We start from the raw sequence: 288,358 nt of genomic DNA, 5'->3' as shown, positions 1-288,358 counted from the left end.
ACAAAACAAAACAAGAACTGCCAAAAGGCTGGCGGACGATGCATGTTTTTATTTGAGTGATGAAATATCCCTAACACATATGCCTTCCATATGCGTAAAGTAGTATAACCTGTGGTCTGTGTGAGGTAAGCTGTAATTGCAGCCCAGTAAAGGTTTATACTGCTGCCAAGGCCTTTTAATCCAAGATCTTCCACAGAACCAAAATTCCAACAGCATGAGTTGGCTTCCAGGAAAAACATATTGATACAAAATAAGTTCAAGCAAATTAACATCAAAAGAACTAGGCATTCAAGAAGAACATTACATGTCATAAATAAAGATATCTGTGATACAGAAAAACGATGCTCCTGATTAGCAATCATCAGTCAATTCATTTTGGAAGAGTCATAAATGTAGCTGGGTATAGAAAAAAAACCTACATCTAACCAAATCAGGGAAGTACATGTTTGGGGCAGAACACATGTGGGCAAAAGACAAAAAGAATAAAAAGAACAAAAATAATTTGAAGAAAGGAAATCACAGCAAAAGAAAACTAAGATGAGCCAAAAATAGTTAAAAAGGCAAAGCATCAGCATATCATACATTGATCGAGAGTCTTCTAAAAGGGTTAGGGTAAAAAAGCTCTAAGTCTCAAAGGGACATCTTAAAAGGGCAAAGCACAGAGAGAAAGATACCCCTCCAAGGGGCTTAGCATTCAGGATTCTTCATCAGCATAGGTTCAGGCACTCAGGAAATCTGCAAACATCAGGGAAATCTAAAGAAGAAGACATTTTTAAAATCCAACTAACCAAGGATAAATCAAAGTTCGTGGATCAATCTGATTTGCTCCAAAAAGCAGTCCACATTGAAGGGGCATCATCCAATAAAAATTGATGACACGACTTTAGGTTGAAACATAAAATTGCAATCCCACATCTGTTCATGGGAACATCTTCCATCTGTGTGACTCCACGCAAGTTTGAAACAATTGTATTCAATGGTAGTCCATGTTTCGCCATGTTCGGCTCCCAAGGTCAATAAGATATATTCTCTCTGTGTCTAAACTATAGGGCCTATTGCCAAAATTCCAATCTTCTCATGAGAATGAAATCTGAAAGAAATCTCATGTTATCTAAAGAATTCATCAACATTCCCTGCACAGTCACAAATTACAAGTTACAGGCCTCGTTTAAGCTATCACAAGTCCATTAAAACAATACATTTTATTATTATATTTTAATAACCACTCTTCAATATGCAAATAAATACATTGTTCATGAATAATGCTTCAAATATATGCATGATACATTAATCCTAAATGAAAAATAACTTTGCCACTGTACTTCATTAAATATAACTGAAAGGTACATTTCTTTAATTTTTGCATGCATTTTTAATTCATTGATCATTAGAAATTAAAAATTGTTTCAAATATATTCTGTTAGTCTAGAGTAAACAATGGCTTATAACATCAGTTTAATTGTGTTATCATATGATTTAATTCAAATACTATCTAAGTCGAACTCTACAATATAAACAAATGCACACGTAAATTGTGTCAGTGACGCTTTTACCTTCAAATCAATAAAGCTTCAATTAACATAAGACAAGCTTTCACATTTTGATGACTTTTGTGACATGAGGGACAACACTAAAATCAGTTGTATGAATTTCAACCTGACATTTCTGGACACAGTTGAGGGTAAGGCTAACATTCTCTCCCACTCCTTGTTGTGGAATGCCCTATCTATTTCTGGTTCCCACCGAAACTGGAGAGCTGCTAAAGAGATAAATGTATGCTCTCCCAGTGCCTTAGCCAAGCAGCTAACAAGTTGAAGTCTGTGTACTATACTGTAGAACTACTGAATGGCAGCATGCATTTGTGGTTCATTCTAAATAATGTTCCATTGGGTGCGGTGAGAATTCGTTAGTACTTTAAACTTGAGGAATTGCACATTGTGTATGTTAAATTTCTCTGTTAGAACATTGAATGACAAGAGTTGTCTGAACACCAGCAGTGTTCCAATGACATGGTTCTAGGGCCATCTGGAAGTTCTTGCATCTTGGGAGACTCAGTAGAGGAATAGCCTGTGCATATGATGCAGTTTGTTCAGTATGTATATCTTTCTGTGAAAGCAACAGTGTGCTATGTGCAGCAGGAGAGAAAGAGAGGGAAGTGTTTGTACTGCTGGACAAATAAGCTACAATATTATCATGAGCTGCCAAAGAGCTCTAGCCATTGTCATGTTCTTTAGTTGGCTATCACTCGTACAGCAGCATCTCTATTACTGCTGGGCGTTGCAGTCTGGAGTTCCCAGCCCCTCTTTGTCTGTCAGTAGTCTTAACTTTGCCAGTGCCATCATACAGAATTATCCCATTAGGTGTTGTTTGTGTTAAAGAATTTCATTGGTAGGTGTAGTGAGAGACTTGTGAAATATTACACTCATCTGGGAAGCATAGCCATTTTGGGAGGGGCACTACAAACCATTACAGAGAGCAGCAATATTCCCCAAAAGTCAACCTGGGTACAAAGTGCTGTAAACGGTTTGTTAATGTTGGAATTTAGTAGATCTTGTTCAGTGTGGTAGATTCTGATCCCTAAGCTTTTAAATATTGTGTTTTGCTATAGCAGCACCCCTCTGCCAAAATCCAGGTTACTCTTCGGAATACTTGGAAGAAAGGGAATAAACATGATTTGTACCATTTGATCCTTAGGCATGATATATTGGCAAAGGCAATAAGTATCCACACTGTATCTGCAAGCATCTTTAAGGTACAATAACATGGTATTGGCATAAAGAGACACCAAATGTATCCTATCCTCAAAGGGATATCCCAGTACCGTCTCCCAACAAGGGCCAAAAGGAGGGGGTAGATTGGGCAGAGCTGCCTAGTAACCCCCAGAACCAAGATTAGATCTAAGATAATTTTTTCTGTCCTAACATGTGCCGTTGGCACCATGTACTGTAATCTAATTATATGTAACATCTGCCTACCCAGTCTGTTATTTTCCATAATAGAAATAATAAATGTAATCTCACTTCAAAGAATAGAATGCCTTTTCTAGATTTAATACCAAGCAAGTCACTCTAGCGCAGGATCTAGGGGCCAAATCTTTAGCCAAGAAGAATCGTCTAAGGTTAAGTAAAGTATTTCTTCCTGGCACAAAGCCATTTTGGCAATGTGGATATGAAAGGGCAGTAGAGGTAATAGGTGAACTGCTAACATTTCACTAAAGATCTTGTAGTGCAGAGGCAACCTCTCCCGGACCACTGCTAAAGACTAGTAGGATGTTGCCTGGGGAGAAAAGCATCCAAGGGAAGCCAACTTGCAAGTGAATGCAATGACATTACATATGTTCACATATTGACAGCAACCAGAAGTGGTGGGACACAACCAAGGTGGCAACACATTGAATCTTTGCAATAAAACAGACATCTTCAAATCAATTTCGACCCCAGGCTAAGAGGGTCGTAAGGCCCTTCCCTAAAATTGGTGGGGGAACCTCGCTCACCCATGTCCATTCCTGATTGTGCCCTGAGTAAGTAATACCTACTTAAGAGAAAATCTTTGCAAATGGAGCACTAATTTAGTTGTCCATGAAGGAACCTGGTTTTATTCTAATGGTATAATTTTCCCTATACTATGGAAAGTGTCCAGGCAAAGGTGCCATCATCTTTACTTTGTCTGATAATTGATCTTAGAAGGACCCCAGTCTCTATTTACTTTTGCCATTTGGTCGAGTATGAATGGGATGCCGGCCACAGGTTAGTAGTTTTTATCCGGTGCTGTTGTTAAAGCATCATTCTAAAAACAACGCACTGAGGACTAATGGGAGCCTTCAGGATATAAAGGTGCCACACCTCTACTGAGCTCTAGAGGTGGTGGTCTTTGAGCTCGATAATGTATACTATTGAGAACTGCACATTTATGAATATCATCCATTCAATTTAGTCTGATTAGAGTCAATAATGAGAGTTTGGATTCTATTTTCAAAATTGTATTAAACCATTAGTTCATCAATATCTTTATTAGCAAGTCATTTAAATCAATGCAAATTACACAACAAAGCATATAGCAAGCCCCATAAAGATCTAGGGCCAAGTGTATCAAACATTTTCGTGATCGCAAACGGCGCAACGGGCTGTTTGCGATTGCAAAAATGCATTTTGGTATGTATCAAGTTCAATTTGCGATTCGGTAATCTGTTACCGAATCGCAAATTGGATTTGCGACTACATATCATTCGGTATTGGGAAGGGGCGTGACAAGGGTGTCCCTTCCTAATACTGAATCACAGAGGTATGTATGATTGTTTTGTGACCATGAATGCAGTCGCAAAACAATCGCAGTTAACACCAATTTCAAAGTGGTGCTAACCGATTCGCAAAGGCAGTGGTTTGGGGCCAGATGTATCATTATTACCAATAGTGATTACCAAATTGTGATTTTTTTGTGAATCGTAATTTAGTAATCGCTGTTGGAATGTATGAAACTCCAAGAGTTTCATATAGCAATTCACAAAGGCTTGCAAATGGACCTACCTCATTAATATTCATGAGGTAGGTCGCAATTTGCAACCCATTGCGAATGGCTACAATCAAAGGGATGGTGGCATGGTGGGCTCAGCAGACCACCATGTCTGTGATTGCTTTTAGATACATTTTTTCAAATGCAGTCCCTTTTCCCTAAGGGTAAACAGGATGTGATAAATAAAAAAAAAGAAAGTATTCTTTTAATTTTTTAAGAGTAGGCAGAGGTCCGTGGGACCACTGCCTGCTCTTAAAAAATGTTTTCTCATGCATTCACAAAGGGGAAGGGTTAGCACCAATTTAAAATTGGTGTTAACTGCGATTATTTTGCGACCGCATTCACGGTCACAAAACAATCATACATACCGCTGCAATTCGGTATTAGGAAGGGACGCCCTTGACACGCCTCTTTCTAATACCAAATCGGTATGTGGTCACACATCCAATTTGTGCTTCGGTAACAAGTTACTGAATCACAAATTGGACTTGATACAAACCAAAATGCATTTTTGCAATCACAAAAATGTTTGATACATCTGCCCCTATGTCATATTGCAAAAGGGCATCAGTCTGTGAAACCCAGGCTTTCTGCATCGAACACTCGAGCACAAAATAGTGATAAAGGCAATGTCAATGCAGCACCTCAGTCAGACAGAGTAACAATGGAAGGATAATGGGACGACATTTATGGCATAACTGATGAAATAATGTAGATTGTCTGTAGATGTGTAAAAATACTCACTGAATGATTAAAGCATTTAATTTTGCTTGGGGTGATTTAAGATGTGATTATATATGTCAGTTCCTGATTTGTGAGCTTCTATACATTAAGTGGAAAAAAGACGCAGTTATTAGTGGGAGTGTAGAGCTATCCTTAAAGTGAGCCAGCCCCTTTTAGATTAATTTAGATCCTATGTAGACTTGAAGTCTGACTGTCTAAGTAGACAAACCTATGAGAACCCCTTCTGGGGAGAGGATTATGCTGAGAAACTGAATGTAGCCTCACTTTCTGTTTGTCACTGAAGGAGAGGCTTGGGAGCTTAGCAGGTGCTTTTTTTATAGTTCCCACAGTCAATGAGCAGCATCCTGTTTTCCCTCAGGTGACAGTGGAGCTAAGGACATACGCTTGATGTGGGCTGGAGCCAGTGGTGTAATGAAACTTGAGGGCGCCCCCATGCACATTACATGGAGATGCCCCTCTTCCACACTCACACAGGAGCTCTCAAGTCAGAGTACTGTGTTGAGGGGGGCCCCTGCAGCTTGGGCCCCCCCCCCACCACAGGGGCTGTGGGATTCTTTGTTACGCCACTGGTAGACCAGCAGTCCTTGTTGTGTTTCACCCTTTGGCAATAAACTCATGACTCTTTGCTTCGTCGCCACAGGTCCGGTTGACAATGGCTTTTATGCCTTTGAGTTCATCTTATACACCTATCGTTCTTAATCTATGAGTGCAAAGTATCAATCAGTCAATCAAATACTTTATTCAGCTATAACAAACCATTAAAGTTAAAAACAGAACAAATAAAAAACAATAAATAATACTACATGAAGATATGACTAAATAGAAATATTTTTCAAAATACTAAAAACTCAGTACTCCCTCAATCACAACTGTGTTGTGTAGTCCCTGCAAACAATCGAATGCAGCAATGTGGACTCTAAGACCGGCTTCATGCAAAAGAGGATTCAAAAAGCATTTCCTTTCATTTGAATAAAATGTGCAAACAGAGTTGTATGCAGGGTAGATTGGGCATCTGGAGCTTCACAATGACAAGGTGGCATATTTAAAAAACATGTCCCCGTGTTAGGAAAAGCCAATAAAATCCTAGTGTACTAAGTCAAAATCTCATTAAAAGAAACTTATGCCATTTGCTATCAACCTCTTGCAGGTAAAGTGCTGATCGTGCTGGCCCAACCTTAGTTAGACCTCCCCCTCCCTTGCCACCAACTTGGCTATAAGTGTTGCACATAGATTCTAACAAAAGCTCTTTCAGTTTGCTAGTGGAAATATTCAGGAGACTATCCAGATTTTAATACAATTCGGAGGTACCCAGCCTCCCAAAGCTCTACCGATCGTAGTCCAGCCATGCCATTACTGAGGCATCATCCAACTTCATACAGTCTTCCAGGATGAGTCTGCTCAAGTGAGCCTCTGGATTCTTCCAAACTCATGCTGGTAGCAGAAGGAGTTATATTTGGATAAAATCATCTAATCGTGACAATCCCACCTCGCGGTGACAAAAAGAAACAGCTGTAGATTGGGGGATTGACAGCAGCCTACGTGTAAATTTATTTTGTGTGATCTGCAGTTATGTACAATTGATATACCTCCAGATAACAGCTCCAAATAAACCAACAGACACACATTTACTCTTATAAATTGTAGGAAAGTAGCCCCTTTCTAGCATGGTTACCCCCACTTTTGGCCTGTTTGTCAGTGTGTTTGACTGTGTCTACTGGGATCCTTCTAAGCAGAACCCAGTAGTTATGCTCTCTCCCTTAAATTATGGTTGTAGGATACCGGTAACCCAGTATTTCACCCACAATTGGCCTACTGGTGCCCCCGTATAAGTCCCTAGTATATGGTATCTAGGTACCCAGGGCATTGGGGTTCCAGGAGATCTCTATGTGCTGCAGCATTTCTTTTGCCACCCATAGGGAGCCCATACAAAGGCTTCTGCAGGACTGCCATTGCAGCCTGCGTGAAAAGGTGCATGCACCCTTTCACTGCCATTTACACTGCACCAGGTCACTTATAAGTCACCCCTATAGCAGGCCCTTCACCCCTGAGGGCAGGGTGCAGAGTACCTGTGTGTGAGGGCACCCCTGCACTAGCAGAGGTGCCCCCACGACCTCCAGGACCATTTTCCTGGACCTCGTGAGTGCGGGGACGCCATTTTGCACGTGTACTGGACATTGGTCACTAGCTATGTCCAGCTACATAATGGTAACTGCGAACATAAGCATGTTTGGGATCAAACATGTTAGAACTACAACCAAATGCTGTTGCATACATTGGTTGTATGATTCCATGCACTCTGGGGGCTCTTTGGAGGACCCCCAGTATTGCCACTCAAGCCTTCTGAGGTTTTCCAGTCAGCCCCAGCTGCTGCCACCTCTCAGACAGGTTTCTGCCCTCCTGTTGCTTGAGCAGCTCAATCCCAGGAAGGTAGAACAAAGGATTTCCTTTCAGAGAGGGGTGTTACACCCTCTCCCTTTAGAATTAGGTGTTACAGAGTCCCCAAGACTCTGGAACTGCTTTCAAGGGCACGTATGGTGCCCTCATTAAATAATCCAATCTACACCAGTTCAGGGACCCGCAAGCCATACTCTGGTGCAAAACTGGACAAAGGAAAGGGAAGCGACCCCTCCCCTGTCCATCACCACCCCAGGGGTGGTGCTCAGAGCTCATCCAGAGGGTCCCTGGGTTTTGTCATCTCAGATTCCAAGTTGGCAGGGTACTCTGGGAGCATCTGAGAGGCAAGTGCCAGCAGGTGACGTCAGAGCCCTCCCCTGATAAGTGACCAATTCCCCTTTCAGGGCTATTAGGGTCTCTCTCTTGGGTGGTTCTTCAGATTCAGATTGCAAGACTCCAACAGGAATCCTCTATATCTTTTACTTCACCTTCTTACTGAAGAAACTGCATCTGGACCCTCCAGGAACTCTACAACATGCAACAAAGAAGCGAAGACGACTTCTGCAACATTGTATCTTCAGCTCCTACCAGCAACTGCAACTGTTTCCCAGTCGTGCATCCTCAGAGGACAGCCTGTCTTCAGCCTGCATCAAAAGAACGAAGGAATCTCCCTTGGAGTGAAGGAGTCACTCCCCTGCTTCAGCAGTCACCTCTCTGCATCGATGACCGGCGGTCACGGTCCCCTTTACTGAAGAGCTATGTGGATCCTGCCTCACGGGTGGTTCCCATGGTCCTGACGTCCTGCTGACCAACTATGGTCGAGGTAAGAGCTTGCCTCCCCACACAATACAGTACTCCCAAGCACCTCATGTTTTGCAGTTGCCAAGGCTTGTTGGCATCCTTCTACAAACTTCTTCATGTATCGTGCAGCTCCAGCCCCCCAGCGCTCCTTCCTGCAATGCACAGCTTCCTGTGTGGTTCTCCGGTGATGTGGGACCTTTTGTTGTAGGGCTGCGTGAGCCTCCTTTTGCACCTTCTTTGTCCCTGCGCTGTGGGACTCCTGTCTATGCTGCCTGGTCTTCTGAGGGCTCTCTGAGTTGCTGAGAGTCCCCTCTGACTCATCCTGGGTAGAGTCCACCAGGTCCCTCCTGGTCCCGGGCAGCACCATTTTCCGCTTACCGCAAGCTTTGCATGTGCCAAGGCTTGTTGGTGGAATCTAGCAATACAAACCAGACTTCAATCATCTATCCGGCATGGGACATCATCTGCACCAACCAGGAACCTGCATCCATCTTCTTGGGTGCAGTACTGACTGTTGTTCTTCACAAGTGGTTCTTCTTTTGCATCTTCATCCAGGTTAGCTGGGGCTCCTGTTCTACCTGGACTCTTCTGTGCTTCTTGGACTTGGTCCCCTTCTTCCACAGGTCTTCAGGTCCAGGAATCCATTGTTGGTGTCTTGCAGTCTCTTCTGGTTTCTTGCAATATCTTCTTTCTTGTGTTCTTGTGTGTTCTAGGAAAGTTACTGTGATTTACTCCTCTTTTCCAGGGATCTGGGGTGGGTTCTATTACTTACCTTTGGTGTTTTCTAATACTCTCAGTGCCCCTCTACTCACTACACTTGCCTAGGTGGGAAACCAACATTCACATTCCACTTTCTTAGTATATAATTTGTGTTCCTCCAGTCCCATTTCTAACAATTGTGATTTTCACTATTTTCACTGTTTTCTAACTGTTTTTACAGCTATTTCTGCATAGTAGTGTATGTAATTTGTGTAGTACTTACCTCCTAAGGAAGTATAGCCTCTATGGTATTTTTGGCATTTGTGTCACCAAAATAAAGTACCTTTATTTTTGTAACACTGAGTATTTTTTTTCATGTGTGTGAGTACTGTGTGACTACAGTGGTATTGCATGAGCTTTGCATGTCTCCTATTTAGGCCTTGGCTGCTCATCCACACTACCTAAAGAGAGCCTGGCTTCTAGACACTGCCTACATTTCACTAAAAAGGGATAATTGGACCTGGTATAAGGTGTAAGTACCTTAGATATGTACTACAAACCAGGCCAGGCTCCTACATATGTGGGCAATACCTTTATTACAGGCTTGTGGCCCAACCTTTTCGAGAACCTAAAAACAGCATCTATAGACCAGTGGGGTTGCAAAACCCTTATATTCCTTAAAAACCTCCAATTAAGATCATGGTCAAACGGGATACCTAAGTAAGTAAAATTAGGAATTTTCTTAATTTCTTCTCCTGCGAACAAAAACGTTCTTGTCTTAGTCAAATAAGGACCGCATTTTATTATGAAAGACTTGATGTGATTAATTGCTAAACCTAAATTCTCCATAAAAGATTGACAAGTGTTTAGCAGGGCCTGTAGATCATTGTCTGGGTGGGCTAATAAAACTGCGGAGTCCACATAGAATAAGAATTGTATCTTCTGGTCGCCGAGTTTGGGGACATCAGATCCAGCCTGTTAGAAATGGGGTCTTTGGTTGACAGTCAGGTTACCCCCTGTTCAAGCAAGGACCCTCACTCTAGTTAGGATAAAAGAGAATCACCCTCAGCTAACCCCTGCTTACCCCCTTGGTAGCTTGGCAGAGCAGTAGGCTTAACCTCAGAGTGCTGGGCGTAAAGTATTTGTACCAACACACACAGCAACTTAATGAAAACACTACAAAATGACACAACACCAGTTTAGAAAAATAGGAAATATTTATCTAGACAGAACAAGACCAAAACGACAAAAATCCAACATACACAAGTCAAGTTATGATTTTTTTAAAGGTTTAAAATAAAAAGAGTCTTTAGGTAGTTGTAACAACACACTAGCGCTGCTAGCGTGAAAATGTACCTGGTTTGCGGCAAAAATAACCCCGCACGGGCGGTGTGCGTCGAAAATAACCCTGCACGGGTATATGCGTCGAAAACAGCTCGGCACGGCGAGGCGCGTCGAAAAAGCCAGCCACGCGACGGTCCGAAAGTCCCGCGGCGCTGGTTGCGATCTCTCAGCCTTCGTCAGCGATGCTGCGCTTCGTTTCTCCTGCTCCGGGCGTCGATTCTCCGGTCGCGTTTCCTGCGGCGTCGTTTCTCAGCTGCGGAGCCGGCGTCGCGTCGTTTTCTCAGCCACGATCGGATTCGCGTCGATCTTTTCTCCGCACGGTGCTCGGTGCGTGTATTTTTGTCCTTAGGCTGCCAGCCTCTCCTTTCAGGGTCCCAGGAACTGGAAGGGCACCACAGAGCAGAGTAGGGGTCTCTCCAGAGACTCCAGGTGCTGGCAGGAAGAAGTCTTTGCTATCCCTGAGACTTCAATAACAGGAGGCAAGCTCTACATCAAGCCCTTGGAGATTTCTTCTTCAAGATGGAAGGCACACAAAGTCCAGTCTTTGCCCTCTTACTCAGGCAGAAGCAGCACTGCAGGAAAGCTCCACAAAGCACAGTCACAGGCAGGGCAGCACTTGTTCCTCAGCGATCAGCTCTTCTCCAGGCAGAGGTTCCTCTTGATTCCAGAAGTGTTTCTAAAGTTTGTAAGTTTGGGGGCCCTTCTTATACCCATTTTAGTCTTTGAAGTCACCTTCCTTCAAAGGGGACTCACACCTTCTTGTGAAATCCTGCCTTGCCCAGGCAAGGCCTCAGACACACACCAGGGGGCTGGAGACAGCATTGTCAGAGGCAGGCACAGTCCTTTCAGATGAGAGTGACCACTCCACCCCTCCCTCCTAGCAGAGATGGCTAATCAGGAAATGCAGATCACACCCCAGCTCCCTTTGTGTCACTGTCTGGTGTGAGGTGAAAAACAACCCAACTGTCAAACTGACCCAGACAGGGAATCCACAAACAAGGCAGAGTCACAGAATGGTTTAAGCAAGAAAATGCTCACTTTCTAAAAGTGGCATTTCCAAACGCACAATCTTAAAATCAACTTTACTAAAAGATGTATTTTTAAATTGTGAGTTCAGGGATCCCAAACTCCACATGTCCATCTACTCTCTAGGGGAATCTACACTTTAATCATATTTAAAGGTAGCCCCCATATTATCCTATGAGAGAGAGACAGACCTTGCAACAGTGAAAACGAAATTGGCAGTATTTCACTGTCAGGACATATAAACCACATTACTATATGTCCTACCTTATCCATACACTGCACCCTGCCCTTGGGGCTACCTAGGGCCTACCTTAGGGGTGCCTTACATGTAAGAAAAGGGAAGGTTTAGGCCTGGCAAGTGGGTACACTTGCCAAGTCGAATTTACAGTGTAAGAATACACATACAGACACTGCAGGGGCAGGTCTGAGACATGATTACAGAGCTACTTATGTGGGTGGCACAACCAGTGCTGCAGGCCCACTAGTAGCATTTGATTTACAGGCCCTGGCACCTCTAGTGCACCTTACTAGGGACTTACTAGTAAATCAAATATGCCAATCATGGATAAACCACTTACATACAATTTAAACAGGAGAGCATATGCACTTTAGCACTGGTTAGCAGTGGTAAAGTGCTCAGAGTTGAAAAGCCAACAGCAACATGTCAGAAAAATATAGGAGGCAGGAGGCAAAAAAGTCTGGGGATGACCCTGCATAAGCAAAAGTCCAACACGACCCCCTACCAGCCTAAAGCCAGGGGAGAACAATCAATACCTTGATGTACTTCCCTGATTGGGGCGATAGAACAAGGACCCAGGCCCACAACAGCAGGGGCATGTTCCAGTTCTACGCCTTCCTGACTCCAGTTGGATCCCTCTGTCCATACTCTCAGGGCCCACTAAGCTAACCCATGGGGAACCCTTCTCCACATCTACAGACACCATCTGTGCAGCACCTAACTTTACTTTGCTCACAGATGAATTGCAATGGGCAGATAGTACCACCAGGGCCAACACAGTGGTGTTGCCCACTCCACCCCCGGGGTGTGACTCTCGTCCTCCCCCCCCCAGGGGCAACTCTGTCCACCAGGACAGCAAGCCACAGTGGCCCCAGACAACTGTCAGGGATGAGAGCCCGACCTCAGGCCTCTCTAACCACTGTGACTGTGGAGAGTGGGGGGTGGTAGCCCCAGGTGCCTGGCACCCTTTGACCACTCTCTCTTCCACCAGGTCAGGGATGACAACCTGACCCTGGTCCTCCCCTCTGGGGCTCTGTACCCTCCCTGCAGAAGCGGCACCCCCAGAGTCCAAAACTGTCAGGGTGCTTGTAGAAGCAGTCCTGCACAATTCTTCCATCAGTGCAGGGATGTTAACCTGCAACTGATCCTCCAACCTGGGGTCTGTACCTTCAGGTTGGACCAGGGCCAGGGGTGAGGCTTCCCTCCCCCTGCCCTCTCTTCTGGGGTCCTGAACCACCCAACTAGGAGTGGTCCCCCCAGAAGACAACATGGTAGGGGCACTGTTAGCAGTAGCCCCTTCCTCCAGGTCAGGGGGGACACCCTTAACCTGGCCTCCCAATCCAGGGTCTGTACCCACAGACTGGATCACTGCCTGGCAACCCAGGACTTCCTGGGGGGCATACCTACCCCCTACCAGGTCAGAGTTTACCCTCTGAACCTGGTCATCCAACCCAGGGTCACCACCCTGCGGTTGAACCACTGCCTGGCACACCAGGACTTCCTTGGGAGCACACCTACCCCCTATCAGGTCAGAGTTTACCCCCTGAACCTGATCATTCAACCCAGAGTCACCACCCTGCGGTTGAACCATTGCCTGGCACACCAGGACTTCCAGGGGGGCACACTTACCCCCCTCAAGGGACACACTGTCCCGAAGGGCCACACAAGAGTCTGGCTGGCGCAGGTCTCCTGACCTCTGCCCATCTGACAGAGTCTGGGTTCCCCCCAACCCAGAAATGGTCTCACCAAGGTCATTCATGGGGGGCTCTGCTCTCAGAGCTGACCCCTGACCCTCCAGGTTCTCCACTGGGGTCCGCAACCCCCTCTCAACCCTCTGTCTGGACTTCTGCACCCCCTCACTAGGAGTGGTACTGCCAGACACCAGAACTGGTGGGACGCTGGCTACAGCGGCCCCCCCAAGTTCTCCTGACACTGTGGGGTCTCCCTCAACAGATGGCCCTATGGTACAGGCTAGGCTCCCCTCCTGGTGTTCCCGCAGGGAACCCTCCAGGACCTGGGACCGGATCTCGGGCACCTTGGGCCTCAACCCATCCCCATTCCCTCTCCTCTGAGACTGGACATGGGGTCCCTCACCCATCCCACTACACTGGGACCTACCTGGGACACTACAATCCTTCCCTACCTCACCTGGTTGGGAACTACCTAGACCACTCCTCTCAGGAGCACCCCCAAATGCCTCTTCAGACTCTCTGGTACTCACCCAGAAGTCTGCCTCCATTGTAAGCTCCCTGGGGTCAGAGAACTCACACTCCACCTGGTGTTGGCATAGCTCTGGAAAATAAGGACTAGACATATGCTCTCCAGCAATTACATCACTCAGCCCCTCACATGAATTAACCAAAGTACCCTTCACCCAACCATCCAGTGACTCTGCTTTGAAAAAGCACCCCACATCACCCTCCTGAGACTGGTGAGACAGTACCTGACTGTCCCTGACACTCAACCCACACTCTTCTGGGATGTTTTCACACTCCATAACCAGGACTTCTACCTGGGGGGAACCCCTCTCCCTGTCACTCTCAACTAGAGTCAGTAGAGTGTCCCTCCCACCAGTAGGAATATGACTCCCCATGCCAGTTCCCCAATCCACCTCAGGGACCCTGTGCCTCACTGGAGCTACCTCATACCCCTGAACCTCCTGGCGTGTGTTAACTCCCTCCTTCAAGTAGGGCACCACATCTCTGGGCATGTGCACTTCTTCAGCAGTACTGGATACAAGATTTTTGCTGCCACCATCTGAACTGGACTCAGCCCTCATGGCCTCCAGCTTCAGCTCTTCACAGCTCAGCTCTTGAGCTGCAATCCTTTCTTTTTCCAGGACTAAGGCTCTCTTCTCCTCAGCCCTCTCAAGCTCTGCATCTAGCTCTTCCAGACTCCGGATTAGAGCTAGGAGCCAATCATCTCTTTCTGTTCCCTCCTCAGGGCCACTGCCCTCCTCTTTGGAGTAGTCCTCCTCCTCAGAGTAGTTATCCTCCTCAGACTCATTTGGTGGTGTTGCCTGACAACGTTTCAATTCATACTGAAACAGGGCTGACTCAAGATCCTCCCTTCTGGATTTCCTGTTCACAGCCAGTCCCCTTTCCATGCAGAATGCTTTAAGCTGCCACTTTTTATACATAAATAGGTGCCAGAAATTGACTTCCATTCTGCAAAGGCTTCACAACCAAAAGAACAAAGTCCAAAAATATTAGCAATACTTCCAGGAGGACATCAGAGAACAAAAAGCAGAATCACAAGACAAGTAGTATGTGGTCACGTAGTGGTCTGAACTCAAAACAGTAGTGTACACTTAATTACTGTATGTCAAGTACAAATACAAGTCCAATCCCACCCGCTGGTCACCAATGTTAGAAATGGGGTCTTTGGTTGACAGTCAGGTTACCCCCTGTTCAAGCAAGGACCCTCACTCTAGTTAGGATAAAAGAGAATCACCCTCAGCTAACCCCTGCTTACCCCCTTGGTAGCTTGGCAGAGCAGTAGGCTTAACCTCAGAGTGCTGGGCGTAAAGTATTTGTACCAACACACACAGCAACTTAATGAAAACACTACAAAATGACACAACACCAGTTTAGAAAAATAGGAAATATTTATCTAGACAGAACAAGACCAAAACGACAAAAATCCAACATACACAAGTCAAGTTATGATTTTTTTAAAGGTTTAAAATAAAAAGAGTCTTTAGGTAGTTGTAACAACACACTAGCGCTGCTAGCGTGAAAATGTACCTGGTTTGCGGCAAAAATAACCCCGCACGGGCGGTGTGCGTCGAAAATAACCCTGCACGGGTATATGCGTCGAAAACAGCTCGGCACGGCGAGGCGCGTCGAAAAAGCCAGCCACGCGACGGTCCGAAAGTCCCGCGGCGCTGGTTGCGATCTCTCAGCCTTCGTCAGCGATGCTGCGCGTCGTTTCTCCTGCTCCGGGCGTCGATTCTCCGGTCGCGTTTCCTCCGGCGTCGTTTCTCAGCTGCGGAGCCGGCGTCGCGTCGTTTTCTCAGCCGCGATCGGATTCGCGTCGATCTTTTCTCCGCACGGTGCTCGGTGCGTGTATTTTTGTCCTTAGGCTGCCAGCCTCTCCTTTCAGGGTCCCAGGAACTGGAAGGGCACCACAGAGCAGAGTAGGGGTCTCTCCAGAGACTCCAGGTGCTGGCAGGAAGAAGTCTTTGCTATCCCTGAGACTTCAATAACAGGAGGCAAGCTCTACATCAAGCCCTTGGAGATTTCTTCTTCAAGATGGAAGGCACACAAAGTCCAGTCTTTGCCCTCTTACTCAGGCAGAAGCAGCACTGCAGGAAAGCTCCACAAAGCACAGTCACAGGCAGGGCAGCACTTGTTCCTCAGCGATCAGCTCTTCTCCAGGCAGAGGTTCCTCTTGATTCCAGAAGTGTTTCTAAAGTTTGTAAGTTTGGGGGCCCTTCTTATACCCATTTTAGTCTTTGAAGTCACCTTCCTTCAAAGGGGACTCACACCTTCTTGTGAAATCCTGCCTTGCCCAGGCAAGGCCTCAGACACACACCAGGGGGCTGGAGACAGCATTGTCAGAGGCAGGCACAGTCCTTTCAGATGAGAGTGACCACTCCACCCCTCCCTCCTAGCAGAGATGGCTAATCAGGAAATGCAGATCACACCCCAGCTCCCTTTGTGTCACTGTCTGGTGTGAGGTGAAAAACAACCCAACTGTCAAACTGACCCAGACAGGGAATCCACAAACAAGGCAGAGTCACAGAATGGTTTAAGCAAGAAAATGCTCACTTTCTAAAAGTGGCATTTCCAAACGCACAATCTTAAAATCAACTTTACTAAAAGATGTATTTTTAAATTGTGAGTTCAGGGATCCCAAACTCCACATGTCCATCTACTCTCTAGGGGAATCTACACTTTAATCATATTTAAAGGTAGCCCCCATATTATCCTATGAGAGAGAGACAGACCTTGCAACAGTGAAAACGAAATTGGCAGTATTTCACTGTCAGGACATATAAACCACATTACTATATGTCCTACCTTATCCATACACTGCACCCTGCCCTTGGGGCTACCTAGGGCCTACCTTAGGGGTGCCTTACATGTAAGAAAAGGGAAGGTTTAGGCCTGGCAAGTGGGTACACTTGCCAAGTCGAATTTACAGTGTAAGAATACACATACAGACACTGCAGGGGCAGGTCTGAGACATGATTACAGAGCTACTTATGTGGGTGGCACAACCAGTGCTGCAGGCCCACTAGTAGCATTTGATTTACAGGCCCTGGCACCTCTAGTGCACCTTACTAGGGACTTACTAGTAAATCAAATATGCCAATCATGGATAAACCACTTACATACAATTTAAACAGGAGAGCATATGCACTTTAGCACTGGTTAGCAGTGGTAAAGTGCTCAGAGTTGAAAAGCCAACAGCAACATGTCAGAAAAATATAGGAGGCAGGAGGCAAAAAAGTCTGGGGATGACCCTGCATAAGCAAAAGTCCAACACAGCCCAAATCAAGTGATCCCCAGACCATTGATATAGATCAGAAAAATAAATAGGGGTACGCAACCCTGTCTCACTCCAATAACTGTTGGAAAATCTTCTGTGATATCTCCCTGCCTAGCATAGTATATTCTGGCGGAGGTGGAGTAGAGCGATAACTGCACTGCCCATGCCCATCTGTGACATTATCCCGTATAGCTTAAGACAGTCTACTGAATCACATGCACAAGTCAGGTCCATGAACGCAAAATGTATGCTGCCTTTTTTAACCTTGGTGCACCTTTGAATTATTAAGGGCTGGTTTAGAGCCTGTTTGACTGTGCCAAGACCTAGGCAGAAACCGAACTTGTGATCTGAAAGTCCATGATTCCCAGCAGCCCAGCTTTCCAGCTTCACCAAGAGCTTCCCAAGATCTTGACCGTGGTATCTAAAAGCGGGATTAGTCGGTAGCATTAGGTTGCCTTTTATCTCCCTTTTTGAAGATTGACATTATAGTGGTCTCCTCCCATGTTTGCACTGAAGACCCACAGGTAGCACTTCTCAGCACTTTAGTGACCACAGATTCCCAAAATTGTAAGATCAATTTAAACACATCAATGGGGATTCCGTACGGGCCTGGGGCCATCCCGGCAGGGCAGCTTTCAATCGCTTTTGTGACATCAGCTAGACTAATTGAAGAGCTTAGGTGATCCGATGCAAAAACAACTTGGTTATTAAAAACATCAGATTGCACTTTTGGTCCAATAATTGATGAAAAATGTCTAACCCAGTCCTCATTGGAGACCAGACACTCAATTTTAGGGATTAAGTAATCTAAAAAGACCTGGGAGTTCACTATTTGCCAGAACGCCCTTGAGTCTTTACTTTCGCTGGCAAACCTTAGATCCTCCCAAGCCTTTTCTCTTATCTCTCATTTCCTTCTCAAGATCACTTCCCTGTAGGTTTTCCTGGCCTCCACAATCCCGCTGGGTCTCAATGGAATTTCTTTAAAGCCTGCTTTAATGCTTTGTAGGCTTTAGTACAAGCACCATCAAACCACCTCAGGCTAGTCGTCTCGCTTCTAGGTGTCCTAGTTAAATTAGCTGCTAGGTGCTCTTTTAGAGAGGTAAAAGCCATAATAACATAATGAGGGCTGGCATCCTCCTGAAGGATCTGATTGATCTCAGATTGCTTTTGTGCAAATAGATCATTGTAGAAAGCTTCTTTATCTATTATCCCCCCAAAAATACTTAACCCCTTATTCTTAATAAAGTAAATTGGGAGTTGTTAGGTTTCCCTGGTAGCCTCAGATGAAAATTAATTTTGGCACGCCAAAATTAAAGGGTTATGATCACTTATGAATGATGTGAGCATTTTGCACGCTAACAAAACTGGTACCAGTTCCCTAGAAACAGCAATATGATCTGTAAAGGACCCTATCCCTGAGCCAGTAAAGGAGGGGATCAAGGTCTCCCCCCCACGCCCCTGATGTTGAGCAAATACCTGGTCACATGCACAGAGTAATAGATTTAGTGTCTAACCATATGGAGTATGTTTGAAATGTATAAGTGGATTATCCAGTTCGTCGCAGATACCGCAAATGGTATTATAACAGTTATTGCAGGGTTCAATGTTAAAATCCCCCACCCACATAATCAGAACTTACCACCTTGTATCAATTGCGATCCTGGAAAAAACATCCTCAAGGCCATCTACAATTGTTGTCACTGCCAGGTTGAAGATGTTATAGTAATAACTGACCACCAGGAGATCAAAAGGCCTATTCAACAATAAGCGGAGGATCTCGTATGTGGAGAGATTAGCGGTTCAGCTACTTTACACTCAGTCAGACAAACAGCCACAAATGTCACCAGGACTCAGCCTGAAGTAGATGGAATTCCTGCCACATGATAGGTAATACATCCATCCACAAATGGGGGCTCAGACAGCCTAGTCTCTTGACAACAAATGACTTGATAATGGCTCACTAAACCTACCCAGTCAGGGATCTCTAACTTAGTACGCAAACCTGCTACATTCGAGGAAATTAATTCAAAAGCTTCTCCACCTACCGGGGGTTGACGGAGCGGCACTTCATATAATTGGGGCCTCCTAGCAGGTTGTGAAGGATAATGACTATTAACAGCACCTTTTTGACTTCCTACTTAGAGTAGGAAGTCTAGCACCTCTAAAGATGCCTAAGGTAAAAACCTGTTAGAGGTAGAGACTGCCCCAGTCAGACAATTACCAGTTGCGACCTGGTTGAGTTCATTCATAGCAGACTTAATAGCAACAGGAGCTTGTCTCAGGGCAGCAGGGAGGTAAAAAAAAACAAAGGGTGTGCTCTAATACCCTCCTACCAGGGTCAGATTGACTTAGAATATGTAAAAGGGTTCAAACTAAACAAGGCATTTTAAAATTCACAATTATGCAATCTCCCTGAGAGGTTTTCAGTGCTGGTGCAATCCAAGATACCATGCAGAGGAAAATAATTTCTTTAGAGAGGTCAAAGCCCCAGCCAGAGTACTTCCACAGCCAATAGTGAACCTTGTTTAGGAGAGATGCCTGTGATTTAGAGGTGGCTGGTGGCAGTGGTAAAACATTCTCTAAAATAATAATATAAGGGGTGCACTCTAATGGAATATAGGGGCTCACATCTGGCTGCTCGGGGTGCGAGACACCTGCTTTAAGGTAGCCCCATGAGCCAGTGTGGCCTTATATGGATGCTTTAGACCCCACAGCCTGGAAGTCGGTGCTACTGCTCAAGGGTTAATGTTTGGCCACCCAGTAGAGCCTGCAATCAGACTGTCCTCTTTGTCAGCATCAGTATTAGCACTAACACTAGGGGTGCCGCCTGCTAAACCATAAAGATATGTCCATCTAATGGGATGAGACAAGGCACCTTGGGAGTCGGATGGAGCCTTGCTCACTGAGTTCTGTTTTGGATATGGGCAAGTAAAAATTACATTAGAAGTAGTAAAGCCTGAGTCATCCGTGTGCAACCCCCCAGTCCACTTTTGATCAAGAAAGTTCTTAAGCTCTAGTTCTATTTAGATGCTCTACAAGAGGCTTTAATTTGTGGTCCAGAGCAGAATTCACCACCTCTTTTATCATGTCCATCAAACTGTCCTGCAGAGAGTCCAACAACTAATCTTTTCTCTTAAATGGGGCTTTCTGCTTTGGGGTTTGAGTCACGTTAACCTTTAGGCACTTGGAGGTCTTGACAAGCTCCTGCCTCTTTTTCTTTCCCCCTGCAGGTTTTTCTCCACTCCCGGAATTGACTATCAATGTCTCCTGATCCAAGGATGTAGAAGACTGAGAGACATGAGGGAGGATAGGATCCTCTCTGTTAATATGTTGCTGGCCTTGCACTCCATGAAAGGGAGTTGGAGGCAAGGGGGCAGGTAAAGCATGTGTATCCTTATGCAAACTAGCTGGTATATCGCCTGTGAGTCTTGGGGGGAAAGAAAGTTGGGATAAGAGGTGGAGTTCCACCAACTCAATTTCCTTGTCAATTATACCCACGGCACGTGTTAAAAATGTGTCCATACCCATTCTCTGGTGGGTTTGTGAGATGCCGGGGGCTATCTTACGCTTCCCCATTTGCGCTTAAGGCATATTTGCAAATGACAGTCAAGTTGAAATATTTAAAGTGTGGAACGCAGGCGTAGCACAATAGAGATTTCAACAGAACAAATAAATGAGTTTGTATCTTTCTGATGCCTACTGACACTGTCAAAGGGGGTGGCCCAGACTTTTCTGGCAGCGGACTGGCACAGACGGGCCCGCGCTTGGCCCGGTCTTCACCCGGGCGCATCCCATGCTGCGGGAAGAGAACACCCCTGAAGTAGCACCTCCGGGCGCTCAGGTGATGCAGTGGCCTCCTCTGCCGCATGGAAATTGGGGATTGGAGTCCCTCTTCACCCCTAACGACAGCAGCACATCCCGCACTGCAGGGAGGGAGCAACCCTCCAGTATTGCCTCCGGGCGCTCAGGTGATGCAGCAGCCTCCTCTGCTGCACGGAAAGTTGGGGGTTGGAGTCCCTCTCCACCATTAACGACAGCAGCGCAAAGTATTTACAAAAGATTGCCTTTTACGTGTGAATTAATGTATTGCCTAAGTGGCTTTGCCCCATGCGCAATTGTGAACTATGTTCAATTACTCATGCAAAAGTGCCTCAACATGCTAATTTAAAAAAAAAAGGAAAAGATAAACATGCTAACATAAGGCCATTCAATGCAAAGATTTAAAAATAAATCAAACAGTACAGGGGTACAATGAAAGAGATTAATAAGGGGACAGATCGGGCAGATGTGACTGGCAATGCAGAAAGGGGCAGGGAGACTGGGATACGTGGAATGGCCAACCACTTCACGTGATTTATAATAAATTGAATAGGAAAAGAGGCAGTGACATTTGCTGCGGTGCCCAGAGGTTCATCCTAATAAACATTTACACCTCTGATTCATTGTTTCAAACATCTCCACATCGCAATATAAAACATGTTGTTTTTCAAACTAAATCAGACGTTTTCGTTCCAGTGTTTTAATCCTCTTAGTTCTGACTTTATATTTTTCTTCTACATCCAAAGACACACACTAAAGGAATATGCTTATCAAAACTCTGGACTACACAGTTAATTGGGCAGCAGCCAACACTTTCAACGGAGAGCATGTATAGCCCAAGGGGATTACTTAGAGGTTGATGGATGGGGGACATCCACCAAAAAATGGCAGTTGCCATATTGGCCAATCTCGTGGTTCCTTTGGCTGCCTCACCTTTGCCTCTACCCTGGCTGCCCACAGAATACCTTTAAAACGAAGGCCCTTCGAAGAAGCTGTAGTGCTGCACAATGTTGTGAAGTATGAAAATTGTGCTTGCTGATAGGTTAATTGGCTGCGTGATCGGGGCCATGGACGTCATTTTGATTCTTTTTTCCATGTAATGACCGTATTATTTATTTTGACTCTCCAAATTTGTATTTTGATTCATGATATCCTTGCATAGTGACGGTAAAGCAGTTGATCTCAAGAAGAGCTCGGTAAAGAACCATAAAAGAAGCTTAGCTCACACTTCCAGAAATAAGGTGTAAAACAACTAGGAAGGAAGTTGCGGCGATAATCCCTGTAATTGAAGAAGTAAAGACGTTGAATTGTTCTAAAAATAAAGGGCGTGCTGATCTTAATGATATAATAATGAGTGGTAAAATAAACAAATGTAAACAGTCCATACCATGTGCCATTTTAAAGATACCGCAGGATACACTTAATGCAATGCAGGCCGGAGATTATGCTTTGGTTGAGGTTGTGTCTGTAGTAAGACAATCAAGTGTAAACAACAAGATAATTATTAACTCTGGAGCGGAAGCTCATTCATTGGAACCATATCAACAATTCTCTACCTGATATAAATTAATTCATGTTATCCATTAATTAAAGTGGGACGTCTTTCGAGCCCTTTGTGAGCTTTTAACTAATAAACGAGGATGGACTTTTGCGGAAGGCAGAACAGAATCTATCACTTGTATTGATTCCTGACTACGTCACTTCCTGTGACTTCTGTACCGATCCTGTAGAAAAGCCGTTATCAAAGGAATCTGATAAAACTGAGTGCTTTGCAGGGTGTGAAGTATTCAAAAGTAGTATGTTTTTTTTTGTTTAAAAAACCGATTGCACACTTTGATTCTATATCTGAAACTCCAATAAAAGCACTGAACGCATCCGTTTCCAATAGTAAAAAAAAGAGCTGCAATTGGATGAAAGAAACTCTGGGCATACTCACGGGCGCTAAGGCTCATGGTCATTAAGTTATCCCGACAAACTAGGTTTTTCTAGATGATGAAATGAAAGAGCTTCCGATTGCTACAGGTGAATTAAAATAAACTAATGCCGTGTGACAATTACAGAAGTTGTTTAAGGGAAGAGTGGCTAGTGGCTGTTAGTGTTTCCGGTAAGGGTAAGCGTGGCTGGTAAGTGCTTTGTGTCGAGAGGTTAACAGAGATTGCAAGTTTTCAGGAAACGACTGTGTAGTCCTCGCATCGTGTTGCTTCGATTGTGTTCAGGGTGTGGTTCTGCTCCCTCTTTTTCTAGAGCACTCTGGCATCCTAGCGCCAATATGGCACTGTCTCTCATTCAAGTCTTGGGGACTCCTCTCACAAAGAATTACTCTCACACCCACAGGTGGCTGCAATGAAAGCTGATAAACGCAGTGAGCGATACCCACAGCTACCAATCTCAGAAAGAGAGGGACCTACTGGATTTGGCAATCAATGCATGTTCTTTTGGGGTTTGAGCCAGGTGTTGAATCAGGTTGTTAAAATAAAAAATAAAAAATGTGAAATTGCTTATCACATCCAGTACCGCATACCTCCTACATAATCTGCCATAATTTGTGAATACTGTAGTAGATGAATAAATATATTTTGTTAAATAAAATAACATACAATCATCCCGAAATTTACCTTCAGTTGACATTGATCAGTGACAGAAAAAAGAAGTAATGGTCTTGGCTCCTTATGATTAGCCATCAAATAAAGTGTGTGATGACATTACGTTTTAATTACTCTAATTGTGGTATTTACGCCTGAAAAAGCATTGACGCTAGGTTTTGTGTGAGTGCATGAGAACGTTTTAGTTTGTAGCCTTTATGAAACAAAAGAGACCTCACAGTCATCAGTCATGAAGATGGAACATTACAGAAGTACAGTACAGAAATCTGCATTTTGCCTATTTCTCGAAAATGAAAGATAAACAAAAAGACAACTACTCAAACATACCAGAATATTGAACACTCTTTGCCAAGCATGTGTGACACACCATGAATACCGCCTATAATCTTCCAGCACGTACTGTAAACTCTGGGTTACTTAGCTCTTAACAGTTCTGTTTAAATCTGACAGCAAGTACACATGGTTTTAAATTGCAGGCTCTCTACCAAGTATTGTTAGTACTGCCATCAGCGCATGACTCACTGTCAGCAGTTAAATATAGAACAGGTGGGAACGCAGCTAAACTATTTTCATACATAATTAACTTCCGTAACCACAACATACCTGGGCTAACCTTTTAAACCTGTCACAAAATACAAGATGAGAATTAGGAAAACTCTGATGTTCTCTTCGTGATAAAAAAAGAAAAAAAAACAGCTAGGGCATTTTGGCTCATATTTATTCTTTTTTAGCGCCTCATTTGCGTCAATTTTGGACGCAAAGGTCGCGCAAATTTACAAAATACAACAGTATTTTGTACGTTTGCGCCGCTTTTGCGTTAAAAAGCGGCTCAAATGCGGCGCTAAAATAGTATAAATATGGGCTTTGATGACCTTGTTACTGAATCACTTTTAGCTCTAACATGCAAAAAAAGCGCAAGCTGGTCAGCATGCTTTCACAAAGTCATAGACACTTCCCATTTCTCTAAGCCTAGGACAAGGACCCTCTTTCTAAACTGGTTTAAAGAGTTATTTAGCTTTTGTTATGTGTGAATGAAGACAGTTTAAACTCGCATAGCCAGCTTAACGCATGTTCAACAAAAGTTATATGTTGCAAAGATGTGTATATCACAGTATTGACATTAGAGTGGTCTTGCAATGCGGTCAGATGAATACAAAAGTGTGCTGTACTCTTGGGCCAGGAACCCAACACACACCACTGCATCCCTGGACACAATTAACTCTAGTGACACTAACTCACCACCCTAATGGTGCATCTAGTTAAACAAAACCACCATCCTGCACAGCATACTGTAAACATACTGCAAAAATAATCTTTATGCTCTGTCACTTGCAACATTCAAACAGCTGCTCACATTTAATTCATCCTGAACGTCTCCTTAGTGCACCACATAATTCCCCTAGGCCTCTATTGAGGAAAGACACACTGGATCCCCTAGATGGCAAAAACTATCATCTTGTTTTCATTATTCCTTTCCATGAGAAATCTGTGTTGACTGACAAGTTGCAAGATAACCAAGGCAAGATCTGAGAATGCTAGCTGAAATAGATGCTGCTGGTGCCCTCCTCTTTCTAGATCGGTCAGCAGTGTCAAATACCTCAACAATCTCCTTCTGGTATTAATTTCATAGCCAGTGCGGGACGTTAAAGACCCGATCTTGAAACAATTTTTGTTTAACTGAAATAACTGCTTTCAGATACCAAACTAGACCATCAGCGCATAGTTTTAAGTTGGGGGGGTTCCCCATTCTCTCTCCGGAAACAAGCTAATAGTTCAATAAAGAGAGAATAGAGATGTAGAGAGCGGGGCCGAAATATCTGGTGCCCCTTGATATGTTTACTTGCTTAAATGGCCCTGCTATTTAAGACCAGTGTTGCCAAAGACCAATCCTAGATACTAGCAATTGGTTGGATGAGACAACAGGAAATCCCTTTTTGTTTATCACATTAAACATGTATGTCCAGCTGACCAGGTCAAAGGCCTTTTCAGCATCTAAAAATAGAACTGTTGCAGGTATCTTAGTTGCAAAGAAAAAAGTATTGCTTCAGTTGAATAATGTACATTGGTGAATAGTTCAGTTTGGTATAAACCCATTTCGATCCTCCTTAATTAATTTTCAGATAATTGACGTTACTCTCAAAGAAACGATTTTCATAAAAATCTCTTAATCTGCAATAAGCAGTGTAATTGGTCAATAAAAGTTTATGTCTAGTGAATCCTTATCTTTATTGGGGGAGCATACTAGAATTCTCCTTCTAAGAGAAGGAGGTATCTTACTGATGCATAGGCTCTCATTATTTTAATGAGACTACTGGATTTTGAGCGGCATAATCGCCCACGGTGTGGGAGACTAAGTCTAACCCACTGCAGGTGACACCTGTCACTCCAATCTGGGTTTTGCTCCGGCTAACTAGCAGTGCCTCATCTCTACCCAAGGATAAGGGTGACTGGGCGCCGCGCACATGACATACTTGGCTTCTCAGGGAAGTCGTGGTCCCTCAGGTCTCATTCATTTCTCTCATTTACAGTTCAGTCTCATATATAAATGACAAGCAGAAGCAGTATATGTTTCAATAATGAGTTTAATAAAACAACTGCATCTTAGATAGCAAAGTGTGGGCTGCAATAACCAGGATGACACAACATGACAGTATTAAAATTGTGGCGAGAAGAGTGAAGCATAAAAACAACACTATCATATTGTCACTATGACCAATGGACTAGCTCCTACCTAGGCTATGATAGAGCACAGCATGTTAAGCTCTAATACTGCTCTTCAGGTTCCCCTGGGAAGACATCAACCCCCATACCCGAGCAAAGGCCTGCGGTCTGCGTTAGCATCTGTAGCGAAGCATTCAGCAATCAGCTTACAGTCGTGGTTCCCTGGCTGGAATCTCCCTCTAACGTGCAAGGGACAAGGAAGTGTTTTCATAATGACACAGCTGATGTTCTGAGAAAATGTCCCTACGTAAGGATGTGTGTTTTCTACAAATTTTAGAGACTAAACTTCTACCACGCTCACCAGCAATGTACCGTGCTGTAGCCCTGGAAGAAGCACAGAGTGATCAAGAATGTCTTGTTTGAGAACAGAGTGCTGGCCTAGGCAAAAACAGTTAGATAAATGGAAAATGAAACAAGACCGTAAAAATGGTTATTGTAACAATAATAAGATGAAGCTGAATAAAATGTATCTAGGTTAAAGTGCACAGCGGCCTAGTGTGTTAAAATAACATGCATGGAGCTATAACTAAAATGGCTACACAACATTACCACCTTTCAATATTCCATCAAAAAGAATGGTAAGGGGCAATTTTACATGCTCAAATAAATATTGATACCATTCGCCTGGAAATCCAGCTTCTCCATCGCCTTACATTTGGGGAAAGTCTTGATACATTCTTTAATTCTTCTTGTTTTATTGGACATAATAAGTCAGAGACCTCGTAAACTGTAAGTGACTTAGTGTTCATTTTGGCAAGGAAAAAAGCAATTTCATCATTTGTGGAACTTAAAACTTCTTGGTAGATTTTACAAAAATGTGCTCAGAAAGTTTATTCAATTTGTTGCCCAGTTTCTGATAGCGACCCGATGTTTGGGTCCCTTATTTTGTTTACATGTTTGGAGGTCTGCGAACCGTAGTCCGCCATGCTAACAATATCCAATCTCTCACTCCAAAAAAGTAATTTGGCAGATTTTGCTTTGCTGTTTTCCTTTCCCAGTAGCTCTGATAATTGCTTTACAAATTAAGCTTTGGTTTGACTAAATGAAGCACTTCCTGGAGCAATTAATATTTAGCTCTTTCAGGCTTTTTAGAGTCGAGTGCACAAGCGCTCTGTCCTGTAGCAATCTCTCTGTGAGCTTGTAACCACGCCCATGTCACGTCCATCACTTTCATTGGTTCGTGGGATTGCCTTTTAGAATTCACCTGGTTTCATTAGTGAAAGTCATGCATACATCATGCCTTTTCCGGTGTTTAGCCCTCCTCCAGCGCACTGCCCAACTACTGAAAACATACAAGGCTCCATGTTTTCAGCAAACTTTTTATTTTTATTTTGTATGCAGCACGATCTCGCTGGGCAGTAATCAAGTACTTTGCTTGACTACCAGTTTAGTTTGTTTAATCTGTTGTTTATCCTAGTGCTCCTTCGCAAATTCAAGGTTTTGCACCGCACGATCGCACTCATTTAAAAAAAATATATTATTTATTTGTACATTTCCCTTCCCCATTTCCACCCCATCCTACCCCTCCCCTTGTTTTTATTAGCTCTTAATCAGATCGGGCTGGACCCTGCGGAACTTTCAAAGAAAGAAAGTTCTAGTTTCCAAGATTCGTTTTTTAGGTGTTTTGTGCACCACAAATCCATCCAAGGTTCTGCCCCTGGCGCAGCAATACCGTCTTCTACTCCATATGTATTAAAATCTGCCTTTCTTACATTTATTGCAATCAAACATATGCTGGCCTACGTGAAATCATACTGATAAACACACATACTTGTTTATGTATAATTGCTTTTGTGTAGAGGTGAGGGATGATTTTTAGCTAATTACAGACTAATTAAAAATCTGAAATATTATTTTTCTTCGCAGCAATCTTCATTGGGAACTGTTTTTCACTGAAAAGTTTTAATTTTTAATGGCGTCTTTTTTCCACAAATTGATTTGTATATTGTTAAAAAAACATTGTGATGCTTCTCATTATCAACTCGATGTTGACATATTTATGTATCGAAAATGTTATGAAAAATTTGAACCATATTTTAATCAATTGGTTTGTATGAAACGTTTTCTCACAGTGAACTGTTTTCATAGTGAATTGTTTTGGACAAAACGGGCGTTGGAGGCAAGTCACATTTTGCTGGAACGCAATTTGTGGACAAGACTGCACCATCGTACATCGTACATGTGATAAGAATATGTGTGCTCCTTGATGAGCAGTATTTTTGTTATACAATAGTATTTATTTTATTTTGTTTTTGTCTATAGCCAAAGCAGGGTTGGCACAATGGCATTTAACACCTCACTCTTTTCTTCCATCGTCTAGGCTTCCGAGTCAAATCTGCGACACTGAAATGGTCGTGGTACAACTGTTTACCTTGTAACAGTTAACTTGTAACATACATGGTTAATCGCCTTAAAGCAGATAAAAAACTAAAACTGCTTTACAATATGAGCAGGTCATATTTTTCAATTTTCCAATTCACCTCCCTACATAACTTAAAAAGACAGGAAAGGGACAATTTATTATGTGTACAGCACACTGGCATTTAGTTACTAATTATACCCTAGAAAGTAGGTTTTGTTATGTTAATGCTGAATATTAAGCCCCAAAATAGGTTTTGCTAGTCCCTCCAATAAACACCCCCACATTTTCTCTGTGAAAGTCTAAAAATCTTCGATACCGTCTCCTCACCGTGCATAATAATTGTTGCTTCTCCCCTATAAAGTCTGAAGAGCCATTCGAAATGAAACCAGGCAATAGAAAAATAAATGACTTTAGATTGGCTTCCTCTGAATATCCTGCCAGAGCTTGTTGGACTTACCATGGTGCAGATTTTGGTCCAATAGTTGAGAGGCAACGTTAATTTCCCCAAGTGTTGGTTGACTAATTTACAAGTTTTGCAGGGGTGCTGCATATTTGCAAGAAATTACCAGTTTAATTCCATTGTACTTTCATTTTCTCAGAGTTTTTCTAATGCCTGTTGGATGCTCTTATGGGCATTATAGCATGCTTATTGCTGTTTTGCACCGTGTACTACATTATTGGTGCAGAACATCATGTAAAGTGTCTCTATTAAAAGGACAGTCATTTACAACCTTCCTCACACATGCAAAGAGCACTGTTTGCAGGAAGGTCCTCACAGAGATTGCATGAGGCCTTCAATTCCTTATAACCACATATACACATGTGGCAGAAGACAATAGGTGACGCCCCAACCACTGCACCCAATACTTCAATCATACAACTTCCTTAATGTCGACCTTTCCCCAAAAGTTTATAAGGTTTTCAACTTTTTCATTTGAATATAATGTAATTGTAATGGAATGGAAAAAAATCACTTATCGAACTCCTCTTTGATGTCTTATTATAGTACTGCAGTTTCTGAAGTGTTATATTTATCTGTGCCTGGTGGAGAGAAAGTGTTGCTAATATGCGAGCCAGAGCTCATTGTAAAAGCAATAGCCTGACCTGTCATCCTAAGAATAAGTCCTCTGCAATGTTTCTAAATCTTCTTGGTGACTAAGCCCACTCTTTATCTTTAGTAACTGTTTACGGTCCAGCGCACAAGCGCTCTTGCCCCTGTGATAATCTTTCTGGGGCTTGTAACCACGCCCATGTCACACTCATCACTTTCGTTGGTTCATGGGCTTGCCTTTTAAAATTTCCTTGGTTTCATTAGTGAAAGGCTTGTATACGTCATGCCTTTTCTGGTATTTAGCCCTTCTCCAGCACACCGGCCAACTACTGAAAACATATGAGACTCCATGTTTTCAGCATGGTTTGTGGACTACATTTACTTTTTATTTCGTATGCAGGGCGATCTCACTGGGCAGTAATCGAGTGCTTTGCTTGACTACCAGTTTAATTCTATTGTTTATCCTAGCGCTCCTTTGCGAATTCAAGGTTTTACACAGCATGATCGTTTTTTAAAATTATTTTCTGTAATATTTCACTTCCCTATTGCCACCCTGGCCGACCCTCCCGTTGTTTAAATGTACTAAAGTTCTGCAGGGAGAAGGGCCTTAAAAGTTTACAACGCTAACAGCTCTAACTTGAGCAAATGCGAGAACCATTGCATTTGCAAATGCTTGTTTATATTAGCCTGGAATGTAATTACTTTCTCCCCACATTGTGACTTTATATGTTTTCCAGATATTTTACAGTGCAGCAGTATCCCTATTTTCAGAAAAATAATACATCGATTTGACTGCCACCTGATCGAAAAATCCAAAGAGCACCTCATTGAAAAACTATCTATGGGGAGAAGCTAGAATAGATAAAGGGTTTAAGTAAATAGAGATTTCTGTATGGTCAGCAAAGCAATTCAGGATGAAGGAACTGTATCTGAATTTAAACAATAACCTTAATGGGAAGCTGATGGAATTTACTGGAGTAAAAAATAAAAAGCAAAGTGTTTTTCGTATGGGTTCACTGCTCGCCAAAGTTCTGTCAATCTAAGCTTCTCTTAAATTGGTCAAATGCATTAACTATCTAAGGCTTCCCCTGAGAACAATTGGGTCTGCTTAAACCTGACTCTACAGATTGGGAGAAATTAAAGTTCCCACCAGTTAATACAGACCTAGCAAATTTCACTGAATGATCTATCAAATCATATATTTGTTGAGAATCATCTAGCGTGGAGCCATAAAATGAAACGACTGCCAGAGAATGCTGCTCTAATCGAATTTCTCCAATTGCCTTTCTTCCTGTGTCATCTGCTGCTGTTTTGACTACTTGCAAAGGTAATTTCTTACCATCTAAAATTACTACCCCCTCATAGGTGGTCGAAGCGCGGAGGATTGGACCAACAAATCGAATGAAGGCCAGTCAATAGATTTTGCTCTTGATATGTGTAACCTGCAGTAAGATTAGTGACCCTTTCTGTTCAGCTAACCATACTAACCTAAAACCACTTTCCTTTTTTTCTTTTGTTTAGGCCGTTAACAATTAAGGAAATGATCCATAATTTGACAACAGAGATGATTATAAAATTGCTAGCCAATTGAACGAGTGACAGCTGCTAATCTTTTTCTGACGCTAACAAACATTTTCTCTGTCCGTTTGATTACCCCTGTGAAGCCAACTGCCCGTGCCGAACGAACCCACCTTGCTCCTGCCAATTCCCCCTAATCCCCTACCACCACAAGCACCCCAGAGCCCTAGTCACCTGCTTACCTGGATACTTTCCCACCCTTTTCCCATGGCGTGATCTCAGCGCCTAAGGTGAGGATAAGCAGACTGTGACACACATCCTTTTCCTCAGTATGTTTTCTACTCAGTGCTATTCAAACCTGTGCTTCCCTTCATTTCTCTGCAAAATCATTGATATCAACTGCTAGACAACAAAACAATAATTGCAGAGATTCCAGAAGGTCTAATTACCAATTACCTATTTTTAATTAAGGTACCCCTTTTCCCCTCTTCCTCCCTTTGCAATATAAATAAATGTTTTCAGGCTGTTTCAGTGCTATGGAAGACTTTCTTTCCACTATTAATTAGCACTTTAAGTCTAGCAGGTTGCATCAAAATAGTTTATGTGCCCTCAGCTTTAAAGGAAATGAATCAAAATCCGAAGCTCCCCCTGACGCTTCAACGTTTCATAAGTGCTGTCTGAGAAACCTTGACAACTATAACTGTCCTATGTTTTGAAAGATTTCTGCTACATTGCGGCAGATAACATTAATTCCAAATCCTAAAATCTCCAAAATTGGCCAAAATAGTTCTAGGGCAGGTACTGTTTGGGACAAAACATCCTTTATCACAAAGTCTTTACCATGCATGCCTTTACCATGCATATGCCCTTACCATACATGACTCTACCACGCAAGATCAGTGTATTTAAGGGTGGGAAGGGTAATTTTAGGGTTTAGGCATGGGTAGAGGTATATGGTGGTAAGGGTATTTTTAGAGTGTAGTGATGGGTGGGGCATAGGATGATGAGTGTATTTTTAAAGTCTGGGGTGGGCAGATGTATAGGGTGGTAAGGGTATTTTTAGGGTTTAGAGGTGGGTAGGAATATAGGGTGGTAAGGGCATTATTAGGATTCAGGAGTGGGTAGTGGTATACAGTATTTTTATGGGTTAGGATGGGTAGGGATATAGGGTGGTAAGGGTCAGTTTAGGGGTGGGAATAGGGCATATGGTTGTAAGGGGATTTTTATGGTTTAGGGGAGGGTAAAGATAAAGGGTGGTAAGGGTAATTTTAGAGTTTAGGGGTGGGAAGGGGTATGGGTTAGTAAAGGTAATTTTAAAATAGGAAATTTGGAGCAGTCTCCCCCCACAAAAGAAAAATATATAAATATAAATATATATATATATATCTGTGTGTTTGCGCGTAGGAGGTAATTTACCCTATCTTATGTGGTAAAGGCCTGTGTGGTAAAGGCATACGCTTTTTAAAGGCATGCTCAGTAAAGACATTCTGTAAAGTCATGGTCACTGTTCAGGTACTCAGTGAAAGGAACTAGATGAGCTTACATTATCATGAGATCTTCATTGATTGTTGGCAAAATGTGACTTCTTATAACATCTTTGTTAAAGTCTACTGTTGTTCAAGCTCATTCCTTCATCTCTGGGATCCCTTAAGTCCTTTGGTTTGAACTCCTCTGTCAGTTTTCCCGATCTTCAAGCTGAATCATGACATAATGTAGCTCTTCAGCATGCAGTAGTGTCTGCCTTGTCAGTTCCCTTAGGCTGTCTTCACAGCCTAAGATTCTCTATTGAAGCTCTCCAAGTTGGATTGCATGGTAATTGATTATTTTCCCAAACTCAAGCATTTTTGTATTTAATGCAGAGGTAAGGGTAGCTTAATTCATTTTTAGCTCCTTAAGTACCTTTAGAATAGTCATTAGCATCCTTTCAACATTCCCACTAGCAAGATTGTGGAAATTGTTCCTGGAAGAAAGGGTATTTGGTTGTGTTCGGAGAGCATGCAATTGAAGTTGTAACTGCAAAATATTCCCATCAGAGGTTTTCTTTCACTGAAGCTGCTAACGTGGCATGCAGTTTCCTGGATTCAGACACACAAGACAGATCAGGCTCATGCTCCAGAAAGTGCACAACTCTAGGGGGCCTCTAGAACCGCATTTTGAAGGGATGACATTCGGGGTACAACCTTAGCTATAGATTCAGCAAAAAAATGCTTTGGGCTGCCCTGCCCTTTTCCATGAAAGTTCCCTTACAGCAAATACTGGATCGTTCTTGCATCTAGTCTCTTTAGTGCCTGTTGTTACTGCAACTTTTTCATTATTGCTGCTCCTATTGTTGATCAAACTTTTGCCACCCTTTTTCAATTGCTCTAAAGATCCTCTTAAAATGATATCTGCCTCTGTCCCCACTTCATCAGTGGTATCTGCCATTGTTGATTCACTAGATTGGACAGTGCATGGCTCTATTAGAGTGGAAGCAGAGGCCGGCAGATCTCCCTGTGTCTGTAGAGCAGCTGGTGACCTTTTTATCCTTTTGGAGCTCTCTGGCAGCAGTGATCTTAGGAAGAGAATCATTCTCTGCAAGTCTCATGGTGGGCGATCCCTCAGACTCAGAGTTATGGTTTTCTATGATTAATTTAGCAGATGCAAGCAACATATTGACCTTAGCTAGGGTAAGGCCCATGTGTTTCTTCTCAGTCTCCTGTTTCTGGTCCTGTGCTATTTTACAGATTACCTTCTGCTTTTCTGGTGATGGTAGGGTTTATTTTCACTTTAGGCATTTGCATAGTTTTCTGTCCATCCAACTAACAATACTGTGCAATTCTACTTATTGCTCTCAATCGTGTCCCTTCACTGTGCCCTGCTCCTATATCTCATGGTAGCTGATTGCTTCCTCCAAGCCACACCATTCCTACCTTGGGACCTGCAGGAAAGTTTCACAGTTCCATATGGTGCACACTGGAGTCTCCAGGTGGTAGCACTGGGTGGGCATGGATAAGATTTTCAGAAAGAGTGTTGTGAAATCCAAGGCTCAGTGACAGCTGCCCTGGTGTAGTAAGTCTGGAACAAAGATCGAGAACAGGCCATCCTGTGCTGCAGGTTTTTAGCAACAGCTTAGAATCGTCCTGCACTGAGGTACGAGATTGGAGACAAATGAGGTGTGTGAGAGGGGAGTGAAAGTGCTGAAGTTCGCTGGACTAGTTGGGCAAGTTGGTTAATTTAGAAATGAGATATTGGAGCAACAGTTATGTCTGGAGGGGTTGTGATACTGTCTGCTCTGCGTGTCAAGCGGGTACATGCACTCTATCTAATCTCACAGACGTCAGTAGTAGTCACTTAATTCACTGACCCATCTTGCCAGCTGTTATTGGATTTGTTAAAATGTGTTTTCTTAGTTCAGATATTTGACTTCTTTATTTTCTGAACACATTTTGATTCTGCCAGTGGGGCAAGGCTGAAAACTGTACTTGAAAAGGGATCCACAAGGCTGGAATCCCTCTCTGATATGTCCTAGTGTAACAAATTTCCTGCTGCGGAATATCTCTGAGTGAGAGCAATCAGAATCTTTGGCCCAGTGGCATCGCACCTTTGTCAAATTGACTGGTCATGTTTGCCCCAGTTCTCCAGAGGTCTTTGGAGCCAAAAACGTTTCCAGGTTTCTGCGGGTTTTAGGAGAAGTACTCTTTGACACTGCCAAGGCTTCCAGGACCTCAGCAACAGCATTTGGGGGTCCAGACTCACTCTGGCAGAAGATACCAGCAGAGTCCATGGCAGGTTCAGTTGGGACTGGTCAGGTGGGCTCTTCAGGAAAAGGGACTTCTTGCAGCTTGTTGTGTTTCTGTAGGTTAAAAGAAGATCATCGAACTGACCCTTATGGTCCACTTCTATGTCCTGGGTATGAGAGGGAGTAGGCCAAGCCGTTCAGGCCTAATCACAGCAGGTGCAGTCCTTCTTATCTCTTCCACAGGTGCAGTAACATTCGGAGGATGGTGCCCAGGGATGCCATATCCATGACTGCCACTACCCTGTGGGTGGGGCTGACTCCAGGCCCCTCCCTGCTCAATTGGGAGAAAGGTACCCGGGGTAACCCAGACACATTTTCAGCAGTTCTAGTGTGCCCCACTACAAACAATTCCACAGTGCTCCTTTCTACCTTAAACCAAGATGATAGAACCTTTCCTCCACTGTGCAGAGCTCCTTTGCCCTCTCAGAGGTTTGGCCAGAGAGATGAGCAAGCACTGTGGTTACTTCAAACTAGTTCTGGTGGCAGCTCTTCTCTCACTGTCACTGGGATTAGTGCCTATCTCACTAGATGGACATAAAGAGGGCTTTGCCCAGGTGCCAGCTAACATCTGCCTGTGACAGGGTAGGCCGCTTTGAAGTTCATCAAGTTCCTGAGCACAGCCCAGATGGTCATCATGCCAGAAGAACATAACATCTCCCCACACCCAAGGCCTTTGTCTCAGCTCTGGGAGCAGGTTCACTCCCTAGCAATGGGGCTATTCAACTCCTGGGTGACAGTTCGAAACTCATGCCAGTGGGCTTATAGAATCTTTAGACAGGTAACTTTCAAAACAGTACCTGTTCTAAAACATTTATTACAAACCCAACTTCACCAATAAATAGAGCTTGTCATAAATATTTTAACAAAACTCCAAGAATTTTCTAGCTGTTTTTTACACAAAGATAACATTATTAAATCAAATATTTTATATCAGTGTTTTCCGGTTGTTCAGCAATGCCTGTCAAAATAAAATTTTGTCTTTATGGCTTTTTCATTTTAAGGACATTTTGAACATTATACTTCTACATGTCTAACGTTTAAATACAATACACCCTGCCTTAAAGGCATTGAGGCCGTACTTAGGGGTGGCTTACTAATAGTTGAAAGGAAGGTGTAGGCCTGCCAAAAAGAGGTTATTTTGACAGGTCGAATTTGCAGTTTGAAACTGCACCAGCGGGCTACAATTGGTAGGACTGTAGACATGTTTACACTGCCACTGAAGCGGGTGGCACAATGGGTGCTGCAGACCACAAGCAACATTTAAATTACATGCCCTGTGAACACTTTGTACTATATACTAGGGACTTATAGGGCATTTTAATATAATAATTAGGGGTTACCAAGTTCTTGATGTTAAAAGAGAAAGCTACTAGAGGCTACAAACTCAGTTCTTTCCATAAATTAATTCTCAGTGCTTTTTCATTTAAACACTTAAAAAGGAAAATTGCTTTAATACACACAAAACTAAATCATATCCAATATCCATGAAAGTACAGCTATGTACAAAATGGTGGGTGGAAAAACCAAAGGAAATGTCCTCTAAAGGGATTCAAAAACTACACTGGGTGTTCCAAAAGTAGGTCATAGTGATCAATCAACCGCCAAATGAATATTAGACCCCAGAGGCATTTTTAGTTGTTTGTGCACACACTAACTCCTGTAAACACCCAGAATACCCCCATACCATTACAAATCATGTGGCATACAATTATAAAAAGGCAGACCTGCTGGGCTTACCACAAGGAGTTTACAGTGCTTTTCAACAATGAGTAAATGTTCAATTCAATCTGCATCACATTTTAGTGAAGTTGTCATTTCAACCCTTAAACCAGTTTATCAAGTAACCTCTGAGGTCCCAGCAATGGGTACCACAAACTCCTAGGGCACACCTCACACTAAGCCCTGGGAGTTACATACAATAGTTCTGGTGTCTTTAAAGCTCCTCCCTTCGAGACATGGCTAGGCCCTCTTCCAAATAAAACGTGGAGGTTGCGTGGGCCCACCACTGCTGTTGGGTGGCCCTCAAATCTCAATACAACAAAGCTTTCTAGAACCTATGGACGTGACCAACCAGTGAATGGCATAGGACTCAAGACCTGGGAGCTCCGGAGTGCCTGGCCTCAGAAGACCCCATCCTGGCCTGAGAGTTGCCTCTATCGGTGAGTGAGGTGCTTTATTCTACCCTGGAAAGTAAAAGGGGCTGCCTGCCACAGCCTGAAGTATGTATGCAGCTGCTTTTGCCATACTCAATTAACTGGGCCACGACCACATGGCAGCCTAAGATGGCAACCGTCATCCAGGCCTGGCCATGAATCGAAGCCACTGAGGTACCTGGTGACTCCTGAGAAGGTTGTGCAATCAGGAGAGTGGTTCTGATCGTGGATGCCCAGAAATCAAGTTGGAGGCTCCACAATGGCGGCGCCGCTAGCAGGAGGACCTGGGGTAAGGCCTATCCTCTGCTTTTATAGGCCCAGGACTAGTCTTGAGCGCCACTGGAGTCCTCGCTGCCTGTGGCTGTCGCTGCTCACCTGCTACAAGCTGATCAGTAAGGGAGGACATGTCTGTGGGTGAGTCCTACCTCCCCTATGAACCTGATTGAACCTGATTGCACTGAAGCGATTGGGGCCTGTGGCGGTGTTGACCCCACCGACTGCGAAGACGGACATTAAGCAGTAACTGCCTTGCAGGCGGAGGTGTGCAATTCTGGAGGAAACCTACGACAACCTGCCCACCTCCCGGCTCACTCACAGAGAGGACCAGTTAAGTGAATGAAGTGGCATTTGAAGTGAGGAGGCAGTGGGAGCAGCAGACAGCACTTAAACAGTGTGTCCTGCTTGGTGGCCTCTGAGGTGGGTGGCAGACTCTGGAGAGGCACCGAGGTATCAGTGGTTATTGCTCTTCTCCTCATGACCTCTTTGGTGGCAAAGGGAGGGAGATGGGCAAAGTGCTCATGCTGAATGAGGATAGGAGAGGCAGTTAACCATGGGACCCCAAGGACTACGAAGAGCAGTAGAATGCTCTTGATGGCCATGCCTATCCGCATTTGAGGCCTGCTGCAGGGAGTCATCTATGACACTTGTGGACTTTGGCAACTTGGCACATCCCGGGGAACTAGGCATACTATCTTTATGAGTTTCTTACCCTTGGTTTGAGCTGCTGTGAAGAGGTTCTGGCCCTGCCTCCCAGCGGCACACCATGAGCAAGAGCATGAGAAAATGTGATGTGGATTTGGGCCCCCCCCCCTGCATTCTAGCGCATTATAGTGCATTCTAGCGCTGACCACGCCTGCTCAGAGCACATGATGCCACCACCTGTTGGAACTATGCCCCCTGCTCCCACAAACCAAGATTTGTTACAGGCCATTGCTGCATTGAGGGGGGCTTTAGAAACCAAAATTGACACGTTAAGCACTGATTAGGGACTCCTGTGCGACAACCACTGGTAGCTGGCCGAGCGGGTTACTGTGTCCGAGAGGTAACTCTCCGAGGCAACCCCTATGATGCTGGCAGCTGGAAATCAAATTACCTCCATTGAATCCCGCCAGAAGGCCCTTGAGAACAGGGTGGAGGATGCCAAAAATAGGGCACGCCAAAACAATTGTAGCGTGGTGGGGCTACCTGAGAAAATGACTCCTATTTGAAAAAGATGGGCTCTGGCGCAAGGAGGCTCCTGATGGCTTATCCCCCTTTTTTTTGCTTTGGAGCGTGCTCACAGGGTCCCGTCTCAGGCCCTTCTCCTGGTCGCTCCTCCGAGGGCTTTAGTGGCACACTTGCTACAATTCAAAGACCGTGGCTACATTCTGCAACAAGCCCGCCGGAATTAGCATCTTGCTGTGGAGAATTATAAAGTAATGATCTTTCCAGACTTTTCCCGTGAGGTACAGCACCAACGAGCTGCATTCTGCGAGGTGAAAAGGAAACTTGGGGAGCTGGGAGTGGCGTACTTCATGCAGTCCCTGCACAACTTCAAGTAGTAGCACCAGAGAGGGGTGCAGTTTTTCTCCACGCCTCAGGGTGCCTAGTCCTGGATGGAGTGACAGGCTCGGCCAGGTCCGAGTGGGGTGCACCAAGTGCAGAAGAGAAGACAGTGACTGTGCTCCTGTCCACGGGTGTCCCTGACCTCGACTTAACCTCCTACTGGGGTGGAGTCACTGAGGAAGCACCAGAGAGTGGTTGAGGTGGTCGCCTCCTTGAGCGGCTCCACGTCCATCCCACCATCCCCGTTCCAGTGAGAAAGTGAGGAAAGAACTGATTCTGAGAGCTAATAGCTCACCACAGAGCACCTTAGTGTGCTCCTACCGCTGGTCACTACCAGGACAGCAGATGAACTAATTTGATAGATTGGTATTGCTTTTATGACTTGATTGAGTTAGTGAGGGCCGAGGTTACTGATCTCACTTAATGTTACTATACTATGAGAACCTTACCCATGGGTGGAACGCTTACGGCTGCGACATGTGCTACAGTGTTGATTGGATCAGTGCCTGGGGTTCCCGGAGCCGGGTGCTGCTGATTGCCTTCTTCCAAAGAGTTTTCTTCTGCTGAGAATCTGTAGTTGAATTTTAGCTTGTATGGGTGGGGTGTTTCTCCCTGTCCTTGAGTGTGGGAGTTGGTGTATATTTTTATTGTTGATTTGGTTGAGTTTTTAGAGACTTCCCCCTGAGTCGGACACTGACAGTCATCTCTTTTACTGTACATGCTTGGGAAGCTTGTGGCCTCCCCTGGTTATCTCCTCTGGGCGTGTCGCTACCGGATCCTCCCATTGACCGACAATGGTTCAGGGGGCTAATTACAAACTAATCTCCTGGAATGTCTGGGGAATCCACACCATGAATACGCATTATAAGGTGTTCTCTTATTTATAGAGACAGGGAGTTAACATTGCCCTTTTACAGGAAACACATCTGATAGCCAACGAGGGCTCCGCTCTGCAACTGCAACGGAGGAGGCATGTCTTTTAAACTACGTTTTCAGCCTACACTAGTGGGACCTTGATATGGGTCAGGTCTGGTCTCCTCTTCCAACCTTTACGCTCCGTGACAGATCCTGAGGGCAGGTATGTAGTGGTGGTGGGAAAGTTGAATGAACAGGACCTCTCACTTGTAAATGTATATGGCCCAAATGTCGACTATCATCCCAATTATCCAGTATATTAACAGGCACTCTCATAGTTGGGAGGAACTTCAATTGTGTAGCAAACCCTGACTTAGACTCCTCCCACAACCCATTTTCAGATTCCCCAGCTCACTACTCGGCTTGAGCATTTCACAACCGGCAAGAGAGCTGGAGCCTCCGTCTGGCTTTGTCATCATCCCCATGATAGGAATCTTTCCTTTTTTTTCTCCGCTACATGAAATGCATGTGTGACTTGATTAATTCCTTTGCTCCTCTAATGTCCACTCATGCATGGGAGGAGCTGAATATTTATCCCGCACACTGTCAGACCACAATCCAATTTTGCCCCACCTGAACTGGTCCAGGCATCTCTCTAAGATGGCTTTTACTCTGCCGGAGGTGCTTGGGGCGATTAAGGACATGGCCCGGGGTAAGGTTCCTGGCTCGGACGGTCTACCAGCTGAGTTTCACAGCACGTATGCATTCAAGCTGGCCCCCCAGCTGATGAAGCTCTTTAATGGGACAAAAAACACTGGCTGTTTGCCACCATCTACTAAGGAGGCACTGATTGTCCCCCCTACTGAAAACAGGGAGACCTGCCACTGAAGTTGACACTTATAGGCCTCTTACAACGCTCAACATTGACTATAAAATATTTAGCAAGATCCTGGCTTCCTGGCTACTCCCACATAAGTCTACTCTGATTCATCCAGACCAGGCAGGTTTCATCCCTAGGTGCAACACTGCCATGAATATACAATGGCTGATGGCTGTCTTGGAGGAGAACACATATGATAACGAGAACGCCGTCATTTTGGCATTTGATAGCCTTGAATGGAACTATTTATAAGACATTATGGAATTTGTGGAGCTGAGGCCTGAATTTGCAGCCTGGATGCGCCTCTTGTACATCAAGGTCATAGCATCTGGGATAGTTATGAAGTGAGGAGGGGCATGCAGCACGCTGCACAATTGCTCGCTGTTGCTCCTACTGTTTGCCATTGCAATGGAGCCCTTGGCATTAATGGCTCACTCAGGATTGCACTATGAGGGAATTCAGACAGGTGTCATTATGCAACGGATAGCCCTATACGCGGACGATCTCCTCATGTTCTTGCATGACACTGAGAGGGATCTAGCGGGAGCCAGAACGCTCCTAGAACACTTTGGCGCTGTCCCTGGGCTATGAGTAATTTGGCAAAAGATGAAACTGTTCCCCACTAGCAGGACTGCCAATCTGACTGACCCTCCATCAGACCTGGCGCTGGAGCCCCGCTGCCTCTCCTACTTTGGAGTTAAAATATACCACTTCCCCACTGACACCTTGGATGGGAATTATATCTTGGCAGTCCACAATTTGAAGACACATATTACATTTTGGTAAATGCTCCCATTGTCAGTGGCGTGCCATATTACTCTGCTCAAAATGATGACCTTGCCTCACCTACTATATTTTTTGGGGGTCTTCTGATCTGCCCCCGGTCCTTCTTCTCCAATCTTAATATTAATGTTACTGTCTTCACTTGGGGCAGTGGGCACAGGTGAGAGGTCCTTTCCACCCTTAAGTGCCCGACATCCCAAGGAGGCTTAGCGGTCCTGGACTTTGAATCTTGCTATTTGGCAGCCCAGCTGCAGTGGCTTACAAGGTGGCTGGCCAGCAGACACTCCCCTGATGGACCAATAAGCCACTTCACACCTTCCCAGGTTTCCTACTGCAACTGGTGCTCAAAATACCCTGCCCCCATATGTTCCCCTGCAGGCCTTCAAGACCATGAAGAAATACTGGCCATGATCTATGCAAAAGGCCAATACCAAGGTGCCATACTCTTCTGAGTTGCCTCTCACCGCACTCCCCCTTCTCAAACATGGTGGCAGATGGGTGGGGTTGAGTGCCTGGACTGAGGCTGGAATTTATAAGGTTAGGGGCCTGTTACGGGACTCCACTATGTTCCACTTTACTGAATTTAGGGAGGAATTTGGCCTATCGGGAGGCCATTTCCTGCTCCATGGCTCTGTAATGGCAGCAGTCCAATGGCACTGGGGGTCTGGTAATGCGAAACCCCAGCACTATCTCTGTTGCCCCTATGTGCTGCAAGCAACAGGCACATACAAAGCGGTTACCTGTTTATACCACTTGCTGCAGACCAAAATCCTATGGTCTCTCAATGTCCTTTGGGCTAAATGGGAAATGGACTTGGAAACCCTGATACAGGAGCAGGCTTGAGAGCTCATATTAGAGAGAATACCGAGGGTTTCCATGAATGCAGGATTCAAGGGTATTCGTTTTTACATTTTGCATAGAGTGTACCTCATCCCAGATCAGATCAACCGATAATTTGGTGCACCCGAGCCCGCCTGCCCCAGGTGCAAGATGGTGGATGTCTTCTTCCTGCACATGCTATGGTCGTGCCCTAGTTTGACTCTCTATTGGGCTGGGGTCACTAGATTGCTGGCAACGCTCATAGAAAAGAGGGTCCCTGCAATCCAGTACACTGCTTTCTTCACTGGTTCCCCTATACAACCAGGTGACCAGTAAATTCCAAGAGGTAGGGCTAATCATAGCTAAAAGGAAGACCACTTGACACTGGAAGAACCCCAGAGGGCCCGCCTTGTTATCTTGCCGATGAGAATTGGAGAAGTGGTGGGGTTGTGAGTGAACTCTTCTACAGAGAGAGGCACGGAGGGGGATTGGCCAAATGGAGGTAGCCCAGGCCTGGGAGGCAATTATCAAAGACTTGAAAGAGCCTGCTTTCCGGTTGAGGGACACTTAACTAGCTAGCTCCTCAGGCTAATAGACCATAATCACACTATCTTCCATTCTAACTAGATATGGAGTTTGCTCCGGAATGGTCAAATTTAGTATAGGTTGTTCCGAGGGCAGGGGGGGCAGTCATCCCAGCTAGAGATGTACACACAGAGGCCTGTAGGACCTTTCACTGACCGCTATTCAGACTCAGGGGGTTGGAGAAGGGAGGATTTAGTTTCCCAGTTGTTAGATGCATGCTGTCCGGTATAGCTTGCAAGTGGTTCTTAGAAATTTATCTCCTTGTGTTCCTGTTTCTAATTTGCCACTGAAAACAGTATGTAAATTCAAGTACAATGCAGGAGCTTATGAGACATCCCCTCCTGTTAGGTTTTCTTTGTCTTTTGTCTATGAAACAAATGCTTGAGATTCCCATCTTGGTGGGATTCTTGGACCACCCATGCACTCTTCTTTTTGGACCACATGGCAGTCACAAGGATGCACAGTCTTCTCCTCCCCCACAGGCCTTACACTCTGCAGCTGATGAACAGCTAGGAAGTTAGGTGGACCCCCTCTCCTGCTTGCTCCAAATTAGGTGTGGAAGAGAAGTAATTGGCATGGGGGTTAGGATTTCCCTCCTAGCAGGGAAAATATGCTCAGGCCTGGGGTCCCACAGGCTTGGGTTCCCCTGGGCAGGTTAGATATTTTCAGTGATTGTGGACAGTTTTTTTAAAAATAGCATGACAATGCACATTCTTCAACTAATATTTTGCATTGTGTCTGCAAGGCAAATTGAGCAGTTATTGATATTTTGGCCCGTATTTATACTCCGTTTGCGCCGAATTAGCGTCGTTTTTTTCGACGCAAATTCGGTGCAAAACTAACGCCATATTTATACTTTGGCGTTAGACGCGTCTAGCGCCAAAGTATGGGCAAAGAGCGTCATTTTTTAGCGTGAACGCCTTCCTTGCGTTAATGAGATGCAAGGAAGGCGTTCCCGTCTAAAAAAATGACGGCGACGCAAATGCGTCGTATTTATACTCCCGGGCAAAAATCACGCCCGGGAGGTGGCGGGTCAAAAAACCCCGCATTTGCGCCACTTTTTAACGCCTGGGTCAGGGTAGGCGTTAAGGGGCCTGTGGGCTCAAAATGAGCCCACAGGTGCCCTCCCCTGCCCCCAGGGACCCCCCCTGCCACCCCTGCCCACCCCAGGAGGACACCCAAGGATGGAGGGACCCACCCCAGGGACATTCAGGTAAGTTCACGTAAGTATAATTTTTTATATTTTTCAAAAATTTTTGGGTGGCATAGGGGGGCCTTATTTGTGCCCCCCTACATGCCACTATGCCCAATGGCCATGCCCAGGGGACATAAGTCCCCTGGGCATGGCCATTGAGCAAGGGGGCATGACTCCTGTCTTTACTAAGACAGGAGTCATTTAAATGGCGTCTGGGCGTCGAAAAAATGGCGCAAATAGGGTTAAGACGATTTTTTAGCGTCAACCCGACTTGCGCCATTTTAAGACGCCCTAGCGCCATTTTCCCCCTACGCCGGCGCTGCCTGGTCTACGTGGTTTTTTTCCACGCACACCAGGCAGCGCCGGTCTGCTTGCGCCGGCTAACGCCATTCCATAAATACGGCGCCCGCATGGCGCTTCGGAATGGCGTTAGACGGCGCTAAATTTTTTGATGCTAAACTGCGTTAGCGCAGTTTAGCGTCAAAAAGTATAAATATGGGCCTTTGTGAGCACCATTCTTAAAGACCAAAAAATGTCTGCACCCAGGCATCATTTAATCAAAGTAACACATTGTGCTAGTGTACAGGACTGGCTTTAGGGTGATGCATCCAGTGCAGCCTCACATGGTGCTTGGATCAACGTGGGGCGGGGGGAGTGCTGTCTTTATACAACATTTATGGTTTTAAGAGCATGTGCTGTAGAGTTCCTTGTGTATCCAGCAGTTTTAGGCAACAAAAAATGGCAAGACAACTTGTTTGATTAATGTGCCTGATGAAGAGAGAGCTGAAGTTTGTCTAGTGGCAGTTATTACTTATCTCAAAGTAGCAGTGAGGGTTAATATGTCTGCTGCAAAAGAAAAGTGTACCGTGCAGATCAAAGAACTGTATTTTACCTGGCTAGCTCAGTGGGTTACTTTTTTTGTCACAGAGATCCTTTTGTTATTTGCAATTCATAATTACAATCCTAATGTAGCACAGTGACCTATGAATAGTCATCAAATAGCACCGCACAGTCTGTATGGTGTAGTTTAAAATGTTGTGTTTTTTCTGTAGTCTTTCAATGTCACAATTTGCTAAAAAGGGTTTGTTTGAGTAGAAATACATTATTATTACCAAAGCCAAACGCAACCACAGTGGTACATTTTAAATCCTTAGATTGTGCTCCTCCAGACCAAACATTCTTAAAATGTACTGCCTACTAGTATGAATTACATGTTATTGCTACACCTTTTCATCCTTGTTGCCTTATGTAATATTTCCTATTCAGAGCTTTACACACATATGATTCATTGTCTCTGTATAATGTACGTATGATGTAAAGTGCTCTGACACAATGCACAAGAATGACTACAGCTATGAAGCAAATGAAATGCTAAGCAAGAAGGCTATAAAGAAATTGGGGGGCACGAGGAGTTATGAATACCTTAGGGCACAAGTTATAGTTACTTTAGAGAACTCTAACTGTAAGTTCTGAATTTCTATGGATTTGTGAGTATAAAATATAAACCTGACTATATTGACCCTGTGATCTTTGTTTTTTAGTGGATTTTTAAGGTTTTTATAAATTCTATTTCCTAACTATAACATCAATTTGATGTTTGTTTTTTTCAGTGAATTTTCAAGTTTTTTTTAAAGCACAGAGGTTGACCAACTCCCCCCTCCCGCATGCAGCCAACCCCCAAACAGTGCATGGCCGCCCCCGCATATTCCTTCTTGTTTGCCATGTGCCTCTCCCATGCAGCAGAATATCTTTTCTCTGCATGTCCAGCTTTGTGGATTTTCCTTCTTGTTGTTGTTTTCTCCTCTTCCTCCTGGGGGCTTGCAGCGAGGTCCCTGATTGACTTGTAAAAACCCAAACTACTCTAAAGTAGTGAAAGGTACCAAGATGGTGTTTATTAGGCCTGATTGCTCTCCCAGATCTGAGAAGTTATGTGAGTTGGGTTCTGATGTTATCAACTCTTATTACTTCAAAATGCCCATTTGCCTAAATTCCTTACGTGCTGCATCATACATTTTTCCAAATGTCAAAATATGCCCATTGGCATAATCAAGCTTATCTGCCGAAACGTATGTTTCTTTGTAGCTTTAGTTTCCCCCTCCTACTTAGAGAGTTTAACCTCCAACTTCTTCATAAATGTTTGAATTTCCTCTTGTGCTCTATGTTTATCAACAAATTATTTTACTTACCTTATTTCTTCAGACACTTGATCTAATTCCATGCTGGCATATTTCGACAAAAGGCCCATCATACTTTCACATATTTTTGCCATGAGCTGTGATCACTCCTCTAACAGTTTATGGTGAGGGTTTTGTAGGAGTGATGAGAAGCCTCAACCCTCTAAGCACTCTCCCCACTTCAATGTAGTTATTGAGTGAGATCACCTCGCATGAGCGAATAATTTTCTTCTTACATAATCTCTCATATTGCAACAGATTTTGTTTCAGTGCTTTCACTGTCCCTGAATTACCAGCAGAAATATACCCAGGGTGGGTATGGTGGTAGCAATTGGAGTTCTGTGGGTTGCAGCCACGATATATATATATATATATATATATGTAAATATATAAAATACAAAAATATAAATATAATTAATTAAGCAATATGTAACCAAATAAAATGTAATTATAGAATAAATATATTCTAAAATGAAAACATAAAGAAATAGTTTAATTGAATAAAAACTTAAGGGTGGGCGGTGAGCTCAGCTCCACCGGCAGAGTTAATTAAGTTTTTATGCTCTGATTGGAGGGCAGAATTTGGCCAAAAACTCTGCTAGCCCCTGCAGCGGAGCAGAGTTCACCATGTGCACACTGCAGCCCAGTTATCGGCCACACAGATCAAGTACAGAGAGTCTGCTTGCGCTGTGTGGCCCATAAGTGGGCTGCAGTGTGCACCTGGCACAAAGAGGTTGGCATCGGTGGCCTGGCAGGAGCTGCTGCTGAGGGCCTACTTCGGCGCAAGCTCTGGATACAGGCCTCCCTCCGGCCTCCTTTCACTGTCCTCCACCTTGCAACAGGGACCCGCCTGGACCCAGATAAGTCCTCATCATTTCTCTTTCTCTTCTGTGTGCACACGGGGGCTGGCACTGGACATGTTCAAGAATTGCATCTGATGGGGGGGTTTCTGTGCTTCAAAAAAAGGGAAACTTGCCATTAGAACGCCATTTGAAAAAAACTGCCTCCCCAGAGTCACTGAGAAAGGATGTGGTGTCATGGGGGTGCAGTGCTGAGGCCAGCAGGGAGGGCTGGATACTGGGCGAGCAGCATTAGCTGTTTAGAGGTAGTTCGGCAGGCCCCGCCAGATAGAAATGTATGTGGCTGAGAGAGTGCCTTAGAGCCTAGTGGCAAGGAAGGCTAGGCATTTGGTGTATATGCCAGGCTGCTAATGGTGAGCTGGTTTGCTGCTGCTAGTGCTGGGCCCTAAAAAACGGGCGGTCTGAGGCTGTGTGTACCTGCAGAGTAAGTGAGTGCAAGGCTGGTGCAAGAAAAAGTGTGTGCATGGCCCTCAGTAGTAAGTTTGTGAAGGAGGGAAGTTGGTGAAAGGAAGTGTGCAGGTGTGGCTGAGAGCAGCAGGCTCCAGGCCAGTGGGCTGTGTCAGCACAAGAGGCCTGAAAAGGCAGCTGTTGCTGCCTAAGGGCCAGTACACATCCTGGCCTGAAGACGCCTGATCTCAGAAGCACTAAGCAGGCCGGTCCCTACTTAGCGCTTCACAGATCCGGTGCATCCATGGCCAGGGGGACTAGGACACGCAGCACTCCATGGAATTCCACTGAGCTTTTTTCCAACTCTGCAAAATTCTGTGGAGTAGAACTCCGTGAGCTCTGCAAAACCCCTAAAGAAAATGTGATAATTGAAAAATATACTTTGAATTAATCACAAATACAAGTAGACATGAAATCCAAAAATATAAAAAAAACTGTATACAACATAAGCCAGACAAAAATAATCACAACTCTAAATACAATATAATAAGGGTAAAAAAACAAGCAAACTATTATAACTCCAACAAACAAAAAGGATAAAATACAATGTACTATTCAAACTCAAACCTAATCAACAGTACGTTAAAGTTTTTGACTGTGGAGGGCTCATATTCACACTCCAAAAATAAGTAAAAGCTGGGAAAGAGTTGAACTTTGAATGTATCAGATTTACTATAACAGTAAGAAAAGTGTTGTTTTTTCATGGGTCTGTTCAACTATTCTCACGCCTAATTGAGGAACATCGGTGCAATTGTTGGACTTTAAAGGGGTCAGATTTACTATCCCCACTCCAAGTCAGCGACTCCAAGGAAAGTGCTGGACTTTGGAGAGGTCAGATTTACTATTCCTTCTCCAAACTGAGAGACATTGGTAAACTATTGAACTCTGGAGATTTAAATTTACTATTGTCATTCACAACAGTAAAAAAAAATGTCAGACTTTGATGAGGTCAGATTTACGATTCCCAATTTTACCGACCCATCAACAAAAGGTTTAGATTTCAAATATTATTTACTGTTCCCAAACTAATTAATAAAACAAAGGCATAGAATAAGTAAAACTCTAAAAATATATATTAAGAGGTTTAAAAAATATTACCAATGAAAACATAACAAACACACACATTATATTAAGTAACTGAAATAAATATACATCAATGTAAATAAAATATAAAATGTAAAAACACAACTTAATAATAAAAAGTAAATCAAAATATTAAATACGGATAAATAACATATTGAAATAGTTATGTAAATAAAAATGTGTATGTATATATATATATATATATATGTATATATATATATATATGTATATAAATATGTGGGTGTAAATATATATGAATGAAGTGCTTAATATAGATAATTATGAAATGATTTTACAAAGTAGAAAATAAAGATTAACATGAAAACATTTTTTTTTTTTAAAAATCCATGTTACTTCCCTACAAACCTAAAAAGCACCACAAAAAAATCTTATTATAATTTATCAAAATAACAACAAACCAAATTTAATTAAAATAATAATGAAAACAAATATTGAAATATATATTTAACTGCTTGACAAAACAAACAAATACCCATGCAACTAATATAAAAATCAACAACCAGCAACAAACATAATATTTAAAGTTCTGGAAAATGATGATATAAATAATACACTCAAATATTATACTTAAAAAGCATACGGAATAAAAATAGAACATGGGGTCATGCAGGGTGCAGGTCTGCAGGAATCATGGACTGGGCAGTATGAGCAGCAGTAGAGGTGAGAGGCATGTCTAGGACAGTGGAAATTTGGCTCATGTGATGGGAGGGGCTCTGAGAATGCCCAAGCTGTGCCAGTCCACCAGTTACCCCAAGTGACACCAGGAACATTTTCCTACTATTGCAAAGGGCCTCTGCCTTTCATTTTCTGTTTTAGAACTACAGGAGCTATGCACTTTGAATAGCTTTCAGAGTTGAGAAATATGCAATGCTGTGAGTCTTTAGTCTAAATAACCTTGCATACCCCTTTGTTGACCACAGTCCAAATTCCTGTTTCTAGCATTGTACAATGAATGTTGCTCTGTGTGATCCTGGGGTAAAATCAGAACAGGTTCTCCTATTATAGATTCTAACCCCTCCCCTGAAACACACACACAAGTGAGAATGGCTAGCTAATTGTATCACAGTACATTATCTTGCATAGTGCCATGTGCAGTTGCAAAATGCCTGAAAGTTCGTTATAACTTCTTGCAGTTCCCTAAAGGGTCAGACAGAACATTTCCTAAGCTGAGCTATATCTTCCTCAGTCGAACATTCAGATCTGTCAAAACCTATCTGTGTGTGTCCCTTTTCTGAACCCTGTCAACGTGAGTCCTGCATGTGTTTCTACCATGCCACATCATGACTAATAATTAAAAAACATGCACTGACATGCTTCGAATCTCCTCCTACACATTCCTCTTTGTCAAAGAGGTGAGATGCACTGCAACTTTACAGGAGAAACAATTGTTTGAATCACCTCTGCGAGCAGTGATAGGTACTACTTCCTCTCCCCTCAGGAGAATTGCTAATGTGCAAAAATATTTATGGTATTATAAGATAAAAAGTTAGTCAGATCGCAGCCCTGTCATTAAGGACAGCCAAAATAGCAAATACTACTCTGCAGTGGTGCAACACAAGGTGCATTCTTAACCTCAACTACTAAAAGACTCCTACAAAAGCTATAACTGCCTCCCAAGTGGTGTCTCTAGAAATGATTTTGTTGTGGGGGCACACATAGGTTCATAGATAAAACTGGTGGTGTATCCCATAAAGGCAATCATATGTGTGCATGTGTGTGCATTTGTATATAGGTAGATGTACAAATCCAGAATTATAGCTGGGTAACTGTGAATAACAAGGGTACTTTTCCCAGTGTGTGTCTGAATAACATGAAATAAAAATGAGCTAAGCTAGGGTTGTCTGCAATCTCACTCAGAACTTGAAGGTGATATTATTCACAATTGAAAGTTCACAGTTGCTAGTCTACAAAGTTAAGTTGGATATGGGTGTCAAAACCATCCACTATTGCCAAGAAGCTTTTCTAATTAGGTATTTTAATCAAAGAAACAAATGTGGACTTAAGTATCAGGCTCCATCTCCTGGACTGGGCATTATTATATCACAGATGTGGAAAACTGTGTTTTTCACCGGTCTGACATAAGTGCAGTGAAAAAAAGCATTTTGAAGAGCATGTCTAGGCTCGTGAATGGTATAGGACCCATATATAACAAAGAATGTGGACTGAATAGCTGAATAAATGAGGATGTTTTCACAAAGGGGTTCTGAGTGACATAACATAGACAATACAAGGTTGTTCTAACCCAGTTTAGCCTCAGGTGGCATTTTTAGTCACTTGCTTTTAAATTTATGAAAATTCTGATTTCCCCATTTAATTAGATGTTTTAAATTGAGTAGAAGTTGACTTTCTTTCATTTTGCTAGTAATTTCCCAGTTGAAGATACAAATTCATGATTTAAGTTGTATCTGGGTCTTTTCATGGAGAATGTCCCTGAATCTAAACAGTGAAAACAGCTTTTAGCTATTTGGTCACTTTGAGGACTCACTATGGGTCTGATTATGAGCGTGGCGGATGGAAATGTCCATCTGCCAGACTCCCAATTGGGAGGTCCCCCTAGTGCTGGTGACCTCCCTGCCGGCCCCATTGCAACTTTCCCACTGGGCTGACAGTGGAATCCAAGGTTTCCACTGGTCATCAGAGTGGGAAATGTGCAGCAGCATTGCCATCGGCTCATAATAATGCACACAGGGGGCACCAGCACCCTTGAAATGCATTTCAAAGGTGCACGACAGGGAGATGCCCTGCACTTGTTCTACACTTCTACACCAGCTTTTTCATGAAAGTGGAACCGCCATGAAAAGGCTGTCGGAAAACAAGGTTGTAATCAGCGGGGTGGTGCTGAGTTAAGCACCGCACTGGTTGATCACAACCAAGACCTCCATCATCCCATCGGAGATCCTGGTGGAAACGGCAGTCAGACCACCAGGGTCGTAATGTGGCAGTCAGACCGCCGCAGCAGTCCAACAGCCACCATGAGTCCGGCAGTCCTTGGATCACCTGACTCGCAATCGAGCCCTATATCAAATATGTAGTGTGCCACTTGTTTATATTTTAAGTACCCAGCCTTCTGCACTTACAAGGCATGCACTTAACCAGTTATTATATTAAAATAAGGTTTTCTTCATGCAAAGGGACATTTCCTTTCCAAGTGTCACTGCAACGCTTTAAAATTTCAGTCCATCAATGCCATAGTGGTGGTCCTGGCACCCATACATTTTTGGCATATATGTAGGTGGTGTAAATACACAATCCAGCCCACAATGACATTTAACTTTCATGCAACTGGTGCATTTTTGTTTCCTATTCATCTACAAGTGCCACCCGAAAGAAAAATAGGAAAATTAAATAGGTCCAATGAACAGTGTATGTTTTAGGGAGGGAGCATGGGCACCAATACTACTGTTTGGAAGTGGCATGGCACCCTGATTTTTATAGCCAGCAAAATCGGACTGAAACCACACAGACAAAAATGAGGGGCCACAACAAAAATTATGTTCGTCTTTACAGATACTCTTTAGGTGTTTTTCTAATTATATGATTGAGGAAACCCATTGGTGGTGTAAACTGTCTTCGAGTAGTATTTAGTGAACTTCTCATCGCGAAATCTGTGAGGAGAGTGGTCCCTCGCTGTGAATGCAGTATTGCAGAATACTCAGGTCTCAGCAGCCACTGTACCATACATCAATTCTGTAATCTCTACTCAAGCCATATCAGGAAATTCCTAAATTCCTATTGGTTGGCTGATTAAAACGATTGCAAAATCTCATAGTGTCTGCTCAACACATTGTTAATCTCTAATGCACTCTTCGATTTATTGAATATTCAGGAGCTGGGTCACAGTTTTTGTCAATATAGTGGAGTGGAATTTGGGAAGGGAAGAAGGGAGGTTTCAGTTTATTGTAGTTTATTGCAATGGGTTTGCACCATCATTGCTTAGGTCGTTTTTACAGTGAATATTTTAATAGTAATTCAATTGTAGAAGAGCTGTCGGAATGTGCTCGATTAGTGTCTGTATTCTCTGTTGCAAATTGTATTGATGTTATACTTGTATGTGGCTTTCATTTCAAGAGCTATTCCGGAACTCTGGCTCAAGTCTGATTTCCTTGAAACAGTGGTTGCCTACCCATCTCGCAAGTGAACCTCTCAAGCAGCATTCCTGTACATAGTGCAGACCAGTCTGTCAAGCAAATTATTTGCTTATTTACGTTTACTAGTGCATTGTTGTTAAATTCTCTAATTCGACTATTAAGAAAAGAATGAACATGTGACCAGTCAAACAAATGTACTCTTTTACACCAATATCGTCTACTTGATATCCAATTGTGTGTTTTCAATTTAAATTAAACTGGTATTGCAATTCCCTTTTTCATGCAATTCTTGCCTAGACTGCCTAAATAGCAAAAACACTACTTAATTTCAACAAATCTTTAAATTGCTGTAGCAAGTCTTGATTTGTTTAGTTCCTATTGCTTAATTTCTAAAATGAAGTAAGTGTTGATCCCAAAAATTTGAAGGCAGACGTCCGCAGAGCCACTGCCACCAGGTACCTCAGCCATCACTATCTGCAGCCTGCCCTTGGTGGGTCAACAGCATCCATACCGGCCGGGAGATAGATCAATAGTACTAATTTAATTTCCTTTGTGGCCATTTGATTTAAAGGAATGGCTCAATACACTGGAAAGGTGAAGAATCACTGCATTGGTTGTCCATCTTGTATTTCTGTGCTCGTTTGAACCCAAACGAATGTTAATCTGCAGGTTCTTGCTCCTCAGACAGAGACATGAACAGTGCAAGACATAGCAAAGAGTCGCAGCCACCTGAAATAGGTGCTGGTGGGGCTCCTGGGTGTACCTTAACCACTGTGGCCCTCACTGCGGATGGCTCGACTGGGAAGGCCATCATTATCGCACCTTTTAAAATCCAAAACCACAGGGATTGGAATTTAAAAAGCCTGATAATTATCGCCTATTAAAAGCTGTGCCCTCTAAATTGGGACATAACATGCCGATTCTGGTGCTTTGCGCACCAAAATCCACATGTAACCGTGCATATACCATGCATTGTTGTGAAGCATATGATAATTACCACAAAATATTCAGTTTCACTTCCTGTGAAAACGATAATTTGCACAGGGATTGGAAAAGAACAGGCCACTCGTAACGAGGGCCTCTCTTTCCTTCACATAAATACAAACTGTCACTCTTACAACAGTATATTTTAAAATATTAAAAATGATGGTTGCAATCCTTCTTTCAAATTATATTTCCTTCTTTGGTACACGTCTTTGAATTGTTGAAAATGTTTGCTTGTTTTGAAAATATTAACTACATTGCTGGTGCACCTCTCTCAAGGCGTAGGGGAAAAACAGCTCCTGTCTCCTTTATGGGCACAGACCCAGTAATCTATGTACCAGGAAGGAGCCAGACACTGTTTGTATTTTTTCTTAAAAACTCACAAAAATTGATGGGAGCAAACTTGCAATATGTCTAACCACCTGCAAACGCTCGGGGTAGCATTTCAACCCATCATTCTTTTTGCCTACCATGCCACCTCAGGTTAGATCCAGCCATCAGACAAAGCACACACATGGGGTGCTATTTTTACAGAAGTTGTTTTTGAAAATTAGGTGGTTGAGCTACTGCTGTTTTCCAAAAATTATGGAGTTTTCTATCATGGCCATATTTTGACATTTACGGGGAATTTCAGGGTGATCAAATATGCTACAATCATACAAGCCATATCTCACTGGATTCCCTTGGTATCTACTTTCTAGAAATATCTGGGTTTGGTAAGTTTTGAAGTTGGTTGATGTTTGGCCTCAGTACTGGAGATATCCTCCAGAAGCTCCACCATCAAAAACATAACCTAATGTCTAGAGTCATCGTAGATTCCTGCTCAAACCCATTGAAACTCACACAAATCTGGTACCCCCCACACTCATGAAATCATAGGGAACACAGACATGGGTCAAATCTTCGAAGGAATATCTTCCTGCATGGAGAAAACAGGAGAGAATTATCATATTTTGTGAAAGAGCTGCTGGCAATCTGGCAACCGTCAAGCTTAATCCCTTATTCTGGGCAGCCAGTAGGGCCTTGGAGGCCTGGCACCCAGCAATAGAAATCATAAACAATGTGGATGTTATAATATTTTTTGGGTGCTATGTCTACATATAGCCCCTGTGTGATACCAGTAGGCAAAAGACAGGTATCTTGAACCAATATTTCAACTTCCTTTGCTTTCCACATTTCACAAATGCACTGTGTCTAGTTTATAGCCTTGTAGACACACTGACTATATGGAAACTCGATTTGTGTCTGGTACCACCATGTTCAGGGGAGCCAGGGAAGCAAAGATGGGCGTCACGACCAGGCATGTATATGCTTCTGAGCCAGAAGGAGTGGATGAAATGACTACGTTATTAGAAAAGCAATTGTTAAAAATCTGACAAACATCATGTTCTGGGTAAGTCTGTAAGTCAGTCAGTCAGGTCAAATGAGGTCTGGCTTGCACTAATAGATTCCTCAGGTTATACATAATTAGAAATATATATTTTTATACTTTTCGTGTAGTCCTGAGATTGATATATTTTATCAAATGAACACAGTAAACAATGATTCTGCCCCAAGTTAGTGATCTATGCTAATATCACATAATGAATCGTACAAACTATATTTCCTATGTAAAGTCACACATATTTTTCATTGCCAACCTCCAGCCTCTCAGAGAAACCCACTTATGGTTACCATTCCAGGGAATATAAGTCGGAACCACAAATGCTGGAACCACGCATGCCTAAACAACGCGGTTGGAACCAGGTTGTTACCACTAATGCCTTAACAATGATTTTTCATTGAAAAGGCATTCCTGGTAAAGGCATGCATGGAACGGCATGCATGGAACCAGCATGCGATTCCCCCACCCGACCCTCCACCCCTAAAACAATCGTGCCCCAAACCCCCACCCCTAAAAACAATTCTACCCCTACCCCACTACCCCGACCCCCACACCTAAAACTTAAATTCCTCCTCCCCTAAAACTACTGTGACCCCTCATCCCCTAAAAACTAAAATTACCCCGACCTCCCACCCACACCCCTAAAACTACTGCAACCCTCCACCCCCCTAAAACCTAAACTATCCTTAACCCCGCCCCTAAAAACAAAAATACCCTGACCCCCAAAACTACTGCGACCCCCCAACCACCCAAAACTACTGCGACCCCCCCTAAAACCTAAACTGCCCGACCCTCCACCCCACCCCTAAAACTACCCCTAAAAACAAAAAATACCCCAACCCAACACCCCGCCCCTAAAACTACAGCATTCCCCCCTAAAACCTAAACTATCCCGACCCCCTACCCCGCCCTAGAAAACTAAAAATACCCGAAAAACTAAAAATACCCCATCCCCCACCACACCCCTAAAACTACTGCGACCCTCCACCCCCTAAAACCTAAACTACACTTACCCCCACCCACCCCTAAAAACTAAAAATACACCCGACCCCCCCCACCCTGCCGCTAAAACTACAGCGACCCCCCCACCACCCTAAAACCTAAACTATCCCAACCCTCTGCCCCTAAAACTACCCTTAAAACTCAAAATACCCCTTCCCCCCACCCTGCCTCTAAAACTACTGCGACCCCCCTAAATCCCAAACTATCCTGACCCCTGACCCACCACACAAAATTAGAAATACCCCCTCCCCGCCCCTAAAAGTACAGTGACCACCACCACCCCCTAAAACCTAAACTACTCCGACCCCTACCCCACCCCTAAAACTACTGTGACCCCCCAAAACCTAAACTACCCGACCCCCCACCCTGCCCCTAGAAACTAAAAATACCCCCACCCCTAAAACTACTGCGACCCCCACCCCCTTAAACCTCAACTACCCTGACCCCCACACCTACCCCTACCCCTAAAAACTAAAAATACCCCAACACCCCACCCCCTAAAACATCCCCAGCCCCACTTGCCTGATCACATCCTGCTCAAAAGCCAACTCCCTTCTTCTGTGCCTTAACCATGCATGTGCATTGTCCAGCAAATGCATGGTTAAGAGACATACGAATGAAGTCATGGTTAACGAAAGCGTTTTTCTGCTTTCGATGTTCATGACTTCATTCTTCCCGAGTCGTGGTTCGGGATGTTTCCCCATTCCAGGATTTATGTTTTTCTTTTGAAAAAGGCAACAAAAGTGTGTAAAAAATGAACGAATTTTCATATTGTACTGTATATCCTCAGGTGGCAATGAGCTATTGATGCAGAGTGACTCAGAGCAAACAAGCACTGGCAAGGCTAATCAATTTTACAGATGAAACCTATTGTCTTTGCCAGTGCTTCTGTTGATTTCCTGAGAGTCCAGGGCGATCACAGGGTAACATGCTGGCAATGCACACAAGTGTACTTGTCTTGATGCCTTTGACCATTGCACCTGATGACCAGAACATTAGTGTAGGAAATTGGGTTACTGGTTTAGGGGCGGTGAAACCCTACTCAAGCAGCAACCACAATTTTTTATAGGGTGAAACACAAGCAAACCACAAATTAACTTGTGCTCAATCCTCAGGCTTAATTCAGAGGCAATATATAACGAATTTATGTAGCACAGAAACTGTAATAAAGTGAAAACACAACATAAAAAAATCCCACATCAATTTAGAAAATTAGAAAGGTAGAGTAAAATGTAATGAATTATTTGACACCAAAATAACAAACATTAATTTAGTGGAATCAGAGACTGTGGTTATCTAGTTCCACCAGATCGGGACAAAGTCACAAGTTCAGGTCAATTGCGATGGAGCGTTGGCCAAATACAGGGACCAAGTTACTTCCGCTGTGAAATGTACTTTAAATGCAGGTTGCAGAGTCTTACAACGGCGGTCCCACAAACTGATGCAAGGTCCATGTCGAAGATGCATCTTGCAACAGCAGTTCTTATGAACTGCGAGGAGGGCCTGTGTCTAGGCTGCATCACACCGGTTTCAATTAGTTGTAGGTTTCGTGGTGTGGATGCGTTGCACAGCGGCAGTTCCAATTATCTGGGCAGGCTACGATGCAGGCTTGCATTGAGACTCCATTGTGCTACATTGGTTCCAATGAGAAGTTGCTAAGAGCTTCATCGGGCTTGTGTTGCACTGCGTCAGTTCCGATGAGACCACAACTGGGCTAGCAGAGCACTTTAGCTCCACTTCCAAAGGTCCAGGGCTGGAGGGGTACCACTTGAGAGTTTAGGACTCACAGCAGCAGAGTCCAAGTGCAGAGTTCAAGATGGTTGCAGCCTTTTCTGTCCCTGAGGCTCTGATCAGGAGTCCAGCCCACTAGCCCTTGAAGTCACTCTGGAGGTCCTATGTTCAAGGGGCAGGTCCAGCCCTTCTCTCTCGGGCATCAGGGCAGCATGGCTGTAGAGCAGAAAGGCAGCAGAATAATCCTTCTTACAGCAGAGCGATACAGTGGTCCCTCTTCTGAGTCTTCCACAAGTGTATTGAAGAGTCGGGTCTGAGGCTCCTATATTTGTACTTGGTCCCAGAAGTTGAAGTGGGAGAATCTTATAGAGTCCTCCCCTTAAAGAGGTGTCTCTAATTTCCTGGCTCCGTGCCCTGGAGTGTACTAAGGAGAGTCCTTTTTGAGGTGCAAGAGTGGTAGGTGACAACTCTTCCCCCTGACAATATCCATTCTCCAAATGTCTCACTGTCTGGGAGTGATATACAAAGTCCAACTGCCAGGTACACCTAGTCATGTGGCCTAGAATACAGGCCACAGGCATCAAATGGTTAGAATATGAAAATGTTAACTTTCTAAAAGAGGTATTTTCAGAATTGTGACTTAAAATCCAACTTTACCATTGAGAAAGTTTTAAATTCCTTTCTGTAGAGACCAAACTTGACTTTCCTACCTGCTCCTACCTTATCACTTATCACATGTAATCAGATAGCCAAAAGTTATCCTATAAGAGAAGTAGGCCTGACATAAAACATAACATATAACATAAAACGTAGAGTTTTTCACTACCTGGACATGTAAAACTCAAACGTACATGTCCTACTTTTTAAATACACTGCACCCTGCCATATGGGATGTTTATGGAGTACCGTAGGAGTGGAATAGCTCTTTAAAAGGAGGCTTAGGCCTGGTACAAGGGCTGTTTTGTCAGGTTGAAATAGCAGTTCATAACTGCATACACAGGATGCAACAGCAGGCCTGAGATATGTGTAAACAGCTACTTAAGATGGTGGCAAAATGAGTGTTGCAGATTCACAAGTAACATTTAATTTATAGGCCCTGGGTGCAGGTGGTACCAATATACTAGGAACTTACAAGTAAATTAAATGTTCCAATTGGGTGTAAAGGGGAGAGCAGAAGCACTTTAGCACTGGTTAGCAGTGGTAAAATGCATAGAGTTCTATGGCCAACAAAAACAAATTCAGCAAAATTAGGAGGAGTAGGGCTAAAAGTTTGGGGAAAGACCACCCTAAGGCCGATGGGTTTAGCACGTGTCTCCGCCCCAGCTGAAAGTGAGTAGAACTATCAAACCTCCTGGGAGTTCACATTACTAATGTGGAAGATTCTGGAGAGACCATCAGCACTGGTGTGGTCTGACCCAGGTCAGTGTTCCACCTTAATGGACATTTTCTGTAGGGAGATTGGCTACCTCAGCAGCATGGGATTGCCATCCCTCATTTGCTTGAGCCATCGGAGGAGCCTGCGGTCTGTGTGAACCTGGGAGTGAGTCCCTAACAGATATGGTCTCAGCTTCTTCTGTGCCCATCCCAGAGCAAAGACCTCCCTTTCAAAACCATTTTACCTCTGTTCCAAGGGAAGTAAATTCCTACTGGAGGCTACAGATTGTCTAGCCCTCCTCCTTAAATGTGCTAAGACAGCCCCTATGCCGTGCTCTGAAGTATGCCCCTGGACAATAAATTCCTTGGAAAAGTCAGGGGCCTTGAGTGCTGGTGATATGTAAATGGCCTCTGTTGGAAAATGGCCTCTCTGAAGGGTAACCCCAAACGTTTTGCCTTCCTCCTCTTCTTTTTCTGACCTCATTTATGCTGGCTTTAGGACTCGGGACACTACCACTGCTAACCATTGCTAAAGTGCATATGATCTATCTGTAAAGACAAGGTAACATTGGCTCATACCCATTTTGCATATCTAATTTACTTGTAAGCCCCTAGTAAAGTGCACTACATGTGCCCTGGTCCTATAAATTAAATTCTTCTAGTGGGCCTGCAGCACTGATTGTGCCACCCCCATACGTAGCCCCTTAACCATGTCTCTGGCCTGCCACTGCAAGGCCTGTGTGTGCAGTTTCATTGCCACTTCGACTTGGCATTTAAAAGTACTTGCCAAGCCTTAAACTCCCCTGTTTCTAAATATGAGTCACCCCTAAGGTAGGCCCAGCTAACCCATAGGGCAGGGTGCTATGTAGGTAAAAGGCAGGACATGTACATATGTGTTTTATATGTCCTGGTAATGGAAATCCCTACATTCATTTTTCACTACTGTGAGGCCTGCTCCTTTCATAGACTAGCATTAGGACTGCCCTCATATACTTTTTGAGTGGTAGCTTCCTATCTGAAAGGGTTAACTAGGCCATATTTAGTATGGCAAGAATTGTAATAGAAAATCCTGCTTATTGGTGAGGTTGGCTTTTATATTACTATCTTAGAAATGCCGCTTTTAGAAAGTGAGCATTTCTCTGCACCTAAAACCATCTTTGCCTACAGCCTGTCTCCAAACAACATCTGGTCTGTGACGGCTACCTTGTGCATTTCACCCAGACAACCACAAACTCAGGAAACTCAGTCAAACCTGCATTCATCTGCATATTGAAAGGGTCTACCTGGGCTGGAAGGGTGGAGGGTCTTACACTTATGTTTCAAAGGCCAGTGGCCTGTGCTCACACAATAGACTGCTAAACCACCTACTGGGACCCTGGCAGACAGGACTGAACTAAAAGGGAAACTAGTGCACTTCAAAACCACTCTTTGAAGTATCCCCCATGTTTTGGGGTATATAAACTGGGTCTCTGATCCCACCAAACCAGACACTTCTGGACCTACACCTGCACCCTGTCAGAAGAGTTGCCTCTGCTGCCCAAAGGACTCATCTGAACTGCTTTGCTGAGAAGAACTGCTGCCCTGCTGTTGCCCTGCTGGCCTCTGACTTTGCTGAGAAGGACTCTGCCTTCCCCATTAAGTGCTTTCCAAGGGCTTGGGTTGAGCTTGCCTCCTGTTTTCTGAAGTTTCAGGGCCCAAAAGACTTAGGCCCTCATGCGCAGGGATGAAGTGGCGATCGTACTGCCAACAGGCTGGCGGTACAATTCGCCATAGTTTGACCGCGTGGTAGCGCCACGGTCACACCGCCGGGACCGGCGGTTTTCCACCATGGTTGTCCCGGCGGTTATAATCCGCCAGGGCAGCGCTGCTTGCAGCGCTGCCCTGGGGATTATGACTCCCCTTCCCGCCAGCCTGTCCATGGCAGTAGAGACCGTCATGGAAAGGCTGGCGGGAAGGGGAGCCGTGGGGCCCTTGGGGGCCCATGCTATTAGCATGGGCAGTGCAGGGGCCCCCAGGCAGTGAAGACCGCGACGGGTGCTGCTGCACCCGACGAACCGCCACATTGCCACCGGCTCCACTAGGAGCCGGCTGCAATGTTACAGCCCAGTGGGTATGTCCAAATACAGCCGGCAGGTTTCCGACCGCATGGGCGGCCGTCTGGCGGTACAACCTTGGCGGTCGGCATCGTCCAACCGCCAAGGTTGTAATGAGGGCCTTAATCTCTTCAGAAAATTCCTTGTGAGTCAAAACTCAATGCACCGCCTGCCAAAATCATTGCAAAGCCTGCAATACGACTGAGAAATCACCCCACAGATGACCAGAACAACACAAACCCGACTTCCCAACTGGAAATTCAACGCAGCACCTGCCTTGCAATCGAAAATTCCACGCATCGCCTACCGAATCGATGCAGCACCTGTGCCTTCTTCCAGTGCATCAAAGATTTTCCCTGCATCGTCCCTGGTTGTCAAAACATCCCTGCACCACAGTAAGGAATCAAGAAAAACAACGCAAACCCCTTGCAGGGTGGAACGAAACAACGCATTGTCTGTGCTGTGTCGGAAAATTAGATGCAACACCCATTTCTCCTCCTCTGTGGTCTCTATGAGTTGTTATTTTTTACGCATACCAGGTACTGTGTGTAACAGAGAGACAACTGTTTATTTCTAAGGATTAAGACTCTTTAAACCTTTTAAAAGTAATATTTCCACTTGTGCATATTTGATCTTTGTCGTTTTGACAGTTTATTCAGATAAATATTATCTATTTTTCTAATCCTGTGTAATGTATATTTGTGGCATTTTCACTGTGTTACTGTCTGATTTATTGTAAATTAAGCCTGACTGCTCAGTTCCAAGATACATAAGATAGTTTGGATTGTGTGTGACTTTCTCTGACTGGAATTATGGTCCCTATTTGGACAAGGGTGTATACCTCGGCCAACTAGAGACCCCATTCCTAACAGCCACAATTCCCTGCCCTGTCTGGCACTTACTGGCCTTGATAGTAAGGCCGACCTGCTGCAGGGCCAGAAGTACTCCTAGAGATGGTACAGGTGCTCCTCCCAGCTAGAACCGAAGTTAGCAATGCTATCCAGGTAGACAGCGCAGAATAATTAATTGCCAGCAGGATATTCTTTACCAAACTCAGAAAGATTGAAGGGGCATTCTTCAAACAACATGGTGTCACTGAGAATTGGAAGTGGACCTCTGGGGTGGAGAATGTGGAACTCTCTGGGCCACTCTAATCTGCCAGTACCCTGAGCTCATCTGCTTGGTGGATATAGTGAGCTTCAATCTTATTGACTGAATTGAGTCCTTTGTAGTCCATGCATAACCCAAATGCTGGGGTGATGGCAGGAGGGGCGGCCTGGGGCACCAGCACAATTGTGCTACCTGGGACGTTTGGGGGGCTCAACCACCCCTAGTGTCAACATCTTGGAAACTTCCTCCTTAATTCTGGGTCTTACCTTGTCCAACAACCTGTAAATTTTGTTTTTAACAAGCTCACTGACTCCAGTATCTATGTCATAGGTACATACGTGTTTAAGCCCAGGAATGATGGAGAAGAGGGAGGTAAACTGTCTCAGCAGTTGGTGACATTCCCTCTGCTGTTCCAGAGTCAGGGTAGGGGAGAGGCTGACACCCTCTGCTGACCCATTGTACAACTTGTAGGACAGGAGGTCAAGGAAAAGCTCACTCTTCTCTTCAACTCCATCATCTGTCACCAGGAGCATGGTGACCTCAGACTTTCCAAAGTTTTGCTTGAGGCGATTGTTATGGAGCACCCTTAGAGGCTTTTTAAGGGTTCTGAAGTCCAACAGGTTGGTGGCCTCCTTCTTCAGCTCCCTCACCTTATAGGGGCATGCTCAATAGCTCTCAGCTCTATAGGCTCCATGACCCACACCTTCTGGCCACACTGAAACTCTACCAGAGTGGCCTTCTGGTTGTACGAGATTCTCATTACTGCTTGGCTTGCCTGAAGATTCTCCTTAGTCTTCTTCCAGAATTGCTGCATCTGGTTGCAGAGAGCCTGCAGATAGCTGACTGCATTGTAAGTGAGCTTCTGGGGAACTTAATCCCACCCCTTTTGCACAAGTCTGAGAGGTCTCCTAATAGGGTGACCATAGACGAGCTCAAAATAGCTAAACCCAACCCCCTTCTGTGGTACCTCTCTGTAGGTAACTAGCAGGCATGGCAAGAGTACGTTCCACTTCTGCCTCATGGGCTCAGGTAGGCCCATTATTAGGGGTAGGCGAAAGTAACATGATTCTCTCTAGGAGAATTACTCGTAATTACAGCAAAATTATTTGTAATTATGCATAACTGTGTGAGACCCGTAACCCAGACCTGAGCACAATTGTCTTAATTCAAAATGCACCCTCACTTCCAAATTGGGCCAAAGGATGCATTTTGTGGTAAATGCTACAGGACATGAACAGCAGTAGCCAGCTGTCGCTCGTTCTCTCTTAGGCCCAGATTTTCAAGAAATGGCGCAAAACTGCCCCAGCGCAGTTGTGTGCAAAAAGAATTAACACCACGCTACAACATTTTATTGCGCCATGTATGCACCAATGTATACACCAAAATTACAATATGGCGCTACATGGCAGTAAGGAAAATGTAGCGCACAGAAAATGGCCCTAATGTAAGAGCTGTGTTGCAAAAGAAAATGTCTCTATTGCCAGGCGCTAACCTGATTTGCAGCACGTTATGTGACGCTAATTGTAATAGCATCCTTTTTCAGCTAAAAGCATCCAGAAAAAGCAAGCAAAAGTTCAACACAATAGCCTGAAAGTAGGAAAATGGAGGATTCTGGACAAGCGAGACCCCAATGAGCCAGGTACCAGTCATGAGGCCCATGCAGACTCACAGGAGAAGTGGAAAAGGAAGAGGAAGTGCAGGTTCAATCAGGCGGAAAATAAAATACTGATCACAGAGGTGTCAGAGCACCAACAGCAGCTTTTTGTCACCTCTAAATTGCCAAATGGTAGGAGGGAGGCCATTTGGCAGACCATAGTTGATAAAGTCATCAGTGTGGCAGAGGCCAGAAGAACTGTGGGGGACTGTAAAGAGTGCTAGCATGATTGCAAGCACAGAACTAAAGAGAAAATTGCCAGCAACAGAAAGGCAGCACTGCAGACTGGATGTGGAAGCTCTGCACCCCATGGATTAGCTGGAGGAGATGGTGGAGTGGTCATCCCAGATGAGGTGGTGGAAGGAGTCCAGGTGGGTGCATCTTACTATGGATGGTGCAGGATAATGCACACAAAACAAGAGTGCACATGGAGGATGCACGTTGACTACAACCCTCCTTCTATCACTTCTACAACGTAAATAGGTTGGTATAGGGACCAGACACAGTCCCATAAAATCCGTATCTGGCAATGCAGCAGATTCTCCCTGATTCCATGGGTCTTGCATGGGTACACCACAAACAACACCCAAATGCCATGTAATGTACGTAATGGAATGGCTCACATGCAGCTGCAAATGAAAAGCTGCATAACTGAGAAGTGACATGACTTGGACATGTGGCTTGCACAATGTGTCAGCCGTGGGTTATCCAAAGTCACATCTTGGTGGCGCTGTGTGCAGCCATGGGTCTATGAATGGTGGACTTGATGTGTGGCTCAGTGCCTTTGAAAGTAATTTTCAACTTAGGACTAAATAAAATAGCTAGTACAGGACAACAGTGACATATTTCCATCTCATTGCAAAGACTGAAGTAATCTCTCCTGGCCAGCTGGCTGTTCTGGACTTCCAAGATGGTCTTGATGACCAGCTAGCTACCATCAATTCAGACACCATCCAGCAGACTGTGTTCCATCGGGTCACCATCTCCAGTTGCAAGGATGAAACACAGTGTTGCAGGGTCTTCAGATGGCTCACCCAACAGAGCACACACATGACCTGCCAGCTCACACACAGCCCTGACATAGTTTTCCAAAATCAAGCAATGGGAGTGAAGCGGTAGCTGGATCAAAATGTGCAGGTATGGATGGAGACCATGGCGGGCAGCTTAGCTGAAGTACAGAGGTGCCTCAGTCCCAATAGGGACAACTCAGCTGCCATCAGAGGCACCCACTCCCCAATGAGTGGACTGAAGCAGTCCCTGACCGAAATCGCTGGTGTCCTTAGGCAGAGGCAGAAACAAATGCTCTAATAAAGTGTCACCAGTGGGGTTGCCAACAGGTTGGGGGAAATGCTCACTGTCATGCAGTCCATGCAGCAGGAGCTGGTATCCATCAAGGAATAGTTGGCTCCCTATCACTGTGATGTAGCTGCTGTGTTGAGAAACCAGCAGTTCCTCTTTACTGCAGTGATGCCTCACATCTTCCCACAGATGACAGCTACTGGGACCTTCGATTCCACTTCTTCTGCCCCTGATGTGCATCTGCCTTTCTCAACACCAACTCCAGCACAATCCCTGGCACAGGGGGCATCTCACACAGAGGATGATGGTGTGGAAGAAACAATTATCACTCATAAGACATCCTGGTAGTTACAGCCTGTGGCCCATGGAAGTTTCTCTTTAGCTCTGTGTACAAGATCATGCCAGTGTCGCTACAACAATCTATGCCCCCACTTCTCTTACCCACTGTTGACCAATCAGACATATGGACTGTCAATGTGCCCCATCCTACCTAATGGCAATGTGACCACCTCCTGACTGAACTCTTCTTCCACACATGTCAGGTTACATGTTCCCCTACCTCTTGTATCTCATTGGGCATCCAACGATTTGGGATCTTTCATGGGGGTCTATCTTCTGTGCATTGAACTGAATGAATAGCCCACAATAGCAAATGTAAATATATGCACGTTGCACATGACCTGTGTCAATCTGTGTCTGAGGTTGAAAGTATTTGAACAGAATGCATCATGCAATGTTTAAACAATGTGGGTCTATGTACATAGAAGTGGAGCTGTGCATTTCTACAAGTGAGGTAAATATACTGAGGTATGTCTTACACAAAGTGCAGGATGGGGACCTATGAAATAGAACAAAGACAAAGTGTGTGCCTACAGTAGCTAATGTGTATGGACTAGAGCCCAGCACCAATTCTAACATCCTAGCACCATGCTGCAATGTGTTGCAAGCCTGCAGCTGATTGTTGTAGTATGTGCAAGAAGATGTCCCTTTCAGAATGTCAAAACAAAAGTCCTTAATGTATCCTTGCACTTCTCATGTATGTAAGAAAATTGAGCACACATGGTGAAAGGAAATCTGGGAAGCAAGATTTGTCTTACTCACAAATGTGCCATGCAAACCACAGCCCTGGGCTGGTGTCAGTAAATTATCCATTGCCTCAAGTAGACATATCATGGTATGGCTGATGCTATGTTAAACATCATGAATTTTGCTTGGGTTTGGTCAATCACTGCCCATTTAATTCCCCTCAACCACATCACCCTGCTGCAGGCAAGCTACTCATGTCAATTTGCATTGTGGCAGCCACAGTGCGACAGCTGCCATTATCAAATATGTGAAAGAAATCATCACCACAGCATTGTCACAATAAACAATGGCATGGTGGAGTCATTGCATGGCACATATGCCACTGAGTAACTTCCAAAGGGATATGTGTGTCAATGTGTCTGGGACAATCCGACATAGACTGACTGCTACCGGTCACTAAGAACTATCAGGACAACCAAGTAATAGATGAGCCATCCAAGCATGGCATATGTATGTGTGTATCGTTACACCTGACCAAAAAAAAACACACATCTGGATGGGTGATGCAAGTTTGTTGTTACATCATACCATCCATATGACTATGACATGATGCATGTGTAACATTGTGAGGGCCAGGCATGAGTGACCCTGTCCCTAAAGATTGATGTAGGGGGAATCCATCGACAAATTATCCATTGACAGTGCCAATCACATAACTTCAAACCATATTGTAAGTTTATATTAGAATACTTGTGTCAGGATGTTTATCCATCCACAACAGAGTGCCATGTACCTTCCAAAAATGTGTCTTCACTAGCTGACATCACACTATTGGCAATCTGACAGGAAGCTCAGCACAGGTGATACACATTGTCAAATATGTCACCAAGTACTGCTGCTCAGATCAATGGATTGTACCAAAATGTAACTGAATAGACATGCTATCACCCACACAATAGACATGATGGAGATGAAGCTGTATGGTACAACAATATTTATTTAACAAAATGTTTAATTCAAGTAACACACTAAGGCCCTCATTACAACCCTGGCGGTTGGTAATAAAGTGGTGGTAATACCGCCAACAGACTGGCGGTAACTACTGCCAAATTATGGCCATGGCGTAAAGAGCTCAGATAGACAGCCACTTTACCACACCGACCGCCAGGGCGGATACAACAGCCACCATGGCGGTTGTCGCCTAAAGCCAGGCAGAAGAAAATGTTCGGCCCACCCTATTATGACAGCCCAATCCGCAACCTTTTCTTAGGCGATACCAATGACATACTACACAGAAGGGAAAGGACACCATTGGAGGCACAGGGAACAACCACCCTGTCATGGAGCCTGAGCTGCAAATATTTCCAATGATCTTTTACGTCCTGCTCCACCAGGAACACCAACGACGGCGAAGACGACCACGGTGAGTACAGCCACCTAGCACACAGAGGAGGGGGAGGAGAGTGACACACACATGCACAACACACACCCCCACCCCAACACCATACACAAATACAGCAGCAGTAAGACAACATATTGGCCCTGTACCCCTCAGGAATAATGCAAGGACTACAGGAATTGACAAAAGTGAATGTAATAATATAAATACAGTAGAAATACGTACATCCAATCTAAAAATATGTACATATGTACAATTCAAGGGACACTGCCCAGTCCTCAATGTGCGTGGGCCACAGGGCCACATGACAAAGTCCAAGGCCCCACATGTCTCCCGCCACAACCCAGAGAGAAGGGGCATCATTTGGAAAATAGGCAGGCTCTGTCCTGGGGAGTACAAGGCCACAGTCTCTCAAGTGGGTGACTTGCCCGCGGGTTCTGGAGGGTGCATTGTGCCCTGTGAGCTTCATACTGGGGAGGATGGGGTGAGTGGGTGGCTTCCCCATTGGTTCTGGAGGGGGGCATCATGCCTTGTGATGCAGATCTTGGGGAGTCTCTCTAGTGGGTGTGATTCCCACAGGATTTGCAGGGGGCAGCCCCACAACAGCCCATGGAGACAGGTCTACAGAACGTCCGCCGGCGGTGACGGCTGTTCAGTGGTGGCAGTGGTGGTGCTGCTGCTGGTGGTTGTGGGGGGAAGCTCCTGCCCATCCCCTGCAGCCTCGGGCGGTTGCACAACCATGGTTGGTGGTGGGAGCTCCGACTGAGTCCCAGCACCAGGCCCCTTGTCTTCTGCCTGCTGGTGCAGGCCTCTTGCCCTTCCTGGCAGCAGCTGGGGCTGGCTCCTTGCCCTTGCTGGCAGCAGCTGGGGCTGGCTCCTTGCCCTTCCTGGCAGCACTTGGGGAAGGCACCCTTTCCAGAGACAGCCCGGTGCCCTGGATCCTTTCCCATCACGAGTGGGTGTTGAGACTACTGGGCCCGTAGACTGGGTGGCTGAGGTGCTTGCCTGGGTTTTAGCCACCCTGGCCAGACGCGAAGGATGAGGAGCAGGGAAGAGGTCAATGGTGGAGAGGAAAAGCTGCTGAAGGACATTGGGGTGGGGAGAGGGAGAAGGTATGGGAGTGGTTGTGGGAGGTGTCCTTCTGCTATGTGTGGGTGCAGGTGCATGGGCTGGATGCTGTTGTGAGGTAGATGGCTGTTGGGTGTCTGAGTGCTTGCGTTTGTGTACCTTAGGAGGGGGGGGACAGTGTCAGAGTCACCAGATACTCAGGGTCTGCGCACGTTCCCAACACGTCCACCACTGAACAGCTCCAAGACTCTGATAGATAAATCCCAGAGGCTAAGAGAGTTCAAGAGGGGAAGAGAGGATTAGGAAGGGAAACAGCTGGGAAGGAGACCTGTAGTAAGAAAAAGATTAGAACACACAATATGAAAATTATATCTCCTGAAATCAATACTAGACTATGATTCTAAGCATAGTCATTCTGAAAACATGAACAATCTAAGAATTAAGTTTAAAATGGCTAAGTTTCAAGATGGCCGGATACCTGTAAGGGAATCAAGATGGATTAAATGAAAACTTTCTTATTCAAGTACTTTCCTTTACATGAGAATCAGAAAAACATTCTGACTAAACCAGTCATATAAATCCTTTTTTGAGAATGCATACTAGGACCATACAATATTGCATCAAGAAACTCTGATCTTCTGTGTACTCTTAAAATGTTTCAACACAAATTGTGCATATTGTAGATTTATATATATATATATATATAGTAAACACCATAAAAGGATTGTGCACCATGAATAACACCATATGGATTCAGGAAAAACAAATCACATAACTTGTCAACTCGAATATTACATGATAAATATCTTAGAATAATGGCATACAATAAACAACATGAATTAAACTCGAGGAGAGAATCGTGCGTCTTGCCGATTCGAGTGTCACCATGTAAAAAGCCAAGAAATGGTAGTACGCAATGAATATCAAAGTCAAATCATCATTAAATGAATTGCGCGTCTTTTGCCGATTCTTAAGCCACCATGTAAGTGTCAAGAAATGGTAGCGCGCAATGAACAACAAAGTTAAAACACCATAAAACGAATCGCGCGTCTTGCCGATTCTTAAGCCACCATGCAACTGTCAAGAAATGGTAGCGTGCAATAAATAACAAGATTAAATTATCATGAAACGAATCGCGCGTCTTGCCGATTCGCAAGTCACCCTGCAAATGTCACAAACACTCAAGCGCATATTTCACACGCGCAAAGTAATCTGTCAAATCATAAAAGAATTAGGCCCAAGAACATGAGAGTTCTCGATAATGCCGTCGGGAGGCCAGCCCAACCACCGTCTTACCGCCCAGAACAAGGATCTCCAAACGAAGAATGAAAGTCAGATGTCTGGAAGATCAAATAGGCTCAGGAAGTAGCTGCTGCTCTGCACCGCGACCTCTGAATAGTGAGCACTTGGAGCTGGGCTAGCTCCTTTTTATAGAGTCTTGGCCCAGCCCACAACCACACCCAGGCATGTTGCAGGGAAAGTCTCTAGAAGGCCCTGGAAAGGGACCTCACCCTAACACACTCTGAAAGCCTGCAGGAATACATTTCAAATGAATAGTATTTGTAAGCACATTAAAAATAAGTCTTCAGGATTGAACTCTGCAATACAAAAGTAAAACAACAACATATCAGCACAATGCATAAATTACGTTGTTTTTAGAGTGCTGGGTTTTTGCATTCTAGTCGCCAGTAGAGCACGCACTGCCCTGGTGTTGACAGACAGACACAGTTGGAGAGGACACAGGGGACGTGTTCATGGCTGTTGTGGAGGTGTCTGCCAGTGAGGTGTGTGTTCTCATAGGTTTGCTGGTGATGGCAGTAGTGGATGTGGATGTAGTGCATGCAGGGGTGAGTGTAGACTCAACTGAGAGGGAGGAGGAGGATGGGGACACAGTGGAGGCAGTGAATGTCGGTATGTCTGCATCTGGATGGTGTTTGTGTGAGTGCCTGTGGGATAATGTGTGGTGCTTGTGTTTGCCTGTGGAGGTCAATAGCCTCCTCACTCAGGGCAGCAGGGCTAACTAGGGTAGGGCCTGAGGTGACTGGGGCGAAGGAGATGCCCACCCTCCTGGGTGAGCAGGCACGGGCAACTCGCTGAGGGGCTGCTTGGAGGGCGGTGCTGGTACGGGGGTGGCGGCTGTACCTGTAGCTCCCCACCATGGAGCTTCAATCGGAGGAGTTATCTGTGTCCGAACTGTCCCCTCCAGTCTCTGCCGTGGTGCTCCCCTCGCCCTCCATCCCACTGGTGCCCTTACAGTTGGTGGACTCTGCCACCTGGGTCCTCTGGGATGCAGCTCCCTCCATCGCCAGTGCCTCTGATCATCTGCCAGATGATGCTAGTGCACATAAGGACAGGATGACAGAACAAAACGGGGGGAGACAAAGGATACCCTTGGTCAGTGGCTGCACCAACACCACAGTTGGCGTATACAGCACCCTCACACACAGGGAACTGGCCTAAGCACTATGCAATGCACTAACAGTGACAATGTTAGTCTCCAGGGTATGGGGAGGGACACATACCGCCAAAAGCAGCATAACTGGGACCCACACAGCCCTGCCCAGTAATGAATGCCATCAAGCTAGGTAGGAGTTTTTCACATCAGAACCCTGGCCAACATGCAACCCACTCTGTAATGTCGTGCCTGGTCTAGGGGCACCCACAAACACACATCCCCCACCTGGATACCACCCCACCAGGCATAAGTACTAATTATGGGCACTGCACTCACCCCCTTGTGGCTGCTGTGATGCCCTCAAGTGCCCATCCAGCTCTGGATAGGCCACCGCCAGTATGTTACCCCAACCTATCATGGCTACTTACCCCTGTGAGGAATCCCAGGACAAGGGAAGAGGAACATTACAATGAGGCACATGGGCAAACAAGAAGGATTATTGAACGTACCTTTGGCCTCCTGAAGGCCAGGTTTCGGTGCCTTCCTCTAACAGGCGGATCCCTGTGCTACTCACCCAAGAAGGTCTGCCAGGTAATCGTGGGATGCTGCATGTTGCAGAACCTTGCCTTGAGATGGCATGTGCTTTTTCTGCTGGAAGAGGAGGCTGGAGATGGCCGTGTGGCAGCAGTGGACCCTGTGGACAGTGAGGACGAGGAGGCAGAGGATGAGGATGAGGACAACAGAACTGCAGTGATTGAACAATACTTTCAATGACACACAGGTAAGAGATTGTAACTTCACATTTCCTTGTCATTTGTTTGTTTCACATTGTCACTGGCAGGCTGTGATTTCCCACTTCTATGCCCACTCACTGTATACTTTGGACACTCTTTTTGCAGATGTTGGTGCCCCACTATCGCTCTTGGTGTGTTCACTGGAGCCAACTACAGGTCTATCCTATGTGCACATTACTGTACAGTTTATTTGTAAAGTTTGAACCTTGTTAAACGAATACATACTTAAATCATTTGACATGCTCCATATTTTTTCAAAGTGTGTTTATTGAAGTGCTATGAAGAAAAGGGGGTAGTGCAATGGGCTGGGGTGATGGTGGAGGAAAGTCCAGGGTATAGTTCCAGTCTATTTGTAGCACAGGTCCATTGTCCAAGGAGACATAGGAAGTGAAGCAATGGCAGTTCAAGGTGGACAGGGTGACAGAGTGGGACACAAGGGTGACAATCAGGAGAGTCTTATTTCCTGGCGGGGGTCTTGGCAATAGTCTCTGACTTCTGCTTGTATTGCAGGGAACGTTTGCGGGGTGGTTCTCCTTCTGCAGGGGGAGGGGTGCTGGTGGCCTGTTGGTCCTGCGGCGGGGCCTCCTGTCTACTAGCGGCAGCGGAGGTGGAGGGCAGGTCAGTAGTCTGGCTAGTGGCAGGGGCCCGCTTTTGTAAGACTGCCTCCCTCATAATGTTGGCCATGTCTGCCAGCACCCCTGCTATGGAGACCAGGGTGGTGTTGATGGCCTGTAAGTCCTCCCTGATCCCTGGTACTGCCGCTCCTGCAGCCACCTGTTCTCCTGCACTTTGTCCAGGATCTGGCCCAGCGTATCCTGGGAATGTTGATATGCTCCCAGGATCTCTGTGTGTGCCTCCTAGAGAGTCGGTTCCCTGGGCCTGTCCTCCCCCTGGCGCACAGCACTCCTCCTAGTTTCCCTGTTGTCCTGTGCCTCTGTCCCCTGAACCGTATGCCCACTGCCACTGACCCCAGGTCCCTGATTGTCTTGGGAATGAGGTGTGCCCTGGGCTCCCTGTAGTGGTGGACACACTGCTAATTGATGTTTCCTGGGGACAGAGGTATGGGTACGCTGGGTGGGTGCTGTGGTGGTGTTTCCTGAGGGGGGAGACTCTGTGGTGGTGTGTGACTGTGGCTGAGTAACCGACTCCCTGATGGGCTGACTCCCTGATGGGCCAGGTTGGTTACCCAGATCCAGGCGACCAGAGTTGCAATCATCACTGTGGGCCTCTTCTGTGGGGGGACTGGAAGTTGCTGGCACCTCTTCTCCACTGACATTGGCTGGGATACTTGTGGGGATGTAAATGCAGTGTTATTGTTTCTGTGTGTGACTTATGGTGCATGGGTGCGTTACCCTCTTTGGTTGTATTTGCCCTGGCAGCTTTCACTTGTATGAGTTGGTATGTGGTGGGCTAGCTGATTCCATCTAGTGTGCATGCTTTAGTGATAAGTGTCCATGCAGGTCTGTGAGTGTCCATGCATTGGTATAGCATGCAGGGCTTGGCATTGGGATGAGTGAGATGTGATAATGGGGGGTGTGGGACGTGGTGATGTGATTGGAGTGTGGGTAAGGGTATGTGATGGCATGCAGGTAGGGGAGTGATAGAAATAGAGAATTGACTTACCAGAGTCCAGTCCTCCTGCTACTCCTGCAAGGCCCTCAGGATGCATGATTGCGAAGACTTGCTCCTCCCATGTCGTTAGTTGTGGGGGAGGAGGTGGGGGTCCACCGCCAGTCCTCTGTACAGCAAGTTGGTGTCTTGCTGCTATGGAACGTACCTTCCCCCGTAGGTTGTTCCACCTCTTCCTGATGTCATTCCTTGTTCTGGGGTGCTGTCCCACAGCATTGACCCTGTCCACGATCCTCCGTCATAGCTACATCTTCCTAGCGATGGATATTAGTGGTGTATAGGTGATGGTGGTGTGTGGGTCTGGTCTTGTCTGTATGTGTGATGTCAGTCTGTTGGCAATGGTTTGTAGTCCTAAAGGGCTGTGGGTAACTTGGGTGTGTGTTCTATAGTGGTGTGGGTGTGTGGGTGTGGTGTGTGCATGGGTGTCAGGTGTCTGTGGTTTGAATTGTCCAATGTGGTGGTGTTTTGTATGTGTGTGTGTATTTAGAGCGCGGCTGTATGTACCGCCAATGATTCACCACCATTGAATGTCCGCCGTGGTGATTTGTGGGTCATAATGTGGTGGGCGTTGATCTGTTGGCATATCTTTGTGGGTTTTGATACTGCCAGTTTATCACTGACCTTTGGTGTGGCGGACTTGTGTCTTTGGCTGAATAGTGACGGATTGGTGTGTGTCATAATATGGTGAACAGATATCTGCTGCCGCCGCGATATGTTGGCAGTGAGCGTGGCACTAAGTGGGATTTACCGCCAATGTCATAATGAGGGCCTAATTATGATACCTAACTAAACTAAACTAAACCACGCAAACCCACCCTAACTTATTCTATCTTATAACTACTATCTTAGCTTAGCATAGCCTATTCTAAACATCAGACACCACAATTGAACTTCGACCCCCACCCCCTTATCACATCCATTGACAAATACAACAGCGACTAAACTAAACATTGACTAATTCTACATATATGCTAAACAAATATATATTTGTATTTTTCCAAAAACATGGAATATTGACCTAAAACATCAGCCTCCCACAATCACCCTGATGCCCACCAACCCCACCACCCTAATAGTGAACAACTATGGCCTAAAAAACCTACACTAAACTAACTTACCTATGCTAACTAACCCCAAACTATAGCAATCAACATTTTGAACAGGGGGAAGGGAAAACTGATAAAATACACTAGATCATTTCCTGTGCTTGTTGGCCTGTATGTCCTTAACAATGCTTAATATCTGTTCCACCTTATATTCAGGTATTTTTGATTTGCCTGTTCTGTGCGTAGGTCCTGTTTGTAGGGTGGCTCAACATGGTGTTGCGCTGGCTGTGATCGTGCGGGTGGTGGCTGGGCATTAGGAGGCATAGGTGCCAAGGATTGTCCTGCTCCAGATGGTCCTGACCTGCCTGCTGGTTGGGTGGCGAAACTCACAATGTTGCTTCCTTCACCCTCTACAGTGAAAACCCTCCACCTCCCTGAGCCCTTTTCCCTTTACCTCCTGCAGACCTGCCTGATGTAGCAATAATGCTTAGCCCACACACAGCATCCAAGTGTCCATGGCATGTAATACTCATCATGTGGCATAGCTCGTCTTTGACCCTCATTCATGCAACATATACCCGTGCTCTTATAGCATGTACAAATTCCATCTGAGCAAAGAGTGCTACTGACAGGCAGACAGTTTGTGCCAGCTCAGCAGAGATATTGTCAGACCACTTGCTGCATGGAAAAGGTCCATCAACCATATGTCATGGGAGATTGATGGGTACACCAGTCACACATGTCACACAGAGGAGGGTGACACATTCCAAAAATAAATACAGCTCTGTACCATGTTCCTTCTGCTGTAACTTATGGGAGAATAAAAGAGTACCTTCATGCCTAGAACTATGTTTGGCATACCTTGTGTAGCGGTCCTAACCACATCCATTGCATGTAGCACTACAGCTCACAGCACCACCATCTCATATCTGGGGTGCAGATGTTAAAGACCTATTCTGCACTAGGAATTTGGGTCAGCACTGACTAAAGCTGTAAACGTTGTGAAACAGGTTTATTCACATCATGGACACGTACAGGTCCTTCACTCACAGTGAATGTTTGACAAGATGGAATGTGTTCTGACAAGGTTGCATGGACAAGCCTCAGCCCACAGTCAAGTTATCTGAGGATCATATGTGTTGCCAAAGTAGTGACTAATGACAATGAATATGGGATATGACACCGTCATGCTGTTTAAGATGTGTGTAGTACTGATTTGCTGTACCCTACCCACTATACAGCATCATCTGGGTAGTAATTAACACATTAGAAATCGCACCACCTAGGTAGTCGACATGCCACATGAGTCACACAGTCCAGATTTAGCAAACAACACATGAGCATTTTCCAAATGTGTGTCTGGTTGAAAAAAAACATGGACATTTACCAATAGTCAACACTGTTCTTGGTACTCTTTCTTGGTACTCTTATAACATGACCAATATTTACTTGTCTATACCAGTACATGTAGACAGGATGGCATTTAGCGCTAGTGATTCTCATCTCATACAAGTGTGCAACGAATCAATCCACATCCATGTTTTGCATATGAGGACTGTAATTGCATACATGCAAAAGTTCAACACCATCATAGCTGACCATGCCACACCTCACACCATGCTATCATCACAGAAGATGTGAAGTATTGTGACACTTACTGGCATGTTTGGAGTGAGCAAAAGTGGAGACTTCTCCAATGGAATAAGGGACGTGAACCACCTGCCAAAATAATCATGAGATATTGATTTGTGGATGTTGAACAATTACCAGCATGGTTACACAATGCACATCACACATATTTACTTGGAGTACATAGGGGACTTTGGATGAAGATAACTAAAAAAATAGGCTAATTGAGATGTACGTTACAAAACATTTCATAGGTCATTGCGGCATGGTAATGTGTGCAGAGATAATACATGTCTTAGCCACGTTGTGTAGAGTTTTGCATAGGTCTCAGCAGTGCTTCATTTAGCAAACATAGATACCTGTCATGTCACCCAGTACATATGTGACTGAAGGGACACACTCAATGTTCTCGTGACTCCTGCATCACTTCCGTCATCACATGTACAAGACTATGTAACTTACGACATATGTAAATTCCTTACTGGTCCAGGACATAATTTCCAGTTAACGTATACTTTACGTCCTTGACACAGTAGTGCTAGCATTTCTACACATCATCTTAATGTCAAAGAGATCTAACATACCAAATTGGGTAAAAGATGAGTTATTAATATATATCTACAGCATGTTGCTTCACTTGCCTTTTCATGGTTGCATATGTACAGATTGACTTCACACACTGGGCAGCCCAGTTGCTTACTTAGAAAAAAATTAGGGATATGTCAAATAGACATGCAGTAGCATTCTGACAACTGGATTAACCTATAAAATCTTCATACTCACCCACTGTTCTACCGATTTCAACTCCAAAGAAGTCCAGCAGGTCAGCCTCCCGCGCAATCAGGTCTGCCCATTGATGCTTCAGCTGATGTACTGTCCTCTCCACCTTAAATATCCTATCCATATGGGCTAGAACCTTGCCCCAATGCAGCTTCCTGGCCTCGGTTAGTACCCTGGATCACCCTTCCACCCTGGGCAACCATATGTAGAAAGTAGTGCAGGACCAACCAAATATATCCCTCTACCTCATCTGCTCCAGAATGACAGAACGTACCCTTTCCTGACATTCTACCCTCCCACAGCACCTTTTCCTCACAAAAATCAAAGCAAATACTACACTAACCCCAACAGACCCAACTACTTAACTGCCCCTAATAAAAACACTCCACAATACAATGACCACAATAGACAAAACAATTACTACACACCAAAGGGACACAAGGAACAATACAGTGACACAAGACAGCACAACACACCTCTCCAAAAGCATCACAAATCTCTCTACAAAATTCTCACAACTTCTCTCCAAGATGGACAAAAAGACTGTGGTCTGAAAATGAATGCAAAAGTAAGTCGGCAGGGCCTGTTAGGCATCATGCCAGATGTGTTACATAACTTTCTGTGCACATGCTGCGCGTTTTTGGAAATGTGTCAGTTTTTCTTTGATGCAATGCAAAAATGTGTAATTTTTCCATGAAGTCGTAATAACAAAACATGAGGTAGTAAATATTCATTGCATGGTATTTTCCAAGCGCAACCTTTGTAAAAAGCATGCTTATGACCAATACATTGTTTTTTAAGTAGAAATGTGTGTAATGTGTTTTTGCAGATGGATGGTGTCATGTAGTACACAGGTTTACTGTTTCCTTGCCTTTTGGATGTATGTCCTGCGTATGTAAGCCAGTAGGGCACACACTCCTCTATACACGTGTACAATGTCTGTGACAGCTGTTTACAGGGGTTATGATACATGCCTTACAAGGATGTGCACATGTTAAGGCTACATTTTGTGATAGTATTGTTCATGTAAACTACAGATATTTGTTTTGTGGCATTGTGATGTTGTCAGATTACAATGCCCATGTCACACCCAAAGATGCAATGTACTTAACATGGAATGTAATTGTTACATCAACATATAGACTGGTCCATATGTCACATAATATGACTAAATTAATTAAATGCTGAGTGTAAGCCGTCATGCAAGGTTGTTGGGTTGGTGGGTGGGCTCCGTTAGGGCTGCAGACATGTTTTAGGATGTGATGGATGGACAATTTCAATGGTTTCTTGATTATTGACATGACATGCATGTGCATGACAATTGTTCCTCGTGGATCTTCATATTTTGCAAACAACAGTTGTGTGTTCTGGGAGTGAACTTTTACAACACCTTTACTGTATGATGGAGTAATGCAGACCTTCTGTGCAATTTCTTTGCCCATTATGGTATATTAAATGTTGTCCATTGTTGAGTCATCTCTCCTGTACCTAGGTGTGCAGAAGTGGTTTGACCACACACCAGGTCCGTTGCTGCATCATTGCATTAACGCATGGTCAAAATAGTTATACATACAATGCAGGAGGCAACAAGGGAGTAGAACTGGGTAGTAATTGTGTAAAGGTTCCTTACACATACACTTTGACAGTGGGCTTGTGCTTCATGTGTCATTTCACTGACTTACATTTGACACATAATCTGTATGGCAGGGCTGTTGTCAGACAAGGAGTGCAGGCTACACATCACTGCACCATGGTGTGCAGTGACACTATACCATTGTCTGCACTCCCCTGCCCTATTATCTACTAGTCACTTACAGGTCAATTGGTTTCAGCCATACCCATTATAGCCTGTGACTTAGAGGTGAGTTGGTGGTAGTCATGCCTTATGATCTACTAGGGATTATAGGATGATTGCTGTCAGCCATGCCCATTATCTTCTGGGACTCTGTGGTGAATGGGTTGTAGTCATGCCCTATTATCTACTAGTGACTTATAGGACACTTTGATATGTGGTTTTCTTGTCTTCCACCTGTGCTGTTAAACTTCATTAGTAGACCTTCGGACAAGGACATGTGTTGCAACCTAGGATTCAAAGAGTGTCAATGCCAAGATGCCTTAGCCATACTTGTTAGTCCTGGCCTATCACACTGGTGGGGGACTTCCTAACAGTGGGCGTGTGGTCTAAAGTTGTATACAAAATGTGTAAGTTTGTGTGGGGGCTCACATGGTAGAGTGTTATTTTGTAGACTCGATATGACATTTTGTGATGCTTCCCAGTTGTTTTAGCTACCTTGTGTGGTGTAGGTGTCTGATGTCACTTGGGTGCCGCTATTTGCAGATTTTAAATGAACTCCTCATCTTCCTCACCCACACTATCCACGTCCTTCATGCATGTTACAGTATATGTCTTTGACACAAAACTTGCTCATACAATTTTGCTCACATCCAGGACTTTCTCTATTTGCTGTGGCATTTCCATTGTACGCATGATTGGTGGCTGAGCCCCCCACAATTATAGACTTTAACAACAACACTTGTGCAGCCTGTGAGTGGGTTCCACAAGTGGTTGGGCCAATTGAGTAGAGGAGTGTTTCATATGTCCTTCAAAATGTGTGGGTTTCTCATGTGTACTCCCACACAGCTGCAGCAAACATCCTTTGTCAGATGCATAATGATTAGGGATAGCATAAATTCTGACAGATATGGATACAACATGCTTGTGGTCATATGTCTGAGCCCTGTGTTCCAAATGCTTGGATTTGGAACATGAAAGCTCATACTTTTACATACATCAAGATGACAGCTGACTTAAGTGTGAAAGGGCTAGACATTGAAGTGCTGTGTCCTCTGTATTTCAGTAACAATATGTTACACATGTGTTTGCCACTGAGGGGTGCATTGGTAGTTGTAACCTGTGATGGTGCCAGTCAAACATAGATTTGTCACATAGCTCACAGTGCCCTACTGATGCAGGCACTGACTACTGCTGTCCTACCTTTGGCTAATCTACTGATGACATACCTCACTTGAATTTCAATATTTTAAGCATTCATGTTTCGTTCTGACAGATTTGTGTGATTTGAGTGTAGCTATGTGATAACTATGATCAAATGGCAGTGTATACATTTGACTTGTACATTTCTTCAGAAGTGCAGTTTGTGTGTATGTTGGGAGCTCTAGAGTGTATGAGTCCTTGTCTACCAACATTTGCAGGCTACTCATGGTATGAGATTTGTGGATGATTTATTGTTGCATACTAATGTCTAGAATTACTCCACGACAATTGTGATGAAAAGTGCTTTATTTACTGCAATAGTGCATAGTGAACATATGTTGTCAATATTCAAGAAATAAGTGGACAAATACTGCCTTTATGCATGTCGCAGCAGCAGTATTAAGTATTCCTCTTTCATGTGGTGGGGCATCATTGTCCTCATTCTCCTCCCTGGGGACCTCCATCTGTTCCTCCAAGGGGACATTGTTACTCACACATATATTGTGCAATATGGCACACAGAGCTGTTATTTTGCACTCAAGTAGTGGTGAGTGCAACAGGTTGCCTCCAGATAAATTAAGGCATCTGAAGCAGCCCTTCAGTATGCCAAATGTCCTCTCAACCATGTTCCTGGTCTTTTTGTGTGCCTCATTATACCCCTTTGCAGAGTCTATTTGTATGGTGGTAAATGGGGTCATCACCCCATTTACCCCTGATCTGTTGCAAGTGTTAGACTTGCCCTTGTGTATCATTTCGACTGGCCTGGCACAGTTTTGGAGCATGATTTAGATGATGAGACTTACTTCACATGCTGTGTGAGTTCCTATTTGCATCCATGATTATATAGGGATGTAGTGGCACTCCTTCCAGTTAAGTGTGCAGCCTCAGGGTCATGGGGATTTTGTAATTTGAAAGGATTGCAGTTCACCCATGAAAGATGTGTATGATGTAGATGTCTGTAGATGAAGGTCATTGTTTGAAGTGACTTACCAAAGAGCCATGTTTTGTGAGTTTTACCCCTTTATATGTGGTTTCTGCCATGTGTGAGGTGTTGTGTCACGTTTGTAGCATGCAAACCTCACACCCCTTGGGCATAGTACTCTTCCCTGTCCAAATTACTATTTTCCATATTACTGACTCAAAGGAATGGGTGTGTGTGTTTGCATCATGCAAACTGTGGTGTAGTAGCTTGGGATGTATTGGCATGTTTGTTGTTTTGGAGGTAGCCCCTGTGGCACGGGATGTGACATGAATTACCTTGAAACACCACCCTTACACCAATGGAACATATCAGCAGTGTGCCATGACTACTAGTCTTCAGCCACTGTGCTGACACTTGTTCAGCTGCCAAATTGCAACACAGGTACCCTGGTACCTTGAAACCATGATGCCTGCATTGCAGGTGTGATCGTTTGTGTTTGAGACTGTCACCTTTTCTGCACATGACATACCAATGTAGATGATTGTCTATTTCTATGTGTGCTGTAGACTGGTGAACACAGTGGGAGATGAAACACATTTGAAGTGTGGATTGTTTATCCTTTTTGCACACTACTATTTGCACCCCTACAGTGGGCTTAATTTGTGTTGTTGCCTTAGGTGAACCTATTGCTGTATAAGTGTGCCAATGCAAATATCCAATACATTATGTGGTGGCACACACACATCATGACCCAGTGTAAGGCCCTTCCACACTCAGGGGTGGATGTGAACAGCTATGTTGCCACAGCTGCTTATAGTGCCAAATTAGTTGCTGAACAACACCTTGTGAATGCAGAACTGGCACTATAACACAGGAGCATCATTGTAAATTCCACTCAAGTGGCAGCAGGGTCTTGTATAGTGGTCCTTCTGTATTGGAGATGTGTATTGTAAGTTTGCCGTGAGGCATGTTGCATGTGTGTTGCTGATTGTTGATCCATGTGTCCCTAAACATGTGTGGGGAATGCTGTGTGTGTGTAGTTTGCACCATGTGTTGTAGGTGTTAAGTGTTAGCTGTTTGCTTACCTACTAGTAGACCATTTCCATATTATCCATCTTGAAACTGTTGATTGATGGTGGAATGCCGGAAGATGTAGGCATCATTCATATTTCGAGGATAGTTATCCAGCACATTGGTGAATAGTCCTTTGTGGTCCACAATGTCCTGCATGATGATTGAATGCCTGTGCTTTCTGTTCCTATTCGGTTTCAGCGGGAAGGGCAAGTAGCACATGCATGCAGTCCATGGCACCCAGCAAATGTGGGAAGCCAGCAACTGCATAAAATTCCTGTTTAGTCTCCTGCTGCAGTTGCTGGGTGTTGGGAAATAAGATATAGTGAGGAGTGAGGCGGTTGAGGGCATCCAACACACTTGGCAGTAGGGCTGAGAGGGAGGGCTGGGATAATCCAACCATATCTGCCACAGTTGACTGGAAAGTGCCAGAGGCCGGCATGTGCAGCACAGCCAGGAGTTTGGTCATGAGTGGTATGTTGGTTGACCTATGCATCCTGGGTGTGATTGCAGGTGCTATGTCATAAGCAGCTACACGCTGGACTCTGGCTTCAGCCGGTATTATCTGAAGAAAGTTTCCTCTCTTTGACCAAGGATGGATATCTATTGTCGATAGATGAACTCTTTCATCTTCCACTGCCTTTGTGGTTGGTATAGTGCTGATGGAGGGGCCTGCAGTGAGGCTGGAAGTGCTTGGCAGCGTCGCCGTCTTCTTCTCCTCGTGTCTCGCTGGAGCAGTAACAGGTCGGTGTTTCTCTGGTCGTTGCCAAAGTGCGTAATGAGTGTTTTCCTTTTATACCTGTGCCTTTGCACCATTTTAATGCCTGTTCTGAGCAGGCATTATTTTTTCAGCGCTAATGGGAATTTGCTCCGTTTTCCAATTTGCGCTCGATTTGTCGTCAGACTTGTAAATATGGAATTAGATGGGTAGCAACATTTTTGTGTGAGGAACACCTACCCTGCATATAAGTTTTGTAAAACAGTGCAGGGTTAGGCGGCGCTATAGACAAATGGTCTACTGCCACTTTGTAAATAGGACGTCATTTTTTGCCACAGTTGTGCCGAAAATTGTGATGCTAATGTGGCGCAAACGACTTGTAATTCTGGTTCTTAGTTTGTTATTCCATTACTCCTTAGGATTTTTGACTTGAATTACTCTTTACTACTCAAGATGCATAATAGTATAGTTTTGGAAATTTCCCATTACAAGAGTAATGCGTAATTGTTGAAATTACTCCAATTCCTCCAGTATAATTAAAAGTTTGCCCAGGCCTACCCATAATCATGCCTTTGATGGTCTTCTGAATCTCTCAACAAGCACATTTATTTGAGGGTGGTAGGGTGTGTAGAACTTATAGGTTACCCCATATTCATCCCACATGGACTTCATGTACTCGGACATGAAATTAGTGCACCTGTCAGACACGACTTCCTTGGGGAATCCTTGGGCGAAAATCCACATCAGGGCCCTGACCACTGCAGGTGCAGTTACTGACCTCAGAAAGATGGCCTCTGAGTACATGGTGTGATGTCACGAAAACCATCATGAACCTTTTGCCTAAAGCAGTTTTGGGGTCTAAGGGTCAAACAATGTTGATACCTACCCCTTCAAGGGGAGTGCTAATGACAGTCAAGGGAACTTTCAGCTTTTTTGCTGCATTCCTGCTGGCCTGGTGGGATAAGACCTACATCAGAGGATGTCTTCAACAAGGATAGAAGTGGGGGTCAAGCCTGGCAAAGGTCTTGTCCTGCCCCAGATGTCCTGCCAGGGGTTTGTCATGAGTCATCCCCAGTAGGAAGGCCCAGCAACACTGAAGGACCACCAACACGTGGGTTGCCTAGGTCCAGCAACCGTATGCTAACTATACAGGAGATCATTCTCTCAATAGATGAGGTAATTGCCAGAGGTATCACCTGCTTCCTGGGCCACAGCTGCCCCCACACTCTCTAGGGAGGAGCATTCTTTCTGCACTTCGCAGATTCGTCCCTGGTGAGCCCCCCCTGAACGTGCCATCCAGCAAGCTCAAGCAGGTCTCCCAGGGCAGCAGTGTCTTCTCCGATAAGCCCCTGGCTGACCTCCTCAACTGCCCTATCAACCTGGACTGTGGGAACTTCAGGGGCTAGTTTCCCCTTCTTGGCAGCTGCCTGGCCTCTTCTTCCAGGCTCCAGGGTTACTTGACTCCTCATCTTGGGCGACCGTAGACCTTGTGGTCAAACAGAGTTTGACCTGCACACCTCTTCCTTCCAGACAGTGTGCTCTAGGTCATTGCCCAATGGACAATCTACAGGCATGGCAGGACTCACAGCTAATTTTAAAGAACCTGGGACCTCCTCCACTCAAAGGGAACAAGACCCATTGGATGGTGACTCTCACGTTGTCTGCTACTTATGACCTAGTGGACTGTATTAGCGATGACCTGCCTTGAGGACACCAGATGACATCTCCTGGTACTCATAGTAGCTCTTGTGCCCCTGACAGCCTCCACCCTTCACCCTAGTGTCTGCCCACAGGGGGGATTGTGCCGTCTTGGGACATTTGGGGGCATATTTATACTCTGTTTGCGATGGATTTGTGTCATTTTTTTGGTGCACATCCAGCGCAAACCTAACTCCATATTTATACTTTGGCGCTAGATATGTCTAGTGCCAAATTTATGGAGTTAGAGTCATTTCTTTACAGTGGAAACCTACCTTGCGTTAATGAGATGCAAGGTAGGCGTTCCCGGGCAAAAAATGACTCTAAGGCATTTGCGCCTTATTTATACTCCCTTGCAAAAATGACACACGGGAGAAGGAGGGCCTTAAAAATGGCTCTAAGCCTGTTTAGAGTCATTTTTTAATGCCTGGGTCAGGGCAGGCGTTAGGGGACCTGTGGGCTCATTTTCATGGTCTCTGACCAGGGAGGCAGTCCACAGGTGCCCTTCCCTGGACCCAGGGACACCCCTCGCCACCCTCGCCCACCCCTGGAGGACACCCATGGATGGGGGGACCCATCTATGGTAAGTAGAGGTAAGTATTTTTTTTTAAGTGGCATAGGAGGGCCTAACTTGGGCCCCCCTACATACCACTGTGCCCAATGGCCATGCCCAGGGGACCAAAGGCCCCTGGGAATGGCATTTGGGCACGGGGGCACGACTCCTGTCTTTACTAAATACTGTTTTAATATTTACTATATTACTAAACAATGACGCTAGTCAGGTTAGAGTCAATATTTTTTATTCTAACCTGACTTGTACTATTATTTGACGCACAACCCACAGTCTTCCCTACCCCTCCGCAGCCCGGTTAGCGTCATTTATTTTGACACTAACCAGGCCGCAGTGCCGGCTACCGTCATTCCTTGAATATGATGCCTGGCTGGCGCGTTAGAATGGCAGTAGCCGGCGTTAAACTTTTTGTCGCAAACCTGCGCTGGCATAGGTTTGCGTCAAATAGTATAAATATGGGCCATGGTGTCTCCCTAGGAGTTCCCACAATTCGTCAACATCATCCCCTAACACAGAGCTGGGCACAATATCTTTAGGTATGTGAACCTTCTTGTCCCCCTCAGACACTGCAGGTCTGCTGCAACCATCGTTGATGGACTTTGCTTGCTTAACTCTGGTGCTTAGCCCTAATGTATCAAATTAACCTGGATTTAAGGGCCACGGCTGTCTTGTTGTACATCATTAAGGTTTTTGATTACCTAGATGCAAATTTCTGTTTTTGGTATATTAACTAGAATGTTGATCTCAACTTCTTTCATGCATTAGCTATGACTACTTTATATTGAACCAAAGAGCAGCGTCCTTATGAACAGACTACTCTCACCCCAGATTTTAATCCATAGGGGCACCCATCAATGGTGCCTGCTCACACCAATAATATTAGCACTGGTGTTAGAGCCACTAGTTTATGTTATAAGGCAATGCCACTCTCAGAGAGGTTGCAATCTCACCTCCCACAACTTGATTCTTTTTTTATATGCAGATGACATCACCATGTACCTTTGTAATACGGACCAAACCTGCCCCAAGCCATTAGAGAATTCCCTGCATCTTGAGATATTTCTAATATTATGAACCTCTGTGTTTGAAAAACACAAAACTGGGACATGATCATTTTAGTCTTTTCTTACAAATAATTACCAGAACATTCTCCACCGAATTCTTTGATGGCAAGTACACATACATTTAGCTTCTGTTAAAAATAAAATAAAAAACAACTGCTCAAACTCACTCAGTCTTTAAGTTGTACCTTGTATGGAAGCAATTCTCCAGGTAGCAACAGTGCAATAATTTCCTGTGAAGCAGTGGGGCTGATTTGGTTGCTAGGGATGAAAAGGATAGTTTTCCAAACAAAGAGGCGACCTCCTTAGAGCAAAGTGAAGGAAGGTACTGCAAATATGTAACGAAAACAACAGAAAAGTTGTTCTCCCGTCTTTGGTTGCTCTAATTTTGTCTGCACTTCCATTCTTTGTAGCTGACAGAATGGAAGGCATCTTGTGCATGTGAAGACTGTTACAAAGAGATGTGGAATTAATCCGAGCATGTGCGAGAATGCGTCATCATGAGTGGGTGAACCCTTATCAAAGCAGTTGTCGGAGGTGTGACCTGGAAAGGTGACGTTCGGAGAGGCAGGATGACTAAGCAGGTACTTTGGGCAGAGTGAATCATTTGCAAGGCTTGTGTACTTTAAGTACAGAAATAGAAAATGCTTTTAACCCCTTATGTGCATTGGACGGTAAGGAGCTGTCTGATGACACAGGGGGCATGTGTGTAGGACAGCTCCTGGCCATCCTGGCACTCACCCAAGGGGAAAGCTTTGGCACTTCTCCCATGGCCCGCCTCCTCCCCCCCACAAACCCACCACCAATGGAAGTTGTCGGGATTCACTGGAAGCCATTTGCTTGTAGCATATCAAAGAAAAAAAGAAGTACGTTTGTTGTCGGGACGGGGATCAGGGAGAACAGTTAAAGGGTTTTCCTTTCCCCTGCAATCTCTTACGTGTGCATTCCTGCTGCACAATCATGCATAGGGCCATAATTGTGCAGCAGGAATGCCCACTAGACACCAGGGATTTTGTTTTGTTTTGTGTTTTGACATTTTTTGAAATTGTTGGGGGGTGGCCCCTTGGAAAAGGGTTGCTCCCCTTTGGAGAGCTAGTATTTTGCCTGTTTCTGCCCTCCCCACCCCCTTGGGGGCAGATCAGCCATTTTTTCAGGCCCCTTTCCCTCCAAGGGGGTCAGAAACCACTAGGCCATCAGAGATTTTTATTTTGGCAATGTTGGGGAGCGGCCCCTTGGGTAACAGTCGCTCACCTTTAGGTGGCAATTTTTTTATCCGTTTATGACCCCTTTAGGGCAGATCAGCCATTTTCTTGGGCCCATCTACCTCCAAGGGGGGCAGAAACCTCTAGGCCACCACTGATTTGTATTATGGCAATGTTGGAGGGCAGCCACTTGGGCAAGGGCTGCTCCCCTTTAAGGGGCAACTATTTTGACTGTTTCTGCCCTCCCCCCCCCCCCGGAGGGCAGATCAGCCATTTTTTTAGGGCCATCAGCCGACAAGGGTTGCAGAAAACCTGTAGACACCAGGGAAAGTTTCTAAATGTTTGGTGGCGGTGTGTGTGTGGACTGGCTCATCATTTGCATTTGTGATCATTATGTTTTCTTTCTCCTTTTTATTCTAGAGCAAAGCTTTTAAATATTTTGCTATGACTCCTGCTTGCAGTTTTGGCAGTGGTAGATATGCAGTTTGCATAGTTGCATGTGTTTGGCAAGAAAAACGTATTTTGTACTGTTTACTCCAAATGAATATCATTGCCATGCATAAATGAGTTTTATGTAAATGGTGTAATAGTGGCAGCATATTAAGCTTATGATTTATTGTGTGTGAATTTCTCCTTGGATTTGTGCTTGGTGTGTTATGTTGTCTTTTTTTTGTTTTTCCTTTTTAGTGGGATATGGATATTGCTTGCTGTCTCTGTGTCTGTTCAGAGTAGGTACTGGTGAGTGTAGCTGTCTCTGGCAAGTGAGTATAAGTACAATGAGTATATAGGTCTTTGTTATAAAGCCACACTTTTTTTATTACTTATTTTACACAGTGTTGGTTGTTGTTGACTCGCAGGATTACCACTGAGCAGCTTGGAATGCTTTTCAAATCTTCCTCTAACCATGATTATGAGACAGACACTGCATCTGCGGCAGAGGAGGAAGTGCAAGATTCTGGCAGTGAATTTTCTGTCCGAGAGTTATCATCGAATGATGAATACACATTCCATGCAGAGGAAGTGCCTGTTTTAGAGGAGGATAATAATGTGCCGATCGTGCAGCAAGAGGCATCTGGATTGCAGCCTGGGGCAGTAAGACTTCCCTTTGGAACTGCTGAACTCTGGGTTGCCCCAAACATGGTGCAGCAGGCATTGCCTGCCTTTACTGGTGTCACAGGGTGTAGCGTGAATACTGAAATCTTTTTGCCTATAAATTTCTTTCAGTTGTTTCTGGAAATGTATGTTTGGATGAGATTGTTGAGCAGACTAAGTTGGAAGCTGTAAGAACAGATGAAGGAGAGAATGCAAAACAAATCAAACATTCACCCCCAGTCACAGATCTGGGTTTAACCTATCAGCTTTTTGGCTCACCACACCACCCAGGGTAGACCCAGCCATATGCAAATCAGTCTTGACCCTGCTCCCCATAGGAACAGTCCAGCCCGAACTGCCAGGCCAGGTCCTCCCTGGACCTGAAACAAGCAAACTGGGACCGTTTTCAGGGTATCACCCCACATCAGCTAGGCTAGATTGAATCCAGTGACACAGTGAGCACAGGACCTTTTTGCATTTGTCCCCCCTAAGTGGGAAGGTTATGCCCAGATGTGGATCCCATGCTCACTATGTCACCAGGGGCCAGATGTATGAATCTGGCCCATTGCGATTTGGTAATTGCGATTTTTAAGAAATCGCAATTACGGACTCGCAAAGGGCCATGTATCACATTTGCGATTCAGTAATTGCGATTTCTTAAAAATCGCAAATGCAATTACCGAATCGCAAATTGCGATCCTGGCCCCATTCGCAGCTATGGGCCTGTTGGCCCATAGCTGCCAATTTTTGCATTTCACAAATTGTGATTTCTGAAACAGAAATTGCAATTTGGGAAAAGCAAAGGGCCAGGGTGCTGGGGGCCTAATGCCCCCTCTCCTGCACCCCATTTTTTTTTTTTTTGCACATGTAAAGTACACACATGCCAAAAGGGCATGTGTGCTTTACATATTACATATCTAATTTAAAAATGCAGTTGTGCTGCATTTTTAAATTTTGCACCAGGTTACCACCTGGTTGCAGGTCATGGTATTTTGCAAGTTCAAAATACCATTCTGCGAAAAATCGCAATTTGCAATTTTTTGCAGAACTGCTTTGCGACCTGGATTTTGCGAATCGCAAATTGCAATTCGCAAAATCCAGGTCGCAACGCTGAAAATCACAATTTTTGTGATTTTCATTTTTTGGTCTGCGAATGCAGTTGATGCATTGCAGACCCCGATTTTGCACTCGCAAACGGCCGATTTCGCTGTTTGCGATTGCAAAATCAGATGATACATCTGGCCCCAGATAGCCTGGCTGATGAGGGGTGATACCCTGAAACTGGTCCCAGGATGCTTGTTTATGATCCAGCGAGGACCTGGCCTGCCAGTTCGAGCTGGACTATTCCCATTAGGAGCAGGGTCAAGACTGATCTGCATGTGGCTTGGTACTAACTGGAATGGCATGGCAAGCAAAAAAAGTGATGGATTAAACCCAGATCTGTGACTGGGGGTGAATGTTTGGTTTGTTCTGCATTCAGTCCATCAACTGTTCTTTTTAATTTATATGCTGAACAGTATTTGATGGACAACAGTACTAGACTTAAACCCCTCTCTAGAGCTGCCCGGTAGACTCCAACAAATCTGGATGAGTTGAAGAACTTTTTGGGTTTACCTTTTTTGATGGGCTTGATAAGAAAGCTGTCTCTGTATTTATATTGGTCCTTCAGTTCCATGATGGCATAGCATATTTCCTTCAGTCATGAGTCATGATCAGTATTTGCTTCTGCTTTGGATGCTGCATTTTGTTGATTTTGTTAAAAATGCTTCAACGTTGCCACAAGATCACCCTGATTGTGACTGTCTTTATAAGATTTGACCTGTCCTTGATCACTTAGCAGATTGAATTTCAGAGATCTATGTTCCAGGAAAAGAAACAGCCGTGGATGTGTATTTGGCCCTGTTCAAGAAAAGTTTAGTTTTTTTATTTTATTTAGGCAGTACATCCCTGGCAGGAGGGCACATTATGGAATTAAGATGTATGGGTTGTCTGAGAGTAGTACAGGATGTGTCTGTAATTTCCGCGCGTACTGAGGTAGAGATACCACCATTGATCCCCCTGGTTGTCCATCAACTTCCAGAGTTAGTGAGAAAATGATGTGGGAACTTGAAAGAGGACTTTTTAACAAAGATCACCATTTATACTTAGATAACTTCTACACTGTTATGCAATTGTTTAGGGAATCGTTCAAAGTGGACACTGTTGCTTGTGGCAAAGTCCACTCTAATCGTAACGGTTACCCAATGGAGCTTGTTTGTAAACCACTTGAGAGGGTGCAGTGCAGTGCCTTGCGTAGTGAAATTTGCCGACAGACAGGAGGGATGTCTACATGCTGACCACTACCATTGATGAAAGTACTTCACCTGTGATTGTGTGGGGTCAGGTTGCTGAAGTGTGCAATCCTGTGTACATTTTAGACTACAATAAGCTCATTTGTGGTTTTGGTAGAGTCAATTGGAGGTTAGAACCCTACACTGTCATTCGTAAGGCTTACATTTGATATAAGAAGTTGGCTATCCATTACAGCGCTTGACATAAGTGAGGCTGTAAAGGTGCTAGCAACGGGTAAAACCCCGGGGTTGGATGGGTACCTCACTGAATTTTATAAAACTTATCTGCCGATCTTGGCCCCCAAAGTGTTGGAAGTCTATTGCACTGCATTGCAAGGTGGCAGACTTCCCTCCTCCATGAGGGAATCCTTACTTGTGTCCCTCTCCAAACCGGGCAGAGACCCGCAGGAGCTGGCTTTTTTACTGCCCCCTCTCAATGTTGGGAACATATTACAAGATTCTGGGTAAAATTATCACCTCAAAGTTACTAGGCCAATTGCTCCAACTGATATATATAGACCAGAATAGTTTTGTTCCGGGAACGTCCATGACACTCAATATCTATAGGCTGTATAGAGTTATGGATCGAGCGCTAGCCCAGTGGCCATACCTCACATGCCAGGTTATAGATCTTGAAAAAGCCTTTGATACGCTGGACTGGGAATATATGTCTCACAGCCTTTGGCATCACTGGCCACCTGCATAGCCTTATCCGTTTCCTATACATGGATCCCACCGCCCGTGTGAGGGTGGGTAGGAATATTTCTCCCTCTTTTCCAGTGAAGTGGGGCACACAGCAGAGGTGTCACCTCTCACACTTGCTTTTTGCCCTTGCAGTGGAGCCACTGGGTCAGAAAATGTGACAACGGGGTACAGAATGGGGGATTCCCCTGGATGGAACTCTTCATACCACCTCCTTGTATGTAGTTGATGAGCTGATTTACATTTGTGACATCAGGAGTGGCATTAATGCCATAAATGAGGTCCCATCTGAATTCAAAGCAGCATCAGGGCTGGGAGTAAATTGGTCTAAATCCTGTTTGTATCCCCTTCATCCGCAGTGTCCTTTACAGCAATTGTGGGTGGATTCGCACCAGGTCTGATGGGACACTACTTCTTTCCACTATTTAGGCCTACACACTTATCACACCATTCAAGATTTACTGGATGGTAATGTTATGAGGGCCATTGCCGCTGTTCGCTCTCAGATGGCTTTCTGGAGCACACTCCCTCTAACAGCACAGGGTACAATTGTGCTGTCCAAAATGGTTATACTCCAGCGCTTGTTGTACTTCTTTCATAACCTCCCGTTATTTGTCCCTAGGAGAGTTGTCCGCATGCTTCATGCTGCACTGAGCACATTTCTTTGGATTAAGGGCAGGCGTAAGTTAGCATTGCGCAAACTGCAACTCCCAATTGACAAAGGGGGACTGGGTGCTCCTAATTTTGAGCACTATTATTTTTCAGCACAGCTGCAACGGCCAGCACAATGGCTAGTGGGCCAGCTGTTATAAGAACTGGGGTAGGGTACCACCAGATGCTCACTGCACATGGTCCAAGAAACCTTTCTCCCATCTGCTATGCCACCCCCACAATGCAGCACACTCTTGACAGTAGCTCACACCAGCTACAAGCGAGGTGTCAAGCTTATGCCCCCGCTGCCACTATGCTCCCTGGAAATTCAACTGTCAGTCTTCCAGTCACTCCGAGAGCTGCTAGGCCAGAGGGGTTTGCATAGCTTGAAAGTCGGTGGGAATTAGCACAGTAGGAGATCCATTCTGAGATACAGTACTGAACCCTTCCACAGGCTGCACACGAAGGGGGCACACCTGGAGGCCACTTCTTAGCACATGCTAGGATTCATGCCACATTAGCTGACCTGTGGCAGATAACATATTCGGAACCAGACCATCACCCCCTACTAAATACTTTACATATTATGGCCAGTGGTAGGCACCTGATAACCTGGTTCACCAGAGCATTGGCACACACGGCTCGAGATCCCTTACAACCAACTCATAGAACTTGGGAGCAGGACATAGGCAGGGAATTCCTAGACACGTAATGGGAGAGGGTACTAATATATCATAAGAGGGTGTCACGGAATGCCAGATTCCAATATATACAGTACAACACATTACATAGGGCATATCTTACACCAGCAGCATTGCACAAAATATTTGGTTCCCCTTCGAAATGCGCCCGCTGTCACATAAAAGATGCTAACAAGATCCATATGTTTTAGTCCTGTCCGGAGTCAGGCCGTTTCTGACTCCAAATAAAAGGTACTCTTACAGAATGAACTGAACGTACTGACTGACACCCTGCAGAGAGTGTCCTACTGGGCCTCTTCTGTTGCTCAAGCTAGCAATAGTAACCAACCGGTTTATTGATTTTGCGCTGATCATTGGTAGACGAGCCATCCTATGAGTTGGAAATTGCCCATGCTCCTGACTATTTACCATTGGTGTGCCTGGGCCTTGAAGTGGGGTAGCACGGAGTTGATGACTCTCAGGTGGAAAGTGGCGAGAGGACTGAGAAAGGTCCCATAAGCAAGTGGCTGGGACATGTGCACGCAAGAGCTGAAATCCTACAGAAAACGCATGCAGCTCTGACAGTTTCAAATTAATAACTAGGCTAGTGAAGACCAAACAGGCCCTGGGCAGAATGCTGGTCTAGTTTAAATGCCCCACAAGTGAAACGTGTCCACACCTCACACTGCAAAGCTTAGAGAGAACGACCACTACGGACTTACATATGGACTGATCTATGTAGTAGAAATCTTTAAATTTTGTATTCAAATATATCCTGTCTATTATGAATTGCAGTAATTGTTGTGGGACAATGTTGCACATCATTTACCAGAATAGAACTCAAGTGGTTGTCTGTAACTAATTTGAATAATATTGAGTATATGCTTTGCCCCTTTTTTTGTTATCTAAATGAGTTAAATTCATGCCGTTGTTTTTATTGAACCAGCAACTCCTGTCTTGCTTTTGACATGGAAGGACACAGATGTTTTTCAAGCAAATGACGTACCTATGTATACACACAGCAATACTGTTTGAATGATATGTATACCTCTGAATAAAATTAATAAATTTGGTTAAAAAAAAAAAAGTTGGCTATCCATTTGTTTAATTTAGCAACCTCCAATGCTTTTGTTGTATTTAAGGATTGTTCTCCAGAGTCAAAGATGATAGTTGAACAGCTTCAACAGTCTGTGATAGGCTGCCTTGTTTTACTGGAACATGCAGTGGTCCTAGAGTTGGAGCAGTGGAGGATGTGGCTAGATTGAAAGATCACCACTTTCCTGATTACATTCCTCTCACACCCAAAAAAAGCAACCCCTGTAAAAGATGAAGAGTCTGTATGTGAAGAGGCATGTTGAAGGAGAGTCGTGTGCACTGCCCTGAGTGTCCTTCTAAACCTGGGCTATGTGTGCCCGCATGTTTTAGATTGTACAGCACGCAAAAGAGTTTTTGGGAGCAACCATGAGCATACAAGTGAACTACCTGGTCTGTATAATTTTATAATTTCTGTTCAGTTTCACGGTTGGCATTAGTGTGATGTATTTAGTTACAGCTTTTGTGTTTGTAGTTTTGTATTTACTTACAATTGGTTTGTGTTTTCTTTTTTGTTAAAAAAATGTGATGGCAGTGTGGGTGGACTGGCGCTGGCTGTGTGCAGGGATAGGCGCTTGGCTTGTGGTGTGTGCAGGCTGGTGCTTGACTGGCAGTGTGCGTGGACTGGTGCTTGGCTGGTGGTGTGTGTGGACTGACGTTTGGCTGGCGGTGTGTATGGACTGGCACTTGGCTACCGATGTGCATGGACTGGCGCTTGGCTGGTGGTGTGCGGGAGCTGGCACTTGGCTGGTGGTGGGTGTAAGCTGGCACTTGGCTGGTGGTGTGTTTGAGTTCACATTTGGCTGGCAGTGTGTGAGTAGTGACTTGCTGCTGGTCAGTATGTATATTGCTAATCCACAAACTTGGTCAGTCATCAGGCAGTACAATTGCTGTGCTGGTCATGTGGGCGAATGAAAGTGATGGGCCCTTGAATGGCAATGTGTCTCTTGATATGAGTGTTGTAAGGTGCTGGGCCCACAGCTGGAGGGGAAAATGGTCTTGTGTGTGTCAGTTGTGAAAGGTGGGTGAATTGCCTGTAAAGCGATTGATGCCTTTCCGCAACTTTACAGCTCAAGAGCTTTGAGTCATTGGTTCAGTTGTTTAACCTTTCAGTTATTAAAAGTGTATTTCATTTTTGTGAAATCTCTTGTTTAAAAAATGCATATACTGAACTATCACTCACCCTCATGCCAAATCCAACCAGTATGTTTGTGTACTTGATGAATAGATGGTTGGGCAGGTCAAATTGTCTTTTGTCTTTCTCTGTCAGGGTGTGCATTGTCTACACATTGTCTCTTGATGCGAGTGTTGTAAGGACCTAGCCAGCGGCTGAGGGAGTGAAGGGTCTTGTGTGTATGTATGAATGGTGTGTGAATGGCCTGTAAAGTAGTTGATGCCTGTGAAATATCTTATTAATAACATTTTACGTTCTGAACCTTCACTAACCCATGGGCCAAATCCAACCAAGATGTGTGTGTGTACCAATAAAAAGAGTGAGAAGAGAGAGGAGCTCGCTCACCTTCCCAAGATACTATCAACAACCACAAGAAGCAAGCACGCTACCAAGTCTCTTATTTCTGTGATGTCCCAAACACTCACAATATGAAAATCACCATTTTTAATCTTTGTCCAAGGTTAACAGGATTGAAAACATGCTATGCTGGTGTGTAATCACAAGACAATTTTATTGCACTTCTCCTCTCAGTTGTAAATTCAACTCACAAAAAAACCCTGCTCTCCACTGTAATCAGGCATTGAAGCACACCCCTGACACGCAATGTGTTTCTGGTGGCACCCCAATGATGAAGCATGCTATCAACTAGGTGGTTCATTTTTTCAGAATTTGAGTGTTTGGGACATCACAGAAGTAAGAGACTTTGTAGCATGGTTGCTTCTTGTCTAGAGAAGATATAGCAACTCTAGATATGTTCAAAAACTAGCCACCCAGGGGAGTGCAGGGTGGTGAGCGTCTTGTGGATCTCAACAAGTTTTCTTACCCACAATGTCCTGCAAACATCATTATATGACTAAAATCACGTCTTTTCCATTTATTTATATGCCATATTCTTCCAGAAACAGAAGTTACCACAAATTCCCTACCACCTAGTGTTCCACAATAAAAATGATATCCCATCTGTGCGGGTGCCCAAAGCAGAGTCAGCCTAAAAACGTATAGAAAAAAACTACCTTTTTCGACCCGCTTTGATTCTCCCTCAAACTCTACACATTTTTGGCCCTTCTCCGTTGCAGGCACTTGGCCCACCCACACAAGTGAGTTATTATACATTCGACCGAGGGGAACGCTGAATGGTAGGAATTTTGTTACTCACTTCAGATTCCATAACTTTCCTCCACAGAAATGTGAAGAAGATGTGTTTTAAGACAATTTTTGAGGTTTTCAAAGGATTGTGGGTGACAGAACCTGGTGAGAGCCACAAACGTCACCCCATCCTGAATTCCCCGAGGTGGCTAGTTTTAAACAATTTACAGGTTTCCCAGCTGAGCTTTGGCCCAAAATCCACAGCTAAGCACAATGCTAAAAAGGGTCCATTTCAGTTGAGAAATGTGATGTGTCCAACAGTGCTTAATTTGAGCTAGTGGTTTCCAGTGCAGGGCACTGGCACCTGTTTTTTCAATCAGAAATTCTTTTATTTGGCATAAACCTTAAAAGCATAAAAACAGCAGTTTATACGAAATTCATTGTGAAAAAAACCTATCCCATAAACAATTAATTATACAAAGTCCATTAAAAGTTTCTTATTACATTATGCAATCACATACAAGGTTCTAAATGCATTCTAATCCTTATCAACCAACTCTATTTACATAATTCATTAAATTATTCAACCTTGAATAAATTTAATTTTCCTACTAATCCTTCAGGGTACAACATGCCCACCAAATTGTCCCACATGTGATTCTAATAAGGCTTAAATCCTTACAGTTTCATAAAGTGCAATTTTCAATATAAAGTTCTCTATATTTTTCTTCTCACCTCGCTATAACTTAGCAAATTTTCTATGTTACCAACAGCCAATAAAATTTTAAATAATCAATTTACAGCAATTTAATCTCTTCATTCACCTTTACTACCTATGTTACACTAGACCCTGTAAGACCAGTTAAAATATCTCTCAATCCAGTTAAAAATCGACCTAGCGCGCAAGTTACATTCAGAAACCTCACGTCGACTATTAACTTGAGCGCTTGATCCCGATTAATATTATACTCCTTAAAAATTTGTCTTAAAAACTTCTTACTCACTTCTAAAAGCCAATAGCAATCCAAAAGGAGATGTTGTGTGCTACATTTCTGTCGTAAACCACATGTACAAAGGCCCTGGGCGTTCTTGAGAAATGCTTTTACTTTAGGATCCCTATAACCTGGGGGTAACTCAATTCTGAGCTGTAAAACTGCGTCCCTTAATCTTGGGTTAGGTAGAGTCTCTATATAGAGGACATTTTCTGGTTTCCTCCATCCACCCACCATAGCCTGGGTTGAAATTTTACACTTCAGGTACTTCAGATCTATTTCTCTTGCCCTTTCCTTTACCATTAATCGTAGGTTCTGTTTCGGAATTTGTTCTCCACACCACTGGTTGCTGGGTAAGCCTAAGAGGACGCAAATCTTTTCTAACCGTCCTCTCACTTGTAACGCCCAGTATAACTTCCTTGTTATTATTTTTTTTTACACAATCTCGCAATCTTACAAATACCCTCATCTCTTATGCTTAACCAAAACTTCAGCGCCGCTTGCAGTCCCCGATAAGTCCATGACGTCATTTGACATTCTGCTCTTAAAACTTGTAACATACTTGAAGGAGGCAGCGATAGCATTTGCTTTACTCAGATTCCTTCTTCTGTCTCCCAATTTGATTTGTCCGAAAATGTTAAAACTTCTACCCCATATTGAAACTGGGGGCGTACCATAGCATTAAAAGCAGAGATAACCGGCTTAAGGGAAGGTCCCCCATATTTACTACTAAATTGTCTCAATCCCCAAACCAATGATAGTGCTTTTTTTTTTAGGGATTCAATATGATCTTTCCATCTCAAATCTGAGTCGAACCACATGCCTAAATATTTATATTTTTGTTAGCTTCTCTATTTTTTATCCTCCTAGCAGGTAAAGCACTCTTTTCTTCCCCTATTGACATTATTTTTGTTTTATCCATATTTACTACCATTTTTTTCCTTTGGCAATAGGAATACAACACCTCCAGTTTCCTTTGTAGCCCTAGCTGCGTCATATCCATTATCACTAGGTCGTCAGCATATAATAAACAGGAAACATGCACTCCATCCATTTTTGGGCATAGACCTTTAACCTCATTCAGTAGCCCTGGCAAGTCTGACAGAAATAATGTAAATAGTATTGGGGCCAACACACAACCTTGGCGAAGTCCATTTTTTATAGGGATCTGTTTTGAGAGTGAACCACTTGTATCTCAAATTACTTGGGCCCAGTTTTGAGAATGCAGACCCCGAAGGAGAAATAATAAGCACCTATTTTTGAGGGCTGGCACTTATTTTTGAGGGCCAGCACTTATTTTTCTGCCACAAATATTTACTGCCAGCAAAAGACACATGGGAAAATGGAGGAAGAGAAAAACAAAAAAGCGTCACAAAGTGAGAAAGCAGAAAGCTGCAAGAGTGAGCTGAAAGAGCAGGGAGTGGTTGTAAATGGATTAAAGAGGCCAGAGATGGCTTCAGGATTATGCTGCCTCAGTATTCTGTGCTTGCACATTTAATTGCAGCAGAGGCGTGTTTCAAAGGAGAGCTTGGGCACCAGCACATTTTTATTTACAAATTAAACACTGGTATCCGTGTTGTATTTTGGGCCTTTTCCTGTGACGTGCCCACAGAAGTGAGGGACCCACAAAAATTATGGACCATTTTTATTGTGAGTCTTGGGGACACAGAATAGTAGATCAAGTGCTATTACCAATTTTCTTTCTCTGCATGTGCACCTTCCAAATGTAAGACAGTGTGTAGGGAAGAAGTTGTTTTGAGAAATGCTCTCTAATTCACATGCTAGTATGGGTACCCACAAATTCAAGATGTGCAAATAACCACTGCTTCTAAACTCCATATCTCGGAAATACATAAGTTTCCTTGATACCTAATGTTCACTCTTTCTGTTTTACCAAATGAAAAACCATTGCAAGGTGCAGCTCAGTTATTGGTTTTGGGTTCCTATAAATTCCAGTACCCAGAAGGGTTCAGCAGACGTAACGGTATATTGTTTTTGAAAATCTGCCATAGTTAGATAAAGTTACAGATGAAAACATGGACACAAATGGCTGTTTTTTTTTCAACTCAATTTCAAGATTTTTTTAATTTCAGCTGTCACGTTCTATAGGAAAACCTTGAAGGATCTACACAAGTGATCCCTTGCATAGTTCAATTTTGTCTACTTTTCAGAAATGTATAGCCTTCCAGGATTCATCATGGGTTTCACACCCATTTCTGTTACTAATTGGAAGGAGTTTGAAAGCATAAAAAATAGGAACAATGGGCTTTGTTCCAGTAAAATGCCAAAACTGGGTTGAAAAATGTGTTTTTCTGCTTCAAGTCTGCCTGATCCTGAAAGCTGGGAAGTTGGTAATTTTAGCACTACATACCCTTTATTGGTGCCATTTGCAGGGGAAAAAACAGACGCTTTCTTCTGCAGCACTTTATCCCAATAAACCCAAAATATAGCTGTATTTGTGCTATTTTCTCCGTCTGCTCCAGGGGAATCCACAAATTGCTTTTCGAATTCATAGGATGTTGGGGAAAAAGGGTGCACATTTGGCATGGATAGCTCCTGTGGACAAAAGGTTTTTGGGGCTTAAGCGCGAACTACCCCAAATAGCCAAAAAAAAGGCTTAGCACCAGGGACCGGCGGGGCGGTGGAGGGGAGAGGCTTAACAGTGAAGGGGCTAAAGAGATGCAAAACAATTCCTGATTATTATCAAATGTCTGCCCCTGCTTAATATAAATAGGGAGTGATTAAACATTACGTCCAAATAACGGAGTGTGATCATGATGACGCCATTCACAGAAGCAGGTGATAGGAATCTGACGGGAAGAGCTACCTGACATTTACAGCACGAAAGATATAGTGATCGGGAAATGCAAGCCAGGCTACGAGTCTGCACGTGCTTCAGGCATTTCACACTTAGGTATTATACGTATTTCTAAATTGAAATTGCAAAACCATGCTGCTGCCATTGTTCCATGCAATGACACCTATTCTGTAACCGCTCACTTCGCGAGTCACGTGGGCGCACAGATGTGGATGTTAGTCAGGATTCGCGAAATATTTAGTTCTTTTAGGTTTTCACTTCCTCATTTTCACATATTAACCCGCAGGTTTTAAGCGTATTTATCCCGATTTACTCTTGCAATTGGGTTTTGTTTTTCTTACAACTCATACGAAGAATAGATTTGCAAATCAAACAGAGACTATAACTACTGCTGAATGCCGCCCCTTAGGTCCCCCATGCCCATCTCAGTGCAGCCGTTTAAGACACACTGGAAGTGATGAGGCCAGCTCCTAACACGTGACCCACAGCTGGTTTTCTTGGTCCTCTTCCGTAGTGGCTGTCCATGGTCACACTTGTTCACACGTAGCGTTGCTTTTCCAGTGTGAGACAGTGTGACAGGTCTTCTCTTCATGTGGAACAGACGCTGTGATACCTCCTGATTCACCAGTGCAGGTGATCCAGTTTCGGTTGTTGGCGGTATGTGTCTCTCTTTCCTCATTCAAATGTGTTTATTCGAGGGGTGCTGGGCTAGATTATGAAACAATGCCTCCCCTCTATCAACGGGTACAGCAACCTCTTCAACTATATCTATGAACAGGAAGAGAGCGCCTTTACACAGGTCGAGTGCCAGAAGGGCATTCAGAGAGCCACGGGGCTGGCAGGAGCTGCTGGTGATAACCACGGGGGTTGAGGTATTTTACTCTGGATGTCCCAGGGCCTGATCTACTATCGGTCCACAGAAAGTGGGCCAAGTAGAACTCCATCCAGTACTTGATTCTCAGGGGTAGCATCAGTCGAGCAGTCAAAGGCTTTCCAGGGGGAGGTAGGTGTTAGGCATACACAGCCTCATATTTCAGCATACAAACAGTAGCTGCAATGAGATGACTGTCGAACCAATGCTAGCTTTTATGGAAAAGGGAATATTTAATGTAACCACACAAAGCATGTACAACATATTAAATACTCCACATGGCCCTCTTAAGGTCAGCAGCATGCACTTTCTGGAGCAGGATCCCTGAGTCCCTTGAGCCTTCTAATTGGGACGATTATTTCCCATCCAAATAAGTGAGGCAACTCTCAGATGGTACCCACGCTAGTGATAGAGCGGAACGTGGTAATAATTTACCTACGTTTTGGACGCTCTTTAGGCCGATGAATCTTTTGACTTAGTGGGAACACTCTGTACTCGTAATCGATCAATCTCATCAAATCAATAATCAATAACAAACATAAGCAACACCTTGAACAACATAACACTTAACAATTAATCCAGAATACATTTCGGCGAACCCTGACCTTTCAGCCAGGAATAACCACACCAGTTTATTGCGAAGTTAGTGAATTTATTTCCCTATATTAACAAAGCTAGCACAATGTAAATGTTTCTCAACACCAAATGATAAACATATATCAACATTAATAGCTGTCCATAACGTCGAAACAAGTGTAATCTATGTAGCATTTGAATCACAAGGCATTCGATAATGGCAATGCAAATCACTAATACGATAATCTGTAATGAACTAATGGCATACATTTAGTCAGCATAACAAGATCTCCAATTGCATCGTGCGACATATGGAACCCTCATCTAACCTCCAATTAGCATCAGCATGTGGGACTTCATGCGAAAACAATTTAGCAACATTAATTTAGAAAACTCCTAACTAGGGACCTTATCAAAATCAGCAGTTGGTCACCTAAAAGAAACACAATGCAATTTTACAACTTCCTTTCATATTTACCAATTACGATCAGCATACAAGGAAGTCTTCGTCTCACAGGTACCGTTCTTCGGTCATCATGGGTACCGTTTCGATCGGCATGGGACTGGGCAAAGGGGCAGGGGTGAACGGGGCAATTGCCTCACGGCGGCAAGGTAAAACTATTTCTTCATGCAAAGGGATCAAATCAAAGTTACAGTCTCTAGGGCAAGAATCATTTAAAGTCTCTTTCTCTCGATTAGAGAAAGGATCAAAGTCTCTCAAAATGGCGTCGCAGCAAAGTGGGCCATAATAGCTACGAAGTCAAAATGGCGGGATGTCCGATGATCGAGAGAGCTTTCCTCTCGTGCACCTGGGTTTTATAGACAACAGTTCAAGTCCAGTAAGGTCTCCATTGGAGGGTTCATAGGTTAGCTTCAAATTGACCAATCAAAAACGACAGTTCTCAAGCTTTTACTTAAGCATACATTATCCTTGGAGATGGGGTACGCAAGATGCAACATTGTTTCTCAATTAGCTCACTTTCAGAGCCTCCATTGTCCGCACCTGCAAGTCGACCTTGAATTAAAGAGAAAATATGCCAGGCTGGTACTAACTTTAAGATAAGCATGTGAACAGTTTCTGTGGAAAAGTACAGCTTCAAGCGAAAATACACGTTTATTAGCACAGTGGAAAAATACGAGCATCTAAACCGTGAGACCTGGCAACTAGGCCAAAGCCTCCGCTAAAGTAATGCTAAGCTAAAACATTTCAAACAAGCAAATCGTAGCATACGTTTATGATTATGTCGGATTAGTGCAATTCTAATACACCACGTTATATAAAGCACGCATATAAATGATGGCAAACTACTCTGAGGGCACATTTTGTCCCCGTACAATCTTAATTAATTCGGTTAATGTCACACATGATTATTTCAGCACTACGTTTAAGCGTTAATAAATCAAAACCTTCATTTTCTGCTTCATCAATCCCTCCTCTGATGACTACTTGTCATCACACAAATTTAGCCCACAAATTTTATTCCATTAAAATTCTGTCAGCTCCCTTTTCCTTTTAGTTCCCCTAGTTTGCGCTTTGTATTCTTCTGCCATTCTTTTCATAATTTTCTCTTCTTTTCTTCTTTTAATTCTTTCCATAATCATTATTATTCCCCTTTTTATTCCCCAAATTCCAAATACACAAATTATTACTATTAATATTCCTTCTATTATTTTCAATAGTATTCCATTCCAAATTCCCCCAAGCCAATGACCCACTGAAGCTATTCCCTTTCCAACCTTCTCCCACACTCCTGGTTCTTTCAATTCCTTCAAATCTGCACTTTCTTTTGTTAGATTAGCAAGCATAGTTTTAATCTTCGCACTATTATCCGGTATATAGGTGCAACAGTGACGTGCACCAATCATTTTGCAAACGCCTCCATCCTTTGCTAACAGAATGTCTAAAGCAAGCCTATTTTGAAGAGTCATAGCTCTTTCCGCTGCAAGCTCAGCATCTATCAGGATTATAGCACCTGAAAACTTTGTCAACATGTTATCCACTATAGTAGACAACTTTCGTATCTTGATGGAATTCAACACAACTCCCAATGAAGGAATCATGGCTCCAAATATATCACCTACCACAGCAGCTGCGGTCTCTCTTTTCTGGATACGATGGGATCCAGATGTCTTTTCAATCATCGATACGTCATCCAGTTGATAAACCTTTGGAAACACTATACCCAAATAACATCTCCCCCACCATCCCTTTGGGAGACGATAATAGGCATTATGCCCACAAATGTAATATACACCTGGAATGACAGGGTCAAGTCCGTTCATCATGAATGTCCATTTGGCCTTAAAAATAAACGTATGTTTGCATTCACTCGCTCCTTCAAAAATATTGTCATAATAAGATTCACCTCGATATATACAAAACTTCCCTACATGCCAAGCATCTAAAGCAATTTTCCCTTGTGTCTTTATAGCAGCAAAATCATAATTATCTACTGAAGTCCTCTTATGTAACTCCTTTTCTAATTTCGCCTTCATTTGTGCCCTTCTATCATCTGTGCGATCTAAAAAGCTTATTTCTACAGCAGAGACTGAGCAAGTAAGGTTTTCCCTATGAGCATGAGCCGTTTCAAAAGGTTGCATTGGCTCGAAAAAGTCCCTCATGATTTTGTAATCCCAATATTTTGCAGTCTCGCTTAGCTGCGCTATTATAGGAACATAAGCAAAGGTAACATCATAATTCGAGTAAAAATACTGTATGTTAGTTTGACCATAAAACCTAGACATTACTATACTACACGTAATCCCATATGTAAGAGGCATGTGGTGATAAGTTACCCCTTCCTTGACTGATGTCGGTATCTGGGTACACACATAACAATCTTTCGCATCCATAGTCTCAACATATTCCGTTAACAAGCGATAGAAAACGTTATACGAAAGCTCTTTCTTATCATGCAAGAGCCTCTCATCCAGTGCTAGTCTTTTCAGCGGGGTTAGTTCAGTGGCAGTAACAGGAGCAATAGTAGAAGCAGCAATAGTCTCACTTTCACCCTTTCCATGCATTCCAAACACAATTGCCATTATTATTATTACACATGTTAACACCAAGCCTATACACACATATTTACAATATTTCTTTCTATTGTTTTGCGTCATGATCTGTATAGAATCAGAGAGCTAGAAGCACTTATAAATGAAACTATTTAGCAATTCAGTTACAAAGCTGAACAAGCGCAATGTTCACACCGTCTTCTTCAAAAGGCCAGTCACTTATCGGTTAGCAGCATTTGTCTCAATTCGGCAATGACTCAGTCTTTATCAGTTTAGCAAATGTCTCATCCGGTTTAACAATGTCTCAGCTTGTTTTTTCTTTCATGTTATTTTGTAGCAAGCAATATCATTTATTCTTTCAATCGACAGAGTCTATGAAACTTTTCTTTTCTATTGGTATCTCTTCTTCTTCTTCGTTCTCGATGCTTAGAGATACAAACTCATCAGTCCAATCATCATTGACTGCATATGCCCATTCAGGACCGGAATACCTCCTGTTCGGTATCCTTTTTCTTTTCAATTTTGCTTCTCTTTTCGACTCTGCTTCGCTGGTACTTTCCTCTTTTTTCAAGTCTTTTTCTTCACTTGACGATTGATCCACAACAGTCACTTCTTTTCTTTTCTCCTTCACTTTCGGCCTTCCTCCTTCGTTCAAACTTTCTTTACCCTTTTCTTTTATTGGTGAGATACTTAGTCTTCTTTTTGCACCATGTCCATTTGATGGACCTGCTGTCTTTTCTGTGGAAGCTTGAACTCTTTCGTTCTGGTCTGCCTTATCCCCTTCTTCCGGTGAATCGATCACGTTCTCCTTTTCTTTCTCGGTGTCGTCTGCTTCTGGGAAAGCCCTCCTCTGATCAGGCTCTCCTGCCTTTTCACCTTTCTCAAGCCCTTCGTCACCGTTACTTTCTTCAGGCTCCTTATCACTTTCAGCTGCTTCAGGCTCCTTGTCACCTTCAGCTGCTTCAGGCTTTTTGCTACCCTCAGCTGCTTCAGGCTCTTTGTCACCTGCAGCTTCTTCGTCGCTGTCTGAACTTTCTCCTTGGTCTCCCCCAAGCGAGTTGGCGTCTTCGTTGTCGGAGAATATTTCCTTTTCTCCTGCTTCTGTCTGTTCGCTTTCAGTTCGCTTTTGTTCCGTCTCAGCACTCGGCACTGCTTTATCAGGCACTGGTACTTTCAGCGCTTCAACTTCCTCATCTGTGGGACACAACACCTTCTTTGTGTGACTGGCGTGAATCCAGTTGGGAACCCCCGCACACTTCACAGTGGTAGTTGTCGTCAGGATCACTTGGAAAGGGCCTTTCCAACGGGGTTCCAGACACGATTTTCTCACGTGCTTCTTTACCACGACCCAGTCACCTGCTTTCAGTGCGTGTCCTGGACCTTGGATCGGTGGCAAGGTGGTCGCTTCCACCTGGTGAGAGAAAGAGCGAACCACGTCAGCCAGTCCTTTGCAGTAGTCTAACACCATATCATCTGTAATATTCAAAAGCATGTTTGCGGGAACTGCAGGAAGTCTCATAGCCCTGCCCATGAGAATTTCATGCGGAGACAATCCAGTCTTTCTATCAGGAGTGTTTCTCATTGACATTAGCACTAAGGGCAATGCGTCAGGCCATTTCAAATTTGTCGATGCACATATTTTTGCCATTCTCGATTTCAGCGTACCATTCATCTGCTCCACCAGTCCTGATGCTTCAGGGCGATAGCTACAGTGCAGCTTTTGCTCAATGTTCAGCGCTTCGCAAAGTAACTTCATCACCTCGTTGTTGAAGTGACTTCCCCTATCTGATTCTAAAGAGATCGGGAATCCGAAACGTGGTATCAACTCCCTCAACAATAGCTTGGCAACTGTAAGGCTGTCGTTTCTACGTGTGGGGTATGCCTCAATCCAGTGACTAAAAATGCACACAATCACCAACACATATTTCAGACCCCCATGCACAGGCATCTCAATGAAGTCCATCTGCATTCGGCTAAAAGGACCGCTTGCCCTACCAATGTGACTCGCACTCACAACTGTTCCCTTTCCTGGGTTCATCTGCTGGCAAGTGACACATCGATGGCAAACTGCTTCTGCAGCTTGGCGAAATCTATGGTTAAACCAATCAGTTTTGAACAATCTTATCATGGCATCTCTCCCTAGGTGAGCTTGCCCATGATAGAACCGCGCAAGCTGTGATAAGAGACTATTTGGCAAAACAAATTTTCCTTCATGTGAGACCCATAACTCGTCTTGTCTCTTTATACATTGTGATTTAATCCAGGAATCTCTTTCATCCTCCCTGACATTACTCTGTAATGCTTTTAGTTCCTCTATCGTATCTACGACCTTCAAGGCAAATGCTTCAGCTGGTTCGAGTTCTGGCTCATTTATCGTATTCCAATCATCTCTCAGTAATATACAGTTCAAGGCACAAAATCTTGCGATTTGATCTGCATATGCATTTCCCAGAGACACATAGTCCTGTCCTTTCGTGTGAGCACTGCACTTTACCACTGCAACCTCAGCTGGCACTTGAATGGCATGTAACAATTCCCTTATTCTCTCCCCGTTCTTTACTGGGGACCCTGAAGAAGTCAGGAACCCTCTCTGTGACCATAGTTGTCCAAAGTCATGCACAATCCCAAACCCGTATTGACTATCTGTATAAATGGTGACTTTCATCAATGCAGACAGTTGACATGCTCTGGTAAGGGCTACAAGTTCTGCTACTTGTGCAGAATAGACTCCTTGAAGCCATCCCGCTTCCAAGACCCCTGTTACAGTACATACAGCATATCCTGCTTTCAAAATCCCCATCCCATCTCTTAGACATGAACCATCAACAAAAAGAATTTGGTCATTTTCATCAAGCTTGGTATCCTTGATGTCCGGTCGAGGTTTTGTGCAAAATTCAGTCACCTGAAGGCAGTCATGTTCGACGTCTTCAGCGTTCTCAATTTCAGCATTTTCTCCAGGAAGCAAGGTTGCTGGATTCAACGTAGTGCACCTCTTCAGCTGCACATTCGGTGAGCCCAGAATGATCGTTTCATACCTTGTGAGTCTTGCTCCAGTCATGTGTTGTGTTCGGGAGCGGGTCAAAAGTATCTCAACTGAGTGAGGGACCATGACTGTTACTGGGTGTCCCATCACTATTCCTTCACTCTGAGTGAGGCTGATACCAACTGCTGCTACGGCGCGCAAACACCCTGGGAGTGCTGCTGCAACCGGATCCAAAGTAGCTGAAAAATACGCTACTGGTCTGTTCACGCCACCATGGGCTTGGGTCAAGACAGACAAAGAGCATGCATCACGTTCATGACAAAACAATGTGAAAGGCTTCGTGTAATCAGGCATACCTAAAGCTGGAGCCCTGCACATACATTCCTTTAGTTCAACAAAAGCATCCATCTCGTCTCCTTTCAGCTCAATTTCATCCAAGGCATCCTTCTGGGTCAACTTCAGTAGGGGCTTCGCTAGAGACGAAAAGTTGGGAATCCACTGACGACAATATCCCACCATTCCCAAAAACTTCCTCACCTCTTTCCTTGTCTTTGGTGGACTCATTTGGAGTATACTTGTAACTCTTTCCTTCATTATTCTCCGTGACCCTTTCTCTATTTGGTGACCCAAGTATTTCACTTTCTTCTGACAAAATTGTAATTTGGAAGGAGACACTTTATGTCCATTCCTTCCCAAATGATTCAACAGAGCAATGGTATCGGCTGTGCAGCCACTTTCTGTCTTTGCTGCAACCAGTAGGTCGTCAATGTACTGTACTAGGGTTGACTCGAAGGGTAATTCTAATTCTTCCAAATCTTTCTTTAGAACTTGATTGAATATTGACGGTGACTCAGAAAACCCTTGAGGAATTCGACACCAACTATACACCCTGTCTAAGAATTTGAAACAAAAGAGGAATTGACTGTCCTCATGAAGAGGCACAGAAAAGAATGCCTGTGACAAATCGATGACTGAGAACCATTCAGCATCGCAAGGGACTTGAAACATTATCACAGCTGGATTCGGTACTATTGGGCAGCACTTTATTATGATGTCATTTATTTTCCTCAAATCCTGCACGAGTCGGACTTTTCCACTTGGCTTTATTAGTCCCATTATCGGTGAATTACATGGGCTGCTTAATACTTCTTTCAGTACCCCCTGCTTTACAAATTCGTCAATGAGTTGAGCAACTTTCATGAGGGTATCTTGTGGCATGTGGTATTGTGGGGTCTGGGGAAAGATTGCATTGGGCTTTACCATCACTTTCACTGGTTCCACTCCTTTCATCAATCCCACCTCTTTCCCTGTCATGTCCCACACTTCCTTTCCGACTGTTTCCCGTAATTCTGCTGGGATATCTTCTTCAGTTATCATCGGGAAGAGACAAATCAGAGGATACTCTTCGTCGACTGTTTCTATCTCATCCCCCTCTACACTGTCCTCGTCTTCCCCATCATTGCTCGTCTCTATTGTTATTCCTTCGTTTGAACACATTATCGAACAACCCAATTTACACAATAGGTCTCTTCCTAACAGTGCTATCAGGCTTGAGTCACACACCACAAACTGATGTACCCCTTGGTAGTTACCAATGTTGACTGGAACCGGATCTGTGATTGGGTTCGTCAGGTGTCTGTTTGCTACTCCCACCACTTGAACTGTCCTCCCTGAGAGTGGCAAATTTGGTACTTCACTGCTCTTAACAGTTGAACGCGTGGCTCCCGTGTCAACCAAGAATGAGACACGATGACCCATTACTCTTCCCTCTACATACGGACCCCTTTGATCGACTTCCAAGGATGCCGCAAGCACACAGTCTCCTTCTTCTCCTGAACTTTCACTCTCCCATACGTTGTTTATTCCACTCTCACTATGTAATGGAAACTGTTGTACTGTGCCATTTGTACTCATTACCTGACCCGTTACCTGTGGAGGAACCATCACTTGCTGCTGACTCATTGGTGCCAATGGTATTTGCATTTGCTGATTAGGTACCATAGGTAACTGCTGTTGCATCGGCTGCATTTGCGTCATCTGCATACGAGGCATCTGCATCTGCTGCGGCTGCATTGGTTGTAATCCCTGCAATTGATTTATGGTCTGAAAATTTGGGTTTGGACTTCTCATTTTCGGTCCCCTCATTGTCTGAAATGCATTAACATCATTGTTTTGCTGACCAACACCTGCACCTGCACCTGCACCTGTACCTACACCTGCACCTTCCTGCACCACCATCGGGCACTCGCGTTTCCAATGACCGACGATTCCGCACACGTGACACGGCATCACCTTCTTCATTGCCTGCACACCCGTCACAACAGTGTTCAAATCCGGACCATTATTCGCAAAACCTCCTCTGCCTCTGGCCTGTGGCTGAAACGCCATGTTTCCCTGCAATTGTAACTGCGGCTGTGGTACCTGCTGTTGAAACCCTTGCATCCCTTGCAAGCCTTGCAGACCTTGCAAACCTTGCAAACCTGTTTGAGCTGCCTTGAGCTGCATCATCATCACCTTTTCCTTCAACCTTTTCTGTTTTACCTCAATTTCGTCGCTACAGTATTTCGCATAAGTCAAGACTTCGTCAATCGGTTTAGACTGCCAACAAATCAAATGCGACTTTATCATCTGACTTATCTCTGGCCTCAGCCCTTCCACAAATCTGAAGACAAAATGGAGCATGTCCTTCGCCTCTATAGTTTCCGTGCCACTGTAATTCTTGAACGCCTTCAACAACCTCTCATAGTAACTATGAATTGATTCTTTAGTCTCTTGGGCAGTTCGGTCGATCTTCTGCCAATCCACGTTTTTCGCGGGTACCTTAGTTTTCAAATGCTCAATCACCTTGTAGTACAAGCTCATCACCATAGGTGATGGTGCGCCCGTTTCCCTGTGTCTCTCCGGTTCACTGGTCGGCCAACCTACAGCTCTTTTGCAATCCTCCCACAAATCTGCCGGAACCACAATCTCAAACAGAGTATTCAGGTCTTCCCAGAGACATTTTGCAAGCTTCACAAACCTATCAGTCTGTTGGTACCATTCAATTGGTTTCTCTCTCAGTTTGGGAAAATCGTCCGTAAAAGACTGAGGCCCTCATTCTGACCCTGGCGGTCTTTGACCGCCAGGGCGGAGGACCGCGGAAGCACCGCCGACAAGCCGGCGGTGCTTCAATGGGGATTCCGACCGCGGCGGTAAAGCCGCGGTCGGACCGGCACCACTGGCGGGGTCCCGCCAGTGTACCGCGGCCCCATTGAATCCTCCGCGGCGGCGCAGCTTGCTGCACCGCCGCGGGGATTCTGACCCCCCCTACCGCCATCCAGATCCCGGCGGTCGGACCGCCGAGATCCGGATGGCGGTAGGGGGGGGTCGCGGGGCCCCTGGGGGCCCCTGCAGTGCCCATGCCACTGGCATGGGCATTGCAGGGGCCCCCGTAAGAGGTCCCCTAAATGTATTTCACTGTCTGCTGCGCAGACAGTGAAATACGCGACGGGTGCAACTGCACCCGTCGCACAGCTTCCACTCCGCCGGCTCGATTCCGAGCCGGCTTCATCGTGGAAGCCTCTTTCCCGCTGGGCTGGCTGGCGGTCTGAAGGAGACCGCCCGCCAGCCCAGCGGGAAAGTCAGAATTACCGCCGCGGTCTTTCGACCGCGGAACGGTAACCTGACGGCGGGACTTTGGCGGGCGGCCTCCGCCGCCCGCCAAGGTCAGAATGAGGGCCTGAATGTCACTCCTGTGCCATGGTACATGTACTAATTTTCCTCCTGCTGTCTCCCTCATTGGTAACATTGTTACTGTATCACTACTCTGCGGTCTTTTCTCATTGTTCTCTGTAGCACTATCCCTCCTCTTATCCTTCCTCTTTACCCACCTGCTTTCCCATTTGTCTAAGCACCTCCACACTTGTGCACTCTGCAGCAATTCTCTAAGGTGCGTCTTCATGCCTGCTGACCTCATGTGTTCAAAATCTGTGGTCCCAAAATCTAACCTGTAGCTCCTGCTCAAGTGTTTCGTCTTGTCTATGTCAACCCCGTTTCTGTCAGCTGCTTCCTGCAAGCTCTTATGTATCTTGTTCACTTCCTTCGTAATCCTGGGACATAGATACCTCAGCTCTTCTTCCGTGTAGGACTCTAACCTGTTCACACCCATAGTCCCTTCCACCAATTCTTGTGCGTCCATGTTCAACCTGACCCTATTCATGTAGTCTTCTCCTTTTCCACTAGCTGGACTTTGTGTGGAATTCAGACTGTTGAACCACTGTGTCAACTGTTGCGCATTTACCCCCATCAAGGTAGCGTTCACATCAACTGCCATCGATGGCTGTGGCAGCTTTTCAGTGTTCGATGTGAGAGGTATTATCAGTGGGGGGCTCGACCTCACCAGTGTTGACTGAGCACATATGGGGCTAAACTCCATCAAAGACCCAGATCCAGTTGGCTGAGCCGCTATCGGAGTTATCCCTGGAATGTTTTCTATGCACCTTCTTTCTGTCCCATTCTGCAGCATTGATCCCTGACTGTTCAGACCCAGATTAGGCTGACTATACAGAGGTACCGCTGGACCTACAGTAATGGGCAAGGATATCGCGTCTGGGTTCTGTCCATTCCCCATGTTCTGTGGCATGTTCATTCCCACACCCTGGGTCATCATTGTTGGCATGCCCATCTGGCTCCCCGTCATTTGAACATGTGCATTTCCTCCCTGCATCTGCTTTTGAGGCATCAAAAACTGAGTTGATTCAGCTTGTGCCATTGTTGGGCTGTAACCATTCTGTACTCCCATTGCGGCTGGGTCTAAAATCCTTCCTGTACTGTTATCGTTACTGTAGTACCCTGGCATCTGCGGCTGATAACTTTCTGCTGGTTTCAACACGGGCACATCTGGATATATTCTCCTAACCTGCGGTATCTGCGGGGTGAACGATAAACTCGGGTCCTTAGATCCCGATGACGCTCCTGTACTCTGTGTTTCACTGTTCTGTACCGGTGCCGGAGGGGCAGAACTGGTACTTGGACCTTGTCCATTCTCCGCATAAGGTGGTGGACGGTCGTTCAACAATTGCATTATCAGCTCCTCATCCTCTAACTCCTCTTCTCTTCTCAACTTTTCCTCGTCCTCTCTATCCTTGGAACACTTTCTGTCCGTCTTACAGGTAGCTTTCTTACCTGTCTCTTCTCCTTCCTTAGTAATTGCTGGGAACAATTTTATCCCCTGCAATACATCTGACCTCTTTCTGTGCATTATCCCACCTAGCATCCGCTAGTGTCTTTTCTACCTTCCTCATTCTGGTCTCGAACTTCTTCTGCTGTTGCTGTCTGGCCATTAGTTCCCAAATTGCCAGAGCCTCAAACTGTGCTGGCCTTGGAGGCACCTTCATGTCATACATCGTGAATCTCAAATTCTCTAAAATCTTTATATTGAATGTCCCATATATCGGGAACGCTACGCTCCCATGTTTCTCTGTCAACTTGTGCCATTGCTTTAGCCAAAGACACAGAGCTACCCCCTTTTCTTCCATTACAATGTAAGCTGGTGTACCTTCGGGCGGCGTCTCCTCTCCTACGTTCGCTTTAATGTAAGACTCCCCCTTCATCGCACTCCTGAATGCTTTAAGGAATTTCATTTTCTCGTCTTTTATTTCACAAAGTTTATAATCAATAGGTAACTTTAATTCCACAAAATTTGTAATCAATAGGTGACTTTAATTCCCGGAATACTCTTCACCTGCCTTTCCCCTTCTAATCGAGTGCCACGGACTGCGTCCAATCCGTGCGCGACCCTTCTCTTCAACCAACCTATCCCAGCGCGGCTCTTAGTGACGTCACACTCACACACACTGCGGCTGACAAAGCCTCGCGGCTAGTCCTCCTTCACTCACCTCCTCTCATAACAACTTTTTGCATATATTGCGAGCTACCAAAAAAATAAAACAGATCTGTCGGTTTACTACAGGACGGGTAACACAATCGCTTCAGGACCTTAGGGACTTTTCACCAACCTTGGCCACTATTCGATCTCTTTCACCAGCCTCGGCCGCTATTCGGTCTTTCTCAGTCCCCACATTCGCAAGCAAATCTGACCCGCAGACTTACTCTCAACTTGTCAATGATCTGTTCTAGTGCACTTAGAATCTTGTCAAAGCCCGAAGTCGAAGTTTCTTACACTCCTTAACACACGTACCGACTCGTTGACCACGCCCGATCAACCTACTAAACCGCCCAGACCACAGCATGGATCAACATACTCCGGAGTCTCTTGACCTCGCAGGGCCCGTCTCAACAACAACAACCACGTGGACCTTTTTTATGCACAAAGCACCAGACGCACATGAAGTTCGACGACTTCCCTACTCTCACACTCGGAGCCGCACCTCCGATATCTCTATGAAGTTCGACGACTTCACTACTTCTACACTCGGAGTCGCACCTCCGCTATCCCAAAAAGAAAAAAAAAAAAAAAATCCTCACAACCTTTTCACACACCCTGCGGCAATAAGCTGTGCAAGCGCAAAACCCTAACTTCACTCATACCATCACTAGTACCGCCAACGCTGTTTCCACACCTCCGTTCTCTCCATTCGCAAGCTCCGAGATCCCGGGAAAGTCGCGGTGGACCTAGCCCATCATCATCTGGTCAATCCGTTCTACCCAAGAAAATCTAATTCAACTTTTCGAATGGGGTCTCAAAATACGTAACCGCTAATCCAACACCATGTACTCTACTAGTACAGGGTCCCAAAAGACGAAACCATCCTCTGCTACCATCTACTGATAGAGCGGAACGTGGTAATAATTTACCTACGTTTTGGACGCTCTTTAGGCCGATGAATCTTTTGACTTAGTGGGAACACTCTGTACTCGTAATCGATCAATCTCATCAAATCAATAATCAATAACGAACATAAGCAACACCTTGAACAACATAACACTTAACAATTAATCCAGAATACATTTCGGCGAACCCTGACCTTTCAGCCAGGAATAACCACACCAGTTTATTGCGAAGTTAGTGAATTTATTTCCCTATATTAACAAAGCTAGCACAATGTAAATGTTTCTCAACACCAAATGATAAACATATATCAACATTAATAGCTGTCCATAACGTCGAAACAAGTGTAATCTATGTAGCATTTGAATCACAAGGCATTCGATAATGGCAATGCAAATCACTAATACGATAATCTGTAATGAACTAATGGCATACATTTAGTCAGCATAACAAGATCTCCAATTGCATCGTGCGACATATGGAACCCTCATCTAACCTCCAATTAGCATCAGCATGTGGGACTTCATGCGAAAACAATTTAGCAACATTAATTTAGAAAACTCCTAACTAGGGACCTTATCAAAATCAGCAGTTGGTCACCTAAAAGAAACACAATGCAATTTTACAACTTCCTTTCATATTTACCAATTACGATCAGCATACAAGGAAGTCTTCGTCTCACAGGTACCGTTCTTCGGTCATCATGGGTACCGTTTCGATCGGCATGGGACTGGGCAAAGGGGCAGGGGTGAACGGGGCAATTGCCTCACGGCGGCAAGGTAAAACTATTTCTTCATGCAAAGGGATCAAATCAAAGTTACAGTCTCTAGGGCAAGAATCATTTAAAGTCTCTTTCTCTCGATTAGAGAAAGGATCAAAGTCTCTCAAAATGGCGTCGCAGCAAAGTGGGCCATAATAGCTACGAAGTCAAAATGGCGGGATGTCCGATGATCGAGAGAGCTTTCCTCTCGTGCACCTGGGTTTTATAGACAACAGTTCAAGTCCAGTAAGGTCTCCATTGGAGGGTTCATAGGTTAGCTTCAAATTGACCAATCAAAAAACGACAGTTTTCAAGCTTTTACTTAAGCATACATTATCCTTGGAGATGGGTACGCAAGATGCAACATTGTTTCTCAATTAGCTCACTTTCAGAGCCTCCATTGTCCGCACCTGCAAGTCGACCTTGAATTAAAGAGAAAATATGCCAGGCTGGCACTAACTTTAAGATAAGCATGTGAACAGTTTCTGTGGAAAAGTACAGCTTCAAGAGAAAATACACGTTTATTAGCACAGTGGAAAAATACGAGCATCTAAACCGTGAGACCAGGCAACTAGGCCAAAGCCTCCGCTAAAGTAATGCTAAGCTAAAACATTTCAAACAAGCAAATCGTAGCATACGTTTATGATTATGTCGGATTAGTGCAATTCTAATACACCACGTTATATAAAGCACGCATATAAATGATGGCAAACTACTCTGAGGGCACATTTTGTCCCCGTACAATCTTAATTAATTCGGTTAATGTCACACATGATTATTTCAGCACTACGTTTAAGCGTTAATAAATCAAAACCTTCATTTTCTGCTTCATCACTAGTCCTGTTCACACACCAAGGTCTGTTTTTTGCCTTAAGAGTTCACCAGTGCCTCAGCGCGAAGTTCATGCAATTTCTCAGCAGCTCGGAACAGTCTTACCCGACCCCATGGCAGATACCATTCCAGAGAGGACCTGGGTGCTCCTTTGCAAGCCCCGTCTCCCTACTCGGGGGTCTCTAACCTCTTGCAGAGAAAATACACTATACCTTCCACCCTAAAGAGGATGGAAATTGTAATGTCCTTTCTTTGACAGCCTCCCCTCCGTGCGGCCATCGGAGGAAGTTTTCCGATGTTGGCTCAGTCCATGGAAATATTAAGGCCCACACATCTCTAAGTGAGGCAGGTGGATTGAGGGTTTAATGGACAAGATACTCCACCACCTTTACGACAGAGTACCCTGTCTACCAATCTCTAACTATGGCTGAAGTCCAATATTTCTTGATACTGGATAAATAACTGCTTGTCTCTCCTACATCTCCCAGTCCTCAGGGTAGTTATTTAGTGTCTACTTCTCTCTACAGCCATGGCTTTAACAGGGTACAGTGCAATTCACTTCCGACTAGGCATCTGGGACCATTACACAGGAAATAACCCTTCCTAAACCTTTTGTGTCCCTGAAGTACGCAACAGGAAGCCATCCACCTTGCCATTGGAGGGGGTTAAAATCCTTCAGACCTCACATCCAGTAGGTCAGTCAAAATTATTATTTCTTCAGATGTTTATTTCAGGGCCAGGAATGTTCTGAAATGCTGGTGCTGGGGGCCATTTTTTATCAAGTGTAAAAGCAAGCGATTTAGGTCTTTTTGCACCCAATCTCTGCAATTTTCAGCAGTTCTCTCATTGACTGTAAACCTTCCCTGAGGCCAGAAGTCAGGCTCCCCTATCAGAGGTTATGAGTTGCCTTTCATGTCCAGCCCATGGGTTTGAGGAACCACCCCTCTCCTGATGTCAGAAGAGCTTTTCCTTCTGCTGCAGGCAGAGATTCATTTGTTAGATACTCCCATGGATGAAAAAGATTCAGTCACTTGGGCCTCCCTGTAGTATATTCATGACAAAATAAATGCTGTCGTTCTGGTCCATTGTCATGCTATATGTTCCTTCCCAGACGCCTCATCCCAGTTAAGTATCGCAGTGTTTGTCCTGTGAGCGTCTTCCTGCCTTAAAGATAGTGAATTTTTATCGACTAGCACACCCCTTGAGGAAAGGACAGCCAGCTGAGCTGGTGTAAATCTGCGTGGTATCCAGCCAGCACAAAGTATGATTTTTAAAAGCTACTTTCCCACAACACATCTCAAAAATAAAAAAAATCTACTTTCACCACTAAACTAGATTTTTGATAAATTACAAAATACAACTTTAAGCTGATTTCTATCATTTTCCTGGAATCCACTGCACGCATAGACTTTCTTTCACAATCAGACCCTGTCATAGAAAAATAAATCTTTACTTAAACAGTGACACACATAATTGAATGGCTGTTTACTTCAGGGGCATGCATTTCTTTAATATTTGGCATGTCCCGCTTTTAAACATAACCCTGCTGACTTACATTGCCCATCTATGGCCAGCTTAGTTAACGTGTTTTTCCTCTTTGCAGATCACTTTTCTCTGATGTGTTACTGCAGAGCTTTAAATTGCAGACAGACAGGACACACTGTTCTACCTGGAGTTATATGTCTTATGTTAGTCCTAGATGTGGATTGTGTAGATATACGCTGTAGCTCACATGTGCCACTTAACCTCCGCACCACTTGGGCGAATGTGCCACGATTTTTCTCGGAATATAAATTAGCCAGTTGCCTGAATATATCCACATTTGCCTCATTCATGTAGGCATTTTATGTTTTATGTTAGTCCTAGATGTGGATTGTGTAAAAAGCTGTAGCTCACATGTGCCACTTAACTTCCGCACCACTTGGGCCAATGTACCACGATTTGTCTTGAAATATAAATTAGCCAGTTGGCTGAACATGACCACATTTGCCTCAGTCATGTAGATATCTTATGTTTTATGTTAGTCCTTGATGTGGATTGTGTAAAAAGCTGTATCTTACATGTACCACTTAACCTCTGCACCACTTGGGCCAATGTACCACAATTTGTCTCGAAAGATACATTAGCCAGTTGGCTTTGCATAACCACATTTGCCTCTTTCATGGAGAACGTTTACAGGCCCTGTGATACAGAGTAATATTATCAGCCAAAGGCAGTCCATAAAAGCAAACATTGCAATACAATTTATTATCAGCTAAGTTATGGTCAAATAGGTTTTAGTATGGGCCACTTAATATTGCCTTTAGTTCAAAGTCAAGCTTAATTTCTTTACTAGTGTTCTTTTAGTCAATGTTTACTGAGAGTGAAACCAACCAAAAGGTACCCAAGCACTTTACAGAGGAGAATAGAAACAAATTAAATTGATTATTTTAGTGATTCAACAAGTCGCTTATTGTTTCAGATCTTAGCAAGTGTTTTGACACTTTTAATAGTTACTAGAAATGTAGAGTGTGCTAGTAAGTTCTCCAAATGTAGAATTTTGTTTCAGAATTGTGTATTTCGTACATATGCATCTCGGGATATTTTCTGTCCATTCTTTGCTGAGAAATGTCTAATGACACGTGAGAGTGTTCGGAGTTGATGAGGTAATATGAGATGATCAGTCCTTGTGAATGGGATGGAATCATTTTAGGGCAAAACCTTATCAAAGTAAAAGAGCAGATTATCTCAGTAACTTTCACACCCGCATCACTTTCCACACCTTTCAGTCTTATGAAAGGATACAGTGACCAACATGTAGAGAGCATTGCAAGACTTAGGATTACACTGCTGCATTTCATCGCTTATATTGAGTCAAACCAAACAAAAACCAGGGATCATACCTATGTCGAGGGAGTGTACTTTGAGCCAGTGTACTTTGAAATGTCCATTTGAGCCTATGACACCCAAAGATACTTTAGGAATGGATGCAGCCATTTATGGTGTCATTTCCAACAATAATGTTAGATCTGACCCTCTAATGGATAAAACATATACTTATACTAAAGAGAGCACATCTCCACTATTCCCGGTAATCTGTAGTCAAAGAGACTTTCAGAATGAAGGATTTGGTCAAGATACTAATATCTAGACAACTTCTCTCTCCTTGAATTTGCCCAAGGGCCAAAGAGGAAACATGTCCAAACCGCATGTCCGGTATATGATATCTGCATTCATGGACATCTGGAGAGCTGAAAACCACTCTACATCCCATTTCTCTACAGTGCCTAACAGCAGCTCCAGAGAAATGTGGCAGAGGAAGGCTGTCACCTATCAGAGTCGTTTTTCTTCCACAAACATTTATGAGCGAGAGAAGGCCTGCTGCTAGCCAGACCTCGGGCTTGGTGTCTCCTTCTCAATAAGGAGAGTAGAAAGTCTACTTTACCTATTGCTTGTACAAATGGAGATAGCGATAGATATGGTAGTCTTTCTAGTATGTCCATTGTGAAGCACGGACTACTTCTACAACCAATGTGTATGAAAATAGGAGAACCCAAGCAGCAAACAGCTGCCACTTTATCCACTTCAACAAAAGGCAAAAACACTTCACGATCTTGCAGCGTCCTCTAGCACAACACAAGACGATAAAAAAAAATGAAGAAAGGGGAAGAAAGTTCTAAAGTGATGTGCCGTTATAGCAGACACAAATAAAAAAAGCTAAGATGCTCTGTTGCACCTGGGTTGACACAAAAGAACATTTCAGATCAGTTATTTAAAGAAAAAAACGGGAACTCCCCCGTGGACCATCCGTTGTACCCATTTGGTGATTACAATCTTTTGAAAAGATAAAAAGCAACAACAAACTGCTCCACCTCTGAACTATCCTTAAGGAATCTGGCTATTCATTAATGTAAAACACCACCACTTGAGCATTATGCTGAAAACCCACTATGAATGGCAAGCTGGTGTTTGCATTGAGTTTTGAAGTGCAAGTGATGGCCACGGAGTGTATCCAAAGGCTTGCACCCATTGTTCATTGCACACTTGCACTGGCTCTGTTGGAGGGTAGAGGTTGCCCAAAGGCCAAGCGCTGTATTTAGTGGCCACAACAATGACCAAAGGCCAAACCCTGCTTCTCATGCTAACAGCATACTTTTGAAGGTCACAAACAGCCAGGTGAAGGCAATAGGACTAGTTGCATGTTTTGGCCAACACCCAAACATTGCACCCAATTCCTGCAGCACAAGGCCAAAATCTGTGTGGAGTAGGTTTAGAGGCAAGGGAACAGAGCACAGTGCAAACATAAAAGCCACGCTTTCATCCAGGAACTTCTACACTTGGACAAAGACCCTGCATTTCTAGCTCAGCCCTAGTGGGGTAAGCGAAGTCAGCACAGTGATTGGTCACAAGCCACAGTACCACTGGGGAAACAGGGATTGGGTTCACCGCATGGCCACCTGTATGGTGTGTCTGACACACAGGGCTTGTTTCCTTGCTCCCTGTGTATGGTCAAAGGTTTAGTTGAGGAGCTCCAAAGGCATTGGTGAAAGCCTGCCCGGCATCTTGTGTCTGATTCACACACCTTAATGCTATGAGCAGTTGATTCAGGTGGCGCGGCAAATCTGCACATGACATAGCCGAAGGCAGAAGAGGCCTACTCATACTGGCTGAGGGGCCACACACCCCCCACCTTTTTCCTGACATAAAGAGTGTCTGTCAGGCTCAACAAAAGTCAGCCTGCCAATACTCTTCTTGTTCAGGTCAGGCAGCCAGGAGCTGGAGATATGTTAAATGCACAGACTCCTGCTGCCTTAGCTTAACTTTGGTGGGCTGAAGATGTCACGGCCCCATAGGCGTGACCTCTTCAGCCTGTCAAAGGTGCCTCAAGACCCTACCCCTCATGATGAGGGAGAATGTCACCGATTGCTTTCGACCTGGGCTCTTCAGTTTTAAGACCTGAAGTGCCCGGGCCAAGTGTCAATCAGTGACATCTTGTCGCAGAGTGGGGTGGGGTCAGCAGTCTCACTGACACCACCCCACTCTTCGGTCAGCCAATAAGGGAAGGCAGCAGTCCCAAACCTTAGATAAGGGTCAGTTATTGTTAACTTGGAAGTTGATGCATGGCAGGAAAAGACTACATTAATTTAGTATAGTTTCTACTCCACAAACTCAGAGGAGTATCGACTCCCACCATGCTATGCAATGCATTCTGACCTCATACATTACATTGCAATTTACATTATCAAAGACAACATTGATGACATCAAATAACACGTCAACTTTGAAATTCACATGACTGACTTCTTTCTACTTGTGCATTGTCATTACATACCCTTCTGCACACACACTTTATTGTCTGCCACTATTGGGGTGGGAGACATCTGGCAGTGTGGTTTGGAAGTTTTGAAGAGTGCATGAAGGGTCACATGGGTTCCTGGCCCACTTCTAGTGTCAGACCAGAGGTTCCAGTCTGTTCATCCTATCAGTTTGACTTGAGCTATGTTGATGGAAGTTGCACCTGCAAACTTCATACAAGCCCCATGGAGGACCCTCAGAAACTGGGTGATGGTGGTTTAGAACTTCACTCACCCTAGTGGGTTCCTTCAAGCCCCTTCTCATGAGTCAGTGAGGCCAGTTGCATGCCCTGGAGAAAAAGCGGGCAAACCCCCCACTTAGTGATGGCTTGCTTTTTAATGTGCAATGTTGCTGCTGACACACCACATTTTGGCCCTCATTACAACCCTGGCGGTCGGTGTTAAAGCAGCGGTAATACCGCCAACAGGCCGGCGGTAAAAAAAATGAGATCACGACCATGGCGGAAACCGCCAACATAGACAGCCACATTAACACTCCGATCGCCACGGCGGTAGAAACAAACACCGCAGCGGTAACCGCCAACAGCCAGGCAGAAGACAAGATTCCGCCTACTGTATTACAAGAGGCCTATCCGCCACCTTTTCGACGGCGGTACCAACGCCATCAATAGCACGGCGGAAACAGTCTGTGGAACGGAAACCACTCACCTTTCAACACCCAACGAGGAACCAGGATGCCATGGATCCCGAGTTACTGGTCCTGCCCATGCTGGTTTACCTCCTCTTGTATCAGGAGCAGCAAAGACGCCGGCGACGACCACAGTGAGTACTGCACCTAGCACACAGGGGAGGTGAAGAGGGAAAAGAGAGTGACACACACATGCAACACCCCCACCCCCACCCTCACCCACAACACCATACACACAAATACATGCAGCAACATTACAGTTACACCCCGTCACCCCCTGGAAGAACGCAAGGACAAAATGAAATGATTGTTATGAGTGTAATCATTAAAAAATAAGATAGGCCAATTTAAAATATCAGTACATACAAATATATACACCAACTACACAAGTCCGGATAATAATGAAATCATTGTCCGTGGACCAGTGGTCCCAAAATGCATGGGCGAAGCCCACACATGATACCTGACTCGAAACGGAGAGAACACTACTGGGGCATCAGATCGAAAATAAACAGGCACCTAAGGGGGAGCACCTCAGCCGGATGAACGGACAACGCCACTGCTCCATGAGGGGGCTCCATGCCTACTGTTTGCTCCTGGGGAGTGCAAAGCCACAGTCTCTCCAGTGGGTGGTTTTCCCACTGCGTTATCCTGGGGAGTACAAAGCCACAGTCTCTCAAGTCTCTCCAGTGGGTGGTTTGCCCACTGGGTTATCCTGGGGAGTGCAAAGCCACAGTCTCTCAAGTCTCTCCAGTGGGTGGGTTGCCCACTGCATTATCCTGGGGAGTGCAAAGCCACAGTCTCTCAAGTCTCTCCAGTGGGTGGGTTGCCCACTGCTTTATCCTGGGGAGTGCAAAGCCACAGCCTCTCAAGTGGATGCTTTTCTCCACTGGTTCTGGAGGGGGCTTTGTGCCCAGAGTGCATCATCCTGCCAAGGACTGTGTTAGTGGATGTTTTTCTCCACTGGTTCTGGAGGGGGCTTTGTGACCAGAGTGCTTCATCCTGCCAAGGCCTGTGTGAGTGGATGTGATTCTCCACTGGTTCTGGAGGGGGCTTTGTGCCCAGAGTGCTTCATCCTGCCAAGGACAGTGTTAGTGGATGTGATTCTCCACGGGTTCTGGAGGGGGCATTGTGCCCGGAGTGCTTCACATGCAGTGTGGCAGGTCCCATTCCCTCACCTGGGTGTGTGTGCCACAAGATTGCCTGGGAACAGGTAGCATGATACTCCATGGAGGCAGAGACACACTCCACCCTGCTGCGACTTCGCCTGCCACCTGCAGGTACAAACAGTGCTGGGTGTCGTGCATTATGTACGCTGTGCAGGGTCCAGGACGTCTCTTGCAGCCTCGGACGGCTGCCCACTGGGGATGATAGCCATGTCAGCTGTGGTGGCACTGTCTGAGCACGTCGCAGGGCTGGTGGCAGTGGTTGCGGCGGTGTCTGTGGCGGAGATGCTGGCGGTGGTGAATGTGTCAGCACCTGTGGAAGGACACAGCAGGACGACTCCTGCTGCCTCGGATGGCTGCCCACTGGGGATGATGCTGGGGACTGTTGCTGAGGCAGCAGATGTGCAGGTGGCAGTGCAGGTGGCGGTGTCCACCGCCGTACAGGTTGCTGTCCTGGTTGCCAGAAGAGGTGACTCTGGTCCCTCAGCCAGAGGCTCCGTGCTCTGTCCTGACTTCCCCTTCACCTTGTGTCCCTTCCCCACCTTTGATGTCGCTGCTGGTCCCTTGGCACTGTCCCCTTTTGGCTTAGAGGAGACCTTGCTGGGTGGTTGGTGCGGATTCTCCCTCCGGCATGTGGGCACCTACTTCACCTTGGCAGGTGGCGGAATGGACTGATCCTTGGCCTCGCTAGGTGGCACACTGGCAGCCCTGATGGGTGCCGGCCGCGATGTGACCGGACTTGCTGAAACCACAGTGCTGGAGGATTTGGTGGCTGAGGTGCTGGACTGGGACATGGACAGCTTGGCCCTAAGGGAAGGACCCGGGGGAGGTGTAGGGAAGAGGTCAGTGTTAGCCAGGAAGAGTTTCTTAGACACACTGGGATGGGAAGATGGAGGGGGTTTGGGAGTGGAGGAAGAGGTAGTGTTTGTAGGAGGTGTACGTCTGCTGAATTTGGGTGAAGGTGCATGGGCCGGAGGCTGCTGTGAGGTGGATGGCTGTTGGGTGGGTGTGTGACTGCGTTTGTGTACTTTGGGAGGAGGGCTCACAGACACACTGGGAGAGGACACAGGGGATATGTGAATAGTAGTGGGGGTGGTGATTGCACGTGAGCGGTGTGTGGTGATGGGCGTGCTGGTGATGGAGGTAGTGGATGAAGATGTAGTGCATGCAGGTGTGAGTGGAGACGAGACAGGGAGGGAGGAGGAGGAGGAGGACATGGAGGAGGGGGACACAGTGGAGGCAGTGGATGTTGGTGTGTCTGCATGGGGATCATGCTTGTGTGAGTGCCTGTGGGATGTGTGGTGCTTATGTTTGCCATGTCCACTCTTGTGTTTTGATGAGTGTGCATGCTGGTCTGATGGTGTGCTTGGGATAGGCTGAGGTACAGGGGACTGGGTCTGGGTAGAGGAAGTTGGAGGGGGGAGTCTGGACACAGGGACAATGGCTGCCATCATTGCTGAGGCTAGAGCCTGAAATGCTCTCTGTTGGGCTGCCACACCAGAATGAATGCCCTCCAGGTATGCATTTGTTTGCTGCAAATGCCTCTCAACACTCTGGATGGCATTCAAAATGGTTGATTGCCCAACAGTAAGGGATCTCAGGAGGTCAATAGCCTCCTCACTGAGGGCAGCAGGGCTGACTGGGGCAGGGCCTGAGGTGCCTGGGGCAAAGGAGATGCCCACCCTCCTGGGTGAGTGGGCACGGGAAACTCGATGAGGGGCTGCTGGGAGGGCGGTGCTGGTAGGGGGGGGGGTGGCTGTACCTGCTGTTGCGGTGGGCACAGAGGTGCTCGCCACCGCAAGGGAGCTCCCATCAGAGGAGGAGTTGCTGTCGCTGGTGTCCCCTCCTGTCCCCGTTGTGGAGCTCCCCTCGCCCTCCGTCCCACTGGTGCCTTCTGACTCCGTTACTTCACCCTCCAGGGCCATGTGGGTTGCAGCTTCCTCCTGCTCCGGTGCCAATGCTCCTCTGCCAGATGATGCTAATGCACATAAGGACAGGGTGACAAATCAAAAAGGGGGGGGAGACAGAGGAGACACATGATCAATGCATGCAACACCACTACCGTTGGCGGAGACAGCACACAGGGAGCAGCCCTATGCACTAAGCCATGCACTAACAGTGCAGGGGAAAAGCACATGCCCAAGGGGGACTCTGTCTAGACCCATTTCATGCACAGCTTGAACCCATGGGAGCCTGACTAGGTGTAGAGGGCAAATACCACCTTTGGGGTTGGAGTGGGAATGAACCTGCAAATCAATAGATCTACCTTTGCACGTCTGCCCTGGCCAAGGGGAACCCACAGCCCACTTCCCCCACCCAGACACCTCGTCAAGCACGCAGAGTCAGCTGAATGAGAGTGTACTCAACCCCTTGTGGCTGCTGTGATGCCCTCAAGCGCCCATCCAACTCAGGATATGCCACCGCCAGGATCCGGTACATCAGGGGGGTCATGGTGCGACGGACACCCCTTCCACTTTGGGAGGCCATCCCCAGCTGGGCCTCTGCCGTCTTCTTGCTCCAGCGGCGCAGGTCCTCCCATTTTTTCTGGCAGTGGGTGCTCCGTCTATGGTAGACCCCCAGGGTCTGCACTCCCTTGGCGATGGCACACCAAATACCCTTCTTCTGGTGGGCACTGACCTAGAGGAATAGTGAAGTAAAAAAGGATGTTACTCTCCCGTACATTTCTTCTCACACATTGGCCACAAACCTCCCACCCTGTCCAAGAAAAACATACACTCATCATCCTCACATGCTGGCCTGTTTCCCCCTGTGTCTCTTCCATCCACGACACTCCATACAATCATGTCCCATCCACCATGCACACGGTTCACTCACCTGTTTGTCTGGAGGACCGTAGAGAAGCGTGTACTGGGGGAGGACCCCATCCACCTGTTTCTCCAACTCCTCCACAGTGAAGGCAGGGGCCTCTTTCCCCAGACACTGTAGCCATTGTCGCTTCCAGACTCAGGTCACAGCAGCACTTGCAGTGTAGGTCCTCTCCTGTTGAAGGTCAGGTATCAAGTGAGGGAACAGATAGAAAATGGCGGTCACGACCGCGGCGGTGCGCACTGTCACCGCCGGCGTACATCGTCATTGGCTCCTGGAACCCATAGGGCCCAATGATAACCAATGCTGAATTGTGCAGCGGTCTTCGACCGCCTACCGCAACGCTGCACAACGCTAGCGCAGTTACCTCATTTCCCCTTGTCCCTCCTTACAGGTCAGGCAGCCACCATTTCAGGGGGCCACATGGCAGGCCAACTAACTGCGTCACACCTATTTAGGGCAGGAATACAGACAGACAGAGGCCCATGCAGATATTTTCACAATTGTGCTAAACAGCCTTGTGAAACCTATGTGGTGTATGACCTTCTGCTCACCTTTCTCCTCCATAGGGCACGTCCGCTGGGGCAGGTGATGAAATGGCAGCATCCTCCAGTGTACAGACCCCTGGTGGACCTGTCAACAATGAAAGACAGACAGATCATTATCACTTACAGACTTGATCGTGCAACAATCCAGGAACTGTATGCCCAGTTGGAGCCAGACCTGATGTCAGCTATCCGCCATCCACAGGAATCCCCCCTCTAGTGCAGGTCCTGTCAGTGCTCCATTTCCTAGCAATTCGGTATTTTCAAACAACAGTGGCCATGGCATCAGGGATGTCACAGCCAATGTTCTTAAACGTGTTGTCCAGAGTGTTATCTGCCCTGCTGAAACACATGCACAGCTACATCGTTTTCCCTCAGATGGAGGATCTGCCCACAGTGAAAGGTGACTTTTATGCCCTGGGACATATACCCAATATCATTGGTGCCATTGATGGTACACATGTGGCATTTGTCCCTCACCCCCCCCCCCGCAGGAATGAACAGGTGTACAGAAACTGGAAAAGCTACCATTCTATGAATGTGCAGATGGTGTGTTTAGCAGACCAGTACATCTCCCATGTGAATGCCAAGTATCCAGGCTCTGTGCATGACGCTTACATTTTGATGAATAGCAGCATGTGATGGGGCAACTCCACAGGCACCGTGTTTGGCTAATAGGTGAGCCCAAGGTCCCCACACAGTTTAAATAGGTGTCTGGGTATGGGAGATTCCACAATGTTTGGAAGATGTCTCACAGTTGTCCCTCCATATCTGCAGGTGACTCAGTTTACCCCAACCTGTCATGGCTACTGACCCCAATGAGGAATCCCAGGACAAGGGCAGAGGAACGCACAATGAGGCACATGGGCGAACTAGGAGGATAATAGAGCGCACCTTCAGCCTCCTGAAGGCCAGATTCCGGTGCCTCCATCTGACAGGTGGATCCCTATACTACTCACCGAAGAAGGTGTGCCAGATCATCGTGGCATGCTGTATGTTGCACAACCTGGCTTTGTGACGCCATGTGCCTTTTCTGCAGAAGGATGGGCCTGATGCTGGTCTTGTGGCAGCTGTGGAGCCTGTGGACAGTGATGAAGAGGAGGCAGAAGAAGAAGATATAGACAACCAAAACAACATCATCATGCAATACTTCCAGTGAGACACAGGTAAGAGGATAGCACTACTTCCCACATCTCATACTACTGTAGGAAATAGCATAAATCTGCCTTTTTACCTCTGTATATGGACCCTGACATGTCACTTTGCCTTTCCATTTCACAGATCTGGGTCCCACTTTGTGCCCTCTGCTATGTTTACTGCTGCCCAACAACTGTGTAACATTGGTATGTGAACACGTACATTGACATTGCTATATTTCTTAGGGGTTGCTATTACACATTTGTGAAAGTACAGGCTGACTCCAGATTGATTTGTGATTCAGGGGTGTTTATTTCTGTGCTAATAAGTGGAGGGGTGTGTGCAATGGGCTGGGGTGATGGCGGAGGAATGTCCATGGTAGAGTTCAGTCTCTTGGTCTCACAGGTGCATTGTCCATGGGGGCATAGGAAGGGGAGCAATGGCAATTTAAGGTTGACAGGGTGACAAAGTGGGACAGAAGGTTGACAATCGGGAGGGTCATATTTCCTGGCGGGGTCTTGGCAATGTACTCTGTCTTGTTCCTGGATCTCAGGGACCATTTGTGGGCTGGTTCTCCTTCTGCAGGGGGTGGGGTGCTGGTGGCCTTTTAGTCCTGTGGCGGTGCTTCCTGTCCACTTGCACCGGCAGAGGTGGAGGGCTGTTCATCGTCCAGGCTAGTGTCAGGGGCCCGTTTATGTGCCACTGTGTCCCTGATGGTGTTGGCCAGGTCTGCCAGCACCCCTGCAATGGTGACCAGGGTGGTGTTAATGGACTTCAAGTCCTCCCTGATCCCAAGGTATTGTTCCTCCTGCAGCCGATGGGTCTCCTGAAACTTGGCCAGTACCGTGCCCATGGTATCCTGGGAATGGTGGTATGCTCTCATGATGTTGGAGAGTGCCTCGTGGAGAGTGGGTTCCCTGGGCCTGTCCTCCCCCTGCCACACAGCAGTCCTCCCAGCTTCCCTGTTGTCCTGTGCCTCTGTCCCCTGAACCGTGTACCCACTGCCACTGACCCCAGGTCCCTGATTGTCTTGGGTTGGTGGGTTTGCCTGGGGTCCCTGTAGTGGTGGACACACTGCTGATTGACATGTCCTGGGGACAGTGACATGGGCCCACTGGGTGGGTGCTGTGGTGCTGTTTCCTGAGGGGAGAGGGTCTGTGGTGGCTTGTGACAGTGGCAGGGGAACCGACTGTCCAGAGGTCCCTGATGGGCCGGGCTGGTCATCTTGATCCAGGCGTGCAGAGCTGCTGTCATCACTGTGGGCCTCTTCTGTGGGGGGACTGAATATGTCTGGCACCTCCTGTCCGCTGACGTTGGGTATGGGTCTTGTTGGGGTGTAAATGCATAGTTTTAGTATCTGTGTATGCCATCTTGTGCATTGTGTGAGTTACCCTCTACTCCTGTGCTTGCATTATTGTGTTTGCCCTTGTGTGATTGTTGGTTTGGGGTCTTGGTGGGTATCTGTACTGGACATGCTTTGGTGATGGGGGTCCATGCATAGGTGTTGCATGCAGGGCCTTGTTATTGGGATGGCTGGGTTGTGATAGTGGGGCATATGTGAGGTGTTAGAGTGATGGGGTGAGGGTGGGGGTATGTGATGGCATGCAGGTGGAGTGGGAGATATAATAGTTAAGAAATGACTTACCAGAGTCCAGTCCTTCTGCTACTACGGCGAGGCCCTCGGGATGCAGTATTGCCAAGACTTGCTCCTCCCATGTTGTTAGTTGTGGGGGAGGAGGTGGGGGTCCACTACCAGTCCTCTGTACAGCAATCGGGTGTCTGGATACCACAGAACGCACCTTCCCCCGTAGGTCGTTCCACCTCTTCCTGATGTCATCCTGTGTTCCTGGATGCTGTCCCACTGCGTTGACCCTGTCAACAATTCTCCGCCATAGCTCCATCTTCCTAGCAATGGAGGTGTGCTGCACCTGTGATCCGAATAGCTGTGGCTCTACCCGGATGATTTCCTCCACCATGACCCTGAGCTCCTCCTCAGAAAACCTGGGGTGTCTTTGAGCTGCAATAATGTGGTGTGGATGATGTGAGAGGTGCTGTTTGTTATGCTGTGTGATGTGTTGTGTTGGGGTGTGTTGTTTGAGGTGCGTGGATGTTGTATGAGTGATGGTGTTGTTTCCCTGTGGATGCTGGTGGTGTGTTTGCTATTCTCTCTCTCTCAATAAAATGTTGTAAAGGTTTGTGGGTAATGTGGGTGTGTGTTTTATAGTGGTGTGAGTGTGTGGGTGTGTATGTGTATCAGGTGTGTGTATTTCAAATTGTCCAATGCAGTTGTGTTTTGTAAGTGTGTGTGTATTTTGAGCACAGCCGTGTGTACCGTCAATGGATTACTGCGGTTGAAAGACCGCCGCGTTGATTCGTGGGTCGTGATAGTGTGGGCGTATTCTTGTTGGCGTGACAGTGTAGGTTTTGGTATCGCCAGTTTATCACTGGCCTTTGGTGTGGTGGATTTGTGTGGGTGTCTGTATTGTGGTGGATTCCCAGATGTGGGTTGTAGTACCTGTAGCGGATTTCCGCCGTCACCATGGTATGTTGGTGGCCTTCAGCATGGCGGTAAGCGGGATTTACTGCCGGGGTTGTAATGAGGGCCTTTGTCTTTTGAATGTTATGACTCAAGGCATCATTTTCTAAGCAGCACTTATATTTACCGTTGGAGCCAAATCATTGGGTTGTGTCTCGTTCTGTACTATGGCCCTCTGTAGCTAGCTATTACCAGCATATCATATGTTGGTCTGTTAAATGGCGTATATGAAATCAGTTTGCTATCACAAAATCTATACCAATTAAAAAGAATCCCAGTCAATGAAACAAAATACCATTTGCTTGTTGAGTAACTTATTATTTTAAGCAGAGAAATGAATGATAGACTATGGTTTAAGACTGAACATTTCAAGAAAGTTTTCTTAAACAGTGATGGGCCATTTGTGGTAGCTTTTAATGGTGGGAGAACATTATAAAACCATTCATGTTAAAGCAGAAATATCGCCCGTATTTTAGTCACAACAGACTAGTTAGCGGATTTCATACTATAGGTCAATGAACCAAACCAAATCTGCTTTAAAGAAAACATCAAAGAGAAAACGTCATAGACATCAAATCGAACACATCATTATCAATTCGACCAACAATAACCACACCAGTTTATAAAGAAGTTAAAATGTTTATTTCCCTATATTAAAAATGGTAAAGTCACAAAAATAATTCTCAAGTTTAATTGATACATGTAAAGAAACAATGAAGGCTAATTGAATAGGTGAATGTGCCTAAGCTTAATCAATGCCGTTAGAATCAACAGCTCAATAGAGAATACACAAAACCATAGCAACAGAATCTGAGCAAGAGAAATTTAATACATTGAATTAATAAACGAAAAGAGATCAATGACCATTCATGAGTATGAGAGAAACACCCCAATAACCACTAATTAGCATTAACATGTTGGACTTCATGTAAAAGATTTAGTAACATGAATTTAGAAAACATCTAGCTATGGCGCTATCAAAAATAAGCAGCAGTATTAAATCACTAGCAGCTGGTACCTGGAAAACAAAAGACAAATAATATTATGCAGGTCATACATTTACCCAATCTCTAAGGTAATCAGCAACAACATCTACTTCATCAGGAGGACAACAGGGTCAGCATCAGGACAGGAACAAGGTAAGGGGAGATGGTTTAGAATTTGGACTATAAGATTACTAAACCATCAGAGCATTAGTTCAGTATTGAACAGACATAGTAAACTCAGAAAATAATAAAACACCAGAATGTCAATAGACTGTCTGGCAAAGCATGAAGTAAAGTCTCTGGAACCCAGGATACAAGAGAAATCACGAATGACAAAACCAAGTCTGAGGACACAACATTAAATAAAACTTGCTAAACTCTTGTGGTTGGTTAAAACATAAGGTGAGAAAATATGTCCAATGAGAAAGTTAACAGATATCAAAATTATATAAAATGTCAGCTCTGAGAAAAATTATTGGTTGTTGCTCCATTGACGAAACTTGAACTAATACAAAATGTGTCTTGATCACTTCCTTCTCCAGCTGCATCTCTAGACCCATTGCTTAGCATCTTTCGAAAACGCTGTTACAGGAAAGTGATTACAAAATATGGAAACATTTCCTCAGCACTATTTCCTCAAGGGAAATACATGGGTTAGAAACATAACTATAGGCAAATATGCAAATACAATGAATGAAATCTGTTAGGCAAGGGAGATGAAGTCATAAGAACAGAGTACACTAGAAATATTTAATACAGATAACATTGCACAGTGGCCTTGCATCTGCTTCAGCCCAGCAGAGGCCACGAAATACTCATAATATTTCAGCATTTATTTTAGCAGAGAACATGCTCATAAAGAGACAGAATATTTTCATTCCAGTGTTAATTTAACATTAGAAAAAATATGCAGGCCTTTCATGTAATGGCGGCCACTAAGTAGAGCACAATTTTCGTAAAGATAGATTTATAATCAAATTATTTCACACATTAGTATATAAGTATGATTACGTAAAGACAAAATTATTTACGGAAAAATCTCAGCTCTCACATTCATATGCACTATATTTACCCCTAATGTTCAAATGAACCTCTAGGACAGTGCTATGGAGCACATCATATAGGGATTAAATCTGTCTGCAACAATCTGACTCCAATCACTGGATTTAAAGAATTCCTCCTAGCAGCACTGAAGACAAACAAGGCAAGTAGAGTGACCGGTGGCCTTTCCACATATATCAGAAGTCATCTTCACTGGTCACAAGAACACATTGACTTGGGTCTAACATGGGCACAATGTATCAAACTTTCAGCCTAGTCAACCTTATACAACGATTTCAGCCTTCTAATTTGTAATCTGTACATTCATCACTGCAGGAAAAGCAAGGCTGGAAATATAGAATCATTAATTGCATAACTGAAATCTTTGAAATGCACATTTCCTCATGTACAATTGTTCTTGTCAGGGGACTTAAATATGCACTTATTGCAAACCAGCTCATATTCAGGTCAGCAAAGTTCACCTAGCCTTCCTCAAATATTACCATCACTAATTTTAACTCATACCAAAACCGATCAGCACGGAAAAGCATGTGTCATGGCCCTAGAGAACATGAGCCTTTTTTCACTCCTTGGATGCCACCCACAGGACCAACCGGCAGCTTTCACCAGGCTACTGCACAAAACAAATGCCATTTTGGACTACACCTAGTAGATAAAGACCTGTTTTCAGCGATTACTCATTACAGTATTTTAACGAGAGTGGAGAGTGACCATTTCCTTCAGCATGTGGAGCTACTGCCATGTCCACCTAAAGTTCCATGTGCTGGTGACTTGCTTATGACACCCAGTGCCTACAACTTGAAACGCCTTACTTGGAAGGGATCCGCATCTGAGACAATTATGGACTTTATATCCATGTTTACAGCACAATTGGGCTCCACTCAAGGATAACACCACTACGTGCATGGGAGTCTTTGATAACGGTGCTCATTGCTAACTTCTCATCCTATTCCATCCAAAGTACCACAGCTATTCAGAAAGGGGCGGTCTGGTTTACCACTTAACATTTACTGAAAAAAAGAGAGCTAAACAGGGAAAGCGGAAGACTTCGGAGTTTATGAAGCCATGAAGAGCCAGATCCCATCAGTGAGGCTCGGTTACAAAAAAGCACTCTAGAAAGAAAAAACATGATATCAGTTGAAAGTAAGGCTAATGCTTTTCCAGACAAGTCAACAGAAAAACAGTAGGCATTTTGGGCCAAAATTAACACGCTCACCAACGCCCGATTTGGAAATCATAATGCCGGCAACTCCAAAGCTGACTGGATAGCTTATATCATCAAAAAACAACAACAGGGGGGGCGGAGTGTGGGATATTTGGAGGATAGACTACTTCCGGGGAACCACAACGAGCATAGGTTCACAGTTGGCATCGCAACCTTAGAAAAACCACAGAGGATTTTTTGCATCTCGATGTTTGTCCCCCGATGAGGCCCTGCACTTAGTATTTGGAGGGTTCTGCTTCTCCTAGTATGGGCAGCCCAAATGTTTGAAGGATTAGGTACGTCTTTGAGGTCCTGACGAATCGCATAGCGAGAAACATGTTGACCTGTGATGTAGAGTAACACAGGAGATCCTGTGTTCACCTCATTTCATTTTTTCACCACTCTCTAGTATAAGGGTTGGTGGCTATAGTTAGCATTTTTTTGCGTTTTATGGGGAGTGTAGACATTACTTTACTATATCCCTATTCTTTGTTTTTAATCTTGCCAGAGGTACTAACATTTAATTAAAGATACGAATGGTTTGTACCTCTAGACATTTTTAACCTATGCTACTCCAATCCTTGATTCCTACTTTTGACCGGTGCGCATTTCGCTCTAAAAGATCTCCGGCAAAGAGCCCCCGTGTGGGGCCCGTCAGGCATTGCAGCGCCGGCCTGACGAGGAGCACAGCCCTATGATGAAGCATGTCACCAAAAGGTGAGTGAGGGCTCGTGCTTACAACCTTTTGGTTTCCCTGATGTGCAGAACCGGTAGATACAATTCTCCGCCTTTTGGAACCGTGTGTGCAATTTTTTGGTTTATACTGGATAGCTTATATAACAGCTGCACACTCTGGATATTCCTCTGTCAAAACATTCAATGTGAATAGCCCTCTTTCAGAAACCCCTTCTTTCAAATCATTGAAAGCCCAGGGCTGACTGTTTCGCAAGTCTGACATACACTTAAGAGACTGAGATCAGATGTGGGCCTGGGCCCGAATGGCCTTCAAAATGCCTTGTTTAAGCAGGATCAATACCCCTAGGCTACGTACCTCACCATGTTTTTTAACCAGGCATCCAGTACAAACATTATCCTGGAATCTTGAGAGAGGAGTATTTTACCCCCATCTTTAAATCAGGCCCACAAACTGATCCAGCAAACTCCAGACTCATCGCCCTTATCCATGTTGAGGCTCAGCTGCTTGACGCTAATCTTGAGTAGACCTGGTAGCCTGGGCCTTCACAGCAAACAACATTCTGTAAACACAGACGGCATGAACACAATGAGCAATCTTCTTGTGGTCAGTCTTCTTGTCGAAAAAACAATGTACAAAACCCTTTGGATGTTTTTTCGACTTGAAAGCTGCATTTGACAGGGTACCAAGAAATCATCTCTGGGAAAAATGGCCATAAAAACTACTGGAGGCTGTGATCAACCTGTGTTCAGATACCTGGATACAAGTTAAAATCGACAATGGCGACTGAACCACCCGCTAGATCACCACATTCACCTGTCTAAAGCAGGGGTGCATGCTCGCCCCCTGCTTATTTAACATCTTTATGGCGGATCAAGATTCACAATTAGTGGAAGCAGCAGGTATTCCCCCTAAATTAGCATACACATCACTATGTTGTCCACAATATGCTGACAACATTGTTTTATTTAGTTAGACTGCGATTAGTCTATAGTGCCTAATTGCCAAATGTGACCAATATATTCAAGAGCTGGAACTCATCCACACCAAAACAACAGTAATCTGTTTCTCTGCGGACCCCAGTGCATTCCACCCCAAGTTCATGTGGAAAGCAGCTGGACACAACTTCGAATTGGGAAAATCGTATAGGTACTGGGAGGGTAATTTATGCCAGATTATCATTCAAGAAGCACCTAATCCAAAGAAAAGCCCTGGCAAAAAAATACAATTCACTTTTGATCATGCTGCAAAAAAAGATTGGAAGTACATCACAATATTACCTACTCCAGGTAATTGGGACAAAGTTTTTCCCCTCACTTTACTATCGTTCCGAATTGTTAAAGAAGGGTGACGCTTCTGTTCTAAACCAGCTCGAATCTGCTCTATTCAAAAGCATATTTGGTTTACACAATATATTTCACAGTCTTGGGTGAGAGTGGAGTTTGTGCCGTCAAACCTCGGTCAGGATGGGTGCCATCCTAAAATGATGTTGGAAGCTCAGATCCGCCCCTCCGGACATATTTGCTGCCTTGTGCTGGTTGTTAATGAAGATGCAGACTAACCAAAAGAATTTCTGGACATCACCTCTGCAGCAAGCTCTAAGCACCTTCAAATTGACCAACGCCTGGAATTTAAAGCACGATTTTATAGTCTTTAAAATAAAATAACTGACGTAGTGGTCAAACTCCACTCTTAGACCACAGATAAAGCAGAAGTCTTCCACAGAAGACATGGATAGGCTGTTCTCAAGTCCTACCCCACCTGAAGCCCACAACCGTACCTTATAGATCATAATACAGCACACGTCCAACACGCACTTCGTTTATTTCGCTGGGGTGCCTTACCATTAAAAGATCACGTTCCTGTTTGGAAGCAATCCTGGCTGGACTCGTTATGTCGCATTTACACAGAAGAAAGCGTATTGCGCTCTTTGTGTATCTGTCCAGCTGTAACTCATCTCAGGCAGAAATGGCTATGTCCTGCTCTGAGGGCTCTTCAGGTTAGATCCCGTCGCCCGGCAGTGATGACGCTTTTAAACGGGCACCGCATCCAGCTTTCGTGCAGGAGTACAAAGTTTTTGTTGCAAGTGAAAAAACTGCATCTAAATTAATTTGTGCCCCTCCCCCCCCCCGTGAAGTAAAAAAACTTGCTTTGCACTACGCCGCACTTTAGACAATTTTAAGTATCTTTCAATATCTTAATGAACTGATTAATTTTTTAATTATGTTAAACGTAAACTTATTCATGCGGTGATGTTTATTTAATCTGCAAAAAAAACTATTTACTTACTGTCCACAAACATGATTGTTTTTAATGTTCAAACATGTCGAACCCAACATTGTTTGCCTGATCACCAAACTAACAAGCCAGGGCTCATACACGAAAAATATAATTGGCTTACAAATAGTGTTTCACCTGTGAGTACACCATGAACGAAATGTCTACAAACTGGTTTGGAAGTTGAACCATGCTGTTCACAAAGGCTCGTGAATACTAAATGGTGAACAATCAAAAGGAGAAAAATGCACCAAGCCCATTGTATTAAAATACATAACTGAGGGCTGAATTGGGAGGAGCTAGACCTGTGGATAAAAGGCGAGCAGCTATAAGAGAAAGGGATGCCATCGTCTTGCTTCAGCCAGCTGTAGAGAAGTGTTTAGGGAGTGACTGTCACCACGGCAGCGGCCCCGCATCTGAGCACTCTTTCCTGCTCGGGGTAGGTGAGTGATATCGGTAACGTGGTGTGTTTGGAAGGCCTGATCTGGTATAGGAGACTCAGATCACCTACAGAGCTTAGACATTTATCCGACCTAAACAGAAGTAAAAACACGTAGGCATTTTCCAATTTTAGAGAGTTTATTGAGCTATTAGACACTAGATGGGGTTTGTATTGTATTTATTCAGGCTACAAGCTCGTGAACAAACTTTTCAAATGTTCTGGAGGAAGAACCAATGAGCTCTTAACCAGTCCTTTCCTTTTGCTTACATTTCTTAGCCTGCTATTGGTCAATTTTAACACATGATTAAAAAGGATTTAAATAATTTTAAATTGACAGATCGGTAATATTATTGGATTACTTACGTATGCAGAACAGAGAGAACAATTTTAACATGCCTGTGTATGATTTTAATTTTTTAATCAGATTTCTAAAATGAATCATCTTTTCGAATTGTTGATGGCCATATCACATATTCTAATATGAAGAGCTATACATATCGCTTTAAATATTTGAAAAGTAAACTTAAAGGGGTCTTATGTGACAGCAATATATTGGTCTTCTGTCAGCAGTCGAGTATAAGTTGCACACATCCATTCAAACTCTGTCCTCCAATAGCACCCTATACAATCACCACCTCTCCTTGAAGACAATGCCTAGCTTGGACGCAGCCACGAGGCATTGGTTGCAAATCGTGTATTGCTTTGTCTGTAAAGAATTTACCAAAGGACTCTGGGAATTTGTTGTCTGTTACTACTGTTTAAAAAAACTATAAATGACAATATGAAAATACATTTTAAAAGAAAAACGGTAAACTACACGAGATCAGTTAACGAATCAACTGTTGTTTTCAGGGCCAGACTCTTTCACTGGTAACCAGGGGTCTGCACATGGATGTTGTTAGACCCTTGAGCGTCTATTTTTGCATTTCTCCATCAGCTTTAGTATTGCTGGAACAAGGGTCTGAGACCCGTTGAATAGTCACGTGAGAATCACAGTGTACATATTCATCGACACAAAGTGTGCCTGGTTGTATGTATGGGACACTGATAACTGCACGAAGCGCCCCACTGTTCACCTCTTTTTGCGAGACCTCGTTTCACTGGAACTTGCTCTGAACGTTAGAACTTATCCCTAATTTTAAGCAATGGTTTGCAATGGGTTTTCATGCTTTCTTTTAAAAGCGACAAAAATAACCTGGAGGATATGGGGTCCTCTACACGAGGGTCCCCATCTGTGCTTAATTTGTGCTTGTATTTTCCCGTTCTGAGGGCCGGTGCTTAGTTTTCTGTCTCAAGCATTTACTACGAGCAAAAGACACGTGGGAAAGACGGAGGAATAGAAAAACGTTAGAAAGGGGAAAAACAGGAAGCTGCAAGAGTGAGCTCAAGGGGCAGGGAGTGGCTGTATATGGATTGAAGAGGCCCGAGGTGGCTTCAGGATTACGTTGCCTCAGTATTATGTGCTGCGTGTTTAAGAGGAGAGCTTTGAGCACGGGCACCTTTTTATTTACAAATTAAGCACTAGTCCCCATGTTATTAAGAATGATCCCTCAAACGGTAATATGACAATGTTTTCTTGATTCAAAGTCCTGTGTACTACATAGAGACCGCAGAATTCAATATTAGCTGACTTAGGCCCAAGTTTGCTAACTATTTGCACAAGCCTTCACCTAATGCTAGGCGAAAAGAGCAAGGTTGATCAGCTTTGCTGCACTATGTTTTTTTTGGTCGATTTTATTCGTTTTTTTCATTTACAACACAATAACAACCCCGGCAACTTTCCCGAGACCAGTGATCCTTAATTTGATAATGCAATTGTAAAAAATATTTTCTGTGACATAGCATTCATCCTGCACAGTACATTGTCCAAGCTGTAATTCCAAATAAGCAACAATGATATGAAGGGTAATACATTTGACCTTCGTGGAGGCGAGTTGGGCTGGTGGGGGTGTTGAGAGTTGAGGTGGGGGAGCTGTGCAGGAAGCAGGAGTTTCCATTCCGCCTCTGGGCCTGTAGACAGGCAAACCCTGCGCCACTTTTTCTCTCATCCATCTGCTTCCCAGTCCATAATCCAATCAATTTTCATCGTCTCAAATGTTTCCGTACATCCTTTTCCCCTGTAAACTTCCCTTTCCATGGACATCCATAGGTCAATACCCCTCTTCCATTCCCGTCTCATGAGAGTATCCTACTTTCCTATTTCTGGGCAATGTCCTGCTTGGCCAAAACGTATCCCAAGTTTATCAACAGCTTCCTGTTGCTAGATATGTCTGTGTCTGTCCATGTCCCTAATAGTACAATCAGGCCGTTTCTTTAATGCTGGAGTCTGTGGTATCATCTAGCCCTTTTGTAATAAACTATCAGTATCTCCGGATTGTGGGACCCTCCCAAGATGGGAATGACAGTGCCCTTCTGTTCACAGTTGTGCAACCACCAGTCTGTTGCAGCTCTCACGATTCTATGTAACAACGTTCTATGGTAGCATACTCTGTGTAATGTTTTGAGTTGTGAGTCAGCAGCTACATTTTATGACCACTTCTCTTGGAAACCTCATTGCAACTCCCCAGGCGTCATCATCCAAGAATCCCATTTAATTTTGACACTTTTCCCTCAACTTCACTAATTTTGTTTGCGTATTTAGCATTAGCGTGAGTCCGTGATATGGCCTTGGTGGTGAGTTGATCTTCTAGTAATCTCCTCTCCAATGGGGAGTGCTCTTTTGTCCCCTCATCTACCACAGTTCTAGACTGCAAGTCACTTCTTAACTATTGGTATTTAAATGTTTGAGATGGGTCAATTTCACACTCTTTCTGTGGGTGCTCAAAAGGGACAATCCCATTCACATACCAAGCATCTTCTAAAGAGGAGATGTCAATTAGATCCTATTTCTGGATTCGCTACTGCCTTTAACCGTGTTCCCACCCACAGAGGTATTTTGGGAGTCAATCTCTTGTCCCATTCCGTTCCCTGAATCAGTTTGTGTCATATGTGGATTATGTGTTTGTGCCAGAGGAGAGTGCACCTTTTGGTTTTCCCCCAGATAAGGTGTGCTTGTACTCATTACCGCCCAACTAGGATCTAACCATTCTATACACTGGCTCCTCCAAGGGGGGTTAACTCTACAGACCTGTGCTGCTTCATAATATTTCTGGGTATATGAGAGTGCAACTCCACCTTCATACGTAACAGCTGTAGCGTGCTCAGTGCTGTTGGGGGGGTGCTTCCCAGTTACTCTGTCTTGATAACGAATCAGCGTGGTATCTCGCAAGGGGTATTTTGTAGCATATATGTGAATCTGGGCAGTGCTATCATCTTAAAGACTGACGTTCCTTCAAGTATTGAGATCGGCAGATGGTGCCTGTGTGCTATGTTCTAGCTTGTATAGTAAGAGGTTTCAATTATTGTCGTAGTGTGTGTTTCATCTCTGGAGACCCACCGAGCCTGGTATTTCAAATGGTGTGTCTCCACCATCAGTGACTTTGACAGTGTCTCCCCTGGTTGCAATCATCCCATCGGAAACGGTAGCTATTGTTCCCAGTTAATGCTTAATTAGGTATATTTCTGGTACATGTGAAATAGCACTTTTAATATATGTAATGATGCTGTAAGGGTTTTTAATGCAGAAAACTGACCATACACACAACCACAATCAAGTTGAGCAACGAAGAACCAATCCCCTCATAATTTTTGCAAAGAGGGTGTATCTGGATGGGAAAAGTGCAAATACTCCATTTTTTTTTAGCAAAGCCTGATCAACTAAGATAACGTGACCTGGCTCTGTAGAAAAACCTAACGCTAAGTGACATCAGGCACAAAGGAGGGGGCAAGCAGGTCATGTGGGGTATCTATATGATATATGTGTGCTTAGTACAAAAGTCCATTTTCGATGCAGCTTTTGCAGCTGGTTTCAATTAAGGAATTGTATAATAAGTGTTTCTCAGGTAGAGAATCTAAGGCCTTCCTTGCGACTACATCAGGATATAATGCTGTGCATTGCGCTAAACATATAGTGAGCATGTAGTGAACTGTTATTTATCTTGGGGTACTATTTGTTGACCTACCTGCTGTTATACTGGGCAAGGAACTGACCCTTCCTGCCGTTTGATCAAATGTACTGCTCTCATTACATACATCAGACATTTTACTTGGCCGAGTTTTCTAGTTAGTTATTTAACTATGTTTTATTCAGTTAACTGTGTGTCGCAATAGCATGAGTATGTAGTCTCCTGTTTTCGGATACTGGTTTTAGACATAATGAGACATAGTCATTTTCCATTGTTGTAATGTTAATTGTAATGTTAAATTATGTAATTAAACACTGGTAGTTAGTAGAGGAATCTGCTTGTTAAAGTGCTAATTTATTACATCACTATTGAAAAAGATCAATCCTAATCCAAATATCTGGGGACTCAATTGCCCTGTTATAGTACTGTTTTAATATCATTTGTCGATCAGCAGCCCCAAACCCATGATGACTGTTTGGTGGTACAAGACCTTTGCCAGTCAAGTTTCACCCAAGACAATGGATGGAGTTTTCTATTTGAAGGACCTGTGATCCTTGAGGGCATATTGTCTATGTTGATTCTACTTGGTTTGTCAGTACTCTCCCACACAGTAAATCTTGATCGCTGGTGAATAGGCTGTGTGGTAGCATGTGTCACAGATCAGACATAGAGCTGGTTTGTGCCCCTTTTGGTGGGTGGGCAAGGGCTTTAGATTCTTAGAGGTTATGTATGATTCCATGATGGTACATCTTGGGGTTGTAGAAGGCTTTTTGGGGAGCTGGTTTGTGTAGTACATACATCATCTTCCAAGAGGCACTGCTTATGATCTTTCCATTATCTCCACTCTTATGGAAATTACTTCCAGGTGTATCTGTGTGTCTCATGGGAGGATGATGCATTTGTTGGTGATACCTTTTGCTCCAGAACCTGAAGCTCCCAGAATAATAGATACCACATAAACTGTAACACAAAACTGTTGGTTTTGAGCCAATGCATTTTTTGAAAAGCTGCACACTCTTGTTTCCCCAGATCAGAACCCTGGTTAGAATATTTTTTTAATGGACATGTAGAGGAACATCACACTCTTCTTTCCCAAATAAGCACTTTTTCCTGTGTTGTGAGATCTGATTAATGTCAAGCTGAACTATGCAAATTAAGTACATCTTTGGCTTATTGTGTGAAGCAACCCCACAAAGTGCAAAATGCTGAGAGGCAGAAAAGTGCTTGCTTTTGAAGGTAAGATCCAGTAGGTGTCTTTCTTCAGTTAATTCATAGTTAGAAGTCAGTTCTAAAATCTGTTTTAAAACCTCCCGCCTGATATTCAAGTATTAATATGATCTGTCCTCAAAATATGTGAGGGGGAAATTCAGCTTCACTGCCAACCATATTCTGGCTGTCAATTGGAAGTGACTTGTTGACAGTTCACTTTCCAGGTACATGGAGAGAGGAGAAAGGAGTCTCTTTGCTAGAGCCCGAGGAAGGAGATCATGACAACAGGCAGGTTAAAAGGATACTGAAATTCCATACGTTTGGAATCATTGCTTTTAGGGTGTACAAAGTTGTAACCTTTTTGATTTGCATGCTTTGCAAACATTTCTCGGGCCTTTGCAATCTTTCCAACCTTTGCAAAGATTGTGAAGTTTAAATTGCAAAAAGTAATATGTAAAAGTATGCTTTACTGAATAAAAAGTTCATAAAACCTCCACTTTTCATGGGAGATTTATCTCATTAAGAAGCGTACATCGGAAAGTTCTTCCATAATAAAATTTAGTTTGGAACTACCTCTTATGATTATTGTTTTGCTATATTTGCACATTTTTTTAGAACTTTACAACGTGCCAGATTAATAAGCTTCATAAACCTTTACAGGGAAAAAAATACTCCACCACAATTAGTGGGTTCTCCAGGAGGCACATTAATGCCATTATTATTTGTTGCCCATATAATCCATACCCAAATGTGTGTCATCTGTTGAGAGCACCTAGAAACAATTCCTTTTATAGAGTTTACTGTGTAATCAGTACAAACATAAATCATTTATTAAATGATTTGTAATAATACCAACTCCTAAAATTAAGGGCTCTTATTTTTGTGACATCCTCCATACTAATAACTGTGGTTAAATATTAGGTTGTTGCTTTAAGATATATTAAATTGATTCGTGTGTTTATGTTTTTGGATACCTTGAAACAAATGATGGCTTGGCATTACTCACATAATCCTAAAGGTTTATGGAATCTAGTCCTGTTAACTGTATTAGGTTACAAAATGTGTTTCCTGTTTCTTTTTAAAAGGGTTTAGCATAGCCAGTGACAGTTAATATTTAACATAGCATACACAGATTGATCGCCCAGGTCCTCTTCCTGCAGTAATAGCTGCATAATATTCTTTTACATCACTCCAGAAGTGAGTAAAATGAAGACTATATGCTTCAAGGGTTGCATCATCCACCTCCTGGAAGGATTCTGCAGCACCCTGGTACTGTGAGCTGATCCACGAGGAATCCTCACCTCCTCCATGAGCCTGAATACTATGTTCTTCACTTCATTGCTCCTCTATCTAGGTTTGCACTCTAAAAACACTCTACAGACAGACACACGTAGATTGCCAGTTAGGTATTATTCCCATTAAGGTATAAAGTGTGTCTCCATATCAAACTCGGTCACTGCAGTTCAACTTTTGGTGACAGGAGGCAGTTGGGGAATATTTAGAGGAAGTAGGGCAATTTCTGCTACCAAGCTGTCCTTCGCTTTATGCAGTAATTTAATTCTGGGTGTATTTCTAATATAGTGTCGGATTACATTTAATCATTGGCGCCCGGTAATTTTAGGAGGGAAGGGGGCGGGTGGGACGCACATACACACTCACACTCATTCATTCACACACACACACCCATTCACAATACTCATTATCAAACATTCAAACATCACGCACGCACCATTCATTTAAAAACACACACACACTTACCTTCAGCTCAGCCCCTAAGGTCCCAGGAGGATTGGGACTGCTGCCTTCCCGGAAGGCAGCAGTCCCAACTTCATCACAGAGTGGGATGGGGTCAGTGAGACTGCTGACCCCATCCCACTCTGTGACAAGGTGTCACTGATTGACACTCACCCTGGACGCTTCAGGGCTTAAACCTGAAGCGCACAGGTCAGAGTCAATAGGTGACACTTCCCTCGTCACTGAGGGGGAGGGCATTGAGGTACCTTTGCTGAGCTGAGGAGGTCACACCCATAGGAGCTGTGACTTCTTCAGCCCAGCAAAGTTCAGCTCAGGCAGCCAGGAGCCTGCGCAAATCACGCATGTCTAGCTCCTGGCTGCCTGATCTGAAAATGAAGAGTGTCTGTCAAGCTGACCTTTGCTCAGCCTAACAGGCACTCTTCATGAGGGGCAAAAGGTGAGGGGGCGTGGCCCCTCAGCGCAAAGAACAGGCAGTGGCCGCATTTAATTTTCCTTTGGTTTTGGTTGTGTTGTAAGCTGGGAGCTTGTTTTTGCTTCCCACAGCGCGAGGATGTGTACTTGATAAGTCATTTTGCACAATATTCTTGGCCTGCTATTCATAAGATGTAGGATGAGAGAAGGGACACATCCAGACCATTCACACGGGGTCGGCGCTGAGGCTAAAGATGAGCAGAGTGTCTTATGCAGAGGCGGCAACTGCCCACGAGATCTGTTGAATATCTGATCATTGAGGGTGCCTCCATGGACGTCATTTAGGGGTTGCCAGGGGTTGCAACTGTGACCCCTTGCTTGCCCTTTGTGACCCATGGCCTCAGAGGTGACAAAAGTAGTGCCAAGAACACAGGGGTAGCAGCTAGTATTACGTGTCTCAGGCTCCAACCTCCTTTTCTGCTTATTTTTATTATATTAATGGTAATTAATATTCTATTATTCACTACTAATGTAACACAAACGTGGAACAGCAGGATCTTGAAAGGAACCTCCACTGGCACCATAGGTAAACAAATGAAAGTACTTTTCAATATATTTTTATATGCATGTGGGTGGGTGGGAGAGCGTGTGTATGTGATAGTGCATGTGTGTGAAGGTGAGTGAGAATGTAGAGGTGAGTCACAGTAAGAGTAGGCAAGATAGTGAGAGTTAGTGAGTTAGAGCAAGGGTGAGTACATATTTTGATGTCATGAGGGTTAAGATAATGTGACATCACTTCCTGTGACATCATTAGGGTCAAAGAGTGTATGATGTCTGTTAGAAATGGGGTTTTTGGTTGGCAGTCAGATTACCCTCTGTCCAAGTAAGAACCCTCACTCTAGTCAGGGTAAGTAACACACAATCCAAGATTATCCTGTGCCCACCCTCTGGTAGCTTGGCACGAGCAGTCAGGCTTAACTTAGAAGGTAATGTGTAAAGTATTTGTGCAATAAATCATACAATAACACAATATAGCACCACAAAAATACACCACACAGTGATTAGAAAAATATATAATATTTATAAGGATAATTGTGGGTCAAAACGAATAAAGTTACAATGTGAAATTGTAAGGATATCACTGGAAAGTGATATCAAGTGTCTTAAGTCTTTAAAAATCAATCAAAGTCTCTTTCAAGCACAAAGTACCTGGTTTGGAGTGGAAAATCTCCGCAAAGGGCCGCAGAAGAAGAGATACGTGGAAAAATGGTGTGTGCGTCGATTTCTCCCCAGCACAGACGGACTTGCGTCGTTATTTTTCATGTGGGGAAGTCGTGCGTCATTTTCCGGTGCGCGGACAGTCTCTTTCTATGGGTCGCGGGGATTACCAGATGTCCTGGGTCTGTGCGAGGATTCTCCTGCTTGTTTTCCGGCTGCGCGTCGTTCCGCGGGGCTGTGCGTCGAAGTTTCGCTCTCACGGCAGGCGTCGCATCGATTTCTCCTCTGAAGTCGGGCGGCGTTGTCCTTGCGAGGCCGTGCGTCGAAGTTCCGGTCGCCCCGAAGGCGTCGAGTCGATCAGCATTGGTGTGCCGCGTTTTTCTCGCCGCGGAACAAGCTGTGCGTCGAACATTTCGGCACACGAAGAGTCCAAATGAAAAAGAGAAGTCTTTTTGGTCCTGAGACTTCAGGGAACAGGAGGCAAGCTCTATCCAAGCCCTTGGAGAGCACTTTCACAGCCAGACAAGAGTACAGCAAGGCAGCAGGGCAACAGCAAGGCAGCAGTCCTTTGTAGAAAGCAGTCAGGTAAGTCCTTTAGGCAGCCAGGCAGTTCTTCTTGGCAGGATGCAGGTTCTGGTTCAGGTTTCTTCTCCAGCAAGTGTCTGATGAGGTAGGGCAGAGACCCTGTTTTATACCCAAATGTGCCTTTGAATTGGGGGAGACTTCAAAGAGTGGCTAAGAAGTGCACCAGGTCCCCTTTCAGTTCAATCCTGTCTGCCAGTGTCCCAGTAGGGGGTGTGGCAGTCCTTTGTGTGAGAGCAGGCCCTCCACCCTCCCAGCCCAGGAAGACCCATTCAAAATGCAGATGTATGCAAGTGAGGCTGAGTACCCTGTGTTTGGGGTGTGTCTGAGGGAATGCACAAGGAGCTGTCAGCTAAGCCCAGCTAGACGTGGATTGTAAGGCACAGAAAGATTTAAGTGCAAAGAAATGCTCACTTTCCTAAAAATGGCATTTCTAGAATAGTAATATTAAATCCAACTTCACCAGTCAGCAGGATGTGGTATTACCATTCTGGCCATACTAAATATGACCTTCCTACTCCTTTCAGATCAGCAGCTACCACTCCAATACTGTATGAGGGAAGCCCCAATGTTAGCCTATGAAGGGAGCAGGCCTCACAGTAGTGCAAAAACGAATTTAGGAGTTTTACACTACCAGGACATGTAAACTACACATGTACATGTCCTGCCTTTCACCCATACAGCACCCTGCTCTAGGGGTTACCTAGGGCACACATTAGAGGTGACTTATATGTGGAGAAAGGGGAGGTTTAGGCTTGGCAAGTACTTTTAAATGCCAAGTCGAGGTGACAGTGAAACTGCACCCACAGGCCTTGCAATGGTAGGCCTGTGACAAGGTAAAGGGGCTACTTAGGTGGGTGGCACAACCAGTGCTGCAGGCCCACTAGTAGCATTTAATCTGCAGGCCCTAGGCACCTATAGTGCACATTACTAGGGACCTATAAGTAAATTAAATAGTTCCATCAGGTATGATCCAAGGTTACCATGTTTAAAGGGAGAGAGCATATGCACTTTAGCACTGGTTAGCAGTGGTAAAGTGCGCAGAGTCTAAAAGCCAGCAAAAACAGTGTCCAAAAAGTGGAGGGAGGCAGGCAAAAAGTTAGGGGTGACCACCCCAAGACTGTCAGGTCTAACATGTGTCCCTCCCAGCTGAAAGTGGGGAGAGCTACCCGACCTCCTGGGAGCTCTCATCGACAAGGCGGAAGTATCTGGAGAGACCATCAGCATTGACGTGGTCAACCCCTGGGCGATGCTCCACCGTAAAGTCCATCCCCTGTAGGGAAATGGACCACCTCGAGGGCCATATTTATACTTTTTGACGCAAAACTGCGCTAACACAGTTTTGCGTCAAAAAAATTAGCGCCGGCTAACGCCATTCTGAAGCGCCATGCGGGCACCGTATTTATTCAATGACGTTAGCCGGCGTTAGCCGCCGGCGCTGCCTGGTGTGCGTGAAAAAAAACAACGTACACCAGGCAGCGCCGGCGTAGGGGGATATGGAGCTTGGGCGCCAAAAAATGGGGCAAGTCAGGCTGAGGCAAATTTTTCGCCTCAACCCGATTTGCGCCATTTTTTTCGACTCCCAACCCCCATAGAAATGACTCCTGTCTTAGCAAAGACAGAAGTCATGCCCCCTTGCCCAATGGCCATGCCCAGGGGACTTCTGTCCCCTGGGCATGGTCATTGGGCATAGTGGCATGTAGGGGGGCACAAATCAGGCCCCCCATGCCACAAAAAAAAAAAAAAAAAACACTTACCTTAATGTCCCTGGGATGGGTCCCTCCATCCTTAGGCGTCCTCCTGGGGTGGGTAAGGGTGACAGGGGGGATCCCTGGGGGCATGGGAGGGCACCTCTGGGCTCCTTCCGAGCCCACAGGTCCCTTAACGCCTGCCCTGACCAGGCGCTAAAAAACGGCGCAAAAGCGGCCGTACGTCATTTTTTTTGACCCGCCCACTCCCGGGCGTGAATTTTGCCCGGGAGTGTAAATACGGCACACATGCCTCGGAGTCAATTTTTTAGACGGGAACGCCTACCTTGCATATCATTAACGCAAAGTAGGTGTCCACGCTAAAAAATGACGCAAACTCCATGGACTTTGGCGCTAGACGCGTCTAACGCCAAAGTATAAATATGGAGTTCGTTTTGCGTCGGAATTGCGTCAAAAAAACGATGCAATGCCGGCGCAAACAGAGTATAAATATGCCCCCAAGTGTTTTGGATTCTCACCCCTCATCTGCATGAGCCATCTGAGGGGCCTGCGGTCTGTCTGAACCCGGAAGTGAGTCCCAAACAGGTGGGGTCTTAGCTTCTTCAGTGCCCAGACCACAGCAAAAGCTTCTCTCTCAATAGCACTCCACCTCTGTTCCCGTGGTAATAGCCTTCTGCTAATAAAGACTACTGGTTGGTCTAGGCCCTCCTCATTTAGCTGCGCTAGGACCGCCCCTATGCCATGCTTCGAAGCATCTGTCTGCACGATAAATTCCTGGGAGTAGACAGGGGCCTTGAGCACGGGGGCCGTGCACATGGCTTCCTTCAGAGAGTCAAAGGCTTTCTGACAAGCCTCTGTCCAATTCACCAACCTAGGTTGTTTCTTGGAAGTGAGTTCTGTCAAGGGTGACACAATGGTACCATAGCCCTTGACAAATCTGCGGTAGTATCCTGTGAGGCCTAGAAAGGCTCTCACCTCAGTCTGTGTTCTAGGTGGTTGCCAGGCCTTGATAGTTTCACTCTTGACCTGGAGTGGCTGCACCTTGCCACCACCCACTAGGTGTCCCAAGTACACCACGGAACCCTGCCCAATCTGGCACTTACTAGCCTTGATGGTCAGGCCTGCCTGTTGCAGGGCCTGAAGCACCTCCTTGAGGTGGAGCAGGTGTTCCTCCCAGCTGGAACTGTAGACAGCTATGTCATCCAGGTAGGCTGCACAGAAGGCATCCTTGCCAGCTAGGACCCCGTTTCCCAACCGTTGGAAGGTAGCGGGCATTTTTCATTCCAAATGGCATCACCCGGAACTGGTAATGGCCATCAGGGGTTGAAAATGCGGATCTCTCTTTAGCCCCCTCAGTCAGGGCGATCTGCCAGTACCCTGAAGTAAGATCAAACGTACTCAGGAACTTTGCAGTGCCCAGTCTGTCAACAAGCTCATCAGCTCGGGGGATGGGGTGAGCATCAGTCCGTGTGACTGAGTTGAGACCCCGGTAGTCCACACAGAACCGGAGTTCTGGCTTCGCACCTGGGAAAGTAGCCTTAGGGACCAACACCACCGGGCTGGCCCAGGGACCACTGGATTTCTCGATAACCCTTAAAGCTAACATCTTGGAGACCTCCTCCTTGATGCTGGCCTTCACCTTATCCGATAACCTGTAAATTGTATTCTTCACAGGGAGACTGTCACCTGTGTCAATGTCATGAACACAGAGGTGGGTCAGTCCAGGAGTAAGGGAGAACTGCTCCAACAACCCATAGCAGTCTCCTTTCTGGTTTAGAGTCAGGGAGTCAGAGAGAATGGCCCCTTTCACTGACCCATCACCTTCTTGGGCAGAGAGGAAGTCAGGGAGAGGTTCACTCTCCTCTTCCATTCCTTCATCTATGACCAGAAGCATGTTGACCTCAGACCTCTCAAAATGAGCTTTAGTCGGTTGACATGGAGCACCCTTAGGGGGTTCCTAGGGGTTTGGAGGTTCACTAGGTAAGTGGCCTCCCCTCTCTGCTCCTTTACTTCAAATGGGCCAGTCGAGCAGTCCTGGAGAGCTCTAGGCTCTACTGACTCCATTACCCACACTTTGTCTCCAGGTTGAAACTCTACCAGGGTGGCCTTCTGGTCATACCAGTGTTTCATTACCTCTTGACTGGCCTCAAGGTTACTTTGGGCCTATTTCCAGAAGCGGGTCATCTGGTTGCGGAGAGTCAACATGTAGCTGACCACATCCTGCGGGGGTGCCTTTGGAGCTCTCGCCAACCCCTCCTTGACAATGCTTCAGGGTCCCCTAACAGGGTACCCATAGAGAAGCTCAAAGGGACTGAACCCCACCCCCCTCTGGGGGACCTCTCTGTAAGCAAAGAGAAGGCATGGTAAGAGGACGTCCCACTTACACCTCATGGCCTCAGGGAAGCCATCAATCATGCCTTTCAAGGTCTTGTTGAATCTCTTCACAAGACCATTTGATTGGGGGTGATAGGGTGTTGTGAACTTGTAGGTTACACCACACGCATCCCACAGAGACTTCATGTATGCAGACAAGAAGTTAGTGCCTCTGTCAGACACTATCTCCTTTGGGAATCCCACACGGGTAAATATTCCCATCAGAGTTCTGGCCACCATCTTTGCAGTCACGGTCCTCAGAAGGATTGCCTCTGGGTAACAGGTGGCATGGTCCACCAAAACCAGGATGAACCTGTTGCCTAGGGCAGTTTGGGGGTCCAATGGACCAACAATGTTGATGCCCACCCTTTCAAAGGGGGTGCAAATGACAGGAAGTGGAATCAGGGGGGTTTTAACCCTTTTCCCTGCTTTACCACTGGCCTGGCAGGTAGGACAAGATCTACATAACTTATCTGAGTTTGTCCTCATTCTGGGCCAATAAAAGTGGGTGGCAAGCCTGTCAAAGGTCTTGCCTTGTCCCAAATGTCCTGCCAGGGGAATGTCGTGAGCCAGACCCAGTAGGAAGGTTCGGTAACACTGGGGGACCACCAGCGCACGTGCTGATCCAATGGCCGGAACCTTAGGCTCACTGTAGAGGAGATCATTCTCCCAATATAGGTGGTTATCGCCAGAGGCTTCACCTGCTGCCTGGTCTGAGGCTTGCTTCCTCAGACCCTCTAGAGTGGGACATTCTTTCTGCGCCTGACAGAATTCCTCCCTGGTGGGTCCACCCTCAACTTGCCAGCCAGCAAGCTCAGGTAGGTCACCTAGGGTGGCAATGTCTTCCCAAGTTGGCTCGGGAGCCTCCTCCTCAGGAGCCCTGTCAACCACTGCGGGAACTTCTGGGACCGGTTTACCGCGCCCCGTGCCCCTCCTCTTGGCAGTTCTCTGGGCCATTGTTCCAGGCTCCAGACGCCCTTGACTTCCCTCTCGGTCAGCCATGGACCGTGCGGTCATGCAGACCCAATCAGGTAACCCTAACATCTCCAGGTGAGATCTGAGCTCTACTTCTTTCCAAGCAGTATGCTCAAGATCATTGCCTAGCAGACAATCTACAGGCATGGCAGGACTCACAGCTACTTTCAGAATACCAGAGACCCCCCCCCACTCAAAGGGAACCAGAGCCACCGGTAGGTGACTCTCACGATTGTCAGCGACCATGACCTGGTGGAATGTATTAGGGACTATCTGCTCTGTTGACACTGGTTGACTCTTGATAGTAGTCATACTGGCTCCTGTGTCACGCAGAGCCTCCACCATCTGCCCATCAATGGTGACCCACTGCCTGTACTTGGAAGTATTTTAGGGCATGTGGGCTTTGGGCACCATTTCTCCTTCTCCCAGGTACACTAGAGAAATCTCTAACTGCTCCTCAAAGCTATCTGGGTCCATCTCCCCTCCAAGCGCTACACTAGTCAACCCAGGTGTCTGTCCGGTAGTGGACGGTGCCCTCTTGGAGCACTGGGGGTCGCCTTTATAGTGACCATACTGGTAACACTCCATGCATTTGGGGTTGGATTTCCCTGACCTATCATATGTCCCTGGCTTTTTCCCAAATCTGGAAAAGGAATGGTTGCCACCCCCCCCCCCCGGAATTCTTTTGGGGGCCTTTTGAGACTTCCTTGTCTGTAAGTTTATCTCCCCCCTCTTTCTTCTGTTGGGAACCCTGACCACCTTTGTGGGTGTCCCCCCCAGGTACCTTTTTGGACACTCTGGTGCTAACCCAGAGGTCCGCTTCCTCAGCAAGCTTCCTGGGATCAGTTAGCTTACTATCTACCAAGTGCTGGCGCAACTCTGTATAGGTAACATTGAGTATATGCTCTCTCAGAATCAAGTCATATAGCCCTTTATAATTATCTACTTTGTTGCCCCGCACCCATCCATTCAGTGCCTTACTTGAAAAGTCAAAAAAGTCTACCCATGTTTGTGTGGTTTGTTTGGTGCTGTCCCAGAACCTCTGACGGTATCCCTCAGGGGTCAGCCCAAACTTGGCAAGTAAAGTGGCTTTCTGAAGTAGGTAAGTGTTTTGATCAGGTTGATCCAATGTGAGAAGGGTGTCCCTCCCCACTGGCGGCCCATAACCCCACATAGCTACCCCCCATTGCCCTTCAGGAACCTCATGAGCCCTTAGTGCAACTTCATAAGCAGCTAACCATTTATCTATGTCATCTCCCACCACAAAACTGGGCACCACATTTTTGGGTATACGAACCTTCTTTTCTCCAGTAGGTCCTGTCTGTATGCTGCCACCATTATCGCTGGATTCAGACTGTCTCGCCTTGATCTCCAGCTCCTTGAGACTCACTTCATGAGCCAACAATAGTTTATTTTCAGCCAAAGCTCTTTCAGCTTCCACCTGTTTGGCTGCTCTTTCAGCTTCAGCTTGTTTGGCTGCCCTTTCAGCTTCAATCTGTTTGGCTGCTCTTTCAGCTTGAATCTGTTTGGCTGCTCTTTCAGCCTCAGCTTGCTTGGCTTCTCTCTCTGCCCTTCTTTCCTCCTGTTGAGCCTCAATTTTCAGTTTTGCCATTTGCAATTGGAACTCCCTTTCCTCTCTCCTTTCCTCTGCGTTCAGGCTTTGCACAGAGACACTGCTCCCTGGTCTGGAAGGGGGCACAATTGCAGTGGTACCATCATCCACAGATAGTAACAAATCCTCTGAGGGGCCATTTTCTGGCTCCTCTTCCTCATCATCCTCTTCCAAATGGGCTTCTGCCCAGGCCCTCAGCGCCACTTGAAAGTCCTCCTTTTTGGAGGCCCCTTGGGTAGGTACCCTCATTGCCCTGCAGAACCCCTTTAGCTGTTTGACCATATATGTATCCAACAGGACTAGGTCAAAGTCTCCCATTTGAGACCCAGTCAGAGACATGATTAGTGAGGATTTAGTTTTTGAAAATTGTCAGGAGAAAAACGAATTTGCAAAAAGAGATAAAAATCAAGTTGACCTTCAACTGTGGGTAGGTAGTAAAATCTTAGCTACTGTATGTCACTGCACAAATACAAGTCCTATCCTCACCGCTGCCACCAATGTTAGAAATGGGGTTTTTGGTTGGCAGTCAGCTTACCCTCTGTCCAAGCAAGAACCCTCACTCTAGTCAGGTTAAATCACACACAATCCAAGATTATCATGTGCCCACCCTCTGGTAGCTTGGCACGAGCAGTCAGGCTTAACTTAGAAGTCAATGTGTAAAGTATTTGTGTAATAAATCATACAATAACACAATATAGCACCACAAAAATACACCACACAGTGATTAGAAAAATATATAATATTTATCAGGATAATTGTAGGTCAAAACGAATCAAGATGCAATGTGAAATTGTAGGGATATCACTGGAAAGTGATATCAAGTGTCTTAAATCTTTAAAAATCAATCAAAGTCTCTTTCAAGCTCAAAGGACCTGGTTTGGAGTGGAAAATCTCCGCAAAGGGCCACAGAAGAAGAGATACGTGGAAAAATGGTGTCTGCGTCGATTTCTCCCCAGCACACACGTACTTGGATCGTTATTTTTCACGCGGGGAAGTTGTGTGTCATTTTCCGGCACGCGGACAGTCTCTTTCTATGGGTCGCGGGGATTACCAGATGTCCTGGGTCTGTGCGTGGATTCTCCTGCTTGTTTTCCGGCTGCTTGTGGTTCCACGGGGCTGTGCGTCGAAGTTTCGCTCTCACGGCAGGCGTTGCGTCGATTTCTCCTCTGAAGTCGGGCGGCGTTGTCCTTGCGAGGCCGTGCGTCGAAGTTCCGGTCGCCCCGAAGGCATTGCATCGATCAGCGTGGGTGTGTGGCGTTTTTCTCGCCGCGGAACAAGCTGTGTGTCGAAAATTTAGGTGCACGAAGAGTCCAAATGAAAAAGAGAAGTCTTTTTGGTCCTGCGACTTCAGGGAACAGGAGGCAAGCTCTATCCAAGCCCTTGGAGAGCACTTTCACAGCCAGACAAGAGTACAGCAAGGCAGCAGGGCAACATCAAGGCAGCAGTCCTTTGTAGAAAGCAGTCAGGTGAGTCCTTTAGGCAGCCAGGCAGTTCTTCTTGGCAGGATGCAGGTTCTGGTTCAGTTTTCTTCTCCAGCAAGTGTCTGATGAGGTAGGGCAGAGGCCCTGTTTTATACCCAAATGTGCCTTTGAAGTGGGGGAGACTTCAAAGAGTGGCTAAGAAGTGCACCAGGTCCCCTTTCAGATCAATCCTGTCTGCCAGGGTCCCAGTAGGGGGTGGGGCAGTCCTTTGTGTGAGAGCAGGCGCTCCGCCCTCCCAGCCCAGGAGAACCCATTCAAAATGCAGATGTATGCAAGTGAGGCTGAGTACCCTGTGTTTGGGGTGTGTCTGAGTGAATGCACAAGGAGCTGTCAGCTAAGCCCAGCTAGACGTGGATTGTAAGGCACAGAAAGATTTAAGTGCAAAGAAATGCTCACTTTCTAAAAGTGGCATTTCTAGAATAGTAATATTAAATCTAACTTCACCAGTCAGCAGGATTTGGTATTACCATTCTGGCCATACTAAATATGACCTTCCTTCTCCTTTCAGATCAACAGCTACCACTCCAAAACTGTATGAGGGCAGCTCCAATGTTAGCCTATGAAGGGAGCAAGCCTCACAGTAGTGCAAAAACGAATTTAGGAGTTTTACACTACCAGGACATGTAAACTACACAGGTACATGTCCTGCCTTTCACCCATACAGCACCCTGCTCTAGGGGTTACCTAGGGCACACATTAGAGGTGACTTATATGTGGAGAAAGGGGAGGTTTAGGCTTGGCAAGTACTTTTAAATGCCAAGTCGAGGTGACAGTGAAACTGCACCCACAGGCCTTGCAATGGCAGGCCTGAGACAAGGTAAAGGGGCTACTTACGTGGGTGGCACAACCAGTGCTGCAGGCCAACTAGTAGCATGTAATCTACAGGCCCTAGGCACATATAGTGCACATTACTAGGGATTTATAAGTAAATTAAATAGTCCAATCAGGTATGATCCAAGGTTACCATGTTTAAAGGGAGAGAGCATATGCACTTTAGCACTGGTTAGAAGTGGTAAAGTGCGCAGAGTCTAAAAGCCAGCAAAAACAGTGTCCAAAAAGTGGAGGGAGGCAGGCAAAAAGTTAGGGGTGACCACCCCAAGACTGTCAAATCTAACAATGCCACTTCCGCTACCCCTGACATTTTGGTGAATCAACGCCTATGGATGCCTCAAAGACGTCTCTTGGCATTGGTGCCTTTTGATCAAGGAGGTGTGATGGTAACCTGTCAAAAACAGAGCGGCCGCTGTCCATGTCCCACTGATCTGTTTGTCAATGTATGAGAATTAATATTCTGTGTGAAGCTCGTATGGTTAGGAATCCAAGCACTGGGCGCTGAAGAGCGGCCATCTTCGAAAGCAGGAACAGAATCGGTGCCACCGGCTTTCCTTTAAGTCTGTGGCTTCAGGCAGGACCAGCTTGATAACAGAAGGGGCGTGCGCGTTGCCTTCCTCCCAGGGTTAGGTTGGTTTTCCTGTTCGTCAGGCGCCTGTAAACCTATTACCAGGAAAATAAAGTGAACTCATGTTTCCCTCTCTTGTGTCGTCGCATTCGGGGAAGACTGCATTGTCCAGTTCCAAGAACCGAAGGAAATACATTGTGTTTGCATTGCACAGACTGAGCCCAGCGATGCTCTATTGCAGAACAATACGCTCCTGTTTCAAAGAGCTCATGTTGAAATTAACCTTTAATATGCGTATCACGCCATATTTAATTTCCAGACTGATAGTGTGACGCAGAAACTCATTCTTGCGCCCAGTCATCTACACGTCCGTTCCCACGGGCCCTCTGGCAAAGGATTTCTGCCAAGAATAAGTAGACGAGCAACATTTTCTACCTGGCTGCCCATTAGGAAAAGCTCATATTTACCCTCACTTCAGCTACAGTGTGCGCCCGGTATTTCTTTTCTCCTAAGGTGTGTTTTTCTCTGTCACTTATACTTAAAAGGCGCAGGTCAATCTGATAAAATTGAAAAACTCTTTAATACTTGACCTTATAGTTGGGTTCCTGCAGGGCTCGTTTAAACAAGTTACCTGTATAGATTAATAAGACCGATATATTGATTCGGATCTGTTCTACACCAGATCTACTTTGTGCAGGAGCATTAGATCTCTCGTTATATCTGTTTGTGAAGCCGGTTTTATCAGCTTGCGAAGTCAATCCAGTGACTTACCTGAGCAACACTTTATTCAGTGTTATCAGCGGCTAGGTGTCTGTATTCAAACTAGTATATGGAACTCTTGTGGAACCTCTATAATAATTCATATAATGCAATCAAAATAATAAAAATAAAAAAAAGTCAGTGGCTTTCATTGGTCGTAGGGCGGTGGCAGTAAGGTGACAATGAGGTGGGGCGTGACTACCTCCATACCGAAAAAACATGAAAATATAAACAGACACACCTAATGCAAATGACTGCAGAGGGCAATTGAATACAAGAAACGACAAACAGCATACAATTTGAAATGCAACAACCCATTTTTATCATCACACGTGCTTGTAAGTGTCCACCATGAAGAAAATTGGTGGATGTCCGCGAGATCGCTTAACTAGCTGGTAAGATGGCAACCACCTCCCAGGGCAGCCCGAGTGTTGATCTAGAAGGCATTTCGTGATCTGGTACCTAGGCATCAACACCACTAACTCCCTAAAGACATCACTGTTGTGATCGCACCAGCCGCCAAACCTTCAGCAGCGCCCTGACAGGCACTCTGTGGCATGCCAAACCATAGGGTGGCAAGGTTAGTGCAATGCGTTGAATCAACTGGCAATACTTACCTCACACATGCTTGTGGCAATGAAAACACCTTCACTGTGAAAACCGAGGGCTCAAGCATAGCTGTGTACGAAGGGCTTGAGAGGGCTAGTGGGACACGGAGGTCAGAGCCACTGAGGCTACCGCCTCCTGGATTACCTCCACAAGTGGATTGTTAGTACTGTGTGTATTCGGCCCATGCCACCGCGCCATCGCAACATGTCATGTGCAAGAACGACTTTAATGGTTACGCCCGCCCCACACAAAAGGCCCTCGGGTTGACCTGCAAAGAGCCGAGCAAAGTAAATTCATTTGAACTACCTACCTCATTAACATCATTTTATCTTCACCGTGCTCAGAAAAATGAACGCATGCCAGGGATGCTCGAATTAGAAATTAGCCAGTAAATTTTAGGTATGCTGATAGGAGCCATGCCCAAAGCCTAGTGACTCAACAAGTGTTGTAATAGCTGGTAAAATACCACCCCAAAATGCAGAATGGATTAATTTTCAGAGTGATTTGTGGTGAACATACTGGAATGACAATCACACGTATATTTTTCAACTGAACTTTAATCTCTGTGGGATCTCTGATGTATTTCACTTATACATCGTGAAATAAACAAAATGTGGTAATGTTAAGAATATTTATAAGCGCTGAGAAAAATGCTCTGTTCCTGTTAATTTAATCTCTGATGTGTGAGATATGTGAGTTGCACTAATTGAGTTTTTTCTGGGTATATTAATTACTGTGCATTTACACATGATCTACAACTACCACTACTTAATAAGTTACAGCAGTGGCCCTGCGGTTCCATTTCTTTTTCGTTTTGCAAAGCTTCTATCAATGCACAAACTCATAGTTACCATTAAAAGCCACTGCAGTTTGTTTTGCTGACTGTCTCTTCATTTTTGTTTTGGCACTCTTAATTGCAAAATGCAGTTTACATGAAGGTTTGCATTTTCAGATGCAATTTTATGACAATCACCTAGCACATCTGTGCATAATTATTCACACGTTCCCTATTTTAGACTAATCTTTATTTGGCATTTAAATGCTTTTTATTCTCTGCTCGGGCCTAATACGACATAAGCAGTCCATTTCCAATGGAGTTTTACTGTTAGCCACTATGGACAGCCAAGTCCAACAGTGAGAGAACAGAGCAACAGGTAAATAAAGTTATCTGCCCAAGATCACAAATCCCATCAAACAGACAATTAGTAATTAGAACTCATTTTCTGTGTCTACAGCCAATAGACAGTCATTAGAACTTATCTTCCCAAGCAAGGGAGTGTATGTAAAAATATCTTCTGCAGTAATGCAAACCACAAACACACCCAGACTGAGTACACCTAGCCTCCCGAACATGAGGTCCACATGCTCAGCAGAAAGGGCAAAAACTGAAGTCTCCATCTTGAAAATAAGACTGTAGACATCGATAAGGATAATTCACTTCTCTACGAAATGTACTAGTAAGAAGATCTAAAGCTAGGAAATGTACACTAGACTAATTTGGATCCACTAGAAGTAGCAGATTAATATCGATGAAATCCAGAGCAACGTAGGTATCCTGGTTACTACGGAATGCCAAAAGAGAGGAAAATCAATAGCAAATAGAAAGGGTGGGATAATCTAGTAAAGAGGAGCCTCTACAGTGGAAACCTACATATCAGATTTTAACAGTGACTCCCACTGCCTCATTAAGAAAGCATTTTCCATACATAGGTTTCACTTAGGTATGCAAAAAGATGACTATACGTTCGTAAACTCCAAATCCTCATTCAAAGATGGAATGAAAATTCCACCTTCACCCGTAGAAAAGTCCACCCAATCGTCGGAATTTATAATATGAGAAAGTCTGTGTTAGGGAGACAAAAATGGAGTTAACAGGTGTTACAGGATTTGGCCAGGGATTCGCCACTGACCATCTAAACATCAAATCTGGATATTAATACAGTATTGGCATTATTTTATTGCAGACGTTTAATGTGAGTGTTTAATGTGTGTTTTTTTGGAAAGTTATTTCTCCAAAGATTTCCTTGTGGAAAAAACAGCCTTTAAAGAAAAGTACAGAGCGAACTCTTATATTGTTCCAAAATTGTTTAAGAGACTTAGCGTTCTGGGTGCAAAGCTCTGGATTGCTGGGACTTCCCAAAAGAAGTGTTAGCATACAAAAGACTTGGGGGCATATTTATACTCTGTTCGCGCCGAATGTGCGTCAAAAGTTTTAATGCACATTCGGTGCAAACTGTGCACCATATTTAAACTTTGACGCCCGAGCCTGCGGACGTCAAAATTCCTCGGTGTGTGTAATTTTTTGGATGCGGGAAACTGCCTTGCGTTAATGACATACAAGTTAGGCGTTCCCGCCCAAAAAATGACTTTGAGGCCTGTGCGCCTTATTTATACTCCTGTGTCATTTTGACGCACAGGAGGGGGCGGGCTTTAAAAAACGGCACACAGCCTGATGTGCGCAGTTTTTTAACGCCTGGGTAAGGGCAGGCGTTCAGGGACCTGTGGGCTCACTTCCATGGTCTCTGACCATGGAAGGAGTCCAGAGGTGACCTTCCCTGCCCCCAGGGACACCCCCTGCCACCCTCGCCCACCCTTGGAGGACACCCATGGATGGGGGGACCCATCCCAGGTAAATTGAGGTAAGCATTTATTTTATATTTTTTTACAGTGGCATGGGGGGGCTAATTTGGGCCCCCCCTGCATGCCACTGTGCCCAATGACCATGTCCAGGGGACAGTAATCCCCTGGGCATGGCCATTGGGCAAGGGGGCATTACTCCTGTCTTTGCTAAGACAGGAGTCATTTCAATGGGGGTTTTGCGTCAAAAAATGGCGCAAGTCCAGTTTGAGGCATGATTTTTGCCTCAAACCTGACTTGCACCATTTTTTTATGCACAACCCCCATTTTCCCCTACGCCGGCACTGCCTGGTTTGAGTAATTTTTTTTTACTCTGACCAGTCTGCAGCGCCGGCTAACGTCATTCCTTAAATAAGGCGCCCGCATGGCGCGTAGGAATGGGTTAGCCGGCGGTAAAAGTTTTGACGCAAACCAGCGCCGGAGCTGGTTTGCCTCAAAAAGTATAAATATGGGCCTTAGAATTTAGCCACTGTAACTAGATTCACTATTTCTTTGTGTATGGACCACTTACTTCCAATTGTATAGTTGTTAGATACTCCTCTAATTTCAGTGACGTCAAACTATTGAGTTTTTTAAATGGTCCTCCAAAAATGTAGTCTGAGGAATATCAACTGCTATTATATCCTCAAAGTAAGTGTAGATTTACTATTCTTAACCCCACATCTATTTAATTTGAAGATATATGTCCTCAAGATGTGGAATTAGATATAGTAAATCCACAGTTACCTATACACTTGCATTGATTTTTAGTGAAAGTTGATAATCAGCAGTCAATATTTTTGGAGGGTGATATACAAACTCGAGAATGTAGAGCACCCCAAATTCACATTGGTGGTATTTATTTTAAAACATCTTTCTAGAATTTTTAATGGGAGCAAATTTAGTGCTGAAACATTTCGAATAGTGGTGATTGTGATGTATAGGCAGGGTGACCTAAATTATGCAGTAGCGGAGAAACCAATTAAGTGGCACAGTTGACTAAATTATGTGGAAAGAAAAGGCAAATATGCTGCAAAATGAGGAATATTTGTCAAAGTATTACTTCATTATTTTGTCATTTCTACTCTTGTAATAGTGTGTGGGCAAATATTTCACCTCATTAGTCTCTGCCCAACAATCAAATGCAGCAATAAGCAACTGAAAGATGACTAGTCAACTTTTGCAAAAGGCCCTCCACTGTCGGGAATGCATGGTATATATTTTCAGTAACGTTTGATACATTTGAGCTGGGAACAACTTTTTTTGTCAAAATCTACAGATTGTGTAGCAGATGAAGCATTATGTGGCAAGTGCTGCAAATTCATAGTTAAATAGAAACCACCACAGTTGTCAAATAACACAATTCCAGTGACCCTCTGTAGAGGTAGAAGACAGTCATGAATTGTAGGACAGCGTCAGTACCGCTTTCTACAACTCTTATATGCTCACATGTATCAGGTACAACAGTCATATACATTTAATGATTTCTAATTTGTTTTTCAATTAACTGTTCAAGAGGCAATATTTTTCTGAAGCCAACCAATTAACTCCATTATGAGAGACTGTATAAGCTTAGATGTTTTGCCTGTTAAGCCTTTAAAGGAAAATAATAATATGTCATTTTCATTGCAGCATGTTTATCTGTGCATATGTTGATCAATTGTTGTACACAAGAGAAAGAATATGTAGGAATTTGTTTTATTTTTGAAGGAGGTATGAACCCACTTCAAGCAATAATCACAATCCTTCCTAGGGTGAACCACTAATGCCAATAAATAAACCAGTGCTTAACCCTCTGGTAATTTGGTACAAAGCAGTCAGGCTTAATTTAGAGGCAACGCGTAAAGTTGTTTTGCAGCACTCAAACAGTAATTCAGCACATGGGATAATTCCACAGCAATTTAGAAAATAGAGAATATTTTAATAAACAAAATGATGCCAACATCACAAAAATCCAATCAGTACAACCAAAGGTATGCATTTTTAAAGTTTAAGGTTAAAAATAGCACCAGAAGGTGTGAATTACCAGTTGCCATAATCTGATTGTCCTGGACTAGGGAAAAGTCAAACCAGACCATCTCTGATGAGGCACAGCAGAGTACTGTACCAGGTTTGGCCCACAGGGAGTTGTACTTTCTGACCTTGGTGTGGGGGCTGTGCAGTGGTGCAATGCAATGCTCTGAATTTGATCTGGTGAACCCACTGATCAGGAACTGCACGTTGCTGCAAAGCAGAGCCCTGTGTCACTCTACACTGCTCTTTCAGATCCTGTGAAACCTTTAGTTATGCAGAGAAAGGTACACTTTGACTCCAGCCAAGACTCCAGGACCTTGAGTACAGAACGTAAGGGTCAGGACTCACTCCCACAGAAGCCAGCAGAGAGGTCTAGGTTGTGTTCAGTTGGTTCTGGTCATCCAGAAAGCAAATAAGGCCTCTACAATCTTGTTGTGTCCCTGTAGCTCAAGCAATACATCAGCCAACTGATCCATGGAGTCACTGCTTGGATCGTGGGTTCAAGGCAAGCAAGACTACTCTTCCTTCTTCAGACAGCAGGGCAGTCCTTCATCTGAATCTTCTCAGGTTCAAGAGTGTTCTGATTTCAGGTGCTGGGGATGCCACTTTTATACCCAGTGCCAGTCTGTGGGTTCTGGTCAGTTCTTCTCTTTCACCTGCATTTGGTCTCAGTCTGGCAACAGAAACAAATGAAAGGAAAGCCCATGCATGATCTGTATCTGCCAGTCACAGGGTAGACTTCATCATAAGTCAAGAAGTGCAATCAGGTCAGGGATACAATGTCCTCAGCACCCTGCCAGGACGATCCAGTCCCCTCTTCACCCAGGTCCCTTTGCACACTGTCTGGCCCCAATACATATTCCCAGTGGGGGTATCATCATCAGCTCCAGAGCAAATAGCAACTCACAGAAAGGCCCTATAAACTTTAGGCAGAGAAATGACAACTTCCTAAAAGTGGCTTTTTCCAAAATATTAATTTAAAATCCCATTTTACCAATAAAGAAGATTTTAAAGTACAATTACAATGAGTAGAAGAATTATTTCTCTAGCTATTTCTGAACTGAATTTAGCACTTATCAAATGTAATTAAGTAAAATAATGGTAGTCAGTCAGCCTTGCCACATTGATTCATAAGTATCAAAAAGGAATGTTTATGCTTGGTAAAGGAGTTATTTTGCCAAGTCAAAATGGCAGTTTAAAACTGCATTGCAGACAGCAGTGGTAGAACTGAGGCATATTTTAGGGAGCTACTTTAGTGGGTGGCACATTGAGTGCTGCAGCCCACTGGTAGAAATTCATTTACAGGCCCTTGGTACAGGTACCACCATACAAAGGGAACTTATGAGTACATTAGATGGGCCAATCATGTAAATGCCAATTTTACCATGTTTAAAGAAAAGAGGACAACCACTTTACCACTGGATAACGGGTAAAATGCACAGAGCCCTAATGCCAACAAAATGGGCTCAGCTACAGAAGGCAAAAATCTAGGGAAATATGCAAAAGTTGAATATTTCTAACCAGATAATATAAAGATTCTCAGATGGGTAACAGTAAATAATGGGGGTGTTTTCACAGAGGGGTACAGAGTGACGTAAAACAGGAGCAAAAGCTACCTTCTACAATTTTATGTTATATGCTCCACTGAATCATCAGTTCAACAGCTATGCAGGTTTAGCGGAATGAAGGGAGAGCCATACCACAACACTGCCTAATCTGGATGAGCTCCTTATATTATGTTATGTAATATTATGTTACCTTGTGATATATTATGTTACAGGGAACGTATGTGGCACACATCCACCACTTGCAAATTTACACAAATGCTGTGTCGTTGTTATTACCTGGTTAGGTTTGGCCAAAATTGTGGATCACCCACTGGTGGTTAAGTCATATCCTTGTCCATTAAACCTCTTAAGCAAGGGTGACACAGGGGTCTTCGTTGAGTGCTACTTTGTTTAATGTGTACATGGCTCCCTTGCCCCATTGGTTGAGTCATTTAAGTTTAAACTCATGTCCTATGACAACGTCACCCAGCTGTTTCCTTCTTATGAGAGTAATTCGGCAATGATTGAAGCATCTTTCAAAGTCAGTCTTCATGCTGTTTCCGAGTGGATGTAGAAGAGTCAGCTAAAGTGCATCTTTGATAAGAACATCATTCTCTTGTTTGGGTCACTGGCAGCAAATTGGTGGAAGTCGGGTTGGCCTGCCTCTTTACCACTTCCACCCGCACCCTGCCACAGGTGCTAAAAGTCTTGGAGATAAGCTTGATAAGCTACTTTCCTTTCACTCTAAGATGGCTGCTGTAGTTGGTTTGTGTCTTGCTATGCTCTGAGCTTTTCATAAGTTTCTCTTCCTTCTTCTGCTGCATGGTAGGAAAGCAGTACTTCATGCACTGATAACTTCTAGGTTGGATTATGCCAACGCTCTTTATCTTATGCTTCCTGAAGACCTGGTCAACCAGCTGCTAGTGGTCCATAATGCCACCTTGGTGTGCCCCTTAGTGTGCCTCAGTTTCTAGTCATCCTATATCTCTCCACTGGCTGCCAATTAAGAAGAGAATTCTTTTTAAGTTTTTGGTTCTGACTCATCGGGTCCTCCTCTCTTCTGGTCTATGCTATCTCTCTGCAAGATTTCAGTTTTATCATCTTGTCAGAACACTTTGGTCAGCCGTGGCCGCTTTGACGGTAGCGCCAAAGGTTAGGCAATTGAGGAAGGAAGTACACTCTTTTTCTTTTCTGGCAGCTAATACTTAGAATCAGCTACCTTTGGAACTTTGGTCCTTCTGGTTTGAACTGTCATTCTGGAAGAAGCTCAAGACATAACTCTTCACTCTGTGCTAAACCTGTGGCAGAGTACTGTTTGAACTTCAAATCCTCCAGCACAGACGCATTCCTTGGAGTAGCTGTGCACTTTTCAAACCATCTCCATTCATGCAATCCTGTGACCCATAGCCTTAATCCATCTCTGTAGCTTCATACCCCGACATTAAGTTCTGCTGCCTTGTCTTGAGTGACTAGGTCTTTGTTGATCTAGTGTGTGTCAATTTCAAGGCTTGTTGAAGTTTCATTTGTGGTTGTGTGTTTTGCCTTCTATGTGCTGCCTATCCCCCTAACATCTGTCTTCTGGTTTTGTAATAGCACAATGGAAACTTCCATGAGGCACTTACTGCCAACCCATGTGAGTATGTGGCGCTGTGCAATACCTTTTGTGAAAATCATTGTTTGGAAGTGGTACACATGCCAGTGTTGTTAGATTACTTGACAATAATCTCACTGATGGTGTAGGATGAGTCTGACTTGACTGTTTCCTAGAGGAAAGCCCAGTGCTGTTGTTTCTTTGGTACTTAGGAGCTCAGCATCGGTTAATTTTAATCATTTGTCCAACATTTGATGATTCATTGAGGCTAATTCAGTGTGCATGGACTTAGGGTGAAACAGAGGAACCGGGGAGATCCCCCAACTCCCTTTAAATTACTCATGATGTGCTCACCAATCCTTGCCCTGCCTCTTTGAAATACTCTGCCTCGCTCCCTTACTTCTACCAGACTCATCCCACCTCCTGTCATGACCTAGCCATCTTGGGTCCACCCACTTTACTATTGCTTCATCCTACCCTCCTCCTGCTTCCTTCTATCTCAGCTCAAAACCCAGAACCAAGGCATCACGTTTGACAATGTAGTAGATATGTTTTTAGGTGAGAAAATTGGTTTCAGGTAGCAAATCCAAATGATCACACCAACTGTAGATAAAAATGTGTCATCAAAATATAACTTTTGTCATGTGTTATTCTTCTTGGTTGATTTATACACATTCAGAAAACTGTTTGTTTTGTGTTCTGTTTCTCTGTCCATGTTTGCTGTGCCTAGAGGCAAATGAGCACATTAAAAAAGCTCCATGATGCTGTATGGTCTGTGAATGTTAGTGGCTGTAAATAAAATGACTTCGTTCTCAGAGGCATTCACTGCAAATGTTCGAATCCATCCCTGCTTTAACTGTCTAAGGTATAATGGGAATGTGTTTAGCAGATGCCACACTGTGTCTTTAGGTGTACTATGGCTGTTCAGCGTCTTGACATTTCAGCAATGTTGAAACCCTAACCACCAATATGGTGGATTGTTTTGCTGCTTGATGAAGAGGGAAACATCACAGGACCCGGTAAAGCTATTTATATGTCTCCCTGTCCCTTTTCTGAAAAATCTCCTATTCCTGGATCAAAAAACAGAAGTTTATTTAAAAAAAATGGATTGGGCCTTTTTTAGTGTTTGGTGGCCAGGTTTTATTGGTCGCAAACGTGAGGGATATTCTGTATTCCTTTTTAGAATTCATATGCAGGACCCATGGAATTATGCAATTGCCCAGCCTCAGTGTCTTTCGCATGGTTACAGATTTGCTACATTTGCCACATAATCAATTATCTGTTGCATAATCTGCAGAGGTGTTCACAAAAAAAAATGTTTCTACCTCAAATGGTTCAAAAGTCACTAAAAACGCAGCAACATGTTGCCATGTAGCGGAAGGCCCTTTACAGAGGTTGACTGGTCACCTCTCTTTTGCTTATTGCTATTTTGGGTGCTATACTAGTACCAATGATGTGCAAAGAATGCCCAGACAGTGTTAATAAGTGTTAAATGTCAAAATAATGAAATAATATTATCACAAAATGTGAAGCATTACCGGTACAATTTAGCTTTACTTGTTACATCATTTGTACAACCCTTCTGCATAATTTAGCCCACCCCTGCCGCATAATTGAAGTAGCCCTGGTCATACAGTACTTGTATCAAGGCGAGTGCAATATCCCTCACGTTTGTGTCAGAGTAATCCGTCCACCAAACTGTATGTCACACCCATTAATGCCTTTTTATGTTTCTTGAATGGCATATGCGTCAACTGACATGGTGGCCGGTGTGGCACAAATCATTCGCCCTAGAGGTTTGTGAAATATGTGTGTCATACATACATGCCTAGAAGTGCTTTTTCTGTACCACTTACTGTCATGACGATTCAGTGACCTGTAGAAGTGATTCGGTGTTTGTAAGGCCGTGAGTCAGAATCCCAGCAAGGCAGACTTCGCCTTCCGAGGTCGGTAAATTGTGTACCTTAAATTTGGTAATGTCCCTACGCTCCTGTGCTGTGATGTCTATGTGCAAGGTTTTGATGACTCAGCGTGATTCACCGTGTTTGTGCGGGGGCGGTGGGGGCGTTTTTGAATAGCTTTAGGAAGGATTTTTTATCAAGGGTTGCAGGAGCGACTTTTTTATGTAGTACGTGTTAATGGAATACCATGACACGTGTTGATGGGTGGGGTGCTCGACTGTCAACTACAGTATTTAACGCTTTACTTAATCACCTCCTGATCGCACGGGTGTATTGTGGTTTTCTCATTGCTTAATGGGGTTCGTCACTTTATTTTTGCCCATCGCTATTTTTAGCAACTGCTCTTTTCCATGATCTTTTCTTTATGTTTATGATGTTCAAATGTGCAGACGTGGAGAAAGATTCTTTATCTATTGCATCGAGCGCCTGCTCTCTTTACTTCCTACTGTATTAAGTTACTTTTTGTTTGTGGTGTGTCCTGCACTTGAGTACTTCTTGTGTCATGTTCTCGTACCCCGCACCCCCTTAATGAGCCACCGGATAAATAACCTCATCTGGTGGTCTGTCATGAGCAGAAGTGTCTCTACAGACTTTCTCCTCAGCACTGGGGGGTTGCCAGTGGCGTAACGAAATTGAGGGCCCACCTCTAAAATCACTCAGGAGCTCTCAGGCCAGGGTACTGGCCTGAGGGGGTCCCCTGGAACTTGCCACCCCACCCCCTCTGGGGGCCTTTGTTACGACACAGGAGATTGCCCGCAGATCAAGTATTGGAACACATGGTTCTCCAAGCACTGGCAGATAACTTATTTTTCCTCATGGGACACGACCTAAGAGCAAGAAGGGAAAAACACATGCTAGACTTCACAGCCTTAGGGTGGTTTTCCCCCACACTTTTTGCCTGTTTGCCTCACCTTTTTGCTGCTTTCATTTTGTTAGCCTTAGGACTCTGAGCACTTTACCACTGCTAACCAGTGCCAAAGTGCATGTGCTTTCTCCCCTAATCATTGTTTGATTGGTACAGCCACAATTGGCATATTTAATTTACTTATAAGTCCCTAGTAACGTGCACTACATATGCCCAAGGCCTGTAAATTAAATGCTACTAGTGGAACTGCACCACTGCTTGTGAAACCCACTCAAGTAACCCTTAAACATGTCTCAGGCCTGCCATTCAAGAGTCTATGTGCAATTACACTGTCTTGTCAAGCATTAGGCTCTCCTTTTATTACATATAAGTCACTCCTAATGTACTGCCTAGCTAGCCCATAGGGAAGGTGTTATGTAATTAAAAGGCAGGACATATACTTGTAAGTTTTACATGTCTTTTTAAGTTGTACATGTCCTGGTGGTGAAAAACTCACAAATTCGTTTTTTCAAGACTTTGTGGCCTACCCCGTCACAGTTTGTCATTGGGGTTTCCTTATTACATTTATTAAGATGTAATTCCTCATTGAGAAGGAGTAGATATATCATGTTTAGTACCTATGGAATTGTAATAAGAAATCCACTTTAATTGTAAAGTTAGATTTATTGTTACAATTTGAAAATTACACTTTTAGAAAGTTGGCATTTTCCTGCTCTTAGCCAAGTGAGCCTGCACCCTGTCTCCAATACACATCTGCTATGGGGTGACACCTGGGCTTGTTCATTCCCTCTAGACAACCACACACAAATGGAGCTTAGGTGTGACTGATGGGCCATCAACATCCTGATGGGCCATCCTGGGCAGGATGGGAGGGAGGAGCTGTCACACCTAAAAAGGCAGTGTCCTGCTTCAATACAAAAGAACTGCATACCCCCCCATAGTGAGTCTGGAGCCAGGCCAAGATTAAAGTACCTCTGTGTACTTCAAACACCCTTCTTTGAAGTCACTCCCATTTCAAAGGTACAACTGGGTATAAGTACCGGTCCTCTGACCCTACCAGCTCAGTACACTTCTGGACCTGTGGATACTCTGCCAGGAAGAAGGCCTGCTGTGCTGCTACAAGGACTGTTACTCTGCTGAACTGATACTCTGGAAGAACTACTTTTCCGCTGTGCTGACTTACTGCTCTTCTAACCTGGGGAAAAAGAACTGGACCTGCAACGTAATCTTGAACCCAAGACCCTAGAGTGACTCCAATTGCTAGTGTGCTGGCCTCCTGTTCTTCTGAAGTCTCAGGGACATAAAAGACTTCCAACTAATGCCCCACAGCTCCTGGACCCGCCTTCAACAAGCACCTGACCACCAAGAAGTGCCTCCCAGGACCAGGGCCCTTGTAAGTGGTGTTCAGGCTTCTGATATCAAGCTTTTGAGCTCTTCATGATCGCTAATAGGGCCATTCGCTCTGTAACCGCGTACTTACCCGAAGAATAAGCGCAAGCCACTGCAAGTTTGTCTCTTATTGGATTTTTGTCATTTTGGTCTTGGTCGTATTCGGCTCATAAACATATAATCTATTTTTCAACCTGTTGTGGAGTGTTTTTGTGGTATTTTCACTGTGTTACTGTTTCAAGTGTTGCACAAATACTTTACACATTGCCTCATAAGTTAAGCGTGCCTTCTCTGTGCCAAGCTACCAGAGGGTGAGCACAGGTTAATTTATGCAGTGTATCTGACTTACCTGGACTAGCATTGTGGTTCCTCCTTTGACAGGGTACATACCTCTGCCAACCAGAGACCCAATTTCTAACAACACACAATGGGGAAAGACCAGGAGTGAAGACATCAGGATTCTACAATGATTTTTGGGTCCCATAAAATTGATTCCATATCTAAATCACACACAAATGTAATTGGTGAGTAAGTCCCGGACTAATTCTAATTGGGGAGCAAAACTCTGATTGCTTCCAGTCGGTATTACATTAAGTATATAAGTACCACACTTTTTCTCAGGTCAAATTTCACCAGACAAAAACTGGTGGAATTTGAGCAAGGAGACAATGCAATATTCTGAGTTTCGCACTTGGAACAGGAGAACAACTGCAGTATTACTGTGTTGTCTCCCTTTCTAAGGTGCAGAATTCACACTGGTAAGGCACTATCACACACAGTAAATGCAGCTCATGGTGGTATCTGTAATTACTAGGTGTGACATTTTTACCCAATATAAAAGGCAGTCGTGTTGAGGACCTTTGGATTTAAATTAGGTTTTAAAGTTTCTGAAAGGTACTTCTGAAATGCACCTCTGCTTTGTGGACAAACAGGAGAAGGTATTTGTTAAGTAAGAAATATATTTTTCTGGGAAAGAAAAAACATACAATTTAAGCAGGTGTGCACATTTCTGCTAAACTTCTTTAATCAATTGTCCAAGACACTGGACTGCTTAAAGTCTGTAACATTTGGCTACACTGTGTTGTATGTTTGCTATTGCCAGCGATGTTGTAAGATGTGGACAAGGAACCCTACTGCCAAGGGACCCAGATAAAGTTATTGGGACAGTAAGAAAATTCTGGTTACTACTGCTTTACCTAAACCTCGTTCACTCTTACTAACGACAACTGTCTTTGATTGGCTCTCTACTTTTGACTGTACTCTCACCATACCCCTACCTCAGAACTCTCTACCTTTGGCACTACCTATCTTTCTCTGTCACCCGTCTGCCAATCTGTCATCTCCTGTCGCCCTACCTGGCTCACCCCAATTTGCCTCTCTCTCTTCTTCGGTCTACCTTCCTCTGCCTACCTTCTTTTTCTCTGTACATCTCATCTTATTACCTCATCTTTGTCTACTTCACCTTCCCCTTTCTATCCCTCTGTCTTATATTGCATATGTCGCATTCTCACTAATCCCTAAAATCCCCACCATTCTCCATATCGCTATATCTCACTGCTCTATTTATCCCTCTCTCTGACATCTCTCACCTCTCTCTGCAACACTCTACTGTCCTCCTCACATAATTTTCTGCATTTTATATCTTTCCATATTCTTTCTCACTGCTTCTACTTCACCCTTCCCTCTTTATCGCTCCTCCCCTGCTCTCTATATTTCTATTGACGTACCTGACAACTATGGCATTACTTTCACTACCTCACCTCTGCCTGTCTTCCCCACCTTTCTTGAGCTGTCCCTTACATCCTCACCTGTCTCTCTGCTTCAATTTATGGCATCCACTATCTTTCTAGTTGCTTCTTTTCCCCTCATTTCTCTCTGCCTCACCCTCTCTCTACCGCAGCTGTTCTCCTTCCAAGTCACCTTCTTAAGAAAGTGGGTTATTGGTAGCAGTGGGTGGAAGACCCACTAATGCAACAACCACAATCCCTGTCAGGGTGACCCACAAAGGTCACTAAAGTAAAAACACAACACATGAAAAATCCCGCAACAATTTAGAAAAATAGAGTACATTGTAATAAATAAAATTATACCAGAATGACAAAAAGCAAATTAGTTGAACCAGAGAAATTCAGTGTTGAAATTTTAAGTAAAGATAGAGCCTAGAAGCACAAAGTGCCACTTGCAGTCACTTAATCCTGTCAGACTGGGGGAAAGTCACAAGTTTAGGCCAACTGTGACACAGCATTGGTTCTGTGTGCAGTGGAGGAGGCCACAAGGAGCAGGGTGAGTATTAGGGATGCAATTGGTCATCACTGCAGTGCGAAGGGCAGGCCAGGTTCAGTGAACGGTCATTGCTTGATCTTTGTGCTGGCAGTCACCACAGGTTGTTGTTGCTGTGGCATGAAGTGCAGATTTTGTGTTGCTAGTCATTGCTGGTGGTCACTGTAATGCAAAAAGCAGGCTTTTACCAGAGTTTTGTGTTGGTAGTCATCACAGGTGGCAGAGTTTTGGTGCAAAGGGGCACATTCACAAGTGAGCAGGGGATCCATGTCTGGGCATACCCTTCCCACTTAGGGTAACTTTAGCAACATAAAAGGATGATGGACAGCGTTTTGAAACTTTTAAAACATTCACCCCCAGTCACAGATCTGGGTTTAATCCATCATTCTTTTGAGATCAAACAATAGCCCCCTAAATTTCCTCGAGAACTGTACAGAAGAAAGTTTCAAAGTGAATGCCTGCACACTGTTTCTTCAAAATGGGAATAGGTCATGGATCCAGAGAGGACCAGATTCAGGTACTGCTAAGCCGAAAAAAGGTCTGTCTCCAAAATTGGAGAGAAAAAAGCAAGAACAGAACCCTGAATATCAGAGGTGGTTGTGAGAAAAGCAAAAATATAATTCCTTGTGGTCTGCTTCTTGGCCTTCTCCTCACAAAGAGTATGGGAGGAAGTTTGAAGACTTTTCTAAACCAGGATGAGAACGTTTGTATATGACTTTAATAACACTTTCTTAGAGGTGTCTGTAACAATGGCAGTTGTAGAAGAATAATTTACAGAGTGCACTGTCCTCTGATATCTTCTGTAGATGAATCAGGCTCCTAGAAAATGGTCTTTGGAAGAACAGTCTTAGTAATGCCACCATTAGCACCTTGCAAGCAGTCCTGATTTTAGGGAGGTGCTCAGAGAACCATTGAGCTGTTTCAGATCTGGAAGGCATGGAGGCTGATTGGGGTACCACAAGAGAATCAAGAGCAATATTCAACAACTTGGTAAAAAGAACATACGGGAAATGTAACATTCCTTCCCTCATTACGTTTTTAATTACTCAGTAACAATTAAAAGAGCAAAAAGGACACAAACATAAAGTGCACTGGCCATAAATTGTCCCACATAAAGGATATGCATATTGATAGAAAGCTTAGTTGAAACAAATCATTATTAGATTACCAATCAGTTACTAGTAAATGTGAAATAAGCAAAGTGAATCTCAGTCATGCAAAGTGTTTGGTTTTACACCAGTTACATAACTTTAATTACTAGCTAGAGCAGCGTGGGAACTATGTTAGATTATATAACTTCAACAAGCTGCATATAACATTTGATGCTTGTTTTGATGCATACCCTTCCACTTAATTAAACAACATTTGATATTAACTCAATTGTCCTTTACCAGGCATTGTGTGCCTTGAGAAATCACTGTAATCAGTGTATGTTTTTCTTCTGGTATCACACCCAGTGACAATAACATAACATATGAAATTGTCAACAGAGATGGAAAACTGTCAAAGGAGCAAAATTTGCTCAGTTGCAGTAATTCTTCATGGTCCTTGTTAGACCTGGCATCCTTGGCATGGTTTCCCCAGTCTTTTTGCCTCTGCTTCGTGTGTTTTTGACTGTGTGCTGGACTTCATTTTTGCTGCTGAATGGTGCTAGAGTGCAAGTGCTCTCTGTTTAAATTGAAGCTCTAATTGGCCTTTCCATATTTGATTTACTAGTAAGTCCCTAGTAGAGTGCACTTAAGGTGCCCAGGGCCTGTAAATCATATGCTACGAGTGGGCCCATAGCACTGATTGTGCCACCCACATGCGTAGCCCTGAAAACATGGCTCAGACCTGCCACTGCAGTGTCTGTGTGTGCAGGTGTGAACTGCCAATTCAACCTGGCAAGTGTACCCACTTTCCAGGCACAAACGTTCCCTTTTACTACATGTAAGGCACCTCTAAGGTAGGCCCTAGGTAGCCCCATGGGCAGTGTGCAGTGTATTTAAAAAGGTAGGACATGTACTAGTGTTTTTTACATGTCCTGGTAGTGAAATGCTGCCAAATTAGTTTTTCACTTTTGCAAGGCAAACTCTCTCATAGGTTAACATGGGGACTGCCTTTAAACATCTTTTAAGTGCAGTTTCCCATTGGAAGCAGATAGAGATTTTGGGGTCTCCGAAATCACAATTTAAAAATACATCTTTTTGTTAAGTTGTTTTTAGATTGTCAGTTTGAAAATGCCACTTTTAGAAAGTGGGCATTTTCTTGCTTAACCATCCTGTGCCTCAGCCTGCATGTGGAATCCACCTCTGGGTCAGACTGACAGTTGGGCTGTTTGTGAATTCCCTCTACACAGTGACACAAAGGGAGCTGAGGAGTGTCCTGCATATCGTGAAGGGTCTACTGGGCTAAAGTGGGGAGGGAGTGGGGAGGGAGAAGATGGCACTAACATCTGAAAGGGCAGTGCCTGTCCTCACACAGTGCAGTCTCCGCCCACCTGGTGTGTGTCTGGGGCCATGGCTGGGCCAGGCAGGATCTTGTGAACAACAGAGACATTCCTTTGAAGTTTGCCTACTTCAAAGGCAGAAATGAGTACAAATAGTGGACCCAAAACCTCAGACTCTTAGATTACTTCTAGATCAAGAGGAACCTCTGTCAAGGAGAAGAGCTGACGAGCTGGAGGAGGAGTACTGCCCCTTTGCTTGTGACTGTACTTTGCTGGGTTGGCATGCAGTTGCTGCTTCTGTTTTAAAGAGGAAAAAGACTGGATTTTACTGTGTTTTCCTTCTTATAAAGTGTCTCCAAGGGCCTGGACTGAGCTTGCCCCCTCTTCTGAAGACTCAGGGCCATCAAAGATGTCCTCTGCCAGCACCTGGACTATCTTGCTGAGACTCTTACCCTGCCAAGTAGTGCCCTATTCAGTCCCTGGGCCCTTGAAAGGAAAAGCTGGTGGAACTGAGGCTGAAATCCACGCACCGGAGCTGAGAAGGTGGGAAAACAAATCGGCACAGCACCTGCTTCGCGGATGAACAACCCACAGCTGGAAATTCGACGCAACACCCGCCTCCGGCTGCTGAAATCGACACATCACCCACGCAGTGTGGCTCTTCATCATTGTGCGTCAGAATTTCGCCTACATCATCACTGGGCGTCAAAACCACAGTGAACTTGCAGGGACTCGAGATTGCTCATTTGGAAATTGACTCATTGCTCTTCTGCAGAGAGAAAAACAACACATTGCTTACCTAACCAGAGAAGAATCAACGCAAGGACTCACTTGCGAGTCAGGAATTGACGCATTGCTTTCTTTTCCGATGTACGATCGCCTGTGTGGCTTTATTTTTGATGCATACCAGGTACTTTGTGTTAAAACAAAACATCCATTGCTTTCTATGAATTAAGACTCTTCAATTTAAAAATTATTTGCTTGTGTATGTTGTTTTTTTGTCATTTTGGTCTTGTTTGATTTAGATAAATATTGGCTATTTTTCTAAACTGGTGTTGAGTATTTTTGTGAATCTTTCACTGTGTTGCTCTGTGTGTTGGTACACATACTTTACACATTGCCTTTGACATAAGCCTGACTGCTTGTGCCAAGCTACCAAAGGGGGAGAGCAGGAGTTGTCTTAGGAGTGTAACTCCCTTATCCTGACTAGAGTCAGGGTCCCTCCTTGAACAGAGTGCAAACTGACTGCCAACCATAGACCCTATTTCTCATAATGAATGGCCCAGACAATGGGCCAGTATTTCTCTACTCCAGAATTAAGAACACAAGGGTTACCCATAACTCCGGAGGTGGGGAAAAGTAGCCCAGTTATAACTATAGGGGAGCCTCTAAGAAATGAGTAATTACAGGTATATCAGTGATTCTTAGTCCAATTCAATTGTAATTCCTAATTTTCACCTCCAAAACAACTGAAATCTAAGTGTAGAATTAAGGAGATTTGGAGTGTTCACACAGATCTCATAATTCCAAAACAGTTGTAAGCTGATGTTACCAGCCTCCCTGAAATTTAGGGTCCACTGGTAATGAGGACCCATGTATTTAATTTATTCCTCGTTTTATGTTCAACCAACATTAAATTGTTGCCATTGCTGCTTGGCAAAGAATGTCTTTCAGACATTATTTAACCTTTAGAGATGACTTGCTTTTCAAGTTTTGTGTGTTTACCTACAGTAACACCATTTACAACCACTCCTTTCATTTTGAGTTGGCATATTTCACTTTTGAAAAGCCTTGTAGCATGATGAGTGCTTTACTTGAGGTAACTGAGAGCTTTGTCACCATTCTGATTCCATTATAAAGGACCTTCTGGAGAAAAATCAATTAAAGCATTTGATTAAAATGTGTAAACATGAACAGAATTTATATTACCCCACGGCAGTTGCCACTGGGTAGGTATAGTTAGGACCATGTTTCCATAGTATGAACGTTTTTTGTTTTCTTAATACATTTTGCACTGTGTGATGAATCTTCAGAAAACTTTCCCAAAAAGTCTCATCCACCTCATCTCCTTCCTGAAAAGTTTCAGGGTGACCCGTCAAGCAGGAGCCGAGAAAAAAAGACAGTGACAAAACACATTTTCCCCATGCACCATACGAAAATTAGACACAGCTGTAGCCAAAACGGCTAAATGGACTTACACCAAATTTGAGAGAAAGCTAAATCATGGCATTAATGTTTAAAATCTTTGTATATTTCACGGTGTACATTAACTGCTAATTCACCGCAAATCCACCATGGAGGCTGCGCTGATCCTGCGCTGTGATTGGTTGACCACGACTAGATCCTGCGCCCAAGTCCCCAACCACTACTAGGGTAAAGGTTGGCACTCATGGGGGGTTGGATGCAGGGACTGGCCACCAATCCCAGTCCGCACACGGTGACGGACATCTTACTTTATGTTAAACAACCATAGAAATTAACTGATTGATTATCTTACTTTACATAAGAAGAATCCTTAGAAATTCACTGATTAAACAAAAGGTTAAAGGGACATTATAGTTAGGTGAAAATGTCAGTAACAGCATACCATTTTAAGCAAATAAAACCAGGGATATTTCTTAGTTATATTTATCTCAAATAACTGTAACTTGTGCCCAAAAGTAACTATCTCTCGTGCTCATGCCATACACTGCTAATTACCTCACGTTACATCACTCTTTCCAACATCCAAAATTACATCATTGATGACAACACTGCATGGCAGGGGCATCAGGTAACAGTTACTTTAAGCATGAGTTTCAGTTGTTTTGTTCATCTAAAACAGTAGGGTTTAACTGGCATTTTCACCTAACTATACCATCTCTCTAGTCTATGGGCCTGATTTAGGGAAAGTGGCGCTGCACCCAGTGCAGTGCCACTTCCCTTGTGCCCCTTAGTGCCCCCCTAACTCCAACATGTGTGTGCTGTATCTAAGATATGGCGCACCATGGCGGTACTTAGGGAAACTAGCTTCAACATTTTTTACGCTAGTTCTTAGCTTTGCAGGACTAATGTAAAAAAGTTTACGCTAATCCTGCAAAGGACTCAGAGGCCCATTAAAAACAATGGTGTTTCTCCTTTTAACACCTTCTTTGATTTGTGGTTAACTGTACTGGTATTGTTAAAATGGAACGGAGTACCACAAAATATGGGAAATATTACAAAGATAAATATTTGAGCTTAAGCCCTTTTGTCAACCAGCAACAACTAGAAAGGTTTAAACCTTTCCCTCCCTTGTCAACTATGAGGCTCCTAAACTATGCTGTAATTTTACTGTGACCAGACAATATTCTTAGAATTACTTAAATGACTTTAGGAAGGTAACATTTGTGTCGCTTAAACTCTTAGCTAAAAAACATAAGGTCTACAAAGGTTTCAAGAACATGCGTAAAATTTAAAAAAGAAATGTTTTTGTATTTAAAAACAAGCATTTGCAATGCCATAGGCCTCACATGTAGTTGAGTTGGGGCTATTGGCATTGTAAATTTATAACTGAACTTCTTTTGCCACATTAATTGATGAACCCTGATGCATTTTGGTCCTTTCGCCCACATAATTCCAAGTTAAGTTAATCAGTGGGAAATGCACCATTGTACAATATGACACATCTATTGGTTAATATACTGCAGAGGTCTATTTGCGCAACCAGAGAGCCAGAGAATTGAATCCTGCTTGGTGCAATGGAGAATAGTGACTTGTGTGTGTTTAGTACTATGAGATCCCAGTCATTGACAGAACAGAGGTCCTGTGACTGCAGACTTGGCCACATAATTAGGTCTTTAAGAAATTGGCCACATAAGTTGAAGATTTCACAAAAATGTTGTTTCTGTGTCAAATGTATGGAAATAATACTGCCAAGGTGTGTGCCACGTAATTTTACACATGTACACACACTGCACTGTTTATAATTGTCCACGTGGGTTGTACGTTGTCCCACCAGTACTACATAAACCAACGATTTACAGCGTCACAACGCAGCACGTTTCTAGTACCACGCGCTATATGAACAAGCCGATTCAAAGCACCATGGCCACCATAAATGTGAGTGTGAAGGAGACACACAAAAGGAAAAATTAAAAGTGAAACAGTTGACATAAGCAAGCTGATTCAAAGCGCCACATCCGCCATGAGCGCGAGTGTGAAGGAGACACACAAAAGGAAAAAATAGAAAAGTAAAACAGTTTATGAAAGTGAGCCGATTCAAAGCGCCATGGCCGCCATGAGCGTCAGCGCGAAGGAGAGACACAAAAGGAAAAAGAAGTTTGCTCTTAGTCAAACATATCGGCAAATGTGCAATTATCCATGTAACAGGGTCGGTCCCCAAGGCAGTAACAAAACCGCCCCAAGGAGGGACAAATGTAAAGCTTCTACCAATGATAACAAAGGATTTTTGAAACACAAGACCAAGAACGAGTGAAAGTGATGGGCGTGAAGTGGGTGTGGTTAAAAGTCCACTACGTACCAACACGTCGGAAAAGCAGCACTTGCGCGCTTCTATGCTCAGCCTATAACAGGTCTTTAAGAAGGGATGTTTCTTATGAATGCAGAAATGTACAGAGGAAGGAAAGCATGGCATTTCATGAATTCCTTCTACGCTTATGCAAGTAGTGCGGATTATGATAAATTGGTTAAATAGGTGAAAAGATTTAGGGGCCAGATTTATCCTCATTTCACACAATGCTACAAGCTACCTTGCTGTGCTGTGAAAAAGAGCAGGAATGCACCATATTCAACATCATTCGGTGCATTCCTATCCTTTCTTTGTGCTGGTGCACACTATGCTGTCTTACTCCATTGCAGGTGCCCCTGCACCATGGTGAACAGCTGCCTGTGTTGTATTCAAGATTGTTTTTGTACAGGGCAGGGCACTTTCCTGCACAAAAACAATCATCAGAGCCCTTTTCCTCTTTTTAAGTGTGCTGCAGAATGCAGCATACTTAAAAAGAGGAAACAAGGAGGAGAAATAGAGACATTTCTCCTTCTTGAGTCTCTCCTAGGAAGGCATAGCATTTTGACGCATTCCCAGGTTTACCAGTGCTGGTAAATCTGGGAATGCGCCAGTATCCATGGGTGGATGCGTGGAAACATCCACGTTCCACCCATGGAAAGCCTCCATGGGGCAGAGTAAGGCAAGGTAGCAATTTGCGCTGCCTTGCTTTAATCCTTATTTATCAATGAAATCAGGACCACAAAACCTTGCAAGGTGGACACTGTGGTTAATATTTTTGTGTTTGATGAAATAATAAATATGAAATTGGCTAATAGTTAATTCAGTTAGCACTGTCAACTGAATGTTAAAGTTGAAAGCTTATAATGAGCCATTGCCTACTTGTATTTGTTTCCATTCCTGGCCCTCATCATCTGCGTTAGTGTGAGGAGCAGGAATGTGGAGTGAATAGAATAAAAGGGTGAATCTATGTACAGCAACTAAATGCGGGTGTGCGTAGTGTCTGCAGAAGGCATTAACAACTGTTACTATCATCATTCACTATGAATATTGGATTTGCTCTCATAAGTAACAAATTAAAGTTAAAAAGAAATAGAAAGTCATTATTTTTGTCACTTAGCTAAGATTTATCTTTTCTCAAAAATCCTTTCAGGTTTCTTATATTTTTAGAGTGTCAGATCATTTAGAAGTTCTAAATAACTATTTTTATCATTCAAGTGCCTTAAACCTTTATGTAACGGCTCTTTTTTATTACCATCACTAATGTTCTTCCTTTGTCTGCTACCTTCATTTCAATATCCCCATTTTTTACCAATTTGTTAAGTGCCTCTCTTTTCCTACCTCAATAGGTTTTTCTGAACCTTCTTTGCTTGGTCATTTCTGGAGTTCTTTAAAATACCCACTTCAACCAATGCCAAAGTCTTGTGAGCAATTTAAAGAGGAACTATGCAATTACTTTAAAAATGTTAACTTGTTAGATAGAACATGAGATAACCCATTTCATAATACCTTTTGTTCTACTTTAGTTAGTAGTTTGTTCTACTTTAGTTAGTAGTTAGTCTGTGATGTTTCTTCATCTTGGAATATCTACTTGTAAGTCATCTTGCTGATCCTTGTTATCGATTCCCTAAAACATTTTATTGTAGAAGAAAAGCTATTGGTGCTATTTGTGATGTATGTATTTTTCACTACACACTGCCCTTCCTTTCGCTCTAGCATCTATACCTTCTTCTGTTTCCCTCCTTGAGGTACGAGATGTATTTTGAGTTCTAGATTTTTCTCTCGGTATTGCTCCCACCAGATATTTACACCACAACTTTGTAGCCAAGTATATTGTTTCTTCTGCTTTATTTGATTGTTATTTTTTTATCTAATCTAGGTTTTGGTTAAAATTATTCAGTTTCATATCTAAAACCTCTTTAGTTGTAAGTTTTGCTCTTAGTAATAGTTATGATTTAATTCTGTTATTTCTAGTGTGTATTCTTTTAAACATTTCAGAATATCATTTGCTTCCTCACTTCCTTTTTAACGTAGAGGGGAATTGAAAAAATATAATACGTAAGGGATGTTAGTGTGTATTCTGAAACAATATGAACATAAACCATTGTAGTTTTCAATTGATTGAACCTTGTATGTCTGCTCCTTATTGACGGTCACTCCATTCATAAAAATGAGACTATCCATCATGAAGGATCAAGCAAGATGCATAATCCATTGCACTCTGTAACCAGAACAATAATGTGAAACAAAGTAATTCAATGAACATATAAGTGTGTCCAGTAATGTCAACTAAGATCGTGGTGAAATGTACTGAAACCAGTGATTACATAAAAAAGTGAAGTGATATCCTTAGGCTGATTTGTTCAAGTTCACATTATAACCAATTATTGTATCATCGAGGTGACTTGAGCTGAAGTACACATCTTACAGTTAGATAATATTGCCCGATTTAATGTTTGAAACGTTCTACTGTCTCTCTGAAAAATAAATATATTTATTGCCTATTAACTTGCCCAGGGCTCAATAGGTTTTGGCACCTTTGAGAATGTAGACAATCAGAAAATGTAACTCATTCTAAGGAAGAATGCATAAGGTGTGGTAAGAATAGTTCAATGAAAAAGCAACATGTTCATTAGAATTTGTTATATTATATAAGCCTAATGTTTCAGTGACTCTCCTTTTTTATGCAGCTAGTTTTATTCCATCTGTTTGAAAGGGGCGCCATGGACTACTGCAGCTTCTATGCCATCTGCCTATGTTTCCTTGCATTTTCCAGGTTAGTCGAAATTATATGCAGTGACTTTTTAGCATAATGGTGCCGAAGACCTTGTGTGGTAAAAGGATTAAATGTATTATGTTATGTCAAATTGCATTTAGCTCAAATAACTCCACAGCATAAAGGAATTACATGACCCAAAAACATTTTAGGGATTGCGTACTAAGCATCCATTTAATGATATTCTCCATTACTGGACCCTCCAACTAATGAGACGGGCCACTTCACACCTAACATAAATCAGATCCCCAATCGAGTATCCCCAAAACTATAAACATGTGCTATCATTCATCACGCAACCATACCTGACTGGCTTAGAGTTCTGTGATTATTTAAAGTGCTGTGCCACCCCAGTCACCTGGACATGGCTGTATAATCCAAGAAATTGAATTTAAGAAACATGTTTGCCGGTATTTCAAAATAAGTTACTGCAGGCCTTGACTGTTTGAAAACCCCTAAGCAAGAAACTTTGGGAATAGTCAAATATCATGGGGAAATGTTGAGTTTATCCCTGCATAATATTAATTTACGATTACAATATGCATACAGTGCTCGAAAACGTAAGGGTTGTATCTACCTTGCTATGAAGACCCATACTTTTTGCATTTTCTGGATACTTATATTTTGATTCTGCTGATGTCTGAGGTCAGTATATCTTCCTGATCTCTCAAATGGTTCCGCACAAATAGTCAACAAATAGTCAACTCTTCTTTCCTGTGTGCAGCACACTGGAAATAGGAGTCAAATCTACCTCAGGCCAGCTGGACTCACGGAACATTTAGACTCTGGCAAGTGGCTTACTCGCCCCGCTGATCAGTGAAGCACTGGCCTCTGGTACTCCATTGGAGAATGCCCACCATATTTATCAGAACCCCATCTGCCTAATGAGTATCTCGCAGCCTTCACCACAATCACCAGTGCAGTGGTTTTGCTGAAAGCAGAAGTGTATGGTAAATGGATCTCATGCCTACCTGCATGGCATAGTTTTTTGTTTTCTCTCAAATAAACGCCAAAAACTGAAATTCGTTTTAGAAAAAAAAAAAAATATGTTTCTGGATGGCATGGTGTTTTCTACTTGTGTATCAGGGGTGTTGTTTTTTATACTGCCCAGTATAGCAGTCCTGGGCAGGAAAATCTATTGGTGCTTGTCCCACCTTAAATTGGACAAGGTATCATCACTTTGATAGGGAAGCCTGTTAGCGGATGGGCCACCAGGTAGACGGTCTACCAGATCAAGCCAACTGATTCCATGCTTCTGTTGTATTTTAGGCAGATCCACCTTTAAATCCACCTTTAAATCACCCCTTTAGTGTTTTTTCTGATTTGTTTATATTTGCAAGAGCATTCCTCGCCATCTCACAAGTCATGTTCTTGCTCTAGAATGGAATTTACAGGTATTATTATTCAACTCAGCCACTCTCTCATTGCACTAACTGTGCAAATCCCTTTTTAATGTGGTCCAAAGAGAAAACCAAGAAGGAAGCTTGATGTTTTTTATTGCTGTTCTTGTTGTTTCCGATTGTCAAAGTTTCTTCTCAATCTTTGCAGCAAAAGAGAAAACCAAGCAGTATTAAAAGTGAGATGGCTGGTGTTCCGATTAATCATGAACCTGGGTGCTCAGTCTGCAATGGAAGTTTGGCCTCATAAGGCTACTTCACTGGGCAGTTGTAGAAGAGCTGTAAAGAAGGGGATTATGTATGGCGATGAGTCAGAGTACAGTACAACACAGTTATCATAGTTGCAAGACATATGTGAATGCTCAGCCAGGATTGTGAGTTTGTTTAACAATACAACTCTTTAATAATAGGTCTAAAATGTAAATAAAAAGGGTGAAATATTATAAAGGCGCACGCTACAAATATAATCGTGTGATAAAATCAGCCCCCGCAGCTACAAGTGCTATATGCAACCACAACAACTGCTCCTTGCTGGGGTTTAGAAAATCAAGGTTAGACACTATAGTTATTCCAAGGTAAAACAAATCAAGCACTGTTCAATTCAGGGCGAAAAGCCCTCACTCACTGTTGATTGGCATGCTTCATTACTGAACATCTTCTGGCCCCATTCTTCGCAATAAAGGGACATTAGGACATCTTTATTTACTGGAGCTCATGAAGTCTTTTGAAGGATGATAACAAGATGGGCACAGTTTGATAAGCACTAGTAGTTGTTAGATGAGGGGATATAGTGCAGAGGGGAATGGGTTTCCCGAGAAAATCCTCCAAACCGAAATGACAGCACCGAACCACACATAGGGAAAACACCTTAATCAGCAAGGGCATGTGGCAGCAAGAGCGTGGGTCTATAGGCTGATTAATGCATGGCCACAAGGAAGCATGGCAGTGAGAGAGCATTTCCGCCTGCCTCACCAAGGTGCAGGTGTCGCCTATGGAGCTTTGATGAGAAGGCGACTTTCACACCTCCCTCACTGGTAAATGATCCTAGTCTGATGATTCTGTGCCCTGACCAAAGAATAAATAACAGTCCCTAAAATAGGAACTTTATTAAAGGCTACCAGAATGAAGGCTGACTGATGTCTGATCCACATAGAAAAAGTCAACTGCACCTCTAGGGCTGAAATTGCAGACACTGGATCCTATTAGAGCAAAGGCAAGATTATTGCTGGACCTCTGCATATAAAAGCAGGGATGAAGGAGGAAAAATAATAAAGTTGGTCTAGGGAGGGAGTGTGGTCAGCAGGCAGAATAACCTCTCTGCTCATCTTCAGTGGCTGATATAGATCTCTTGAGGCAACCTTCTTCTGATATCTTGTGCGGAGGACAGTGTTCATAATTATTGCATCCACATCTCTGGACTCCTTGAATGCCTGAGAGCTTCCACAAAGGCATGTCAGCAACAGCAGGGTACACCAGCAGGGCTATAGCAGGGCCTTGTTCTCAGCGGAGAGAAAGTGGAGAGCACCCAGAACAACATTCTAAAAGCACAACAGAATCAACAGATATCTGTATCAATATTAGAGAGAGGTTACTTGAGCAGGAGCGGGGAAACAGGTTATATGTCTAAGTCTGGGTAGTTATGGATTATTTTCCTGTTTAGAAATTGAAACAACAAGATTCAAGCAGACTTTCATTCCCCTAAGGGGCTTCTGGGAAGGGCACGTCTTGCCCTTGTCTCAGAATGAATTGCAGTGGCCACTGCCCACATTCATTTGGCCACATCCAGAGGCCTGCTTGGGTGGCAAGAGTTGTGTATTCCCCCCAGGGAAAGTGGTACAATGATATTTGCACAGCTATATACTGAAAAGCATTTTGGACTTTCACATCAAGTCTGCAATCAATTCATCAACAATTGTAATAATAGTTAACAATAACTAACAAATTGTTTAAACTGAGTTCCCAAGGCAAGGTGTAATTTAAGGTTTTAGTCAGATTGGGTGGTCATAATTGGGAAATTAACATTTGACTTTCTGGTACACTATTTGTAACAGCATAACTGTCAGAGAGTGGGTTGGTAATTTTGGCTTGAAGGTATCCTTATCAACCTAATATACTCCACTTGGTTAGGTCTCAACACAGTTCTCAGTGAAACTCTTGCTCAACCCATTGTAAGTTGAATTCAAGCATTACAAACAAAAGTCAGGAAAAAACAAAATAACTTTTCTAAACCAACTTTAAAAACATAGAGAAAAGTCTAATGAGCAAAACAACACCAAAATGATCAAAATGGAAGTGGAGAACATTTTAAATTTGTAAAGCAAAACACACCTAAGAAAATCAAAGGACCAATGTAAATATTAGTTTTTCATTGACCAAACCTAAGGATAATTTAAGGAAGACTAAATTTGAGTTGAGTTTTGGTAACATAAAATGGAATATACCGGTCAAGGTCCAAAGCTGAAGCTAGTGTGGGTCCCTTGAATTCAGGTACGTCGTCATCGAGTTGCCACTGCCCTAGTTGGTTTTGGCAGCAAAAGCTATGAGCAGGAAAACGCTGGATTTCATTTCTGGCAAAGTTTCTTCACCCCCTGATTTGCTACCTCACCCTGGTGCAAAGTTTAACCTTCAGACCTAGTCACTTTTTTAGTTCTCACAATTCACCTGGAGGGGAAGGAAGGGAGCTGTGCAGGGCTTAACAAAGCCACATACCCTTGCCCACCTATAGTGCATCTGTCATGGGGAATCTTCAGCACTTTGTTCAGCTCTTCTGGTGGTGGATACATTGACTAAGTCTCACACTTCTCCAGCTGCTGAGAATCTTCCTCTTGGGCATTCATAAAGTTCTTAGGTCTGTGGGGCAAGCTTATGGTGCAAGGTTTCTCCTTTCAGGGTTCCTGTAGTGTCCAGTCCTGTGTGTTCAGTTTGTCTACCATGTTGTCCCTGAAGCAGGCAAACAGGATGCCAACCACATGACCCATAGAGAGCTGTTTGAGTCCATGATTGTCATCAATAGTCAAGAGTTCTTGGGTTCTCTGTCTTCTAGCTTTCAGACAGAGTCCTTTTATTTCCAGGTGTTTAATTCTCAGGTTCAGGACTTTACTGAGGAGGTGGTGTTGAGGTGCCAGTTTTACCCTATGCATTAGCCAGTGGGAAGAGGATTTTTACACCTAACTCTTACTACTCTCTTCTCAATTTTCCACCTGCTTTTCAAGTGCTTCCTCCTTGAATACTGCACATATTCCCCAAAGCTGTATGATGGCTATTCCCTTCTCCTATCTGAAGCAGCACAGGCTTCCCTTCCCTACTCCCCTTTTCAGTTGAGATGACCTCCCCTGTATGAGAGTCCAAATGTTTTTTTTCCTTCTTGGGTTGGAGCCAGAAAGTCTAGGATGGCCCTGGTGGGATGGAAGTAAGCAGGTCTTGCTACCTGCTTTTGCCATTGCAAAGTCCAAAGAAGAAAAACTGAGGCTGCTCTTTGTCATGTCAATAGATCCTGCCCCTCCTCCAAGATGGCTAATCCCTATTGCCCAGTTGTTCACCACACCTCTGGGGAAAGACGCTTAGCCAAAAATGTATATTGAGCATCTGGAATTGGGCTGTGAAGCAAACCATTTCTAGGTGAGTTTTCTCTCACAGAGCACAAAGTATACTTTCTTAATGCTTATTTTGGCCAAAGTTATTAAAAATCTACTTTTATCTCTAAATTAGATTTTTTAAGCAAAGTGAAGAATATCTTTAAATTATTAATATACAATTTTTCATAACAGAGATAGGAATTCCAGATTGTTATCTTAACTACTCCTGTTTCTGGAAAATGTATCTTTACTTATGCAGTGGAAACAGTTTTAGACAATTAATCACTGTTAGGGCGTGATATTCAAAATGCATAGCTTGCCACTTGTTTTTTTATAGATTAAGCATCCAGCCCAGTGTGCTTACCAGGCACACTTGAGTATAGGAAAACCACTTCATTCCAAGTCATTGCAAACAGCCGTCCTAGAGGTGTTACCTAAAAATCATTCATTTCAGGTGTGCTAGTCTAATTAGTTTAGTGGAAGCAAAACAAGACTACAACACCTGCAATCCATTAGGTTCTCACACAAAAGTCCATGACTGGAAACAGTGTCCACAATTGCCTAGCAGTAGGTGTTAACCCTACTTTAGGATTAAATCATTAAATATTTAAAAATAGGTTTGCCTACATATCAATGGCATGCCATGTGTCACTGCAGTGATTTTAAATTTCAGCTCAACCAAAGTGTAGTGGTACCCACTTAAGTCAGTAACATTTAAGGAACAGAACACACAAACTGCAACACAGATTGACAATGTCACCCCGCCAGAATGTAATACCAGCCAGAATCACATCCAGAAAAAAGCAAAAAATCAGGGCAACCACAAAGAAAAGATAATATAGTTGTGTTAACAATTGGAAATATTCTGTTTGCATTACCAAGATGGGTGAGAAAATAAATAAACATAAACACTTAATTGCACTTTAAGGCAACTCAGATGAAAAAACTTCTCAGCAACTTATCTCTATTTCTCAGAATATTCTAATTCTAGACTTCTGCTGAACATATATTTCGATGTGGCACTTTACAAGTGACATGTGCACCTTTCTTTAGACCCAACACTTTCAACAGGATGAAGTACTTTTTTCTTTCACATTTTTGTTTTCCTTGTGATTGCCATGTTTGTCTCATTTTTAGATCTGGTTTGAAAGATCTTATGTGAGCAACAGAAATAGAGCCTATAGAAGCACTGCTGAAAGAGTATCTTTGGCGCCACCCACCTGTCGATTTCTTTCCTTACAGCATTTGATTGGACAAAAGTCATGTACTTTCACTGAAAAAGACTGTTTCACAAATTTTGCATTATTGAAAGTGTATGTTCAGTACAACAGAACCGACTTGGTTATAGCGAAAATCTGATGATCAAAGTTAGAGGCCTGATCTGTTTGTTGTGAAAAGTTATGACAACAACAGTAGGTCTGATATATTTAGTGTGAAAAGCATATGTGAAAGCCAGTATGCATTTAAAGATGGGTTATTACATGGCGTTAAAGCTTGTAGACAGGTATTGTGTTAGATGCAATTTCACTGATTCCTATAGTAGGTAAGAGTTTGGTGCTGGACACCATTTCTGGCAAACCCTAGGAGTAGAAGATGTGCACTTTGACAATCCTTGTTAATCCTTCTTAAGTGAAGTTGTATATCTTTTTGTCAACCCCCGTTTCGTACACATTTGCAATTTGATGATTGTCTGCCTGATTTGTGCTTTGTGGGTTTATGTGGAATACAGGCGGTCTGAGTTGGATAAGTCAGAAGCCAGTGCTAAAGACTGTAGGCCAGATAGGCTTTTTTGGGAAATGTTACATTAAATGCCATAGGTCTGGTCTGTTTATTAGGAAAAGTTACGGCAAATGCAGTAGGCCTGATGTATTTATTGTGAAAAGCATATGTTAAAGAAAATGGGCATTTACAGGTGCATTGTTAATAAATTGAGTTAGAGTCAGTAAAAAGGTATTTTGTTACATTGAATCTTGCAAATTACAATAGTAGGCATGTGTTTAGGTGCTTATTGGTCACACCTTTTAACAACTCTGGCAGTAGAAGATTTGCATCCTTAGCAAGTATTCTTAAAAGAGGTGATATACTGTTTTGGTAACTATAATTTTGTACATATTTGTCATTTTATGACCGGCTGGTGGTTGCCTTTTGGGAAATCCTATTCTCAGTTCAGTAGACCCGAGAAGTTTATAGTGAGAAGCCCATGAGGAAGGATTGGTTCATTGAGGAGAGCTATGACAGATGCCATGTGTTTCATCTGTTAATTATGAAAAGTCACGACAAGGCTGTACGCCTTTGTCAAATGCATATGCTAAAGCTAATTGAAAGTCCTAAGATATGTAAGATATGTATTTTGTTAAATAAAATCCCAGCCATTACGGAATAGGCAATGGATCTGGTGTTGGTTACCCCTCTGACAAAAGCTGGGTGTCAGATTTGCTCTTTGACGCTTCTTGTCAATCCCTCTTAAGTGAGGCTGTATATTGCTTTGCCAACTCTAATTTTGTAAACATTAGGAATATTATGATAGTACGCATCATGGTTGCTTTTTGGGAAAACCTGCGCTCACTTTAGTATGCCTTAGTCGGTTATGGTGACAAGCCAATGATAAAGCTTTCTGGTCTGATTGTTTCTTTGCAAAAAGGTATGTAAAACACCCTAGCTATGATCAGTTTATTATGAAAGGTTACGACAAAAGCAGTAGGCATGATGTATTTCTTTGTGAAAAGCAAATAACAAAGCCAATATTCATTTGAGGATAAATTGTTATTATACAATGTTAAAGCCAGTAGACAGGTATTTTGTCATATAGAATGTCACAGTTTGCCTTAGTAGGCAAATGATTTGATTATCTCATCTGACAAATCCAGGGGGTAGAAGGTCTGTATATGGTAACCCTTGCTAAGCCCTCTTAATAGGGTTAATGCAGAACCCCACAACCAGACGAGTCCTGGATCTCCCTAGACAAACCTACATCACCCCCTACCTCAAGGACCACCAGTGGTTCCTTGTACAGAAAAGACACCAGTTCAAGCTCCTGACCCACACATACCAGGCCCTACACAAATTCGGACCTACCTACTTGAACCGCTGCCTGAGCTTCCATCAACCCAGTAGACACCTCCGCTCTGCTTCCCTTTCTCTAACACTCACCCTTCCGCATCCGACACAGCAGATGCACATGCTGCTCCTTTTCCTACCTAGCAGTGAAAACATGGAACAAGTTACCCTTTCATCTCCAGACCTCCCCATTTTTCCAGAGTTCTGAAAGTCCCTAATGATCTGGCTATACAGCTAATCAACTGGACCTTGCCAGTGCCTGGATATCCTTACAGATGACAAGAAGTGCTCTTCAAAGCTACTGATTGATTGATTGGTTTTGCCAACTTTCATTTTACAAATATATAATTTCATGATTTGTACGCCCAATGGGTGCCTAATGGTAAAGCTTATGATTGGTTCAGTAGGTCTGACTACCTTCCAGTGACAAGCCAGCAATAAGCCTCCAGGTCTGATTGTTCAAAATAAATAGATTAGACGTATGGTAAGGTAATACCTCTGGCATATTTCTGTGCAAACCATATGTTAAAGCAAGTAGGCTTTTAAGATGGTTTGTTATTACACTGTAATAAAACTTATAGTCAGATATTGTGTTGCAAGAGACATCACAATGAATCTTATCAGGGAAGGGTTTTGACGTTGGTTACCCCCTCTGACAAACTAAGGAGTTAGTAGATTTGCCATTTTACAATCTTCATCAAGCCCCCAAAATATGGGTTGTATATAGTTTTAGCAACTGTCATTTTGTAAATATGTTTATATTGATGGTTGCCTTGTGGTAGGCCTACTTCATTATGGTGATGAGCTAGTTTTAAAGATTACAGGCCTGATCGGTTTACTGGGAAGGGCTTTTTCAGATGGCACAAGTTTGATCTGTTTTTATGAAAAATTACAATAGAGGCAGTAGGCCTGACTTGCGTATTACAAAAATCATATGTTTAAAGCAATTGGTCTTTAATAGTGGATTTTTATTATACCTTGTGAAAGCCAATAGACATGTTTTATAACATGGCATCTCAAAGATAACCTTAGTAGGAGAGGGTTTTGGTGTTGGTTACTCCCTTTGACAAACCCTGGGGATATGTGATTTGCACTGTGATAATCTTTGCCAACCCTTCCCTCATAAGGCAGAGCCTAACAGGATTAGATGCCTGCCAGGCCCTTTTGTCAAAAAGGTCATAAACATGCAAAGAGATATACATTCATATACATACAGGGAGGGGCTTCCTCCACCAAGATGACCAATACATTGGTTCTAAACTGGGCAGCCATATTGAAACCTTTAAACAATATACTATTGTGAGAAATTAGGCTGTTGGTTAGCGGGGTGTGAGCCCTGGTGAAGCAACAGCCACAATCCCTTGTAAGGCAAACCACAAAAAGTCACTAGGCTAACATTTACTTACCCTGGGTAGCTTGGCACAGGCTTAACTTAGAGACAATGAGTAAAGTATTTATTCAGCAAGTAAAAACACAACGCAAGAAAAACCTCACACCAATTTAAGAAAATAGAGTAAATCTAAATAAGTAGTTTGACACCAAAACAACAAAAATCCACTCAGTAGAACCAGAGTTATGAGTTTTTTTTTCATTATTTGTAAAAACTAGTGCCTAAAAGATCAAAGCACGCTGGAGCATGAGGTCGGATACAAGAAGTGGATTAGGTCTGGTCAGCGCTTACCTTCAGACTTAGAAGAATTTTTAAGTCTGAAGGTAAAGCTCAGTGGGGCAGGTCTGCAGGCGGTGTCCAAGGAGGGAATGTCATTGTTAGGATGCAGCTGGGTGAAGTCACAGTGAAGATTTCTATGTTCACTTTTATGGAAGTCAAAAATCTCGAGCAGAAGGAGGAACGAGGCTGCAGTGGAAGACAGTTCCAGGAGATCGGTTATCCTTTTGGAGAAGGAGCGCTGAAAAGGATTTGCTGCAGCAGAGAGGAAAATAGGTGGAGCATCTGTGAATCAGGCTGACCAGTGATCCAACTTGGGTGGATATAGAAGCAGGTTGGACCTGGCCTTCCTACAGTTTTCAGAGCAGTTTTTACCCCAAAATATTCCAAGCCCCAGGTTTTGGGCTTTGGCTATCTGCTTACCTTTAGCACCACAACCAAGGGTCCAGGACTCGTGGGACACCACTTGGGGGCTTGTGACTCCCACTAGCTGGGTCCAGGTTCAAAATAATGGAAGTTCTTTATGTCCCTGTGGCTCTGAACAGGAAGCCAGCACACTGGCCCTTGGAGTACCTCTGGTAGCCTTGTGTTCAGGTGGAGGTGCAGGGATCAAACAACACTGGCCTCTGAAGGTTCAAGGCAGGGTCCAGAGAGCAAAGCAGTCCTTCCAAGTGCAGCAGAGAAGTCCTTTGAGAGTCCTCCCACAGTTCCAGAAAGTGAATTGAAGAATGGGTCTGAGGGTCCTTTTCATAAACCTGGTGCCTCCTTTGAAGTTGGGAGAAATTTTTAGGGTTTTTTCTTTGAAGTGCTTGGAATTTCCTGACTCACCTGCCCTGGATCCAAGCTGGCTTCAGAGACAGTGTGGAGATGAAAAGCCCTTTGTGTGAAGGCATAGCACAGCATATTCAATTGCAAGTGGGGCTGTGGCCATCTCTGCCACCTATCATGCCAGCAAATGGCCCATTTAGGCATACCTAACCCCTCTATTGTGTTTCACCAAATCTAACTGTAAGTTACGTCCAGTCATGTGACCCAGGGAAGGCTGCAGGCACCAAATGGCTAAGGGCAGGAAAATGCCAACCTTCTAAACTCAATTCAAAATTGTAATTTAAAATCAGACTTTACTATTAAACAGGATTTTCAATTATAATGTCATAGATACCAAACATGAACTACATATCAATTCCCGGTCAAGCGTTAGCACTTATTAAATGTAATAAGGTAACCCAGCTTTATCCTCTGGGACAGATAGGCCCCACGATAGTGAAAAACAAATTTAGGAGTTTTTCACTATCAGGACATGTAAAGCATACAAATACATGTCCAACCTTTGAATTACCATGCACCCTGCTGTATGGGCAAGTAGGGCCTACTTTAAGGTTGAAACGGAATTTCAACAGGCAAATGCAGATAAGTAGGCAAAATGTTTGGGGGAAGACCACCCTAAGACTGACAGGTCTCACAACTACGTACAATACAAGTGTAAGACTACTGCCCACTGCCATATTTAATTTTATTTTTCATTGCAGGCATATACCTGCCATGTTTAGAAAGAAGCATTTTTTCTATGTTTACTTTTACACGTTTAATAAATAATGTATATGCTTGTTGAATGTGTCTTTGTATGTCTTTTTGTGGATGGGCCAATATAGGAATGAGTCAGAGGGTGGATGAATGGATGCATAAGTGCAATAATGATTGACAGAGCGCGTGTATCTAGATGTCTTAATGAGTGATAAGCTCAGCAGTCATTAAGAGGCAGTTTCAGTTTTGAGCCAGAGGTACTGGCATTGCAAACCCTTGTTTTTTTTTACTAACTTGCAGTAAATAGTGAGATTGGTCATGATGTTATTGCACTTACCTACAAATCCATGAGTTTTCAGCTACTCTGCATTTTTGCTCACCCGGGTGTCTTAAATGTATACTAATTCACTACAGTTTGGGTTTTATTTATCAAACGTTTCTAAATTTAGAGACCCTACGGTAAAACACATTTTATCAATGAGTCTTATTTGTAGCTAATGGCTCTGTACGCAAGCTTTTAAAGTGTTCGTATTTCAAACAGGTCGTACGTCTCATTCACCAATTTCAGTGTCTGGCAGCCTTTTTCCCTTCACGGACTGATACAAAATGTTAATAAAATTTGCTGAATAAAGGTTGATATACAGTATTACAAATCAGATATCTACACCGCAATATGCAAAAGTCAATTTCACTATTTGTACATATGTCATGATCTTCAGGAATACATTCGCCAATGGGGATGACTTTGATGCTCTGCCAGGATTCCAGAATCTCACAAAAGGTTACAACAAGTACCTCAGACCCAACTTTGATGGTAAGTCTTTTCCTAATTTCAGCCCCTGAGGAAAGATGCTAAAATGGATAGCAGCTCAGAAATTACATTTTCCTTCACACGTGTTTTTATAAATATTTTTGCAATTTCGAAGTCTAACGATTATGTTTTACTTCAATTACAATAAATGTGGCGTCTATTATTATTATCATTGTTATGGTTGGTGTCATTGGTATAATTATCAAGTTATTATTATCAGAAGTACTACTATTGATGCACAAACAAGATGAGTATAAGCAGAGGTGGCTCCTCCGCTATGGCAGAGGAGCGTCGCCTCCCCACCAGCAGCTGCTACTGCAAAACTTTAAAAATAAAACAATAATAAACAATGTTTATTATTGTTTTATCTTTAAAGGGGCGGGTCCATGGGGGTGATGAGCAGTGAGGGAAGTGCACAGAGCATATGTGTGTTTGTCCGGCCATCTCGGGCCGGCCAAACACACATGCGCACAAGGGCTCTCTCCAAACCGGCACTGTTGTCCAGTTAGAGAGAGCAAGCCCAGGATCCCAATCTGCGTTGGAGCGCCCAGCCAGGGCACTCCAGCCAATCATAACACTGCTCTGAGCAGAGTAATGATTGGCCGCAGGGCAGGCTGGGAGTCTGTGCCTTGAGTGAGGCGGAGAGTGGCAGAGCAAACGTACGCTTAAGGTAAGTTTTTTTTTTTTTTTTATTTACCCCGCCCTACCACTATGCCAAGTCGCCAGTCGCAACTGAGTATAAGGTTCAAAATTAACCATGCAGGCTCAGCACTGATGAAACATTAAAAAAAATACAAATTGATGCAGAGCCATGATATTGCTGTCACCAATAACGGTTTTCTAGTTAATTTTCTGTACTTAGAATTTACTGCTCCGCTCCTGTAGAGCACGGACAGGCAAGCAAACGCACATTTGGTATGCATACAGATTGAGCCCAGGGATCTTTTATAGCAACGTTTACGTGCTATTGCCACATCAGGACCTTACAGCAAACCAAAACGTTTTTTATCTGTACTTCCAGTTGCTGTTAACACTATAATGTCATTGCTGTTATTGAAGTTATGTTCAAACATGTATTTGAAATCTATAGTGTTCATTGAATATTTTTCAAAATATATTATATTTCGAATAGCACACCTCAATAATTGTTCCTGTTTCTTTAATTTAAATGTCTTTGATTTACAGTTAGAGTTGGTGGAAGAAAAAATGCACACTTGACCCTAGGAATAGGGAAAAGGTAGATGAAGGAAGTTGAACGTTTTTCAATTAAGCTTTGTTGATATTTAAGACGTAGGGGCAGGCAGAACTCCAGCACATTTATTCAGTTCATTGTACAGCACATTGTCCCTGCAAAATAAACCTAACGTAGAATATAATATTTTATTGTGGAATCATGGATCTAGTAACTCTGTTTTTCAGGCTTGTTTCCATTGACATCATTATGTTTTTCCAGCATTTTTATGTGGGATATAGTTTTGCATTGTTTAAATTGATTTGTATACTGCAGTGTCACCCAGGGCATATTGGTGCCAAGAGCACTAAAAGCAAACTTACCAAGGAATCTTAGCAGAACAGAAAAGTTTTCAAGTACCTGTCAAACTGGTATAAATTTGAATGGTGGCAGAGATCCAAAGGCTATGAATTCCAGAGTTGAACTCACCATTCTTGAAGGTCGCCCATCCATCGGGCCTATTTAAGTCATGGGATTCTAGGAAGACATTGTTCTTCCAGTCAAAAGAATCTGCCTAAAAAAACTGAGTCACAACATTTGATAGAGCGAGGATTCAAATAAGATAGCAGGCTCTGTCTACATTTGGGAGTGCCTTCAACTGTACTTATTGTTTTACTTGCAATCAGTTCATGGTCAATGGGCAAAGTGGTTGAGATCGTACAGTGACCTGACTAACAGACTTTGGAGTCTTTGAATTGTATCCATGACATTGGACAGGTGCCCCAAATAGACGGTGTTACAATAATCCAAGTATGCAACCCAAAGGTCCCCACAGCAGAATAATGCATTGTTGAGGGACAGAAAATGTAACATATTGTATAAGAGTTTGTTAGAAAAACATGCAATGCAGACTTTTTGCACCTGAGCGTGAAAGATAAGCTCTTCATCACACACTATGCCCTACTGGCACAGATTATAGACTTGGGCAGTCGCCCTACATCAAGCTGACCAGCAGAACCTGTCAATTGCAACCACTAACACTTGTGTTTAGCTCCCATTCAGTGTTGGGAAGTTACTTGTGTGTCATCCAATTCTGACTATCACATACTCACCCAGTTACTAAATGCATTCGTTGAAAATTGATAACATTGGAGTAAAGGCTGAGTGTTGAAGGCCTTGAAGCTGAAGAACCACACTAATTTCCACAAAGGCAAATATAGAGATTCAACAGAACAGAAGAGGGAGGGGAGATCCGTGGACACCCATCATTTGAAGTTGTTGTCTTCTGACTTACATTGGGGCAATTAAACTATCTGTATTACTTTAGGCAGGCAAAATGGATATAATTATTTTGAAACTTGCAAAATAATTAGTATTTTGACAGCAAAATGTTTCCTTTACAGGGTCTTCCACTCTTAAGATGACTGACTGGATAATATATGGTTATCCAAACTGCTCAGTAATTTAATATGTTATCAAAGTAACTGAAACTAGTCACTTATGCACATGATGAAGAAATCAAGGGCCACATGTACAAATCTTTTTATCGCCACAAACGCAATGTACAGACCCTTTTTTGCGATTCTGTAATCTATTTACTGAATTGCAAAAATGGTTTGCGAGTCGCAATTAGGAAGGGGCGTTCCCTTTCCAATTGGGAGTCACAGTGTGATGTAGGATAGTTTTGTGACCTTGAATGCGGTCACAAAGCAATTGCAGTTAGCACCAATTTCAAATTGGTGCTAACCTATACGCAAATGGGAAGGGGTCCTGATGGGACCCCATCCCCTTTGTGAATGGTAGCGAAAATACTTTTTGAGAACAGGCAGTGGTCCCACGGACCACTGCCTGCTCTAAAAAAATTAAAAGACAACTTTTCATTTTTGTTTAAAAAACTGTTGTATTTAAAAGCAGTCACAGACATGGTGGTCTGCTGCCTCCAGCAGGCCACTATCCCTGTGAGTGCAGCCATTCCCAATAGGGGTCACAAATTACGACCTTCCTCATGAATATTATTGTTGTACATATGGTTTTGCAGCTCGCAATTTGCGACTCGCAAATGAGTCGCAAAACTCTGGGTTGTACATATGGCCCCAAATGTATAGAAATTGCATTTAAATATTGTTTCTGTATTACGTGGAAGATCTAATTTAAAAGCTCATCCTGGTAGACCAAAATCTACTGAGAGTTGTACATGAAAGAATGAAAGAGTAGTGCTCAACGATGTCTGCACATGGACTGAAACACTTCTGATACTTTTAACCTCATGATGAACAGAATACTGACGAAACAGAATGGATGCAGAATCAATACTTTATTTATGCACTTTATGCGGCATGGGTATAGCCACAGAGGCCAACAGAGCTCTTTAGACACAACATAACACAAACATGGAATACTTAGCATCAGAAACTAAATCAGAACCTAAAGTCAAACAACAAAACCATGGTAGAGCCTAACAGTGAAGGAGAAAGGTCAGAGGAAGAATTTAAAAGGAAGGATAAGACCTTTTCAATCTGGTAGAAATGTTTTCAGGCATTTCCTAAAGGTGGCATGATTCAATGTAATCTGATGTTTCAGCAACCTTTTCCATGGTCTGGAAACTGAAGAGGATAAATCTTGTTTAGTGGTCTTGCTCTTCTTTGTTTTGCCGCTCATCAGACTTCTTTCTCTTTCTGTTGTCTGTAGTTTGTCCTTGAAGTACAGGGGAAGATCGGAGTGTAGAATCTTGTGTTATGAAAGCTATTTTGAAGTTGATGTGTGTTTCTAGCGGTCACAAATACATAAGTTTCAGAATTGGAGTGATGTGGTTGTCGATTTTAGCAGTGGAAACAAGGTCCACTGCATCATGTAAAATGGCTCTGACATCTTGAGAAGGCTAGCTAGCAGAGAATTCCTCTCATCAATATTGTTAAAGACAAGAGAATGAAGAGATCCGACTTATCTGACATTAGAAGGTGGAATTGTGTTCTTCAGCAGCTGAAATTGGTATGATGCAGTTGTTGCCAAATGTATTTACATCTTCACTGAGGATGAGAAACGGATCAATGATGTAACCTAGAAATTTGACAATTAAAGCCAGGGTAACACAGATACAAGATGGCAGAGAATGTCAAGCCATTTTTAAATGGTGGCATGGAGTAGTTGGAAAAAAGAAGTCAGAATTTAGTCATGCTAAGAGTTTTAGAAAGAAAGGGAGTCATCCAGTCAGTTACCGTCTCAGGGAAGGTTCGATTTGAAGGGTCAGAAACTCTAAGATATTGCCTGTGTCATCAGCATAATGATCTTTGGAGGTGATGTGAGAGTACTAAGCCTGGTCGCACCGCACTGACCACAGATTAGGATGAAGATCTGAATGACTAAAATTGTGTTATTAGTGATCTTCCTTTCAGGAATGATATCAACTAGGGTAGCACGTTCCCTTCTATAACCATTCTAGAGGGAAGAGTGGTCAATGGTGTCAACTGCAGATTACAGAACCAACAGGACCACAAGACAAGCTTCACCTTTGTGCATTGTTTTAAGGATGTCATCTAGACAATTATGTTGTGTTTTGACTGGAAGCTAGATATGACTTTCTTAAAAAGTTATTTTTGTGTACCAATACTTCAGTAGTTGTTTCCCACAGAATTTAAATAGCTTTTCGCAAGAATGGTACATTAGTAACTGACCCGATGTTTTGGTCATCTAGGTGAAGATTTTGCTTCTTGAATGAGTGAGAGGGTAACTTAGCCAGACATAAAAGCTGAAGATAACATGCCTTCATCCAAAGTGGTTTTAGCAGGTAGGTTTGAGAAAGAGAGGAGAAATGACTTGTATCCACATCAGGACTACAGTTGTCCAATAGTTGGAATGAATAATTGTTTTACTTGGTATGAAGGGACATGTTTACATTGAGCCAGGTCTTTGTGAACATTCTGGACTTTCAATAAGAAACATTGCTGGACCTGGCCTGGCCCTTTCTGTAGGGTCACCCCAAAACCATTTGCCTTCCTCCTCTCCTTTTTGCTGAATTTGTTTTAGCTGGTATTAGGACTCTGTGCATTTTAGCACTGTTAGCCAGTGCTAAAGTGCGTGTGCTCCCTTGCCCTTAAAATGGTAATATTGGTTCATCCTCAAATGGCATATTTCATTTACTTAAAAGTCCCTTTTAAATAGGTACTACAGGTACTCAGGGCAGAGCCAGGTCAGGAAGGGCAGGATCTCTGCGCACTTCTTTTGAAGTCTCCCCCACATCAAAGGCCCAAGTGAATATAAGTACTGGACCTCAAACACCACCACTTCAGTGCCCTTCTGGACATGTGAATACTTTGCCAGGAAGAAGGACTGCTGTGCTGCTAAAGGACTGACACTCTGCTGGACTCCTGCTTCGCTGGACTCCTGCCTTGCTGTGCAGCCATGCTGGCTGCTGTTCCCCTGCATGGGTGAAAAGGACTCAACCTGCATCACTTGAACCCAAAGTCACTCCAAGGGCTGTCTGGCTTCCTGAACTGAAGTCTCGGAGACATAAAAGACGTCCAGCACACTTCTGCTGCACGTGGGCTATGCCATATGTGAGTCCACTCAGTCAAGTGATGCCATCCCAGTCCTTAGCCCTTGGAAGTGGGCCTAAGGTGCTTTCTAAGCAGTACCAACACATCCTTTGCTAAACAATGCATCCCGAGCAGAACCAACACATCTCCTTGGCTGAACGGCAAATCCTCAAGCAGAACCGACGCATTGCTGCGGTTGCATGGACTGGACCCATCACAACACACTTGCATCACCACTGTATCCCACATCTTGGGTTCAATGCATTGCCTTCAGAACTGCCACTGTGTGGCACTTTACCTGGTGCAAGCTCCTCGCATCTCCCGCTGACAGCAGGCTCATTGTCAATGCCAAAACTGTGCATCGCAGCTTCATTGCTCATCGGAACTGACACCTCGTGTCAATTGCACAATGCATCCTCAACACCGGTCTAAGCATCACAAGCCCCGTCAACAGGATCCTCAGCATCAATGCTTCAGGACCTCACATCGAAGCCTCACCCCATCTCTGAACTGGCACATCGCCTCTGCTGCGTAAAGCATCCTTGACCAGAATCCACACAATGCTCCACAACTTCGGATTACTGTACTTTTGCTCAGGGGTCCTAACAAGGTCCCTTTTGCCAGCCAGTACTCTATTGTGGTCAGACAGAACCTTTGACTTTGTCACAGTCCAGCATAACCAGCTAACCACTGCTAGTCCTTTACTCTTTGTAGTGCTATTTTCACTTTTAAAAATCTAAATCTCAAGTTCTACTTACTGGATATTTGTCATTTTGGTCTTGTTTTATTTATTAAAGTCAGATCTATTTTTCTAACGTGGTGTTGTATCTTTTTGTGTGGTGTTTTTACTGGTTTACTGCTTGATGTGTTGCACAAATACTTTACACACTGCCTCTAGGTTAAGCCTGACTGATCTGTGCCATGCTACCAAAGGATGAGCAAGATTAATTTAGGGTTTGCCTAACACTTACCCTGACTAGACATGTGGTTGTTGTTTGGCTAAGGTTCACAACCCAGTCAACTAACAACTCAGTTTCCAACAGGCACTTGACCATGTTTTTATCCCTGGCAATTGAGCTGAATCTTTCGGTCGATTGATAGGATTTAGAAAATAACTTATGGTTGAAACAGGGATTATTTGATTTCTTCACTAATCTTGTTCTTTAAGTAATTTGCTTTGGTTGGTTGGGGTCTTTAAAGTTTTCCATTTCATTTTTAAGGGGCAGGAGTGCTACAAAAGTTCTTGCCTTTCTCAGATTTTCTCCACTTTCCTTGTTGTTTTTTTTTGCCTTGAATATAGATCTCTTTCTGATGTATATTCTTAGTTAACTCAATATGAAAGTCAGCAGCTGGTCAGTGGTATGGCAGTATCCGATTTTCGAATGATAGCTCTACCTTTCTCTGAAAAATGTTTGTCAGAATTGTACTTTAGTGTTGTTTTCTATATTTTGATGGGTTTGAATTGACCTTGTTTCTGGAAGTTGTCTTTGGAGATGTGAATGAAAATGGAATGATATCAGACTAGTCAAGAATGTTTTTTCTTCCAATGTTATTAGAATGGAGTTGGCTATAATTAGATATAAGGAGCTGATTCTCTTATGTGTTGGACAGCCAAGATTCTAGGTGAAGTTGTGGCAAGCACAAATTTCCTTTAATTTAATTCTCAAGGGGTTTTTATGAATGGTCGACACTATAGTGAATTCGCCTATCAATTTATCATTGGAGAAGTGAAATTCCATCATTGAGGCTAATTCTTTAAATTGATAAATGAAAAAGGAGTTGTGACCTGGGGCCACTAAATACTCTTGAAACCTGTAGGGGGCCTAATCACAAGCTGCATTTTGTGGTATGTTTAGTAGTATCACAAAATGCTATTTTCAAACCTACATGTTGAGGTGCCATCTCCACCTCTCCTATGTTTTTCTGTTTTCTCTCCCTGAGCTGCAGATTTTCCACACACATTCATATGAATTTTAATAGTAAATGTAGGAGTGACAGGAAAATGGGGAGTACTTACTCCTAAAGGGGAGGAATGAAGTAAGGTGTAAGGCGGGAATGGTGGAGGTTATAGAGAGATTTAGGGAGGGACATGCACCCACCCACAAAAGAGTAAGCCCAAAAACTGCACTTCTAAAGTTACTACAGACAATAACGTATTCAAAACAGATGGAAATATAGTCCAGCTCAGTGCTCAGTATTCACAGGTACTGCAACACCATCCCATAGAAAATACTGGTGGTAGGGAGTTATACTAAAATCCCATATAAAAAAACGTTAAATAAAAACAAATTGTTTAAAATAGTTAGTTTAATGTAAAAATAAAAATCCAAAAGTAATAATATTTTTTTATTTTACTTTAATATATTTCAATACCCTATTTGAATTTAAAAAAAGAATATAATATGTAGTATCACAATAAAATTTAATTACTTTTAATCAATTCTGTGTATCACTTGTTATCAATGCATAATAAATAAAATGACCATTTTACGTTGGGTAGGATTAGCTTTTTTAATTTGAACTTCAGAAAAATAACTTTATTTTAACCTAATATATTAAAAATAATGGAATTTTGAATTTAAATTAAGTTATTAATGCTGTAGTATGTTGCTGTTGTACATTTAAAATAAATATATATAATTATTTACAGTAATAATTAACATAAAAATACATTTACTACATTTATCAAATTTAATAAACCTTTTAACTTTTCTGTCTTTTTTTACTTTTAAGTTTAAACTACTTTACCATAGTAAGATCTCCACCACTCTTTGTAAGAAAGAAAAGGGGCTTTGGGTCAGCCCTTGGCTTTCAAATGTTGTTCATGAACTTCAGTTGTTTGGCTTGACTGTTCTTGAGGGACATGGCATTTCTTGGGTTGTTACATTGTCCCGATTGCATTTCCTATAGGTTTTACTGAATAGGCCTTAATTAATTGTATTGTTAGAAGCAGATATAGTTTATGCTTATTTCTTGCTTTTATGTTTAAGAAGTCTATGCTGTTGATTGTTTTGGTGTGTCATCATGGCCCAGTGATGTTCACTGGTCATCCTTGTACATACATTTGTTTTACTTTGCTGATCAATCTATGAATCAGTCAATACATTTTATTTGATTATTTCACAGCAATCATAAAAACACACACAAAAATACAGTACATGCTAAAAAGAGAAAAATTAAAAAGAAGAGATATACATTTTTCAGGTTAAAAATTCATTGATTACGTAGACGAATGTCATTTTTTTTAAAACACTCCTAATCACCAAGCAGACCAAGGCACTAGGCAGCATATTTAAGCAATGAAGGTTTGTGTGATAAAAACATGAGATTTTGATATTGACAATAAGAAATTACATGTAAAATACACATAATATTTACAAAAAAGATAAAATGCATCAAAGCCTAGGTGGCATTACAATTAACCACGAGTCATACTATCCCAAGGGAATGCACAAATGGCAACTTATAGTGCCTAGCCTAAATTTAGTAAACAGGGGGGCATATTTATACTCTGTTTGCGCCGGAATTGCGTCGTTTTTTTTTACACAAATCCGACGCAGAGCTAACTCCATATTTATACTTTGGTGTTAGACCCATCTAGCGCCAAAAATCTTGGAGTTTGCGTCATTTTTTAGCGTGGACACCTACCTTGCGTTAATGATATGCAAGGTAGGCGTTCCCGTCTAAAAAATGACTCCAAGGCATGTGCGCCTTATTTAAACTCCCGTGCAAAAATGACGCACGGGAGTGGGCGGGTCAAAAAAAATGACGTCCAGCCGCTTTTGCGTCATTTTTTAACGCCTGGTCAGGGCAGGCGTTAAGGGACCTGTGGGCTCGGAAGGAGCCCAGAGGTGCCCTCCCATGCCCCCAGGGACACCCCCTGCCACCCTTGCCCACCCCAGGAGGACGCCCAAGAATGGAGGGACCCATCCCAGGGAACTTAAGGTAAGTTCAGGTAAGTAATTTTTTTTAAAAAAAATTGTGGCATATGGGGGCCTGATTTGTGCCCCCCTACATACCACTATGCCCAATGACCATGCCCAGGGGACATAAGTCCCCTGGGCATGGCCATTGGACAAGGGGGCATGACTCCTGTCTGTGCTAAGACAGGAGTCATTTCAATGGGGGTTGGGAGTCAAAAAGAATGGCGCAAATCGGGTTGAGGCCAATATTTTGCCTCAGACCTGACTTGCCACATTTTTTGACGCCCAAGCTCCATTTTCCCCTACGCCGGCGCTGCCTGATGTGGGTCATTTTTTTTTACACACACCTGTCAGCTGCGCCAGCTAACGTCATTCCATAAATAAGGCGCCCGCATGGCGCTTTGGAATGGCGTTAGCCCGCGTTAAAATTTTTGACGCACAACTGCGTTATCGCAGTTGTGCGTCAAAAAGTATAAATATGGCCCAGGGACCTTTCCCATCTATCTTTTACATAGTTAAGGTAGAGTTCTATGCCACTGTTACTTTGAATCAAAACATAATCCCTATAAGTTCATTGTCTTCTCGATTCGTATTACAAAGGGACAAGAATAGCTTTTTTACCTTTACTGTGTCTCCTTTAGCACTCCGACTTGGGGAAGTAAATAAAACCGGTGTGCCAAAGAATTCCATAATGCTCTTGATATAGCTAAGCCATTGAACCTCAAGGCCTTAATCACAAGTAAATCAATCAGTAATCACCGTATGATTCAGGTTGGCCTGTTCATTTTCCCATATGGAGAACCAGAGATGAAGTGGTGCGAGTTTAATGCAGTTCTCAACAAAAGGAAGTCCCAACTGCTCATGTGTGCAAAAGTGCAGGCTTGAAGGTAGACATCCTAGCAAACATATGTAAATTTCAAGAATGGGTAACAAAGGTTTATTTTTCACCTTTCTGGCTATCTCAAAAACAGTCCCACAGACTAATTTAGGTGTGTGCTTCTGAGTGAAATGGAAAGAAACCAAGTGCTCCATGTATTAAAGGTCACCCCCAAATACGAGAAGTCAGGAACTCTCAAAATGGGCTTTCTCTTAATGGTAATAGTTCAGATCTTAGATGGATGGTGACCGCAGACCGTAAAATAGTTTTGGAAATATTGGTCTTGTGGTCCATATTGTCCATGAAACTAACAAAACTTTCAATACAGCCGCTCAGACCAATCAGAGTATTTGCAATTAGCACCACAGCATTTGCGTAAAGGTGTACAGGACAAGCACAGACCACACCTTCAGCTGATCCTTGCCATTAGAACTCAAGAAGTCACTCAACCCCTGATTGTATAAAACAAATAAAATAGGGGAAAGGTCGCAGCTTTGATGAACCAACTAAGCTAGCTTAAAGGGAGCAGTACACTCCCCCGTTGAGCCATATCTCATCAAGGCAGTTATGCTGCTGTGTAGGGTACTCCAAAAACGTGCAAGGGCATCATGTAAAGCCATTTGTGTCAAAATAACCCATTGCTTTGATTGTTTAACATGATGAAAGGCACTACTAAGGTCCATGAAAGAGAGGTATAGAGGTCCTCTTTTAGATAGAGTATATTTTTCAATGATTAGATGAAAGTTGAAACACTGTTCTTGAGTGCCCATTCCTTCTCCATTCCGTCCATATTACACCATACCTTCCATATTTCACCACATTTATCTCTTTGTTCTCTTTCACCCAGTTCTTTATTCTATGGAGGATGATATGCCCTACAATATTAACCTCTGAATCTAATTAGGAAATTGGCCTATTGCGCTCTGGGTCTTGCCTACTGCCTTTCTTATAAATCGGTATGATGGTGGTTGACTGCCATGAGGTTTGAATGCTAGTTTTGACAGTGACATTTAGAGCTTTGGCCATAACAATCAACACTGGATGGGCTAATATTAAAAATGTCTACTGCCTCCTCCAAGGCGAAATTAATATTCAGCGGGGAGGACAAGGAATATCAGCACTAATGTTATTGCCAAACCCATTAGAGTTAAATCTCATACTGAGATTAACTTTCACAATCTTCCAGAATGCACCACAATCTCGAACTTTAAGGGCCTTCATCATATTTTGTCAACTTTCATCTTTAATTTCAGCCTTCCTTTTCCTGATGGCTAGTCTGTAGACTGCACCAATAAAGCTGTTTTGGTGTATGGGGATGCTTTTTAGGACATGGCATACCTTGTTGTTAGCTGTTCTACACTCTTTATTAAACCAGGTAGCATTGGATCCAATTTTGGAATTGAAATCCCCTCTCAGAATAACACTGAAGTCATTAAGAACAGAAAATGATGTTTCCTTTAAAATAATTAAAACATGAAATAGGGTGTTGATATATCCCTCCTTATTCTTCACATTGACTGAATTATAACATCTAACCAGATAAAAATTAAAAGAATTCGGCAAGACGACCCAGACAACTTAAATTCCTGAATAAGGACATGCAAAGGACTTAACATTAAACACCCCAAATCTTGATGCCAGCTTGAGCAATTCCCCCCTAGCTCAAGCCCCCATGGTAAAAGTTTGGTATCCATCCCAAACAATGTCTTCAATAAGCCACCCCATAGTGCTGAATCATGACAATGTCATATCTTTCAAAAAAAGTTAGCCAGTCCTAATTAGATTGCTTGGTCTTGAATCCAAAAATACTCTAGCACAGTAAAGTTATCAATAATTGCCCCCTGGATGATTTAGGACAGTGCTGTGCTGCATTAACACACTCATTCAGTGTGAACCCCTTGTCTCCAGTGTCCTTACGGGTCAGTCAATCACGGTCGACCAGAGTGGCAAGCGGAGAAAAGTGATTTGAGATTGCCACTTACACAATTTCTGTTGAATTAGACCTTGGCACCACAGGAGGTGATAGGTTTGAATCAGGAAGAAGGTGCCTATAAAAAAATGAAAAGGTAACACTTAAATGCTCATGTGGATATTATGGTTAGTTTTTTTAAAGATAAACTGTGGGTATTTGAAAGTGATAACCACACAATCTCCCCACCTGGGCCAATCCAGTCCACTCTTCGAACGAAAAGTAAATTCCTATAATCGCTGAGAGGAAATTGTATTCTTAGTTGCGATATCTTGTTTTTTATTTGACTGTAAACTCCGCCATGATGATTGAGAAAGGGGGAACATTTGAAAAAAAAAAACAACATATGGCCAGCATTCCATGGAAGTTTAAATGAAAGTGCTGTGAACTGCAACTGCAGCTCAATACAGGCCTGCTCATTTGTTTATCCGCATTACATCTTCTGGCTACTGGCTGGGCCAGCTGGACCCCTTGATGACAGTGAATGTTAGAACAGTTAATGGGCAACTGAAATGCACCATTGGGTACAGTGTAGACTCTACACTAGTGTTTACATTTCCTTGCAATGGGAATGGCGAGTTACAAAGTCAAGTTGAGCACGAGTCATACCTGAAGCAGGGGGACTTGATAAAGAATCAAAGGCGCATGTTTGCAAATAATTTTCTTTGAATACTGTTTCCAGCCCTTGTATTCTCTCCACCAGGGGAGCTAAGCATAAGCCCACAATTTCTTTAAATTTTCCCACCATCACCCCCCAGATATCTGAAAGGGGTCACCCACAGAAAGTTTTGCATTTGTGTCTCACCAGGGCTTCCATTGCCATGGTTGGGTTGCCCAGCCGGGGGTTTGGTCATCCTCTTTTTCCTCTTAACTCTATGGCCACAGTCACTGCATATTTCTGAGACTGATTCCCTCCTCCTAGGGCGCACTTGAGGAAATGGCACTTGGTATATTGATCTCTGGAATGATGGTTGAACGTTCATTTTACTCGAGCGATTCATACCTCTCTGCTAGGTCTATCTCCTTCGTTATGAACCCCATGGCCCTAGCCAATAATGAGTCTAAAGTTGTATTACTTGAATAATTTGCAATTATAGCACCTGGAAGTTTTGTTTTCCCTATCCTATTCTGCTTATGGTGGACCACATAAATGCCAAATGTACTTCTGTAATCACTGTTAACTAAATATAAAAATAAAAAGTCACTAATACACCAAAGTTCACCTGTACGTACCTTGCAGCCACTGGTGCTGAGGGGGGTAAATAACCACCCCAAAACAAAAGCCAAGAGAGGTGGCCCAGCCCAGCCTCTGCGAGTCAATGATGGACAAAGATGTGCCCGGTCTAAGAGCACTTTGATCCCACCTCCTGGTTGCTGGCAAGGAAGTCTGGTCCTCAGAGTCCTGGCAGTCCACTCCCAATAAGTCTGATGTCATGAGCTGTGGGAGAGGTTGCACTTAAGAGAGCTTTGGTCCTGCCATCTGTCTGCTGGCAAAGAAGACTTGGCCTTTGCTGTTATTATAAGTAGGCCTGAACGAAATTTTAATTATGCTTGCTTAGCTGCTGTAATTTTGGTAATTTTGGATAGCAAGATTTATGGGAAATTATGAAGATTACACTGCATCACATAATCGCGAGGAGAAATTTTAATGTGGGATGTACCGTTCAAGTAATTTGGAACATGACCATCATTTCTGCACAGTTCTTTTAACCTGGGTGGGCAAAAAACACTTCAGGCAGAGTTTTTAGTGGACAATTCAGGTAGTTTTTGAGAGCAAAACTACAAATCTGAATGCGAGCAACAGCATTTAGAGCAGAAGCAGCCAGAAATCACATTAAAATTACATTTTTGAGTTGAATTTCCACCAGAATGGGCCATTCAGTTAATTTTTTTTAGAGTAAGATGCATTTAAGCTGATGCAAAATACGCAAGTTTCTCAAACCCCAGAACATGTTGGTGCAATTGTGGAATTTATGTGCACATAGTAAAGATATGAGCATGCATGGAATTTCTTAAAAAGGTTAAAAAAAACAGTCTGTTTGTCAAGGGTATCAACTATGCAATACTCTGTTCGTTCAGCAAAAGGGCCATACTCCCAGCTCCCATATTATGGTAGCCCCAAAAGCTTCACTGTAGGATTTTCTTTCACTGATATTTGGTGGCAAAACACAAAGGGGCATATTTATGAGCCCCGTGCACCACCGGTGCATCACTTTTTTTGACTCTCCAGCGACGTAGAATGCAGACTCATATCTATGAGGCCACGCAAGGTCAGCAAAGGAGTAAGGCAAGGCAGTTCAAGTTGCTGCGTTGCCTTAGTCTGCATCAGAGGGGCATTCTACATGCATTGAGGTGGGTTTCCCACACAACACCCATGGGTTTCGACGCATTCCCAGCTTTACAAGGCTATGTAAACCTGGGAGTGCATCAAAACTGTGATATGTTTATTTCTCCTCATTTTCACCTCTTTCTTTGTGTCCTGGAAAATGCATCAATGGATAGTTTTTGTGCATGAAGATGTCCCTTCCTGCACAAAATCCATTCTGAATGCAATGCAGGCACCCTTGCACCATGGTGCAAAGGTCCTACATTGGTGCAAGGCAGCCAAAATGGCGCCAGTGCAGGGAAAGAGGACAGGAATGTAATATATTTCGTAAATACTGTGCATTTCTGTCTTTCTCTGTGGCTCAGGGCCGCACAGCAAGGCCACGTGCTGCGCTGCCATGCTCCACTTTCTTATAAATATGCCCCAGAGTTTCAGTGGCAAAACCCTCGCTAACAAAAAGGCTGAACTGTTGGCTTCCTCATTGTTTGTAATCAATACTTAAAAGTCTGTTGATGAATTTTCCAGTGACAAAACTATGAGTAGGCACTTTTTTTTTTTTTTTTAACTTTTTTTATTAACTTTGAAAGAGGAAGTAGCATTAGATAAAAGTAGGAAATGCAGTTCGGAAACTTAAAAGGACAGCATATGCAGAAAGAAAAACGAACTATTTTATGTTTGTGAACATAATCAAACAGCAGCCTTTATTTTTGTACCCTGGCATCTGCAATATATCAAAATATTGCACTTCCTTTTCTCTTCTGCTGTCTTTTTCTGTTAAGAAGTTTGGATGCAGCTCGCAAAGTGCAGGAGAGTCTGCATAAGGAACACACCTACAAAACCGTTGAAAATAGTAGAGTTGTGCTTACCAGATAAGGCTAAAGTTAAAACATTTGTAGCAAAGAAGAGCATATTTTATTTTTGTTAAAGTTCTACGTCCTTAGCCGAGTGCACTGTTGTTGAGTCGTTTTCACAGAGTTAATGATAAAATGTGTAATATGTTCCAGGTGTGCTTGCATCTCCCATTTTAATGGACTGTAAATTAAGTTCACTTTTTTCTCACAAACTCGTTTTCAGGAAAACCTGTTGTAGTAAAGGTGTCACTAGCGGTTGCCAGCATTGATGCCATTTCTGAAGCCAACATGGTGAGTTGTTTCATAAAGGCAATGAAATCATTAGCGGTCCGAAAGTGTGAAGCATGCGGCTACTTGGGAATAACTGGATTGTTTTCTTTCAAAGTATAGATACTGAGTAAGTGCTTGTGTCTAACTGATGGCAGCACAGGTGTGCTGCTCTAGCTCACTTTTTGGGGTTCCTATTGGTTTCTCTTTGGAATGCTTTTTCAGTCTTTCTCTTCCTTCTTCTTTCCCCTTTCTGTGTTTTTCCCTCTCAAGCTCTCAGGAAATGTCTGACGAGGAAAAATAAGTGCCGGACTACAAATGTGAGTCGTAGTGGCCCCCACCGGCAGCCACCAGTAAAAATTAAGCACTGGTCTTATCAGAAAACAGAATATACATTGGTGCATGAAACCAACTCGATGCTATAGTTATTTCTCACCTCCATCACTGAGTACACTAACCAGCAGCGTAACAAAACTTGAGGGAGTCCCCCTGCAAAGTAAGTGGAGGGCCCCCCGGACTGACTCAGGAGCTTTCAGCCCAGGGCTGTGGAGGCCTTTGTTACACCACTGGCACTAACTCGATACTATTATCATGGGTTCATATCATTAGCACAATATGTGATCAAAATTCATGACATTCTACCAATAAAGTTCAGTTTTGGATATAAATTCATGTGCAGAAGGTGTGATTTCAGAGGCAAAAGTCATTGGCTGTTGAGCATCTGCAGTTTACTCAAATGCCATATTTCTATAGCTCAGTAACTCGTTGTGCATTGATTCTCAGCTGAGTGATTGTTTGCAGGTGTGAGTATCTGCATACATGACCATAAAGATTATGTGAAAAGGTACTCAGAAGCGTACAAAGCTTAATTAAGTTTGTCCACTAGGCACGATTTGCATTTTAAACATGCAGGCAGTTACTTCACCTGTAACAGGATTTCTGTGGTTTTGTGTGGTATTGCAGTGTTTGCCACATGACTCTACATCTAGAGTAAGGGGCATATTCATGGGGATTTGGCGCTGGGCAGTGCAGAAAGTCATCTTGCTGCACTGCCCTGCACCAAACTGAATGGCCCGTGTCTATGGCATGTGGCGCATTCCTGTCCTTTCTCCCTTCGCTGGCGCACAATGGTCTCTCAAGTAATCCGTCTCAACACCATGCAAAACCTGCTGTCAGGGGTATTACTCTAAGATAGTAGTTTCAAGCAATTTTTAAGGATAAGTTAGGAATAAATACCTTGAAGGTCTTGGGTAGGCAGCCACATCGAGGGCTGAATGAATCATCTCAGCTACAAGATTTGACAGTGTAGTCAGCAGATCGCACATGGCTATACCATGTCTTTAGCCATTCACAAAGCACACATTTCACCAAGCAGTTACTGTTTTGTTAATACCTTTTCCTAATGAATAAAGTGTCAGGAGATGGAACTTTGGTGTCACAACCACAGACAGCACATAAGTTCATGCTTCTAGTGTATACCTCATAGAGTAATTGAAAGATGAATTATCCTCTACAAAATCATCCAGTTTGAACTGGCGTTTTCTTGCTTATTTTCTACATTGTCTTGATCATTCACGATTTTGTTTATTCTGAATTCTCCACAATACATTTCTAAGAAATTGTAGTTTCTAAATCCCCTGTGAATAGAAACTGATAACTCTATACTTTGTTTTTTTGTCTCGCATGGCACACCTCTCTCGTTTGAAAAGGATTACACAGCTACCATATTTCTGCGCCAGCGCTGGACTGATGAACGTCTGGTTTTCGAAGGCAACAAGAGTTTTAGTTTGGATGCTCGGTTGGTTCAGTTGCTTTGGGTCCCAGACACATACATTGTGGACTCCAAGAAGTCTTTCCTGCATGACATCACGGTGGAGAATCGTCTTATCAGGCTGTTCGCCAATGGCACTGTTCTGTATGCCATCAGGTAACCATTTCAATGGGACAACATTAATAGGTGAATGAATGGCATGTAATTGCTGCTGTACTGGTGTTGAGGCAGATGTAATTCCAGACCCGTACTTGTCTCACTACAGCTGATAATATGAACCAATTGCAAATTATCTGTATTTTTTTCCTAGAGCTCCATTGCTCACCCAAAAGACTTCCGACAACGTACAGTGTAAATGCTAAACTAATACTAGACCTCCACGCTCACATAAACCGTTGCTGCAGTCTGGTTTTGGGGACCTTTCATTAGTGACACCAGGCTTTACATAAATTAAACCTAACTAAAGCATGAATAGAGACCAATGTCAAACAATTACCAATGATAATCCTTATAATAAGCTAACGTACAGAGTTTTTTTAACAAAATATAAACTTGTAGATTTAAAACTTTGAATAATGGAAGTGTTTTTCATTGAGGGGCTCTAAGTGACATTAGATATACAAAGAGAGTGAAGCTTGAGTTGGCTCTGATGTCATTCAGAACTCTTCAAGGTGACAATCATCCCCATTATTATTCACCGTTTAACCATCTAAAATGTTATGTTATATATGGCCTCCAAAGTTTTCTGCCTCTGCTTCCTACATATAAACTGGCAGAGGAATAATGGGTTAGCCATACATTACATGGCTGGTTCTCCAAATGATAAAGTGTTTTCTTGCCATCCACCCACACCACTCTCGAAATAGATCCCTAACCTTTCCCCAAACTAAACCTTCCTCACCAACTGAAGATAAGTCTCCTTCACCCAAATCCGTACTGTAAAAAGATATACTTGGTCTCCTTCCACTGTCCACCCTCTGGGACTTCCGCTCCCTCCTTGCCCAAAGGATCTGGCTTTGCACTCACAGCAGCTTTGGGGGAGACGCTGGGCATCAGAGGTTGCTTCCTCATTTCAGTTCTTGTCTGTAGAGACCCATGCTGACAGGAGAGGCAGAAGAAGCCAGGTACAACTACACCCCAACATTCTCATGCCAAATTTGGGTCTCAAGACTCAATGAAGTAACGCAACAAAGGGAAGGGACCATTTTCCCTGGTGACCGCACAACAGTGGGTAGCCCCTTTTGTTACCCCTGTTGCTACAACACAGTAGTCAATAACTGGATTTCAATCTGATTGTTCATGATGGAGGGTTCCAATGAAAGCCTACGTAACAAGTAGGTAAATGGGAATGCTATTCATACTATGCTGAAGGCTGAGCAGTTCCATGGGCCTTTGTTGGATATTCTAGGTTGCATTGTTACTTTCACAAATTACGTAGAATTAAGTAGTTTATCCTGTAGTGTTCATTGAATATGGATTTGCCACTTGCTTTAGAAAATACATATTTTTATTTCACCATAGCAGGCACATATGTTTATATTTTCATTAAGTTAACAGTCGTTAACAATAATTAACCAATATTTTAAATAGGTGATTCTGTGTAATATTTTTAATGTAAACTATTTCAATTACATTGTCTGTGGGAGGAGACAGGGGATAAGGTTTAAGATTAGCAAACATCGACACAGTCAATAGGTTTTTCTTTTGTATATTAAGGCACCCAATTTTCAGAGGAAGATTCACCCTTATACGGACACATTGATGTAGATTAGTACAGCTACAGCCACCCTGGCACATAAAGACCAACATAGACCCCATGCCCACAGAGGAAGATAAATCCAGGCCCTGTGGACATAAAAACCCAAACAACACATTCAAAACTCACACAGACTAACAAATATGTATGGACACATCTGCACATGCACACATGATGGACTGATGCCAAAACAAGCAAACTGATTTATTTGTGTGTTAAAGCTCGCAAAGAATTTAGGGCCTGATTATAAGCTCGGCAAACGGAACACCCATCCACCAAACTCCCAATGAGGTGGTTGCAAAGGTGCTGGCTACCTCCCCGTTGGCCCCATTAAAATTTTCCCGCTGGGCTGATCGTCAGAAACCAAGGTTTCTGCCAGTTAGCCCAGCAGGAATGTGGCAACAGCATTGTCGCCAGCTCATAATCAAGCCAGCAGCAATGCTGCCACCCGCATAGGGCACCAGATCTGTCTTAATGTGCACTGTCTGCTATTACCTCCCCCCTTGGCCCCATTAAGACTTTCACGCTTGGCTGACCAGAGGCAGCCAAGGTTTTTGCAAGTCTGCCCAGCATGAAAGTGCCTCATAATCGAGCCGGCGGCAATGCTGCCATCCGCAGGGGACGCCAGCACGGTCGTAAAGTGCACTGTCTGCACTGCAGACAGTGCGCTTTATGATGGTGCTGGGCAGGGGGACCTCTACACCTTATCTCCGCCAGCCTTTTCATGGTGGACAAACCACCATGAAAAGGCTGGCAGAGAACCAGGTTGTAATCAGCAGGGCAGCACTGAGTTCAGCGCTGCCCGGGCTGATGCCAAACTGCACCACCGTCCACTCGCCAGGATTTCCGATCCTGATGGAGACGGCGGTAGGTTGGTGGGGCTGCCCTCTAACCTCGTAATGTGGTGGTCAGACCACCACAACCTTGGCAGTACGACAGCCACAGTGAGTGTGGCAGTGCGAGGACAGCCACAATCACAATAAGATCCTTAATGTTTCCTTTGCTGATATGTTTGCTACCAGTTGTGTTACAATAGCAGTTATAAAATACAGTTACGTTGTTCTCGTTTTTGTCGATGTCTTACTTTTTCATCAATGGTTTTGCCTCAGTGGTGAACCTACTTTAAGCAAATAGGTAACGTGCCTCTTCACAATATATAATCCCTTAATAACATTTTGTACCAGTGAAACTTTATTCAGAAAACACAGTCATCAAATTGGGCATCAATAAAGTGGAATCATCTTCTCATCTAATCAGACAGTGCCTGACAGCATGGGTAGCTCTCCATGAAGGGTTGCATGACAATACAATGCATGCCTTTACCAGGTATGCCTTTTCCATGCAGCTTTTACCATGCACATCTTTACCACACATTGTAAGTATAATAAGGTACGTGAAACCTACATGCACATAGTTGCAGTGAGGTGAAAATGTCACTGAAAGCATACAATTTTAAATAAACAAACCCAATTTAAGTAAGAGATTGAAATGTTTTATTTTTTTGGGAAAGCCCCCAAAACTCCTTTTTTTTAATTTACTTCTAATCTGCCCTTACCACTACCAATTACCCTTACCACCCTTTACTACTGCCCACCCCTAAACTCTAAAATTACCCTTGCCACCCTTTACTAGTACCCACCCCTAAACTTTAAAATGATCTTTACCACCCTTCACCTTTACCCACCCCTAAACCATATATATATACATGCCACCAGAGTACCAGTGATGCTTGGCCATCCTATATTAATAATTCTGAACAAACTGCTTTCAACTTGTGAGGTCAGTCAGTGATGTGGTGTTATAAGGGGTGTTCTGTTATGTTATTGATTGACATATTTGACTTAACATAGGCTACTAGATTCAATCGCTATTGCTATCTACTACTTTCATAACCATTAAATAGAAACTGTAATATATTTAATAAGCTTCAGCCTTGTTTCCAAGAAATTTTTCAAAGAAGATATTGATTTTCAGTGGCAGCGAGAAGGTGCGGTGCTGTGCTGTGAGACCTCAGTCTTACAAGTGAACCTTCCTAGTTTAGAGTTTGGCACTGAGTTACAAAAACACAGCTTCTGGACGTTCAAAATGTGGTTCATGGATGTTTACACACTGGAATTCCTCGATGTAGGCATTTATAAGTAATCAAGTGACATAACGTATAGCCAATTGAAAAGATCCTGTGCCTACAAAGAAAAATGAAGATTAGCATACTGGCCAAGAGACTTAAAGAGAATAAAAGTTCACAGCACAACTGTGGAACTTTATATATCTGATCAAAATTGATTTTAGGATTAAAAAAAAAAAAAAATGCCCTCATTCAATGGACTAAACAAAACGCTTGTCCATCACGTAAGGTCAAATACAGGTACAAGTATTCTAAAGCAATTTTCTTGAATCTTTTACTGCAAGAAAACAACTAATATTTTGTGATAGTTTACATAGGAGGATAACAAGATTATTAGGTTTAACCTACTAGACAGTGCATGGCATATTATGGCATAACAAGAATATGGAGAGGCTTGAAGTCAGCCTATTACTTACCATTGATTGATTTTCATTGTCAGGTTCATATGCCTGCTTCTTATTGGTGTCCCAGATTGTCAATCTTGTGTGTGCTTCTTTACAATCTATTTAAAAGGCTGGTGTTTGAAATTGGGTTTTTGGTTGGCAGTCAGGTTACCCTCTGTCCAAGCAAGAACCCTCACTCTAGTCAGGGTAAGTCACACACAATCCAAAATTAGCCTGTGCCCACCCTCTGGTAGCTTGGCACGAGCAGTCAGGCTTAACTTAGAAGGCAATGTGTAAAGTATTTGTGCAATAAATCATACAATACCACCATATAGCACCACAAAAATACACCACACAGTGTTTAGAAAAAAATATAATATTTATCAGGATAATTGTAGGTCAAAACGAATAAAGTTGCAATGTGAATTTGTAAAGATATCACTGAAAAGTGATATAAAGTGTCTTAAATCTTTAAAAAGCAAACAAAGTCTCTTTCAAGCACAAAGTACCTGGTTTGGAGTGGAAAATCTCCGCAGAGGGCCGCAGAAGAAGAGATACGTGGAAAAATGGTGCGTGAGTCGATTTATCCCAAGCACACACGGACTTGCGTCGTTATTTTCCACGCAAGGAAGTCGTGCGTTGTTTTCTGCCACGCGGACAGTCTCTTTCTGTGGATCGCGGGTATTACCAGATGTCCCAGGTCTGTGCGTAGATTCTCCTGCTTGTTTTCTGGCTGCGCGTTGTTCTGTGGGGCTGTGCGTCGAAGTTTCGCTCTCACAGCAGGCGTCGCGTCGATTTCTCCTCTGGAGGACGCGCGGCGTTGTCCTTGCGAGGCCGTGCGTCGAAGTTCCAGTCGTCCCGAAGGCGTTGCGTCGATCAGCGTCGGTGTATGGCGTTTTTCTCGCCGCAGAACAAGCTGTGCGTCAAAAATTTCGGCGCACGAAGCGTCCAAGTGAAAAAGAGAAGTCTTTTTGGTCCTGAGATTTCAAGCTCTATCCAAGCCCTTGTAGAGCACTTTCACAGCCAGACAAGAGTTCAGCAAGGCAGCAGGCCAACAGCAAGGCAGCAGTCCTTTGTAGAAAGCAGACAGGTGAGTCCTTTGAGCAGCCAGGCAGTTCTTCTTGGCAGGATGTAGTTTCTGGTTCAGGTTTCTTCTCCAGCAAGTGTCTGATGAGGTAGGGCAGAGGCCCTGTTTTATACCCAAATGTGCCTTTGAAGTGGGGGAGACTTCAAAGAGTGGCTAAGAAGTGCACCAGGTCCCCTATCAGTTCAATCCTGTCTGCCAGGGTCCCAGTAGGGGGTGTGGCAGTCCTTTGTGTGAGAGCAGGCCCTCCACCCTCCCAGCCCAGGAAGACCCATTCAAAATGCAGATGTATGCAAGTGAGGCTGAGTACCCTGTGTTTGGGGTGTGTCTGAGTGAATGCCCAAGGAGCTGTCAACTAAACCTAGCCAGACGTGGATTGTAAGGCACAGAAAGATTTAAGTGCAAAGAAATGCTCACTTTCTAAAAGTGGCATTTCTAGAATAGTAATATTAAATCCGACTTCACCAGTCAGCAGGATTTTGTATTACCATTCTGGCCATACTAAATATGACCTTTCTGCTCCTTTCAGATCAGCAGCTGCCACTTCAACAATGTATGAGGGCAGCCCCAATGTTAGCCTATGAAGGGAGCAGGCCTCACAGTAGTGTGAAAACGAATTTAGGAGTTTTACACTACCAGGACATATAACTACACAGGTACATGCCCTGCCTTTTACCCACACAGCACCCTGCTCTAGGGGTTACCTAGGGCACACATTAGGGGTGACATATGTAGAAAAAGGGGCTTGGCATGTACTTTTAAATGCCAAGTCAAAGTGGCAGTGAAACTGCACACACAGGCCTTGCAATGGCAGGCCTGAGACAAGGTTAAGGGGGCTACTTAAGTGGGTGGCACAACCAGTGCTGCAGGCCCACTAGTAGCATTTAATCTACAGGCCCTAGGCACATATAGTGCACATTACTAGGGACTTATAAGTAAATTAAATAGTTCAATCAGGTATGATCCAAAGTTACCATGTTTAAAAAGGGAGAGAGCATATGCACTTTAGCACTCGTTAGCAGTGGTAGAGTGCGCAGAGTCTAAAAGCCAGCAAAACAGGGTCCAAAAAATGGAGGGAGGCAGGCAAAAAGTTAGGGGTGACCACCCTAAGGCATGTCAGGTCTAACAGCTGGTATTACTGCTTCCACTTCTTGCATTTCGAGCACTATGTTTTTGAGTGAAGCAGTCTATTGGTGTGTGTGTGTGTGTGTGTGTTTGAGCCATCTCCCTCATGTACATGTCTCCTTTGCACTTGGCGTTGCTCTCTGTTTCCTGACTGCTTCTCCCCAGCCCCTTCCTATTACTCTCACTCATGTGCCTCTCCCCATTGCTGTGCCCCAACTGTGCCCTGCTGTGTTGCTTTCCCCCAACCTCCATGTTGCTTTCACTCCAGTCCTCCCCAAGTTGCTTTCACATCCCCTCCAGGCCCTGTGTTGCTTTCATGTTCCCACGCTTGTTGATTTATCATTCCCCCACGTCTGCTGCATTGCTTTGTCATTTCCCACCCACCCCCCACTGCGTTGCTTCTGTCCCCCCACCTGTACGCTTTAAAAATACATGCTTATGCAAGTTTTATTTCTTTGCAGTTACTGATCCACGTCAGATTTGTAACTAAAAAGAAAAAAGCACCCATGTCAGTTGGTAGGTGCATGCATGCATGGTGCGGCTGCCTACAAAATGATGGGCAGCAACATTTTTTAATTTATTTATTTTATTATGTGTCAAACTGCACAGCATCACCGAAGATGTATAGTGTGAATAGAAACCAATGCCAAAGCCAATAGGTCACGAAGAGTAGTTGATGAAGGACATAGGTTGGTTCTTCTACAAGGGACACATATATTGTCACAGTGTATTAATGAATATATTTCAATTTATAATGGAAGGAGAAAGCATGCTTTTTTACACAGAAGACATTGGTACATTTACAAAACAGCTCTGGCAAAGGCAAAAGGTCTAGTTTTAATTTGGTAATGCACACAAAGAAAGGCATGCATCAATACCATTTGCATATGTTGCATGCAAAAGGCTGTATATCATATTAAAGCCAGACATAGGGCCTGACTACGACCTTGGCGGAGGGATACTCTGTCACAAACGTGATGGATATCCTGTCCGCCATATTACAAGTTCCATTATATACAAAGGAACTTGTAAAACGACGGAAGGAATATCCGTCATGTCTGTGACGGAGTATTCCATCTGCCAAGGTCGCAATCAGGCCCCTACTGGCTTTGCCTGGGAAGAAGAAAGCGTGAATTGGTGTTTATTATATACATGTAAACCATTCCCTCAAGAATTCCAATGGAAGTACTTTTAGGAGTTGGAATGTTATGCAATATCATTAGGCAAGTCAGGAGAAAACTCCTGTGGGTGCAGCTTAAGACCTCTCTATGTATATTTTCAAAGATTGGTGACAATAGTTCAGTATACAACTGTTCTGTCAAGCCAGACCTCATAACACAGCTTTTATAAGATAATTCTACTATTATTTCCAAAGGAAGGTTTACTACCGCAGACGTAAATCATTATTTCAAAAATATAGAATTAATATAGCTTGCATTGGCCCTAGTGACAGTCAGTTACTGGAACCATTTATTTATCTTGTGTCCTTGAAATGTAAAATATTATGTATACTTTGACACTGTACTTGAAGCGCCTTTAGGCGTTTTAGTTGCGTTACTGCAATCTTTAAGAAATGCATATATTTGAGGTTTTTCCAGTTCTGCGGTAAATGCAATACTCATTGCAAAACTGGTGTCACTTTAATTTAATTTTTTGGTAATTGTGGTGATCTATTTCTGTTTTTTCCAAAGAATTACAACTACTGTTTCTTGCAAGATGGACCTTGCAAAATATCCCATGGACAAACAGACCTGCCAACTGCAGTTGGAAAGCTGTAAGTATGACATTTTACAGACAAGCGAGAATATTTGACCATTCTGAAGCTTTCTATCTGCTGTCACAGAAGTATAAATCTTTTCATTGTTCTGTTTACTCTGACTTATTCAGCAAATAGCCTTATGTGTTTTTTGTCCTGTTCTTCTGGGTGGTCCAGAAGGTAGCTAGAAAAAAAGATTTTCATATTTACATCATTCTGGACTAGTATGGTGAAGCTTTATTCAGCAATCGAGATTTCATGACCCAGAGCTTTGAAAAATTATATGCAACATAGTACTAGATAGGTTTTATGTGTGATAAAAGCATACTTTGATCAATGTACCTTGTTTCCCAAAAGTCAGGTATGGACAGGTGGAAATATCGTCTAGTTGATTTACTACTTATAAAACCTAGCCTTATTAATTTATGCATCTGATGCCCTCACATTTCTGAATTTATGCATCTGATTCCCTCACATTTCTGACTGCCGGTTAATTCAAATGGGTTCCAGCAATCTTCATGGTAAACTGAAACTGTCACTGATTCCAAAAAATCGGTGTGTGTACAAACATTTTCTCGAGCAGTAATATAGCATGCAGAAATATTTTACTCAAGTTCATTTATACTATGTTTTGTTTATTTCAAAATGATGAACTTATATATACCCTTCCCTCACATCTGAGAAATGTTATCCACATTCCTACTGTGTATACGGACTTACTCTTTGACATAACTACGGGCCTCATTACGAGTTTGGCTGTCCTGAGAAGACGACGTCAGACCGTTGCAATCTTGACGATCGGACTACCAGGAGATGGCCAACTCATCTGGGATCAGGGATCCGGACGAGATGGCAGCAGTGAAAGTCGTGGTCAGCCACGGCGGTGCTGAGTTCGGCACCTCCATGCTGATCATGACTTTCCTTTCCGCCAGTCAGTAAATGGCAGAGTCCCCACCATAAAAAGGCTGGCAGAAAGGCAGAATTGGGACCCCCCTGTTGGCACCCTCGGAATGCTCTAGCAGACAGTGCTCATTCCGAAGATACTGTGTGCGGCGGCATTAGCCTTGGCTCCTTGAGTGCCGCCACACTGTTTTGGACAGGCTGACCGGCAGGAACGTCGTAATATGACATTTCCTCTGGTCAGCCTGTTGGAAACATCGTAATACGCCGGCTTGATGGCCACCTCACCACCACCATATTGGAGTTCGGTTGGTTCAGCAGCCAAACTCATAATTAGCCCCTACATGTCTGACATAAAATGGATGTGAATGTGCCTTCCAGAAAAGTATGAAATCCCACATTGTTACAAGTTACAACCATGCAACTTTGCAAGTATTCACATAGCTTTGTGGGTATTCCTGACCTGGAAGGTCCACAACCAAACCCAGTGAGGAGGTTTGTCCAAAATAACTTTTTCTAATGCTGGTAGAATGTAAGCAATCTCGGTATGAGGTGATATATTTACAATTGTCATTCATCACATGAAGAATCCTAACAGTAGCAGGCTACAGATCTTTGTATGATGTCCATACAGCACTCCAGCTTTGAAAAAACAATACATGACTTATAATGCAGCATGAGACTGTATCAGCTGCTGTGTGCTTAACTGAAGCATTGCAGATATACCAACTTCACACGGAATCTCACTTAAAGGGTCCACAGCCAATTTATCATTCCATCTCAAACTAATTTAAACCCTAGTGAAAATGAAAATCCTTGAAAACAGCAATTTTGTCAGATTTTGTATTTGTTTTTGTAAGAAATTGGGTTTTTGACTGAGGGGATGAAAACCCTTCTAGAACATCAACCACACTTTTTGTCAGGATAAACCACAAAAGTCACTAGGTTAAACTGGGTTTAACCTTCTGGTAGCTTGGCACAAAAGCAGTCAGGCCTAACTTAGAAGCAATGTGTTAAGTATTTATGCAGCACTTGAACAGAAATAAAGTGAAAACCAAACACTGGGAAATCCCACACTAGTTTAGAAAAACAGAATATACGTTTATGAATATTTTGAGACTAAAATGACAAACATCCACTAAAACAACAAAAATCAAATCAGTAGAATCAGAGATATGCAATATCATTCAAAGGTTTAGGTAAATATACTGCCTAAAAGCATATAGTGCCTAAAAGCACAAAGCTTCACTCATGATCATCTGATCGTGCTAGACTAGGGTAAAGTCACAAGATCAGGCTGACTGCGTGTGAGCGTGAGCTGGATACAGGGACCAGGCTAGTCCTACTGAAAAAGTTACCTTCTCAAAGTCCGGCACATGGAGTTCAAACCTTCAGGATTTCACAGGAGGAGCTCAACTGATTCCAGACAAGAGTCCAGGACCCTGGGGAGGTGCCTCTTGGGGATAAGGAACTTACTCCAGCAGTGGCCAGCAGGACTCAGTAGGTCCAGTTGCAGGTCTAGGCAGGTCCAGACCTGGTCAAGTGCAGCAAATCAGCTCGGCAATTGCAGCAAGGCCTCTAGAGCTTGTTGTTTACCTGTAGTTCAGAACAGGAGGTCAGCCAATGGTCCCTTGGAGTCACTCTGGTAGTCCTGGGTTCAAGGAAATGGTCCTCTCTCCTTCAAGCAGCAAGGCAGACCTCAAGCAGCAGGGAAGTCCCCTGAATAACAAGGTTGACCTCAAACAGAAGGGCAGGCCCTCAAGATCAAGGCGACAGGCATCAAGCAATAGCACAGTCCTTTGGTAGAAGCTGGGTAGTTCTCTTAGAAAGAAGACAGTCCTCCCTTAAGCATGAAGGCAGTACTTTGAGAAACAAGGCAGGCCTCAAGCAGAAGGGCAGTCCTCCGAGTACAAGGCAGTCCTTCTGAAGACTTCCCTAGGTTTATACCTGGTTCCAGCTTTGAAGTCACAGAAACGTCTGGAGTTATCCCCCCCACAGATGGCTCAGGAACTTCCTATCTCCCAGCCGATTTCCTAAGATGTCTGGGGTGACAAAAGCCTGGTGTCAAGTTCTTTGTAAGCAGGATGAAGGAGCTTCTTTGAAATGTAAGTGGGGCAGGAAACAGCTCCACTGCTTCCATTCTGGCAGGATTGCACTCTCCCAGCTAGACCCTGGTCCCTTTGTTCACTGTCTGGGCCCGAAATGCCATCCTGATGGGGAAGCAATTAACAGGCACAGGCAACTGCAATCATCTAAAAGGCTTCATAAAGTTTAGAGCAGAACAATTGCAACTTTCTAAAGGCATTTTCAAAATTGTAATCTATAATCCAACTTTATAGTTAAAGCATTGTTATCCTACAGGAAAGGTAGGCCTCACAGCAGTGAGAAACAAATTTAGGATTTTTTCACTACCAAAGCATGTAAAGTGTAAAAACACACAGAGGGCCTGATTACAACTTTGGCGGAGGGGGTTAATCCGTCCCAAATGTGACAGATATCCTGCCCGCCGTATTACGAGTCCATTATATCCTATGGAGCTCGTAATACGATGGGCTGGATATCCGTCTCATTTCAACGGATTGAACCCCTCCGCCAAAGTTGTAATCAGGCCCATAATGTTTAAATACAATGCATCCTGCCCTACAGGTTGGCCTACCCTATGGCTGACATATGTATTAAAAAGGGAGGTTTAGGCCTGGAAAAAGGTTTGTTTTGCCAGGTCGAATTGGCAGTTCAAAGTAGCATCATGCTGCAATGGCAGTCCTAAGACATGTTTTAAATGGCTACTTAAATGGGTGGAACAGTAAATTCTGCAGGCTCACAAGTCACATTTATTTTACATGCTCTGGGAACATGTGGTACCACTTTATTAGGGACTTGCTTGTAATTTAAATGTGACAATTGGGTGTCTGCCAGTTGTACCACATGTGAAGGACAGGACACAAGCACTTTAGCACTGGTCCTAAAACCAACCAAACATGTTCAGAAAACAGAAGAGGTGAAGGAAAAAAGTTTGAGTACGACCCTGCAGAGAGGGTCAAGTTTAACAGTTTTAATTTAATTTTTTGCATCATGGTTGCAATCTGTTAACCCACAATTGATTAATAGATAAGCAGTAAAAATGAAAATGAAACAATTTCCAGATTTCTAAAGAGCTGAATGCTGAAGGCAAGTGGCCAACATGAAAAATGTTCACGTATGATAGATTGCATAGCTGCTGAATATGCTGCTTGTCTCATCTTAATCAATTGCAACACTAGACTGTTAAGGAAAAATCGGACAATATGACTCATGCCCTACCACTCATTTCCAAACCATAATAATGAGGGCACATCCTTTGGGACTGTGCCAGCTCACAATTAGCACCGCCCAATTCACATTACAGAAGGGGCTGAACAAACGTCTGTGGTGCCATCCTGGGATGCTTCGGGGGTGGTAAAATCGGGACCAAATGGCCTTTGCACCCTATATACAATATGCCCCTTGGTGTTTTTCTTTGATTGAATCATTCTGTAATAACTACTGTTTATCATTAGAGTACAAATGTTCTCATCTAATTTGCTGAGTGATTACACTTTGTTTGAAAATGATTACCCATGATACAGAAGTATATACTACTGAATATATGAAATAATGGCTACAATAATAAACAATTGCAAGACCGATAAAAAACGACCTACCTTAGAGACAAAACTAGTAAATGACAGCATTCTTCAAAAGTAGTTAAAGCCTTAACAAAAGAGTTAAAAGGCAGCCTGTAAATGGTATTGAATCTTATCCTGGGGAAGGTACATTCATGTTTTGGAGAAAATGGCACAGCATACAATACTTCACACTTACTGGCTTGAATAGTTTTTTAGCTTGTTATAACAAATCATTCATTAACCAGTAGGGAACTCATCATGCATGAGGGCCATTTTCCAAAATGGTAACACTGCCTGCTGATTTAACATGTATCCGTCAGTGGCGGCTCTTCCGTTTGGGCAGAGGAGCGTCACCCTTTCCTCCCGACAGCAGCGGCAGCTGCAAAACCTTTTAAAGAAAACGATAATAAACAACATTTATTATCGTTTTCTTTAAAAGGGACGTGCCTGCAGAGGCAGAGGAGCGTTGAGGGATAAGGAGCAGTGGAGGAGATAAGTGTTTTTTTATTAAATTAAATTAAATGTTTATTCCCTCCATGCCTCCCCCCCTCCCACGTCTCCCTGCCCCGCCCCTTCCGCGGGCCTCGAGCTGCTACTGGTATCCAGTAAATGGCTACTGCACTGGGAAGCAACACTGATGAAGCTCATTTTCTAAACTGCTGGAAAATGAGTCACATTTCTGCTACTTGTAATATTTGTACAACTAAGCAAATTTCTGTTCATATGTACTTAGGTGACAACATATTAAATAAAGTCAAGATTGGATCCACATGTTAGGAATAAAACCTTGTTTATAATATAGCGTTTATACACCACTTCTGCTCCTTTTTCTAAGCATTGTTACCTTTAATCAATGGAAAGGACACTCAATGATCCAACCTCCGAAGGATGGAAGGTTGAGTTAGCCTTGCTGGGATTGCTACTAGTGACAAACAGATTCTAATCACAGGAGATATCAAATATGATGGATTAACTCTTGCAACAAATATTTCTAATAAATAATTCCTACTCCCTCTAGCCAATGACTTTTTAAGATCAATGAGTTACAAGGGAAAAGTCACTTCTGAATCCAATTATCTACAGAAAATGTCTTCAGGATCATTTTCCTTAGCCCTTATGTCTGTTATTTGGTCTTAGGGGGCTACACCATGGATGACCTAGCATACAGCTGGCTGAGAGGAAACGACTCTGTAAGTGGCATGGATTCTTTACGTCTGTCACAGTACACAGTGGAGCGGTACTACAATCTCATCACTACAGGGAGGTATGAAACAGGTAAACTGTGTACACCCAGATTATGATTACACGTCTTCTGATTGTGAAAAACCTACAACGCTCTTGATTGCGGCTTTCTCCCTTTCCGCCTTTTCTTAATATTGGCTGACACTTGGTGAGTGACCCTGAGAACTACTCATCTTTCATGGTGGAAGATTATAATACAATAATACATGTTTACTTTTCCTTTCCCTTGCCTTAAAGATTGCACTTTTACATACTGTTGCTATCGCTGCTCTTACTATCCCAACTTTCCTGCTCTATGGCATCAGTGATACCTAAAAAACTAAATTCTAAACCTTCCGGGCTGGGAGGCAGTTCCATGCACCTTGCAGTCCCTCCTGCAGTTTTTCCTTCAGGCCTTCTTCAGTCAGTCACTGAAAAAGGGAGAAGCAATTAAGTCGGAGCACAGAAGCAAGATGAGGTTGTTTCAACAGGCAGAGTGAAAGTGAATTTGTAGAAAATGCACAGCAGACCCCTTTTCTACATTGCTGCCGATCGGTTTACGATTTCAGGTGAAGCTACATTCATCATCTTCCCCATCCTTTCCACCCTCTCCACCTACTGTCTGAGTAGCAGGATACAGGCAGTTCTGCATAGGAGTGTAAGGTGAAGGAGGTGGTTTGAGAGGAGAAGGAGGAGCTTTGGAACCCAGGCCCACCTTTAAAAAATGAAACAATTAAGTACTTATCCCCGCTCATTATTTCACTAGCATGTTTTCTACTCCAGATGATAAGCACCCCCTTGTTTTCATTGGCTCAGTTACCACTGAAGATGGATAAACGGAAAATAGCCCTTTGGAGCCCTCAGAAGCTTTTGCCTCCTTGAAGTCCATCCCAGCAAGGGGTAACTTAGAGAATAATGGGACCAATTTCATCCTTGAAAGCTCAACATTAAGAAAGGGGGGATCCAGGACTGAGACCAGAATAGTCTACTCTTTATCAGACTTTAACCAGATTTACCCATTAATTTAGTTTTTTGCCAAAGCTACAGTACCTGGAGCCATCTTATAATGATTTGCTGTCAATAACTGAATCTGAAAAGTAAAAACTCACAAACCTAATAAATGAACTGAAGGAGGCTAGAGACATTTTTAAATGGTGTGTGCACTGACATTGGTAAAATCAAGAATATCAATGACCCAGGCTGACACAGTGCACAACTGCAGAGCAAACACCCATACACTGCAGAGCAAGGACCCATCTTCCACCTCTAAGAAGCTATGTCAACCCCACTGGTAGAAATGATGAGCCTAATTGACATTAGAAAATCCAAAGCTATGAATATAAATTCCTCGAGAGATAGTTTGAACCAGAAGGTAGAAAGCTCTTAAAACCTTCCATCCCCCTATTACAGATATTAATACTTGGTGAGAGATCAATGACAGTATCAATATCTAAGTCACTGACATGCTGGGGAATAGGGACACTAGGATACCCTGAAAAGCAAAAGCCGTCGCTGGCTATGAGCAAAATTGGGCCACATTTACATCTATTTAAACAAAACAATGGCACTTGTAAGTATCACTTGGATAAAGCAATACATTCTTTCAATGGTTAGATAACCCTCTGCTGTTAGTGCTGTCACTATGAAAGCACGCTTCAGACCACCAGAATGATTCCTGAAAAAATTGATCATCTTCATTAGAAAGCAAAACACAAAAGCATTAAAAAAAACTACATCCATTGATCTTCGTGAAATCATGTGCAAAGTGCCCCCAGTGAAAAAGAACCACAGCGATGAGAGACTGAGGAAGTTCCTTTAAAATAACACAAGGGCATGTATGTTCTTATAACAACCATATTAAATCCTCAATAATGTGCATGTGTATTTCTCATAACAAACAACTATATTAACCCCTTCCCCGCCAAGGACGTGATGGGTACGTCGGTGGCTGCGGCGCTCAGGCGCCACAGACGTAACCATTACGTCCTGGAAATGGCCCTCGGGGGAAGCGCTAGCACTCTACCCGAGGGCCGCCCCCCCACACCCCCAGATCAGGGTTAGACGCAATCCCCCCCTGACGTCTGATGACGTCAGCACGCGATTGCATGCTGACCTCTTCCGAGGTCACCTCCCATGAAGCATGCTTCCAGCGCGATGCGCAAGAGAAATGCTAAGCATTTCTCTTCCACTTGGGAGGAGGGGGCAGGGATCAAAAGAAAGGAAAGGCTTTTCCTTTCTTTTGATGTCTTTCTGAGCATTCTGCAGCCCGATCGAGATGCAATCAGGCTGCAGAAATGGCCACTAGGCACCAGGGATTTTGTCTTAGTTGTTGTTTGTGTATAAGGGGAGCGGCAAGGGCTGCTCCCCAGGGGGGGAAATTATTTTTAGGCCTTTTCTGCTCCCCTTGGGGGCATTTCGGCCTGTATTGATTAGGCTGATCTGCCCCCAGGGGGAGCAGAATCCACCAGACACCAGGGATTGCTTTTTTGTTTTTGTTTTTTTGTCTGTTGTATCATAAGGGGAGTGACCCCTTAGGCAAGGGTTGCTCCCCAGGGGGCAATCATTTTATTGCGCCTATTCTACCCCCCTGGGGGCAAATCGGCCTATATTGATTAGGCCGATGGGGGCAGAAGCCACTAGACACCATGGATTTTTTTTTCGCCAATTTCACACAATGGGAGCGACCCCTTAGGCACGGGTCACTCCCCTGGGGGGCAAATTTATTTTAGGCCATTTCTGCCCCCCTTGGGGGCAGATCGGCCTATTTTCGTAAGGCTCATCTGCCCCGCAAGGAGGCAGAAACCCCACCAGACACCAAGGAAGATTTTTTTCAAAAAATGAGGGTGGGGTATGGCCATACCCCCGCCCCAAATAAATGGGGAAAAAGTTGTTCTGCACACCAGTGGTCAGATGGGGAAATGACCCCCAATCCACTCCCGAGGGGGGGCAGAAAGCCTACTAGGTGCCGGGGAATTTAAAAAAAAAAAAAATTGTGGGCGGGTGGCTACCAACCAGTATGGGCATGGGTATGCCCCCACCCCAACAGCTATGTACCCTATACATTGGTCTTAACTGCCGATCTTTGAGGTTGTGGGGTCGGGGTCCTTGGCCTGCGCTCAGGAGGTCTGGGGTAAAGCTAAGAATGCATAAGGGAACATCTTTGTGGAATGCTTTACATCTCTGAAGGTGATCTGATTGATCCAAATCTTAACCTTTGGTTGCAGCTCGGATCCAGAGGTTCCAACCTAGAGTTAGAGACTCTCCAGAAGTGCTGTTTGGGTGAGGGTATCATAGCCTGTAGACAAGCGAGGAACACCTAATCACTCCTTTCCTTAGGCTCCCCAAGAAAGGAGTTACTCAGATGGGCAAGATTTCATAGTTTACCACGGCTCATATAACCAGATACAAAGCTCTGAGAGCATCCACATGAAGGTATCTGGCTTCATACAGCCTTGCCCAGCCCTAGTTCACAGCTGTGCCCCCTTTAAAAAAGTGACAACGTCTGAAAGAAAAATACAAAACAGGCAAATTCAGTGATGTGACTCCCAGCAATGGTAGGTCTTTGGTTGCTTTGTATTTTATGTTTGTCCTACTCAAAACTCAAGTATCCAATGTGGACTCAAATCTAAAGCATCGAATCTCCTGGGGCCCACCTCAGCCCCCGTGTCCTTCCTTGTGCCACAAAAGGAATTTGAGAGAATTTAGAGTCAGAAGAAAAGGCAACCAAGTGATCGTGGTTATGAAGCAACCCTAGTGACCACAAATTTACAGTTGGTCGTGCTCTTAAATTGTGGAGCCCAAATTGATGACAGCTGCACCCAAAATATAATATATCTGGCCTTGTGGAACCCGTGCAGGTCAAAGCATCCTGCCAGCCTTATTGACTTCCAATTGACAAACTAGGTTGGCAGGCAAAACTGTTGACCAGTGTTTAGGACTTGGTCTCCCCTGCCCCATACACGTATGGTGATTTTTACCTTCTCGTAATTTTTATGGGTGCCTTTTGAAATTTGCTTGAAATTTATAACATTTAAAACTGCTGTTTTGGTGGTTTCTCGACCCTAGCTAGTAATCTATATCTTCACATTTTCATATTTGTGTTAAATGAAGAAAAGAAAGATGTCCTGCTGGCAATACTAAAAGTGCCTTATTGATAACAAAATCTCTAAATGTACATGAGCCTTATGTCATAACCAGCTAGTATCAAAATCAAAACAGTAAAACAGAGACACTGAAAAGTCATAATTAATTCAGCAATATGTACAAATACCTCTTTAAGTAGGCAAATCAACTGACATTACCTAGCTTTTCGCAAACGAAGTTCAAAAAGTCAAACAACACTTGCATTCATCTGCAAATCAAGCTCATCACCTGTCTGAGTAACCTTTCAAACCTTTTCCCCTTCGACTCCCTATTAGAAACTGGTCCATGACACTTTTTCTACAGTACATGTGTCTCTCAAGGTTACCTCATACACTATGGTTATAGGACCAAAGGTCTGAGACCTTTGTATATGTCTTGCCTAAGCTCCCACATCAACCTTGTAAGAGACATTCCAACAGAGACAAATCATATAGTCCTGAAAATAGTTTTTTTTTGCAGCAGTCAAACAAATAATTGTTTTAATTGAAGTCAACTAGCATACCTACCAGGAGCGGCTTGCAGGGCTTTGAAAGTGCGGGGCAGTGCGGCATGTGCGGGTGAGGTGCGGGGGAGTGTTACTTAATTTAATTTTAAAAAATACACTTATCTTCACTGGCCGCCGCCACCACCACACCACTCCTCTCCTGCAGGCTGCAGGCACAGGCTCCCAGCCTGGCCTGCAACCAATCCTGACGCTGCTCAGAGCATTGTTAGGATTGGCTGGGAGCGCCCAGACAGAGCGCTCCCAGGCGGACTGCGAGCCTCTTCCTGCTCTCTCCAGCCCGGCACGTCAGTGCCAGCCGGCCAAACATACATGCGCACTGAGCAAGGCTTGTGCACTATTGCCTTTCTATGCAAATTGCAGGAAAAATCATCAGTGGTTTGCAGTCACATTGCAATCCTGTTTTGGGCAAAAACAGGAGCTTGCACTTAAAATGAGATTCTAGGCCCGATCATGGGCCAAAGTGTCTGAAATGAACTTTTCAGTGGGACCATAGCCAATATGGATCTGATTCCCTCGTGCACACAGTCAGGTAGGGGTAATGACTTCTGCCCAGTGAACACAATTACCTCTTCTCTAGCCTCTTGTCTGGAGCATCCGATTCACCAGAGGAATCAATACCAAAATACCAAAGTTTACCTTTGTGGGGGTTGCAAGGAATGAATACACCAACCAGAGTGTAATGATACTGCTGGGGACACAGTTGAAAAAAGAACCAGCTGGGTGAAGGTGTCTTTTGCAGGCTATTTCTCATTGTAAGGATATCTGAAAAACGTGTGTTTTTCTCTCAGTTGACATGATCAGTTTCTCTTTTGTGAGGGTGTGTAAGGCCAAGCTTACCTCTAATCAGAAGCATGGCAGGTCCTAAGCTGAAGTAATGCATATGGTGAGAATCGACCTCAGTGGGAGTGGTCCTGTTGTATCAGCATGCCTTTTGTCACCCTCATGTGGGTCGGGAGGAGATACGAGGAGTTGCATCTTCTCAGGAGTACTCACATGTGAAACATTTACACATATAGAGATGTAGCAGGTCTTTGTGCATGTAAAGATAGTGTGTAATGGCATTAGCACTGTTTAACATTGCTTCCCATGCAGAACCTTTATTCTCTGCACTGTCAACAAATATAGGGAGTGCTGACTCTGGAAGAAAAAAATATTCTCTAAACATTTTCAGGCTGGGAAAATTATTGTGAATTTTGTGCCAACATCCAGATTTGCTCTTATGTCACCTTTTTCTGGCATCCTAGTCCAGGAAGGCCCCCACACCTACCCTGTGAGCCATACTGGTTGATGTGAGTACATTAATTTGTGAGTCCAAACTATCATCATTCCTAATTCTGCGAATCAGGACCATGGTTTTTAAATCCTAAACTCACAAATGCTGCTTTTATTAATACAACTAGCTTTGTGACTCAGTCTGTGTGCACGCTATCGGGAACACACATTTTTATCCTCATTGATATTATTGCTATTTCCACCTAGCTATTAGGAACGAATGTAGTTGATTTATTACATATTCATTTTTGGTGTTATTTGACGTCTAGAATATTAAATAATACATAATATTGTCTTTGGCCTGCTTTTAGTTATTCGTAGGGTAACCGCAGAGGTTTTGAACAAAAAGCTGAGGGAATGTCTCTGAAGAAGTGAACGATACCTTAATTGTGTGAAGATATTTTCAAATGTGTGTCCTGCAAATCTACCATTTATGGAGAAAAGGAGTGGAGTCACAGGGACAGGATGACAAACTGCAGACACGTTCCAACTGTTGGAGGGGTGGGGAACCAATAGGTGCAACAGCCAAAAGGGCATGGGAGAAGGTTAAAGATAGGTCAGAAAGGATGGTCAGGGATTTGGGCTGTCATGATTTTGGGACACCTCAGCCACAGCACAATTTTCACCCACCTAAGCTCCCATCACATTGAAAAGAGCAGCTGCAGGTGATAAATACCAGCCAGTGTGGTGGGGAGCTCTAGATTTCGCTTCCGATGTGATGGAGGAGATGCCGCCAAAGAGTGAAGGATTGGCTATTAGGTCTTCAAACTCTGCAATATTGCAAAAGGCCAAATTGTGATGTTTTCTATATTAGACCCATTTTAATAGGTACCAAAACGAAGAGTGCCTCAATCAGCAATCATTATTTTGATGGGCTTTTAAAAGTATGTTAGGAAGTGCTTTAGTGTGTTAACTCTGTCACTGCGTGGGCATCAGAGCTTTCATGGGGCCTAATTGCTCTCATGCCCTCTATACATTGCTAGAAAGGCCCTGATTCGGAGTTTGGTGATACATTCCGATCTCTCGGATACATTCCACTCTCTGGTCCGCTCATGTTGAAATGAAGGCCATAGCCTTGCACTACCCTCTGAATAGTCTATTTAATATAATAATGTGGCTGTACTTTATAGTGTGCAATGACCTGAAACAATGAAACAATGAATGAATAGCCCACTTTGATTTTAGTGTCATAAATTCTAAATAGTGGTTGGAGAGAGCCCTATGTGTTAAGATAGTAATTAGCAAGTACCTCATGCGAGATTGAGAATGGGAAAATATTTTAATCCAAATGTCTACTAGGTGGTATCAAGTCCAGCAGAGAGGGAACTCGACATTTTTAAGTTCCCCATCTGATCTATTCCGTCGGACTCGGCACTGTAACTCCCCTGGATGACCTCCTGTTGGAGTGCTACCCTTATCCTAGCCAGATCCTAAAACCTCAAATCACAAGTGAGCTGCCAGCTAGTATCAGAGGAGGACTAGACCTTGTTCGTTGACCTTTGAAAAGCTAACGACTGTTTTTCTGACACTAAAATTACCCTCCCACCACTTAAGCCCTTCACAGAGCAAAACTACCCTGAGCAAAACAATACACAATTACAAAAACTCTGAAATATTCTAAGTAACAAAATAACGTGAGAGTTGCTCCCATTATCTCTGATGATTGGTAATGGAAATAGTGCATTATGTGCGGGGTCGAAGCATCTCCCTTATGGCTGTCTAGCTATGGAAGTAAAGGAGATAGCTAGAGACTGCATCTCACGCACGTTGATGTAAAACAAGCTTTGCCCCCAATGTATTTTTAATATTTTAGTATGGTTATGTCCGTGACGGTCAGGTAGTCAAAATATCGCTCTGTGACTCATTGGACACAGTTTAACAACCATTGGTCACTGGACTATTTTCATGTCAGGAGGTGGAAACTTAAACTAACATGGTTCCGCGAGAACATTAATGTCTCTTCTCGTGAGAAGGATTCAACAGTACTCACAAATCAGTTCATCATGGATGTTATCTTTACAGGACCCAACCCCTCCATGTTATCGCCATTTGTCGGCCTAGTAGATTCAGTGGCTTTATCCATCATCATATCCGGCTTATGAACAAATATTTATTCCCATCCGTTTCCAACCGGAAAAAACAGGTTGAATCTGATGAGTAGGAGGGTATGTTGCATTTTGATGTGTTTGATGTGTGCTTCACCAACTAGGGACTTTGATGGCGATAAGTGATTCTACTCAGCTTATAAATTAAGATGTGAGCGTAGAAGCCTTAGATGGTTCACTTTACTAAGGGTTCTGTTCGGTATGTGATGTCTCATTTTAGTACCGTGATAGATAGTGGGCTTATGTGGTGTAGCTTAGCGAGGCTGAGGATCTTTAAACGGATCCTTGCTTAGACTGGCAATCGGAGAAATCTGTTCACAATAGGAGATGGCAAGTCTTACCTTCCTTGGTATGAGCCTGGTGGTTGTATTTAGGATGTCTTTATACAGTGGGCTAAGACAACAGCACTCTTGATTAATCGTAAGGCTGTCAAGAATATGAAACCTCAGCTTTCTCAGCTACGTCTGCACGTGTCAATTGTGAGACCTAGACTCAAGATTCAGAAAGCATTATTCTCTTTCAAGTAGGTTCCAACAAATATATTTGTTCATCATTCGCAGCAAACATTTCGAGTTATCCTAGTTATTCCAGTTGTAAAGTAATTGAATTTGTATGTCTTTTTCACGTAGCTATTGCTGTTTTCAGGAGCACAAAATGTTGCCTGTGAACCAAGGATGGGTGTAAATTCGACACTCTATATATAATTCAAATGATTACCTTTAAATACGATATTTTTTCAATCATACCTGCATTACGTTACAATAGAATGGGAGTAAGATTAGGGAGAGGCACCATCTATCGATAAAGAACACTTATCAATATTGTCAAGTCAAGCACTTAAATTTTTAGAAAGGTGACTTCAAAACTGTGCTGAAATTAAACAAGCTAAAAACGTATAAGTACACCAGAACTGCATAAGAGTCTGCCAGGATAGTCATTAAATGTTACTATGCATACTACAAAATGTTTTTTTTTCTTCTTAAGCAGGTGAATACCCAAGATTAGTTTTGTGCTTTGAGCTCCGAAGAAACATCCTTTACTTCATTTTGGAAACATACATTCCCTCGACTTTGCTGGTCGTCTTGTCGTGGGTTTCATTTTGGCTTTCCATGGCTTCAGTCCCTGCACGCACATGCATTGGTAAGATGCTGTCCTTACTGAACAGAATTAATAGATCGAAAGGTTGTCTTAATAGGTTCCAAAACGGAGCCACATAACCATATTACTGAGAGAGTCTCCTAGGAACACTAACCAATAGGCCCTGATACACAGGGACTTTGGTCTAATCTCGGGGTCAGGGCCAGGGCCTGTTTGCTCAAATTCTCTGATACTTAATCACAATACACCTGAATATTGTTGCATTTCTGCCTTAGCTTCTATGTCATCGATTTGTAAAGGTGCTTCATGACAAAATCATTTATAAATTTCACATATTTTATATAAACAAACTATGGGGGTCATTACAACCCTGGCAGTCAAAGACCACCAGGGCTGTTTTGGCGATTGCACCGCCAACAGGCTGGCGGAAAGCGCAACGGGTGCAACTGCACCCGTCGCACGGCCGCAACACCGCCAGCTCCATTTGGAGCCAGCTCATGTGTTGCGGCCGAGATCCCCGCTGGGCCGGCGGGTGGAAACCAGGTTTCCACCCACCGGCCCAACGGGGATCTCATAATGACCGCAGCGGGAGTGCAGCTGCATTGGTGGCCGCCCAGCGGTCAGATCTTGGTAATGAGGGCCTATATATTTTGTGTTGAAGGTACCCATTTGTATGTAGCAAACTCCTCTGACGCAGCCCAACATATATATCAGGCGCTCCCACATCAAAAAATCTCGTAGTGGACAATGTTTTAGGCTCTAGTAATAACCTTCATCTTGTGACTACATTGAGAGCTGGCGATGAGCAATGATTGAAGCATTGACTTAAAAAACAATGGATCATACCAAGGCACAGGCAAGGGCATGATGAGATTGCTTCGATTACAGATGTAAGTTCAGGAAGTCACCAAGTGTATGATAACTTATGCAGAGTCCCTAAGTGACTCCTGAAAGTCTGTGAAGACCGAGCTGCATACTAATGGGGCGCCTTGAATACGTATATCACTTTTATAAGAGTCAATCTCAACCTCTTTCTATCATAACTTTACTGACTTGGAATAGGGATAAAATAGCCTTAGGGCCTGACCTATGACAAACAGCAGGACCATGTTCTATGATTTATTCATGAATCCACAGCTACACCTGCTGCTAAAATATTTCCATGCATCTAGAGATGTTGCACAGTGAAGTAAGATTCGGATATCAGGCAATTTCTCTTGTATTTTGAAAGCCACATTTGACATTGGCTGCCTTGCTGCATGAACTATTATGCTTTCGTCAAAGCTTCATTCTGAATGCAATGTGTCTTTCTGCTATTTCCATGTAATGTTTTTGTAAGCCCACCAGGAGGCAGGATCATTAAGGTTATTTTGAGTACCTACTACTTCTCCCTTGGGCGGTTAACTGTTCTTTCCTATGAATTGTCACTTGTTTCCCCAAAATAATTAAGATATAGAGGCAGGCCAATCACTTTTAAAGTACTGGTGGAAGAAACACTGAATCTGAAATGGTAAAAAAAAAATAGTAACTGTTTAACCAGACACAGCATATATTGATTTCACTCATCTGTTTTACCTGGTCAAATTGGTTAATTCAATCACACTCATGGGAAACAATTAATAATTTTTGTTGTGTGCCCACGTTGTTCTTGAGACCGCTAAAATATTAACAGTATGGCTCCGAATCTTACGGCTGTGCTGTACATGTCTCAGTTAAAACAATAATTCTAAGCAAATTAGGAGTTGTGAGAAACTTGGTTGTTGGTTGACTGGGATGTGAGCCCTGGTCAAGCATCATCCGCAATACTACTCAAGGTAAGGCGCAAGTACACTCCAAATTAACCTGTGCTCAACTCTCTGGTAGCTTGGCACAGAGCGGTCAGGCTTAACTTAAAGGCAATGTGTAAAGTATTTCTGCATCACTTCAAACAGTTTAACAGTGAAAATACCACACCAAAAAGGATCCCACACCTAGTTAGAAAAATAGAACAGAATGTAATAAATAAAACAAGACCAAAACAGCAAATGTCCACGGGATCACCAAACCTGCTACATATCAGGTGGTTGTGGAGGTCTTTAGAACAAGTATTGAGCATGTGGTCCCTCAGAACTAGGCTGTACAGCCTAACAAAATCATCCACTTTGCTGCCCCTCACTCAGCCCTTCAGTGCATTGCTGGTATAATCAAGGAAATCCACCCAGGACTAATTTTGGAGCCTGAGGCTGTCCCTGAACCTCTAACTGTACTTCTCAGGGGTCAGCCAAAACTCAGCAACAAGTATTGTCTTTATGGGGGCATACCTTGTCTGATCCTCCACCTCTAATGCGAGAAGTGCATCCCTCCCCACCATGGTTAATCTCCCGTCACATGGTTAGGCACCAGCTCCTGAGGTATGCAGACTCTGACCTGTCCAGCAGACACTGTTGGTATGCTGCCACCGTCACTGTTGGGTCCTGTAGGCATCCATGCCTTTAGCTCCAGCTCCCTCATGCTCTTTTCATGCTTCAACAGTAGCTTTTTCTCAGATAAGGCCCCCATAGCCTCAGGCATCCCCTCCTCCTTCTCTAGCTTTAATTTGGCCAGCTCTAGCTTGAGCTTCCTTTCCCCTCTCCTGTTCTCCATGTGCTCTGGGTCAGGCCCCTGGAGGAAACACTCTTTCCTGCTTGAGGAGAGAGTTCCAACTTGGTCAAGTTATCCCCCTCAGCTGAATGTTGCACCTCGGGACCGGCATCCAAGTGTTGCACCACATCATCCTCTCCATTCTGTTCTTCTGTTGTGACTGTCAACTGGAAACCTCTGCCCATGCCCCCAAAACCTTTTGGAGCCCAGCCTCCCTGGCCCTCCTTTTGGCAGGCAGACTCCTCTCCTGCCAAAATCTCCTTCACCTCAGCCACAGTGTAGCTCTTCAGATTGGCAAACTCAAACTCAATCTTTGCAGATGTGGCCACGGACACTGTCAGGTAGAGTAGGAATGACTTTAGAAAAAGCAAAAAACTGCCAATCAGGGAGAATTTAAAACTTAAATTGGCCCCAGGTATGGGATGGTAGGGTACACAAAATCACAGTATGGCACTCCACAAATCCGATCCAATCCAAATCAAAATCTATAGTGCAACTTATCATTCCAGAGGTATCCAGGTGCTGGCTGTTAATGCTGCGAGCTGGCTAGTTATTCCTCAAAGAACCATGTTTTGAGTTTTCTCCTGAATTCTGTGAGGTGTGCGTGGTCCATAGGTGAGTGGGTAGGACATTCCAGATCTTGGTGGCAAAGTAAGAGAAGGTGCGACCTCGCTGCAGCTGCAACAGTTTCTGGGGATTTTAGTGAGAGCGGGTTTGCTGATTGGAGCTCTCTGGTGGGCTGATGGAAGAAGGGTCTGTGGTTAGTGAGATTGGGTCCGATGTTGTGGAGGGCTTTGAAAGCAATGGTGAGGACCTTGAACTTGCATCTCTTGTGCACCGGAAGCAAGTGTAGGTTTTTGAGGTGGGGTGATGTGGCTCCATTTAGGTAGATCCAGGACAAGTTTTGCGGCTGCTTTCTGTATGGTTTAGAGTTAGCAGGGGAGTTGGGCGGGAAGTCTGAGGTGGAGGGCCTTTCCGTAGACCAGTCTGCTGTCAATGGTGGCCTGGGTTACTGTCTTTCTGGTTTCGGATGGGGTCCGAGTGAAATTCATGTGTAGCATGCAGAGCTGGTGTAAGCAGGATGAGGCTACGCCGTTTATCTGTCTTCAGCTTGTTTCCAGGCTTCGGGGATGGAGACCATTCTTGTAGGTGTGTTGAGAATAGGAGTGAGCACGTAGCTGATTTCCTTCTGGCCCTGGTTAAGGATGTGATGGGGCAAGGGTCGTCGGGTGAGCCACAGTGAGTTGAGCTCATGAGGGCTGCTGTTTCCTGAATGGATAGAGCCTTCCAGTCTGTGATTAGGTGGCTCTGAGATTCTCCTGCTGGAGTCAGTAGATGTTCACTGTTGGTGGGTTGGGGTGGGAAATTACTGTTGATTGCTGTGATTATGCTGTGGAAGTATTTGGCCAAGGAATCGCAGAGGATCTGCGTTGGCTGGATGGAGTGTTCTGTGGCTGCTGGGCAGGAGAATTCCTAGATGATCTTGAATAGTTCCTTCGGGTGGTTGGAGCTTTCCTCGATGCAGTTAAGAAGGGTGACCTTTTTTTATTCTTTGATGCGGAGATGGGTTTTTTTCAGAGCCTCTTTGCAGGCAGAGCAGTCCATTTGCTCTTTCCTTTTGTGCCACCTTCTTTCTAACCGCTTACAGTCTCATTTGAGTGTGTGGAGTTCAGGGTGCACCATTTAGCTGGTTTGCTGGATCTTCTGAAGGTGAAGGCTACTTTGTTAGCGCTGTTGTGGAGTCAATCAGTCTGTTGAGTCTAGGGCCAGAGGGGGATGAAGTTGGCGATGCCCTTGCAGAAGGCGTCCTGGGGGTCTGAACGCGAGGGTCCACCTGGTGATGGTCCTCGCATCGATTCTAATGAGAAAGTTGAGGCGTTCCATGAGGTGGGACGATTCTTCCTTGTGCGTGATGGTGATGACTCTCCCGTGCTTGTTTTGGCAGTCTTTGTGAATCAGTTTGTAGCCTTCCGGGGCGGCTCAGGGGATGTCCGGGGCAGAGGAGGGCATGAGCCAGGTCTCAGTGATGAACAACAGGTCTGGGCTGAGGGTGGTTAAGGTGTCCCAAATTTCTGTGGTGTGTTTGAAGAGGGATCTTGCGCTGATCAGTAGGCAGACTAAATATTTCTCAGGGTTGGCGGGCAACGGTGCTGGGATGGTGATGGTCTCCGTGAGGCAGGTGAAGCGGCACTGGTGACATGCTAAAGATCTGTCCATGTTCCGAGGGGAGGAGGTGCAGCAGTTGTCTTTGTTTCGGGGGCCAGGTCCAGGACAACAGGTGGTAAATAGACAACAACACTAGACAAGGCAAGGAGAGAACAACAGATGCAGCAAACAAAAGGAAGAAAACTTAGCACAGAGTGAGTGGCAGCAAGGGGAGCCAAAACCCCAACTTTACCATTCCATAGGGCTGTTCACCACAGTTCCAAAGACACCAAAGATGACATAGCTACCAGCTCCCAATTGGAAATTGCAGCTCATTAAGGGCCAGATGTAGCAAACTTTGAAAATGCGACTTGCAATTTGCGAGTCGGAGCGACTCGCAAATTGCAAGTCGCAATTTCCAAAGCAGAACGGTGTCTCAGACACCGTCTGCGAGACGGTATGGGGTCGCAAAGACCCACCTCATCAATATTAATGAGGTGGGTCACAAATTGCGGCCCCATACCGACTATGGGCACTCGCAAACATGGAGGCCTACTGTAGTCAGCAGACCTCCATGTTCGTGACTGCTTTTAAATAAAGCAGTTTTTTTTTTTTTAAGTGTAGCCCGTTTTCCTTAAAGGAAAACGAGCTGCACTTAAAAAAATAAAAAAAACTCTACTTTCGGTATTTTTTCCCTTGGACCACTACCTACCCTGAAAAAATAATTTGTGGTCCATTCACAAAGGGGAAGGGGTCCCATTGCGAGTGGGTTACCATCCACTTGAAGTGGATGGTAACTGCAACACCATTTGCGACCGCATATGCGGTCGCAAATGGTATTGCATACCACTCCGAATCGCAAATAGGAAGGGAACACCCCTTCCTATTTGCGATTCTGAAATGCATTTTGCGAGTCGGTCCCGATTCGCAAAATGCATTTCTGCATTGGAAACTGGAATTTGCGACTCGCAAATAGTTTCCTGCATCTGGCCCTAAATGTAATAAGAAATCCCAAATATTATCCTTTGGGAGGGGCAGGCCTCACAGTAGTGAAAAACGAATTTAGGAGTGTTTTACTACCAGGATATGCGTAACTTAAAAGTACATGTCCAACCTTTTAATTACACAGCACCCTGCCCTATGGCCCGCCTAGGGCTTGCTTTAGAGGTGACTTATATGTAATAAAAAGGGAGTTTAAGGCTTGCAAAAGGGTATTTAAATGTGAAGTTGGCATGGCAGTTTGAAACTGCACTCAGGCTGCAAAGTGCTACTTAAGTGGATGGCACAATCTGTGCTGCAGGCCCACTAGTAGCATTTAATTTACAGGCTCCGGGCACATGTAGCACTACTTTACAAGGTTCTTATAAGTACATTAAGGGGGTCATTCTGACCCCGGCGGGCGGCGGGAGCCGCCCGCCTGGAGGGAACCGCCAGAATACCGCTGCGCGGTCAAAAGACCGCCGCGGGTATTCTGGGTTTCCCACTGGGCTGGCGGGCAACCGCCAAAAGGCCGCCCGCCAGCCCAGTGGGAAACACCCCTCCATGAGGATGCCGGCTCCGAATGGAGCCGGCGGAGTGGAGGATGTGCGACGGGTGCAGTGGCACCCGTCGCGTATTTCAGTGTCTGCAAAGCAGACACTGAAATACAAAGTGGGGCCCTCTTACGGGGGCACCTGCAGTGCCCATGCCATTGGCATGGGCACTGCAGGGGCCCCCAGGGGCCCCACGACACCCCTCACCGCCATGCTGTTCCTGGCGGGCGGAACCGCCAGGAACAGGATGGCGGTGAGGGGGTCGGAATCCCCCATGGCGGCGCAGCTTGGGGGATTCCCAGGGCAGCGGAAAACCGGCGGGAGACCGCCGGTTTTCCTGTTCTGACCGCAGTCAGAATGCCCTGCGGGGCACCGCCAGCCTGTTGGCGGTGCTCCCGCCGACCCCGGCCCCGGCGGTCCTTGACCGCCGGGGTCGGAATGACCCCCTAAATATGCTAATGTGGTATAAGCCAACATTACCATGGTTAGAAGATAGAGCACAAGTGGTTTAGCCCTAGTTAGTACTAGGAAAGTGCACAGAGTTTTAAGGCCAACTAAAACGAATTTAGCAAAAAAAATACAAAGAAGGCAAAATGTTTTTAGGGGGTGACCCTGCAGAGAGGGCCAGGTCCAACAGGAATCAAAGTGAATGTTAGAAGCTGAAGATGGGTAATTACTTCAGGTATCAGGTACAGTACCAAAGATGGGTAATTATTGCAGATATCAGGTACAGTGTTAGGTTCTCTCAGTAATTCACGAATCTGAAAGGATCCCAAAATCCTGTGGTGTTCTTGCACCCTAAAATTACTGATACCTGTAGCACCAGTAATTTCAATTGTGGGATTACTAATGTGATATTCTTGATCTATTTGGAATGGCAGGTAATCTGTTTATACATACCAACTTTCAGACAGCCTGGCTCTTTGACTCATCTAATGGCTAATGGTCTTTCTAATACCAAATGCTTTATTCTACTGAACGTGAATGCTCGCAAAATTTTAAATTGTATTATTCAAATATTAATCCTTGATGTGTGGTATGGCCGTTATAGGCATCCTTAATTAGTGTAATTGTTACAATAATTACCCACATAGAGCACCTTTTTTGCAGAATCTATTTAGTAGCCATGCTTTGCCAAAGAGATTTTATAATAGAATTTCTTATTCTACTACACCATTGTTTTGACTCTCAAAGTATTGAGCACACATGGCCCTGCAGATGTGGCTTTTTGTACTGTTGAAAACTACAGATGTTAAAATTGGACAACTTGCGGGTATTTATTTAATCAATCTTGAGGAGTTGAGAGGCCAAGTCAACTTTGAATGTATTAGAAACTCTTGATTTGTACAAGCTAATAAGTCTTCAAAGCCCATACAACGAGGTACACATATACACTCTAAAATAATAAATATAATATGAATTTAACTTCCAGAGCTTGAACAGAGGTAGGTTTGCTGGTGTGCACCCTAAATATTGACCCCAGAATATCAATGAGACACAATATCGAGGACAAAGTATCCACAAAAATATTGGCTGGTAAGTAAGCCTAGATTTTCTATACTAAATCCACATCTATATACCTACGTGGTACATATTTCTTCAAGGTACGTAGATGAAGAATTGGGAATAGTACATTTATAGTTCCGTATATGCACTTACCTTTCAATATTTTGTCATCGCAATTCTTGTGACATGATATTCTGGGAGTCGCTATTCACTAGTGCAATTGGACCATTGTGATGTAGCAGAGTAAAGCACAATGTAAGGTACAATATTTACCTAATGCTAGAAGACTACATTCAAGATAGTGTCGATTTGAAGTCTGTTATTACAGCAACAATAAATGCAAATGAGACACTATGAGTAATTTTAGATAGATGAGGTATCAAATCCACCCTAGCATTACACACTATTTGTAAATATGTTATTTTCTGACAGTCTATTAAATTATCAAATTTCGTTTACTTCATAGGAGTCACAACAGTGCTATCGATGACAACTTTAATGATGGGGTCTCGCTCCTCCCTACCAACAGCCAATGGCTTTATTAAAGCTATTGACGTTTATCTTGGCATCTGCTTCAGCTTCATTTTTGGTGCCTTGCTGGAATATGCAGTAGGACACTACTGCTCGGAACAATTGGCACTGTCAAATAAATTCAAAAAGGTAAGCACTAATTTCTCTTGCAGCTAGTCACACTATGACTACCTCTGAAAAGCTTTTGTTTGCATGTCATATTTAATAATTATGCTGCATTCATATACGTATGTTCTCACAAGGTAGCCTTTCAGGTGGTCGGGATAAATTCCGGAGCAGACTTCAGATCTCCTTTATTTATTATTATCCTTTTTTATCAGAGATGAGGATTTAAAACAAGAATAAAATACCCCAAAAGTTCATGTTAATTTCATTCAATTTCCTACAATCCAATACCAATCCAAGTAATTTCATACAATGTAATACAGGCTTCCCTAACAAAAACACAGCCCATTATCTTTGGCACCAACAATACCTTAACATCACTTTACAGAACAAAACGTATAGCACATATTTTAACTTTCTCCTGAACAGAAATAGTAATTACGCATGTTCATTCCCAGAACCATAGACCGCTAAATAATCTTCCCTTTCCCACACCCCGCCCCCATCAAAACCTTTAATCAGCCATAAATCTGGCCCACATTTTATTTAACAGTACACTCCTACCACATCGAGTAGCTTCTAACTCTTTCGCTCGTATTTGATTAATTTTCCCAATCCACTCTCCAATGGAAGGAATTGATTGTGATTTCCACCTTTGCAACAACAGTGCTCTTGCTGCCAGCATTGAAGCATAATGCAGCTTTTGGTATCTGGAAGTTTTTAGGATGGGATCATATCCCAATAGTACTAAAAAACCACTAGGTGCAAGCTGTATTTGCAAAACCTGTTCCAAATACTGAAACATTGTGTTCCAGAAATCTCGAAGAGCAACAAAGTGCCAGATTAAATGAGATCGGTTTGCTATTTCAGTCGATTCACATCGAAAACATTGGCCCGGAAGTCTGGGGTTAATCTCATGGAGAAACTGCTGGATTTGATAAATCAGCCATTTCCCCTTGAACTGCATTTTCTGCCAGGTGACTACTCCGAGTATCGTGAAATTCAGTTTATTAACTTTACCCCACACTTCCCTTGACAATACAAGGCCTTCGTATTTTTCACACTTATGTACTGCTTTTTGATAGGTATCCGTTCTCTACTTAATGCAAAGAGTTTTTTTTCCAGCCACCCAGTCGCTTCGGGCGGAGGTCTCTATTGGATTATTGCTGTGCAATAGTGAACATGTATCAATTGTCTTTAGAATTAAGATATATCATGAGAGCACTGCACCTATAGCTTTCACCCATTTGTGGCCTTATTTCAAGCCAGGTAGTCCACCTATCCCCTATAAGAAAATCTATCACCGTGGAGAAACACTGTGCCCTCCATTTAAATACAGTGCTTTGGTCAATCAACTCCCCTGAACCCCAGACCAGATCGGTCGGACGGGTAGCAGCATTAATATAGGGAATCGAAGAGCACCTATGAAAGTCCATCTGTCTTTTAAGAAACCAACATAAAGTCTTATAAAAAACTTTCTCTGAGAATTTAAAAAATCTTATAATATAAATTATATTACATGCTTTTAAAATCAAACTCATCAGGTCATTCTTAAAAATTGCATATAATACCAGATGTTGTGGCGAGATGTAAATCTAAAATAGGTGCGGTAATATTTTTGAAGATTAGGGAAAGCTAAACCACCTTCCTCCACATCTCTAAATAAAGTGCTAAGTGCTAGACTGGCCCTTTTCTCCTACCGAATGAAAAATGAAAGAATGGTTTCTATATCCTCACAAAATGCAGCATTCAGCACACAGGGTAAAGCTAAGAAATGAAAATTGAATGAGGGAAGAATCATCATTTTTATCAATGCCACGCTCTCCGCAAGGGCAGGAGGCAGCCATTTCTATTGTGCTAACAGCGCTTTAACTTTAAATAACAGTGAGTGGGGGGCATAGCCGGGTCAACCAAGATGGCAGTAGTCTCTCCGTGAGCTCTCGGCTCTCCAGTTGAGACTCCACTGCCATCCTAGCTGCTGATGTCTTCTGCCTCCTTCCTGAGGATGGGACATTGAATGTTTTCATCCCCGAAGAGACACCGAGTTGGTGAGGTTGTCCCTGGGCCTATGCAGGCAGGCCTCCACAGGCTCTTCAACCTTGGTGGCATGATTCTTGGTGTTCTGGTGGCCGAGGCGCCCCATGTGGGACAACTGCGGCAAGTCTGGGGATTGACACCAGGCTGGGAGAGCAGCCGTGGAGGCCTCCTAGAGGACTGGAGCCTGAGCTTGTCCCGGCCATACACTGACCAGACTGGGAGGCCGAGGTGAGTGCAAACTGCAGCACGCTCTGTGCCTGGTGCTCTGGCCACTGCGCCTGTGGGAGCTTTACTCTCCTCAAAGGACATCACTGTGCATGCCCTTCTGCTACCACTTGTTGGCAGAGAGCAGGGCTGCAAGTGAGGGTGGGTCTGAGTGCCCACCATGCTGCTTTTGCCCCTGCTGTGGACTGTGGTTCTCCTCCCCATACAGCCCAGAGATAATTGTGGGCCTGGCTATTTTCTGCCACCCCTGGCACACACAGGATCATTGTGGTGCCCTAGGCGCCCAGTCCCAGCATTGAGGGGGCTGATGTGCCTACTGATCCACACCTTGGAGACTGGATATGGTTGGTGAGGCCCTGAGTGCTCATGCTGCTGGGGCCCCGGATGAGCCTTTGTGCAAGTGGGTCCAGGCCCCCCCCACAAACGTTTTACCATTGTGCTCTGTGGGCCCTGTTCTGCCCCGAGGTGCCAATGGCTACGAATAAGGCACAATATCCCTGTGATGGCCTGTAGGGCATGAACTGGAGCTCCCCTCCCTTTTAGTGACTTGATGACCATCATGGGATGTGGGGGCCCTTCCCCTGTTCACGCACATACTAAAATTGATAACTACATGGCTCCCCAGACTGCAGCCTCTAAGAATGATGCAGCTGGCTCTGCTCCCTCTTTGCACGCTGGCCAGCCTAACACCACAGACATCCTCCTTGCTATTCAGGCCTCATAGACTGCTCTAGATTAGGATTGGGGAGGTTGAAGTGGATGTGATGTTATTGCGGCAAGACCTCCGCAGCGTTGCGGACCAAGTGGTCAGGATAGACAGGTGCACCTTGGATCTCGAGGAATCTGTGGCTACCCTAAAGGAGACGGTGGCTCACCTGACCACAGGCTCTCATGTCCTGGAGAGCTGAGCTGAAACCCTCAGTTCTGCACACAGGGTGTCCCTACCAGAGGGAGATCCTTCAGGCATGGGTCTTTCCCAAGTGGGCGAAGGTGGCTGAACACGGGACTGCAGTGCCTCTAAGGTTGACTACCAGACTTGAACAACTTATCTTGCCAGCAGCACAATATCCTTTTGCTTGAGTACTCTCTGGTAGGGTGACAAGGTTAGACCCGCTCCAAAGTTGATTTCATAATACATGTAGTTTACATTGTTGGGGTGGCAGATGCTTCTGGGGTAGAAGTGTAGGGAGGGTGGGTGTTGGGGTGGTTGGTTGGGATGGTTTGGCCAGGTTGGCCATGTTTTATTGTATTCCAGGCAGGCTACGATCCAGATAGTCCTTCGTCACCCTATTGTGCATAGTGGAGTCACCCCGGCTCCTATATTCACTTTACCTCCTGATGGCAAATACTGCCATGGAATGTTAATGGCCTGAATGATCACATTAAGCAGAGCACAGTGCTGGGCTTCACAAAGCACCATGCTTTGGGTGTCTTATTACTGCAAGAGGCACACTTCAGGTCACCTGCTGCCCCTTCCTAGCCAGGTATGGATATGAGAAGGTCTACCACGCTAGTTACACTAGGGGATCCTTAGGGGTGGCCATTGTGATCCATAAACGCCTGCCCATGGTGATACCCAAGTGTAGGAAATCCACAGGGTAGGTATGTAACGGTGGAGGGAGCAATTGAAGGACAGATTTATAACTTGATTAGTGTTTACACAAATGTCCGGCCGCACACTAGATGCTGTGAGGGTCCTGCTGACAGGTCTTCCCCGAGGTGTCACGGAAGTGGGGGGTGATTTTAGAATGGTGATGTCCTCTGGAGACATTTCTAGGACACTGGAAGGCTCCCTTTCAGCAGCCTCACATCTGGTGGATTGGGCGTCCAGTTGTGGACTCTGTGATGTCTGGCTCAGTTTAAATCATCATACACAGACCTTTACCCACACCTCTGCCGCACACAAGACCAGATTACAGATCAACCCTGTATTTATGCCTGCTACTGGCTTACTCCCCACTACGGGGTCATCTATCCTTCCCAGGAGATCTCCGATCAAACCACGGTGTCATGTCAAATAGGTGGTGGGGAGCCCGGGGATCATCCTATCTTATGACTCAGTGTGTGGTGTCTCACAAATAACGCTGCTGTTGAGTTTCTTTTACAGGAACTTGATGCTTTTCTGATTCTGAATGTGGTTCAGTGGAATGCCCTGGAACCACTGGGTGGCTGGCAAAGCTTTTATGCAGGGTGTTGCAGGCACACACGTCTGAGCCAAAGACAGGCAGACACTAATGCAAACTGAGGGGCTGGAGGCCCACATCACCCTGGCTGAGGAGCGTTCTGCTAAGGGTTCAAAGTGCACCTACTACCCCCAGAGAGCACAGAAGTCGTGATAGCGGGATTCTGCAGGAAGAACAAACACCAGCAATGATACCACAGTGGATTTCTGGACCTGTAAGACAAGGAGACCCAGTCCAATAGTCGAGACAGTGTTGAGAGTGGGCAGGAGCCCAGGAAATGCCAGCTAAGGGTGCAAGGAAGCTGCCACAGGATGGAAGAAGCTTGGAGTTCTGCAAGAAAGAAGAGAGCTAGGGACTTCTCCTTTGGAAGTCGAATGTTGCACGTTGCGATGAAGCTTGCAGAGGTGTTCCCATGCAGAAAGACCGCAAACAAGCCTTGCTAGCTGCAAAGGTTGCGGTAGAGGTTTTTGGGTGCTGCTGTGGCCCAGGAGGGACCAGGATGTCGCCACTTGGAGGAGGAGACAGAGTGGGCGCCCAGCAACTCAAGGAGCCCTCACAGAAGCAGGCAGCACCCACAGAAGTACCTGAACAGGCACTTGGAAGGAAAGTGAACCAGAGTCCACCCGAAGTCACAAAAGGGAGTCCCATGACGCCGGAGGACAACTCAGAAGGTTGTGCACTGCAGGAAGGAGTGTCGGGGACCCAGGCTTGGCTGTGCACAAAGGAAATCCTGGAAGAGTGCACAGGAGCCGGAGCAGCTGCAAATCACGCGGTGCCCAGCAATGCAGTCTAGCATGGGAAGGCAAGGACTTACCTCCACCAAACTTGGACTGAAGAGTCACTGGACTGTGGGAGTCACTTGGACGGAGTTGCTGAGTTCCAGGGACCACGCTCGTCGGGCTGAGAGGGGACCCAGAGGACCAGTGATGCAGTCTTTTGGTGCCTGCGGTTGCAGGGGGAAGATTCCGTCGACCCACGGAGATTTCTTCAGAGCTCCTGGTGCAGAGAGGAGGCAGGCTACCCCCAGAGCATGCACCACCTGGAAACAGTCGAGAAAGCCGGCAGGATGAAGCGATACAAGGTTGCTAGTAGTCGTCTTTCTACTTTGTTGCGGTTTTGCAGGCGTCCTGAGCAGTCATCGGTCGATCCTTTGGTAGAAGGTGAAGAGGGAGATGCAGAGGAACTCTGGTGAGCTCTTGCATTCGTTATCTGGTGAGATCCCCAAAGCAGAGACCCTAAATAGCCAGAAAAGGAGGTTTGGCTACCTAGGAAGGAGGATTGGCTACCAAGAGAGGTAAAGCCTATCAGAAGGAGCCTCTGACGTCACCTGCTGGCACTGGCCACTCAGAGCAGTCCAGTGTGCCACAGACACCTCTGTTTCCAAGATGGCAGAGGTCTGGGACACACTGGAGGAGCTCTGGGCACCTCCCCTGGGAGGTGCAGGTCAGGGGAGTGGTCACTCCCCTTTCCTTTGTCCAGTTTTGTGCCAGAGCAGGGCTGGGGGATCCCTGAACTGGTGTAGACTGGCTTATGCAGAGATGGGCACCATCTGTGCCCATCAAAGCATTTCCAGAGGCTAGGGGAGGCTACTCCTCCCCAGCCTTCACACCTATTTCCAAAGGGAGAGGGTGTTACACCCTCTCTCAGAGGAAGTCCTTTGTTCTGCCTTCCTGGGACAGGGCTGCTTGGACCCCAGGAGGACAGAAACCTGTCTGAGGTGTTGGCAGCAGCAGTAGCTGCAGTGAAGACCCCGGAAAGGCAGTTTGGCAGTATCCGGGTAGTATGCTAGAGACCCGGGGGATCATGGAATTGTCCCCCCAATGCCAGAATGGTATTGGGGTGCCAATTCCATGATCTTAGACATGTTACATGGCCATGTTCGGAGTTACCATTGTGACGCTATACATAGGTAGTGACCTATGTGCAGTGCACGCGTGTAATGGTGTCCCCGCAATCACAAAGTCCGGGGAATTTGCCCTGAACGATGTGGGGGCACCTTGGCTAGTGCCAGGGTGCCCACACACTAAGTAACTTTGCACCCAACCTTCACCAGGTGAAGGTTAGACATATAGGTGACTTATAAGTTACTTAAGCGCAGTGGTAAATGGCTGTGGAATAAGGTGGACGTTATTTCACGCAGGCTGCAGTGGCAGGCCTGTGTAAGAATTGTCAGAGCTCCCTATTGGTGGCAAAAGAAATGCTGCAGCCCATAGGGATCTCCTGGAACCCCAATACCCTGGGTACCTCAGTACCATATACAAGGGAATTATATGGGTGTACCAGTATGCCAATGTGAATTTGTAAATTTAGTCACTAGCCTGTTAGTGACAAATTTGGAAAGCAGAGAGAGCATAACCACTGAGGTTCTGGTTAGAAGAGCCTCAGTGAGACAGTTAGGCATCACACAGGGAACACATACAGGGCACATACGTATGAGCACTGGGGCCCTGCCTGGCAGGGTCCCAGTGACACATAGACTAAAACAACATATATACAGTGAAATATGAGGGTAACATGCCAGGCAAGATGGTACTTTCCTACAATAACCCTGTCTAGTTTTTCATTGAACCTTAATTAGGTCAGCCTCTGAAGTGGTAATAATAGCTTTGGCCTCTGGGCTCTCGTACATTTACCATATAAGCCTTGTGATCTGAGAGGGTAACTCAATTCTCTCCAGTGTACTATTTACCTGATTGATTTAAAAAACATAGTGGCTTCCTTTGACGGTACTAAATGTTTGGAATGCACTTTTAAATAATTCTTTAAATCTAGAAAGTTGGACTATGGATGCCTGGGGACCAGCTGCCTTAAACCTTGGAATCAAGTTCTTAAATAATTATTTTCACTTCCGAGCTGCCTCTGCTGTCATATGTGAGAAAATTAGGAACACAAAGTTATTTGGAATTGTGAATGGCAATACCAACTATTTAACTCTGTAGTCAGCAAAATTCACCAACATAGTTCACAGATATTTGGCTTGCCTAGAAGCTTGGAAAGGGAAACTGTTTTCAAGTTCTGGTTGACATAGAAAATAACTGACATATTTATACATAAATAGAATACATTCAAAACATGTTGAGGAGATAATAGATACAATAATTGTTTCTTTTTTTCTATTGAGACAATATCCAGCAATTAATATATATTATAGAAAATGTGGTTACTGGTTGGCTGGGGTAAGGGGACGGCCTGCTCAAGCAGCAACCACAATTCTTGTCAGGGTGAAACACAAACAGGCTCCATATTAAACCTGTACCTAACCCTCTGGTAGCTTGGCATAAAAGCAGTCAGGCTTAGAGTAGAGGCAATGTGTAAAGTATTTGTGCAACACCTTAAATAGTAATAAAGTGAAAACACAACACAAGAAAAATCTAGAAAAATAGAGTCAAATTGAATACATTATTTGACACCAAAACAAAGGAAATTGCAATTAGTAAAACTGGAGATAGCAATTTTAAAGATTTCGGTAAAAGTAGTGCCTAAACGCACAAATGCTCCAACTGTGGTAATGTGGTCCCATCGGACAGTCAGAAGTTCAGGCTGACTGCAATGTAGCACAGGTCGGATACAGGAACTAATCTAGGCCCACCGAACAAAGTACCTTTAATTCTGGTTGCAAAGCTTGCAAGGTCTGCATTGAGGATGCGTGCTGCAGCTGCGGTTCCAAGGAGATGTGATGCGAGGCCCTACAGCTAGACGTCCAGGATGTGTATGCAGCAATACTTCTACAGAGCTGCAAGGTTGCAATGTGACATCCTGCATTGAGGATGCTTTGTACAGAGGCTGTTCCGAGTAGCTGCAAGGTTCTGCATTGGAGATCCATCACGCAGTGGCAGTTCCAGAGGTGATGCGTCATGCTGCATCAGTTCTGCTACGACCACAGCTGGGTTGGCAGGGCAGCTTAAGGCCCACTTCTGAGGGTCCAGCACCACCTGAGGGCAGAACTCACAGTAGGCAGAGTCCAAATGCAGAGTTCAAGGTGGTTGGAGCTTTTTCTGTCCCTCAGGCTCTGATCAAGAGGCCCACGAACTAGCCCTTGGAGTCACTCTGGTGGTCTTGGGTTCAAGAGGTCTTCCACAGGTCTAGAAGCGTACTGAGGAGTAGGGTCTGAGTGTCCACTATGTATACCTGGTACATACTCTAAAGTAGAAGCTTCTGGAGTCCTCCCCCTACAGAGATGTCTGGCATTTCCTGCCTCCCTACCCTGGCCCCAGCTTTTCTGCACAAACTAGACTTGTACTGGCACCTTTTGTTTTTTACCTTTAGTCGTTCTGTCTTTGGGTTCTTGGTGTGCACAGTAATTGCTTAAAAATTGCACCAGCTAGAGAGGGGTGTAAGAACATGGTACACCTGGTGAATGCAGGCCACTGCTAGACACAGGAACCCATTATTAACACAGAGGTGTGGGACGAGTGATCTCAGTGCCGTCCTGGACAGGGGATCCTATCAGACAGGCAAACATGGTGGAGAAATTGGTGAAGGGTTGTTGAGTCCTCCATGGCCTGATATTTATAGCCTCCAACTTTCATTTCCCAGAGGATACCTATTAGAAATGGGGTCTTTGGTTGGCAGTCTGGTTATCCTCTGTCCAAGCAAGGACCCTCACTCTAGTCAGGGTAAAGGAGAATCACACTCAGTTAACCCCCGCTCACCCCCTTGATAGCTTGGCACGAGCAGGTAGGCTTAACTTCAGAGATCAGGAGTAAAGTATTTGTACCAACACACACAGTAACATAGTAAAACCACCACAAAATGACTCAACACAGGTTTAGAGAAATAGCCAATATGTATCTAAACAAAAAAAGACCAAAATGACAAAAATCTGACATACACAAGTCAAGTTATAAATTTTTAAAGAATAAACTCAAAAATAGCGCTTAGAAACACAAAATCCAACATCAACGGGGCTGGTTACGGAGTCATGCAGACCCCCAGGTGCAGAACCTTAGTAAAGTGTGAAAACAAGCTGGTGCGTGAAGTCGGGGATTACGGCATCGCAGAATCAGAGGCGGCGTCGGTTCCGGTGCTGCAGGGCGAAGGAGTGGAGGCCTCACGAAGAGGCATTGGCTCCTTGCTGCAGAGCGGTGGAGGTGAGGCAGCAGCGGTGAAAGGCATTGAATCCGCACACTTCGGGGGGAATCAATACCTGGCAGTCACGCCGTGGTGCGGAGACTTCCAGGGAGTCGCGTACTTCGGCGGGGCTGCAGCTGTTTCAGGCCTGCGAGGGTCCCCTCATTCCAGCAAGGACCATAGAGTTGGTTGCAGGCGGCGGCGCAGGATTCGGCAGCGGCATCGGTCTGGAGTCTTCCGAAGTCGGTTTTCTTGGATTTTCACCAGCTTCTCCTTTCAAGGGCCAGGGACTGGATAGGGCACTACGTGAGTCCAAGTGCTGGTAGGGGAAGTCCTTGATGGCCCTGAGACTTCAGAACAGGGGGCAAGCTCAGTCCAAGCCCTTGGAGATTCTTCGCAAGCAGGACTATACCACAAAGTCCAGTCTTTATCCCCTTTCACAGGCAGAAGCAGCAACTGAGGATAGCTCCACAAAGCACAGTCACAGGCAGGGCAGCACTTCTCTTCAACTCTTCTCCTTGGCAGACGTTCCTCTTGATTCCAGAAGTGATCTAATTTTCAGGGGTTTGGGGGTCTCTTCTTATACCCCTTTCTGCCTCTGAAGTAAGCCTACTTCAAAGGAATGTCTCTCTTGTTTGTAAGATCCTGCCTTGCCCAGGCCAGTCCCCAGACACACACCAGGGGGTTGGAGACTGCATTTTGTGAGGGAAGGCACAGCCCTTTCGGGTGTAAGTGACCACTCCTCCCCTCCCTCCTAGCACAGATGGCTCATCAGGATATGCAGGCTACACCCCAGCTCCCTTTGTGTCACTGTCTAGAGAGAGGTGCAAACAGCCCAACTGTCAAAGTGACCCAGACAGGGAATCCACAACCAAGCAGAGTCACAGAATGGTTTAAGCAAGAAATTGCCTACTTTCTAAAAGTGGCATTTACAAACTCACAATCTAAAAAATAACTTCACTAAAAGATGTATTTTTAAATTGTGAGCTCAGAGACCCTGAACTCCACATTTCTACCTGCTCCCTAAGGGAATCTGCAGCTTAATAATATTTGAAGGCAGCCTCCATGTTAATTTATGAGAGAGATAGGCCTTGCAATAGTGAAAAACGAATTTGGCAGTATTTTACTGTTAGGACATGTAAAACACATAAGCACATGTCCCACCTTTAACATACACTGCCCCCTGACCATGGGGCTACCTAGGGCCTACCTTAGGGGTGCCTTACATGTATAAAAAAGGGAAGGTTTATGCCTTGCAAGTGGTTACACGCGCCAAGTCGAATTGGCAGTTTAAAACTGCACTCACAGACACTGCAGTGGCAGGTCTGAGCCATGTTTACAGGGCTACTAATGTGGGTGGCACAACCAGTGCTACAGGCCCACCAGTAGCATTTGATTTACAGGCCCTGGGCACCTCTAGTGCACTGTACTAGCAACTTACTATTTAATCAAACATGCCAATCAGGGAAAATCAATTGCACATACATTTTACATAGGAGCACTTGCACGTTAGCACTGGATAGAAGTGGTAAAGTGCCCAGAGTAACAAAAAACAGCAAAACAGAGTCCAGCATACGTCAACTACCTGTGAAACAGAGGCAAAAAATAGGGTAGACCACGCCAAGGATGACAAGTCTAACAGTGCCATTCAACCACTAGGGGGATCACCCAGGAGAAGACCCCAAGAATACCCTACAATTCTAGAGAGGGAGGCTCAGGCAGAGCATTGGATGTGTGCATCTTGGCAGCTTATGTTGGATGTCATTGTTCCTAATAAAAAGCTTACGCATATGCCCTGGTTTGTGTGGGTCGTGTTGTACCTTCCTGTGTCAATATAATTAGGTGTTTGTAAGCCTCTGGTTTGTTGTGATGCAGGTTGTCATATGAGATGGTATTATAGAAAGAGTACATAGTTACCTGGTTGATAATTGAAGGATGAGGCACTAGAGGAGTTGTACAGGCTACTATATGTTCTTGAGCATCACCAGGTTTTATATCCTTCAAGAAGAAGAGAATGGAAATTGGGTGAAATGTGATTGGGTAGTGATATTGCATATCAAGTCCCCGCCTGTGTCAAACAGAGATATTTGGTGACACAGCTCCGTCCCTTTTTGGAGAAACAGTATGAAGTTCTACTTTAACATTCTAGTGATGAAAATAATGCAAAAAAGAGTGATTTATAAGTTTTTGATTGAAGCAAATGGTTGCCTGATCAAAGTAGACATCTGCTGGCTGTCAACATCGAAAGCATAAATCGAGGGTACTTAACCAAGTGACTTCATATATATCTTATACATGGGGCAATACTTATATCTGAAAGGGAAATAATATTCCTTCACCCTGGTTGTATGGTTACTAATGCATGTGGAGAGCATTTCATCTGGAGGGAGTAGACTTTTAACATGCAGAAGCTGACCCATAATTAAGGTGACTGAGTCCTTCCCGATTTTCAACGTTAATACTTGGTAGCATTATGGAACAGGTTGAGTTAGTTAGCAACATCTCCTCTGTCAGTATGATACTACTGTCAGTAAGATATTTATGAATGTTTACCAATGCCCGCGACCTTATGACCTGATTTTACTGAACCATGTTTAGATCCAAAATACACCAAATGTAAGGTTGTACTGGCTTGGACTCCTATATGGATTAGTATAATTAAATTAATTTACATATCTAAAGTAAACTGTGGATGACCATTCTGTGATGATGTTTCCTTACCTGCCTTCTGATTTTCAAAAAATAATGAGGTGTGTGTAGGTTCTACTCTCCAATTCATACATCATTTGGTCGATAGTCGGATGTTCCAGTCCATTCAGGACATACAAGACATATTTGGAATCTCTGAACAACAGACTTTTAAATATTTGCAACTCAGGGAATTCTTTTTCAAGCAGCAGCATTTTCAATGAAACTTTCACCTCTCTCCACTCTACAATATATACCTTAATAACTAACCGTTTAGTATTCGTAAAATCTATTTGTTTTTGAGAAGGGGACGAACTGGGTGAAAAAATTGTCAAATTTAATAAGTCCAGAATTTCCTGACTGAAAAATAAAAAAACCCATTAGACTGGCACATCAGTTGTCAATGATAGTTAAATGACTGTTAAACATCAACTTAAATATAAAATGATTTTTAATTTTTATCTTTTGCCTTTTAAGATTAAAAAGTAGCGTAAGGCGGACCACAGAGTGGGGATGGGTCAATCTGAACCATCAGTATGTTTGCCACTTGTACAAAGTTGGCAGAACATTGGAATACATTTTTTATGCATTTTCGAAAGGTTAAGAAGGGTCATGGAACATCAGCTCTACAGCACCTCATACCGTATTTGCAGTGACAACCGCACGTGAAAATGCAAGGCATTTTGAGCAATAATTTTGAGCAGTATTTGAACTGTTAGGCATTAGAAAGATCCTAACCTTCCAACTATGCGTGACTGTTGGTGTGGGATAATGACTGTGATATACTTTGAAAAAATGGATGGGAGAAAGACATCTCACATATCGAAGGTATTAGAACATTTGGACCAAATTAAATATTGCTAAACTGACAGATTAAGCGAGGAAGAAATGCGTGTATTTGATATTATATAGAAATAAGTTGATATAGGTTGGTCCCTCAGTCCTAACGTTCAGCGTTCTGATCCATTATTATTAAATTCCTCTAGGCATTCACCTGTATCATACATAATGTTTATTACTATTACAGTCTAATTCTGTATTGATTCTCTTTCTTTCTATTTGTTTTCCCTTTCTTTCTTTTTGGTCTCTTGAAGCTGAAATTCACGTGCTGCTGCAATACAAATGAAAAATGAAAGTTCACTTATTCTTTTACCCATCACTTCATGGATTTGATGCACTGATCTATCCTCAGTAACATGTCGAGAAAGTCCTCTTTTTCCACCCAGTCCTAGAACTATAAGCAACACAAAAACCTAAACCACAACAGTGTATGTGGTTGCCGACCACACATTAAGCATTATTTTCCATTAAAGCAAGTGCTATTATTTTCCACTGAAGCAAGTGCTATTAATGATCACAAGAAGAGAGAGCTGCTATAACCAACAAGCACTGGCAAAGCCAATAAATAGGTCTTGGCTTAGAGACTTTGCCGGTTACTATGCTAGATAGTTGTGCAAATACACATGCATTTGCAGCAGCGATCATGGAATGGCATTTTTCTAAATTTTACAAAATTATAAAAAGATGGCCACTGCAGATGTGTGTGCATACACAGTAGAAATCTTTGAATGAGCTTTGTTTTATTTTAACAAAATGCCATTACAAGATGGCTGCCATGGATGTGTGCCCAACCCTAGCACCCGACTTTGAACTGGATATGCTAAAATACAATAAATTAATTTGGACTGACTGCTGCACATGTGTGCAATTCCCATTTACGGGCAGCCATCTTGGAATAGTCACAAAACCATTTTAAGATTGCCTTCCATCAATAGCAAGGTGGGCAGCGAAAAAGCCAGGACACAGAAGGATGCTGGATGAAGAGGAGGAAGATAGAGGCATGAGGTGCATGGAGAGCAGGAAGAAAGAAATAAGGAAAATAGTCCCTCTCATGCAATTGAATACAAAGTCTGACGTCATCAGTTGAAAGATACATTATCCAGTACACTATGAGACCGAAATGCTTCTGGATGAGACAAACACAAGAGAATGGAGGAAAGGCATTGAATGACAATCCAGGAAGTGAGATAGACAATAAGGTCATTCAATCATGAGCAAGGGGCTGACACAATGTCTACTCTAAGTGTATATATTGTATTGGAAATAAAAGGTCTGTCTATAAAATGGCATGAATGGTAGACATGTGAATCCTTTTACAAAATGAGGTCAATAAGATAAATGTTTCTTTGTCTCTTAGAATGCTCCTGAAGAACTGGAAGAAATTAAAATCTCAAGTGTCCTCAACAGTTCTTTGCCTAGCTTCAAGAGAAAGAAAAGCCTCACCCAAAAAGACGCCCTGGAATGTGGAGACTGTGATGAGAAGGATTTGGAGAAAAATGATACCAGATTCAAATACTTGCTGCAGACCAAACAGAGAATGAACCGATGCCTTAATTTATTCACGGTGGAAAACCCTGCCAACGTTGACCGTTATGCAAGGATGGTGTTCCCGTTGGCCTTCTTGGTAGTCAATGTCTTTTATTGGACATACTATTTGTTTTTTTAGGGAAAGGTGTCTACTGTTGTGTCCATGCTCGATGCCTCTTGGTGTTATACACATCGCACCACATCATGACCCAAAAGGAGATGTGTTGATCGGGATTTTGTCTTTGCCAATGTGCTTTAGGATGACCTTAGCATGTGATAATATTATAAGACAAATACTCCTTGAAAAAAGACATGTCTGTAACCTACATATGCAGCTGGGGAACAAGAAGTAATAAGTACACTGTCTACATGGCAAGAGGTCCTTAGTGGATCTGCTCTCTTTAAGCAAGGGTGTATTAGATCTGGTAAGTGACTGATAGATATTTACATTTTAGTATGTAAGCACATGATTTGTAGGTGGGTGGTAATAGAAAATTCTCAGGTTTCTGCAGGAAGGGCCAAATCCAAAAGAAAACAAGTTGAATTTCCTCCACTATGTTTTCCCTACTGTGAATTGCATTTTGCCAGCGGATTCCCCGCCAGTTTAAGCAATTACCCCAGAAAGTGGAATATTTTACATAACCATTTCTGGCATGATAAATTGTCAATTTAGGTGTTTTATTGGCATGCATAACTATTATTGAAAAATAAATATGTTATTGTTGGCATCAAACATAGAAACCTTTTTGCGCACTCCCCACTTGTCTGAAGTCTACCTCCTGGAAATGATAAATTACACAGTTTGTGTTTTTCCGTTAGTGGACCAAAAGCACTATACAACTTCACTTATGATTCTTAAATTTATTACTGGTTGCAATAAAATGCAGATTCCCTATGTAGGAAGATAAAGCAATACTCGAAGCACATTCTAAAATGATGAAATAATTTATAGATAGAATTTCTATAATACTGTGTACATCGCTGTCTACGTGCACAATGGATTGATACGTAAAAATAGCAAGCAATAATATTTTTACATCAATATTTGATGTCGTGCTATCCCGCCCTTTTTTGGGAAATTTGATCAGCAACCTTTGCAAATTATCTTGTTGTTAGAGCTCAATACTTCACTAAAGCAGCAGTTACAGCAACACCCTGAATTCATTATTATGTCGCCGTCCTGCATTTCTTCTTTTCTGCTGCTCAAATTGAAAATGTATATACCATAAAACGTGATTAAGGACACAAAGGCGAGACACGATCTTGGCATCTCCGTTTTAGGAGTTTCTGATGCCTCGCTGTTCAATTTCTCCAAAATGTCTTCAGTGACATAGCAATGCAGTCACACTACCCGAACACACAGCAGAGTCCTGGAGAATCAGCTAAACACAACACAGTGTGGATGGAAGGATCCATGGGCGTGGTAAATGAAGCAAGACTGTATTGATGGAGTCCTGGATTTAGGGGACAGAGTTAAATATCATGTGTATTCCCTTTGGGGAGAGGGCAATTATATCCCCTCTTCCCTCTTTCAGCCTAGAATAACTTTTCTTTTCCCCGAATGAACCACTTTGTGTTTTTTGCACCAGCTCACGTTTCCTGTGTCACTCCTCATTGCCACCTTCACTTGCTCCATTATCACTGAGTTTGTTATCAATAGTGTCATCTTTCCCTGAGATAAGACGAAGCTCTAACATCTCTGTTGAAAAAGGTTTAACTATTATAATGCAACCTTTATTTACTTGAATTTATCATCTATCCTTTCCTTCCTAGATTCTCTTGTTTCTCACTTCTACAGCTACTGATTGTCTCAAAGAGATGTTGAACATTCTTCCCTCTCCTGTGTGCCCAATCATTTGTTTTATGAAGATAGAGACTTCAGGTCACACTTCTTTTATTTTTCTGTTCTACTTAGCCCCCACACACAATTCTCCAAAAATAAGCTAACATTTAGTCACAAGTCCTCTTCCTCTTGGTGGTATGTGTACAGTACCTCCAAAGAATTCGCTCAAGACACACATTATTATCCCGTGTATTCTTAGAATGTGTGTAATATCCACAATGGGATTTGTGCGAAAGGATCAACCCCCTTAACACTCCTGGTTTCCACATCTTAAACCCTTAACTTGCACCTATTATTTCCAAAGGCTCCACATCGCTATCAAGCATGGCCAGTGCACCCAACATCAAAGTCAACATGACATGCTCTTACTGTATTTGTCAGCATACCTAATGAACCCCAATTATTGTCAGAGCCTACATAAACCACAGCGCATCCATCAATCCTGACAATCATTGTCAGTATCCCTGAACTTCCTCATGATCCATGACAGCATCATTTAAATTCCACCATCAAAGTAATCTGTCTTCGCTCATCCTTTGGTATTATTGGCAGAAGCTCCTGTTTATGTATCAGCATTATCACAGTCCATGGTTTAACATCTTGATCTTTTAGATGCAATGCTTAGTACCTAACACAGTATCAGTGCCAAACCATGGTGGTGCCAACATAAACAGTTTCAGGACACCACAAATTAACTATTGTCAGAGAAATAATCTCCAGTACTTTCAACATTACTGGTTGCACATGCCAAGATAATAGTGCCAGATTACCCCAAAAATCCAGTGGCCATATTAGAGTTTTTCATTGGACTAACATAGTTATTGAATACTAAGAGCAGAAGGTGCTTATAACAGCTGATATAACATAACACAACCAAAGCACTATCCGCTGTGCCTATCTTCAAGTTGTCCCGGTGCCACACATATGCAAAAGAAATGGTAAGACCCAGCTGTAAAGTGTTTTATTGACTGCCGCTACTAGAAATAGTCAATCAGGGATTGAGGCCTAAAGTGGACAGCTACACAACACTGGGAATAACCAATAATCTCTCAGGAGACTAGATATACACTATGTAACACACTGACAAGCCCAAAGGAACTGTTAAATTGTGAATTTGACGTATAATTCACTGATAAATCTAATAAAAGATGTCTTATGCACCCAACCACATATGCTCTATTATGAGCCGGAGACAATGCTGTAGCCTGTTTCCCGCTAGGCCAGCGGGGAGAAACTCAGGCTTCTGCACGCTGACCAAGCTGCAAACTATTAATGACACCAGTGGGGAGGTCATCCCATAGGCGGCGGCCACCCTGTCATGAGTTTGGCGGACGGGCTTCCCCGTCCACAAAACTCAAAATAGGGCTCCTAGTGTCTCTTATACAAAAGTGGGAAAAAAAAAAGGCAACCCAATAATCCCTTGTGAGCTGAAGTATCTACGGACAGCAATATTAAGGTGTGAACAAGAGAACTCATATAAAAAAGCAAAAACATTTACTAGATTTTGAAAAGAGATCAACCAGTGCTTAATTTGAGCTGTCATTTCCAGTGCTCGGCACTGGCACCTAATCATCAACATCAGCATTTGTGACAGTCTGCCACAAGGTGGCGTTGTCTGGTTAATTTAGAGATGACAACAACAGTTAATAATTAATTCACTGTATATTAAAAATGACTAATACCTGCCACCAAAGCCATTCTTATAGTGTTGGGGGCCTGAAATAGGCTGAATGTTCACACTTGTAGGAGTGTGGTGCTTAGCAGTTGTATTGTTACTATCATTGGCAGCATGGCAGAGGCAATGTGTGGTGCAAGCTGTAGTGGCCTCCTGACGAGAGGCTGCCACTTTTTATTTTATACAAATTAAGTACTGAGATGATAAAAGTGTATACATAAATACATCCTATTACAATAATGGAATCACATGTATATGTGGCCTATAAATGTGGGATTCCACACTTTACAATTATTAAGCCATAAAGTCTCAAATCATATCTTGGATTGACACTCAAAATTATTCAACAAGACGAAGAATACACACAAACATTTTGGCCTACAGTGTCATCTGGACATACGGCCATCCTAAGAGGGATGTGGCAAAGTCAATAACATTAATGAATATTAAAAGGGGAATTTTAGGATCCCATGTCACAGGAAGACACAAGGAAATCATCTCAATGTGAAAGGCAAATCGCCATGGGTATATTCTTTTGTGGACATCATTGGCACCAATTCAATGTGACTCAATCGTACTCCTACGTGCTCAAATGTGTAGCGCAGTCAGCAGCCGTACACAATAAATCATCATAGACTTGTGGTATACTTAACTACCAGCGTTCTACCGCCATGAGAGAAAAACAGGTCTGTTCAGAGTTTGGTTTCATTCTCCCTCCTTGCGATATTGAACCCTCCTGTGCTCTGATCACAATTTGTTAACGCTGTTGACTGAAGTGTGACATTTTCTATAATTCTGCATCATCCTGAGGATGCAGTGGACAGCATCTGCTGATGCTTCATCCCTTGACCCTTATAGAGAAATTGCTGCAGTGAGAATAGTAGCCTCCATTCAATGCTGATTTAAGGATCTTTGTCTGTGGCTCCAGGGTTAGCGATGACCTACGCACCAAAAACTGCTGATAGTCTGCACTGTAAGTGTTGCAGTTTTGATCACTTTCTCATCGATTATCATTATGAACAATTACGATGGGACACTGGTTTTGAAATCAATTATACAGTTTGAAGAGAGCACTTCAAATCATACAGTCTAAGTAAGTTAACACCCGTGGAAAGCTGGCATTGTTGCATTGTTTTGACACTAAGTTCCAGATTTATGAACTCTTTGCACTGTCGTAAAGACATGCAAAGAAACTAGTTGGTCTTTACTCTCCAGTACAAAAGGTATTTTGTGCCAGAAATGTGCCTTTTTTTAGTGCAAACAGCAGTTTGTACTTCTTTGAATCGTTTTGCATCAAGCAAGCATTACTGGGGCATTACAGTGCCAACAACTATACTTTCTGATGCAATGCCTGTTCTACTAAATCAGCCAGGCCTAGAAGATATCATGACCTAATGCCTCTTTGAAACACGCACTAAGAAGAAATGTTTTAATTTCTCGAAAATTCTCATACAGTTACATATGTGCTGAAGTTCACAGCACACTTCTAATGTGTGGGATGCTATGCTTGTCTAGACATAGGAATTTGTACTGAAAGGGTATGCTGCCAGTACAAGTCCTCTTCTAGACAGCACACACTCCTCTTTACACAGAGGGAAAAAGAAGTAGCCAGCAGGCCAATCCTAATAAATATGGTTCTATGCTGTATTCTCCCTTTTGCACAATTCAACGTGGCAAATTTGGTTGCTGCGACATTTGCTTTTATAAATCATTAGTAAACCTGCCTCTGAGAATTAGGAATGTTTTGCCAACAATTAGCTGCTATTCCAGGTTATATAATACAAACCCATGACCTCCTTTCAGGAAAATGCGGGGCCTCGTCAGAATCCACAACTCGCACACTACTTCAATATTTGAAGTCATATAAATGTGATTACAAGCCTTGTTTTTTAACATTCTGCATTAACAGTATCCATGCGCCTAATATCGTTGTTTGATGATTCATATATGTGAAATGCCTCAAATGTGTGTAATCTGACAATGTTTTATTTGAAATGTATGTGTATTTATGTGCGTCTTTTAATAAATATTTTGTAATAAATATGTCAATGTTTAGTGGTTTTTCACTGCTATTACCGAGATGTCAAGTTTGCTTTAAACAAAAAAAAAACCTTCGAAAATGCGGTGTTGTCAATGCCTTGAACCTGCACGTGCGCGAGGGTCCATTTGCACTTCCTGGAAGGACAAACAACAAAGGTGAAGAAAGCCTACCATGACTATTAACATTCACCGTCACCTGTGGAGTAGTCGAAATTCAATGACGGAATATTATGTGTTCATGACCTTTATATGCGAATCTTCTGGTGCTACTTAAATACCCAACAGTATTAGCATTGAGAAAAAGTAACTACTAAATGTATAGTGCATATTTAACACTATCTTAAATTCCTGACGTATTTATTTTTCCATTTTTCATGATGATCTCGTATTTTCAAACTTCTACAGCTTTAGTCCTGACTTTTTTAGCAGGCGACATTGCCCCCCTACCAGTGCTTAGTTTGTAAAATAATAAGTGCCAGGGCCCAAGACTTTCTCAGGAGCCCATTGCTGCTTGTTCCTCTTACGGTCCCTACCAGCGCTGCCAAATACCAGTACCAACACCTACTTACCATTAAAGTCCTACAAATCTGCCAGGTGACCAATAGCTTTAAGAATGGCTTAATATCCTGGCGTTATTATTTTTAAATGTATATGTAATTGTTAAGCATTTTGCATATTGCTTTTTTAAAGAAATTGACTGACTGTGCCACCATGTGGTAGGCTGCCTTAAATATGTGCTGATGTTACGAAATATGTGCCAGTGCTGAGCTAAGCACTGCCCCTACCTTCTCCAACATTCCATCCCTGTTGTTCATGTAAACTGACATAAATATATCATTCTGTTCAAAATGCAATGGTTGAAACGTTAACTAAGATAAAGGTTTGAGTCTGCAACAGTTTGTAGAACACTGGAATTTCTCAAGAGTGCTTAAACTTTAATGAGAGGCAAATAAAATGAAATTAGAGTCTGAGTGAAATTTGTTTTATTCCATATGGCTTCTCTTAGTGCGTCAGAGCCTTGATAAGTAAACTTACCAGGAGACGCGTTTAGGTCGACAAACCTTTGGACCACGTTTGGGAACTTCCCAGTACGAAATATTTTCTTGGCATCACCAATCAATAGATCAATAAACAATCAATAACAACAATCACCAGTCGATAAACATTTAATAAAGATTAGTTCTCGAACACACCATTGACTTCGCAGTCACGAATAACCACACCAGTTTAGTCAAAAGTTAAGATATTTATTTCCCTATTGGTTACAATCTAATACCATGTCTGTTAATCTCATTAGCAATAAACACACGCCAAAACAATCCAAACGGTAATCAAGTGCGACTTAATCAATTCTTCAGCTATTTTCATTCAGTATCTAGGCACATCATTATACAAATCAACTTAGCAGAGTCTCATTAGTACATGAATCAACAAAGCAAGAACTCAGTCATTTGTCTATTTGCACAAGATATTAGTGAACGCCTTAACTAACCTCAAATTAGCATTAGCATGTTGAGCTTCATGCAAAACATTTAGTGAACACGAATTTAGAAAACATCTAAACTAAGGCCTCTATCAAAATAGCAGTTGGTACCTAGAAAGAAAAAGCAAACAGACAATTACAATTTGCATCAGATAGTTACCAATCCAACAGATCAGCAAACAGCTTCAGTCTTCGTCCTGAGGACATCAGTCTATTCACCATCAGCAGAGATAGGACGGGGCAGAGTCTCGATATAGCATAACTACAGAACTAATTACTTCCCTCAGATAGAGGAGAAGTTAGCATCAGGCAAGAATGGGGTATAGGATAGTTTTAAAGTACTCAGAATAAACTCAGGAAAACGCTAGAGCAATAGGGATGACATATGGAGATAGCGAAATGGAGTGAGTCGGAGTGAAGTGAAGTGAGCCTGTTTCTTCTTGGGTCACGCCGTTAAATCAAAACTGTCTAACTATTCCCTAATTCCTCATTGGATGAAGTTTGGTGCATTATTATCTCTATCCAATAATTCGGTAAGCACCTTACCAGAATTTTCCACAATTTACAATTCTCACGTTTCGGATTGGTCCATGTTATTGACGTCTTCAACGGTTGGAATGTCAGGTAGGGAATGTTACACTTTGCACTCCAGTCAGTGTCTTCATTGTCTTCTCCCAGTACGGTTAACCTTGCACCTGTTACAAATTACACTGTTGCATCTAGTAAGAACGTCGCCTTGAGAAAGCCGGTTCTCAAGAGAAAGAATTTACTACGGTTACACACACATAACTCCTGGAAAAATACAGCTTTGTGTCCTTCAGGAAAACAGCACATTACATGTTAGAAAATACAATTCAATATGATGCCAGGCAGCTAGGCCCAACCCTTCGCTAAGCTAAGGCCTTCTGATTTTAATAAAGCAAAACTCTTAACACATAACTCTAATTATGATATACTAATACAAATTCAAACATTATTGCATAATAATTCAGGATTAATAAGCCTTTTCATTAGTCTTCGTATACAGTGGTAGCCACTCCCCGTGGGCACATTTCAACGCGTGCATTATTTTCTATGTTAACACATTTTCTGTGCAGCTTCATCACACAATATATTGCAAGCCTTTCGTATTAATATTGATTTTAAAAAGACACACTCCAACACTTCCACTCTGCGTTAATAGCATGCCTTCATGGTCGGAATCTTGATGTTCACTACTATTATGACACAGCTGTAATAACAATTGTTCTTTTGCATTGTTAGGACGTCGCAGGGAAATAGTAGAGTTCCCTGAAATTAACTCACCTAGTCTTAGCTTCCAGATACCTGCAGTGGGAAGACAGATGATGGTCTCTGCGCCTTTCTCCTGCCTGTTGGAAATATCTGCATACCGCCAGGAGAAGGGAGAATGTTCTGGCACCAACAACTGCTGTGTTTCCTGTCAGTCACAGGTCTCAGGAGACTCGAGACAGGGAATTGCTTACAATGATCTGCAGCTGGCTCTGAGCTACTGCTGGCACAGGCCATCTCACCACTCTAGTTACTTGGAACATCTTACTGGAAACATCACCATTACTGATGGTTACCCATGTATTATGCTATATGTAGTTGTTCCACTGCTCCCGATACGGTTAAGCAATTGTAAACTCCAAGTCGTTTGAAACTGAAAATTAAAAATTATTGTGGCATCTTTGGAATCTGCAATTCTTGTTCTCCTGTAACAAGTAGTTGTAGGTCAATGAGCTACGCAGAACTCTATTGGCTCCCCTTGCCAGCTTGAAAACCTGCTACATCCTATACAATGCCATTTTGGCCGGCACCATCCTTATCATGCCGACAAGCTCCTCACCCCTGGTGGTTCTCTGCAAACTTGATGCAAGGAAACCATCAGAATTCAGACTAAGAAGTGTAGAAAAACTAAAAACAAGACAGCAGACATTTTCTATCTATGCACCACAGAACTGAAAGAACAGCTCTGTATCCATCACGACTGCCTCAATGTTGCTTCAATTTATGAATGATTTGAGGACTCACCTCTTTAAAGAGCACTACATCACAGTGCATTACATGTCCACAGCCTAGCTTTCTTTCCAATTACTCATTGACTAAAACATGTTGTTTACCCTATGCAATGCTCCTCTGCCTTTTGTCTAAGTTTAGGATATAGAAAATTAACCAAACTGAATACTATTGATTTATGAATGTGCAGTTCTTAACTCCATTTACAGTCTGCCCCATGGATCTCACCTCTAGGGCTCAGTAGAGGTGTTGGACCTTCATACTTCTGAACCCTCGAAATAGTACTCAGAGGTTTGTTAAAAACAAAGCTTCATCAAAGTATTTGATGTTTCATAAAAATATGTTTGTTACAAAAAATGTTAGTACATATGGAATAAGTCCCATTTAATCACAAATGTGGTAATGGTGAAATTGACATGTCCTCTGCTTCTCATCTTCTGAATATAGTAAAATGTAATTACTCAGTCATTGAACATAGAAGATTTCTGTGCATGGGGTAGGATGACAGCAGAAGTCAAAGAGTCAGGCTTGGGTGTACCTACATTACACATGAAGAACTACCTGCTACAAATTTGTGTCACCTCCCAGGTCACATCAATTACTTCTGTACCAATAGCCACATGTGCTCAAAGGAGATTAGCTCACAAGCTGGCATCCATGGGTTGTATGAATTCCTCGACATTTAGCTGTGGCTTGGTGCATCTGGGTCTAAATAAATCCTTTTAAAATATAAGGTTGTTTGCGTGTGCACTGTAACTCACCAGCATTGTTACCCGATAATATGTGTTAGACCTGACAGCCTTTGGGGGGTCACCCCTAACTTTTTGCCTGCCTCCCTCCACTTTTGAGATAGTGTTTTTGCTGGTTTTTAGACTCTGCGCACTTTACCACTGCTAACCAGTGCTAAAGTGCATATGCTCTCTGTTGGACCTGGCTTTTTGACAGGGTAATCCCCAAACTTTTTGCCTCCTTCCTCCTATTTTTTCTGACCTGTTGTTGGTGGCTTTTGAACTCTGGGCACTTTACTACTGCTAACCAGTGCTAAAGTGCATATGCTCTCTGTATAAATTGTACTGTTGATTGGTTTATCCATGATTGGCTATTTGATTTACTTGTAAGACCCTAGTAGAGTACACCATATGTGCCTAGGGCCTGTAGATTAAATGCTACTAGTGGGCCTGCAGCACTGGTTGTGCCACCCACTTCAGTAGCCCCTTAACCTTGTCTCAGGCCTGCCATTGCAAGGCCTGTGTGTGCAGTTTCACTGCCACTTCGACTTGGCATTTAAAAGTACTTGTCAAGCCTAAAACTCCCCTTATTCTACATATAAGTCACCCCTAATGTTTGCCCTAGGTAACCCCTAGAGCAGGGTGCTGTGTGGGTAAAAGGCAGGACATGTACCTGTGTAGTTTATATGTCCTGGTAGTGTAAAACTCCCAAATTCGTTTTTACACTACTGTGAGGCCTGCTTCCTTCATAGGCTAACATTGGGGCTACCCTCATGCATTGTTGAAGTGGTAGCTGCTGATCTGGAAGGAGTAGGAAGGTCATATTTAGTATGGCCAGAATAGTAATAGAAAATCATGCTGACTGGTGAAGTTGGATTTAATATTACTATTTTAGAAATTCCACTTTTAGAAAGTGAGCATTTGTCTGCACTTAAATCTTTCTGTGCCTTTCAATCCACGTCTGGCTAGGTTTAGTTGACAGTTCCTTGTGCATTCACTCAGACACACCCCAAACACAGGCTACTCAGCCTCACTTGCATACATCTGCATTTTGAATGGGTCTTCCTAGGTTGGGAGGGTGGAGGGCCTGCCCTCACACAAAGGACTGCCACACCCTCTACTGGGACTCTGGCAGACAGGATTGAACTGAAAGGGGACCTGGTGCATTTCTTAGCCACTCTTTGAAGTCTCCCGCACGCCAATCCAGAAAGACGCCACTCGACGCGACGCCTGCGGTGCGACCGGAACTTCGACGCACGGCCTTGCATGGACAATGCCGCCCGACTTCCAGAGGGGAAATTAACGCGCCGCCTGCCGTGAGAAAGAAAATTCCACGCACAGCCTCCCGGAACGACGCGCAGCCGGATAACAAGCCGAGGAATCCACGCACAGACTTTGGGACATCTGGTAATCCTGTGATCCATAGAAGGAGACGGTTTGCGTGCCGGAAAACGACGCACTTCTTCCCAGAGTGAAAAATAATGACGCAAGTCCGTGTGTGAAGGGGCGAAACCGACGCACACACCATTTTTCCTCCCATAGAATGACGCATGTCTCCCCGCGTGAAAAATAACGACGCAAGTCTGTGTGTGAAGGGGTGTAAACGACGCACACACCATTTTTCACGCATCTCCTCTTCTGCGGCCCTCTGCGGAGATTTTCCACTCCAAACCAGGTACTTTGTGCTTGAAAAAGACTTTGTTTACTTTTTAAAGACTTAAGACACTTCATCACTTTTTAGTGATATCTTTACAAATTCAATTGCATCTTTGATCGTTTTGACCTGCAAATACCCAGATAAATATTATATATTTTTCTAAACACTGTGTGGTGTATTTTTGTGGTGCTATATTGTGTTATTGTATGATTTATTGCACAAATGCTTTACACATTGCCTTCTAAGTTAAGCTTGACTGCTCGTGCCAAGCTACCAGAGGGTGGGCACAGGATAATTTGGATTGTGTGTGACTTACCCTGACTAGAGTGAGGGTTCTTGCTTGGACAGAGTGTAACCTGACTGGCAACCAAAAAAACAATTTCTAACATTGGTGATCAGCGGTGAGGATAGGACTTGTATTTGTGCAGTGACATACAGTAGCTAAATATTTCACTACCTACTCACATTTGAAGGTCAACTTGATTTTTCATCTTTTTGCTTTTGGTTCTCTGATGTCCTCCTGGATATATTATTGATATTTTGGGCTTTGGATTTTGGTTTTGCCTGTGATACCTTATCAGATTGAGAATGGGTACCTACCGTGTGTCATACGTTGTGCCTACTGAATCCCTCACTAAGGCTGACCTAAGGAGGCTTTGCAGAAAATGGGGACTTCCTATGTGAAGGAGATCCACTAAGATGGAACTACTAGATATCTATATATAGCCTGGGGGGAAGAAAGATGGGGAGAGGAAGAGGCAGCAAAAAACCAAATGACTGAGGACTCCGCAGATGAGGAGGAGGACTGCTCAGATGAGGAGGAGGACTACTCAGATGAGGAAAGAGAACCAGTGAGAGATGAATGGCTCCTAGAGGCAGAGCGGTCACTGGAGGAGCTAGATGACTTTGTTGAAAGGGCTGAGGCAGCAAGAGCCTTAGCCCTGGAAAAAGAAAGGATTGCAGCTCAGGAGCTGAGCTGTGAAGAGCTGAAACTGGAGGCCGGAAGGGCTGAGTCCAGTTCAGATGGTGAAAGCAAAAATCTTGCATCCAGTGCTGCTGAAGAAGGGCACAAGCCCAGAGATGTGGTGCCCAACTTGAAGAAGGGAGTTGACACACCCCAGGCGGTTCAAGGGTATGAGGTAGTTCCCGTTATGCACAGGGTCCCTGAGAAGTATTGGGGAACTGGCACAGGGAGTCATATTCCTATTGGGGGGAGGGATACTTTACTGGCTCTAGAAGAGAGAGACAGAGAAAAGGGTTCCCCCCTGGTGGACGTCCTGGATATAGAGTGTGTATGGGTTGAGTGTTAGGGACAGTCAGATACTGTCTCACCAGTCTCAGGAGGGTGATGTAGAGTGCTTTTTCAAGGCTGAGTCACTGGATGGTTGGGTGAAGGGTACTGTGGTTAATACATGTGAAGGGCAGAGTGATGTAATTGCTGGAGAGAATATGTCTGGTCCTTATATTCCAGAGCTATGCCAACACCAGGTGGAGTGTGAGTTCTCTGACCCCAGGGAGTTTACAATGGAGGCAGACTTCTGGGTGAATACCAGAGAGTCTGAAGAGGCATTTGGGGGTGCTCCTGAAGGGAGTGGTCTAGGTGTTTCCCAACCAAGTGAGGTGGGAGAGGATTGTAGTGTCCCAGGTAGGTCCCATGTCCTAGAGGGTTCCATGAGGGAACGCCAGGAGGGAAGCCTAGCCTGTATCGTAGGGCCACCTGTTGAGGGAGGCCCCCAGTGTCAGAAGAACTTGGGGGGGGCTATAGCCAGCATCCCACCAGTTCTGGTGTCTGGCAGTACCACTCCTAGTGAGGGGGTGCAGAAGTCCAGACAGAGGGTTGAGAGGGGGTTGCGGACTCCAGTGGAGGTCCCGGAGAGTCAGGGGTCAGCTCTGAGAGCAGAGCCCCCCGGGAATGACCCAGGTGAAACCGTTTCTGGTTTGGGGGAGATCCTGACTGCCAGATGGGCAGAGGTCAGGAGACCTGCGCCAACCAGACTCTTGTGTAGCCCTTGGGGACGGTATGTCTCTTGTGGGGGGTGAGCGTGCCCCCCAGGAAGTCCTGGCGTGTCAGGTAATTGCTCAACTTCAGGGTGGTGACTCTGGGTTGGATGACCAGGTTCAGGGGTTAAACTCTGGCCTGGTGGGGGGTCAGTGTGCCCCCCAAGAAGTCCTGGTGTGCAAGGCAATTGTTCAACCTCAGGTTGGTGACTCTGGGTTGGATGGCCAGGTTCAGAGGTTAAACTCTGACCTGGTGGGGGGTAGGTGTGACCCCTAGAAAGTCCTGGTTTGCCAGGCAGTGATCCAGTCCGAGGGTACAGACCCTGACTTGGAGGGAGGGGCTACTGATAACAGTTGTCTTCTGAGGAGGCCACTACTAGTTGGAGGGTGCTGGACCCAAGTAGGGAGGGCAGGGGGAGGGAATCCTCACCCCAGGCCCTAGTCCAACCTGAAGGTACAGACCCCAGGTTGGAGGGCCAGTGGCAGATTAACAGCCCTGCACTGGTGGAGGAGTGCTGCAGGGCGGCTTCCATGAGCACCCTGACCATGTTGGACTCTGGGGGTACCGCTCCAGGAGGGAGGGTACAGAGCCCCAGAGGGGAGGACCAGGTTCAGGCTGTCATCCCTGACCTGGTGGAAGGGAAAGTGGTTAAAGGGTGCCCAGCACCTGGGGCTACTACCCCCCACTCTCCACAGCCACAGTGGTGGGAGAGCTTTGAGAGGCCTGGGGCCTGGCTCTCATCCCTTGTAGCTCTCAGTAACCACTGTGACTTGCTGTCTGGGTGGACAGAGTTATCCCTGGGGAGGGGACAAGTGTCACACCCCGGGGGTAGAGTGGCCAACACCACTGTGTTGGTCCTGGTGGTGCTATCCTGCTCCTGGGATACGTCTGTGAGCAAAGTAAGGTTAGTTGCTGCACAGATGGTATCTGCAGGTAAGGAGAAAGGTTCCCCATGGGTTGGCTTAGTGGGCCCTGAGAGTCTGGACAGAGGGATCCAATTGGAGTCAGGAAGGCGAAGAACTGGAGCATGCCCCTGCTGTTGTGGGCCTGGGTCCCTGTTCTATCACCTCAAACAGGGAAGTACATCAGGATAGTGATTGTTCTCCCCTGGCTTTAGGCTGGTGGGGGGTCATGTTGGACCTGGCTTTTTGACAGGGTTATCCCCAAACCTTTTGCCTCCTTCCTGCAATTTTTTCTGACCTGTTGTTGGTGGCTTTTGAACTCTTGGCACTTTACCACTGCTAAGCAGTGCTAAAGCGCATATGCTCTGTATAAATTGTACTGTTGATTGGTTTATCCATGATTGGCTATTTGATTTACTTGTAAGACCCTAGTAGAGTGCACTATATGTGCCTAGGGCCTGTAGATTAAATGCTACTAGTGGGCCTGCAGCACTGGTTGTGCCACCCACTTCAGTGGCCGCTTAACCTTGTCTCAGGCCTGCCATTGCAAGGCCTGTGTGTGCAGTTTCACTGCCACTTCGACTTGGCATTTAAAAGTACTTGCCAAGCCTAAAACTCCCCCTTTTCTTCATATAAGTCACCTCGAATGTGTGCCCTAGGTAACCCCTAGAGCAGGGCTCTGTGTGGGTAAAAGGCAGAACATGTACCTGTGCGGTTTATATGTCCTGGTAGTGTAAAACTCTTAAATTCGTTTTTACACTACTGTGAGGCCTGCTCCCTTCATAGGCTAACATTGGGGCTACCCTCATGCATTGTTGAAGTGATAGCTGCTGATCTGGAAGGAGTAGGAAGGTCATATTTAGTATGGCCAGAATAATAATACAAAATCCTGCTGACTGGTGAAGTTGGATTTAATGTTACTATTTTAGAAATGCCACTTTTAGAAAGTGAGCATTTCTCTGCACTTAAATCTTTCTGTGCCTTTCAATCCACGTCTGGCTAGGTTTAGTTGACAGTTCCTTGTGCATTCACTCAGACACACCCCAGACACAGGCTACTCAGCCTCACTTGCATACATCTGCATTTTGAATGGGTCTTCCTGGGCTGGGAGGGTGGAGGGCCTGCCCTCACACAAAGGACTGACACAACCCCTACTGGGACTCTGGCAGACATGATTGAACTGAAAGGGGACCTGGTGCATTTCTTAGCCACTCTTTGAAGTCTTCCCCACTTCAAAGGCACATTTGGGTATTTAAACAGGGCCTCTGCCCCTACCAACTCAGACACTTCCTGGAGAAGAGAACCTGAACCAGTTCAGACCTGCCTGGCTGCTCGAAGGACTCACTTGTCTGCTTTCTGTGAAGGACTGCTGCCTTGCTGTTGCCCTGCTGCCTTGCTGCTCTCTAGCTGTGGTGAAGAAGTAATCTCCAAGGGCTTGGATAGAGCTTGCCTCCTGTTCCCTGAAGTCTCAGGACCAAAAAGACTTAGGCCCGTATTTATACTTTTTGACGCTAAACTGCGCTAACGCAGTTTAGCGTCAAAAAGTTTAGCGCCGGCTAACGCCATTCTGAAGCGCCATGCGGGCGCCGTATTTATTGAATGGCGTTAGCCGGCGCTAGCAGACCGGCGCTGCCTGGTGTGCGTGGAAAAAAACCACGTACACCAGGCAGCGCCGGCGTTGGGAAAAATGGCGTTAGGGCGTCTTAAAATGGGGCAAGTCAGGTTGAGGCAAAAAAATCGCCTCCACCCGATTTGCGCCATTTTTAACGACGCCCTGACGCCATTTACATGACTCCTGTCTTAGTAAAGACAGGAGTCATGCCCCCTTGCCCAATGGCCATGCCCAGGGGACTTATGTCCCCTGGGCATGGTCATTGGGCATTGTGGCATGTAGGGGGGCACAAATCAGGCCCCCCTATGCCCAAAATAAATATATTAAAAAAAAAAATTATACTTACCTGAACTTACCTGAATGTCCCTGGGATGGGTCCCTCCATCCTTGGGTGTCCTCCTGGGGTGGGCAAGGGTGGCAGGGGGGGGGTCCCTGGGGGCATGGGAGGGCAGCTGTGGGCTCATTTTGAGCCCACAGGTCCCTTAACGCCTGCCCTGACCCAGGCGTTAAAAAGAGGCGCAAATGCGGGGTTTTTTGCCCCGCCCACTCCCGGGCGTGATTTTTGCCCGGGAGTATAAATACGACGCATTTGCGTCGCAGTCATTTTTTTAGACGGGAACGCCTACCTTGCATCTCATTAACGCAAGGAAGGCGTTCACGCAAAAAAATGACGCTCATTCCTCATACTTTGGCGCTAGACGCGTCTAACGCCAAAGTATAAATATGGCGTTAGTTTTGCGCCGAATTTGCGCCGAAAAAAACGACGCTAATTCGGCGCAAACGGAGTATAAATATGCCCCTTAGGGCCTCATTCCAACCGAGGCGGGCGGCCGCTGGGGCCATTCTGACTTTCCCGCTGGGCCGGCGAGCGCTAGCCAATATAGCTCCCGCTGGCCCAGCAGGAAAGCAGCCTGCAACACTGAAGCCGGCTCCGAATGGAGCCGGCGGTGTTGCAGGTGTGCGACGGGTGCAGTTGCACCCGTCGCGCTTTTCACTGTCTGCTAAGCAGACAGTGAAAAGCATACTGGGGCCCCCAGGGGCCCCAGGACACCCGTTCCCGCCAGCCTGTTCCTGGCGGTAAAAACCGCCAGGAACAGGCTAGCGGGAAGGGGGTCAGAATCCCCATGGCGGCGCTGCTTGCAGCGCCGCCATGGAGGATTCGGCCAGCCGGGGTTAATCCGGCGGGAAACCGCCGGACCCGGTTTTCCGACCGCGGCTTTACAGCCGTGGTCGGAATGGCCCAGGAAGCACCGCCAGCCTGTTGGCGGTGCTTTCCGTCGTTCGCGGCCCTGGCGTTTTTTACCGCCAGGGTCGGAATGACCCCCTTAATTTCTGCAAGAAGGACTCCTTGTGTGGCGAAAATCGACGCACAGCCTACCAGAAATGACACACAGCCTGCACCGTGGTGAAAATATCGCCGCACTCCGAACTGGAACAATGCAGCCCGACTTCACAATGAGAAGATGGATGTAGTGCCAGCGTAGCAACCAGAAATTTGATGCACGGCCTCACTGGATTGATGCACAGCCGAGCCAGAACGATGCAGCCAGACTTCCAGAGAGGACTCAACACAGCACCTGCCGTGCAGTAGAAAATTTGATGCAATGCCTCCTGGTTCAACGCAGCTCCTGTGATTTCGTCCTAGCAGCGCCGGTAATCCAAACATCGTCCCCGGGGAGTCTGAAAACCCCGCAACCCGAAGAGGATCCACGACCGAGCGCCAGAAATCGACGCACAGCCGTCCCTGCGTGAAAACTAAATGACACATCGTCGTGTGCGGCCTGAGAAATTGACGCACACCCCTTTGTTTCCACGCATCTCCGCCTCTGCGGTCCTTTGTGGAGATTTTTCACACAAACCAGGTACTTTGTGCTTGTAAGAGACTTTGTTTGCTTTAAAAAGACTTAAGACACTTTGGTGGTCATTCTAACCCTGGCGGTAAAAACCGCCAGGGCGAATGACCGCGGTAGCACCGCCAACAGGCTGGCGGTGCACCGCTGGGCATTCTGACGCCGCGGCCAGAAACGGAAAGTCGGCGCTGTACCGCCGACTTTCCGCTGCCCTTGAGAATCCTCCATGGCGGCGGAGCGCGCTCCGCCGCCATGGGGATTCTGACACCCCCTACCGCCATCCTGTTCCTGGCGGGTCTCCCGCCAGGAACAGGATGGCGGTAGGGGGTGCCGCGGGGCCCCTGGGGGCCCCTGCAGTGCCCATGCCAATGGCATGGGCACTGCAGGGGCCCCCGTAAGAGGGCCCCACTATGTATTTCAGTGTCTGCTATGCAGACACTGAAATACGCGACGGGTGCCACTGCACCCGTCGCACCTTCCCACTCCGCCGCCTCCATTCGGAGCCGCCGTCCTCGTGGGAAGGCTGTTTCCCACTGGGCTGGCGGGCGGCCTTTTGGCGGTCGCCCGCCAGCCCAGTGGGAAACCCAGAATGACCGCCGCGGTCTTTCGACCGCGGTACGGTCTTTCGACCGCGGTACGGTCTTCTGGCGGGTCCCGCTTGGCGGGCGGCTCCCGCCGCCCGCCAACATCAGAATCAGGCCCTTTATAACACTTTTCAGTGATATCTCAACATATACTTATTGCATTTTAATCATTTTGACCTGCATTTATCCAGATAAATATTATATATCTTTCTAAACACTGTGTGGTGTATTTTTGTGGTGCTGTATTGTGTTATTGCACAAATACTTTACACATTGCCTTCTAAATTAAGCCTGACTGCTCAGTGCCAAACTACCAGAGGGTGGGCACAGGATAATTTGGATTGTGTGTGACTTACCCTGACTACAGTTAGGGTCATTGCTTGGATAGGAGGTGACAGGGGGTAAACACCATTTCTAACAATATAAAAATATAAACACTGATAAAATCAGTAACAAAATAAACAAACCAGTTGTAATAAAACTGTAAGACAGTCAGGTCTTCATGATTATGGTTTAGCAGTATCCTAAAGAAAGGCTCTTTGGTATATTCATTTCAGTGATGCTGCTTTGTATTTAGTTCTCCATTATTTGACGGTATGCAAAAATAAATATTTTGAATAATTATAGCATATAATCTTTACACTGAGAGAAAGGCATCATGCTCACATACAGTATTTCTTATTGCAACTAGCAGATTTTGCTCTGGTTTCTTGATTAGAAAATCTCCTTAATCCCCACATTGTGGCTGTGTGGCCACTGCCTAAATACTTTTGCTACCTGTTGTATATAATTTGCCTGGCTAGTGCAAGAACGCGACTGAATCCCTTGGCATTTTCCTTTGTGAAACAATGTTTTAGTTGCCATCTTTCTTATGGGTAGTAGCAAATAACTGAAGCTCTGGTTGTACTTTCCTTGAGGCTGAAGTCCATGACGGGGGTCCCTGAGAAATGCCCAGGGAGATTAAGGTGTAGTGGGTAACACTGTCCCTGTTCACAAAGAGGCGCACATTCACCAAAGCCATTCTGCTCACAGTGTTTTAGTCTGCTCATCTAAAGTACCTGTTCTTAGTGAATTGATAAGACATGCGTCATTGGTGGCTGCTAGTTTTCTCGTTGAAATGATTGGCTATGACTGTTGAAAGAGTGTTTCTCGGTTATAAGTGATATTCAAGCCCATTGAACTAGGGTGACCAAATTTTGAAAATAAAAAAAATTGTGACAGGTCAACCACAAAAGTAGGACTAAAGCCTTTCGTCTCACTTTTATATCTGGCCTGTCCTGTAAATGTGTGTGCAACAGACGGACACAAACCAATAAATGGCGTCTTCAATTAATTAAGACTCTAGAGCTGCATGTGAAAGGAGAGCATACCTTTCGCTTCTGACTCGCAGGTTGACCTGACCTTTGTCCCAAAAAACCGGGACATTTATTTAAAATGGACAAAAGCGTCCGACACCGGGCCTTCTGGTCACCCTACATTGAATAGAAGCTTATTCGTGAGCTGAGTTCGAATATTGAAACACTTTGCATATATTTCAGTTACTGATTTCTCACAGAATGCCTGTTTTAAATGGTATAGGTGGTTACTGAAACGTCATTTTAAAGAAAACAGCTTAATAGGCTCATGTACTGGTTTTTTGTCGTATGACATCGGTATCTTGCCAGTAATCATTTTGATTGGGCCCAGTTCCGAATTTATGTGGGAGTGTTTAGTATCGTACAGACTACTCAAACTTCTTTATACATGGACTCAGTTTAGATAACATTTTTTTCGACGTGTAAAGCTCAGAGGAGGTGTTTTCGAAACTGTTTTTCTCAAATAGGCTGCATCTTAGGGTACATTGTTTGTAGGTCCGGTTTATTTTACATTCATCACTCAATTGTTTACAATACTAATGCAATGGTACATATGACATTTCTAAGAGCTGTGATATACGCAAAATGAAGCATGCTTTCCTACCCTTAATATGTTCACAATAATTGTAGTATATCCTTTGACTGGAGTGATTGTGTGAAATTGACCTGCAGGTGGGCCACATGTTTTGTTGGATCAAATATTATGTTTGCAGAGCATTGAGTTTCCCTAAATGTGTCATTCTGAGCACATTTTCCAAATTTAAATCTTACAACACAAAGCAAGATTGTCAAGCTGCCCAGCATCCTTGGTGGAAAAACTCAGGGCCTCATATACAAGCCACCTGCGCTGCTGATGCGTTACTTTTTTTGACGTGCAGGCGCCACAGGCTGCAGCACCACACCTACAAGGCCACACAAGGCCACTTGGCGTGACTTTACATGGCCTTGTATATATGGCCCCTTTCACACATCACTCTGCATGAAAGGGGTGTTCCATGAGTGTTGATGTGGGTGTTCTCACACAACACTGTGGAATGTGACGCAATTCCAGAGTTGCAAGGTTTTGTAATGCTGGAAATGCATCAGTTTCCTACGCCACACCAGGGGTGGCATAATAGTGGTGCAACAAGGAGAAATACCTTCATTTCTCCTCCTTGTTCCCTCTTTCTATGTGTACAGCACTGGGCAGCACAGAAAGAATGAGGAAAACACCATTAATGATTGTTTTTGTACAGGAAGGTATCCCTTCCTGCAAAAACTATCATCCCTGCAATGCAGCCATTTCTTGCGCCTGCATTGGCACATGGCAGTAAATTGGTTGCCAGAGCAGGGGACAAGGACAAGAATGCACCTTATCTTGTAGATATGGCGCACTCCTGTCGTTTGTTTTGACACAGGGCAGTGCAGCAAAAAGGCTTGTGACGCTGCCCTGCACCAAAACGTTGTAAATTAGGCCCTCAGTGTTTCAACAAAACTATAAAATTGCAAAAGGTGCACAAAGATGTCACAGGAATGCAGAATTTCAGCCACTTCAAATCAGCTGTACCTACAGTTAAGGAGGTTATTGGATACCTACACAGTTAAAAACACAAACTCTCTAATTTCTGAGCTCACCCCATCCTACTGCCCGACTCTTGTTCACAATATCTGAGGGTATGGCGCCACAATATTGTACCCGAAATGTTGCCTGACATAAATATTTTGTCCTAAAAACTTACTAATACCTTACTAATGTATCCAAGTTAAAAAATAAAATATCTGCACCAAATGGAGCAATATTTTTAGAAACATATTTAGGGCATGATAAATATGTCAGGCAATATTTTTGCTATCAATATTGTAACAGACAACGTATCTGAATTGTATATCTGCTCCTAGTACTCCAGAACATTGTTGTAATCCCGTGCACAATGGAGATTATTGTGCTGTTTTCCAAAGGTAGTAATTCACTTTTAAATTACACAAACAAAAACAAATTAAACATTTTGAAAGGAAGAAATACGCCAGACATTTAAAATACAACTAAACCACGATTTTGTTTCATATCAGTCGTGCGTTGCAAGGTGTGACTGGCAGGTAAAAACTAGCAGTTCGGGAGGGTAAGGGGAGAGAAAGTAAAGTGGAAATTTGATTCTTGGATTTTAGATGAAAAAACCTTTTTATTGTAAGGATGCCTTCTTGTCTGGACTGGTACAGCTGAAGCAAATACATAAATTGTTCATGAATTTAGAAATCTTTGATAACTAACTTTGTAATTCATAACAAAATTTCTGTATGAAAACTAGACAAAGCAAGTTATTATTTTGTTGTTCAGCATCCTTATCCTCATGAAGAAAGCTTAAGCTCTCCAGTCAACCAGGTTGCATGTGACTGGCAGCCTTACTATGAAGAGCTTATCAAGGGTGCTGAGGGTATCTGTTTTAGGAGCACAGTTTTCTAGGATCCAAATCCCACTCCACACCAGTTTCGTATTACAACAGTGTAAGGAAATGTCTGCTTTGTATTGGTCAACCCCGGATTTTTGGACTGATGATGCTGGTTTTTTGAGTTTAACAGTAAACTGAGGTCTCCTAACCAGACCTCAGTTCCAGTACCCTGACACCTAAGCGTGTGTGTTACATTGGCTATACCCAACTGGCATAGGCTACGTACCTGTAAGTCCATAGCATATGGTACCTAGGCTACCCAGGGCATGTAAGTTAAGTCAATGCAGGGCGTGCAGCACTGGTTGTGCCATCCTGGGTGTGACACAGGTTAAATGAGTCTCCTAATCCGCTATTGCAGAGTGGAAGAGCAGTTTCAATCTGCTAGACTGTCTTTGCCATTTAAAGCAATGGCAAAGCCAACACTCCCTCTGCAGTATATGCAAGTCCCCCCTTGGCATGCCTACTGAACTGCATCATATTTCACAGGCAGAATGTGTAGTTTACATGTTCTGGCAGTAAAAATGTGAAACTGTCATTTTTACTGTGGAAGGACTTGGTCATCCAATTGGCGAGTACAGGGTCACACACTGACTCCTCAGCTGTGCTAACTCCTGAATGGTGCAACCAAAGTTGGTCCCCCAATGTTGTCAAACAACTTGCTTCATTAAGTCCAACTAGATTCTGAAGTAGAAATTAATGTAAGATGTTGCAATGCGCAACTTTTACAAAGTTGCCACTTTGTTGCCTTCACTCTCCTGCGCACATGGAGCCTGTCCCTGAGACAGTTGTCTGCCCCCCTGGGGAGTCATGCTAATGACTACAGTAAAGGATACAATGAAAGCCTGGCTTAGACAAAGGTGTTACCTCCTCCTTCAGGAAGCCTCACTGGTGTTGGGCCAAAAGGTGAGCTTCAAAGGAGAAGCCACCTTTTGAAGGGCAAATGGAAAGTCTTGGGAGAAGAGCTGCTCCATTGTCTAAGGGACAAGCTGGCACTACGGACAGGGATGGGGAAACAAGTTGCCAAACTGGTTTTCCAGATGTGTGTAGCCACATTGGTAGCCACACTTCTGGTTTGGCCCATGGATCCCTTGATGCCGAGAAGAGGGTTCTGCCATGTTGGAAATGGGCAGAATGGTGTATCCTGGCATAGCCAGATGCCACACTTCACAGTAAGTGGTCATCAGGAGGGAAGAAACCTGGTTACCCATTGGCTACTGACCGAATCCTACAGTTAGTGCATTTTATGGGCATAAAAGAGCACCACTGGCACTAAGAACTCGGTTCTCAACTGGACTGGAAGAAGGACTTCCCTGCTGCTCCATGGAACCAGCATGCACCAGCATGGACTGCACCTGATGAACTTGGTCGCAAGCAAAGTTGAAGGGACTTTGGCTGCTGTGTTCTACTTGTGGAAAAGGAATCTTCAGCGCCCATCCAAAGCAAAAGACTCGAAGGGTCATTTGGCTGACCTCCTTTACGCAGCACAGGGCCACAACAGCTGAGGAAGCTTGCTGGGGTTATTTGGTAACCCAAAGGTTTCAGCTCACCACCAACCACCACCGTTCAGCACCAGAGAGCAGGACCTGATGCTCACAGTTGTATCTAAATTCACTAAGCCTGGGAGCATCATAGGAGTGCAAGTTGGTTCCCCAGAAGTTGAGTTATCTAACAGGGAATGTTTTGGCATTGCCAGCGATACAGGGAGACTGGCGTTCAGTGGCAAATGCACTTCAACCAGCACATAAAAAACTTTGAGGGATGTCAACCCTTTCACCAGAACTGCCTCACACCCTTGGTGGTTCGAGCCACAAGAAAATACCATTATCCATCCAAAGCATCCTTGAGCATCTTCAACCCCCTGTATTCCTTGCATCAAGACCACTTCCATCGGGAACTACAGCAAAGGATAAAAGTGCCTGGAACTGACTAACGATGTTTTACATTTTGAGCTAACTGTTTCTGAGGGCCTTGCTGTTCCCCCCACCCACACTGGCTGACTCACTGCTGGAGTTGGTCACCCCAAGTAACTCTAACCAACGGCAATGAAACTAGCCAAAGTTGGTGCTCAAAACGTTTCTAGGTGTCTAATTCTTGTTCGTGGTTGAGTGAAATGTTTTGATTTACTATACCTTGTAAATTCTATATCTACAGAACCCTCCAGTGGATCTTTTTTGTTGTGGTGTCTAAAAATATATTGAAATACAGTCTATTTTTATAAATTGGTGTCTGATTTCTCAAATGTCTTGTCGATTTATTCTTCAGTTGGTTTGGTGTTATTTGAATTCTTTATACATTTTCCTTTGTGTAGCTGCACAGAACCAGAGCTATCCAGCGTTAAGTTAGAGGATTCAACAAATGAAACCAACTGGTCCTAAAGAGTTTGGTAAGTTTATTACACTGTGAGGTCGCACAAACACACCATATTATATACCCAGTTTCCTCACAGTCAAGCTCTAGCTGCCTGCTATATGGGTGACCACAACTGTTGCCATATTTCATTTTTTCCCTGGAACCTCATGTCTTCCTAGCTACCTTTGCAGACCCTGACAGCTCCCTGATGGTTGTGAGACCAGGTTTCTGGTGTCTGGTCCACATAAGTACAAACAGTAGTATAGGTGCCTACTCCAAATATCCATCTAGCTGTTCTTATCTTTGAAGGTGTCCTTATCCTTGACGACTCAGAAGTGTAGCTCGTGACCAGTAACAGCTGGTGAATTTTGAAAGTGGTGGGGTGTTAGACCAACTCCTGAATTTTCCCATTCTTACAAGCACAGCAATAGAGCTCTGGAGTTCTTAGCCCCAGAAATGTGTTTAATAATGGACTTTCAAGCACAATTTCTAGAGAAAATTGACAAAAAAGCAATAGTTTATACAGGCATCTCCAAAGGAATACTTATATAGTTCAGTGAATGTTTGTTTTGCCAAGCAAGCTGAGGTACACCATAATCTCATATTTTTCCTAGAATGTTTTCTCATCTCTTCCTTGACTGTATTTATGTCCTACATATCTTTGGGTGTTCTACTTCAATTCTTCTTTAATAACCACCTCAGTTTTGTAACTCCTTTCCTAATTGTTATTTCACCCCTTTCCTATTTATTCCTCTGTTATTTTGCTATTTCTTCAGTTGTTTCTTTGTTGTTAACTCACCATTTCTTGAATGTCACATCATCCATTCCTTGATTCTCTTCGAATCCATCCTTTAGCTGCCCTTTGCCTCTTTCTTAATTGTCTTGTAATCCATTTGTTTGCTGTCTCCTCTTGCATTCCTTGACTATCTCCTCAATAATTTATGTATTATCACCTCACCTCCTTCTTAAATACTTTGCTGCTCCTTTCTTCTTACCGCATCCTTTTCTGACTGTCTCCTTGTGCCCTCTTGACAACTCCTTTTCTTGTCATTGACTATCTCTTCATCTCTTCTTTGACTGTCTCTTCGATATTGATTGTTGCCTCACTCTTTTGTGAATCTTTCCCACTTCCCATCCTTGACTATGTTCACATCCTCTCCCTCCTCAACTTCACTTGTCTCTCTCTCCATCCCTTCCGTGACAGACTTTTCACTTCTTCTTAGTTACCTCCTTCTTGATTGTGTCTTCTTTCTTTCCTTTATTGTTCACTCAGTCACTTTTGTTACCTCACTCTTTCTTGTTATCTCCTCCCTTTCTTGATCGTAACCTTATTTCTTCATTGAATGTCTTCTCCTACATTCCATAACTGTATTGACTGTCTCCTCGCTCCTTTTTAGATACCTCATTCTTTCTTCTAACCTCAACCCTTTCTTGTATGGGCATCTCCAACTTCACTGTCTCCTTATTCCTTCCTTGTCTCTACATCCATTCTTTCACTGTCTTCACTGCTCTCTCTTGGCTGTCACCACAAACCTAGCTTAGTTATAACCTCATTTTCCCCTTTGTATCTCCTTCATCCCTCCTATCGCTCACCTCCCCTTCTCTCCATATTCCTCTCTCATCTGTATCGCCTTTCCTCTCAATCACCTCCCCTTCACATCTAGTGTGTCCTGTTCTTTTACATCTTTTTCCCCTTCACACTTCTCCCATTTGCCATGTCTTCCACCTCCTGAGGTGCTGAATGTAAGCAGGGCTCACACTACCTATAGTAACTAGTATAATCTGTGCCGCCCAGGTCACTTTCATCAGTTCCACAAAACAGAGGGGATGGGAGTTAAGTAGCTTCTGTAAAGATGCCGGCAAATTGGGGATGCCTACAACAGTCATAAACACAGGAGTGGGCCTACAGCCAATGGTACTGTAGCCACAGAATAGGAACAGCAGTGACAAAAACTGCACAGGCATGTCAAGTGGTAATAGGTCCTGCATTAACAGACCCTGCACTTAGAATATCTGCATTTAGGTCCAGTACTTGCACACTTGATGTAGGAGGAGTTCATCCCAACAATTCTTGTGTTGATATGTCCTGCACCCAAAGTTTAGACCTGCATTGGAGGCACCTCTGGTGATTTCTGCAGTGACTTACCTTGTGCTGTGCTGCACATATATAACTAGAAATTCAGCTGCCTATTTTCAACTTGAAAAGTCCTATAGCCGACCTGCACTAACACATCGTGCGGAAGATCCTGTCCTGACAGCTCTTACACAAATGCACTACAGTGAGAAGCCCTACACCCAAAGGTTCTACACCCACAATTCTTCTACTTACAGGGCCTGCACTACCACATCTGTAGAAATATTCTGGGCCGTATTTATACTTTTTGGCGCACAACTGCACCAACGCAGTTGTGCGTCAAAAAATTTAACGCCGGCTAACGACATTCCAAAGCGCCATGCGGGCGCCTTATTTATGGAATGACGTTAGCCGGCGGAGCTGACTGGTGTGCGTAAAAAAAAATGACCCACACCAGGCAGCGCCTGCGTAGGGGAAAATGGAGCTTGGGCGTCAAAGAATGGGGCAAGTTGGTCTGAGGCAAAAAATCTGCCTCAACCCGATTAGCGCCATTTTTTTTTTACTCCCACCCTCCAATGACATGACTCCTGTCTTAGCAAAGACAGGAGTCATGCCCCCTTGCCCAATGGCCATGCCCAGGGGACATCTGTCCCCTGGGCATGGTCATTGGGCATAGTGGCATGCAGGGGGGCACAAATCAGGCCCCCCTATGCCACAAAAAAAAAAAAAAAAAAACTTACCTGAACTTACCTTAAGTTCCCTGGGATGGGTCCCTCCATCCTTGGGCGTCCTCCTGGGGTGGGCAAGGGTGGCAGGGGGTGTCCCTGGGGGCATGGGAGGGCACCTCTGGGCTCCTTCCGAGCCCACAGGTCCCTTAACGCCTGCCCTGACCAGGCGTTAAGAAATGACGCAAAAGCGGCTGGACGTCATTTTTTTTGACCCACCCACTCCCGGGCGTCATTTTTGCCCGGGAGTATAAATATGGCGCACATGCCTCGGAGTCATTTTTTAGAAGGGAACGCCTACCTTGCATATCATTAACGCAAGGAAGGTGTCCACGCTAAAAAATGACGCAAACTCCAAGATCTTTGGCGCTAGACGGGTCTAACGCCAAAGTATAAATATGGAGTTAGTTTTGCGTCGGATTTGCGTAAAAAAAAACAACGCAAATGCGGCGCAAACAGAGTATAAATATGCCCCTCTGTTTCTACAGCTACTGCACTAACATTTGTCACTCACATGTTCTGCACACAAAGCTTCAGCACTAACGCTTCAAACCCACACATTTTACATCCACAACATATGTGGCACATTGTCTGAAATATTAAATAATTTCCAGAGCTCCGTCAACAATAGTTTAGGAAATACATTAGTGTACATGTCCAGAACATCCATTTACCTGATGCAAGACATTTAATTTCAGTTTAAGGACCCATGGTATGATTGCAAGGTCAGTAGAAGTGGGGTGAAGTAGGTCTTGTCCTAGAATGTTTAGCTCAGAGCATGTAGTCGGAATACAGGTTTCCCTCATAACTCCTGGGTCTCCTTTGGGCATAGTTTGTGGTTATACCACAGACTGGCCTAGGATGTCCCTAGGTAACAACGTATGGTGTGTTGGTATGCTTGGTATGCTCTGGGTGACCTCTTCACCAATGCTCAACCCAGCAAACAGAGATGCCTCTCCCCTGAGTGCAACACATAACTACACAACTGAGTGCTGCAAAAGTTGAAAAAATATTGTCCACAGAAAGTGCACCTGTGTGTGCAATGTAATACATATTCTATAAAAAGTGCAACCTAAAATCGTAATAAATAAATAGCATTTTGGCAGTGAGAGGAGGTTGTACATACATGGAAAGTTTGCGTTGTTTGTTGTTGTGTCGTGCTGAATTCAGTTTTTTTACGTCACTGGATACATTCTACGCAATAAATGGGGTACCCTTATATTCTGCTTGTGGCAACTGTTAGTCTGTATCCACGCCCGCTGTTGGTCACTGTGGGGCGCCTGTACTCAGACTGTTTGTTAAACATAAGAAAATAAACATCCTTGAGCACAACTAATATCTAAGTCAAGTCCTCTGACATGCCTCTTACATATCCAGAGAGAGATGCTTTTTGCAACAAATGTACTTTATAACAGACTCCTTCTGCACGAGGGATGTCCCTGGTGCTCCCAGACACATGGTCTGTCTGAGATATTCCCTACAAACGAGTCAGTTCCTGGTGTTAGCTGCACAAAGGCCTCTCCTGGACTCTGCCTACTTATAGGTCTGTCTATGGTTCCCCTGGGTATATGGCCTGTCCTTGGAAATCCCTGCTAGATGCAGATTGGACTGATATCAGAACCTGCCAAAGCGCAGCACTTGCCAATGTCCTGACAGACCAGGCATCAATATTAGTTGGAGAGTTCTGAGCACTTCCACACAACCACTACGAACTCTCAAGTTTCCATTTCCATACACAAGTAGCTGAGTCTAACCATGTTTTCATTACTTTATGGGATTCACAGTTCTGCTGATTATATTAGAAAACTTGGACTTCAAGTCGCAGAATGCAAAGAAAATCATAGTCTGGATGAGCTGTTCACACAAGGACCTTTAAAACTCTGTTTCCACTACTACACAGGGTTTGTGTTTACCCCCTCTGATCCGCAATTCAACCTTATCCTGGGTAAAACATGTCTATATCAGCTCGATTCCCCTCCCCGCCCCACATACACAACCATTATATACAGAATATACCCTGTTGCCATAAAATTAACTTAGTAGCACAGTATTACTGAAAAGGCAGCATTTTACATCACAAGATCTGTCTTTTTCACCTCACAGTTCTTTCCTCCTTATCTACAATCCTCGTTTCTTTTTCACATCAGTAGAGGCAAAGTTTGAAGCAAGTTCCATTTCCAAATCGTCACTGCGTCTTGTGCGGTTTTTGAGGCTTACCCAATCCCACTCTTCCAGTGAGGAGGCCAAAAAGGTGTAACCTTACCGAACACAGGATGAAGCCTAAAGCGCCCAGCCTGTGTTCAATGAGTGAGGCTTCTGTGCACCACGGAGGGGTCTGGCTCTACACTGTTTTAGACCACAGTGGGTCTGGACTGAAAACACAGAAGCCCTGCAAAATATGCAACACCTGGGACATGTAAACTAGCACATGTGTCTTACAAACGTGCCTGGCTGATGCTCAGGATGATCAAGGCTCAGATAGACATAAACAAAACAGTGTCTAAGTAGATGCAGTAAAATAAAAATCTGAGGCCCATATTTATACTTTTTTTAGCGCCGCATTTGCGCCGCTTTTTGACGCAAAAACGGCGCAAACTTACAAAATACAATTGTATTTTGTAAGTTTGCGCCATTTTTGCATCAAAAAGTGACGCAAATGCGGCGCTAGAAAAAAAGTATAAATACGGGCCTGATTATTGGGAGGGCGAAGCTCTGGTACTCAAATTAACTGACTGCCGCTGCTCATGACTACATTCATTTGTGAATTTGGGCCTTCCAAGGCTTATACCAGTGTGGGTTTTGAATATCCATTACGTCACTGGAGATAGAACACTATGCCCTGTGGTCATCTGGATTATCATGGGAAGTTAACCACATGAGAAAAAGTGTCTCATGAAGGTGAATTGAACCCCTACCCCAACATCATAACCTGAATGTGTTTGAGGAGTGATCTGTGCCTAGGGTCAATTTTAGGTTTGATTTATGTCACACCTATACACACTACACAGCGCATAATATACAACATATACATACATATAGAGAAAGGTGCTTTGGGTCAGTCCACCTCAGCTATTGGTTATTCGGTTGAGTTTCCTTTGCATATTTGTTCCGTGGGCTGTTATTAATTATTGATGTCACGCCAATGTCATTTTGCGGGTGTTACACTGTGTCTTTACAGGTAACCAGTATCTAACAGTAGATCTTCAACACCAAAAGCTATTAATGGTATCTGAAGCTTCTCTGAGATCTGTTCTTCTAACACACCGACACAGTAACCAAGAAACATATGTAGAAACGCTGTTAATGAAATAAAAATCTATCTCCAATCTTGATCTACCGACAACCAGATTATTCTCCTTCCACTCGAAATGATTTGTTAATCTTTCTGTAACATTTCATGCCAACACACAAACTTCCTGTAGTCCGCGGAGATTTAAGTCTTGGATCAGAGCTCCCTTAAGGGTGTCCGAATCTTTTTTCCGAATCTTACCTTTCTGGGATTTAACCTTCCAAAGTATTTACCCATTCACAAAGTAAACCATCTGCTTGTTCCCTTTTTGTTGCTAATACCTGCTTTCTACATCATTGTCTACCTTTATGAAATTGTCAGGTCATCTTGCCGTGCCTCCCAGAATTCATTAATTAATTCCCTCAAATAAATATACCCTATTTGCCTGACTCCCAGCTGTACGTGGAAAAACAGTCTTTATTTTCAAGACAGTTTAAAGGTGGCACTACAACATTGTTCTACCAATTCTCTCTTCCAGACTCCAATTTATCAATTTTAATTGCTACGATAATTTGCACCCTTTCACTCTTTTGTTCCTTTACAAAATAGGTCAGTACATAAAGCATCCCGAAACAACCAAAATCCTTGTTTCACCAAGAACCTTATCATTCTTAAATTAGAATCTCGCATAGACAAGAAAAACTTTATAGTTATCCATAATGTATTCCGTATTACAAGAAACAGCTAAAATGTATATAAGCCATAAAAGCTGAAAAAACTTTACTTAAATAAATGTGTTTGCCATTCTTCTCATATGGCAAAGTAGTTATTCAGAATTGTTTCTGGATTTTCTAACCCAAACTGACTCCATTCTTGTTAGCCCTGACATCCTTGCTGTAGTATTCCTCAAACCTTTTGCCTTCAGTCCCATGTCTGCTAAATTCTTTTTTTGTCAGTTTTAGGGCTCTGCACACTTTACCACTGCTAACCAGTGTTAACATACTTGTGCTGTCTCCCTAGAACATGGGAAAATTGGCTTACACCTAATTGACAGACACATTTAAGTTACTTGTAGTTCCTTAGTTAATGGTACATGTACGCGGGGTCTGTAAATTAAATGCTACTAGTGGACCTGCA

General features: G+C 44.0%; 1 protein-coding gene across 1 annotated transcript; it reads left to right on the top strand.

The window, feature by feature from the left end:
* The first annotated feature begins 136,691 nt into the window (after positions 1-136,691).
* On the top strand, positions 136,692-263,104 carry GABRP (gamma-aminobutyric acid type A receptor subunit pi). The gene is made up of 10 exons (XM_069199336.1): positions 136,692-136,778; positions 180,744-180,829; positions 192,768-192,862; positions 208,732-208,799; positions 210,485-210,702; positions 218,711-218,793; positions 224,457-224,594; positions 233,550-233,705; positions 241,932-242,125; positions 256,502-263,104. The coding sequence occupies exons 2-10, from the start codon at positions 180,777-180,779 to the stop codon at positions 256,808-256,810; spliced, it is 1,314 nt and encodes a 437-aa protein (XP_069055437.1). The 5' UTR covers positions 136,692-136,778; positions 180,744-180,776; the 3' UTR covers positions 256,811-263,104.
* The last annotated feature ends 25,254 nt before the right edge of the window (positions 263,105-288,358 follow it).

The sequence above is a fragment of the Pleurodeles waltl genome, chromosome 7 (genome assembly GCF_031143425.1).
Source record: "Pleurodeles waltl isolate 20211129_DDA chromosome 7, aPleWal1.hap1.20221129, whole genome shotgun sequence".
Lineage (NCBI taxonomy): Eukaryota > Metazoa > Chordata > Amphibia > Caudata > Salamandridae > Pleurodeles > Pleurodeles waltl.
Note: the sequence above shows the minus strand (reverse complement) of the source record. Positions and strands in the feature narration are given on the sequence as shown.

What these genes read in the sequence shown, in the direction of transcription:
- GABRP (XM_069199336.1), top strand. Translation starts at nt 180,777, where the DNA reads ATGGACTACTGCAGCTTCTATGCCATCTGCCTATGTTTCCTTGCATTT. An exon ending in TACAGGGAGGTATGAAACAG is followed by an intron (nt 224,595 to 233,549) that starts GTAAACTGTGTA and finishes TTTCTTCTTAAG; the next exon opens with CAGGTGAATACCCAAGATTA. An exon ending in CCCTGCACGCACATGCATTG is followed by an intron (nt 233,706 to 241,931) that starts GTAAGATGCTGT and finishes TTTACTTCATAG; the next exon opens with GAGTCACAACAGTGCTATCG.